A 234,794-nucleotide genomic window follows, 5' to 3' on the forward strand; every position below is an offset into this window, starting at 1 on the left:
AGGACCCAGATTCACTTCCCAGCACCCACATGGCAGCTCACAACTGTAACTCCAGTGCCAGAGGATCTGACACCCTATCACAGACTCACATGCAGGCAAAACACCAATATGGAATGCTGATAGTGGGAGAACTACTCTTCCCCAGGGAAGAGCACAGCAATGAGTTATCCAATACCAAATCTTCAGTCCTGAAAACATATATATGTATATATGATATATATATCATATATCATATATATGATATTTATAGTGTGTATACACACATACACAAATGTGTATATATAACAAAGATTAACAAAAAAGAAGCACTTTTCAAAGAGAACAAGGAAGGTATATTGGGAGGGTTTTGGGGGGAGGAAAGGACAAGGTGAAATTGATGTAATTATAATCTCAAAAAAATAGAAGAAATAAAAACAGAAAAAGCAAATTTTCATCTTCTTTTATAAATATGATGCCCATATTTTTTTTAAAGTATAATTCCAGCTAGTGTGAGTTGGAAACAGGAAGATAAGGAGATGAAGGTCAGCCTCAGCTATACACCAAGCTCATACATAGCCACCCTGGACTATACAGGGCATTGTCTCAAATAAGAAAGAGTGAAAGAGGTGCCAGTAAGGTGGCTTGGGTAAAGGCACATGCTCCCAAGCCCGAAGACCTAGGTTCAATATCTGGAGCCCATGATAGGAATAGAATCCACCCTAGCAAGCTGTTTACTAACCTCCATACAGACTCTACAGTATGTGTGCCCATGTACACACAGACAGACACACACATACACACCCCAATAATAATAATAATGATAATAAACAATATATATTCTTTACAATTTATTTTAATTTTATTTTATGTGCATTGGTGTTCTGCCTGTACACTTATCTGTGTGAGGGCATCAGATCCCCTGGAACTGAAGTTTCAAATAGTTATGAGCTGCCAGTGTAGGTGCTGGGAATCGAACCCAGATCTTCTGAAGAGCAGCCAGTGCTCTTAACTGCTGAGCCATCTCTCCAGCCCCAATAAAGATATTTTTTTAAATAGGTTTGTTTGTTTACATATATGTGAGTATGCTATTGCTAACATACCAGAAGAGAGCATCAGATCCAGTTATAGATGGTTGTGAGCCACCATGTGGTTGCTGGGAATTGAACTCATGACCTCTGGAAGAATAGTCAGTGCTCTTAACCACTGAGCCATCTCTCCAGCACCCACTATTTACTTATTTTTATATTATCATTTTCATTATTTTAAATTCTGTGTATATGATGTGTGTGCATGCGGGAATGTGCTCATGGGTACTGGTGTCCTCAAAGGCTGAGTCAGATCCCCCTGGAGCTGGAGTTAAAGGTGGTTATGAGCAGTCCAACAGAGGTGCTGGGAACAAAACTTGGGTCCTTTGCAAGAGCAGGTCAGTTCTCTTAACCACTGAGCCAACTTTCTAAGCTATGACTCCTCATTTTGAGACTGGGTGCTACTACACCACCCAGGCCCTTTCTGAAATTAATTATGTAGGCCATTCAGGTCTTGAACTTTCAGTCCTTCTGCCTCAGCCTCCAGAATAGCTAGGATTACAAATCTCTGCTATCAGGCCTACTTGAGCTTCTGAACGTAACATTAGAGTTAGGCCAGTGAGATGGCTCCACTGGCAAAAGCACTTGCTACACAAACCTGATGCCTAACTCAATCTCTAGAGCCCACATAAAGATAGAGAACATCAACTCCACAAGTTCTCTTGTAACCTACACAAGCACTACATGGCGCGCGCACGCGCACACACAAACATTTAAAGCCACTAAATCTGTGCTGATGGCACACACTTCAATCCCAGCATAGAGGAAGGTAGATTGCTATGAGTTTAAGGATGGCCTGGTTTATATAGCAAGTTCCAGGCTAACCGCGTGCTAGATAATGAGACTCTGTAGATAGATAGATAGATAGATAGATAGATAGATAGATAGATAGATAGATAGATAGATAGATAGATAGATAGACAGATAGGTAGATAGACAGAGCCACTAGAAAAAAGTTAGAGCCACCAAAGCTTTTCTCCATCTCTCATGCACTTTTCCACAGTCCTCAGATTAGAGAAAGTCTGTGTCTCACTTTCAATTTGACATACACATCCACATATTTCAAAGTTTTCCCCCCCTGCTTTTTGACCCCTACTCACAAACTGCTTGAAGTTTCGATCATATCCTGTTTCTCCCAGCTGTAGGACATGTAATAAGAAAAGTATCCACTCAGCGTCTAGGGCAGGTCTGGATGGAATGATGAGGTCATCACTTCAGATTCACACCTGGTCCTTAAGAAACAGCTCCTCCTCCAGTAAGCCAGTCTCTGTATGCTTAAAGCAACATCCACAACCTGCACAGCAATGTGGCTAGAGCCACAGTCCTTCCTCACACAGGCCCAGGGCTATGGGTCGCTTCCAGCTCTGGCCACTTCACACCATTGAATTCAGGAGCCAATGGCAGCAGTGACTGCATCTGCTGCAGCTAGCATAGGCTCACAAGAAAACTTCACATTCAGCTGCAATGAAGTCAGGTCTACCACCACTATACTGGAAACAGTACTATCTATTTCAACAGCTTGTCCCATACTTGGACTTTACAAAAAAAAAATTCCTCAAGAGGGATAACTCTTCTATATTTTTTCCTTTTTCTTCCAATAAGGTAGAGTCTCCTGTATCCCAACTAACCTTGAACTCAAGATGTACAACCTTTAGTTTCTGATCTTCCTGCTTCCACCTACTAAGTACTAGGGATATAGGTAGTGCTAGGTATCAAGCCCTGGACTTGTATGCTAGACAAACATTCTAGAAACTGAGCCACATTCCCAACCCCACTACATATTCGTCCATTTGCTCTGTTCACAAATCTCAAGTAGCCAAGGCAGCTAAATGTGCTACATGTAGTGAAAACTAAATACTTCCAGGTTTTCTCTCAGATGGTTTCACCATCTTTAAGAAAATATTTACTGTCATGCCCATTTCTTTAATGATGAAACAGAACAATCCTAGTCCAAAGATAAGTAGAGTTGATTTCATTCCAAAATGTTCTAACAGTGGTATTAAATAACTTCAGTCAGAAGTACTAAAGAGCAGATAGTTAGTACATCTACGCTGTGTTGTGTACAAAGGCCTCAGGCTGGTGCTTGCAGACCACCCTCTGGACTGGAAACAAAACAAGAACATTTCTCACCTTAGCCCTCATTCACAAGACCTCTGTAACATTTCACTTCAGTCAGGAAAACCTTCTAACAGGCTAGCAGCCTATCTAAAGATTAAAAGTAGCTAGAGTAACATCACATTCACTACTACTGGTTATCTTTTGTTTTCAGACAAGATCTGACAGTGGTTGGCTCTGAACTCCCCATCTTTTAGCCTTATTCTCCAGAGTGCTGGGATTTTAAATGTGTGCCAAAAGCCTTGGCTATCTTTGAGAGATAAAAAAGGATTTGTAATCAGTAGAGCAACAAAGTATTTACACACTAGATAGCACACATCTCTAACTGCTGCACTCAGGAGGTTGAGGAGGAAGTATTACAGTGAGTTCAAGGACATCCTGGCCCACACTGAGTTCCAGGCCAGGGCAAACTACAGAATGAGACCCAGTCTCCATAAAACAAAACAATAGCAGCAACAAAAGAGGTTAATATGTATAACGCTGAGAACTCTTACAACTCTACAACAAAACATAACAAAGAAAATGGCTCAGAGGGGCTGGAGAGATGCTCAGTGCCTATGAGCTCCTCCTGCTCTTGGAGAGAACCAGGGGTCAGTTCCCATGACTCACAGCTGAGCTGTGCTGGTTCACAACTCTAACACTAGTCCCAAAATATTAGATGTTCCTGTGTGCATATGACTCACATACACTCAGACACATACATGCACATAAAATTAAATTAATACATATTTTTAAAACCTCAAAAATAGAGTTAGGCAGTGATGCATTCCTTTAATCCCAGCACTCAGGAGGAAGAGGCAAGTGGATCTCTGTGAGTTCCAGACCAGCCTGATCTACAGAGTGAGTTCAGGACAGCCAGGGCTACATGGAGAAATCCTGTCTCGAAGGAAGGAAGGAAGGAAGGAAGGAAGGAAGGAAGGAAGGAAGGAAGGAAGGAAGGAAGGAAGGAAGGAAGGAAGGAAGGAAGGAAGGAGACCCCCAAAAGTATATGATTATAGGAAAGAAGGGAATAAAGAAGGCTGGACAAGGGCCTAAATGGAAATTTTATCAAGTAATATATACATATGACCAAAGAGCATCTCAGGATTTCTAATCATTAGGGAAATGAAACTCATAATGATACATCATCTCCCACCCATAAGAATACTTTTTGTGCTGGGCATAGTGGTGCATATCTTTAACCCAGCACTTGAGAAGCAGAGTCAGGTGAAATCTGTGAATTCAAGACTGGCCTGGTCTACATAATGGGTTCCAGAACAGCCAGGGCTTTGTAGAGAGACCATATCTCAAGTTGGGGATGGGGGGGGGGGGTGTCAGGGGCAGAAACAGAGACAGGAAAAAAGAAAGCTTCCTGAAATCATCATTTTCATCTACCATGCAGGGTTAACTATTTTCAGTTGTTCCTGTTATAATAAATGGATGTCAATTAGTGCTTTTATACTCCCTGGAGTAGCAGAAGCAAATTCAGATTTCCAAAACAACAAAGAAGACTGCTTGAATGAAAAGAAGTACATCCAGGCTGTCCTGAGCGGGGTGAGAGGGGACCACACCATGTATCACTGAACCCGGCCAAACATCTCCATCTCCTGGACAAGGTTCTCTTTCATTTCTCAAGAATTTGTGTATCTGCTTGTTCTTTTGCGCAAAACTTTTCCTGGAAATATGTCTCAGTGTCTCAAAAATAACTCACAAAAAACGTGAGAGTGTTTCCAGACAGTTTCTCTGTGTAACAGCCCTGACTGTCCTGGGACTTGCTTTGGAGTCCAGGCTGGCCTTGACTAAATGGGTGCCCACTTAGATAAAGAAGTGTTAGGGAAAAAGAATCTCATTTTATCCATATGCTATTAGCAAAAATCAATACAGATGAGAACTGCTTTAATAGTCAACTCAAGAGAACACACCACTGACTCACCTTCAATCTGTATCTCCTCTCTCTTCCCCTCCAACCCCCCACAAGACAGGGTTTCTCTGTGTAACCCTGGCTGTCCTGAAACCTGCTTTACAGAACAGGTCTACCTCAAACTCAGAGATCTACCTGCCTCTGTCTCCCAAGTCTTGGGATTAAAAGTATGCACCATCTTGCCCAGCTAAATCTGTAACCCCCACTTAAAAAGAAAAAAGATAAAATAATCTAGTAGTACACACACAGACACAGATACACACACAGACACACACACACACACAGACACACACACACACACACACACACACAGACACACACGATCTGGGAGTTGGGGATTTAGCACAGTGGGAGAGTGCTTGCCTAGCAAGCGCAAGGTGCTGAGTTTGGTCATTGACTCAAAAAAAAAAAAAAAAAAAGACAAATGATCTGAAGGCATTTATCCTATGTAGGATATATAGATACAATAAAAGTGAAGTCAGTAGTAAGTCTATACTTTGTCTTTTTTTAAAAAGATGATTTTAAGATTTATTTATTTATTTATTATACATAAGTACACTGTAGCTGTCTTCAGACACACCAGAAGAGGGTATCAGATCTAATTACAGATTGTGAGCCAGCATTTGGTTGCTGGGATTTGAACTCAGGACCTGTGGAAGAGCAGTCAGTGTTCTTAACCGCTGAGCAGTCTCTCCAGCCCCTTGTACTTTGTCATTTATCCAGTCTCCTGACAACACTGGTTTCCTAAACTTACCTGAGATCATTTGTCCCTCTTTCCATAAAAATTATGGGAAAGTAGAGAATAAGTATCTGCACAGCACTCTTCCACAAATGGGCATCTACCTTACTCCCACCTCACAAGGCTCAGGCCACTGAGACTCTGAGAGACTGGGGAGATCACAGAGAAAACTGTCTTCTGGACAGGACAGCACCACTGCATTCATGAAGTAGAGGCAGCTGTGGTTGCCTACACAAGACCAGCAGAAGACCAAGCCAGTAGACATTCCAGCTTGGAAGAAGTAGGGACTCTCCATTCCTCACTACTAACTCAGAAACTATTGACTGTTGATAGCTTCTGCGGGAAGGAGGTCAGTTTTCTTTGAGGGTGTGGCCCTGCTAGGTAAACTTGCACTCCACTGGATAGGCCCACACCAATGAGTATGTGGGCAGGCCCCAGTCAGACTCAGTAGATTAAAATAATTTAAAAAAAAAATGGGTAGGAGGTACGGTGGCACATATCTTTAATACCAGTACTCAAGAGGAAGAGGCAGGTGGATCTCTGTGAGTTCAAGGCCAGCCTGAACTACAAAGCAAGTTCCAGGTCAGCCAAGGCTGTTACACAAAGAAACTCTGTCTCAAAAAACCAAAGCTATTTACAGATACATAAAACTTTAATTTCTGGCCAACTAGATAGCTCAGAGTATAATGTGCACATGCTGCCAAACCTCAGGACCTGAGTTCAATGCCAGAACTCACATGGTGGGTAGAACTAAGTCCTGCATGTTGTCCTTTGACTTCTCCAAACACACCATGGCGTGCACACACCCACGCACAAGCATTCACCAATAAATGTCCTTAAAATTACAATTAGGGCCGGGTGGTGGTGGTGCATGCCTGTGATCCCAGCACTCTGGGAGGCAAAGGCAGGTGGATTTCTGAGTTCGAGGCCAGCCTGGTCTACAGAGTGAGTTCCAGACAGCCAGGGCTACATAAAGAAACCCTATCTTGAAAAACCAAAAAGAAAAAAATACAATTAGGGCTAGAGAGACACCTCAAGGGTTAAGAGCACTGACTGTCTTCCAGAGGTCCTGAGTTCAAAAAACCAAAAAGAAAAAAATACAATTAGGGCTAGAGAGACACCTCAAGGGTTAAGAGCACTGACTGTCTTCCAGAGGTCCTGAGTTCAAATCCCAGAAACCATATGGTGGCTCATGACCAACTGTGAAGGGATCCAATACCCTCTTCTGGTGTGTCTGAAGACAGCGACAGTGTAATCACATACATAAAACAAATAAATCATATGTATGTATGTGTGTATGTATATATATATATATATACATATACATATATGTATATATATAAATATATATACACATATACTACATATATACATATATATATATATATTAGGGGGTGGAGAGATGGCTTAGCAGTTTAGAGCACTTGTTCTTACAAAGGAACAAGTTCTATTCCCAGTACTCACTTGGTGCCTCACATAAGTAACTCTAGTTCCAGGAGATTCAACGCCCTCTTCTAACCTCACCAGGATACATGTGGTATATATATTTACCTTCAGATAAAGCATCCATACACATAAATCTTTAAAAATTATGTGTGTGTGTGCATATATACACATTTTTAATTTTAACCAAAAATTTCAAGTAAGATGGCTCAACAGGTAAAGGCACTTGTCACTAGAGCCTATCACCTGAGTTTGAACCCCAGACCCACATGATGGAAGGAAGAGAAGCAATTCTACAAGTTGTCCTCTACTTGAAACCCGTATACAATAACAAAATATAATGTAAAAACCATGAAAGCGGAAAAAAAAAAAACATGAAAGCAAATGTGTGTATATGTATATATCTATCTCTCTGTATACATGTATGCATAAATTTGTGAACGTATACCAGGAAGGAAACACAGCCATATAAAAACATTTAGTTAACTACCTTAGAATCTAATCTAATAACATTCCCTCGAGGCAGGAGATTAGGTACAAAGTCAACCTCAACTACTTTTTAAGTTCAGGGTAGCCTGGGTATCTGAGATCCTTCCTCAAAAAACAACCCCCCCCCCCAAAAAAAAACAAAAACAAAAGGCCGGGCGGTGGTGGCCTGTAATCCCAGCACTTGGGAGGCAGAGGCAGGTGGATTTCTGAGTTTGAGGACAGCCTGGTCTACAGGACAGCCAGGACTATCCAGAGAAACCCTGTCTCCAAAAAAAAAAAAATTAATTTTTACCAGCATGGATACTTGTAATTTCAACACTTGAAACATGGAGGGAGAAAGATCAAGAGTTCATGGTATCCTCAGGTACAAAGAAAGGGCAGCCTAAGCTAAAAAAGAGTCTATTTCAAACACTAAAGAGTATCAAATTAAAAAGTAACATTAGGGACTAAAGAGATGGCTGAGCAGTTAAAAATACTTGCTGCTCTTACAGAGGACCCAAGTTTAGTTCCCAGGACCTAAATGTGTTCACAAGCATCTATAATTCTAGTTTCATGGGCTCTGATGCCCACCTCTAGTTCCCACAGGTACCAGGCACACATGTAGTATATAAACACAGTTGCAGACAAAACACTAATACACACAAAATTAAATTTTTAAAAAGTATCATTTGCCTCATATATGAAAATAAATAAATAACCATTTCCACTACTAAAACAATCATTTTCTGAGAGCTTGCAATGTTAATTATTTCTTGTTACAGCTATTTTCCCAAGCATAGTTCCCTATACAATTATACACAGCATGAATATTATAATTTATTCAAGTCCCTGTATAACAATATAAACCCTCAAATTTAACATCATCCTAATATTCAAATTAGTTTCTCATGTGTAGTATAAATGTATGAGGAAGGAAACCCTATGAAGAGACACCCCTTCTACAAATGTACTCTCCCCACTGGCCCCCTAAATTTTGATCTAGACAATTTCAACTTCAATCTCTCTTTACCTCAATATCAAGTCTGCTTCAAGACTGCTCCTTTTTCTTCCTTCCTTCCTTTCTTGCTTCCTTTCTTTCGAGACAGGGTCGCCAGGGTCGCCCTGTTGGCGGACTGTCCTGGAACTCACTATATAGAGACTCATGGAGCTCCACCTGCCTCTGTCTCACAGATTAAAGGTATGCAGCACCACACCCAGTTTAAGAATCTTTCTTTAGCCTGGTGTAGTAGTACATGTCTTAAATGCCAACACTGGAGAGGCAGAGGCAGACTGTAAATTCTTTGTAGAGCCAACCTGGTCCAAGAGGTGAGTCCAGGACAAAGACTCTTTTTTTATGTATTTTACAGGGCTGTGACTGTAACCCTGGACTTTTCTTAAGCTAAGCATGATAGCTCTGAGATCACCAAAGTCTAAGTTTATGTGTATGAGTCTTACTCTCCTTTTTAACATTTCGTACGTTTTTATATTCACAAGAGTTGGGGGAGGATAAAACCATGCCTGTGCTACATATATTTTCCCAAGCATGGGGAGAACTTTGTGAATCTCCCAACAGTAGAGATGCTGAGACTCAAACTCAGGTCTTCATGCTTAGCTGCAAGTGCCCTTATGCACTGAGCCATCTTGCTCACCTGACTCTAGGTTGTCTTCTTTCCTTTGAGACGGGTCTCCCAGGTTATACACAAGCTTGCATGGGGCTTCTAGGCTTATGTGATCCTCCTGTCCCAACCTCCCAGAGTCACCAGGACTGTAGGCATATACCGCTATACCATTTTTATTTTAAAAAATAAGAATCACATCACTTCCAACTAATTCCTAATCTGACACTTACCAGCTCTATGATCTTTAGCAACTTAATTTTGACACTTCCTTATCCTTTGCCGCCATTTAATTTTTTGAGTTGGGGGTCTCCCAATCCCAGCTTCCTTTTGTTTTTGTGAGTTATTTAACTTCCTTATCCTTACTTTTAAGATTTAATTTTATTCTCCCTATTTACATCTGTGAGTGTACGCCATGTGTGGAGTGACTGCAGAACCTGAAGGGAGCATCAGATTGCCAAGGTCTGGAGTTACAAGTGCTTGTAAGCCACAAGATGGCGGTGCTAAGAACCAAACTTAGGTCCCCTGAAAACACAGTACCTTGAGCTCTCGATCCAGCCTGATCCTTATTTTTAAAACTCAGGTATTCAAGGTCATACTGGTAGATGTTCGTGCAAGGCCCTAGGTAATTGCTTGCATGTAGCAAAAAAGAAAACCCTAAGGTATCAGCTGCAGTGTTCCAGATGAGATGACATGCACAGAACATGAACTTAATGCATGTTGGATATCATTATTAGTTACTTAAGAATGTTGTGAGTTGCTGCAGAGGTAGGGCATGCCTATAATCCCAGAGCTTGGGTGAAGACAGGAAGATCAGGAGCTCAAAACTATCTTTAACGACATAGAGTTCCAGACCAGCCTGGGCTACTGACTCAAAGAAAAATAAAAATATGTGATATTTGTATCTTGAGAGATCCTGTTTCAGAATGAAGAGACTATAAAAAGGTTGTGGTGTTTACTTTAAAAGGCTAAACTATAGGTTCTACACTACAACTACTGCCTGGCCTTCTGCCTCCCTGCACAACAGTCATTAATTATTTTAAAAAGAAAAAATTTAAAGTATGACTAGATTATAAACTGATACCTGTACACATCTGTAATCTCAGTGACTCAGAAGGTTGGTCCAGGAAGATCCAGGCTACCAATTCCATCTCATGGGGTAGGGGTGGAGAGCAAGCTAGAAAACCTTCAATTTCCATTATGACTTTTTCTTCTCCTGAAAAATACTTTATTCATGTACCAAATTTAGAATTTTTATATATAAACCATGGGGTGGGGGAGGGGACACAGGGCTTCTCTGTGTAGCCCTAACTGTTCTGAAACTCACACTGGGTCTGGAACTCAAGAGATTCACCTGCCTCTGCCTCCTGAGTGCTGGGATTAAAGGCATGTGCCAGCACAATTTAGGTGTTTTTAAAAGATTTTTTAAGTCTTGTCAACTATGCAAATACAAAGACAGAACCTGTTTCACACTCACAGTTAGTATAGTAGTATAGTACACTCATTACATCATCCTTATGTCTCCTTGTCTCCCACATGGGTTCTAAGCAGTTACAGGCACAGAGCCTTATACCCTTTACCTTTATACTCTGAGGTCTTCCACAGAAAATAGGTCTCAATAAACATTTGTTGAATGGCTCAGTGACATAACCTTTTCCCTTACACAATACTCTACACAGCAAGGATTCCATATAGCTTGTCGATGAACTCTTACTGAAAATGTCTCAACTACCACATAAAGCTTGACCTTGTCCCAGAAAAGCACTAAGTCAGTTACAAACACCACAAACTAAGTTTTCCTCTAATAGGCATCAAATAAGCGGGTTCCATGACTATATTTAAGCTAGCTCAAGGATTTAAAAAGCCATTATTCTAATTAATGAATTTATGAATCTCAATATGGCAAAATCCAGTTATATAATCAAAAGAAGTTACCCTTTGTAAATTTATACCCACAAAATAGAAACATTTATGGAAAGCTTGTTTCTGCAGATTAAAATGGCTAAATTATCTTTACCGTGATTTCCACTAGAAAAAAATTAAACAAAAAGTCCAAACTCAACAGCTCTTGAGATTCAAAGGGTAATTTTTTTCCCCTCAGTAATTTTAATTCCTTAAGATTGCTTTTATTTCCAGGTTTTCAAAATGTATTCTGTCTCCTAAAATAAAACCTCATCTACTTTTTCAAAGATAATCAGACTGTGGAAACAGTATGGTTTCTATGCAAGGCACTAAAACTATCCCTAGATTGAGTGTTCAACCTGCTACAACCGAAACAATTTCTTAGTTTTAAGTTCTATTTGTGAAAGGTTTTTGTGTCTTACTGCACATTCTTTTGCCATATCGTCTCTTCTGATTTTACACTGCATATATAATTTCACGAGCACATCGAAAAGGAATTCTACACTTGAATGAATCTGGGAAGAAACGTGTTGTGAACACACACACCCCTTCTTTCAGCTCACAAAACCCTTCAGAGGAAGCACACCTCATGGTTTGTGGGTTGTTGTTTTTTTTTCCCCCTCAAGAATGTCTCTCTCCCGCCCCCACCCCACGCTTTATTTTAGAGCAGCAATCAATCACTATCCTACTCACAGTCTCTACGCTAAAAAGATCCTCTCCAACTAATACTAGTTTACCAAGACTTCTCCTTTCACACGACCAGAGTGTTGGTTCGTTGGATTATTTCTTTGGCTAGGGGAACGGAAAGCTGGAAGGTTCGGGACGCCACCACTCCCGCCACACTGTTTAGGAGTCAGGGCTGGCCCGGCGGCCCGGCCCAGCCTTAGGTGGAGCAAGGAGGGAATGGATGTTTGCAAAAATCTGATCCTCCCTCTTTTCCGCACTCCAACCCCACCCTCAGCAGTGAAAAAAACAACGTGGGCCCAACTCTTTGCTCCCATTCAACACACCCTCTTCTGCATATTACCCCCATTTTCTTCCCACTTCTTTCGGATGCAGCTTGGCTCCTTTTATCCGGTTCTGAGTCTCCTTAACCTCCCAGCTTCCATCGCTCGCATCCCTCTCCGCTCCCACACCTGCCCCCTTGAGCCCAATTCCACCCGGGTCTCCCTGCCCCCTGTCCCCGGATCTCCGAGCAGCGCCAGCCCTCCCCGGCCGCCCCAGCTCCGAAAGACGCCCGGTCCCGCTGCGCACAGAACGCGAGTCCCTCCTAACACATCACCCCGGGGTGCAGGTCCCCCGAGACCCGACCTTCCGCACCCCCTCCCCCTGCGCTACCCCTGCACCCCGTTTCCGCCGGCCCCGCCCCCCTGAGAGTGTCGCACTCACCGCTCCCGCCGTCGCATCCTTAACCGCCGCGGCTGCTATAGCTACGGGGAGCCAAGGCAACCAACTCTCGCGATACTTCCCTCGGCGCTGACGAGAACGGTGGTAAAAGAGACTCGCTGCAAAATGAGTCCGGCGACTGACGGCTAAGGATGTCTCGCGATAGTCATGTGTAAGATGGCGGCGGCGGGGCGGCTCAGGGTGAGCCGGGAAAGATTTGGAGGTGGAACGCGGGCGAAGACCAACTGCTCTGACCTGATCGAGTCGAAGAAGGCCGGCTAGCCGGTGGACTGTTCCCGCCGAAGACAGTTATTGTGACAGACTCTCTGCTGAAATAAACTTGGGCATGTGCACTCCTTCCCCAGCGCACTGAGAACTGTTTACCTGAGGTTCCGTGTCCCTGACATTTTCCCTAATTGTCGAATTGCTGGTGACGGAGTGGGTTGGCCAGAATTGACCTCCTCACCTCCGGGATACCTTCAAGAATTTTTCCTCCGTTCTTTTTCTACCCCCTGCCAAACTTTTCTTTGCTTCCTCGGAAAAGTATCCCAGGTGCCCCGCCCCATCAATTTTCGAGACCAAAATAGGAAGTAAATCACAGGCCCACATACAAACAAGAATGAAAGAGACAGACAGACAGACAGACAAACTTTTAGGTGTTTAGTGGTGGGATGCAAACGGAAATCTCACAGGAGTACGATTTGCACGATTTGCACTTGTTGATTGCGGGGCTTACAGCCTGTGAATCTGGACTTAGAGGAGTGTCTCTGCTCTCATGCCCATAAAGCGAGCCTGTGAAGCAGAAGGATTTACGAACACTAGTCAACAAGGAGGAATGAAACACAGGGAGTGAACAGGACAATAGAAATTGGGGAGAATTTTTACCTCTAGAAGCCCTTGAGTAGTTTTTGTGAGGTACATTTAGTTCTGTCAAGTAGGAACATATATGGTTAGCCACAGTGTACAACTTAAATTTTCCACTTGCTACATTTATTAACAAAATTAATTTCACTAGTATTTTTAACTGCTTCAAGTTCGTATCAGGCCAGGTGTGATGGCTCAGGCCTTTAGTCCCAGAAATTGGTAGGCAGAGAAAAGTAGATGTCTTGCAAGGCCACCCTGGTTGATCTACATAGTGAATTCCAGGACAACCAGAGCTACATGTCTCTGAAAATTAGTTTTAAGAAATAATTCGTAGGATTACAAATTATTAATCTATTTCATTTTTCAAACAAGGTCTCACCTTGTCGCCCTGACTAGCCTGGAACTCAACAGAGATCGCCTGCCTCTGCCTCCCAAGTACTAGAAATTAAAGTCCTGCAATGCCACACTCATCCAAGATTGGCTTTTTTCCCTTACTTTTTTTCAGAAACCAGTGTTTAGGGGCTGAAGAGAGGTCTCGGCCATTAAGAGTATTTGTGGACCAGGCAGTGGTGGCGCACGCCTGTAATCCCAGCACTCTGGGAGGCAGAGGCAGGTGGATTTCTGAGTTTGAGGCCAGCCTGGTCTACAGAGTGAGTTCCAGGACAGCCAGGGCTACACAGAGAAACCCTGTCTCGAAAAAACCAAATCCAAAAAAAAAAAAAAAAACAAAACAAAAACTAACAACTCCAGTTCCAAAGGATGTAATGCATTCTAGCTTTTACAGACACTGAATGTATGAGGTGCACAGACACGCAGGCAAAATATCCATATGACATTAATAGATAAAAGTTTTAAAATATTTATTCCACATTTCAGTCTTAATCAGAAATGTTTAATGAACTCAAAAATCACATGCAGTTCTCTAGTAAGTACAATATTGTACAGCATAGACCTTGTCTCTATTGTATTGAATGAGCACTCTACCAGAGAAGTAATATTCTGGCTATGTGGTTTATAAAAGAGGGACCTTTGAAAGTGCTAGCTCAATGGCAGCAGAGGGTAGGTAAATAACAAAAGCTAGTCTTGTATAATATAAAAACTAGTTGAGAACTAGAGCCCACTAGAATCATAAATTCTTTTTTGATGTTTTTTGTTTGTTTGTTTGTTTGTTTGTTTTTGTTTTCCGAGACAGGGTTTCTCTGTGTAGCCTGGCTGTCCTGGAACTCACTCTGTAGACCAGGCTGCCTCCCAAGTGCTGGGATTACAGGTGTGCGCCACCACTGCCCGGCTGAATCACAAATTCTTACCTTGAGTTCTTTTGTTTTTGAGACAAGGTTTCACTATTGTAGCTCTGGCTGTCCTGGAACTTGCTCTGTAGATCAAGCTGGCCTTGCACTCGGAGATCTACCTGTCTCTTCCTCTAAAGTGCTAAAACTAAAGGCATGCACCACCATGCCTTGTTTCTCCTGAGTTTTAAAACAGAGAAATCTGTGAGGGCTTAAATTCAATCCCCAGCACTGCAGTAAAAATAAAGGTCGTGGGCTGGGTATGGTGGCAGAGTCTGGAGAATCACCACAAGGTCTGGGCTAGCCTCTTCCACACAAGAGTTGCAGTCCACCCAGAGCTACACAGACCCTCAAAAGAAAAAAAATGATGGCAGACAGAAGAAATTGAAGAATCGAGCACTTTTCTCATGCTACTAGAGAATGGAACACAGGGGTCTTTCTAGTAAAGCCCTACACCGCACGGTTACAGAGGTTCTCAACCCACCCGTAGGTCCTGACCCCTTAGGGCATCAAATGACCCTTTCCCTGAGTTTGCATATCAAATATCCTGTATGTCAGATGTCTACATTACAATGAATAACAGTAGCAACATGACAGTTATGAAGTAGCAACAAAATAATTTATGGTTGGGAGTCACACAACATGAGGAACTGTGTTAAAGGGTTGCACAGTGTTAGGAAGGCTGAGAACCACTGATCTATTACATACTTACCCATTAATTGTTGTTCATTTTATGATTTGTTTTTTCTTTTTTTGTTAAATTTTTATCAATGAAGAATCTATTGCATTTATTTGGGAATGCCATGTATATATAGACAGACAACCTGCAGGGGAGGGGAGAGGGAAGAGGGGCATTTTAGAAGGGAAATGAGGAAAGGGGATAGCATTTGAAATGAAAATGAAGAAAATATCTAATAAAAAATGTAAAAAAAAAATTAAAAAAATAAAAAGGTCAAAGGGAAGAGGCGTGACCCCAGCCCCTGCCGCTGTAGTCAAGAAACAGGAGGCCAAAAAGGTGGTCAATCTTGTGTTTGACAAAAGGCCCAAGAACATTGGCATTGGGCAGGACACCTATCCCAAAAGAGATCTCACATGCTTTGTCAAATGGCCCGGCTACAACAGGCTGCAGTGGCAAAGAGTCATCCTCTATAAGCTGCTCAAAGTACCTCCTGCCATTAACCAGCTCACCCAGGCCCTGGACAGGCAAACAGCTACTTGGCTGCTTAAGCTTGCCCAAAAGTACAGGCCAGAGACAAAGCAGGAGTAGAAGCAAAGGCTACTGGCTGGTGCTGAGAAGAAGGCCGCTGGCAAAGGGGGTGTCCCAACTAAGAGACCACTGTCCTCCCAACAGGACTCAATATAGTCACCAGCTTGGTGGAGAACAGGAAGGCTCAGCTGGTGGTGGCTGTCCATGATATAGACCCCATTGAGCTGGTGGTTTTCCTGCCAGCCCTGTGTCAAAAAATGGGCGTGCCCTACTGCATCACCAAGGGAAAGGTCAGGCTGGGGCGCCTGGTCCACAGGAAGACATGCGCCACTGTTACCTTCACACAGGTTAACTTGGAAGGCAAGGGTGCTCTGGCTAAGCTGGTGGCAGCTATTAGGACTAATTATAATGACAGATAGGACGAGATCCGCTGCCACTGGGGAGGCAACGTCCTGGGTCCTATGTCTGTGGCTCACATTGCCAAGCTGAAAAAGGCAAAGGATAAAGAACTAGCCACTAAATAGGGTTAAATGTACACTAAGTTTTCTGTACATAAATATAATTACAAAATTATATAATTTCTGTACATAAATATAATTACAAAATATAATTACAAAATTATCTTCAAAAAAGAGATTTATTCTGTGTTGTTCTCAGATTGGGCTGAAGGTCATTATCTTCCTGCCTCTTCCTTGAAGATGCCTGACTAACAGGTATGCTCTACTGTGCTGCAGAAGCCACATTTAACCTGATGGCTAGGGGGTGGCGAAGCCTGAGACAGTGATGAGCTTTCTGACTGGAGCCTATCCAAGAATGCATTCTTACGTGCTAGGCCACCACCGCTGCTTCTGAGCACAGTTTGTCTTTTTTAAAAAAAAGATTTACTTATTTAGTATATGTCAGTACACTGTAGCTGTCTTCAGACACACCAGAAGAGGGCATCCGATCTCCTTACAGATGGTTGTGAGCCACCATGTGGTTGCTGGGATTTGAACTCAGGAACTTCAGAAGAACAGTCAGTGCTTTTAACTGCTGAGCCATCTCACCAGCCCCACAGTTTGCCTTCTAAGCGGACTTATCTACAAAACAAATAGCAATCACTCTGGCTCTGTAAATTTTTTTTTTTAGAATTTGTCTCATAATTATTTTGTCTCATAGTTTTTTAAATTTCAGAAAATCTGATCTTGAAAAATACTCAGTTTCTAGGTTTTCAGCGGAATTAGCAACAGATGCTGAGCCCCTCTGCCCACTTTAAGGGGCAAATGTAATAATTATTTCATGATTGACTATGAAGGTTCTTTATCACAGGGGGCTATTGGTATGTCCTTGGCCTAATATCGAACCTAAAATAAACAGTAGGCATAAAGTAACCATTTGTTAAAGAATACTGATGAGGGTTGGAGAGGAGACTCAGTAACTAAGGATGTGTATTACTCTCCCAGAGGACCTGATTTGAATCCCAGCAGCTCACAACCCCTGTAACACAGTTCCAAGGGAACCAACACTTTTTCTGACCTCTAAGGGCACCTGCACTCATGAATTCAAAAGAACATATAGACACATACACATAATTTAATTTTTTTTTTAAGGAACACACTCCCTGTTCCAAAGGCCGAGGGATCATTTCAGAAGTGGAGGCATAAAAAGCGTAAGCCAGAGGCAGGGGATATCTACAAGGCAACGCTGTGTTCTGGACGCAGCAAGGCTGCTGCACAAATGAACTCATAGTAATTGAGACAGCATGCAGAAAGCCTGTGTTAGCCCAAGATAGACCACATCCCAGCATGGAGAGGGGAGTCTGACAGAAAGTCCCACCCCTAACCAAGGAGCTATTGGCGTTGTCAGCTCTGGGAGACAGGAAATTGGTTTTCTCAGTGGAAAGACACTCATCCAATATTATTTGTACAGCATAACTTGGCCTTGGGGGAAAAATAAAAAAAGACACAAAGTTAGGTGGATAGAGAAAGAGGTGGATCTTGGAAGTGTTGGGGAAGGAGGGTTAATATAATTGTACAACTTTTTTTCAAAGAACTAAGAAGAAATGAAGAACATAGACGGGCCTGAGGATTGCAGCTATGTGGCAGAGCATGTCACCTAGAATGTGTGAGCCCTGCATCCAAAACAATTTGCAAGTGTAGGAACGCAGGACAGCGGGTAGAGCGCTTGCCAGATGGGCACAAGCCCTGGTTTCATCCCTAGCGCTGCCTGAACAGAGTGTAGTGATGCAGGCGTCCCTACAACCAACACTTGAGAGACAAAAGCAGGAGGGTCAGACGTTCGAAGCCAGCTGGGATACACAGACCCTCTCCAAGAAAACAGCAAAAAGACTACAGTTCTCAACCTCTAGCAAGGAGATCCTACAACCTGCAGGCCTAAGAACCTGGTGGAAGCTACGAACTCTTTCCAAACCTATCTGTGCCTTAGCTATATTGCCTCGGCATCTTACATGGAACAAGCGCGGAGCACTTCCCATCTGAACCTGGGATTCTTTTTCCTTCATCTGCAGGGAATATGATCTGAACCTGCTCATTTGCCTAAAACTGCAGATAGCACCAAACCCTGAACATACTGTTTTTTTTTTTATATTTGCATGTGGATAATAGAGTTTTAATTTATAGAGCTGGTGGTATAGCTTATGGTAGAGGACTTAACATGAGATCCTAAGTTTGATCCTCAGAACCTGAACTGGACTTACAAATGGTTGTTAGGTGGGAACTGAACTCAGATCCTCTGCAAGGGCAACAAGTGCTTTTTGCTGCTCAGCCATCTCTATCCCCAACACAGTTCTAAAGGTTTGAACGGCACGCTGTCGGAGTAGCATGCTGGCAAGTTTCTATCCTGTCTCCTTTATGTAGCATATCCAGGCTATAAAAGCCATCCTCTCATTAGAAATCACCTTAGTTATAAGAAATAGAGCAGTGCGGACTGGAGAGATGGTTCAGTGGTTAAGAGTGCTGACTGCTCTTCCAAAGGTCCTGAGTTCAAATCCCAGCAACCACATGGGGTGGCTCACAACCATCTGTAATGAGATCTGATGCCCTCTTCTGGTGTGTCTGAAGACAGCTACAACAGTGTACTTACATATAATAAATAAATAAGCCAGGCGGTGGTGGCACACACCAGCACTTGGGAGGCAGAGGCAGGCAGATTTCTGAGTTTGAGGCCAGCCTGGTCTACAGAGTGAGTCCAGGACAGCCAGGGCTACACAGAGAAACCCTGTCTCAAAAAACCAAACCAAAATAAATAAATAAATAAATAAATCTTTAAAAAAAAAAGGAATAGAGTAGTGCTGTGTGTTTAGTCTAATTATTTGGTGTATTGCTATAATTGTATTTGTCAATTCTTGCTAAACCTTCTTAGGAAAATGCACATATAGAGTTTTGCTTAGATGTTTCTCTCCCCCCACTCTCTTGGGAAAGGATCTCAAGCCACCCGGGCTGGTCTCTAAACAGAAAAAGAATTTAGTAGTCAAAACAACTTTAAAAATTAAACTTTAATTCCAGCACGTAAGAGAGTTCTATGAGTTCAAGGCCAGCCTGGTCTACGTAATGAACTCCAGGCCCCCAAGTTGGAAATCAATACAAGGTCACTGTCACTCATTCCTATTGTACTTTCAAGGTTTCCTCAAGCACTGTACCTTTTGAACATCACTAATCCCTTGGAACCTTCGGATCATTTCTTGCTGTGCTCACAGAGCCAAGCACACTGTCACTATAGTGGGTAGCTCCGGCTTCTTTCTCCATTCTGTCTGGTCTCCTGTTTAATCTTTTTCTGTCTGTGATTGCTCTGCCCACATGTGTGTCTCTGCACCTCGCTGGTGCAGGGTGCCTATGGAAGCACAGGTGGTCGTGAACCACAATGTGGGTGCTTAGAACTAACTAAACTCCAGTCTTCTGTAAGCGCAACAAGTGCTTTAACTTCTGAGCCATCTCTTCAGCCCCATATAAGCCTTTATATTCCCAAGCTTACTCTGGTTTCTGGTAACTTTAGATTTACTTATTTTTATCTTATGTGTATGAGTGTTTTGTCTGCATGCACGTGTGTGTATTACACTCGTGTTTGATGCCCTAGGAAGCCAGAAAATGGTAATATATTCCCTGGAACTGGGACTATAACTGGTGAGAAGCAGCCCATTACGGCTGCTGGCATCCAAACTCTGGTTCTATTGAACATCAATCAGTAAGTACTTAAACGGCCTGAGCTGTCTCTTCAGCTCTTCAGTAACTTTCAACATAATGTTGCTTCGTGAAAATCAAAAGAATCTTCACTTCCTTAACACCCATTTTTCCTTTCTTGGGTGTTTCCCAGCTTCTAACTAGCTACACAAAAATAACATTAGTATTAAGTGTTACCAACCTTTATTTCCTAATCAGTGCACAGTAGCTTCTTAGCTTTATACACTCATGGGCCAGCATATGTATGGGTTTACACACAAGACTTTATCTCATGTAATACTAGATGATAGTCTTTGTTTACATCTGATGAATTTGTTTTGTGGGTATTGATGCAGGTGTGGGTGTGTAAGCAACCAAAGCTCATGTATGGTCCTAAAGTCTGAACAAAGAGCTGCGTTTAGTCTTTCGCTTTAATTAGCCTTGTTGCATCATCAGCCTCAGATTTCATCTGCCTTCAATTACCAGAGGAAGAAAGGGTTCATTTCCTTGAAGTTTATTGACCATTACCGGTGGCAGAGAAAATTCCTTAAAAGAGCAGATTCCACACGGAACAGCAGGATGGGAGCTCTGAGCTGGTGAGGAGGGAAGCTTCAGAGTGGGAACTTGAAGGGTGGAAAGGCAGTGGCTCCCACCCTTTACCCTCCATTGCCACAAGGATACTGGAGTAACAGTTGGGGCATCCTGTCCAGCATCCCCTCTCAAATTGGAACCAGAGAAGGGAAATGATGCACATGACAGGGGGAGACACTTCACAGCTCCTCTGTCTCTCCATCCAAGGGGATACCAATATCCACATTGTAGTCTACATGCTCCCCGGAGCTTAACCAGGGAATAGGGGTTCGATTGAATGAAGGCCTGTTGGAGAGGTTTTGGTTGTAGAGGACCAGGGGTTCACTCAGCAGAGGCCCCAGGTCAAACTTGGGCATCTGGAAGGTCATGCGTTTGGAGGCCTTCTCATATCCACCGTAGGGCATTGCTGTCCTGGGGAGGGGGAGGGACATGTTACATAATTAAGAATCAGAATAAAAGAGAAAGTACTCTTTTCAATGAGCTGTCACCCTGTTTTAAGGGAGGAGTGTATAAATCATAGACATTGCTTCTGTGCTTCCAGTTCTCCTTCTCCCTTCACACCCACTTACCTGGCTTGCTCGTCTCTCCAAAGTTAGTGATGAGAGATGTCTACTAGACTGCATGGTCTCATGGACAGGTGTGACACACACCAGCATTTTGGCCCCAAATACTATAGAGCCAAGAGTATGAAACCATGCTAAATTACAGTGGATATTGTACTTTACAACTCCAACTCTACCCTCTTCTCAAATGCATTGTGACTGGAGGACTTCACCACCAAATGCAAAAGCACTTCTGTAGACCTTCCTCAACCTGCTCGTACACAGATCTCCTATCCATGGTCTACAATGCCCAATTCTAAAACAACAGGAACTTGGAGCAGGGTATAAAGAAATAGCTGGATGGTGGTGGCGCACACCTTTGATCCCAGCACTTGGGAGGCAGAGGCAGGTGGATTTCTGAGTTCAAGGCCAGCCTGGTCTACAGAGTGAGTTCCAGGACAGCCAGGGATACACAGAGAAACCCTGTCTCAGAAAGAAAGAAAGAAAAAAAGAAAGAAAGAAAGAAAGAAAGAAAGAAAGAAAGAAAGAAAGAAAGAAAGAAAGAAAGAAAGAAAAGAAAGAAGGAGAAAAGAAAAGAAACGAAAGAATTATTCTATGGGGAGAGTAATGGCATCCTCACCATGAATGTGAGGGAGCCAGGAAATGCCTCCAACCATAAAGTGTAGAATCCCCATTTTACCTTCAAAAGAACCCACGCTGGAAAAAAAAAAAATCAGTGCCTAACCGCTGATCAGTGAAGTAATAGAGATCTTGCATCCCAGCAAATCTCTCCTTCACCACGCTACTGTGAGAGGCAAGAGATCCTCCGCGAGGGCCCCATATTCCTGCTGTTTACACCTTCACCCCCTCCTGAAACATTTGAACTAAAACCACATACTAAGTAAAGCACAGTATCACACAGGGGAGTACTTCTGGCTCTGTCCCCATTATCCTACCTGTTGAAGGACTTATATTTGGGGAGTTCAGCTTTGGCCCCATATGCCAGTAGATCAATGCCAAGTTCCACTTTTTGCTGCGGGTCAACCCCCATGGCCCGGTCCCATGGGGAAATATAAGTCTTGAACACAGTGATATGTTTTCCGTCTCCACCTGCCTGGTCACCTGGTAGCCATGAAAGAGAAATGGAAAACAAACAATGGCAGCTGTTATTAATAGTCAATGAAAGCTAATTCCATATCCTTCCACTAGGGAAGTTGCTGTGTCTAGGTCCAGAGATGTAATATACTGGGAATTGTGTATGGTTTGCAACATAATGGTAGTCTGGGGTGAGATTTGTAACTGAATCTGAGAAACCACCGTGTGGGGGTGGTGCAGGGGGTGGGGTGAACTAAATGTCAAGGCTGTGGGTGGTGTAAACACATTGCTGTATTCTGAATACCTCCTGAGCCTAAGACACCTCCTTCTCCCTCTCTCCACATAGAAACTAGGCCTCATTCCTAGGGACATGTCTGCTGTGGGGATTGGACACATTACTTATGGTGACAATACTTGCCTGATCCGGGCTCTCCAACTCCTACAGTGCCAGGAGCTCCGCTGCCGCCAGCCTGGCCCTCAGGACCAGCTGAACCCCCAGCTCCAAACCCAGATCCCTGCTGATGGTGGTCAGAGCCGTACTGTCCAGCAGAGCCACTGCCCCCAGCCTGGCCTCCGCTGCTGCCCTTGCCATAGGAGAAGCCCTGACCAGCTGTCCCCAGCTGTCCTCCCACTGTGGGAAGAAACTTCTGGAAGTGATCCTGAAAAGAGAGCACAGAGCAGAAGAAGATTAGCAATGGGTGTGGGAAAGGTGCAGAGACAGGGGCATGGACACGAGGGTGACAGCCAGGGGACGCTGAGGAATCCCCGCCAGTGAATGCATAGGAAGGGCGTCAGCCTGAAGGAACCACTTTCTGAGAGAGGTATAATTCCCTGATTATACCTCAGGGTAAGGCAGCTCATTTTCCACTCCCTATCCTATCTTGGCAAGGCAATGCAAGCCAAGACGTCTCCTCAACAAGAAACTGCAAGGGTCAGTTTCCAGGAAAAATGCAACTTTCATTTGAAAGAAAAACAAAAACAAAAACAAAAAAATCAAAAATCAAAACAAAAACCCACCTCTGTCCCTCCCCCTCTCAGTTTGCCCTGCAGGGAGGGAGACCTCTCTTCCCCTGCTCAGGCCTCTCTTCCTCGGCATGGACCATCAGGCCTAAGCTTTCTTACAGTGAAACTGTAGCAGGTGAAGCGGGGGAGGAGGCCAAAAGGGCAACACCGGGTTGGGCTCCAAAGCCTAAAAATAGCCCCACCAACTCCTTGAGGAGGCCCTCCTGGCCACCTTACCCTGTGTCCCCCACGCTCCACCCAGTGTAACCAGACCCGGCCCAGAGGAGGGCTTTTGGCCTCCTAAAGTTAGCTATGACCCACTCAGCACTTTTACTCTGATCCCGCAGAAGGGCTCGGGACAGACACTCCTACTTGGCCACACCCTGGGGGCATCTATTTCCCCTGCCCCCAAACCCCCTGAGAAGCTGGAGGAGGAAGAAAGGAGATGGAGCCAGCCCCCTCTCCGCTGTGGTAACATCCTGTACCTGGCCTCTCTCCAATCCCTACTTTTCCTTTCTTGGAGAAGCCTGACTAGAAGATGTGTGACCTTAAAAAAAGAAGATTTTAGTTCCCCTGTCAGGCATCTTTCAAAATGAAGAGGGCTATAAAACCTCAGTAAACTCCTAACATCCGAAATTTACCAAATAAAATTATAATCACTCAAATTTAATGTTCAGGAATATAACATTTTTAGTATAAAATATGCCTTAAATATTTAATGAGACGTGTTTACATTAAGAAAGTACTTGTAGCTGGGCAGTGGTAGCACACACCTTTAGTCCCAGCACTTGGGAGGCAGTGGCAGGTGGATTTCTGAGTTGGAGGCCAGCCTGGTCTACAAAGTGAGTTCCAGGACAGCCAGGGCTACACAGAGAAACCCTGTCTTGAAAAGCAAAGCAAAACAAAACAAAACAAAACAAACAAAAAAAGAAAGTATTTTTAGGTGCACATACCTTTAATCCCAGCTCTCAAAAGGAAGAGGCAGGTGAATCTATGTGAGTTTGAAGCCAGCCTGATCTACAAAGAGAGTTCCAGGACAAGCCACAGAGAAATCCTGTCTCCAAACACCAAAACTCAAAATCAAAAAAAAAAAAAATGTTGTGTATTTAAATTAAAAATATAACAAGCACATTTTTTTTTCTTTTTTTCTTTCTTTCTTTCTTTCTTTTTTTTTTTTGGGGGGGGGGGTGGTTTCCGAGACAGGGTTTCTCTGTGTAGCCCTGGCTGTCCTAAAACTTACTCTGTAGACCAGGCTGGCCTCAAACTCAGAAATCCACCTGCCTCTGCCTCCCAAGTGCTGGGATTACAGGCATGTGCCACCATGCCCGGCTAACAAGCACATTTTTAACCCTGGAAATCAGGAGGCAGAGGCAGGCAGAGCTCCGTGAGTTTAAAATCAGCCTGGTCTATAGTTCCAGGATAACCAGATTTACACGGTAAGATTCTGAGAACAACAACAAGAACAACAACAAAACCCTAATTTTTATTATTCAAATCTTATATATATTTTTTAAATCCAGAAAGTTACATTATAGGCAACATATTTAACAACTATTTGTTGTAAAAACTTTTCTCCAACTCACAAGCAATCCTCCTTCCTCAGCCTTCTCAGAGACCCGGCTCATTGTATAAATCTGGAGGTCAAATCTAAGCGGGTACTGTCTTTGGACTTTTGCTTGCTTACCATTTGATTTTGGGGGATGGGGGGCCATGCATTCTAAGGACCTGCTCTGCCACTCAGCTATTCAGCCAGCCCCAAGATTCCATAGGTCTTAATTCTTGTTTTATGTCTCCAATAATACAAAGAGCACATTTTAGTAGAAAGTTACTAATTGTGTATCTTAGTGTCAAAACACAGGGCTGGGTGTCCTGTGTTTTATCTGGTGACCCTATTATAACTCTTGGCCACACCAGGAAGGAATTTTCTCCCTGTGGGTGTGGTCCTCATGCCCACACTGGCTCTAGGGTGAGAACTAAGCTTCAGAAAATGGATGTAACCTACCCTAGAGTCGTTGGGAATGCAGTAGATGTAGGGGCTCGCTCAATGAGCTTCTCATCTCTCACAAAGAGGAGGTCGAAGAGGAGGTCGGTGGTATTTGGGGAATTTGGGGGCTCCTGAGACCCTGTCAGGAACGACACTGGGCTTTGAGAGAGTGGTTGACATCCATACTCACCATTGAGCTGTCAGAGAAAACATCGGGGTGGTTCTCATAGATAAATTTCTCCACCCGCATCTGCCGTAGCTTGAACATCTTAGAGCCTCGGTTGGTAAGGAGCGACAGTTCCTCCAGCATCACGTCCCTTGGGACGCTGATCTTCTTACCCAGGTTCAGGCCCGAGCTCTCCCGCCCTAATCCAGGAGGCAGAGCAGACGCAACAGAAAGAGGAAAATGAGGGCTTTCTGGACGGGGAAGGGAAACACTCCCCACAGCTGAGTGTACTCCAAAAGAGACCATTTAGGGGGCACATGCTGACCAGGGCTGTCTTGTTTACAAGAAGCTATTGTTTGTCTTGTGTGTCATTTTAAAGATTTTTTCAAAGATCTATTTATGTTTTATACGTATGAGTGTTTTGCTTGCATGTATGTGTGTGCACCAAGTATGTGCCTGGTGCCCACAGAAGTGAGAAGAGCGCCCAGATCCCCTGGAACTAGAGTTATTGATAGTTGTGAGCTACCGTGTGGGTGCTGGGAACTGAACCTGGGTCATCTGCAAGAGCTGCAAGTGCTCTTAACCACTGAGTCCTCTCACCATCTCTTCTGTGTGTGTGAGTGTGTGTATGTGTGTGTGTGTGAGTGTGTGTGTATGTGTGTATATGTGTGTGTATGTGTGTGTATGTGTGTGTATGTGTGTATATGTGTGTGTGTCTGTGTGTATGTATGTGTGTATGTGTGTCTGTATGTGTATGTGTGTATGTGTGTGTCTGTGTGTGTGTCTGTGTGTGTATGCGTGTGTATGTGTATGTCTGCGTGTGTGTATGTGTGTGTGAATGTGTGTGTGAATGTGTGTGTATGTGTGTGTATGTGTGTGTATATGTGTGTGAGTGTATGTGTGTGTATGTGTGTGTATGTGTGTGTGTATGTGTCTGTGTGTGTGTGTGTGTGTGTGTATGTGTGTGTGTGTTTGAGACAAGGTCTCACTATGTAGCACTGACTGACCTAGAATTCACTATTAGACTAATCTGGCCCCTACCCACTGCCCCCTTCCCCCTTCTCTTTGCCCCTCCTCCCTACCCTCTCCTCCCACCCCCTGCCCCTGCCCCAACCTCCTGAGTGCTAGGATTAAAGGTATGCACCACCATACACAGCCCATGAGAAGTGTTTTTGTTTTGATTTCCCTAGCTTGGAGTTACAGAGAACGAACGCAAGGGAACAAAGGGAACAATATATAGGGTTGGAATACTTGAGTAGAGAGGTAACTGGGCCAAGGGGCATGGGCGTGGAGTGAAGGAGCACAATATAAGAGAATACCACAGACAGTGGCCAAAGGAGAAATTCCACCCCGGGCGGGCAGGCGGGCAAGCTGATAGGCTGAGCCCATGTGCAGCTGCCCATTCTAAACACAGATCCTTGTCTTCTTTCCTTTCTTTTCCCTTCAGTGAACTCTGACTCCTAAGGTATCAGGAGAACTTCACACTTGGTAACTTGTGCACATCCCCAGGGAGTATGGCTGTGCAGTTTCCTATTTTAAATACTTACACAAGTTCCCTAGCACTTAGAAAGAAATAAGGAAGTTAACCATCTGGTGAGACCTGGCTGACTATGGGTCCTGCTAAGATGTCCAGTATCTTAGCAGGGTGTTGTCTCAGGGTAATCAGTGGGAAGGATAGGAGGATGCTGAGTGAATGCTGAGTTCTTCCTGCCTCTTCCTCCTGGCCCTTCCTGCCTCTCCCATCACCCCATCTCCCACACCCTCCCCTCCACAGCTGCAATTCCTCCTGTCTTTTTTCACTCTGACTTATATCCTGTCTTACGTCATTTCTGAGACTCTTGCGTCAGGGATGCTCTTAACAGTCCTACATTAGGGATCTACAAGCACGCACACCCTACCTCCGGTGAGCTCCATAATCAGTTTGCTTGACTTCCTCCTCTTGTTAGGAGCGGGGGTTCCTGAGAGCGGCATGGTGGAGGTTGATCTGACCTGAAAGGAGAGAGAATGGGAAGAAGAGTGTGTGCACTGCAGCCATACTACTTAACTTGGGGCTAAGGACAAAATTTCTTCAGATATTTTTCCGTGTGCATGTTTGCATGCATGTGTGCACGTGTGCATATGTTTTCACAGAAATTAGTATCCCCCAAGTGTAAACTGTCACAGTCCTCTGTTTTCTCTGGAAGCAGGACAGGAGGCAGAACTGTACTCCTGTCCTTACCGCTTTCCAACCTGCTGAGTCCACTTTCCATAGCTCCTGTGTGGGCATCAGAAACACAGCTAGGGCCGAGGCAGGTTTCAAAGGCAACAGTGGCAGAGCACTGCACTCAGGCTTTTGGGGCCTGACATGATTAAAGTCCTTATTTGTATTGGGATATCAGACAGTCTGCAATCAGATATCAGGCTCCAGACTCTGGTCTCCCCCTTAGACTTCCTTCCCTCAAGGTCTAAGTGGGTAAAGAAATGTTCTGCTAGTGTTGAGGAGATTGAGCCAAAACCTTCTCCATAGGAAGGAGAGGTTGTTGTTCTTCCAGGAGGCCAACTGGACCGTGGCCCGAGAGGTCATGGGTGTGTTCCTTGCTCCTTCAGGCGCTCCTACCCCAAGCTGCAGAGCTGGGGCGGAGAGTGAGCTAAGGGCATTTGAGCCGTGACAGATGTCAGTTCAGCAATATCATGCATGGGAGTGGAGAACTGTGTGTGTGGTGGGGGGCGGGAGGGACAGAAACACAGGAATAAGATCTGGCTATGGATGGGGACAAAAAAGGAAAAGATACACTCTCCTCCGTGCTCTTCCTATCAGCCCCACTGTTTTCTGTGGCGTCCTGTCTCACAACTACAACTACACTCTACCAACTTAGTGGCATCTCAAAGCACCCCTTCCCATCCATCAGGTACCTCCCCACACATCTTAATTCCTCCCAACTCCTTAAGTGCTTTCTTTCCATCTCTGTATCTTCCAACTGGACCATTGGCAGCTGAGCAGAGATGAGAGGAGAGGCCACTCCCCGAGGATGAAGAGTCACAATTGCAAACAAGGAGGTCAGCAGAGTGGGCTCCAGCCCCTTCCTAAGGTCGAACCATAGACTTACCAGCCGCTCAGTGGTGGTCAACTCTTCCTGGGGTCCAGCAGCTTTGGAGGACTGAGCTACTGTGACTGGAGAACCTGAGCCGGGAAAGTGCAGGGGCAGCACCGGCAGTGGGGGAGGGAGCGAGCGAGGGAGGGAGGGAGGGAGGTTATTAATAGAGCTGATGAGCACAAGCAGCTCGAATGGCACAGGGGGTACTGAGACCCTGGAACCGAGATCCTGCCCTCCTTGCCTGAGGTTCAGGAGGAGGGAAGGCTGACAACACTTCCCCACCAGAGTGTCTGAGCCCGGGATCAGCGGGCTGGAGGGGTATGCCTCCTCTTTGCCTTGAGATCCAAAGAAGCATTTCAGGAGGCAATTGAAGGCAGAGGCAGAGAGGGAGCAGACAACTAGTGGTGGGTAAGACTTAGGAGTAGGTATAGGGAAAAAAAAAAAAAAAAAAAAAAAAAAAACGAAACCGAAAACATGATCTGGGGGGCACTCAGGGCCATTCCAGGCCAGGGATGGAGGGGACCCATGAGTATATTTGGGGGTGGGAGGGATTAAGGCCCTAAATTGAAGATAGGATGGAGATTTTCTCAGAGGCATTGCTTCTAACTTCACGAATAGGTTGGCTTTCTGTCTGTGAGGGTTTGATCTTGGCGTGAGGAACCAACTAAGTCAACCCACTGCAGATGTTGTGATAGAGGTCTTCCAGGCTCTCAGAACAGATGTTCTCAACCTGTGGGTCCCGACCCTTATGGGGGGCACACAACCCTCTCACGGGGGTCAGATATCAGATACCTTGAATATAGACAATTACATTACAATTCATAACAGTAGCAAAAGTAGTTATGAAGTAGCAACAAAAATAATTTTATGATGCCAAGCACGGTGGTGCATGCCTTTAATCCCAGCACTTGAGAAGTAGAGGCAGGTGGATCCCTGAGTTCCAAGCTACCCTGATCTACAGAGTGAGTTCCAAGACAGCCAGGACTACACAGACAAACTTTGTCTTCCAAAACAAAACAAGGCCTGGCCGGGGTGGTACACACCTTTAATCTCAGCACTTGGGTAGAAGAGGCAGGTGAATCTCTGAGAGTTGGAGGCCAGCCTGGTCTACAAAGTGAGTTCCAGGACAGCCAGGGATAAGAAACCCTGTCTCAAAATAATGATAATAATAATGATGATAATACTAGAAGTAGTAGTAGTAGTAATTTTATGATTGTGGGTCAACACAACATGAGGTACTGTGTTACAGGGCCACAGCTTTAGGAAGGGTAAGAGCCACTGTCTTAGTAGCTGAAGGAATAACCTGGGTCCTCCCTGACCTTCCGCTCTCCTTCTGAAGCTAGCTTGCTTCTGTACCTTTTGCCCTCGTACAGCTGCCTAAGGAATTGGCTTTTGGAGGTGGGGTGGGCGTGGGTGTTGATTTAGTAAACATATGAGCCCAGCATAGTGATACATGCCACTGGTGATCTCAGCACTCCAAAAACTCAGGCAGGGTTTGGATCTCTCCAGTCCCAGGGCTATGTACGAAAACCTTGTCTTTATGACATTTTTACACGGCATTGGATCGTCCACATTCACTCCACACGACCCTCCCTTGTTTTCATTCTTCACCAGAAGCAGCTTCTGAAGCTTCCAGAATTTACCCCGTCCCTCTGTGAACTCTCCCTGATCCATCCCCATCCTTCCTGACCACACCCTTCTTCCATCCTATTCTTGCCTTGTTTAAACTGGGGGCTGAAAGTCCTCCCCGCACACACAGCCGGTGGCTGCTGCCCAAACCTTTCATCTTTGGTCCATTTCCTCCTAAGCCAAGGAAACAGGAAAAAAACATAAATAGTGAAAGGTAACTTTGTTATTACTTCTACAATCCTGTCAAAAAAAACCTCTTAAAGTCTGATCTCCTATGACCAGATACCTGAAATAAAACATATAAAGACATTCTATTGAGCCTATGATGTCTCAGACCTTTCTTTGGAATTCTTAGACTCAGTACTTGGGAGCATCTGGTCATTGGCACAAATGTGCCCCCTGCTGGTAACCTAAGTAATGACACTTCCCTTTTCTGTCTCTCCGGTCAGTCACCGAATTCTTATTTTAGTCTCACTCCATACATTCTCTCTCTTCTGTCTTCCCTGCCAGCCATACCTGCCACTATATTCCTATCTTGTGATTCCCAGAGAATACTGAACACAGCTGCTTCCTCTGTGGAGCCAGGAACTGCTCACGGCAAAGGCCTTAGGGAGCCTTTCTGATTGCTCTGGGTTGTGCAAACTGAGCCTTGCCTAGAAAGTTCTGAAGAGGAAGAAGCTCTACATGGACAAACTTCAGGTTGAGGTAACCAGAGGAGTGGTGAAGGAGATTAGATCAAAGCAAGGCAATTGGCAGGGCAGGAGGGGAAGGCAGGAAGAGAGACACAGAGTTGGGATCAGATAAACATAATGGGCTAGAAAAGACTACAGAGAAATCAGGACTGGGATAAAACCAGAAGAGATGACAGAAACAGACGGTTGTGGGCATACATTTATTCTTGTGCACAAACCAAAGAATTGTGACACCCAATATTGCAAAGGAAAAGATTGGTTTCCAGGTCGAACAGCAAGCACTGCTAGCGGTGGTCTTCATGGAAGGCCAGCCCCTTCCCCTTCTGGGATCAGACATGAGGGCCTGAAGCTGCAAAGAATTGGGCTTCTCTGGGTAGGCTGGGACAGAAGAGAGGTTTGGCCTCAGTGTTTCCCAGGTCATCAGGAAAAGCTCCAGCAGCATGGAAGTTCAGCTTCACAGGAGGCAACACAGCTACTGAACATCCTCATGCCTTTGCTCTCACAGTTGCATTCTTCTCCCCCAGAGCCCTCACACATAGCTGGTTTCTTGTTGGCCAGCTTTCCTCTCCCCTTGGTCATTCTCACGCCTTCCAGCCTTGCTCCTGGTTTCCGCCTCGCTCTCCCCATCCACTCTGGCTTTTTCCACCATCCTTTCTGTCTTACACTCATTAAGCAGTTCAGAAATTTTCTTTTTTACTTTCTGGATTCTGATGTGCTCAGCACAGGGCCCTGGTTGCTAACTTCCTGTCATCCAAGGAAATAGAATTCCTAGTTTTATTCCGGTTCTAACTTGTATAGCTCAGGACCATGAAAATTGTCCCTGCCTCCCTGTCATGTCAGATTCATTAATTTCACAAGACGCTGTGCACATATCTCTACATGCTACAGATACTCCTCTCTCAGGAGTTTTTCTGCAGTAGCTCTTGTCCCCCACAGGTCTTTATGAAGCTATCTGACCCTTCCAGTGGGAGGAAAAACCTCTTCTCTTACCTTTGCCTCAAGAGAAGCACACATGTATATGTATTTGATGTCTTTCTAGAACAGATCCTAACTACACACATTTGTGAAAGCACACTTGCACACACACGCATGTACACACACACACACACACACACACACACACACACACACGGCAACTAACCTAGGGAAAGCGGAGTGAGGAGTATGGAGGACAGAGGGGCTCGGGACACAGTTCAGTCCCTTAGTTGCTTGCCTTATTTGAGTGAGCATTTTGCCTGAGATCTCAGTGGTCACTTTACAGTGTGCTTTTTACCTAACACTAAAGTGCTGCCCACAAAGAGAAACACAAATGCAAAACAAAAATAGAGACCTGCTGAGCCCTCTGGGTAGAGAAGCCAGACAGGCAAGGAAATACTACACAAGATTCCAAAGCAGAGATAAGGGGCTTAAAAGCTCCGGCGGGGAGCTGAGGAAGCCGAGGGGAAATACTATCTCTGGCAAGAGGCAATCAGCGTCAGATGTGGGGAGAAAGCCAGTGGGATAGAGCAGAAGAAACTTCTGGGATCCTAAGTTCCATTACTTGGTCCTGGGACCTATTCCCTGTTCACTGGTGCCCTGCCCCAGGCCTCCAGACATGGGCCTGCAACCCTGTTCTGGTGGCTGAGAACCGGGGCCTGGCTACTTGGAAACCACAGGAACTGGGAGTGGCAGCAAAGCTCCTGAGAGACTCTTGATGGTCTGGGTTAGGGACAGGGGATGAGGCTAGCTCTGCCCTCCAAATAGGTTCGTCCAATGTGGTAGCCGCTCTGGGGGCAAGCACAGTGGGGGCCAAGGGCTCTGCAGTGGGCTGGGGCGCTGGTGTGGAAAATCTGCGGATCTCCTGGACTCGGGCAGTTTTGGGAGGCCCTGAAGTGGGGTCAGGAGTTGAAGGACCCTCGTCGAAACAAAACATGGCAGTTTTAAGCTGGTATGGCTGATGTCGCATGAAATCCAGGGCCTTGATACCCTGCTTAGGGGTGGCCCGAGGTCCCTGGGATTGAGCCTTATTGGGGAGAGTTCGGGCAGCTTGGGGAAAAAAGGGTGAGAGAAGTGGGTTATAAGCAATAGGAGGTGGGGCACGGATGTTGGGTGAGTATTTCCAGGATGGGGGTAGTGAGGGTGTGGGAGAAGGACTTCTAGGGCGAAGGCCTGGATTAAGGCTAGAGCCAGGTGTAGCTTCTACCACGTACCTGTCGGCACGGCTCTGCCGTTTGGCAAACAGCTCCCCACCCCTCCCCTGCAGCCTTGGAGGCTCAGGGATTCCAACCATAGCGGTGGATCCATTCACCAGCCCATCAAGAAGCCCTCGAGACCCGGGTTTGGGAGCCACAGGGGGTGGAGTCTTAGGCGTTGTAGGGGGTGGGGTTTTGGGAGCCATTGGAGGCGGGGTTTTCGGTGACACTTGAGACAAAGTCTTGTAACTCCTGCCCCCTGGTGGCTGCATGAAGTTACAGGCTTCAGCTCCGAGGCTTAAAGCGTCCTCCTCGGGACCAGATTCCGCACCGCCGGTCCGAGGTTTTTCATCCAGGTTCTGCACCAGCGATAGCAGCTCGGGGTTGGGCGAGTTCTTCGTCTCTTCCTTTCCAGGCCGGAACATCTGCTTGCGGGTGCCCCGGCGCCTAGCCTCCTGCAGGATACCGGTGCGGGCAGCCGGCACAGAGATGCGCTGCTCCCGAGCGCTAGCGGGCTCGGGGGCCGCGGGGCCCGGCGCCTCCGGGCGCGCAGAGTTTTTCAGAGGAGTGGACAAGAAGATGGAAGCGGTGGAGGTCATGGCAGCAGCGCTAGGAGGAGTGGGAGGCTCTGGGGCGCCCCCCGGTGTAACGGGCCGGCTCGGGGCAGGGATGTACAAGGAGCTGGTAGCGGTCACAGGACCGGAGGAGCGTTGGGTGCTGCTGTTAGCCCCGGAGACCAGCGTGTGGCTGGGCACCACTGTGGTGAAGCTGGGCAGAGGGGTGGGCCCCTGTAGAGAGCCTGCGAAGGGGGACGGGGCAGGGGTGGTGACCCCCAAGCCTTCGTTCACTTTCTTAGGGGCTAAGGGCCGGAAAATCACTGAGGTGGTACCTGACTTTTGCCCTTGGAAACCTGGGGTAAAAGGCCTCGCTGATCTGTTAAAGATACTTGGCGCAGGGCTGGGGGCTCCACCATCCGGGAAGAAGGGGGTAGGGCTGGCTGCAGGGTTCGACAGAGGGCTGAGTGGGAGCACAGCTGCCTCTGGGGGAGCACTCTGTGCTCGAGGTGGGGACTGCAGACCCTGCCCATTAAGCATGGCTGCTGGGCCCACCTGAGCCAGCTCCTGGGAGCTGGAGGCTACCCGCTGGCGCTGTTGTTCAAAGAGCTGGACCCCTCGCCCAGAGACCTCACTTAGCTGCCCTCCCAGTCCAGAGTTCTGCCTCTCTGCTGTGCCTGAGCCAGCCCTGGCCAGCTCCATGTCTAGATAAGGGCTGTCCCAGTCGGATTGATTAGTAAGGCTGCGGGCGTCCGAGAAGGCCTCCTCGTCCAGCTCCGACTCACTCGTTGGGGGGATGCCGTCCTCCTCCTCTGTTCCCGTCCCAGCTGCAGCCCCGAAACTCACTAGGGTGTACTTCTTGGCTCTCTGCCGCCGCTTCTTAAACATAAGCACCCCCTTGGAGTGAGGGTTGGGGGCTGCTGTTAGCAGGGATGCGATGGTCCTGCATTTGGTCTTGGCCTCCTTCACGCTCTTCTCCTGGAGGCTTTCTGCGCGTTGCAGTTCTGCGGAGATGAAGGGGTAGATTAATGAGGGGCCTTCACAGCCTATTCTAATCCTGCTCCGCAAAGCTCTGACCTACTGTTTTGTTTTGTTTTTCTTTTCACTGAAAGGACCTACAATGTCTCTCGCCTGTGGCAAAGTCCTCCTACTTAGAGACAGAATGGAAGGGGAGAGGTGACAGCAAGGGCGGAGACACTGCTACACCACATCCCTGCTGCCCAGTCTTCCCTGGATTGCCTTCCTGTTTTCCAGGAGATGAGCCTTATCCACTTCACACATTCTTCACCTGCCTCTCATTCTTGGCTGGCAGGAAAATCAGACACAGCCGAGAGAGAAGAGATAAGGGGTGCTTTTCTCCCATCATGCTTGTAAACGGGCGCCTCACAAAGCTTGGCCCTTACTCCCACCTCCCACCTGTTACACATATAACTAGGACAAACGGCTCCTTTTTGTAACAGGGTCTATATAGCCCTGGCTATCCTGGAGTTCACTATGTAGACCAGGCTGGCCTTGAACTTACAGAGATCCAACTGCTGCTGTCTCTCAAGTGCTGGAATTAAAGGCATGCATTACCACACCCACCATACCCTGTACTGGGGAGAGTACAGAGAACTCACTCTGTACACCAGGCTGGCCTCTGCCTCACAAGTGCTGGGATTAAAGGTGTGCACCCCTACCTCCCGGCCGCCCGGCCGCCATACAGATTCTTAACTCAAAGCTCTTCATACAGTCCCACCCCTCAAGCAGTTCATTTCAACACATCTAAAACGCTCCAAGAAATAACTCCCCACATACCTTGCTAACACCAGTCTCCTGAAAGCCGGCTGTGGACACACTCTCTCCATTGTACTTTTCTTATTCACAAATATTCTAGCTTATACACACGCCAGTTCACATGTACAAACACAGTGCTGTCAAAGTCAAATACATCTGCATACCAACATGCTCCAGGTAGTTCTTCCCAGAGTTTTCCCTGTAGCAGCTCTGGTAGACTGTAGACAGGGTTTTAGGGCAGACCGTGGCCCTCCCGACTGCTAGAACATCTCTTTGTGCTTCACACCCCCGCCCCTCACATCCAGGGATAATCTTGGATCCAAGATGCAAGAAAAGGCAGAGTGCTGCTCTCCAAGGTGACCCGCCCCCCCAGCCTTTAGGAGTTTTCAAGGGCACCAGAGAAATACATTCTCTTTCTCACAAGCTGCTGCTGGCACTGGGGAGATGGCTTTGGAGGCTAGCAGGGTTTCCTCTCCCATTTGCCCTGTCTTGAGTAGAGAACTCACCAGAGCAACCCCATCAGGTGGGCATGAGAGGGTCTACGTGCTGAAGAACCGAGGCTGTATTCTGTGAGGCCTGAGTAGGTAGGGCCAGGAAGTGGGAAGGGCTGGCCTGTTATAAGACCCCGCCCTGCACATGGACACCCCAGTTCCTCCTGGAAAATTCTTGGCATTCCATCTACTTTTCCTTTCAAGCTGCTTTCTAATTAGGGACCTCATTCCTTTTGTCCCTGCGTGTATAACACGAAATAGTACTGTCCGTGAGAGAACAGACACCTGAGTCAGAATTCAGTTCTGGGAGAATTACTTCATGAGGATGATAATGGCTACCTCTTCATAAGATCACATGAACACAGTGAGATAAGCCAACTAAGCGTTTAGCACACTGCCAAGGCCCACCGTGGGCAGCCATTATGCTTTCTTGATGTAAGCTGCTCGTGGACCACAATACATTCTTGTTCTTACATATCTCCTCCCAGACTGGCACACACATGTCTTCACGTGTTCCTAGTGCACTCTCGCTTCTCTTGTCCCATGAGCTTTCCATAGCTCATGTGACCAATAACCCATGTGCTCTTAGCATCAACCCATTCTGAGAAAAGGGAGGTGACACTTTCCTGAAAGAACGAGGTAAAGGATGGCAGAGAGAGAAAGAGAGAGAGTACAGGAGTGTGGCCTTCCCCATAGAGCGCCCCTTTCCCCCCACTGCTGCGACATTACCCTCCACTCTGGCCCCCCAGCACCTGCATAGGATAGGGTAGTACCTGCATAGAATGGGTCTTGGAGCTCAGGAGCTGGGCCTTTCTCACAGCTGGCTTGGCTGAGGGGCTCTTGGACGGTGGTCTCCATGCTGAGAAAGGTGGCACTGGCTGGAGCAGGACCAGCGTGAGCCACCCCCAAGGCCTTTTAAAGCCCCTTTGTCTTGTCCCCAGAGCTGGCAGCTGAGTGAGCTCACCGATCTGTTTTTAGAACATGCCCCCTCCCTTCTTTCCCTGTCCCACAACTCTGAGTGTGATAGACATGGGCACCTGCCTCCCCTTCCCCTCGCCCCACCCCCTCTCAACTGTGAGGTCTGCCTGGTTAAAAATAAACCTGAGCCATTGCATAGAATCTTGCCCAGCAAAATGGGAAGGGAGGCGGGGTGCTAAAATGAGAACTGGGGTTAAGTGTGGGATCTTGAGCATGCATCTGGAATTTTTTTGTAGGATATGGGACACTCTCAGGATGGCAGACTAAAAACTCTTATGCTTTTAGCCTCTGCAAATTCAAAGACATAAAGCTTTCCAAATTGAGAATCAGAATGGTAGAAGAGAAGAAAGATTACTAGAGTGAATCCTGAGATTTCAAAAGTGGCCAAAGGTGTGGGGGTTGGGGGAAAGGAACCAGGCAGTGGTGGCCTTTAATCCCAGCACTTGGGAGGCAGAGGCAGGTAGATTTCTGAGTTCGAGGCCAGCCTGGTCTACAGAGTGAGTTCCAGAACAGCCAGGGCTACACAGAGAAACCCTGTCTCAAAAAAAAAAAAAAAAAAAAAAAAAAAACCCAAAAAAAAACCCAAAAAAACAAACAAAAAAGAGTCTATGGAAGGTGTTAGGATTCTGTCTAAGCTCCACCCCACGATTACCTGGCAACAGATATGCCCCTCCTCACAGTTACCTGGCAACAGCCAGGTAGGCCTGGCCCAGAATAAAATGGGCTGCTCAGCCCCTCCTCTCTCTCTTACCTCTTACTCTTCTTATCATTCTCACCTCTCTCTTGGCCCCCTTGGGCTCTCCTCCCCTCCCCCCTCTCTCCATGTGGTCATGGCCGGCCTCCACTTCTCTCTCTCTCTCTCTCTGCTTTTCTCTGCCTCCACTACTCCACTTAACTCCCATCCTCTGTCCTAAATAAACTTTATTCTGTACAGTGTGGTGTGTGTGTCTGGTCCCTCGGGAGAAGGGATGCCTCGGCATAGACCCGCTGGGGCACCCCCTTCCCCCACACCGCCGGATACCACATTCTCTAAAACCTCTTTCTCTTTTTATGACCACAACATTGGTGCCGAGACCACAACAGAAGGGGCACGGGAGGCACAGGACAGAGAGAAGCTTCACTAGATCCCATTCCGGAGCTCACATCAAAATATAGCAGTGAGCCTGTTATAAGTGGAACTGGCCTGTTCTGCTCAGGTCCACATTCTTGCCAAAAATAAGAAAGCAACGATCCCTCCCTTTCCCACTTCCTATTTCGCTAGTCCCCAGGAACCCCAAATGAACGTACAGGTAGCATTCACACTGTGCCTACACACATGTGGAGTGCCCTACAGCCTCGCCTTGCTTTGGGGTGCTCTCTGCCCAGAATCATTCTTACTTCACCCTCCATTCTGACATCCAGCAAAACAATCATCACCACCACCCAAAACTCCGGTCAGATCCCTTACCCATTCCCCCTCTGTTTTCCATTCTTAGTTTGGATTGAGCCATTGTATAAGATAATTATAATGGTTATCTTATAGCATAGATAACTAGGGACCACATAACTCTTCTCATCCTGTCCCAAACACTGTTTCCCAGGGAACATGAGGTAGGGACAATGTGTGGACATGAAGGCACAGATTTAGGGCTCATATCCTGATCGAAAACAAATGGATTCAGGCACTCACTGGCTTGCTTGGCCTTCTGGGTATAGGTGGTAGTGAGATCTTCTGCCACTGGGTGGGGGACAGGGCCCACCATAGGGATGAGATGAGGACCAGGCCGGAGTGGACCATGGGGTAACAGAAGCGCCTCCGCTGGTGGCGGTTGAAGAGCTGCCCCTTCCTCCCAAGATGGGGAGCTTATGCGGCTGTCGCCCTGGCTGGGAGAGCCAGTTTTAACAGGTGCTGGTTCCGCAGGGCTGTCAGATAGGTACACCTCATCAGGTGGGGCTCCTGGAGGGAAAGGCCTTGCAGGGCCTCGGCGGCGGGTTCGGCGTGGCTTCTCTTGTGTGGTAGGGCCATCGACATCACTATCCGTCTCCCCATAGTAAGCTTCACTGTCAGGGGGTGAACGAAGGCTCGCGGGCTGAAGGGCCTGGGAAACAGGAGCACCTGGGGGCTCAGGACTCAATGGAGATAAGGGTGACAGCACCGGAAGCTCTCCCGGAGATGGAGATCTCACAGACTCGTCATCTGCTACCCTGGGGGATGGAAAAGAGGACAGAGTTTGAAAGAGGGAGCTACAGAACTAACAGCTTTGGAGGGGACAAAGGGGCACGCCAAGGGAGACAGACAGAGGGGACTGGCATACAGATGGAGTAGGTGGGCTAGGAAGGAGGAAGTCTGAAGGCTTTGAGGAAGACATAATACGGAGACAGGCAAAGGCTGAATGCCTGCTCCCATCCCTGGGTGACAGATACATTCCATCAGGAGGTATATGCACAGAAAAACATAATCAGAAGAGGTACTTGTTAGTTCCTGAAGCCAGGCCAGTGAGACAGAGCTGAGACAGGCAAGGAGAGACCTAGGCCAGGGGAAAAAGGATGGGAGGACTCCATACCTCCTCACAGTTAGGATGAGTTGACGCCCCGAGGCGTCGATGAGAGTCATGGCACGGGCATGAGAGAAGTTGGTGCAAGAAACCCCGTTGATGGCTAAGAGCTGGTCCCTCTCCCGGAGTCCTGCTCTGCCAGCCTGGCTCCGTCTTCGGATCTGAGGTGTTTGGAGGAGAGAGCATGGATCACGGAGAGCTCCAGGAGGGTTGGAGTGGGAAAAAAGGACCCATGTGAGAAGTTTTTGATTTTTGAAGATTGGGGAGGGGGAGGTGGTTAAAAAGGTTAGGGAGATGTCTGGGGTGTTACCGGGGAGTCCTGTGTAGAAGGAAGGGACAGGTCTAGAGGGGGGCAGCAGGATAATCCCTGACTGCAACAGGGACGGAGAAAACTCCATGGCTGAGATCTAAGAAATGCTGATTCCCAGTATTTTCTTCCAAGCACAGTACCTCTATTGGCCAGTTCTTTTCTAGGTTTTGAAATCCCAGGTGCCTTGGGGCTGGAGAGATGGCTCAGTGGTTAAGAACACTGACTGTTCTTCCAGAGGTACTGAGTTCAATTCCCAGCAACCACATGGAGGCTCACAACTTTCTGTAATTGGATCCAATGCCCTCTTCTGGTGTGTCTGAAGACATTGACAGTGTAATCACATATATAAAATAAATAAATCTTAAAAAGAAAGAAAGAAAGAAATCCCAGGTGCTGTTGTGTGTTGACATTTTAGAATGGTATTCCAGACTGAGGTAACTCAGCTGTATTCTGGGAGGCGGTGATACTGGGCTATCAGAGTTCTCACTGCACTATATAAAATACTGTAGCACTTAATTCTTAGACTGGTTTATAAAATTGATACTTTCGTTACCCACATTTCACAGCCCAGAAAATTAAGTCTGTAGGGTGAAGCCATAGGCTAACGACTTCCTAAGAAAGTCTAGCATCTAGTCTTGCCTAGTAAGAGAGTGCTTATGGCTTAGAGAAAGAGGAGCTCTGAAGACATTGGCAGCATAGGGTAGAGCAGGGCAGGGCAGGGCAGGGCAGGGCAGGGCAGGGCAAGGCAAGGCAGGGCAGGGCAGGGCAGGGTTGGGCTGGGGCAGGCTGTTTCAGTTTGTCACATATCAGTTTAGTCAGAGAGAAGTTAGAACCTTCCCTACATTCCAGGGATTTGGAGTAGTGAGCTCACACACTTAGGGGAGCAAATACTGGCTGACCAGACTCAGCCTCTTTTCCTACAGCACTGAACAGGGCCTTCTTTTTGCTCTACTCCCTGAAACCAGAATTGGCTTTGCTAATAGCCCTCTAGGAGCTTATGGTTGCAGTCTGCTGCCCTATAGCCTTGAGCATGCTTGCCTACCCACCTGCCCACCACTTCTTCTTCACAAACCCACACTCTGCCTACCCCCCACCCCAACCCAGAAGGCTGCCACATGATTCTTCCCAACTTCCTTTGGGTTCCCTTCTCAGTGAGACATCATTTCAGGACGCTCTCCCTTACCTTAGATACCTGTAAAGGTTTCCTCTGTTCGGTCCCCCCCTGAAGTCGGAAGCCCCATGGTGCTCCCCCAGCTAATGTGACCTGCACCTCCTCCTCAGCACCCATCGCACAGCTTGGCCTGCGGCCCCCCGGAGTTTGGACAGTATCCCTGAGAGAGAAGTTGAGGTGCTGGTACACCGTCCGGCCTGCCTGTCCGGCTGTCTTGCTCCTGCCGACCCAGGCCTCCCCCCCAACCCCCACCACCACAGGCAGGCAACTTGGCCCTGGGATCAGTACAGTCCAGTGCACATGTCTTGTCAATCACAACTTGCTCAAAATAGTTGCTGGCTGTATTTTCCCTCCCCCAACTTGTGTTACTCCTAGAACTAATTATAGTGCAAACTTCAGCCCTCCATGCCCTCTCTTTTATTGCATGGACCTTTTAGTCAGGGCTCGGTATCAGATCTCTGGGCTTTTTAACTAAGTGATCTATCAGGCACCATGCCTTCTCCCAGGGACATGAGCCTAACTGCTTTTGGCCAAAGTCCATTGGAAAGTGACATCAACAGAGACTTCAGTCCCATAGTTGCTAAAAAGTTATGGGGTTTGCTCCCATAAACTCCTCAGGGAAGAGTGCTGCTTTGCTGTTTGAACTTACTCTCAAACCAGGAGTTAGTTGTGCACTTTGCCACAGTCATTGAAAGGATGAGTTCTGTGAAAGAATAGTTTAATCCTAGCACTTGGAAGACAGAGGCAGTTGGATCTCTGAGTTCAAGACTAGCCTGGTCTATAGAGCAAGTTCCAGAACATCCAGGGCTACACAGAGAAATTTAAATAAATAATTATAAAGAAATACATACATACATGCATACACACATACATACATACACACATACATACATGGATGGATAAGAGCTTATGCATCAAGTGGCCAGAAATGACAGATCCAAGCCTCAAACTTTCCTCCAGAGGGTACAGTTAAAGAATACATATAAGACGACTCAGCATTTCATGCCTGATGCCTGTCCTAAGTTCTATCCCTGGTACCCACACAGTGGAAGGAGGAAACTGACTCCGAAAGCTGTCCTCTGACCTCCACGTGTACCTTGGAGTGTTAAAAACACAGCAGCAGGGGAACAGGGTGGTCTACAGTTGGGGAAAGGTATTGGGTGGTGAAGCAATTGATGGGTGCTCTGCACAAAGATCATTTTTACATGTTTCCTCCTGTGATACTAGGGATAGAATCAGGCTTTGTACATGGTACAAAAAAGATGGAGTTCTGAACTACATCACCAGCCTGCACAGCTCTCTGTCAAATACGTGTGTGTGTGTGTGTGTGTGTGTGTGTGTGTGTGTGTGTGTGTGTCTGTGTGATAGCAAGCTGTCACTCATCGGATACTTGCAGGGGCCCAAGTGAAAAATCAGCTCTTTTCAACAAAAGCAGTCTCCAAGCCACTGAAAGGGAAGCACCCCACACAGCTGTTATGATGACCCACACAGCAGAATGCTTTGCATGCTTCTGCATACACATCACACACAATAATATACTTTTAAATTAGTGACATTTAAAGTAAATTAGAGTCAAGTTAACTGAACGCAAGTGATTCAAAGGGGCTGATGCAGGCGTGCTCCTGTTGCTATTGGAAATCTGTATTATCTACTGCGAAACTGGGGACTGTGTAAAATCCACACTGTGTTTGATTTCCTCTCATTCTGCTGTTTTGATGCCTCTTCCTTAAAGTATTTTCTGACCATCTCCCAGCTCCTCCTTCCTTGGGCACTATGGGTTTCTTGTGCACACTTTTCTTTTTCAGCTGATCTTGTAGATAATTTATATGTCTCCTAGACCGTTAAAAAGTTGAAGGCAAGGATGTGTGTACAGAGCCATATTGGGGGGGTCATGCCACTTAGTAGGAACTCCACATTGATCAAGGTGAATGATCTCTCCCAGCCTTTGTTGAGCAGGGATTCCTGTGCTATTCAGGATCCTGCTCCACCTAGGGTAGAGCGCTCAGAGTGAAGGTGAAGTTCATTGTTCCTCCAGGTCTACGAATTCCTGAATTAAGCAGGTGACCCACTCAGCTGCCTGAGCAGTGGAGTCAAGAACTGCCATTCTCAGAACTCAGCCTGGAGTCTGGGGGGAGGGGCTTGCCCAAACTGTTAAATGGTCTGACCTCCATTAAAGTTTCAGCCTTGATCAGTAAACTATCATCCTGGCCCTCGTTCTTCTCCTGTCCATTCCTCAGCTTCTGTTCCAGGAACCCAGTTCACAGTAGCTACAGAATGCAACAGATGTGTGCTGTGGTCCATAGTCTGATTTTTTGTTTTGTCTTTCTTTTGAGGCAGTCTCATGGAACTCAGGTTGAACTCCAAACTCCTGATCTTCCTTTCTCTACCTCCCAAGCTGCATTCTACTACATTCTGTATCTCAGTTTGTCACCAGTAAACATTTGCTGAGCTAAATTACTATCACAATCATGTAAAGCCGGTGTGTGTGTGTGTCATGAAAACGGATACAGAGATGTGTGTGTAAACAGGCGACTGCTGATATTAATAAAATCTCTACGTGTTTCTAGGTTTCCATTGCACAGATGTGTCCAACGTTATAAAACATCTTTCTGTAACAAAACATAACAGGTGGCAACTGATCATTAATGGTCATAATGGACCATAATGGGTTTGTGTATGTGTATCTGAGTTCAAGTAACTAGGGACAAGAAGAGGGTGTTATATGTCCTGGAGCTGGAGTCAGATGATTGTAAGCCTCCCAATAGTAAATATTAATTGGGGATTAATACCCCACCTTAGATAATTTAGTTGCCAAATAAAGGACACAAAACCTTTATATTTATAAGAAGCCTTAAAGCATCAGAGCTGAGTAATTATCAACTCTCTAAGCTATTTTGTCTGCTTCCCAGTCAGTAACCCTGAGATAGCATTTGCATTTGGCAAAATCTTTTTTTTTTCCAGACACGGTTTCTCTGTGTAGCTCCGGCTGTCCTGGAACTTACTCTGTAGACCAGGCTGGCCTTGAACTCAGAAATCTGCCTGCCTTGGCCTCCCAAGTGCTGGGATTAAAGGCGTGCACCACCACCACCACCACCACCACCACCACCACCACCACCACCATCACCGGCCTATTTGGCAAATTCTTAGACAACTGCTAGTCAGCAAGAGAATCATCCAGGAGAGGGGCATTTGTCAAGCTTAGTGTAAGGGACTACTGTTTGCTGAGCCCCGTCTCCAAAACTGAACTACATCTAGGTGAATTAGAAATGTACATTTCTAGCCAGGTTTGGTAGCATATGCTTTTAATCCCAGCTCTCTGGAGGCAGAAGCAGAAGGATCTCTGTGAGCTGGAGGCCAGCTTGATCCACACAATGAATTCAGAAGGGTTATACAGTGAGACTTCCTTTTAGAAAGAAAGATAGAAAAAAAGAAAGGAAGGCAGGCAGGCAGGCAGACAGCAGAGTGGCGGTAATGCACCCCTTTAATCCTAGCTTTTGGGAGGCAGAGGCAGAGGCAGGCAGATTTCTGAGTTCAAGCCCAGGCTGGTCTACAGAGTGAGTTCCAGGACAGGTAGGACTACACAGAGAAACCCTGTCTCAAAACCAAAAAAACAAAAAACAAAAAAACAAAAAACAAAAAAACACAAATAAATATAAAAGAAACTAATTTACATTTTTAACAAGTCCAGCTGATACTGATCTTGGGATCCACTAGCAGTATTGTAAAACTGGATAGAAACAGGGCTGGTGACAAAGAACATTGGCTGTTCTTCCAGATGACTTGGGTTTGATTTCCAGCATCCACAAACAAGATTTTGTTAACTTCAGTTCCAGGGGATCCAGTGCCCTCTTCTGGCCTATGCCAGGACTGTATTCACAAAGTGCACAGATACACACTAGGCAAAACACCCATATATAAGAAATTTAAAACAAGCTAGACAGAAACAACTTGACTGTTTAGTAACATACATGCAAAGTTAAATTCCTATTTTTCTCTAAGCATGCATTACTGTGTAACTACCATTACGCAGGAAAAAAAAACCCTACAAAATATTTTGCCTACTCTATTCATGAAACCTAGAACCTGAGTTGGCCCAAAGAAGTGCTTAAAGCCTAACAATTCAGAAAGGATTACAGTGCATGCAATGGAGAGGTAGAAACACAACAATTCTGAGTTCAAGGTGATCATGGATTATATATATCCAGTTTCAGGATAATCTGCCTATAAATTGAGATCCAGCCTCAAAAAACTGATTAGAGGAAAAAAGAGCAATAATTATTGATTAGTTAAAATTCTTTTCTTTCGGGGCTGGAGAGATGGCTTAGAGGCTAAGAGCACCGACTGCTCTTCCAGAGGTCATGAGTTCAAATCCCAGCACCCACATGGTGGCTCACAACCATCCGTAAAGAGATCTATGCCCTCTTCTGGTGTCTGAAGACAGCTACAGTGTACTTACATATAATAAATAAATAAATCTTTAAAAAAAATTCTTTTCTTTTTTTTCTTTTTTTCTTTCCGAGACAGGGTTTCTCTGTGTAGCCCTGGCTGTCCTGGAACTCACTCTGTAGACCAGGCTGGCCTTGAACTCAGAAATCCGCCTGCCTCTGCCTCCCAAGTGCTGGGATTACAGGCGTGCGCCACCACAGCCGGGCTTATTGATTAGTTAAAATTATTTTCTTAAAGAGTCTTACAGTTACTGATAGAATTGTAGCTCTTTTAACAGACAGCATGGAGATCTTTATATTCTGGTAGAGTTTTACTTATATAAAAAAGGGCAAGGCATAAAATGGTAACTAATCTTTATGGAATTAGCACTATACTAGACGATCTTAGGAAATGTCTCTAAATTCATCTCATTCACTCTTCCATGGGCATTCTTTTCATTAAAAAAATAAATCGGAGCAGAAGTTGTCCAAACATTGAACTAATCGGCCCAAACTCGAACTAATAAGCACACAATGTCAGAAAGGGTTAGTACCCACCCTACCACCACTACGTGTGGCTCAAAGGTCAGGGTGTGCGCTACCTGAGGGACGCAAATCAACGGGGTGAAAGGTTAACAGGAAGTGGATAGGAGACTAGCGATCCTTAATGTCACGACACGACGAAGGGAGCGTTACTAAAAATAATCTGACCTAGTTTTCTCAATGCCCTATCAGCTGGTAAAGCCATAAAGAAAATCTGGAAAATGTGGAAAGATCTGGAAAGAGAGAAAAAAAAAAAAGCACAGAACTCAGCAATACTTCCCAGACTGCGTCCATGATGAGCTAGAACACATACGCATGCGCAACATCCGGGTTCCCGGAAGCATGCCTAAGGCCGACGTGGCAGAAGGAGTGGCTTAGCCCTAGAGCATGGGGCGGAACTTCCGGGGACGACGCGCCAGCACTCCTCGGAACCGGAAGTTGAGCCTGGGAGCCTTGACGTTAGGAACGAAGTCGAACCTGGATCTGGAGCCGGGTGAGGAGTGGCATCGCGAGGTTGCGTGGTGGGGAGGAATGCTGAGGAGAGGCCAGGGTATTTTTGGCCAGATCGCTGTCCGGTTTTAGAGGAAAGGGAGGAGCCTGGAGGCGGGGCCTAGAAAGAGACCCTCACCTCCAGCATCTGTGACCGGCGATCGGTCTCTGGTCCCCAGACCCCTCCCTTCACCTCCTGGCCCAGGTTCCGGCTCCTGCTTCGCCCTCCCAGCATGGTGAAGGGCATTAGAGGATTGGTCTTTACTGCTTAGTGAACCGGCCCTCTTCGTGGCCCTAGAGGCTGTCTTGGCTTCCAGATCTCGATCTCTAGAGCTCTCAAGCCTCCGCATCTCGGGTACTTTCAGAGTTCTAGGAAGCTTGCCCCGCCCCTTTGGGTTGTCACCCTCGACTGTCTACCTAGAATGGAGTCAGGATTGGAGTTTGACTCCAAGCTTATTCCCCCTCTCTCCCTTCTTCAGGAACTTAAAGGGAGAGGGACGTTCACCAGGCTTGATGTTGGTGGCATGTGCAGCGTTTAGCGTTTGGAAGGACTGTTCCTAAAATGGCTTTGACTTTACAGAGTTTGCAGTCCGGCAGTGGTTCAGCTTTTGGGCTCTCTTAGCAAAGAGAGACCTATTGTTCTACTGCAGCACCTGAGAGGAGGTCTCACTCTTCCTGGGCCTCTTCTGCCTGTAGAATAATTAGAATGATGTTTAGATCTCCAGTTCCCTTCTTGGAATGACCCTTGAAAGGACCTCCAACTCATCATTCTGTTGCTGGGCAAGATTGTAATAGTTTGATAGCGACTTATCAAGCAAACATTAGAACAGAAACAGAATTACAGGTATGCTTTTGGATTTAGAATACCCATAGTCCTCTGCTTGAGGGATGAGATGAATGACCTTTGTCATGGAATATTGCTACATTTTTTTTTATCTTAATGTTTCATTTGTGAGGCCAATACATTGTTTTAATGGAAAGAATAATGCCAGAGTAACATTTGGATTATTGTAGGTCAGACAAAGAATACTGTTTCTCCCAAACAGCTACTTTACAGTTTTTCTTTGTGTGTGTGTGTGTGTGTGTGTGTGTGTGTGTTTGAACCAGTTTGCCTTAGTGGTTCAAAAACAAAAACCCAGTACAATTAAAGTTTGGGGGATGAATGGATGACTTGGTGGTAGATACAATGAATTGAAAGTGGAAACATTGTTTTATTTACCTGTAACATCATGGTGGTTATCAGGCAGAGTTATCAGGCAGCCACCCTGTGGCTGACTAGACCCTGAAAATCATACCACCGGAGAATGGTGGCTGCTGGTCTGTTCCATTGAGTCTGAAGTTGAAATTTATACCTTCCTGGCAGTGACACAACATGGGGTTTACAGTAACAAAATCCTTGCTCTGAGGAAAGTGACTAGGTACTGGCGGACAGGAAGTTTCTAAGATCCTGTGGTAGTGTGGGAACAGTTCAGCTGATCACTGCCTGATAGGTCAATCCCTTTTCATCTCTTACTTCCTTCCCTGAATAGTTGCTCTCTCCTTAGAAAGTTTGTTTTGACTGATTTCTTTCTTTTCCTTCATTTCTTAGGTGAGATCAAATCGGGGATGCTCTCATAATGAATGTCAACCAGTCAGCTCCACCTGTTCCACCATTTGGGCAGAACCAGCCCATCTACCCAGGGTATCATCAGTCTAGTTATGGTGGGCAACCAGGACCTGCAGCCCCTGCTACTCCCTATGGAGCCTACAATGGGCCAGTGCCAGGCTATCAGCAGGCGCCTCCTCAAGGTATGTTTCCAGGTTCCTTTTGAGCTAAGGAAGGGAATGAACAGTCTCCAGGTTAGATTGTATTGCTTTAGGAAGCTGCTTCAGTACTATGATTCTCTGAAAACGAAGGCCCTGGGAATAGTCTTGCCTTGCCTTGCCTTATTTTTACAGGTGACTGATTCTACCTAAGCCATCTAGTAAGTATGCATCTTCCAGATTCAAGAACAGCTCACTTTGCTGGGTGTCACCCCGGACGCCTCATTACTGTTACTGCATTACTAAGAGCTGGATGGAAGGGTTTTGCTTATAGCTCTTCTGTTGCCTGTTGACTTTGTCTCCCTGAAGTCACTTGTTCTTCATATGTGTTGAGAATGCCTCTTATTTGACTTATGGTTCTTAGTATAATACTACTCTGGGACATATTTGTGTGTAAATGAATCTGAGTGGAAAAGTGTACTTGTTTGTCTGACTTGTAGTACTCCCTGGATCTTTTACTGTCTTCATTTTCCTTTGCTTGGGTTTCCTCTTCTTGGATGTTCTGTAATATGAGTGAAATAAGAGAATTTGGTATTACATTAGATTCTCTGTGTCTCTTGGGGAGTTGAGTGTAGGCCCTGTGTTTACATGCTTTAGCACTGAGCTACACTGCTGCCAGCCTCAGTTTTGTTTTATATGACTTTTCCAAGAAGGGTAGGTGGCCCTCTGCATGTTAACGTGGCAGATTTTATAAAGTTATTAATAGTAAACTTTTGGTTATGCTGGCAAGAGGTAGAGTATTGTCAAACTCTATGAGTCTTTTTGTTGTTGTTTTCCAGACAGGGTTTCTCTGTGAAGCCCTGGCGGTCCTGAAACTCTCTCTGTAGACCATGATGGTCTGGAACTCAGAGATCAACCTGCCTCTGCCTCCCTACTGCTGGGATTAAAGGCATGCGCCACCACTGCCCAGCAACCAAACCCTATGTTGTTTAAGAGTAGATTCCACCAGGCCTACTGTCACAGGCCTGTAATTCCAGTTATAAAGGAGGGTGTAGTAGGAGGAATCCACCCTCAAGGTTTGCCTGGGCTGTAGAGTGAGTCCAAGTCTAACTTAGGTAACAGAATAAGAGTCTGTTTAAAAATAAAAGCGGAAAAAAGTTATAAATTATTAGCAAGGTGCCTGCCTAACAAGTGTGAGATCCTAGGCTCAATTCCCAGATCCATCAATGAATGAATGAAAGAATGAATGGGTGAATGAGTGAGGTGGTTTTAGAGGCTTGAGATAGTTCAGCAGGTAAAGTTGTTTACCAGTAAGCACAATGACTTAATTAAGTTCAATCACTAAGATACACACCGTGGAAGGAGAAAAGGAGTTGTCTTCTGATCTTCGCATGCAATAAAAACATAAATATAATTTTATGGGGGTTAGAGAGATGGCTTAGTGGTTAAGAGCACTTCTTATTCTTGAAGATGATCCAGGTTCAATTCCCAGGCCTCACATGGCAGCTCAAACCATGCATAGCTCCAGTTTCAAGGGATCCAGTTCCCCCCTTTGACCTCTGTAGGCACCAGTCATGCATGTAATGCACAAACATCCATGTGAGCAGAACACTCTTACACAGGAAATAAAATACATAAATCTAGTAAATAAATACATAGAGAAACTTTCAGAACATTAGTAAAGAGTGGAGATAGGGATCAGTCAGGCAGGGCATAGGTGGGTTTGAAAATGAATGAACTATTACCACTTCAATCACACTGTAGAAAATAACATTGTGAAGTAGTAATATTAGGTGTTAGTTCTTTTAGAAGTGCCCTATTCTGGAGTGGGACTTTGACTGGACAGAGTCCACTTTTGCTCTGTTTGACTTATCAGAATGGAGTTTGTCATTCTCTTTTGAAAGAGGTTTGTTATTGAAGGGAAATCTATCTGGTTTTGTTATGGTTAGTGAACAAGTTCAGCTTGGGAATCTGATTTCTCCTAAAGGTCAGGGACATTTCAAAAGTATGGCTAAGCTTAGTGGAAGTAGTTTTGAGGGGAGATCTGATCAGAGAACGAACAGAGACTAGCTATTGTTAGAATGTAGGTAACGGTGTTAGCAATGGGATAAGCCGTCTGTCATGACAGAACTCTTTGAGGAAAAAACAACTTGTGAGGAGAACTCTCCTGAACACGGAAGTAGGCAAGAAGAGTGTGAATAAGATACAGGAAGTGTACAAAGGAGGGATCTGAGCAGCCTGCCTGGTGGCTGGCATAGTCAGTGAAGGAACAATAGCCTAGCATGCATGAAACCCTGAACTCAGTTCCCAGCAAAACAAAACAAAACAAGCAAACATGCCCCACCTCCTCCCTCAGTTTTGTGAATTTCAGGTCCTCCTGTCTCCCAAATGCCAGGATTATAGGTGTGCAATACTACTTTTTGTTTGTTTGTTTGTTTTTCAAGACAGGGTTTCTCTGTGTAGCCCTGGATGTCCTGGAACTCACTCTGCAGACCAGACTGGAACTCAGAATTCCCCCCGCCTCTGCCTCCCAAATGCTGGGATTAAAGGCGTGCGCCCCCACTGCCCGGCGAGCCCTGCCTTCTTATAGAATAGTTCATTATATTCTTCCTCATCATCTTCTACATCATCCTCTACATATATCCAAGTCTCAAAGTTGTAGGGTAAGATGTTTTCCTGAAAAAGGTTGAAGGCTGTCATGGATTGAATGAGAAAGTGTGTGTTGGTCAGAGGAAGGTCCATTGTGTTGCTCTGGCTAGCTTCAGAGTCAGAACAAGCAGCCTGTTTGTTGGACATCCCCATGCCAAATACTGCTGTGGTGAGAGTGGCATGGTGTCCCTTTTGCTGTACAGCTGGAGGGTGAGGTCAATGAAGGTTTCTCTTACTGATTCTTGTTTTTCATTCCTGCCTCAAGATGGAGGAGAAAGTTATTTCCATCCATTTAGTTTCTGTTTTTTACCCTCAGGTGTGCCGAGAGCTCCACCTTCCTCAGGGGCACCTCCAGCCTCTGCAGCACAGGTCCCTTGTGGTCAGACTACATATGGCCAATTTGGCCAAGGTGATATACAGAATGGGCCAAGCTCCACAGCTCAGATGCAAAGGTATGTACTGGGTGATCCTAAAATCAATGTGATGAAAGTAGGTTAGGAATGTTATGAGTGTCTATTTTTTTTCCTTTTATCTATCCTATTTGTCTTCTTTTAATTATTTTTTATTACATTTATTTATTTTGTGTGTATGAATGATATATGTATGGGCATGTGTGGAGAGTCAGAGGACAACTTGTAGTAATCTTTCCTTCCAGTATGTGGGTTCTGGGAATCAAACTCAAAGCCTTTAGGCTTGACAGCAAGCATCTTTACCCACTGAACCATGTTGCCAGCCTTTCCAGGTTACAGGTATTACTAATGTCCAGCCTTATTATGCACCCATCTTAGTACCTGGGTTCTTTTCCATATTATCTTTTTGTGAACCTGGACTTTTCCCCACTTTTCCAGACATCTAGTCCCATAATGGTGCCAGTCTTCATGATTTATACTACGGTGGAAATGCGAAGGTGCTCAGGGCTGTCTGTATCTGTCTCCTTTTCACTAGGCCAGACACTTAGTAGAACTGACTTGGTTAAGTTTGTGCACAGCCAGTTCTGAAATAAACCGATTCGGAAGGAAAGCTGCATCACAGTCCATGAAAGGAGGAATGTCAAGTCTGTCAGGATGTTGTTTGGGCGCTGGTAACAGTTGAAAAATATAACCAGGTAGTGGATATGAAATGGAAAAATGATTCCTGACACTTACCAAGTGTCTTGTATTCATACATTAGCAGTGAGTGTAAGTCTTAGATAAGGCAAATGTAGGACACAGTTTATGGTAATGGACAGAAATAGAAGAGTCAAGAAGTTGGAGAAGCAGAAAGATTTTCAGTATAGTCTCACTGTGCAGCCTTGGTAGTCTTAGAACTCATTCAGTAGACCAGGTTAGACCTCAAACTCACAGAGAGATCTATCTACCTCCGTCTCCTGAATTCTTGGATTAAAGGTGTGTAATGCCACTACAATACACAGCAGATCAAAGTCTTTGGTGTGTCTAATGGAATAGCATTTGTTTGTTTGTTTGTTTGCTTGACTGATTGATTGAGACAGGGTTTCTCTGTGTAAAGTCCTTGCTATCCTGCAACTCAATCAAATCAGATTGGCCTTGAACTCACAGAGATCCACCTCTCTATCTCTCTAGCCCATGATTCTATTTTTAAAAGGATAAAAACTGACAAAACTGAACTCCAGTGTTTTAAAGACAAGGGGATGGTAATTGAGAATTAGGAGTAGTTACCCCTGGGAGAAAGGGGAGGAAATCATGAAGGAGACACTTCTAGAGCCTTTTGGATGTAGTAGTCTGTACTCTCTGATTGCTTTCTTATGCCATTGGCTGTATTAGGATCGTTCAAGTATACATAGCTATGTTACATCTTTTTTTTTTTTTTTTTTGGATTTTTTTTTTCGAGACAGGGTTTCTCTGTATAGCCCTGGCTGTCCTGGAACTCACTCTGTAGACCAGGCTGGCCTCAAACTCAGAAATCCGCCTGCCTCTGCCTCCCAGAGTGCTGGGATTACAGGCGTGTGCCACCACTGCCCGGCTCCTATGTTACATCTTAAAAGTAAGTTGGAAATCAATTTTAGACTTTGGTTCTAGCTCATTATGCTTTTAGTGTTTTAGTTTCCTATCTGCTCTGTCTCATTCTTTTGCTGTAGGTTTAGATTCAATAGAAAAACTATAGATGCTGTATATAGTTGTGGCAGAACATTTGACAGAATAACACTGGGCAGATGATAGCATTGATTCACAGTACTTGAGGAGTACCATGCAATATAATTAGTCTGACAAGATTTGTTGAGCATCTGCTGTGTGGCTGGCATGTTCAGTGTTGTGGACCATAAGACAGTGCAAAGCCCAACAAAGAGCTCGAGGGTCAGTAGCAGAAATACTAGTTGAAAACAAGTGATGGTACCTGGTAATGGGATAGTTCTCCATTAGAGTACTTGCTTGCCTAGCATGCAAGTGTCCGGGTTCAAGTCTCAGTTCAATACACATAAAAGAGGTGCCAGTTGAAGAAAAAGTGACTGGCTGTCTGGCTGGACGAATTAATAAATAGTTGAGTGTTAAACTAAAGAATAGATCGAACTGATCAAATATAAAGTACTAGTTACTTAGTAGAGTTAAAATAAGGTAGGGAGAGACTAGGGAGATGGCTCAATGGGTAAAATGCCTGATAACCTCAATTTAAGTACCACAACCAATTCCAGATGCATGGTGCGCATCTGTAATCCCAGTACTCTTGCAGTGAGAACACAGTGTAGCTTCCTGTTATGGTGTAGACAGGAGCATTGGGCAGAAACTTGCGGTCCAGCTATCCTGGAGTATGCTGTGCAGCAGAAACTAGAAAGACTGTTTCATCGTGGTGGAAATGGAGAACTGGTGTCTGAAGCTTGGCCTCTGACCACACATTCACTAACCTTGGCATTTACATGGGCGTGCATGCACACGCAGCACTCTGGAGGCAAAGGAAGGTGGATCTCTGAGTTCGAGGCCAGCCTGGTCTACAGAACAAGTTCCAGGGCAGCCAGGGTTACATAGAGAAAGTCTGTCTCAAAAACAAAAACAAAGAGAGTAGAAGAATCCCGCTGTATTTATTCAGTCTCACATTAGTGAACACTTGCTGTAAGTCTGCTTATGTGTGCCTTTCCTTTCAGCTTCCTCACAAAACTCATCTGGATTGAAGCTCAGGAGATGGTAACTTGTCTATCACAATAAATAGTATTTGACTTGAGAGTGTGTGGTACGTGAGCCTAGTGGAGAGTATACTTTGCCACAACTGTACATGTGTAAAACTAGGAAAGAGCTCCGGAGGAACATAAAATGCCAGAACACAGTGTAGCTTCCTGTTATGGTGTAGAACTCTGCCAGCTGTGACAGACATCCCACCTTCAAATCACCTCTGCTTTCACTCTCTTTACAGAATCCCTGGTTCTCAGCAGTTTGGACCTCTATTGGCCCCTGTGGTCAGCCAGCCAGCTGTGCTTCAGCCCTATGGCCCTCCTCCCACAAGTACACAGGTGACTGCACAGCTGGCCGGAATGCAGATCAGTGGTGCTGTGGCCCAAGCCCCTCCCCCTTCTGGGTTGGGCTATGGTAAGTAGTTGTGGTACTGGGACACTATCATCCACTTTTCAGAAATTTTGGTCCTAGAAAATTTTATTTCCTTCACCTTTGAGCCCCAGATACAGGGACAATCTTTTGAACTGTTTTTGTTTGTTTTTTGATTTGGTTTTGTTTGTTTGTGTGTTGTTGTTTTGTTGATGGGAGCAGTAATTACCTAATAGGGCAGAATGACTTGGCCTCCACCTCTACCTCTTCTCTCTCAGGTCCACCAACATCATTGGCCTCAGCCTCAGGAAATTTCCCTAATTCTGGACCATATGGCTCTTATCCTCAGAGCCAGGCTCCTCCCCTTAGCCAGGCTCAAGGTCATCCTGGAGCCCAGCCTCCTCTTCGATCTGCCCCACCACTGGCCTCCAGCTTCGCATCCCCAGCTTCAGGAGGTCCTCGGATGCCTTCCATGACTGGTCCACTCCCGCCTGGACAGGGGTATGGGAGTCTCCCAGTGAACCAGGCTAACCATGTGTCCTCGCCTCCTGCTCATGCTCTGTCCCCAGGCACCCAGATGGCTGGGCCCCCCGTACCACCACCACCACCTATGCACTCCCCTCAGCAGCCGGGTTATCAGCTGCAGCAAAATGGTGAGTTTTCCCATCATCTGGCTAGAAGTCAAAGGCTTCAGCTGTTGAGTCTTTGTTTGTTTTGGTACTGCTTGCTAAGTAAACCAGATGAGACAGCTCTTGCTAGGATATGAGATTTATAAGACATTTCTCATGCCTCTTAGCTCATTCAGATAGTGTGTCCTTTCTTTGAGTGGCTTCTTCAGGTACTACTAGACCTCATAATCTGTTTCAAAGGGCCCAATTATTTTCCTGAGGCTTTAAGAAGAGATAGGGAAGGGATTTTTTGTTTGTTTTTTTGTTTTGGTTTTTCGAGACAGGGTTTCTCTGTGTAGCCCTGGCTGTCCTGGAACTCACTCTGTAGACCAGGCTGGCCTCAAACTCAGAAATCCACCTGCCTCTGCCTCCCAAGTGCTGGGATTACAGGAGTGTGCCACCATGCCCAGCTTAGGGAAGGGATTTTGAGTTTGTCAACTTTGTGCCCTTGTCTCTCAGGTTCCTTTGGACCAGCCCGAGGCCCTCAACCTAATTATGAGAGCCCATACTCTGGAGCACCTGCCTTTGGCAGTCAGCCTGGGCCTCCTCAGCCATTGCCTCCTAAGCGCCTGGACCCTGATGCCATCCCTAGCCCTGTAAGTAGGGGCTCATGTGGTCTTGGGGAGCATATGTTGTAGACCAGAGGAGCAGACTGACCTAGATGAAACGCTTGGCATTTTTGACAACATTCCTTTTTCAACCATCTTCTTGAAGACTTAGAAAGCCTAAGTGTTTGAAATGGACTTGAAGTTCCCAAAATCTTTAAGGCAGTTTTACTCAACAGCTATATAGGGAAGAAGGGACCCAAGAGTGATCAGGATGATAATAGAGCTCTGGGTTGAGGGCATTGCTCTGTGGCTCTTGAACATCATCATAATACTAACAATAACAACATCATGGTCAACTTTGTCCTTCTGTGGAGTAGTGGCCATGTCCCACTCCCTTAGAACTAGTAGGACAACATTCTGTTGCTCATCAGAGCAGGTAGGAGCTCTCTGGTTAGTTAGGTGGTCAGAGTAGGAAAGTCTCACTGGTTTCTCTCTGATCCTATGTAGGCAGTGTTGTAGGATGATGCCTCCCCAGTACTATTGACTGGCAGGTTCCTACTGAGTAAATGTGGAGCAGTCACAGCATATAAAGGCAGGGTGTATATAAAGTCCATTGAGGAAGCTCCCCTAGAGCTGCTGGAATACTCACTCCTTCCTTAATCAGACACAGGTTAAGTAGTTCTTTCATATAGGGCCTGCTTTATATCCTGTCTGTAACACTGATGTCAGTTACCTCTTCATACTTAGTCATTGTCATATTCCATTTGTTCTCTTCCCTCTTCCTTTGGGGAACTGCCATGGTGAGGAAGCCTATTGTCTAAGGGAAACCTAGGAGGACCGACCTACTTGCCCTCCCCTGCCCTGCTTCTCTCCTCCATGGAGGGAAGGAGAGTCTAGCTGGATAGTTGCAGCATCTCCCAGGATGAAAGTTCTGAGGTTTGACCTTCTAGGGAACTTCCTGTTTCTCAAGTTTTTGTTTTTGTTTTTTCCTATTAGGGCCTCCTTAGAGAGTGCTGCTTGCCTCCTGCTTATTTTGCTCCATTGTAGTCTGAGTCACTGAAGCCTCCTTATGGGGCCTCTATTGGGCTAGAGAGACTTGGAATTCCAGATCCACTGGGTCCCTGACTTCTTCAGTCTGAGCTAGGCTCCAGATCTTCATGTCTGATTCACCAGGGTTAGAGAAGTAACATCTGCCTCTTGTTCTTTTGTCTCCCTCCTGTGTATCTCTGCTGCCTTTATTATTAAAACACTAAAAGCAACTTAATGAGCTGCCTCCTCAGCAGAAAACCAGGCACAGAATAGACCCTGATGCCATTCCTAGTCCAGTAAGTGCAGGGGTGGGAGTCCGTGCTTGTCATCCTGTGTTAGTGTCACTCATGCATGCCTGTGACTTCACCTCATCCACCATGTCCATCCCTTTCAATCTCCCCCTGAGCACTTCTAGATCCTTGCTTTTATAAGCCGAAGGATATGCATGCCCCAAGTCACAATGTACGGAAGAAATAGTGAACTGTTAGCAGTGCCTTGAGTATGGGATGGTGGATGGCCAGCCTCCAAGGGTGGGCCCTGTGGCATGTGAAGCTTTGGATTTAGTCCTGCTGGCTCCTCCAGGAGCTTGTGTGTGGCATGTGATGGAACCAGACAGAGCTGAGCAGCAGATCCTTCCAGTTTGGTATGAGGAGAAATGTTGCAATGGGTGGCTATGAACGTATAGGTTCATAGCATTTCTTACAGGGGAGGAGATTTCTTGCTTTGGGAGTGTGGGCTACCTTCTCATTTGAGGAGTTTTAGACTTTGGTGTATCTCTAAGCTTCAACTCTTTCTGCTGCGGGATATAGTCTTATTTTCCCTTTACTTTTTCTGGTTTTATCAAACTCATCTTGAAGTAAATGACCAAAGGTCACTGCCGGAACAAGGGTCTGATTGCCAGCTTTGCATATCCTTTTTGTGTTTGTTCTCCTTAATGTCTTGTCATAAGTAGAGGTTTGAGGACTGGGCCATAAGGATCGGGCACTCCTCCTCTCCTATATGGACCCATTGATGCTCACCCGAAAGGAAGGCGGCATTTGCTTCCTTACCTTACCTGATCATTTCTGCCTGTTTAATTCTCTCCTCCCTGTGTTCTTTGTTAATTTCATTGAGTTTAGAACCATTCCGGGTAAATTCATTTCTATATGGGTTTCTGTCCTCTCTTCTCCTTGCTCTGACGTAATGTATCTTACGGAGAGGAAGGCAGGGAAAGGTTTGACGGAGAATGGAATCCAGTTCTGTTGTATCATGATAAGCTTTCCTGGAGTGGAAGAAATAAAAGGGTACTCACTAATGATCGGAGGCCAGGGGGTGGTTTATCGGAAAGTCCATTCTCACCAAGGCCTGCCCAGCATCTGCTAGCTGCTCCAAGTGGAAGGTCAGTGTTGTGGCACTGGATAAGGTCTCCACAAGGAGAGCATGCCTGGTGCATGAAGTGGTTTTGGCAAGTTATCTGTTCTTGTGCTGCCAACTCTGGCCTGCTTTTTGTCCGGTACCTGTTTTATCATCCCACTCACTTAACTTCTTTCCTACAGATTCAGGTTATTGAAGATGATAGAAACAACCGGGGTTCTGAGCCATTTGTTACTGGTGTACGGGGACAGGTGCCACCTTTAGTCACCACCAGTTTCCTGGTAAAAGACCAAGGTGAGAGGAACTTTAATGTCGTTTTCCTTATGGCAGCTAATTCTCTAAGGCTATCAGATACGGATCATGCTTCTGTCTGTCTTTAACCAGAGACCAGTCCCTCCCACCCTACCTCAGTCCTTCAAGGTCTAAAAGCTACTGCCAACTCTTACAATTTGTGTAGCTGGAGTGACTCACCAATGAAGAGCTGGTATCCAGAAGGCTTCTGTGATGTGACTCAAATCTTGTACCTTTTTCAGGGAATGCAAGTCCCCGCTACATTCGATGCACATCCTATAATATCCCTTGTACATCTGACATGGCTAAACAGGCTCAGGTGCCTCTGGCAGCTGTCATTAAGCCACTGGCAAGGCTGCCCCCAGAGGAGGTAGGTCTGGGAAGGGGCTAGAATACAATGAGAGGGGGAATTCTGGAAGACATCTTGATTGGGCAGGAGGGGACAGACATTATCTTTGGTATCTTTCTTTCCCAGGGCCCAAACCTGGTAGCAGTGGTAAGGATGAAAGCAAAGGCAAGCAAACTACTTTGTGAGACCAGGGCTCATAGGAAGAACAAACGAAAAGAACCAGAGCCTGCCGTGTGTGGAGGTTCACACCTATAATTGTCACATTTAGGAAGCTGAAACAGGAGCCATAGAGTTCCAGCCCAGCCTAGCCACATAGTGAACTCCATCTCAAAGAGTTAGAACCCTGGTACTCATGAAGCAGAGGTAGGCAGATGTCTGTTATGAAGCCAGTCAGAGCTAGTTAAAACAAAACAGGCAGGGCCAACCTAATGTCTAGAGGCAAGACAGCCAGATGTAGGAACTTCTCATTGTGTGGTCACATCTCTGGATGGTGACAAGTCTGTTATTCTGCTGTGTATGTGTGGGTTTTTTTTTGTTGTTGTTGTTGTTTTTGTTTTTGTTTGTTTAAACTGGAGTTGTGTTGGCTTGGGTGTAGGCGAATAAATGAGAAGGTACTACTGTATCCACTATTCCATCCTCACCTGGCTTGGGCCCCTGTTTGTCAATCTAGTACCTAAAATTAGCATTTTTTGTTTTTGTTTTTTTCAAGACAGGGCTTCCTGTACACCTATTCCTGGGACTCACTCTGTAGAACAGGCTGGCCTGGAACTCAGAAATCTGCCTGCCTCCACTTTCCAAGAGCTGGGATTAAAGGCATGTGCCACTACTCCTGGCAAAAACATTTTTTAAAAATTAGGTAGTTGTTTATTTGGGTCTTGAGAAGACCTAATGTACTTAAAGAGTTCTCTCTAGAACTGGACAGTCAAGGCACAGTGTATGTTCTGCCTTCTTATTTCCTGTGTGGGTGCTGGTGAGGACCGTTGGATGTTGTTCTTGTATTTGTAAGATGGTATCTACAGGACAGTAGGTGTCACAGAATTCTCTTGTGAGTGATGGGGGAAAGTATAGGTATCTAGGGAAGGAACCAGAAGCTATCTGCAGGACAGGAGGAGCCATCCCGTAGGAGGAGCCATCCTGTAGACTCCTTTGGCTTTCTTTTCATACACTCGTGGCAGTCCCTGGCTTGCTATGGCTAGTTTCATAAGCCGTCCTTTTTTAAGAAGTGCATTTTGGGATAGAAAATGACGAGAGCAAGCTGGAGTTTTTTCCAGTTCTTACCATTGTTCTCATTCCACTGAATTCCTTCCCCAGGCAGAATACCTGAGCCATGCTGCCCCTCCCTCCAGTCTGTGTCATATGTTGCGCAGTGTCTGATCCCTCTGTAACCTCCCTCCTTCTGAGCCTCTTCTCTTTGTTCCTTAGGCTTCACCATATGTTGTGGACCATGGCGAATCTGGCCCCCTGCGCTGTAATCGCTGCAAAGCATACATGTGCCCTCTCATGACATTCATTGAGGGAGGGAGGCGCTTCCAGTGCTCCTTCTGCAGTTGTATCAATGATGGTATGTTGTGACAGCTGAGCTTTGGGACAAGGTTTGCATCACATCATTCTCTTTCACATTAGATGAGGGAGCATTTCTCAGGAGCTGGGGAAGTAGGCACAGGTGAGGATGGGTATTGGAAGACGTGAAGGAGCTTAGCTAGGAGTTGGCATACTTGGGTTGAGGATGAATATTTTGAGTAACATACTGCATCCTCCCCACAGTTCCCCCCCAGTATTTTCAACATCTGGATCACACCGGCAAACGTGTGGATGCTTATGACCGTCCTGAGCTGTCTCTGGGATCTTATGAATTCTTGGCTACTGTAGATTACTGTAAGGTAAAGGAAGGTGGTGGGAGAGGAACAGTGGGTAGAGCATTGTGAAAGCCCAAATCAGCTGTTAGCGTTTTCCTTATTCTGTCATGTCCCCTTTGATGCTCATTGCCCTCTCGTCTGCTGCCTGCTTACTGTTTCCTGTACCCTCAATGTTTCCTTCCTCTCCAGAACAATAAATTCCCTAGTCCTCCTGCCTTCATCTTTATGATCGACGTCTCCTACAACGCCATCAGAACTGGCCTGGTTCGGCTCCTCTGTGAGGAGCTCAAGTCACTCTTAGACTACCTGCCTAGGTGAGAGCTGAGGAAGTACTGCTTCCTTTTGGTGAATGGTGGGTGTTTGGGTTAACTGAGCAAGTGGAACATGATGTCATAAAATTGTGGGAGGTAAGAAGGTGGCCAGTCTGGGTACAGTCTGGGTAACAGTGTCACCTTCCACAGGGAGGGTGGAGCAGAAGAGTCAGCAATCCGAGTTGGCTTTGTCACCTATAATAAAGTGCTTCACTTCTACAATGTGAAAAGCTCCTTGGCTCAGCCACAGATGATGGTTGTGTCTGATGTGGCTGACATGTTTGTGCCACTGCTGGATGGCTTCCTAGTCAATGTCAGTGAGTCTCGGGCCGTTATCACCAGGTAAGAGCCAGATGGTGGAGACGAGAGAGTGGGAAAGTACAACTGCAGAAGCCGGGGAGTTGCAGAGCAGTTAGTAGATGGCTAGGGGTGTATTCCAGGAGTTTATTAGTCTGGGAGCCAGATAACTATTCAGGAAATTGAGAATGGAGGCAGCTAAAATCTGAATGGCAATTTTGGTTGTCTGCCATCATCTGTCTTTTCAGCTTATTGGATCAGATTCCAGAAATGTTTGCAGATACAAGAGAGACAGAGACAGTATTCGCTCCAGTTATCCAGGCCGGGATGGAAGCCCTGAAGGTAAGGCAGGAGTCCCCGGCAACCCCCTCTCACTTTCCTCTGACTGTGTTATCTGCCAGATTGATAATTGTCAGCCCGAATCACACAGTCAGTGCCTAATGAATAACAAAGAAAAAGATGAGTGAATAATGGCTGAGTAAAGGAGGAATAAACGAGTAGCTTGTCTTTGTCCTCAGGCTGCTGAGTGCGCAGGAAAGCTGTTTCTGTTCCACACGTCCTTGCCTATTGCAGAGGCTCCAGGGAAGCTGAAGAATAGAGATGACAGGAAGTTGATCAACACAGACAAGGAGAAGGTGTGTGACTGAGACTGGACCCCTCCATTGTAGAGGAAGATTTTCCCATGCCAACTCTCCAGTGCCACCCAGTGGACTGGGATTACATTCTGCTCATTTGAAACTGCCAACCCAATCACAAAATTTTTGGTTGACTTGACTAGAATCTTCCCTTTTTTCTCTTTGATTTTTTTGCTTGAGATAGGGGTCTAACTCTGTAGCCTAGGCTGGCCTGGAATTCACGAAGTAGTCCAGGCTGGCCTCATACTTGTGGTGATCTTGTCTGTTTTCTATGTGCTGGGATTATAGGTGTGCCCAATTACACCCTGCATCTTTTCTTTTTCTCTTTTTCCTTCCCTTCCCCTCTCTATTCTTCATTTTCTTTCCAATTTTCTCCTACTGTTGGAAATGCAAGGTAGTAGTAGGTTTGAAGTTTTGAAACTGAGTTTCTCATTTTACATATACAATTCTCAAGTTGGGCAAAGATTTTTGACATTTCTTTTCTTCCCTTTCAGAGTCTGTTTCAGCCTCAGACAGGTACCTATCAGACTCTGGCCAAAGAGTGTGTGGCCCAAGGCTGCTGTGTGGACCTCTTCCTCTTCCCTAACCAGTATGTCGATGTGGCCACCCTCTCTGTTGTTCCCCAGCTCACTGGAGGCTCTGTCTACAAATATGCCTGCTTCCAGGTATAGGATTCTGTGTGTGGAAAAACCTGCTTATATGTGGAGTGTCTCTTTAGTTACTAACTTATTAGTGGTGTGTGAAGTTGAGCCCCAGGTATAGTGATTAGGTGCATAGATTTTAAAGTCAGTCCTGGCTTGATAGTGAGGCCCTCATTTACTGGCCCAGAGTACTCAGTTACTCACCTTTTGTTCTTTCATCTGCAAAGTAGAGTTTACTAACTAGGATTTGTCTACAGAATGAAATAATTATATATAAAGCACTGTGTGCTACCTGCTGTCATAGTCATTCTTGTTTTGCTGTTACTCTGATTAAGTGGGCTTGTAGAGAGAAAGGAGGGGTGCATGGAGACTGACTGCATGGTGGTCAGTGATATGTCTTTGGGCATGGACTGCAGGTGGAAAATGACCAGGAACGGTTCTTGAGTGACCTGCGCCGGGATGTACAGAAGGTGGTTGGCTTTGATGCCGTTATGCGGGTTCGGACAAGTACTGGTGAGTTCTGGTTGAGGTTAAATCTGGTTGAGGCCTATGTCCTACAATTAGCCCTGACCTGTCCCCATGGCCTCAGGTATCCGTGCTGTAGATTTCTTTGGAGCTTTCTACATGAGCAATACAACAGATGTGGAGTTGGCTGGACTAGATGGAGACAAGACAGTGACTGTGGAGTTCAAGCATGATGACCGGCTCAATGAAGAGCAGGGAGCCCTACTGCAGGTGGCAGGCGGGAGACGGGCAGGGGCAGAAGTTGGGGTGCATTCAATGGGAAGATAAGGGGAGGGTAAAATTGTAAGGGAGGGGTGTGAGTTCCCCCTTTCTCCCTTCCCCTAGTGTGCCCTGCTTTATACCAGCTGTGCAGGGCAGCGTCGGCTCCGCATCCACAACCTGGCCCTAAACTGCTGCACCCAGCTGGCTGATCTGTATCGCAACTGTGAGACTGACACGCTCATCAACTACATGGCCAAGTTTGGTGAGAGTAGAAGCAGGGCAAGGTGGAAGTGGGGGTGAGAGAAGGTCCAGGATGGTGGAGAGTTCAGCACTCGTGGGTAGGTGTGGCGGTGGGAAGGTGCACGTGATAGGAAGCAGACCAGTGACTGCTGTCTCCTTCCCGTGTAGCATACCGGGCTGTTCTGAGTAGCCCTGTGAAGACTGTCCGTGACACTCTCATCACCCAGTGTGCCCAGATCCTGGCCTGTTATAGAAAGAACTGCGCCAGCCCTTCTTCTGCAGGACAGGTGGGGCAAGGATGTTAGTGGAGGGATTGGTTCGACAAAACTTTGCATTTTAGAGGGACTTCTCATGACCATTGACTTTATTTCCATAAATCCCTCAGTTGATTCTTCCTGAGTGCATGAAGCTACTCCCAGTTTACCTGAACTGTGTGTTGAAGAGTGATGTCCTGCAGCCCGGAGCTGAAGTCACTACTGATGATCGTGCCTATGTTCGGCAGCTGGTTTCTTCCATGGATGTGGCTGAGACCAATGTCTTCTTCTACCCTCGGCTCCTACCACTGGTGCGAATGAGGATTGGAGTATGAGACACTGTACTGAGCACAGGGCCTCTAAGAAGGAGGGGGTGGATTACTTTAAGAAATTTGTTTTTGTGTACATTTCATACTACTATCTAGAGACTTAGCTTTCTTAGTTTGTGTGTGTAAAGGAGTGTGTTGTAGTTCTTGGTTACGTCTTTTTCCTTTTTGTCTAGACAAAGTCTCCACTTGATAGTACCGCTGAACCACCAGCAGTTCGAGCCTCTGAAGAGCGCCTAAGCAGTGGCGATATATATTTGCTGGAAAATGGGCTCAACCTCTTTGTCTGGGTGGGAGCAAGCGTCCAACAAGGTGTTGTCCAGAGCCTTTTCAACGTCTCCTCCTTCAGTCAGATCACCAGTGGCTTGGTGAGAGCAGGGTGTGAGATGAGATGGGTATGGAGAAACACCTTGGTGATTTGACTGTGGGCCAGTGTCATGCTGGTCCCTTTATTATGTATCAGAGAACACTTGGAGTGAGGGAAGGAAAGGGCTATCATGGTTTTTCTGGGTTCCTCATTTCAGATGATACCTAAATCTGTGTTGTTCCCTCTTGATGGACTTAAAAGTTCTTTATCATAGTGATAAATGAATTTTTGTTCCAGAGTGTTCTGCCAGTTCTGGATAATCCACTGTCTAAGAAGGTTCGAGGCCTCATTGATAACTTACGGGCACAGAGAATGCGGTATATGAAGGTAACACAGACGTTCTGTGGTTTGCAGTGGTGGGCTGGATATTGAACCTAGGCGTTCTGTATCCAGGCAAGCACTCTTATCACTATCACTGAGCTACCTGCCCAACACAGTAACCTAGTTCTGAATCCTGGATTTTTTAATCTTGTCAAGTCAGCAGGAAGGAGCATGGGGAGGGAGTATATGCGTTCTTCATTACCATCTTGCCCTTCCTTACAATCTGCCTTCTGGCTGTAGCTTATCGTGGTCAAACAGGAAGACAAGCTGGAGATGCTGTTCAAGCACTTCCTGGTGGAAGACAAGAGCCTAAGTGGAGGTGCATCCTATGTGGACTTTCTCTGTCACATGCACAAGGAGATTCGGCAGCTACTGAGCTAAGGAAAGTGGGTAAATGGCATAGGGTCCCAGGCCAGCTTCCAGGAAGAACCCCAGGATGGCAGAGAAATTGCGACAGTTCCATATCTTATAAGTCATGTAAGCTGACCTCAGTTGACTTCTTTGGGGGGGAGGGCGAGATATAAGGAGACACCTTCTTTCTGGGCTCAAATACCCTACCACTCTGTCATGTCCTGCTGATCGAAGGTGCCCCAGGCCCCTTACTCTACCCTTTCTCCTGCTAATCCTGTTGTAATGAATGTAGTTTCTCAGTTCACTGTATATGATTCGGTGTTGGGGGTTTGGAGGCAACCGGGCCCTGGCAACAATGTGTCCCTTTGGACTAGCCTCCAAGAGGAAAGGAGCAGGCAGGAAGAAGTGGGAATCCCAGGGTTATTACACGAGGTGGCAAATTCAGCTCCGTGTCATCAACAACTTCCTATATTAGGGATAAAATCTACAGGTGCACAAGAGCTGGGGTACAGGCCGTAGGTGGCAGGGAGTAAAATAGTTGGTCCTTTGGGGCCTGATGGTCAGTAGCAAAGTCATAGTTCCTGAGGATGGATGACTAGTCTCTCTACTTCCACTGTGTGTGCTCTCTCTCCCCTGCAATGATTGGTGAGCACTTCATGGACAGAAGCACATAGCTAGAGATGAATGAGCCTGGGGTAAGAACTGCAAAGCATCTTACCACCTAGGGGAAGTAGCAGCCTCCTTTCCAGATGGAGAAGCCCCAATCCTGGATGGTTCTGTAGAGAGCCTGATGGTCAACTTGCAATACCTCACAGAGCCAGCCCACATCCCACTCAGCTTCCACCAGAAACGTTGTTGGGGAGAGGCAGAGATGGCAGGAGCCCTGTCTTCCGGTGCCAGGACGTTACTGGGCTTTGGTATTGACTGAGTGGCTGACAAGTTATCTTCCAACTCCAATTGGCTGGGCAGGACAAGGGCTAGGAATGACGGTGGTCAGGCTTGCCTGCTCCCAGCCCAGAATGCCCCTGCTATGGACCTTTCATTTCTTTTCATTGGTTTATTTTTCAATGCATCTTTAATTTGTAAAGAAATAAAATAAGATATAACCAGTATCCCTTTCATTTCTCGCGACTTCTCCCCACTCTGCCTGCCGCTGAGAGGAGTTACGCATGCGCCGCTTGCCCCTATGGCGTAGGACCTAGTCCACTCCCCACTCGCCGCAGGGCGGGGTTTCGTGCTGTCCGAGAGGGTCCGGAGTGGACATGGCTGCTCGCTGCACCGAGGCGGTGCTGGCCGCCCTGGGGGTGCTCAGTGTATGTTTGGCCAGCAGCTCCGGGGCCGAGGCTTCTGGGGAGGCAGAGATGGAGGAGCCGTGGGATGGTGCGGTTTTCCGGCCGCCGGCTGCCCTAGGCGCCGTGGGGATAGCGCGTGGGCCGGACTCCCCGCCACTGGGGAACACGGAGACCGTGGACCTACCAGTGTTGCTGTGGTGGAGCCCAGGTCTGTTTCCGCACTTCCCAGGTGACTCGGAGCGGATAGAGTGTGCGCACGGCGCGTGCGTGGCGTCCCGGGATCGACGGGCGCGCGCCGACCCGCGGACGCGCGCATTGCTCTTTTACGGCACGGACTTCCGCGCGGCTGACGCGCCCCTGCCGCGCCTGGCGCACCAGAGCTGGGCGCTCCTGCACGAGGAGTCGCCGCTTAACAACTTCCTACTGAGCCACGGCCCGGGCATCCGCCTCTTTAACCTCACAGCCACTTTCAGCCGCCACTCGGACTATCCGCTGCCGCTGCAATGGCTGCCCGGGGCCGCCTATTTGCGCCGGCCTGCACCTCCGCTCCGGGAACGCGCCGAGTGGCGTCGCCGCGGGTACGCGCCGTTGCTCTATTTGCAGTCCCACTGCGACGTGCCTTCCGACCGGGACCGCTACGTACGCGAGCTCATGCGCTATATCCCGGTGGGTGAGAGACCCGCGGGGAGGGGCGGGGGTGGGCCGGGCGAACGCCACACCCTGCTGACCGCCGTGCTCTGACTCGCTTAGGTGGATTCCTATGGCAAGTGCCTACAGAACCGTGAGCCGCCCACCGTGCGGTTACAGGACACAGCCACGGCCACCACCGAGGATCCAGAACTCATGGCCTTTTTGTCCCGGTATAAGTTCCACTTGGCCCTGGAAAATGCCATCTGCAATGATTACATGACAGAAAAACTGTGGCGCCCCATGCACTTGGGTGCTGTACCTGTGTATCGTGGATCACCCTCTGTGAGGGACTGGATGCCCAATAATCATTCCGTTATCCTAATTGATGACTTTGAGTCCCCTCAAAAGTTGGCAGAGTTTATTGACTTTCTGGATAAAAATGATGAAGAGTATATGAAATACCTGGCATACAAGCAGCCTGGAGGCATCACCAACCAGTTTCTTCTGGATAACCTGGAGCACAGGGAGTGGGGAGTGAATGATCCTATGTTGCCTAACTACCTCAATGGCTTTGAGTGTTTCGTCTGTGACCATGAACTGGCTCGGCTAGATGCCGAGAATGCACATGCATCCTCTAATGGGGACATTCCTGTCCCCAAGCCTCACATTGCCCAGTCGTCGCACATGAACTGTCCAGTGCCTACTCCTGGCTTTGGGAAAGTCGAAGAGATTCCTGAGAATGACAGGTAAAGGGGTTGCTGGGATGCCCTGCAGCTGCCAAATCAAACTAGTTGCTTGCTTAGCATGTTGGGGAATGTGAAAAAGATAACATAGGCTCCCTTTGCTTTAGGGTGTCAGTAGTAGTTGGGGGGCTGGGTGTGGTGGATACACCTGTTACCCCCAGCCGATTGGGTAAGTTGAGAAAACTTGAGCACATAAGGTGGGGCCAGGCTGTAAGTAGCCTGAAGCCAAGCTGAGGTTCTGCACCTGAGCTGAGTGCCTTTGATGGGAGGTAGGCAACAGAAGGATGAGTTTTGGCAGTGCTGAGATGAAGCCCAGGGCCGGTTGCATGCCAGGAGAATACTTTCCCACCTAGTCACACACTCCGCCCAATAAGAGCATTTTGAAAGGATTTTCCTCGTCTGCAGTAACCAACTAATCAGATAAACTAAAGTCTCACTCTGTAGCTTAGGCTGACCTCAAACTGGCGGTGATCCTCTTGACTCACCCTCCCAAGTGCTGAGATTACAAGTGCAAGCCACCATACCCATGAAAAGCACTTCTGTCTTGTTTTGTGTGTAGTGAGGTCAGAGCTTTGAGTATGCTACGCAAGCCCTCTACCAGTGAGCTATACTCCCAGCCCTCCTTTTACTTTTATATGTCCTGATTTATTCACTCTAAATAGAATTGAAGGAGGGCTTTTAATAGGTGTATAATCAATACTCGGGGTCAGTGTAGGTAAAGGGGAGTAAGTCGAAAGCAGGATATGCCTACATTGGGAACAGCGTGCGTGCTTGGAGGTAGAATGGGAAATGTCGAAATCACCCACAGCAAGCCACCACAATTAATTTGGAGAGGGATTACTAGAATAATAGCTCACAGAAAGTGACTTCAACAGTGGGTGGCAGCAGAGGCCTGCTTACATATGCTGCTGGCAAAATAGGGTCTTGATGGTGGAGTCTTTAAGAATCTGTTAGTTTATGCTGAATATGATTTACTAAAAGGAAAATCAAAACATTAGGGAAATAGCCAGGTAGTGTAGTGCATACCTGTAATTCTAGTGCTAAAAAGACTGAGGCAGGAGTATCAGGAATTCAAGGTCATAATTTGCCACGTACAGTGAGTTTGAGGCCAGCCTGGGCTATTAGAGACCCTGTATCACTAACAAAAGAAAATTCAGATTATGTCTTTTCTGCACAGTAGATGTCACTGCACCTTCATTTAGATTTTCAAGTAACTGAAGGTTAAAACCATCTGAAGGCTCCCTTGCTTCTTCATGTCCATCCTGGACCCTTTGCATTCCACCCATGAGCGCTGGAGGCTGGTCTGCATTGGGAGGACTATGATGTCATCATGATTATGACCTACTTCCTTCTCGTGGACTGGAATTAGTTTTACTCCATATCTTCTTTCCTTCACAACAGACAGAGCCTTGTCCTATCCAGAGGCCCAGTATCTGCTTAATTTTTGGTTTTTTAAGACAGGGTTTTTCTGTGAAGGCTTGGCTGTCCTGGAACTCCGATCCCCCTGCCTCTGCCTTCTGGGTGCTGAGATGAAAAGTGTGTGCCACCACCATGGCCCTGCTTATGATTTCTTTGGGACCACTCAAAGAAGGGCAGAGCCTATTACTGCTGGGGCTCCAGCTCACCTCCCGCTCCTGTTTTGTCTTTCAGCTGGAAGGAAATGTGGTTACAAGATTACTGGCAAGGTCTCTATCAGGGGGAAGCTCTTACTGCCATGATCCACAACAATGAGACACAGCAGAGGAAATTTTGGGATTATGTACATGAGATGTTCGTGAAAAGAAATAAAAATCTCTAACTGCCTTCACTGCAAGAGCTGTTAGCTTGGAAGCTTAAGGAGACTGCTTTACCGTGGCACCTAAGGCACATCGACCTTTAGTGAATACTGTCTGCTATGAATTGATGTTTTCACTGAGTCTCCTGCCCTGTGCTGGGGATTAGAACCCTGGGTTTTGAGAATACTAGGCAAGTGCCCCTCCCATCTCCGCCTGAATGGTATGGAGGCAGTATCTCAACGTGGTAAGAGAGCTTCTCCTTAAAGATAAGCAGAAGCCAGAAGCACCCATTTGATGACTCAAGTACACTTCTCATGCCTGTAGCAATTTCTTAATTTTAAATATGGGCAGGATGGTTCAGGCTATGATCTATAAAACTTCTGCTATTTAGTACCTTTAAATAGTGTCCATTTCTCATCTTAATCGGCTACCACACTGGTGGGGAGGCAGAGCCTTATGTGTGGGTGTATTCTGTTTTTCTGTTTTTTTCTCCCTTTTGAGATAGGTCTCACTACATGGCTCAAGCCAGCATCCAGCTCCTAGGCCTAATTGACAATTCCTGCCTCAGCCCCTAAGTAGCTGGGCTACAGGTATGCAACACTATTCTCATTCTTCAAGTTACTTAAAAAATACTTGCACTGTCTTTAATATCAAATGTCTTTTAAGTAGCTTGCTTTTTCTGGTTTTAGGCGATTTCCCACAAACTGGAAAGACTGACAAACATTTCCATCTTTCTTACAGCTTGGTTTTCTTGTTTAGGGTATATTTGGAATTCTTTGTCTCACGAACAGATTAAGTAGCTAATGTTGACGCTGAAGTCAGTTCAGGGTACTGCCTTGTTCTATTGCTGGAAAGCTCCACTCAATCCATTACTCATTCTTCCAGATAACCTTTCTGGTGCTGAGTCGCTCTTTTTGTTTGTTTGTTTGTTGTTGTTTTTGTTTTGTGGATCTGGGAAAGCAAGCATTCTATAAATTGAGTTATAGCTATGACCCTAATACTGAAGTTTTTTTTTTCTGTGTATGTATGTGGTTTGTTTGTTTTTTAATAAAGCCAGCCCAAGGCCCCCAGTTCAAACAGACTGGAGAAAGCAAGGGATTTAAGTCACCTTTAAATGGCTAGCTAAATAAAAACTTTAGATTTGGTGTGGAGAGATGGCTCCACTGTCACGAGCACTGGCTACTCTTCTAGACGGCCCAAGTTTGATTCCCAGCACCCACATAACAGCTGACAACTGTCTGTAACTTCAGATCCAGGGGTATTAGATACCTCATCTTGCCGCTGTGGATACCGGGCACAAATGTGCAGCACAAACATATATATATATTAATTAGGCAGAACTCCCATATATCCACAACAACCACAACTGTAGATTTGAAGATACAGATGAACTGCCCACTGCTGTAGGATACCAGAAGCTTTTTCTGGGGCAATTAGAATGCCTTGGATCTTAGAGCTACACTTACTGTATTGATGAATTATCACTTGGGAAGTCTCTTGGCTTATCAGTATATCTGATTGTAAACTGCAGATATCTGTGAATCCATGTCAATACAGATAGATACAAATATGCTTTAAGCAACCAGGCTTCGTGGTTAATATTGTGATATTTAAGGATATGACTAAGAAAAGCTTTAACATAGGTTGGAATTACATTGCTAAAGTTCTTGTTTTTATTGTGTGTGTTGTTGGAGATGGATCCTAAGGCTCTGTGCATGCTAAGCATGTGCTCTGGCTCTGCCTCTGAGTTATGTCCCCAGACCTTTAGTTTGTTCTTTAGTAAAAAATGACTTCAGCAGTAGCATGGAAATTGTTTAACCTATTTTATTCTTTTGGTTTTTTGTTTTTGCAGAGAACAAGATGTTTTTTTTTGTTTTTTTGTTTTTTTTGTTTTTTTTTTAAAAAAAGGAGTGGGTCCTCGAGTACTAGGCCAACTTGGGTTACAACAGCAAGACTGTCTTAAAAAAAATTAAAATGTTATAGCATAGATGGGCATGGTTGTACATGCTTTTAGTCTCAGCATTCCAGCACTTTAGGATGCAGAGGCAAGTGAATCAAGTGTTCCAGCTTAGCCAGAACTCTATGTTGAGACCCCACCCCAAAAAGTAAACAAACAAACAAACAAACAAATAAATAAATATCATAGTATAAAACAAGTCAGAGGATTCTGATTCCCAGTCAAGTTATCAATTTCAGTGCAGGTGCTGATTCCTACAGCAAAGTATTATACAAGTACAAGCCTAAATCAGAACTCACATGTGACGAGCAACAGGAAGGGTAAGTGAGGGTTATGCAGGTGTAGGGTTCAGCCCATTCCACCAGCTCACAACAACTCACTTCTCTAGGGCTCTTAATGCAAAGTGAGCCAGCTGTTCATGAATGGTTGTTGCAGGATGTGGGAGAATCAAGCCAGATTTTTCCTCAGTGCTTCCCAGACTCCTTTATCCCTATCATTATGTAAATAATCATAAAAGACCAGGGCAAATCAGGTGCTACATTTCCACAAGGGAAAGGACTGTGGATAACCACATAGTACTCTACCAATGAAAAAGCTTTACTTTCCATCTGAAAACAGCAACAAGATCGCCCCCCCCCCAATTGAGGCTTAGCTACAATGTATACAGCACCATTACTTGCTGCAGGTTATGGGTACTACTAGTCGTAGTTGCTTTTTTTTTTTTATTTTTTGGTATTTTCCCTGAGACAGAGTTTCTCTGTATCTAATAGGAGTCTTTTATTTACTACCAGACTATGGGATAGACCACAAGGCTGATGGCAAGTGTTACTTTTTTTTTTTTTATCTCAGGTTTCATTTTATATAATAAACTGCCTTTTACAGTGTTTTCTACCTGGTTACTTTATTATACTTGTTTATTATGTGTATGTGTGTGGTAGCTTGTACTATACATGTATGTCAGAAGAGTCGATTTTCTTTCTACCGATGGACCCCAGTGTGGGGAGAACCCCACTCAAGTCTCAGAGAACGGCGATTGTTCCACAGACCACAGAAGTCGGCACTTGATGCAACACAGCAAGAGGCTTTATTCAGGATCCAGCTAGCTGGGGCTGGGCTCACACCTCACGCAGGAGGGAGGGAGAAGAGCCCCAAACCCCAAATCACACAAGCTTATTTTATTATTATTATTATTGTTTTTTTAAATTAATTTATTTTTTATTGATATATTTTTTATTTACATTTCAAATGATTTCCCCTTTTCTGGACCCCCATTCCCCGAAAGTCCCATCAGCCCCCTTATTATTATTATTATTATTGATTTTTTGGATTTGTTTTTTTTTCCGAGAGGGTTTCTCTGTGTAGCCCTGGCTGTCCTAGAACTCACTCTGTAGACCAGGCTGGCCTAGAACTCAGAAATCCGCCTGCCTCTGCCTCCCAGAGTGCTGGGATTACAGGTGTGCGCCACCACCGCCCGGCATCACACAAGCTTATAAAGGCAAAAACCACAGACGGGGGGGGGGGGGGGGTGCAGGGCTTACGGACTTTCCTGGCTGTAACTCTCCTGACTGATGGGCCCCAGGTGGCCCGGCTTGGCCCATTAGTCATTTTCTTTATCTGGCACACACACAGCTGCAGTTCTGGGAAATGTTCTTCTAAGTTCCTACCTTGGCTTCCTGGGGGGTCCCATACTATTCCGAGGGGGTTGAGCCAACTTTTCCACCTCAACATTCCTTCCTTTTCTTTTTGGAGTTCTAATCATGGAACTTCTGCTTCCTCTTGTTGCCTAAGCATTAGTACCTGTACGGTGCTCACCCTCTCCTTAACAAAAGATATCAGGTGATATAGGGCCCTAGGGTAAGCAATAGGAGAATAAGGATGGGTCCTATAAGTGATGACACGAGGGTTGTGAACCATGGGGATAGGCTATACCAACTCTCAAACGAACCTCGATTGGCCTCTCGTTCCCTCTATCTGCGATCTAGCCGTTCTCTGAGCTTATTCATGGAATCTTTTACCACCCAGAATGGTCAGTGTAGAAGTAACATTCTTTGAGTGCAACACACAGCCCTGCTCCTTTTAGGAACAGCAAGTCTAACCCTCATCTATTCTGGAGTACCACCTTGGATAGGGAAATCAAAGATTCTTGTAACTTGGAAATGGACTGTTTTATGGTCCGAAGGTCTTCAGTCATGGCTGTCTTTAGATTTTCATAATAGTGTGGTGTCTGTATCAAGGCTGCAGCTTGATGTGCTGCTTCCTGCTGTGACTCCTATTCCTAGTAACACAGCCAGAGTCAGGGAAACCAGTTCTCTTTTGAACCTGGTGGGGTGATCAAATTTGTCAACGAAAGAAGTTTCATCATGAGCCTAGGAACCAGTTGGACCATCACGCAAAAGTCTTGGTAAGGTAGCTGGAGGATACTGACGGAGAAGGCTTGGGGGAGGGGTTGGCAGTCTTTGAACACCAGAGGGTCCTATTAATGGATTCGGCCCCACTGCCACTAGGGTCAAGCTCTCTATCTTTAATCGTATAGAGAACACAACCCCAGGATCGGGACCAGATACGAAAAACCTGATTCCCCAACTACGACCCTTAATCCAGTCAGTAAACAATTTTCCTTGTTCAGAGAAACGGATCACTATGGGATTGCACGGACCAGAGTTACAGGTAGCAGTAGAAGTTGGCACATATCTCCCCCTCTGGGGACACCTGGTGGGCTCTGAGTGGTTTCTAGACACTGTTACCAGATCCCAGGAGGAAGTTGGGTGCCAATAGGCATTTCCAGATGTCTCACATCCCCATTCTTTACAATAAAAATGTTCTAAGCCTCCACATCGTCTAGCCTCTTTCCTGGGACGACCGTCATGGGGGCAAACATAGAATTCGGTGAGCCTTAGCTGACATCGTGACCAGGGTCTAGCACAACCTATGGGGGCTGTTCGCTGGGTGTGGGTGGCCTCTGAAAGCACTGGTAAACTATCTGGTCCAAACTCAGGGATGTCCCATGTCTCCAGCCTAGCCATTAGTAGGCAGAGATCTAAAGTCATATCAGGCCACCAAGTCCCTGGGGGAGCCACTTTCGAGGTGCTCCATACCACCTCTCCAGTCTGGGAGAGCACCTGCCAGGTCAGCTTTTGAGGAGCCTGGGGATTAGAGGCGTCACTTAGCTGGGGAAGGTTCAGCAGGAGCAGCCACACGGTGAAGCCGAAGCTTAAGGGGGTTGTCCATCTTCTCCGTCTTCCATTCGGGGTCCGGTGGTGGAGCAGGCTTGACGTGGGATGCATGGATCCAAACGGTGATGCCCTCGACCTTGACTGCAGTTGGAGAGGTCAGGAGCGCCAGGTAAGGTCCTTTCCAGCGAGGCTCAAGGTTGGATCCTTGATGTCTCCTCATGTACACGGAATCCCCGACCTGGAACTGCTGAAGCACTTGCAGGTCTCCAGGCTTGTGGGCCTCGGCCAGCTGCATCCACACTTCCCTCTGCACAGTCTCAAGGGCTTTCAACCTGGCATATAGGGTGGTGTTAGAGTAACAGCCATGCTCTGTCAAACCTGCCCAGGGAGCCGCATGAGGGGGTGCTCTGAAAAGGAGCTCATAAGGAGTAAGGCCAAATCGGCCAGGTGTGTTCCTGACCCTAAACAAGGCCAAGGGCAGGAGGACTGTCCAATCTGTGCCGCCGGTCTCTAAGGACAATTTAGTCATGGTCTCTTTTAAGATTCTATTCATCCTCTCTACCTGGCCTGAGCTCTGGGGTCTATAAACACAAAGTAAATTCCAATCAACTCCCAATGTCTTGGCCACATCCTGACTTACCTAGGCAACAAATGCAGGCCTGTTATCGGACCTGATTACCTTGGGCATGCCAAGGCAGGATCTCTTCCAGTAATTTCTTTACCATGACAGTTGCAGTTTCTTTCTTGGTGGGGAAAGCTTCTAAACCCACCCTGAACACTAGAGGATACTTGTTACCATATGGGGCCGGGTTGATCTCTGTGAAGTCAGTCTCCCAGTAGGCACCAGGGTGATCTCGGAGGCGCTTGCTGGGCCCCATCTTGTTGGTAACAACATTGGCCTCTGGCAAGGGATGCAGCCCATGGTGGTATCTGTGACCAGATCTTGTAGACCAATTATGTGATAATCTGTGGACTTTATCAACTGGATTAAATTTTTAGTCCTTAAATGAGTGAGTCAGTGGAGGTGCTTAATGAACTCGATGGCCTCTTTTCTGGGGAGCACAAGTTTTCCATTTGTAGTTCCCCTAGCCCCATATGGGGATTCTAATTGGGTAGGTATCTAATTGACTCATGAGTTTGTAGTCTTCTTTTGAATGTTGAAACGGGGGCAAAGGCACGGCCTTCTCCCATGTAGTTAGTCATTAGACTAATGCCTTGGGCAGCCCTTTTGGCTTCTGCATCTGATGGTTTCCCAAGGCTATAGGTGAGCCCTCTTCTGGTGACTGGACAATGAATGATAGCAAGATTTTGTGGCCGATGAATGGCCTCCAGTAGAGCTAAAATTTCTTCTTTATTTTTAATGTCTTTTTCCGCTGAGATTAACAATCCTCGCTGCCCGATAAATAGCCCCATGAACGTGGGCGGTGGCAAAGGCATATCGGCTATCAGTATACATGTTTATTTTCTTTCCTTCTGCCAGACACAAGGCTTGGGTGAAAGCGACCAATTCTGCCTTTTGGGCTGAAGTTCCCTCTGGGAGGCTGCTAGCCCAGATGGTGCAACCTGGTCCTCTACTGCCGCCCCCGCCACCCTTTTACCTTCCACAACGTAGCTGCTCCCATCTGTGAACCATGTCAGCTGGGCATCCCACCAAGGCTGATCTTTCAGGCTTCGGCAGAGCCCCGTCTCCTCAGCCAGAACCTCCTGGCATTTGTAGATGACTGTACACTGGGGGTCTGAGTCTGGCAGTAGAGTGGCGGGGTTGAGCATGCAGTCTCCATTTAACAGCAGGCTCTGATAGTGGGTCATGCGAGCATTTGAAAGCCAGCATTCGGGTGGCTGCCTGACCACGCTCTCATGGGCGTGGGGAGCTATGAGTTAAATTTTGACCCAGAGTCAGTTTATCGGCGTCTTTGATAAGTATTGCCATAGTCGCAACTGTTGGCCAGCCACAAGCCACGGGATCCAGTTTTTTTTTTTTGATAGGTATGCCACTGGTCTCTTCCAAGGTCCTAGGGGTTGGGTGAGGACTCCCTTAGCTATCCCGGTCTTTTCTTCTACAAAGAGGATGAACGGCTTGGTGACATCAGGGAGGGCCCAGGACTGGAGCAGACAGCACGGCACGCTTAATGTCACTGAAAGCCTGTTACTGTTCTCGGTTCCACTCAGAGGGCGCACGGGTCTTGGTTAAAGGGTAGAGGGGGGCCGCCAACGAGGCGAACCCAGGAATCCACAGTCTACAGTAACCAGCAGTCCCCAGGAATTCTCGCACCTGGCAAGCCGTTCATGGCACCGATATCTGAGTTAACAGCCCATTTTCTTGCTTCAGTTAGCCATCTCCTTCCCCCTTTGAGTAACTACCCTAGGTAGGTTACCTGTTGTTGCCAGATCTGAGCCTTCTTAGCAGAGGCTCAATACCTGAGCTGAGCCAGTTCTTCGAGTAGACACCCTGTTCCCTGACAAGTTTCTTCTGTGGCACCAGCAAGGAGTAAGTCATCTATATATTGAAGCAAAGTTACCTGTGGATTGGGGGCTCAAAAGTGGGCTAAGTCTTGATGTAGGGCTTCATAAAAAAGGGTCGGAGAGTTTTTGAAGCCCTGTGGCAATCTGGTCCATGTTAGTTGTCCAGCGGACCCAGAATCCGGGTCCCTCTACTTGAAGGCAAAGATGTTCTGACTAGAAGGGTGGAGCCGTAGGCAAAAGAAGGCATCTTTCAGGACTAAGACAGTATACCAGGTATGATCTGATGGCAAGGAACTCAGAAGATTGTAAGGGTTAGGCACCGTAGGATGTACGTCCTGCCCCTGCCTATTCACCTCCTGCAGGTCTTGAACAGGTCAGAAATTCCCCGTGCCCGGCTGACGAACAGGCAGAAGCGGGGTGTTCTGAGGTGACTGACACTTAACCAGAATTCCCTGCTAGAGGAGACGCCACTGAATGTGGGGCCTGATGCCCTCTCGAGCCTCTCTACTCATGGGGTACTGACAGACTGCCACAGGAACGAAGGTGGCTTTTAGTTCTATGACAATGGGTGGTCATTGTTTGGCCAAACCCATGCCAGCTGTCTCGGCCCAAGCCCCAGGAAACTGTTTCAGCCAGTCTTCCAGGTTAGCAGATGGCGTCCCCGGAGTTTCAAACAGTCTATGCTCGTCTTCTAGACTCATGGTGAGGGCTGTAATTATGTGGCCACCTCAGGTCACTTGGGGCCCTTCGGACGTGAAGGTAATTTGGGCCCCCATCTTGGTTAAAAGATCTCTCCCGAGCAGGGGAGTAGGGCTGATCAGGAATGAGTGGGTTACGCGGCCCACTCCTAAGTCTACGGTTCTTTGGGTAGTCCATGAATATTGCTGGTGACCAGTGGCCCCAATCACCCAAGATTGTCAGATAATGGTCCCGTAGGTTTGAATAGGACTGAATGTTGTGCCCCTGTGTCCACTAGGAACTCAACAGGTTTCCCCTCCACCTTAAGGGTTACCTTAAGGTAACCCTTGGGGAGAGGCTCCAAGCCCAGTCCTCCCTATTCATCATCTTCAGTAAGGGCCAGCACTCCCTTTGGTGGCCCTTTCTTCTTTTTGGGGCAATCTCGCACCCAATGACCTTTTTCCTTGCAGTATGCACATTGATCTTTACCGAAGGAGGCTCGATTGCCCAGGTCCTCTGGCTTTCTAAACCAGTTTCTAGTCTGAGCCTGCTCCCTGTCACTTACTACTGTGGCCAAGATTCTAGTCAGATTTCTTTCTTGTCTCCTGTCTTTCTTATTTTCTCTCTCTTCTCTTTCTTTTTCTTTTCTCTCTTCCTTTTCTTCCCCAGTCTCCCTTTTATGGTACACTTTCTCTGCCCCCTTCACTAAAACCTGTATAGTCTTGCAATCCCTCAATCCTCTGTAGCTTTCTCATAATATCTGTTGCTGACTGAGCAATAAAAGCCATCACCACTGAGGCCCTCTGGCCCTCAGAGGTAGGGTCAAAGGGAGTATACCTTCTGAATGCCTCCAGGAGGCACTCTAGGAAGACCTAGGGGGCTTCAGTGGCACCTTGAACTACTTCTCTTACCCTTGCCAAATTGGTGGTGGCCCCATGGAGATAGCCACAAGAGCCCGGCGGCGGTAGATTGTCAGTCGCTCCCTACCTGCAATCGTGTTGTAGTCCCAGTCAGGTTGATTGAGAGGAAATCCAGCATTTATAGCATTGGGGAGCAGAGAGGGGGCTCCATCCGCCCCAGTCACATTTTTGCGAGCTTTGAGGAGAATCCTCTCCCTCTCTTCAGTGGTAAAGAGAGTCTGGAGTTGTTGGCAATCATCCCACGTGGGCTGGTGAGAGAACATCAGGGACTCCATGAGGCCTTTCAGCCTCTGTGGGTCCTCAGAAAAAGGAGGGTGATTAGTCTTCCAGTTACACAAGTTTGCAGAGAAGAAAGGCCATGTTGGAATGGTTGTAAAGGTGCCTGGCCATTGGGCCCCGCTTACTAACGTTCCCTGAGCGGGACCAGGGGTCAGCGGCTCTGAGTCCCCTGGGCCTGTCGGGATAGAAGGCCCGGCACCCTCCTGACCCGCTGCCATGGCCGGTTGAGGGGCCAGAGTCGGTGGGTAAGAAGTAGGAGGATCCAGGAGGAGGAGGTCCTCGTGGAGGGCGAGATAAATTTTCTTTGGAGGGGCGGGTCGGGAGGACCCCTCCAACTGGTTAGAACTCTGGACCGCCCAGACTTGGGAGCTTGGCTGGCCCTTGGGAGCGTGGCGAATCCACGGCTTAACCCAGGGGGGTGGGTTCTGAGCCAGGTCTTGCCAGACCGTAATGTAGGGCTGCTGGTCCGGGTGCTCTCCTGGTCCACCCTGAAAAACAATGTCTTTAACAGCAAGAATAATGGATAGATCGAATATTCCTTCAGGTGGCCATCCTACAACAAGGGTAGGCCATTCAGAAGTGCAGAAAGTCTGTCACAGCCCTTTTCGGACCTCAGCCAACAGGTTGTGCGCCCTACGCTTCACTTCAGCCCAGTGGTCAACAGTCAGACTAAGGGGGATAGTTATCATCTGTCCCATCGTCAGTCGAAGTCAGACGCACAAATAACAGAAAAGACAGAACAGCCACAAGAGCAAGACACAAATGGCTGCGCCCAGTCCACCACAAAAACGAAAGTGAAGCCGACGGAGATGTGCTGACCAGGATCATTCACAAAGGAGACCACCAAGCATCCTTGGTTCTCTAATCCTCCCAGGGCATCCCCCAGGGCGTCAGCCTGTGGTCTTCCAAGCAAGTCTAGACCATAGCCCAATCGCTCTCAGGAGAGATCTGGCAGCTGCAAACTGAAAGCGCTTCAAGACTGGACGGAACAGACAGCATAGACACTTTAGGTGCCTCTCTTACCTCCAAGGTCGAGTTCGTGGGCAGGGGGCGACCACGAAATCATGGACGAGCCTCCAGTGTGGGGAGACCCCCACTCAAGTCTCGGGGAAGGGCGAGCATCCTACAGACCACAGAAGTCGGCACTTGATGCAACACAGCAAGAGGCTTTATTCAGGATCCAGCTAGCTGGGGCTGGGCTCACACCTCACGCAGGAGGGAAGGAGAAGAGCCCCGAACCCCAAATCACACAAGCTTATTATTATTATTACTATTATTGATTTTTTGGATTTGTTTTTTTCGAGACAGGGTTTCTCTGTGTAGCCCTGGCTGTCCTAGAACTCACTCTGTAGACTAGGCTGTCCTAGAACTCAGAAATCCGCCTGCCTCTGCCTTCCAGAGTGCTGGGATTACAGGCGTGCGCCACCACCGCCTGGCATCACACAAGCTTATAAAGGCAAAAACCACAGACAGGGAGGGGGTGCAGGGCTTACGGACTTTCCAGGCTGCAGCTCTCCTGACTGATGGGCCCCAGGTGGCCTGGCATGGCCCATTAGTCATTTTTTTTTTATCTGGCACACACACAGCTGCAGTTCTGGGAAATGTTCTTCTAAGTTCCTACCTCGGCTTCCTGGGGGGTCATAAGTTCATGTTCCCATGCTATTCCGAGGGGGTAGAGCCAACTTAGAATTTTCCATCTGAACACCACCATGTGTCCTCAGAAACTGAAGTCCTATCAACAGACTCAGTGGCAGCACCTCTATTCACCAATTGAGCCATTTTGCTGGTCTGTACTTGAGTATTTTGGGGGATTAAGGGTGATAAAATTGGAAACTTGTAAAAAATAATGGTGAACACTTTTCCTTTTTTGTTTCATTATTTTATTTCCTTGTTTCTCTAAGGCAGGGTCATGTTATGTGGCCCTGGCTTGCCTAGTACTCATTACATGTAACTTAGGCTGGTTTCAAACACTTAATCTGTTTCCTGCCTCAACTTCCCAAGTGTTTGGACTGTAGGCATATGCCACGCCTGGCATAACTTTTTAGCATGAACTAGATACACAAAGGCTCGTCTCTTGTAAAGGGATATTTAAAAATATTTTTCCATGCTCACTTTGGCAGCATGTATACTAACATCAGGTGGATAGAGAGACTATTAGCATGGCCCCTGTGCATGGATGACAGGTAAATTTGTGAAGTGTTCCATATTTTTCTAAAGTGAGTAAAAAAGGATTTGTTAGCAAATGCAAATTAAAGTTTGGGAAAGAAAAAAATGCCGTGTGGTGTGTGTGTGTTGTGTGCATGCGCGCACGCGCCTTGCAGCAAGCTATAAATATGAGCCCTGCGAAGTGGATGCTGGAAACCAAACCGAGTCCTCTGGAAGAACTAGAAACACGAGTGGGAGCTAAGATTTCAAAGTAGATGCTGGGGTAGATAAGGTCACAAACAATAAAACTGTGTGTGATAGGTGCTGTGACTGGCTGCCCGGTAGTGTGTGGTAAGAGAGGGAAAACCTCTCTGATGTGAACCCAATGTTAATATTGGGATTCACCAGAAAAATCAAGGCCACCATTTTGGGCTAAATTTAAAGCAAGCTTTATTAGATACTAAATACTGACCAAAAGATGGTCTTTGATCAGGACCGGTTCCTTGTAATTTCCCTCCTGAGATTGGCCTCGAGCTACATGACTCAGGAAGAAAGCCATTCAGTAGGTTATCATGGGAGAATCCCAAACATTTTGTGGTAAGTAAGAAAGTATCTATGCAGGCTGGAGAGATGGCTCAGTGGTTAAGAGCACTGACTGCTGGTCTTCCAGAGGTCTTGAGTTCAATTCCCAGCAACCACATGGTGGCTTACAACCATCTGTAATGGGATCTGATGCCCTCTTCTGGGGTGTCTGAAGACAGCTACAGTGTACTCATATACATTAAATAAATAAATAAAATAATATTTTTAAAAAAGTAAACCTCAAAAGATAAATCTAAATATAAAGTATGCAAATACATGTTGCTCTAGAGTAGACGTCATATAAACTACAGGACTGCTGGATTCTTCCATTAGCAGAAATGTCTTGGGAATTTATTTGCGAATACCAAAGAATCCATTGCACATCTTTTGACTCGGTTTTGTAAACAGTTAAGTCAAACACTAAGTCCAACAAATCACAACTGGAGGTCTATAAAAAATGATATAAATGCCATATTATTGTGTATGTCATACATAAATATTACAACGTTCACCCCACTGTGCGGTCATTCCAACTGAGTAAGCAGCATCTAACCAGCAGTCCATATAAGAGTTGTAAAAAGCAAGGATTATTTTATTTTGTTTTTTTTCGCCACAGGGTTTCTCTGTGTAGCCCTGGCAGTCCTGGAGATCAGGCTAGCCTCGAACTCAGATCCGCCTGCCTCTGCCCCCCTACTCCCTCCAGTGCTGAGATTTAAAGGCGAGGGCCACTACTCCCTGGCAAAAGGAATCATCATTCTCACAGATTTGTTAAAACAAAAGTCCTTTGCAACTCAAAAATCCTTAACCCCAGCCCCAGGGGATCCGACGCCTTCCCCTGGCCGCCACGGACGCAGCACCCACGTGGTACCCGCACACAGACATAGACTCACAAATAAGGGGCAGCCTCGAACACAGAGCCCTTGAGTCCAGTCCCGTCCCGAGCACGCAAAGGGCGCGCACAACCTAGGGCATCCTAACCTGGTGTCGGTCGCCAGCCCGACGGGGCTCGAATCGAGAGTCACAGTGAGACCAAGACCCGGAAAGTGCGCGCACAGCTGGCTGTGGGCCACAAGCCAAGCGCGTAGAGGTCAAGAGGGGTCACGCACGGCGCCGCAGAGCCTACTGGGAACGCTGTGCAAAATGGCGACTCCCAGTATACGCGGCCGCCTGGCGCGGTTTGCGAACCCGGGAAAACCTATCCTGAAACCCAACAAACCTCTTATCTTAGCTAACCGCGTCGGGAACCGACGCCGAGAGAAGGGCGGTGAGCACTTGGAGCGTGGGTGGCTGGGTAATCTCGGGGGTCGGGGGAGAGGTGTTAGGTCGGCCTGAGACTGAAGGTCCCCCAGTTCTTCCTCTCCAGAGGCAACCTGTATCACCGAGATGTCGATTATGATGGCTTGCTGGAAGCAGAATGAATTCCGCGACGAGGCGTGCAGGAAAGAGATCCAGGACTTCTTCGATTGTTCTTCCAGGGCGCAGGTGATGTCTGGCTCCTAGAGTGCCTTCTTGGGAAGAGAAAGAGAAATACAAATAAATGGTTCACAAAGTGAGAAAAGTTTTGTCGAAGGTTGATGATCTTCACTAATTTGCTAGCCGCAATAGTAGTTTCAGATGATAACAATCATTTGTACATCTCAAATTCCTTTAAATCTCCTTTTTTGTTTGTTACTTTGTGTGTGTGTGTGTGTGTAAACGCTTGCATATTTGAATATGCAGGGACACATCTGTGGGCACCAATGCTGCATGGTGACCTGAGGCAAATGTCTGGACTTTTCCTCCATCCTCTTCCACTTTATTCCTTGAGGCAGGGTCCCTTGGGGTTTGGGGTTTGTTTTTTTTGTTTGTTTATTTGGTTGGTTGGTTTTTTTTTTTTTTTTTTTTGGTGTTTTGGATTTGGTTTTTTTGAGACGGGGTTTCTCTGTGTAGTCCTGGCTATCCTGGAACTCACTCTGTAGACCAGGCTGGCCTCGAACTCAGAAATCCACCTGTCTCTGCCTCCCAGAGTGCTGGGATTACAGGAGTGAGCCACCACCGCCCGGCTGGGGTTTGGTTTTATAAAAACTATGGGTCTAGTTCAGAATAAGCTGAAGAGGGCTGGAGAGATGGCTCAGCAGTTAAGAGCACTGACTGTTTTTTCCAGAGGTCCTGAGTTCAATTCCCAGCAACCACATGGTGGTTCACAACCCTCTGTAATAAGATCTGATGTCCTCTTCTGGTGTGTCAGAAGATAGAGACTGTGTACTCACATGCATAAAGTAAATAAATAAATTAAACAAAATAAGCTGAAGAACTGTTACTATTTTTTTTTTCTGTTGTGTTTTCAGGAAGCTGGGAAGATGAGATCAATCCAGGAGTCTCTGGGACAGTTCGAGAGTTTACCTCCCCACAGAATGACCAAGTTGTTACAGAGGTTTCCCAACAAATCTCATCTCAGCTGAAACGGAGAAACATTTTCAGTGAACTCTCATTTCCAAAGGCTATACTGAGCTGTGTCTTAGGGGTGTTTGCATTTGTATTCCCATGAGTTTTTGAAGGGTAAAATGAGGCAAAGCACTTAATTTTGCTCCTTTGAATGAGTCATGTTCTGAATGCTGTCTTGAAATAAAACCTTCTAAGAAGAAGTTGGCCATTTCTTCTAATTAGCTCCTCCTCACACCCCTAACCCCACCCTGAAGATGAACATCTTGGCCTTTCCCTTCATTGGGCAAGCACCCAGCCACTGAGCTGACCATTCACACGTCCTTTCTTGAGCTCTGTAATCTCCCCTAGACTGTGTAGCTCTGGCTGTCCTGGAACTCACCCTGTAGACCAGGCTGGCCTCGAACTGCAAGATAACTTGTCCCTGTCTCCTGAGTGCTGGGATTAAAAGCGTATGTCACCACTTCCCAGTCCAAGTATGCTTTTGATGAACAAGTCTGGATGTCTTTTGTTGCCTTTCAAGTCCTTTACATCTTCCAGTCCTTTGGCTTTTAGATACATAAGTAGCATCAGGGTCTGTGTATGCAGAGCCTCCTTACCATCAGCTGTATTCAGTGAGTGTGTACTTCACAAATAGTCTGTCCAAAGTGATTACTGGAGCACGTGCGTATACTGATAACCCGGAGAATCTGCACATACATTTTATTTGATTTGTACAATTAATATTTTTAGGGGCTAGAGAGCTGGTTTAGCATTTAGGGGTGCTTGCTGTTTTGGCAGAGGACTAGCATTGGGTTCCACAGCAACCATGCTAAGTACTTCACAACTACCTGTAACTAGCACCAGGGACCTGATAGACTTTTCTGGGGCCTTCAAGTGCATTTAGAGACAGATACCATAAAAATTTGTTGGATATGTTGGTTCTGACAATTTAGAACCTAATAAAGCCAAGGAGTGGCTCTATTGGGGGTGTGGCCTTGTTGGATAAGTGTCTCACTGTGGGAGTGGGCTTAATAGCCTCATCCTAGCTGCCTGGAAGGCAGTCTTCCAGTAGCAGCCTTCAGATGAAGATGTAGAGTTCTCAGCTCCTGCACCATGTCTGTCTGGATGCTGCCATGTTCCTGCCTTGATAATGGACTAAACCTGTGAACCTATAAGCCAGCCCCAATTAAATGTTGTCCTTATAAGAGTTGCCTTGGTGATTCATGGTGTCTCTTCACAGCAGTAAAACTGTAACTAACCGTGGTACATGCCTTTTCCCCAGCACTTAGAAGGCAGGCAGGCAGATCTTTGAGCAATGCTGTAAAGAGACCCTCAAAACAACAACAACAAAACAATCATAGTTTTAAAAAGTTGATTAAAAAAAAAAAGCAAGTTGGGAGTTGTGGGTTTACATCTTTAGTGCAGCAGAGAGGCAGTCAGATCTTTGAGTTATAGCCAGCCTGGTCTATAAAGAGTTCAAGAACAGTCAGGACTATATAGTGCAAATGTCACAAAACCCTCCAAAAAGAAAATTAAAAGGTAAAAATTACCAATAAATTAAATTCTTATATATTTGGTACTTTTACCTAAGAAATTTGAAGGTAATGTTTTTTCACTTCCCCTCTGCCAACTATTTTCTTTTTAAGTAATCAGGTAGAGTGGATTATCGTGCTTCAATATTCCAATTCTCCCAAGTGGTAGAACTAAGATTTGGTAGGCAATTCATTGTAATGTCTGGTTTTTCTTAGGTTCTCCTGTTTGCTGACAGTATTTACTGTCCTCTGATAGCAGGGATAATTATGTGGGATTTTATGTATGTTCTGTCCTTTTAGGCACAGCCAAGTTAGCCTTTTCTTTCTTTTTTTCTTTCTTTTTGTTTATTTTTTTTTGTTTGTTTGTTTTGGTTTGGTTTTTTGGATTTGGTTTTTTCGAGACAGGGTTTCTCTGTATAGCCCTGGCTGTCCTGGAACTCACTCTGTAGACCAGGCTGGCCTCTAACTCAGAAATCCGCCTGCCTCTGCCTCCCAGAGTGCTGGGATTACAGGCATGCGCCACCATCGCCCGGCAAGTTAGCATTTTCTTGGTAGCTGATAGTACTAATGTGGCATAGAAAGGAGAGTTCTCCATGGTCTAGTGTGATAATTACTACGGTGAAGAGGGGTCTTTCCTCCTTATCTCTCGATAGCTAGATTTCCCCATAGTCGTGTAGTCCGCTATAACTGCCTGGTTCTGTAAGCTGGGTATTTTAGTTATATGAAGAAATTCAGTTTTTGGATACTTTAAGGAGGGTCAGTAGATTCCCATTAGCCTAATAAGTCTGTGAACTGGGATGAGGAGAAATATATCTATCCACAGCTGAAATTTATCATTTCAGTCAGGGTTATACGAAACAATCGACAGTAGCATTAGTGTCCATATAAAATAATCAAGAGGGCTGGGTGGTGGCATAGAACACAGGGCCTTGTAAATGCTAGGCAAACACTTATCCAGCCGAGGCTGGAGAGGTGGCTCAGCCAATAAAGGCTGGGCTCACAACCAAAAATCTAAGAGTTATACCCTGCCAATTTTAATGTATAAACAGTACTATGTTACACGTTTGTTTTGTAAGTCTCAATAATTGTATTTAAGCCTAATTAATGTGTAATAAACAATCAGGCGAGGTGGACATCCACGGACTTCACTATACTGATAAAAGGCCTTCATCACGCGCGCACACGCACACTCGCAGATTAAAAATCCCCAGATTCAAAAGCAGTACGGAGGAAAAGGACATCCATTTCCTGAAATCAAATGCTTTCTTTCCTGGCGCTCCCCGTCAGACTCTAAAGTGGCTGGATTATAGGCTTTGGACTGCAACTCCCAGAAGGCAGTGCGGCCTCGGCCTATCCCGAAGCGTGACAATAACCTATCCAATGGTCACTGCACGGTCCGTTGACAGCCCGCGATTCTCCATGTGAACAGTGGCTGCTGCTTCTTTGGGGACACTATGGGAACCAAGTAATTGCTGGAATCTGTGTCCTTTTCCTACACCTTTGGGAGCTTTGTGTGAGGGTGGGCTCGAGAAAACTGCAGGCAATGCACACACGTGTCCCCTACACCCGCCCGTACGCGGTCCAGTCCTCCAGCACGCGAGGGCGGAAGTAGTGATGGCCGGCGCGGCCGGAAGTTCGGATCAGCTGATGGGGGAGGCGGCGCCGCAGCCGCCTAGAGGCCCTGGCCGCCCAGCGCTTCGTCCCGGCCTCGAGTCTCGCAGACTGGCCACAATCCCCGCTCGCACCTCGCTGTTGGGTGAGGCCCGGCCCGGTGTCCCTCCCAGGCCCGAGATCCTCGCCCGGCACGGCCGCCCTGAGCGCCCCGGCCACCCCCAGCCCCGGCTCGCCCCTCAGGCCCCGGGCCTCCCCTCAGTCCCCGGCCGGCGGCCCAGGCCCCGGATCCGCGGGGGGAGACCCGGCCCCGGGGGGTGCGGGCCCCATGGAGCTGATGTTCGCGGAGTGGGAGGACGGCGAGCGCTTCTCGTTTGAGGATTCCGACCGCTTTGAGGAGGATTCACTCTGTTCGTTCATTTCCGAGGCCGAGAGCCTTTGCCAGAACTGGCGAGGATGGCGCAAACAGTCAGCGGGGCCCAATTCCCCCACTGGAGGCGGTGGCGGAGGTGGCAGTGGCGGTACCAGAATGCGAGGTGAGGATGAGCGGGGACGGCTGCGAGGGGGAGGGGAGCAAGCTGGTCCCGCTTGGGCCTTGCCTGGGAGCTGTCCGGCCCGGGAGCTGTCCCAAGCTTAGAGCAGACCTCAGGGCTCCCTTCTCTGTCTGGCCTTCCAGGGATGGAGTGGCATCTTAACAGCAGAGCGGGGGCGGGGTGGGAGAAAGATAGAGAGGGGGAAAATGGGGGGGGGGGAAGAGAGAGAGAGAGAGAAGAGAGAGAGAGAGAGAGAGAGAGAGAGAGAGAGAGAGAGAGAGAGAGAGAGAGAGAGAGAGAGAGAGAGAGAATGAGAATGAATACACTCACTCGCGCGCGTTCACACAAGCTTGTGTTGTGGCAAAGAACATCCTGGCTTGGCCAGAAAGATCTTTTGTTATTCCTTTATGCCTTAGAGACGGAATATGGGAGAATTCCCCTTCTTGGTTTTAAGAATGCTTAATTTGGCCTTTAGTAAGCCAAAAGTAGGCAGAAGAGAGTGTGGTTGGTTAGTCGTGGATTGTGGAAAGTAACCACTTGAGGACTTGAGGTGTGTGGCTCTGGGATGGTGCGTTGGTTGCTTTGCCTCCAGGATGCTATTCTCTCCTCATGAACTGCACCAAGAAAGTATTCCACCAAGAGGAAGGTGGACGTGAGCTTGCCTGTGAGAGGAGATGCTGGAATCGGTAGGGTGAAGCCAGACTCCTGGCATCTGTTAGAAGTAAAGGCTGGGACCAGTGGATGGGAGCCTTGGACTTCCATATCTGAGGTCTGAGGAGGGCCAGCAGTTATCTTGGGGCTCTCCTGGTGAAGCGCCTTTCCCTTGTGTTTCCTTCGTTCTTGGTCTTCCAATGAAGTCATGTATTAGTGCTATGAAGAATTTTGCTTTTGGAGGGGGTAGAAAGGATACTAAAGAAGAAAGAAATCTCTTAGGCTTAGGAATCATCACATCTCCCCCTCCCCTGCTCAGCCCAAGGCAGTGTTTGTCCTGGGCCTCAGTGGAAGCTGGCTTTCTTCAGTAGTTGAAAGGATTAATGTATGTGTCCTAGCTAGGTCATTCCAAAAGACCTGTTCTGCAAGCTGCAGAGATTTCTGGTGCCCCTGTCGGATACAGAGGAATTTGCCTATGCACTTTCTAGTATGGGTAGTATTCAGTTTCTGTTGGAGGAGAGGGCACCTGTCTGTATGTGTATGCACACATACGTGTGCAGATGACAAGTAGCTTCAACATGAACCTTTTGTGATTTCCCTACTTCTTCTATGTATGAGAATGTGGATTGTCTCACTTTGGCGGAAGTAACTAAAAGCATGGTAGTAAAGATTTTCAGCATATTGATGCGGTCCTGCATAGGTGAAGATCTTTTCCCTCTTTCTTCCCTCCCTGCCTACTATCCTCTTGAGTGAGAGGCTCTGGCGCTACAGATTGGAAAGGTCTTGACCCTCCCTCGACAGCCTTCACATCTGGCCTGAGTGCACCGTTTCTCCCCCATGCCCTCTGCAGCCACCTTAAGTTGCTTACTTGTAAAGAGGTTTCTGTTTTTAAAAGGTTCTTTTCTGTTCTGTGATTCCTTTTTTAACTCAATCTTCTAATGTAGCCGTTTTCTGTGAGATCTGCAGTCTGTTGTATCATTACTGCTTTTTGTTAAAATAGTGTAGAAAAATCTTGGGTGCTAACTCCTTCCCATTCCAGGGGATTTCAGGAGCAACAGCCAGGTGCCCTGGGATAATTAGCTCCCCCTAGCTTCAAGGATGAGAAGTCAGACTGTGTGGGCCTTGTAGGCTCTTATGCCTGATGAGATCCCTAATTATTCTGAGTTCTGGCTCCTCTTCCCTCCTTAGTGGGGGCCCTGCAGTCATTTAGAGAAAGGTGATAAGTAAGAAGGCAGCCAGAGGTCAGCGCCAAAGAGACAATGCAGCATGATAGGAATCTAAATGGAGAGTGTGGGAAATTTGGTTCTGAGGCCTGTGAGGTGGAGCATCTACTCCAGTCCAGAACATGCCTATCTGGCCAGAAGTGTCCTAGAATCACCCCGGTATCTCCTGTTCTGGGCCAAGGCTGGCCACCTGACTGAGTGTGGCTGGAGAATGGCGTCTCTCCTCTCCTCCCCTCCCCTCCCCTCCCCTCCCCTCCCCTCCCCTCCTCTCCCAAAAGGAGGTTTACGGGGCATTATGCCCTGACAGGAAGGGGCTGCGTGCCTGCTGCTCCTTCATCGGCCCTTCGTTCAGTTCCCAGCTCCCCTCCGGATGCTTGAACCACCTGTAACTCCCGCTCCAGGGGACCTGACGCTTTCTTCTGGTCTCCATGTGCTCACACACAGACACAGAGTAAAAATATAAAATTTAAACGGGAAATATAGCTGGGTGTCGTAGCATATGCCTTTAGTCCCAGCACTCAGGAGGCAGAGGCAGGCTGATCTCTTTTGAGTTCAAGGCTAGCCTGGTCTACAGAGTGAGTTCCGGGACAGCCAGGGCTACACAGAGAAACCCTGTCTTGGGGAAAAAAAAAGGAAACAAATAAAAAAAATATATATATTTCCAAGAAGAGGGTGTATGTGTGTTTGCGTGAGCCCAGGTACCCAGGGTGTGGCACTGGTTCCAAGTAATTATTGCAAAATAATTCTGGTCTTTCTCTTCCCCCATCCCAATCTATATTTTGGAAGATGGATTGGTGATCCCATTAGTGGAGCTGTCAGCAAAGCAGGTGGCGTTTCACATCCCATTTGAAGTGGTGGAGAAAGTTTACCCTCCAGTGCCAGAGCAACTCCAACTCCGAATTGCGTTTTGGAGCTTCCCTGAGAATGAAGAGGACATTCGGTGAGTCCAGAGTACTGATAATGGGATGGAGTTCTGAGGTCTCACACTGGCTGCCTGGCTTTCTGCAGAACAAAAGAGATACTGTAGTTGGAACTGCTAAGAGGAAGATAGGGGAGGTGGGAAGAGCCTGGGCTTCTTCTGCCTAAGGCGTGCTAACAGAGAGCTGCCGAGAGCATGGCGGTCTCTCAGTGTCTGTGGAAGGTTATATGCTGGGTTGTGGCCAAGTCCTCTTCTTCCCCCAGTCTATATTCATGCCTAGCCAATGGCAGCGCGGATGAGTTCCAGCGAGGGGATCAGCTGTTCCGAATGAGGGCTGTGAAAGACCCACTGCAGATAGGTAAGGGTCCCAGCACACCCGTGGTGACCTCTCCTCCCACCCCTGGGCGAAGATTAAGAGCCTTTGTGGACGGGCAAGGTTGCACGTGTCTTTAATCCTAGCACTCAGGAGGCAGAGGCAGGTGGATCTCTGACTAGTTTGAGGCCAGCCTGGTCTCCATAGTGAGTTCTAAGACAGCCAGGGTTACACCGAGAGACCCTGTCTTTAAAAAACAAAACAAAACAAAATGAAAGAGAAAATCCATGTGGAGTGAATTATATAATTCAGTATGGGTCCAGGGAGGAGAGCAGAGACGTGGCCTTTACTTCTGATCTTGCCCTTATTTCTCCCTAGGGTTCCATCTGAGTGCTACAGTGGTGCCACCACAGATGGTCCCTCCCAAAGGGGCCTACAATGTAGCTGTGATGTTTGACCGCTGCCGGGTCACTTCCTGTAGCTGTACCTGTGGGGCTGGGGCCAAATGGTGCACCCATGTCGTGGCCCTCTGTCTCTTCCGCATTCACAATGTGAGGCCCTCCCAATTTATCCTGACCCTGTCGTACACTCCGTTCCCTCCTTCTCTGCTGCATGCCTGGCCACAGTGTGAGCCCCTTCCCTCCCCTCTGCCCACCTCTCCCCAGCTTCAGCTCCAGAACCTTTTCTCAGATGGTTCTTTGCTCCTTCAGGCGTCTGCAGTCTGCCTGCGGGCTCCAGTCTCGGAGTCCCTGTCTCGGCTACAAAGGGACCAGCTTCAAAAATTTGCTCAGTACCTTATCAGTGAGCTCCCTCAGCAGGTGGGTAAGGTGGGACATAGCTCACTGCTGGCTTTCTGGCTTCACCTCAGCCTTCTTGTTCCGCCCTGGCCGCTTTGGATTCACCAGCGCCTTGTTCTCTCTGCCCTTGTTCTCTCTCCCCTCAGATTCTCCCCACAGCCCAGCGTCTTCTAGATGAGCTCCTTTCCTCCCAGTCAACAGCTATCAATACAGTCTGTGGAGCTCCGGGTGAGTGCTGAGAAGGAAAGCAAGCAAGCAAGCAGCTAGTGCAGGGCCTCACTTCCTAAGGCGCCTTGCTGTTAGGGGAAGCTGGGCCTGTCAGTAGGTGACGGATTGCCTGTCATCCCCAGACCCTACAGCAGGGCCCTCAGCTTCAGACCAGAGCACCTGGTATTTGGATGAGTCAACACTCACTGACAACATAAAGAAGACACTGCACAAGTTCTGTGGCCCCTCCCCTGTGGTCTTCAGGTAAACTGCATACTAAATCTGTGGTGAGTAGGTACCTTCCTTAGGCCACTGGTAATCTTTCCTTCCTTCTCATCACTGCACTGGCATGGTTTCTGCGCATGGGCATCAGTGATGGGCATGGTATCTGTGTATGGGTCAGTGATGGGCATGGTTCCTGTGCATGGGCATCAGTGATGGCTCTGTGGTTGATGACGACCTTGTGCAGTCAGTGATTTCCTGTCTGGGTAGAGCCAGTGTTGTTTTCTTCCTTTGGCTGACCATATTGGAACAGATGGAGAGAAAGATGAGGAATCTTGTCACCGCTGTCCTTCCCTCTACTGTGTACTCTGGGTCGGGGTCTCCCTGGGTCAAAGCCCAGCTGTTTTTACCTCCTTCACTCAGCAGCCCCACCTTAGCCCCTTCTTCTCTGTTCCTTTTCCAGCGATGTGAACTCTATGTATCTCTCGTCCACGGAACCCCCTGCTGCTGCCGAATGGGCATGTCTGCTGAGGCCTCTACGGGGCCGAGAGCCTGAGGGTGTCTGGAACCTGCTTAGCATTGTTCGGGAGATGTTCAAGCGAAGGGACAGCAATGCAGCCCCCTTGCTAGAAATCCTCACTGACCAGTGCCTCACCTATGAACAGGTAAAGCCTCAGGACTGGGCAGCTGTGTGGTAGTTCCTTCTTTCCCCTCTCATCTTACTGTCTTTTTTTCTGACAGGAACATGGAGGAGGGTGAGGGCTTTTTAGATTTTTCTGAGCTTTTGTGTACCTTACATCTCTCTTTGCCTCCAGATAACAGGCTGGTGGTATAGTGTGCGCACCTCAGCTTCACACAGCAGTGCCAGTGGTCACACAGGCCGTAGCAATGGGCAATCAGAGGTAGCAGCCCATGCATGTGCAAGTATGTGTGACGAGATGGTTACCCTCTGGAGGCTGGCTGTGCTGGACCCTGCCCTCAGCCCTCAGCGGTGAGTCCTCCCTAGGACTACTGTATTCTGACAAGGACAGCCCAGGGCAGCCTGCACGTTGAACACTCTGCTTGAGCAGAGGGATTTCTCTCATCTAGGGGAATAGGAAGTGCTGAGCACTGCACTAGAAGGTTCTGAGTCCTGTTTCTAACAGGCTTTCTTCTTCCCCTTCCCTAATAAGACTCACTTTCCAAAATCCGTGACTGTTGGACTGAGGTTTTATGGTGCTGGCTCAAAAAGAGCAGCCCCTCCCCACTGTGCCCCTTGTTTATGCCTTTCTTTGAGGGAGAATTCCTGCTTTATCTCCTCCTTTCCACCCTCAGTGTAGCCGGCTTGTCGTCCTCTAACAGCCTCCTGCCCTTTGTTTCCACAGCCGCCGGGAACTGTGTGCACAGCTGCGTCAGTGGCAGCTGAAGGTGATTGAGAATGTGAAGCGGGGACAGCACAAGAAGACCCTAGAGAGGCTCTTCCCTGGCTTCCGGCCAGCTGTGGAGGCCTGCTACTTTAACTGGGAAGAGGCTTACCCACTTCCTGGTGTGACCTACAGTGGCACCGACCGGAAGCTAGCCCTGTGCTGGGCCCGGGCCTTGCCTGCTAGGCCAGGAGCCTCTAGATCTGGGGGCCTGGAAGAGTCCCGGCCCCGACCTCTTCCCACTGAGCCAGCTGTGAGGCCCAAGGAACCTGGGGCCAAGCGCAAAGGATTGGGTGAGGGGATCTCCTCACAGCGGGGTCTCCGCCGCCTCTCTGCCGAAGGAGGAGATAAGACTCTGCATAAGATGGGTCCAAATGGAGGCAAAGCCAAGGTACTGGGTGGGACTGGCAGCGGGGGCAAGAGCTCAGCAGGCAGTGGGAGCAAACGCCGGTTAAGCAGTGAAGACAGCTCCCTGGAACCAGACCTGGCAGAGATGAGCCTGGATGATAGCAGCCTGGCCCTGGGTGCAGAGGCCAGCACCTTTGGTGGATTCCCTGAGAGCCCTCCACCCTGTCCTCCCTCGGTTGGCTCCAGAGGACCTTCCACCTTCCTTCCTGAGCCCCCAGATAATTATGAGGAAGATGCTGGCGTGTACTTCTCAGAAGGGCCTGAGCCTCCTACAGCCTCTGCAGGCCTCCCTGGTCTGCTGCCTGAAGAGGTCTGTACCCAAGATGACCTCCCTTCCACAGACGACAGTGGCAGTGGGCTGCACAAAAGCAAGGCAGCAGCTCCTGCAGCTGGAGAGGACGACGATGACTACCAAGCCTATTACCTGAGTGCCCAGGACGGGGCTGGGGGCGAGGAGGAGAAGGTGGAGGGCGGGGCCACGGACGAGCATGACCTGTTTGCTGGTCTGAAGCCTCTGGAACAGGAGAGCCGAATGGAGGTGAGGGGACTGAGGAAGAGAGGGACTGTGGGATGTTTTTTTCAAATGACTAAGAGGGGACCCATGGCTCTGGCTGAAGTGTCCAGATCATTAGCATGACTTTACATTCTGTAGGGCATCCTAACCTCCTGGTCTGCAGTCTGCCCTCTCTGCTGGATATTTCTCAGATATTGTGTCAGTGTGCTACTTCAAAGTCCTCAGTGCTTACTTACTGCCCTTAGAGTGAAACTGAAGGTCCTTGGCCATGGGCTGTGGGGCTCCGCTCTGTCTGACCTCTGCCAGCTTCTCCAGAGCTGGATGACTTTGTCTTTCATCTTCTACGTACCTCACTTTTTCCTGGAGCTTGCTGTGCCCCCCTCCATCCCCCCCCCCCCCCCCCCCGCCTGCATACTTAGGTACAGATTGTCCTTTCTGCCTGTAATAATCTTCTACCAGGCTTGGTTGGCTCTTAGAGACCTTAAAGTTCTGAGAGATAGGAGCACAAGATTGTTGAACTTAGAATCCCTCCCTGCCAGGTGTGGTAGCAGATGCCTCTTATCCCAGCACTCTGGAGGTTCATGTAGGAGAACCTCAAGTTGGAGGCCAGCTTGAGTCACATAGTGAGACCTAGCTCAAATAAAACAGACCTTGTGTTCTTAGACGTCTCTCTCTTAGCTCCCCACAGCCTCTGCTGGCTTCCCTAGCCTACCGTACCTGAGATGACCCCCACTTTCACAGATAAGAGTAGCAGTGTTCTTCTGTTCCAAGTCCCTATGAGCCATTCTATCCGTTTGTCCCCTATTTTGGCCTTTTTCAGCAATACTTGTTATCACATCATGTTGAATGATAGTGGAGTCTGTAACCAGACTGAATTCCTATGGTATGCCCAGGATCAGCATGGCACCAGTACTTTAGGAATATTGTGCTATGTAATTAAGTATGATGTTCTCCAAGTGCAGGCCTTCAGTCTTTTGGTCCTATGTCCTGTAGGTGTTGTTTGCCTGTGCTGAGGCCCTGCATGCCCATGGCTACAGCAATGAGGCCTCCCGCCTCACCGTGGAGCTTGCCCAGGACCTGTTAGCCAACCCACCTGACCTCAAGGTAGAGCCGCCCCCTGCCAAGGTGAGAGAGACCTCCTTCCTCTGCTTTCCGGGTCCCACTTATCCCTGCTCCTATTCCCCACCCTAAGTGAGAGCTTCCTTCTATCTCCACTGAGGTAAAACAGTCTCACTTGTCCAAACTCTTTGCACTTCCCATTTAGGGCAAGAAAAACAAGGTATCCACAAGCCGTCAGACCTGGGTGGCTACCAACACTCTGACCAAAGCAGCCTTCCTGTTGACAGTGCTCAGTGAGCGCCCCGAGCACCACAACCTGGCCTTCCGAGTCGGCATGTTTGCATTGGAGCTACAGCGGCCTCCTGCTTCAACCAAGGCCTTGGAGGTCAGCGGTTCATTTGCCTTATCCTTAACCTTTTCAGAGTCTTACACCTTGCTCTCCATTGAGGAAGAGGAGGGCTGAGTCCCTTCCTGTACTCTCAGGTAAAGTTGGCATATCAGGAATCTGAGGTAGCTGCTCTGCTCAAGAAGATCCCTCGGGGCCCCAGTGAAATGAGTACCATCCGGTGCCGGGCAGAAGAGCTTCGGGAGGGCACCCTGTGTGACTACCGGCCTGTCCTGCCGCTCATGCTGGCTAGCTTCATCTTCGATGTCCTCTGTGCTCCAGGTATAATGCCCTATAGTAAGTGGAGAACTTGGGGGAGGGGGATACGTAGGGAATGTTTTTGTCGTTGTTTTGTTTTTTTAAAGAAACCTAAAAATTCTAAGACTCTGTCAGAGTCATCTTTAGGATCCACCAGGCAGCTTCCTGGGTAGATCTTGGATGAGGGCCTTGGATTTCATTGCAATTTTTCCAGAGGTACTTTGGTTGGCTTGACTTAACCCAATTTTCATCTAGTGGTTTCTCTGACGGGTTCCCGGCCTCCAAGTCGAAACTGGAATAACGAGATGCCTGGAGATGAGGAGCTAGGATTTGAAGCAGCAGTTGCTGCCCTGGGTAAGTGTCTCGTCCTGAGCATGTTCATGAGCAAAGCCTGGGTCAGGCCTTGAGGAGCTATGTAGGGAAAGTCAAAATGGCATGTGGGAACCAACTGGTCATCGCTTGTTACAGTCAGGACCTAGAGAGAGGCTGGAGATGCACTTACTGCTTTTCTAAAGGATCCCAGCTTAGTTCCCAGGATCCACAAGATGCCTAGCTATAAATAATTCCATTTTCCAAGGGATATATGCAGTGCTCTCTTCTGGCTTCCATGGGCACATCAAGCACATGGTACACACATGCATGTAAGCAAAACACATACATACATACATACATACATACATACATACATAAAAATAAATAAAACTTAAATGTGTGTGTGTTACATGTGGTGGGTGTTTAAAGGACAGCAAACCAAAAATCTAAAGAAAGGCCTCATGGAGGTGACCGAGCTAGAAGACCAGGGAGCTTGACCGGAGATTGTCAGGAACACACTCAGTTCTAAGACCAGATATGATGCTTATGCCTACAATCCCAGTACTTGGGAGGTGGAGGCAGGAGGATCAGGAGTTCATTTTCATACTTGGCTACATAGCAAGTTTGAGGCCAGCCTGTGCTACATGAGACCTTGCCTCAAAAACATCATCATCAACATCAACAACAGAAGCAAGCAATCCAGCAGGCAGTTAGATGAATGTGCCTAGACTAGAGCAGGCTACAAAGGCCCTGAGAAGGCTGGATGTAAGCAGAGAACCTTTCCTCATGAGCTGGTAGCGGGCTCTGGCTTGTATGTGTTTAGAGTCTTTGGAGCTGTGAACACTAATCCCCAAAGGCCCTCCTCACAGGCATGAAGACGACAGTGAGTGAGGCTGAACATCCCCTCCTATGTGAAGGCACACGTCGGGAGAAGGGTGACCTGGCCTTAGCACTCATGATCACTTACAAGGACGACCAGGCCAAGCTCAAGAAGGTAAGGGACTGAGATGCTGGGTTTTTGCCAGGCAACAAGTGAGCAAAATGTCACAGTCTTTCTCAGAAGTTTCTAGTACAATGACCAAAGTACTGGTCTGTGTGTAGGAGGTAAGTAGAGCATTTTGGAGACTTCTCATAAAGAACAAGAGACCAATGGTTCTTATAGGTATGCTTGGGCATGAGGTGGAAGAAGAGAAGCAGAGAGCATAAAGTCAATCATTCATTTATTTCAATATTTATTGAATATCAGTATGTTCAGTCCTCAGGTAAGTGTTATGGAAGATTCCAAGACATGTAAGCTGGGAGGTTATCCTGTAGTTACAGCTGGGGAAGACTTCCTGAGGAGGTAGCATTAGGCTGCTTCAAGAAGAAAGGAAGATAACAAACTCCAGGAAAAAAAGGACATCATGTTACTGCTTGTCTCTTCTCCAGATCCTAGACAAACTCTTGGACCGAGAAAGCCAGACACACAAGCCACAGACCCTGAGTTCTTTCTACTCATCTAGCCGGCCAGCCACGGCCAACCAGAGATCTCCCTCAAAGCATGGGGCCCCGTCTGCTCCCGGGGCCCTGCAGCCACTGACTTCAAGCTCTGCAGGGCCAGCTCAGCCAGGGAATGTGGCTGGGGCTGGGCCAGGTCCCACCGAGGGCTTCACGGAGAAGAATGTGCCTGGTGAGGAATTGGGTGGCCGGGTGGGTGGTGGTTAGGTCAGGCCCTTTCCCAGGCTCATCCCAGTGTTGTGTTTTCTCCCTCAGAAAGCTCCCCACATTCCCCCTGTGAGGGTCTCCCACCTGAGGCAGCTTTGACTCCACGGCCAGAGGGGAAGGTTCCGAGCCGCCTAGCACTTGGTAGTCGTGGAGGCTATAGTGGTCGAGGCTGGGGCTCCCCAGGGCGGCCCAAAAAGAAACACACAGGTACAACAGCCTGTGGGATGGCATGGTGGGAAGGCTAATCCTGAAGGCTGGAGACTGACTTCATTTTGGGGGTACTAGGCATGGCCAGCATTGACAGCAGTGCCCCTGAAACCACATCGGACAGCTCTCCTACCTTAAGCCGAAGGCCACTTCGAGGGGGCTGGGCCCCTACTTCCTGGGGTCGAGGACAAGACAGTGACAGCATTAGCAGCTCTTCCTCAGACTCCCTGGGTTCCTCATCCTCCAGTGGAAGCCGCCGGGCTAGTGCCAGTGGAGGGGCCCGAGCCAAGACGGTTGAAGTCGGCAGGTCAGCAGGGAGAAGTACCCTCCTCAAAACCATAGTCCTAGTGTGACCCAGCTGTTGTTCCTAACAGCCTTGTTTACCCCAGTCCCACCTAACCTACTTGGACTCCATTCTGAAGGGATTCCAACCCTGTCCATACCCCATTGCTCCATCAGGTGTTACAAAGGCCGCCGCCCTGAGAGTCATGCCCCCCACGTACCCAATCAGCCATCAGAGGCAGCTGCACACTTCTACTTTGAATTGGCGAAGACAGTTCTGATCAAGGCAGGGGGCAACAGCAGCACCTCCATTTTCACACATCCATCTTCCTCAGGAGGCCACCAGGGTCCTCACCGCAACCTGCACCTTTGCGCCTTTGAGATTGGGCTTTATGCCCTAGGCCTGCATAACTTTGTTTCTCCTAACTGGCTTTCTCGCACCTATTCTTCCCATGTATCCTGGATTACAGGTAAATCCAATGTCATGATTTGCATACAGGATGGAGGTGACTAGGAAGGGTCTTGGTGACATTGCTGATCTGATGAAGGATCTCATCTCCAGAGCTCCAGTGGTGCCCACTTTGCTCCTTGTTCTTGTCCCTGAAGGGCAGGCAATGGAGATCGGCAGTGCAGCCTTGACTATACTGGTAGAATGCTGGGATGGGCACCTGACACCCCCTGAGGTCGCATCGCTGGCTGACAGAGCGTCACGGGCACGAGACTCCAACATGGTGAGGGCAGCGGCAGAGCTGGCTCTCAGCTGCCTGCCTCATGCCCACGCACTGAACCCCAATGAAATTCAGCGAGCCTTGGTGCAGTGCAAGGAACAGGTATTTCCTGCTTTCAGCCATCTGGGCACGGGGCAACTTTACCCAACATTTTCCTTTAGAAAATGTATTTGTGTGTGTGTACATGATGGGGTGGGGTATGTGCCACCGTGTGTGCAGAGATCAGAAGACAGCTTGTCCAAGTTTGTTCTCTCCTTATACCATGTGGGTCCTAGGAATCAAACTCAAGTTATCAGCCTGCTCTCCCTCCTTCTGTCTCTCCCTCCCTCTCTTCCTTCCAAGAGGTCTAAGATCCCTAGTGGGCCTTGAGCTTACAATTCTGCTTCAGCTTTCTGAGTAGCTGGGACATATTATTATTTGGGCTTTAGGGACCCTCTCTTGATTCCCATATTCAGGAGTTTATGAAGAATCTAATTTTTTTCTCTCATTGTAACATTTCACATATTACAGGTTGAGTATCTGTTAGGTTCAAGATTAGAAATGTCTTTGACTTTCGGTTTTCAAAGTATTTTCTTAAACTTGAGCAATCTTGTGGATGGGACTCCAAACTAGTTATGAAATTAGTACTTCATATGTTAATTACACACACATCCCAGAGGTAATCTTGTGTCTGTTGGCCTCTTTCTCTCCTATGTGTGCATGCATCCAGAGGGATTGGATCCAGGGCCTCATGCAGGCTAGGGAGCCACCCAACTTACAGTCTCCAGCCTTGTTTGTGCATGAAAGCATATTTTATGGTATTTTCCTCTTGAGGTTATCAATGAACCTTGCCGTTCAAAAAGTTTCTGACTTTAGTGTTTTCCATTTTCAAATTAGAGCTACTTGGCCTAATAATATGAATTCACATTTTTACATTCATCCTTTACAGTTTCCTATTATATTCATATATATAATATGTGTTGTATTCTATTATATATATGTATTCTGTTATAATCCTAAAGCTAGGATTATTCTCATCATACACAGAAGCAAATAGAGGTTTACTACTTAGGGCACAAGATGACTCCTGAGAATGGACTCAGAAATGGTGAGCTTTGGGTGTGTGAGAGGGAAAAATTATGTTTGGAGCCTGTGTGAAGTTCTCACTGCTGTTAAAGTCAGTGAGTCAGTCAGTAACTGACCTCTGATGCCCCCTCTACCAGCCCTCATTCCTGGGGAAGGCCTCTCCCCTAATGCTCTGTGCTCCTTTCCAGGATAACCTGATGTTGGAGAAGGCCTGCATGGCAGTGGAAGAGGCAGCCAAGGGTGGGGGCGTGTACCCTGAAGTGCTGTTTGAGGTTGCTCATCAGTGGTTCTGGCTTTATGAGGAGACAGCAGGCGGCTCGTCCACAGCCCGTGAAGGGGCTACCAGCTGTAGTGGCAGTGGGATGAGGGCTGCTGGGGAGGCTGGGCGGGGACTCCCTGAGGGTAGGGGTGCCCCAGGGACCGAACCTGTTACCGTGGCTGCGGCAGCAGTGACAGCAGCAGCCACAGTGGTTCCAGTCATCTCAGTGGGGTCCAGTTTGTATCCGGGTCCAGGACTGGGGCATGGTCATTCCCCTGGCCTGCACCCCTACACTGCTCTCCAGCCCCACCTGCCCTGCAGCCCTCAGTACCTCACCCACCCAGCTCACCCTGCCCACCCTATGCCTCACATGCCCCGGCCTGCCGTCTTCCCTGTGCCCAGCTCTGCATACCCACAGGTGAGACTGGTGTTTAATGATGGTGGGGTGTATGGAGAGCACTAGTTGATAGGGGCTGGAGCACATTGGGTGTGTATTGGGCTGCCAGGAGCCCTGGGAGGTGGTGGGGAATGGGAGACCAAGGCAACTAGGTAAGAAATGTAGGCACGCTAACTTGTTACCCAACCAGACTTGACAGCTGCTCCCCTCTCCCATCTATTCCAGGGTGTGCATCCTGCATTCCTGGGGGCTCAATACCCTTATTCAGTGACTCCTCCTTCGCTTGCTGCCACTGCTGTATCTTTCCCGGTCCCTTCCATGGCTCCCATCACAGTCCATCCTTACCACACAGAGCCAGGCCTCCCACTGCCCACCAGTGTGGCTTGTGAGTTTCGGGGACAGGGAGCAGGTGGATGGAGGGCAGTGCCCTGGACATGGAGGTAGGAAGGGCATCACCGCTGCACCTCTTCTCTACATGGCTTTCCATCTGCCCTCAGTGAGCAGTGTCCACCCAGCGTCCACATTTCCAGCCATCCAGGGTGCGTCGCTGCCTGCTCTGACCACACAGCCCAGCCCTCTGGTAAGCGGAGGTTTTCCACCACCCGAAGAGGAGACGCACAGTCAGCCAGTCAATCCACACAGCCTGCACCACCTGCATGCTGCTTACCGTGTTGGTAAGAAGTCCCTTATCATGTTTCCTGTGGGTCAGGTACCAGGATGGGGGAGAAGGTCCTATTGTGTGCCCATCTGTGTTCCCTAGGGATGCTGGCATTGGAGATGCTGGGTCGCCGGGCACACAACGATCACCCCAACAACTTCTCCCGCTCCCCCCCTTACACTGATGATGTCAAATGGTTGCTGGGGCTGGCAGCAAAGCTGGGTAACACCTCCCCTCCCCAGGACCATTGTCCCCCGACCTGCTTCCCTCACCTTCCTGTCCCAGACCTCCTTCCTAGCTCTTGCTCAGAGTTGAGGCCTTGGTCGGGTATGTGTGCGAGCGCGGGGGGGCTTGGGGGGTTACCTCAGCTCCTGGGGTGGAGGGTGGCTTTCTGTCAGGCCAGAGCTGAGAGATATAAGTGGGTCCCTAGGGCAGAGGTGGCCACCCCCGTCTCATGCCCCTCCCCTGCCCCCCAGGAGTGAACTACGTGCACCAGTTCTGTGTGGGGGCAGCCAAGGGGGTGCTGAGCCCGTTTGTGCTGCAGGAGATCGTCATGGAGACGCTGCAGCGGCTGAACCCCATTCATGCCCACAACCACCTTCGAGCCCCGGCCTTCCACCAACTGGTGCAGCGCTGTCAGCAGGCATACATGCAGGTGATAACTCAGGATGCATGGAGAAGGGTGGAATGCCTCCTGGGCAGTTGGACCAGATCCCTCAGCATGTAAGGGAGGTGGGGCCCCAGTTGTGTGCTCTGTGGTGATCCCTCTCCAACCCACCCTCCAGTACATCCATCACCGCTTGATTCACCTGACCCCTGCCGACTACGACGACTTTGTGAATGCGATCCGCAGCGCCCGCAGCGCCTTCTGCCTGACACCTATGGGCATGATGCAGTTCAACGACATCTTACAGAACCTCAAGCGCAGCAAACAGACCAAGGAGTTGTGGCAGCGGGTCTCTCTAGAGATAACCACCTTCTCCCCCTGAGTCTGGCCCCTGTAGGGCCCTATATAGGGACACAGGCCTGTGGCTATGGGGGGCCCTCACACAGAGGGTCACATGACTCTTGGCTGGACAGATCATCCCCACTCAATTCCCTTGTAGCCCAGACTGGCAGCTGCTCTTGGGCTGTAGCTTGGGGCCAAGATGTCTCAGACCTTAGAAGCCTAGGGTTGGGGGAGACAGCTTTGTCTGGGAGAGGGCGTTGGGTGGCCTCTGGTATTTATTTGGCATTTATAAATATATAAACTCCTTTTTTACTCTATTTTTCTGGGTCTTTGCCTTCTTTGTCATGTAGAAGAACTGTGGAAAGACAGCTGATACCTGCTGTGGTCTAGGGTTTGTTTGGTGTTTCCCCACTGCAATGAAGCAGACAAAACAGAAAAATAAGGATGTTTATTAAGGACATTTCTAGCCCACAGCTGGGGCTCATTATGGCTCTATGAGCAACTGTCTGACCTCATCCACATTCAATGTGAATGACACTAGAGAGGCCAGGCCACAGGTAGATCCCACTGTCTTGACTAAAGAGGCCATAGCAAAGGGCCCTCTCGTGGGTAGGCATTGACAGATAAACTTCTGGGGATGAGGAGGGAAACCACTGAATACATTCTTCTACCCCTCCCCTGGACCCTCTCTTCCTCACCTCCCAGGCTTATAGGTCAAAGGTACCTAGTACCTAGTACCATGGGAGGTACCAAGGGAAGCTCCTTTATTAGGCCCCAAAACTATGGGAAAGAGATGGATGCCCCTCCTTTTCAGCCATTCCAATCTTGGGGGCCACTGAGGTAGAGGGGTAAAGGGCCCAGCCACGTTAATCTCCCTGTGGGCTCTGCTCTAAGGCTTGCCCCTCCGTGAAGTTAGCGGGTTTTTTGCTGGTATGGAAAGACTGGGGCATCAGCCCACATTGGAATGCTGCAATTCTTCCCGAAGCCACAAGGGGGCTGGCTGTCCAAGCCGAATCAGCAGCTTTGATAGCTCCAAATTATGGTTCCGGAAAAAATCCGTAAGGAAAAGGCGAGACTGATGGGAGAAAAAAGTGAGAGGAGAAACAAACAGTAAAAGGTGCAGCAAGGTATGAGCCTGGAGGAGGAGGGACAGCTGTAGCCCAGGTCCCGCTCACCTCCATGTCCATCTCTGGGTACCTCCGGCCTTTGCTTCTCCCTAGGCAGCGAGTCTTACCACCTTCAAGCCCCTGGCACCAAAATCCCTTATCTTCATCAAACCTACTCAAAGGAACAGGCCACTAGGTGTCAGGGAGAAGGGATGTTCAGGCCCCACAGATGCAGTCTCCCTTCCCAGCCCACAGGGAGAGAGGTCTCTTCCCAACAGAACCTCCTTCCCTTTCCCCAGGCTTATGCTCTCCCACCTGAGGGTCCTCGTGTAGTTCAGAAAGGGGGTGATACCCAGGAACTTCTGGATGATCTCCATCGAGGCTGCCGGGTTGACACGAAGCTCCTGGCCATCCATAATCAGCAACTGAAGGGACAGGGATGTGGTTCCCGCTCAGTTCTTAAGAAGACTGGGTATGCAGGGAAGGGCTACCCTAATAAGGGCTTTTGCAAGACTGTACCTGTCCAGAGGGGTAGTAAGCCAGCCAGCGTTGAAGATGGGTAGAATAGTAGCCAGGAACGAGACAACGGCTCTGCAAGGAGCGAAGCAGCACAGGGGCCTGAGAGGAAGCTGAAATCACTTGGTAGAAGGTGTAGTTCAGAGCAACAGGGTCTCCATGTGCTCGCTGGTGCTGCAGGACAGAGAGTAAAAAGGGACAGGGTGCTGATTTGACAATGATTCTGGCCATATTCTTGTCTGGTGACAACGGCATCACTACCCCTCCTTAAGGGACTGGTTTAGTTTCCCAACTCTCATTCCTTTCTGTGTCTCTCGCAGAACTACCTTCTCCACCTCTCCCTGAAGGCCTAATGTGTCCCTCCTTCAGACAAACCTGGTACCAGGAGTAGGCCCTGTCAGCAGGGTTGATGAGCACAGTAATGATCTTGGCTCTTGGCAGAAGGGCAGCCCCCCGCCGTGGCACAACCTCTGAGTCAAAGTAGGTGGAACTTTTTTCAAACAGGAAGTCAGTGCTGGCATTGGAAGGAACAGGGAAGAAGTCCATGTACCTAAAGAGTAGCACAGAACAGAGCAGCTCTCAGTGGCGAGCCCAGGCTTCTTGGAGCTGGCAGAGGCTGGCACAGATTATCTTTTGGAGAAGGCAGCACTGCTCTGAGGATCATGCAAGGGGACCCAGTCTCACCAGTCGATACCCTTGTGGTAGTTAGGGCCATTGAAGAACTGAATTTCCTCAAAGGTGCTGGGGCTAGGGAAGCTGCTTGTCACAGCTGGATGCAGGCTCAGGAAGAAGTGAACAGCCGTGGTGCCTAGGGGGGGGGAGGGGGAGGCGGGACAAGAGGAAAGCAGCCAGCTGAGCAGCATGCATCTGAAAACTCCCTTCAGCCCCAGCAAAGGGAGACAAAGCTAGCCTAGCTGAGAGGCCCAGCGTGGGGTCAGGCGGTTGGCACCCTCCGCCCTATCAGAACCGCTTGTAGACTCCCCTTCCCCGTCCAAGCAATTCAGGCCTTTAAAAATGGTGGATGCTTTGCCATAGAGCTGTGGCCTCCCACCTCTTTGCTTTTCTTATTTTGAGATCAGGTCTTACTCAGTTGCCCAGGCATCCTTGAATACACTCTGTAGCCAGGCAGGGACTGAAGCTGATACTCTCCTGTCTCTGCCTCCCAAGCTGGGATTACCAGCCTTTATAACCAAGTCTTGTTATCTAATTGACTTTTGAGACAGGATCTTACGTAGCCTAGGCTGGCCTCACTTGCTCGACAACTGAGGCCCTGTATAGCAAGTGGGGCCTTCTGATCCTACCTGCTCTACTATACAGGCTCTAGGATGGGGCTGGAATCCAGGGCTCTGTACATGACGAGCAAACACCCTGGCCCCTATTTATCTATCTTTAAAACTCTGCAGATGAAACCAGGTACAGTGGCTTACAAATGTAATTCTAGCACTTGGAAAATTGAAGCAAAGAGATCAGAGGATTAGGGTTGGCTTGGGTAACAAGACCCTGTTTCAAAAACTAAACAAATAAAAAACACAAAATAAAAAAAATATTGTAGTGCACACCTTTAATCCCAGCACTTGGGAGGCAGAAGCAGGCATAGTTCTCTGGGAGTTTGAGGACAACCTGATCTACACAGGAGTTCCAGGATAGCCAAAACTACAGAGTAAAACCCAAGAAAACCAAAACCCAAATGAAACAAAACAAACACAGTGAAAATAACTGATTCCCTCAAGCTGTCTTGCACATGTGTATACACATGCACGCAAGCACACTAAATTTATATAATTTAAAAAAAATAATCCTTTTCTCAAGAGACTTGATTAATGAGAGGCAGGTATATGAGGCAGCATAAGCTAAATTGGCCATGAATAATTTACCTGTCTTCTGTGGTCCCACAATGAGGAACTTGGGGAGTCGATCACAGGTTTTCTCCTTGGACCAGATATCTTTGTGCCTCTTGTCATCACAGGGATTCTGAAGGTTAGGCCACAAATCTGATAAGGAATGATCTTATAAACCCTGACCCCCATTCAGATCAGGTCAGCCTGAGCTCTGTCCTTACCTGCCACAGGGGGCTTCGTTCCTGAGGAAAAAGTTCAAAGTACTTCTGTGCAAGAGGGACAGGAGGAAGGGTCTGTAGGCGCAATCGTGTCCAGCACTGGAGGAAGCGCACCAGGCTCTCAAAGGTGTACAGGCCCAGCCGGTCATTTCCATAGTTGGACAGATGAGTCATAAAGACACTGATCTGCAGGAGGAGGCCTACTTGTGAGACTCGGAGAGCCCTGTGCCAGAACCAGCTTTGGTGCACAAAGGCGCTGGCTCGACAACACTTGGCTTCCTAGTCTCCTGGTTCCCTTTTGGCACCTTACCGGATTAAGCAGCACTGTCAGAAAGAGCTCCCCGCCTCGGATGCTTCGGTCTAGTTCACGAGAGCCTCCAGGATACTCATTATAGAAGATCGTGTGAGTGAAGAGGCCACATGTTTGCCGGGGAAGCACCTGAGAGGAACAGAAGATACAGGGATAGACGAGATGTGAGTGGTAAGATGGGGAGCAGATAAGGCCCAACGTCAGGATGCCCGGAATTCCCTGGGTTCAGAGAGGCCTGGGTTGAAGTTATAGTAAGAAAATTTACTATATGTGGGGCTGGAGAGATGGCTCAGTGGTTAAGAACACTGCATTATTGCCTGCTCTTCCAGAGGTCCTGAGTTCAATCCCCAGCAACCACATGGTGGCTCATAACTATCTGTAAAAGGATCTGATGCCCTCTTCTGATATGCAGGTATACATGCAGATAGAGCACACACATAAAAATCTTTAAAATTTTTTTTACTATATGCATTATCATATTTTGTGGATACTTGGGCTGGCAGATGACAAGCCACAAGTCATTCCTGTTTGAAGGCTGTCTAAATGTCAAATTTTGATTTGTAGTGGGAAATGTGTAGTGGGAATCCCTCACCATGATGCCATTGTGAATGAAACCACGGCGGTAGCGAGCAGGGCGCAGATGGGGATACTCCTCAGTGCTGGTCACCTGGATGCCCCAGACAGATTTCCAGGCCTCATAGAGCTGCGTGTGAATGGGGTACACGCCAGAGTGGTGCGGGGCCACAGCATACCCCAGATCCGTAGGGATCCCATGCTCCTGGGAATGGCATAGACTCTCACCAGGACCTGGTGAGGCTTGGGGAGTAGAGGGTAAAGAGGGTGGGGAATGCCTCCAAAGAAAGAAAACTGGAAAGGGTAGGGACAGGGGCTCCATGGTATGTGTTGGGGGGGGCTGTTAAAGAGGAAACATTATCTCTAGGAGAAAGCATGGGAAAGAGATTCAAGAGTCTCACCAAAGCAAACTGTTTGTTGAGCCTCATCTGGTCAGCCAGCACAGAGCGATTGTGGAACAGGTGTGGCTGCATGTGGCTCCACATGTGAGGGAACCACCAGAACTCTCTGCGGTACTGCAGCAGCATGTCGTCCCCTGCGTCCTCCTCTTCCGTCCCTGTGGTCACACACTGACTGCTGGTCACAGCCAGTCAGCCCCTAGGCCCTTCGTTCTGTAACAACTCTGACCATTTTCCATCCTTTGGACATCACTGACTCCTGCCCAGGGCCCGAGGCCTTCTGTTTGCTCCACTGCCTGAGTGTTCTTCAGCCACCTAGGCTAATCCCGGTCCATCACTAGCTCATCACTGAACTATGTCCCTAAACTTTGTCCCTTTCTCTAACTTGTGTGTCCAGGGCCAATACTAAAGAGACAGCTCAAACTACAATGGACAAGACCGGGGGGTGGGGGGGGATGAACTCACCGGTATGATAGAACTTGCCGGAGAAGCCCAGGTTGAAGGTGAAGTTGGGCACTAAGGTCCTGAGTTTGTTCTGAGTGGTCAACAAAGCCTAGAAGAAATAGCAGAGAAAAGCCAAATCAGGAGAAAACAGACTGACTGAGAAATATATAGTAAGTAGCTTTCTTTCCAACTATAAAAAGTAGAGAATGTATCTATGCCCATCTCAGAATCAAAGCAGGGAATCTGATAGCCAGAGCAGGTAAATCTGATGGCCCCAAACTTCATCAGGTCCTGGTGAGAGTCTATGCCTTTCCCAGGAGCATGGGACTCCTACGGATCTGGGGTATTTTCTAGCAAAATAGACAGAAGGGAGAAAAAACCCAACTGACCTCAACATCAGCCACCTTCATGCGAGTACCTTCTTTGCCCACAAAGATGTCATCAATGTCTACTAAGATGTAGCGGTCGAGGTCCAGGCAGAGGCGCTTCCCAGTGAGGTATGCAACAGCATCAACAAAAACAAGTTTGTGAAGCCAAAAAGAGAGGCCATGTCCAAACAGCACCCGCTGTATGCCATCATGGAGCCCCAGGTCCTGCACCACAGTGGGGAGCCGGGCCCGCCGAGGAGCCGGGCCCGGCACAGCGAGCTCAGCTGCCCTGAGGCTGGCAATAAGCACGGGCTCATAAGTGCTGTGATTGGACTGGAAGATGGTCCAGTCATCACCAGGCAGGGGTCCTGGCTCCAAGCGGCTAGGGCGGGTGAGGTGTAGTAGAGGAGCGGAAGGGTTCACTTGGTAGTCCCGGAGCCCCAAGTTTGAGTGTAGGAAAAGGGGGAAGCCCTTGAGTTGGGCGCTCAGTAGGCTATGTTCATGGGCTCGGAAAAAGCCAATGATGCCTACACCGTACTCCACACAGTACCGATCTAGCAGTTCTCGACTCCAGGCATCCAAGTTGACATACTTTAGAAGGTTCTCATAGATGACTAAGACATAGCGGCCATGGGCATGATCAGTCAGTGTGGGCATATCCCCTCGGCCAGGCGCTAGCTCAGTGCTGTAACGGAAGCGACTAGACTCCAAGATGGCCACAATCTCCTGCCCCAGCTGCGAGTACGCACTTTCCACAAACACAAGGACCACAGGCTCTGTTCGAGTTGTTTCTGGAGGCCTTGGGGGCTGAGGTGGGACTGGTGGTCTTGCAGGGCCAGGGCCAGCTGCCCCACTGCTACTACAGTCTCCCAAGGGCAGAGGCAAGGGTTCCTTGGCCTTGGGGCTGGTAGACACGTAGTAAGCCAGGAATCCCATGGAGACAAGACTGAAACCGATCAGCAGCAGTATGAGGCGGTGTAGTTCCAGTTGCCGAGCAGGGCGTACCACCTTCCACAGCTGGAGCATGGCGAGGAGAAAGGAGGGAGGACAGGGACCACCTCAGGAGATGGGCAGGGTGCGTTCTGTGGGCTGGAGCTGTCTTGACGGGGGAAGGAATTCTCTTAGGGTCAGTTCCCTGATGAGATGAACACCAACGCTTTCAGGATAGGGGAGGAAGAAGGAGCAGCAGGGTGTACTGGACAGAATCCACGGGTCTCAGGTCACCATGGCCCCCTGGCCCATGCCTCAGGCTGAAACTTGAGCTCCCTCTGCCCCAGTGGAGGTTCTTTCTTCAGAAGTCAGTGAGGTCCAAAAGCTTGACCCTTACAATCTGTAAAACAGAGAAATTGGCGGGTTACTTCTTCCTTCAAAAGTTTGTCATTAGCCATTCTCCTTGTCCCATCTCTTACCCCGTGTATGTGTGATAATTTCTTCTGTGACCGTGCATGTATGTATGTGTGTGTGCGTGTGCGCGCACACGTGTGTGTATAGAGTCAGAGGCCAATATCAGTGTTCTCTTACACTTTTGAGACCATCTCTCACTGAACCTGAAGTTCTCTGTTCCAGTTAGAATGGCTGGCTAGCAAACCCCTGGTCTCGCATCTCTCTGATGGGGATGTGTGCCACCACACATCTGGGTTTCCGTGGGAACTGGGATCTAACCTCAGACGCTCAAACTTGCACAACAGGCATCTTCCCTACTAAGTTCTCTCCCCAGCCCATACACTTTGTTCTTTAGAAAAGAGATCTTGTGAAGAAGAATGTAAGCTGGATCCCATACCTTGGCTTCATAGCTCATTCACTTTCTTGGGGAACATCCAAACTCCCCTGTGTTCAGGCTGGGGCGGTAACTCAAGTTAGGAAAGAGCCTATCCACAGAGACCAACAGCCAGGAGGGTGAACAGAACTCTGCTCTAAAAGAAATCCCCATCCTGTGTCTGACAAGTCTGCCAATGAGCTGGAGCTCCGGTGGGCTCTCGAGAACAAGTGGACGGCACTTAGAAGTCTCATGATCCAACAAAACATCAGATAGGCGAAACCTCCTGAGTCTTAATCTTCTACATCAATCACATCCATTACCACAGCCAACAGTACTAACGAACTTGGGGTCATGTGCACGCTACGGTGGGGGAACTTAAGGAATGGTGAGAGTGTCGGAGTCCAGAAATTGGGAGGCTTTCCTTCCCACTACTTGTAAAAATTTACCCCATGCTCTCTCTCCACCCACAGCAGAACCAGCAGAGGAGAAAATGTACACCCAGGATGGGGCATGTTATCACTAGCACCTAAGAAAGCCAGCAGCTGAATCCACAGTCTTTCCCTTCTGCTTCTCCTTCCTAAATTAACTGAGGTGCTACTATATCCTCATTCCAGAACAGCACAGGAACTGCTGGGCAACAGACTGGAGGAACATGAGGAATGGGATGTAAGGACAGAAGGTGACTTGAGGGTCAGCTGACTAGAAAACAGCTTTAAGGAAACCTACTGTGACAGTTTCTTTTTCTCACATAAAACTGCTGCAAGTTTACAGTCCCTCTTTATTTTAGCCAGTCTCAGAGAGGTCAGTAGCTGGCAATTTTGCTCCACCACCCACTCCAGTTCACGCACCCCACTGGCCCTTAGGCGGAGACAAGGTCCTTCAGAATCCAGAGAGATGGTTTATGATGATTTATATAGAGTTCAGCTCTGCTCTTGGTAAAACTAATTAAAATAAGAGAGCTGGGCGATAGACTAAAAACTGATGGGGGCTGGAGAGATGGCTCAGTGGTTAAGAGCACTGGCTGTTCTTCCAGAGGACCTGGGTTCAATTCCTAGCACCAACATAGTAGATCATAGTTGTCCGTAACTCCAGTTCCAGGGGATCTGACACAGACACAGATGCAGGCAAAACATAATACACATAAAATAAAAATGAATTAAAAGAAAGACTGTGACGGAGCTAGAGTCCAAGCTTGGAAGCAAAGCCCATGCTTATAATGTGTGAGGCTCTAAATGCAATGGCAGAGAGGAGGATGGGGAGATGGGAGAGAGGAGGAGGAAGACGAAGTGGTGTAGATAGTGGGAAGAACTGAATTCTTTTGTTTGTTTTTATAGAAAGGGTTTCTTTGTGTAGCCCTGGCTACTATATAGACCAGGCTAGCCTCGAATTCTGCCTGCCTCTGTCTCCTGAGTGCAGGGTTAAAAGCATGCACCACCACTGCCTGGCAGGAACAGCTAAATTCCAACAGGGAAAACAGTAGTGGGGAGTCACTGGAAGCAAGCTCTACTTCACCCGTGTCACCGGTTTGATAACAGTATATATACTGAGTGCCTCCTACTTGTTGGATATCCTTCTGAGAGTTTTGCATATACAGACTTGACTTTGACTTATTACAAATAAGTCAAATGAAGCTGGAAATGAAGCTGGGCAGTGGTAGCTCACGCCTTTAATATCAGCTCTTGGAAGGCAGATGCAGGATGATCTCTGAGTCTGAGGCCAGTTTGGTCTATAGGGTGAGTTCTAGGATAGCCAGGGCTACACAGAGAAGCACTTTCTTTGTTTTTTGTTTTTTTGTTTTTTTTTGGATTTGTTTTTTTCCGAGACAGGGTTTCTCTGTGTAGTCCTGGCTGTCCTGGAACTCACTCTGTAGACCAGGCTGGCCTGGAACTCAGAAATCCGCCTGCCTCTGCCTCCCAAGTGCTGGGATTACAGGCATGCGCCACCACGCCCGGCTAAGCACTTTCTTTAAAAAACCCAAAACCAAAACCAGCCGGGTGGTGTTGGTGTACACCTTTAATCCCAGCCCTAGGGAGGCAGAGGCAGGCAAATTTCTGAGTTCTAGGCTAGCCTGGTCTACAGAGTGAGTTTTCCAGGTCAGCCATTGAAATTACCGACCCCCCCAAAACAACCAAACCAAACCAAAACCAACCAACCAACCAAACAAACAAACCACTACTACTACCACCAAAATCAATATGCAAATGATAAGCATTTAGTAGAAAGCATACTTCAAGTGGTTTGGGGTTTTGGTTCTCAGTGCCAGTGGTGAAATCCATTGTCTCGCACATGCTAGGCAAATGCTCTATCAGGAGTTACAACCTCAGGCCCTAAAATTTTAATCCTTTCCTAAGGTAGTGAATTTATAGACACTATACTTGTTGGTTTTTTTTGTTTTTTTAGATTTATTTTTCCTTATGTGTTTTATGTATATTGGTACTTTGTCTACATGTCTATCTGCACACCAGAAGACAGCATCAGATTGTAAGCCGCCATGTGCATGCTGAGAATTGAACTCAGGACCTTTGGAAGAGCAGCGAGTAAACCACTGAGCCACCTCTCCAGCCCCAACAATACTTTTCATTGGAGAGACCCTGAGTCTGTGAGACTCAGTCACACAATCAGAAGGTTAAGCAACTGGCCTCAAGAGCAGAGGGCACTGAGAAGCTCTTGTGGTCAGTAGGTTAGATGTACTATCTGCAGTTTAATTTAGGATATCTTAAAGGCTTATCAGTAAATCAAGAAGCACCTGTATTTAATGCCAGCTCTAAGAGTTGTGAAAACACACACAACTGGTATTAGTCCCATTTTACACACGCGCATCATTTCAGGCCCAGAGAAGTTTAGAAACTTACCCAAGATTACAAAGCTCCGTTCGTGGATGAACTGGGATTCAAAGGTCAGGCCTGTCAAACTCCTGTGTCGTAACCACTGCATTTTAGCTTCATACCTAGAGGAAGCCGGGTGAGATTTAGAGAGGGGATCACGTGAGAACTTTTGGTGGGGGGAGCAGTGGGATGACTCATGCTGGAGGAAGAACATGTGTGTGGCAGTGGAAAGTTTCTGAGGAAGGAGAAACCCAAGGGTCGTCAGCCAAAGTGGGCAACACACACAGGTCTGGGTGGGCTGGAGGTGTGGGCCCACCACTGGATAAACAAGAGTTCATGCCGTGGGAGGAGGGACCTGACCTTGAGGATAGTGGGACCCTCCTGCGGAACTACAGGCTCGCCAAAGAAATGGGGAGCCCACAGGTGGGGGAGCTGGAGGGAAGGGGGCAGGGGTGCGGCCGAGAGTTGACATCCAGACAGGCACCGGCTGAAAGAACCCCGTGCGACCCGGGCGGAGTGACCGGAATGAGGCAACTGAGGGGAGGCCAGCGGCTGGGACACGGGGCAGGGGCGCACAGGGCCAGATGGGTGGCCGCCCAGGACGACCCTGTGGGTTGTTTCGGCGGCGGCGACACTCGCGGGAAGTCTGATGGGGAAAACTGAGGGCGACTGTGGACGGGAGGCTGTTCTCAAGGATGGCTCACCCGGTGGAGTGGGCGGCGTCCCCGCTGTCCCCGGGCCCCGCTGCGTCCCGGGGCCGCCCGGCTTCCCTGCTCGCGGGGCCTCGGGCCGCGTCGCGGCGGCTCCGCCATCTCCCGAGCGAACGCTCCGCTGCAGTCGGGCCCAAGTACCGCTCCCACCAGGGGGAGGCGGCGCGCTGCAGCTTGTGGTGCCCGCTCGGGTCCGCGCGCTCCCCGAGCGTGGCCGCTGCGCGACCGGGATCTGGGATAAACCCACGGCCCTCCGCAGTGCTCAGCCCAGCCGCAACCTCCCAGGCCTCCGGCCTCACGCTCAGCCCACCACAGCGGACCCCGTCCTCCACGCCGGGTGGCACAGTCTGCAGAGCGTCGGGGCGGGCCCAGGGCCTAGGCCTGTCCACTCAGCCCCACGGAGGAGGAGGGAGCCCGCGTACTAAGGGCGGAGCCACCTCCGACTGGGGCGGGGCGAAGGCCGGCCCACCGCGTAAGAGGTTACTTCCTCCCAGCCACCCCCAATTCAGCAGCCCAGGCTGAGTTTATGAGAAGTTTTCTTCCTTGTTTCCCAAGGGAATGGGGAAAAGATGTTCATTTCCTAGTGAAGCTTTGTCACGCAGGCTGCTAAAACCCAAGCCCGTGGCTATGAGCCTCCAACAGCAATAACACAATGGACTGTTTAAAGGTTATTTTATTAAATATCTTCAAGGTTTCATTGTAACAAAGCTATGAAGGGACTACCAACATTCAGAACAAACACTATTTTAAATTATTTCTATGTCATCATGCAAAAGTTCTGCATCAAATGCCTTCCATTTCCTGTTTAAAAGGTGGCTTGTTTTTTAAATAGTCTATTAATAGTCTATAGATGCTGACATTAGCCCCAGAAGTGGAGTAAGAACGCTAAGAAGTGGGGCTGGAGCAGCCACAGGAAGCTATGAGCTCTAAGACCATTTGTTGTCTTCAAGCCAGCCAAACCAAACCCTGTGGTGAAGGTATCTGCTGGCTGGCACTGCAGGCTGCAGGCACTGCAGGAAGGGACTGGGGTCCAGGGTCTGAGGCATGCAAGGTGCTTGAGGAGCCGGGCTAAAGTCAAGCACCAGCACCCATGAGTTTGTTCTCTTCTCAGATGGCTCCACACTGTAGTTCTTTTTTCAGCTCCGGTGCCTCGTGAAGGTCATCCAAGGAGCTGAAATCTACCCCCACCCCCAAATGCAGATAATGTGCAGTTGTTTGGTGGCAGGGAACCAACACTCTGACCAATTGCTCCCCTATTATCTTCTCTGTTATCTGCCTGAGGTACAGATCTTTTCTTCCTGGAATGGAACTCCTTGAGCATAGAGAGGGACACTGAATGTAGGAGCCTGGGCTCTGGACCCCGTTTTGGGTACATGCAGGTGAGGGGGTGATGCCCATGCAGATTGTCCATCAGGAAAGTCTACTTCAGTTGGTCAGTGAAGAGCCTCTTTAAAGAGGACACTTCTCACCCAAGCAGTCAGTTCAATTTCAAACCCAGGGAAGGAGATGGACGTGCAGCATGGGAAGAAGGCGGGCAGCCCAGAGGGCAGCCAGAATGCATAGAAACAACCACCAACTCTTATCCCACTGCCTCACTCCTCCCATCCCACAGGGGCACTTGGCTGAGGGCCCAGGCCCAGATGAGGGTCAGCATGGGGACCATCACCATGAAAATACAAGACAAAGATGGTCCAGATCAGCACACAGACAGAACTGCCAAAGTGGCAAAAGGAGCCCCGGCCAATGAGACGTTAGGAAAGCCAACAGGAAACAAAGTAGCAATCCCTCCTCCTTCCCACCTGCAAAAATCAGGCCTCCGCCTCAGGCCCACGTGCATTGTGCATCCTCTAGAAATGGATGAGTAAGTGCATGTCAGATTAACTCGAGGTTTCTCATCGGCTTCGTGTCAGACACACTTCTGCAGCACCAATTCTCTCCCTGTCTACACTAACTGGAACAGCACAGCAAAGTCCAGGCCTTCAGTCCCGAGGCCACGCCTCACGGCTGCCTCCACAACAGGCTGGCAGCGCTGCTTTTTCTCCCATGTAGGTCCGATAGCCACGGGGTTTGCTTCTTTCTCATACTAGCTGTCAATGCATGTTCTGAAGACGTCCACTCCTAGAACTGGGGTGATCAGGCCACCTCTGGGGCAATCACACCATGGCTCTATCCATGACCAAAGCTCCGTCAAGAGTCCTTGCCTGGTCCCCCTGAGTCCGTGGGGGCCTGCGGCCAAGCTCACCTCTTCAAAGCTGGTGGGCGAGCCTGCGTGAGCGACACACAGACTCCTGCCTTCTTGCAAGCCCAAGGGCCATCAGTTGTTTTAAAATGCATCATGGTATGAATTCCATTTTTTTAAACAATCTTATTTTCTTTTTTTTTTTTCTTAAATGTAAAAAACACCTCGGTACAGCAGAGACAGACACGAAGGGCGGGCGGGAGGGCTGCATGCAGGGGCGTGCATTGGCTGCTGCCGCTTTGTAATTGAATTGTTTTAAACCTCAAACGAACAGGACCGCCGCTGTCACTCAGGCCCTCCAGAGTCACTGGCTGCGAAGGTTCATCCTCCAGCTGGAATCTCCTAATGCCCCTGTCAAACAGAACAGGAGGTATCGACAGAACAGAGGAGGCCATTGAAAACACAGGTAAATTCACGGGATTTTGGTACACCACACACTTGGCTAAGTCCTTGAATGGGCTGGAAGAGGAGAGGCTAACCTTACAATCCACTCTGGAATGGAGGCAGGAACAATCCTCCCGTCCTTTGATAACTAAGGAAACTAAGGCTTAGCAGGGGAAGAATGCTTGCACCAAATGTGGAGTCTGTCTGATACAGAGCACAGCTTATCAAAACTAGGCTGCCCAGTCTGTGCCACCCCTCTGGGAGGGCCCATACCTCTTCCAGAGAGCCACCTGCTACTCCTCTTTTACTTCTCTGACCTCAGCTGTCCAAGCCATCTCTCCCCTCCCCACTCCCTTCTCCCCCACCAGGAGCACCTGTGGCTGAGCTCACTGTAGCGGTGCGGCAGGGGCCCCTGAGCAGTGATAGTGGACATTGAGCCACTTGCCGTCCCGGCGGTGCCACACCCGGGTCTCTTCTGACTGACTGGTACGAGGCCGACCCTGCCCGTCGATGTACTGCGTGAGCCGGATATAGGCGATGCAAGCTGCGTCCTCCCCAATCACGTGGACGTGTGGGTTTAGGATGGTGGTGTGGATCGGCTTGCTGTTCTTGGACAGGACTGCAGGGGGCAGGGCAGGGAACGGGAGGTAGCGGGCATTAGGCTTGGACACTCACATATTCCGGCCAGGCTGCACCTTTTTGACTCTAGTTCCAGCAGCCATTTCTAGAACCCCCAAGTACTCCATCATCGCCCTCCAGAGGCCACGATCCTCCATTACATTAGTTTCATCCAAAAGGAAGAGAAATGCGGGTAAGGTATTATGAGGTTTTACATGCAAGAGAGATGTATTTCTTTACTGATATTTTCCTCACTATATGAAGGGGGGAAAAGTCTCAAATCAAATAAGATATTTAAACTCAGGACCACGTGGCTCTAATAAAAACCTGTGGTTTTTCTACTTGGTTAGGCCGGTGTTTAAAATTCCTAAGTTAATTTTGCTCCTAGCTAAGGCTAGAAGAGAAAAATCATAAAAGCAATACATTCAAAATCAATTTGTGACTTAAAAAGAAAAGGCACATCAAAGTTTGAAACCCCCAAAGCACCCAGCTCAGGATCTCCTCCAAGTTTCCAGGGCTCTCTGGAGCTGGACTACCAGTCTCAGCATATGATGCTAGCATTCAGATTCCCTTTAGTGCATTCCAATACTACAGAGGCTACAAGAGACCTCCCTGAGAACTAAGATAAACACTGCTCTGGCTACTAGAATTACTTAGATAGCTAAGGGATTACGAAGGCATCTATGGTGCAGGAAAATCACATGCGCAGAGTCAGTGGGGGTAGTGGTGGGGGGGAAGAGCTACAATATAAAACCCAGGGCAGAACAGGAGACACCAAGGATAATGTGGATAAGAGGAAAGAAAACTGAAGAAAGAGGGTTTCTTTCCTCTTATCTGGAGGTAGAGGTAGAGATGGAGGGTGTGATGATCCCACTCTGGGACGTCCAGAAGCTGATAGACCTCCCCTATCCAGATGCTTGGCTCCCTCCATGTCCAGGGCGTCCTTGCCACAACCTCTGACCTCACAGTTCACCATTACTGCTCTCTCTGTCACTTGCTCACACATTCTTACCCTGTTTGCAATTTCCTTTATTGTGAACCCTGCAGACACAGACCTTCGTTATTATTTGCTGAGATCATCTTGAATTAATCTTGAAGAGTTCAAAGTCTGTCTTGGAGACAGATGCTGCTTAAAGAAATACAGTGCCCCTAACAGTGATGATCATCGCCCTGATACAGCTGCCAAGTGAACGGGCACTCAGCTTTTGAGCAGTGCCAGTTCAAAGCCAGCAGGGCACAAGGAAGCGAGCGAACGGAGTAGGATGCAGCAGGAAGGTCAGATAGGGCAAAGAGAGGTAACTAGGGGATAAAGGGTAGGCAGGGACAGAGGCAGGGGGAGAGGGGCAGGCAGGAGTTTATCAGCAGCACGAACCCACTCACGATTCTCAAAGTAAAACTTATGGAAATCCATTCCCTCCACGAGGTTACCAAGGGCTTCTGGCTCAAAGGAAGTGAGGCCCGGGTCACAAATCTTCCTGCAGAAAAGAGGGCCAGGGGTGGGGTAGAGGGTAAAACACAGCCTGTCAGGCCTCTACAGGGTTACAGGCCTTGTTCATCAGTTGTGTCTGCCCCACAGCAGGTTAGCAGCTGTGGGCTATAGCTGACAAGACAATACTCTCCAGGGTTTGCCTGCAGAGCCACTTAGCAGTCCTGCTCTTCCATCCACAGTCAGGATGACAGGGCAGCCTCAGTTTTGGGGAGTCTACCTAGAAGGAATCTGAGCCTATGGGCGTAGTGTTTGATTCAGACAGGGCTTAAGGTCCACAGGATAAGAGACACTTTTCAGGAACTAGAGGTGGACTTGGGAGACGATCCGAGGGCAACGGGCCTTTACTCACGTGTAGGCCTCAAAGTCCCCATTGTTGATGGCTTCGATCAGTTGTTCTGTGATCTTAATGATCTCCTGTTTCCGCACTGTTGGGAGGAAAAATCCACCAATTTACCTACTGGGCAATGTCCCTAGGGGCAAAAGAGCCCTCCTCAGTCCTTCAGGGATCCCTCGTGATCTTTGTCAAAGACATCCTCCTCCTCGTCTGTCTTTTAGGGCTCTGTGCAGGAGGAGTAAGCCCACCCTTCTTCCCACCCCCTTTTTGGTATCTGCAGAATTAAGGACTACCTCCATCAACAACCAGGTTGCAGAAAACATCTTGTTTTTATCAGCTGAGGAGCCTGTAATGCCATAACTGTCCCTTTAGTCAGAGTCTGTGTATTAGCAAGGGCTAGCAACTCTAGATACAGTCGTTCTGTCTCTAACCACTTCTCACAGCAGAAAGGGCTCATCAGGCTGCAGTAACGACTGCACCGCAGCCCTTAGCTAGCGCCCCAGAGCTTAGTCTGCCTGGAAACAAAACCAAGCTAGAGATGAAGTTTCAAAAGGACGAACAGAGAGCGAGGTCTGATGCTTGGATCTTTTTACAACACTCATCTCTTCCATGATGCTTTTCTGGGATAAAGGATCTTGGGGCTTGAAAACCTCTGACAGCTTCTCTCATGAGAGATGGCTACGCTGCCCTTGAATAAGCTTCAGGAAAACTAGAAACCTGTACCAGTTCTCACATCAGGATGTGTTCCCATAGAAAATCAAGGTAAGACTGAGTGGCAGATAGGTTGATACCCTCCTGCCCTACCCAAGGGTCACACAGTGACATCCTGCTCTCAGGGTTAGCTCACTTACAGACAGCTCTAGAACCACTATCAGCAGGGGGTGTCTCTAACGTAGGGTGAGCTTGGGCTGAGTTCAGGCTAACCCTAACTGTAACTGGAGCCCCAGGCTGGTCCAGGCCACAAGCCTTTCCTCACAGGCGCAAGAGGCTGCAAGACAGACAATGTGAGCATTAGAACAGTCCCAGCACGGCACATCTGGGCCAGCACAACTGAGGGGAGCATCTGGGGCGCGGGTGCAGCATAACTAAGGTGAAGCCAGGAGGGACCCCCACAGAGACCACTGACAGGCGGGCAGCCTGAATGGACAAGCAGGGACTTGGAGAATAAGCTCGGTCCTTTGTCCAGAGAAGCAAGCAGGTATGTCTACACAACACTTCCCTGGAGAGCCTGACTGGGGTCCTATGGGTGATGAAGATCGGATTTAGGATAGACAGTGTGGGGCAAAGAAACCAAGAGAGGGGTGTCTTTAACACAGACATAAACTACAGACGACAGAGATAAGCATGAGTCTTGGGAGCCCTGCCAGCCACTGCTGTGCTAGAGGTAGGGACCTCTCACCAACCCCCACTTAACAGATAAGGAAACTGAGGCTCTCGGAAGCTAAGGCACATCACAGACTTCTGAAGGTAGCATAGCTGGAATTTATGTTTCCTTTTGGGACAGGTCTTACTGTGTAGCTAGACTAGTCCTGAACAAAATGGAGAACCTTAGGCTTCAGCCTCAGGCTCCTGAGTGCTAGGACTGTGACTGTGTATCACCACACTCAGCTAAGATTCAAAATCAGGTCTGTCTCATTCAGAGCCCATGCTCTTACGATGGCCGACCCACAGAAAACACTAAACCCCAACACATTTCCCAGGCTCTTACAATGGACCCTTGCACTACTTCCATCTCACCGACCTGACTTCCCATTGTTCTTCCTGGCTGTTGTCATACAGAAGCCTGCTACACACCCCAGTGGTTTTCTATGCCCACTTCCACACAGTGGTTTCCCACCCACTCTTCTCTTCTCTGGTCTCCAAATGCAGGCCTGCCTGGGATTAGAGCCTCAGCAGGCCCCACCCCTGGCAGACACCAGGCCCCTAAAGCTGAACAGGCAGCTGAGCTAGGCTGACTGCTCTTGGGGGAATCCCTGAAGGGCTTCAGGAAGAGCCAGGGAGTTGGAAGCCAGAATGTGCCTCCCTCACACTTACTGGCTGAGGAGCAGAGAGAAGGCTGGGGCTGCATGCCTGCAGAGGGGGCTGTTCTGTCCCGGGGGCTCCGTCCTTCAGGCACCAAGCTGCCATTCCCAGTGCGGAGCGGGGCAGCTAGCCAGCCAGGGCAGGGCAGGGCAAGGCAGCACAGCCAAAACAAACAGAATAAGGCAGGTGAGCGAGCAAGCCGGACAGGACCCAAGCCGCTGGCACTGCAGAGCCGGGGCAGGGGGAGGCCTGGGGCTGCTGTGGACACTGGACCACATCCCACTCAGCTGCCTCTGCCAGAGGCCTCCGGGCTGGGGACACTGCAAAGGTGAACAGATCTAGGCCTGCAGCTTCCAAAGGAGCCTTAAAACAACTCTACGAGGACCCCTGCTCCCAGATAAGACATTCGAGAGCGCTAGGCCATCGGTGAAGACACCTCTGTCAGCATCGGACTGCTCTGACCTCACTCCCAGCAGCCCTGAAAGCACTGTTCACACTGACTTGGATGTATATGCTTCCCACGATTTTGGCTCCCAAGGATATGGTGCTGCCCTGCATCCTATCTTTTCTGATGGCCTGGCAGAAGGTCTCTTATTGAAAGCATAGGCAGAAATTTCAAGGGGCCAACCCAAAGAATGGGAGAACAGACCCCTGGTCTGGTCTCCATGCTCCTTATAGCTCCTGGCATCCTGGCCAGCCCCACTTAGGCTGGTGGTCATCATAGGCCTGCAAAGCCAGCTGAATGTAGCTTCAGACAACAGATAAGTTCTAATTCTGGCATTCCTGGCCAGAACTCTGGACCGGAGTGGCCAACTCATTCAACCTGGGGCTGTCCTTGGAGTTTTTGTTTTCCTCCTCCTCCTCCTCTTTTTTTTTTTTTTTTTTGAGGGAAGAAGTGCATGACCAGTTGAGTGTTCTGCCTTGGTCTTGGGAAAACCAGGACCTATTTCATTTTTTTGGTTTTTGTTTTTTTGGTTTTTGGATTTGTTTTGAGACAGGGTTTCTCTGTGTAGCCTTGGCTGTCCTGGAACTCACTCTGTAGACCAGACTGGCCTTAAACTCAGAAACCCACCTGCCTCTGCCTCCCAAGTGCTGGGATTACAGGCGTGTGCTACCACCGCCCAGGAGGACCTATTTCTACGGATGCCTCTGCTTGGAGATTACATCATTATCAACAACAGGAACAGCTCTCTAAGCTCTGTCACTGGAAACAGCTGATTTGGTTATTCTAGACTTTGGTGAAGGAGAAGCTCTATTTTGCTTGGTCTACTAGCACCAGACAAGGATCTCGTATCTCAGTGCATGCAGAGTAGCTTTTAGGTTAACCCCTCCTAGAGTTTAAGGAGGTACCAATCCCAGTTCCAGGGACAGAAAAGACAGATGCCCCATCAATGCTGAGGTACCTAGGTCACTTGAGGGTCCCTTCCCCTCCAAGGGCCAGCACCTACCTTTGAGATCTTCGTCTTCTGTAGTGGTGTTACAGCTCTCTGTGGAGCCCTGTGGGCCGAAGAGAATATGTATATGGTCAGCCCTTGGAAGCTTGGAGGAACAGGAACAAGTGGGTTCCTACAAGAGTGTCTAGAGCAATCAGAGAAGTTCTACTCCACCCTTGTTCCTTAATTAGAAAACTCTTCATGTTCCAATGTCCCTTCCTACATTTTCTATCAGGAAAAGGCATCATTTAGTCATTTACGCTAAAGCTTTGGTTATCCTTCATTCTTTTCTTTCTCTTATAGCCCCATGAGCACAAATTAAATTAAAATTAAATTCCAAATAATTAAAATTTTAAATCCAGTTTTTAAAAATTAAAATACCTCCCCAAAACTCAGCATTGTGCATTTAAAATAAATCCCAGCTCTTCCTTCTCTTCAGCTACATAGCTAGCTACAATGTGTCCAAGCTGATAACTAGCTACAGTGTGTCCAAGCTGATAGCTAGCTACAATGTGTCCAAGCTGATGGCTAGATACAATGTGTCCAAGCTGATGGCTAGCTACAATATATCCAAGCTGATAGCTAGCTACAGTGTGTCCAAGCTGATAGCTAGCTACAATGTGTCCAAGCTGATAGCTTGCTACAGTGTGTCCAAGCTGATAGCTAGCTACAATGTGTCTAAGCTCTGGATTTTTCGCACCAAATCACAACCATAGCATCCAGCTCTCCTCACTACCACTCTCTATAATGTGTTCATAGTGAACTTATAAAATACAACTGGATTTTATTTCTCACTTGATAAAAACTAGGTTCTTTTTGTTGCAGGATTAGATGTAAACCATATTGCCAGGCACAGATGGTACAAACCTTTAATCCCAACAGTCAGGAAGGAGATAGAGGCAGGCATATCTCTGTCAATTCAAGGTTAGCTTGGTCTACATAGTGAGTTCTAGGATAGCTAGAGAGCTATATGGGGTCTTGAAGCAAACAAACACCCCCACCCCCCATCCATGCATAAAGCAAGCCACACTGAAAACCCTGCCTGCTTCTCCAACTTGACTTTACCCCTTTGGTCCTTGCTCCCTGAGCTCAGATCCACCTGTTCTTTCAGGCATTACCCACGCCAAGTCTCTGCACTTGCAGTGGGTGTCCTCTGCCGGCAGTCTGCCTGTCTGCCTCCTTTCCACTGATGTTTATTTCTAGCTCAGATATCCCCCCCTGAGAGGCCATTCCCTGACCATTTAATTAAAGGCCCTGTCTGCTTTCTTTATATTGTACCACTTCCTTCAGAGCACTTACCACTACTAGATTTTGCTATTTGATTATTGGTATGCTATCCACTGGGTCTTGCCCTCCAGCCCCCCACCCCCACCCCCAATGAGAATTTGTTTTGTCCTCTCTATAAAGCAGTGCTATGGCATTTAGTAATGTTAGTGAAAGTTCAGGAGTGGGAAGTTATACTAAAGAGAATATTGCAAGGTCTGGCTATATTCTTGCTTTTATGGAGTGTATGTGTGTATGGTGTGCATGTCTGTATGGTGTGAGAGCATGTATGGTATGTATGTATGTATGTATGTATGCATGTATGTATGTATGTGTGTGTGTTCGTGCATGTATGGAGGCCAGAGACTGATGCCGTTTATTTCCTTCAATTCTTCTCTACTCGGATTACTAAGGCAAGATCTCTGGCTGAATCCAGAACTGTTTAATTTAGTTAGACTAACCAGTCAGATTGTCTGGGAGATCCTGTTTCTATCTCCTGTGTGCTGGGGCTCCAAACTTCAGTCTTCACGCTTACTCAGTAAGTACTTTATTCACCAAGTCTCCCAAGTCTCTCCAAGGCCTTTGCCTTCTTTTCCCCTCCTCACTAAACTTTTTTTTTTTTTTTTTTTTTTTTTTTTGGTTTTTGGATTTGGCTTTTTCGAGACAGGGTTTCTCTGTGTAGCCCTGGCTGTCCTGGAACTCACTCTGTAGACCAGGCTGGGCTAGAACTCAGAAATCCGCCTGCCTCTGCCTCCGAAGTGCTGGGATTACAGGCGTGCACCACCACTGCCCGGCCTCACTAAACTTCTTAACTCATGGAGGTAAATATTACTATCTGTAACTTGGAAATAAAAAAGCTTAGGTAGAAAGTGGTTAAGTGACCTGCTCAGAGGTCTGTAGCCAAGATTCACACCACATCAGTCCAAATGTAAAGGCTCAGAGCTGGTACGCTCTGCCATCCCTCAGAATGGAATAACTGACAGGCCCTGCACTCCGCAAACACCTTCACCGTGGGGCACAGCCCGCTCGTCATGACCACAGATTTCTCAGACCCCGGAAGCTCGCTCCAGTTGTTTCCTGCTGAGTGAGAAAGTACAGTAGTCTTGGTGGGCGCTCACTCACCTTGATCCCATCTGTAGCATTATGTACCACGGTGGTTTGTGGTTCCTGTGAGAGAAGAAAACAATTACCCTCCTGATTTGGGGACTTAAGCTCTCCCCTGAGGGATCCCCATACCCTTACACAGTACCCTTAGAGACCCTATGATGACCACTGAGGCCTGCCCACCAGCCATCCCTACAAGAACAATATATACTGGCTCAACTAGGGCTCAGAGAGGTAGGGAACCCTGGCCTTGGCTGACAGCACTGGCTGGGAAGGAGAAGCTTGCAAGAGGCAGGTTCTCAGGAAGCTGAGAGGGCAGGGCCTCTGTGCTTGAAGCTTGCTGGGTCTGAGGGTTCTTCCTAGATTGGAGCCCCACAGGGCAAAACTAGACATGAAGAGCTGTGGGATTCTGAGCACAGGTCGGGCCCTGCCCACAGTGTTCATCAAGGGGTGCACAGAAGACGGGGACACAGGGAAAGCAGAAAAGATAGCCTACCAGTAAGACCTAGGATGCCCCTTTGGCAAGCTGAGCTCAGGGAGGTGCCCATTTCACCTTTCTTCTGCCTTCCCTAGATGGCCCTATGGAACCACACCATAACAAGAGGGTCCACAGGAAGTAGAAGGCATGGCGGGCACGATCATTTGGCCCCCTCTCCCCTTCTTGCTAGCTCATCAGCTGGCTGGCACTAACAGTGAGAGCTCTGTGATATGCAGTACCTGCTGAAGAACCCAGAGAGGACTGAACAGATGGGCTCTCCGGGACCAGAGAGAGACTGGGGAACCCCAGTCCTCCCTCCTGTTCTTAACTATGCAAAGGAGAGGCTGAGGCAGCTTCTACAAGTAGGCTTCTAAGAACTAACGATCAGGTACCAAGAGAGCTCCTACACTGTGCTTTTTAAAGCAACTCACTTCCCTGACCCCCACAGCAGACCCACCAGGGGTCAGGCTTGGGGGCGGGAGGCGTAACGGGCAGCCCTGACCACTCTTTCCCCCAACAGCGAGAGCAGCAGGAGCAGTGGTTCTGCCATGCAGGATGGAATGATGCCAAGCAGGAACGTGAAGGGCAAGGGGCCCGGGGGCAGCACGCAGAGCAGGCTGCCCTAAGGGAGGAAAGTGAGAAAAGCTGCGGAGGCCTAGGAAGGGAAGACAAGAGGAGGAGGTAGGAAAGGGGCAGGAGGCAGCCAGGGTCAGAGGCGGAGAAGCCGTAGTCAGAGGTACCATGGCCGTCTGCAAGGGCGCGGGCTCTTGGGCTGGGCTTACGAGACTGTTTTTGTTGTTGCTCTGTGGCTGAGACAAGAAAACATGGTTTAGTTCTCCAGAGTCACCAAAGTTGCTCAGGTTTGACTCCCAGACCTCCCTTGTCCCCGGTCTGGCGCAGGGGTGCCAGGCCTGAGGTGGCAACTGTGACACTGTGCAGATGGGAGCAATGGTTAGAGAGATGGAGAATTTGGGGAGCCCCAGAGACCTAGCTCTGGAGGCATCCTCCCTGCAGGACTGGCCGAAGACTTATTTTAAAGCATCTCTCCAGAAATTTCTGCTTACTCCAAATGCCATATCACTAGTCACACCAGATGCAAAGAAATTCAGAATTTTCTTCCCACAATACAGGTGAGAAAGGTGGTGACTTAAAGCAGAGTAAAAACTGGGGACTCTGGTTCCTCCGTTGCCCTTCCCCGACATCTGCATTTCCTTCCCCTCTCAAAACACCAGCCTGAAGCCTGACAGGAAAAAGAGGAAGGAAACGAGCAGGGACACCTGGCCGCCGGGGTGGAATTCAACGTGGGTATAAGACGTAGCCACAGATCTCCCTGCTGCTCATCTTCCACCTGGTAAGTCTTGGACTTGATCAGCTGGAAGTGAGGGCACAAGTCCAGGGAAGGGCGGGCGGATCTCAGTGGCGGTTGTGGCTGCGGTGCCGGCACACAGCTTCCAGGAAAGAGCAAGCCACCCAGCAAGTCGATATTCCCAATGGCGGCCGGACCACCAGGGATAGCCCTTGCCTTTCCAAACATGTACAGAGTGACACAGCCAAGAAAGAATGTGAGGGGCTGGAGAGGAAAGAAGGAGGCCACTCCCCAGTGCAGGGCCCACATCAGTGCTCTCTGCCTCTTCCGATCCCCTGAGCAGTTTGACTCAGTTTCACTGGGTCCCAGTACAGTCACAGCCGCAAAGGAGCAGCCCCACAACCCGGGTTCTTCCACGGGCACAGAGACAAACAGAGTGTGCCTCTATGCGGAGCGTAAGTGAAGATATGTTGATGGTCAGAATGCATTTCTTCTCTCCACAGAATGCATTCAGACTCTTCTACATCTTGTCTAGAGGCCTCATGGACATCAGATCTGAGTTATATAATCTCAGCTTGCTGTCAGTGGCTGAGATCTCTCAAAACCGGAGCTAAGCATGGAATGTTGGGTCAATATCAAGTACTATAAAGATGCTACTGAATTCTACAGGCTGGAAAGAAGTTCTCATGTTAAAAACAACAACAAAAAGCCATCATAAACAAAACACACCAGCAACTGCTATCTTCTGTTCCTAGCCTGAGACAGCAGGGGGCAGAATTCTCCTGATTTCCTGGTTGGGGCTGACTGGAGAAGAATGCCCAGCCTACAAATCCTGGCTGACCTTAAGACCTTAGCAGGGGATGACTACTCCGATAAGACAGGCCTTCCCTTCAGAGTAACCCCCACGGAGCCACACTCTGGTTGTAATGGATGGTATACTGACTAGGCTGCCGTCCCCTTGGTGTCCTGGGCTCTATGAGAAAAGATGCATTTGCTGTAGCTCAGTGTAGCTGTTCTCCCTGAGGGCTGGGTGGGCAGGCACAACCCTGGACCTAGCAGGAAAATGGGATTTTTCACAGGAGCACAAGGTTGAGAACCACACGCGGACCATTAGTTCTTTTCATTTCACAGCTGCCTACTGAACTCCAGGCCCCAAGAAGCCGCTGCTCATACCCGGAGAACAGGCCTCATCTCCTGAGATAGCCTCTCCCCGTGCTTGCTGCCTTTCCCCAAAATCCCTACCAGATTTACTCCCTGCAATGCACTGTGGAGGCTATCCAACCTCTAAGCAAGAGGTGCCACATCACACCTTCTGGTGCCCATTGCTAAGGCCACAGGGTGACCTTGGGCAATGGCCCCCACCTGGCAGGACAGGCCACACCTGCCCACACAGCACAGACATGCAGTGAGGATGAGTGACGCACACGCACATGGCAGAATGGGTCTGCATGGCTGGCAGGCGGGCACAAGCAGCATGGAGTGAGGGTGGGTGGGCAGGCAAGGCTCACCATTAGGTGCACGCTGGAACTCGACTTCCTTTTCTGGACACACCACAGCAAGAGGGAAAGAGAAGGGGAGAGGAGGTGAGAAGAGAAGCACAGAGACACTGCAGGTTAGTGCACCAGCTTGGGCTCTGCATCAAGGGAGAGAGGAGGAGGAGGAGGAGGCAGAGGAAGAGGAGGAGGAAGAGGAAGAGGAGCAACCTGGAGTCCAGCATCAAAGGGGTTAAAACAGTACACAGACCATAGGCACATACACTCTTCCAGCCGCTGGAGAACTCTTCTGTCAGGTTCACAAACACAAGTTTAGTGTACTCTGAGAAAAATCTGTCTTGTTCAGTCACAAGTGTGTGTGTGTGTGTGTGTATGTGTGTGATATTTGAGTGCTCCAAAATTACAGGTTTGGGTTGATAGGACTGGCACACTAACAAGGGTATTCTATGGCTAGGTCTGTCTGAAATGTGAGTGGGTAGCTACCAGAGATACAACAAAAGCAACAATAGGATGCTCTCAGCTTCAATAACTCTTGACTTCTGAACTCAGACCTCAATGAAGCTGTGACTGTTGTTTGGATACAACTCTGGACTCTTCATCTTATGGCTAAAATCTGACATTCTATCCCCTGTCAGCACAGCCGTGCTGGTTTAAAAGATGTGCATGTTCTCTTGCTTTTTGTCATTACTAGAAATAGAAACATAGCCGTGCTGGTGATTAAGACTACAGTGATCAAAAGATGCAAGGGCGGGAGCCAGGGGGCTGAGTCCTGAGTAACGCTTCAACCTCAGGTCCACGTGAGACCCTAGCGCCAAAATCAAGACCGAACAGCACACTGAAAATGCACCAGAGCAGACTAAGAGGCTAGGGGTAATTACGACTTTATAATTAGCTCGCTGGGAGACAGAAGTCTCCTCGGAATATGTCTGTTGTTTGACTTTCTTACATTCACTTAATGACATCCAATACTACTTACTGAGGGTTGTTCTGGGCATAATAAACATATCTGAGAAATGGTTTTTGTCCTCATGGGACCAACATTCTACTTTAAGAGATGTTTTCTGGAAGGGGGCTACTAATATTTAGAAGAATATTTTAGAGGATAATGGGGTATGTAGGAGTATGCGTACACGTATGAAAATGCCATAATGAAACCCATTACTATGCATAATTTATATGCAAAACATTAAAAAATAAATTTGTCCATATTTTGGATTTGAATTAAAGGAGAAGAAAAACCTACTGTGGCTTCCGTCTGCATTAGTCCTTTGCTGTTTAGAGACAGGGTCTTGTAATCTAGTCTAGGATGGCCCTGAACTTGCAATCCCTCTGCTTTGGTCTTTCGGGTAGTTGTAGCACAGGTATGTACCACCGCACTGGACTTGTGTAAACCTTGTTTTAGAGCAGGCCCTCAAGCAGTTCAGGCTGCCTTTGACCAAGATACATAACCAAGAATTAATCTGAACTCCTGGCCCTCCTGTCTTCACCTTCTAGTGTGCTGCCGTGCCCAGCTTGCATTAGCCTTTTGAATCTACTCAAATATGAGATTTTATATCCAAGAAAGAAGGCATCGCCTTATTTATGAGGCAAGCATATTGCCTGTCCAGATAGCTACCTACTACTACTCATCTTCCTGCTAACCCCCTCATCCTTTTCCCCAACAGTATTCACACTTGTTCTTTTTCTTTTGTGAAACTTTTTCCTTTAGGCAGGTCATCGCTGTGGCCCTCTCTGGCCTTGAACTTGTGGCATTCCTCTAACCCCTCAAGGACTGAGATTCCAGGTGTGAGTCACTGCACTCAGCCAGAGTGTTCAGACTGACAGTTAACATCAGATCAATTAACGAGTGCTGCACTGACCAGGTGTGCTGAAGGTGGCTTTTCCCCAAGCTAAAACAGAGCACGTCTCTGGTATAAACAGACCTCTGAGAAGCGGGTCAGGCACTCAGTCGCTAGGTTCTGGTGATTTTCAGTGGCTGGTTGTCAAAGGCAATGCAGTTGCTTTGAGCCTTGAAATGAAATGGAAACCTCTCTCTCAGTTGCTGCTTTACTCATGGGAAGTGCACTCCTAGCTTTCTCCTGGCTGACTCTGTTCTTCCTAAGCTATCCTACAGGCAAACCTTTTCGTTCTAAGGATGTTTTTCCCAGTGGCTTTTAGTTTCTCTGTCTATCTTTTCAAGGCTCTGCCTTCAGCCACACACAGCCGGGCTGCTTCTCAACCAGAACACCACAGCACTGTTTAAATGCCACATCACTTTCAAAGGACTATGTCTGACTTCTATTTAAAAACTGTACATAAATTTAAAATTTTACACAGTTAAAGGGTTCAGGCCTCTTTTTCAAACTTATTTAAAACAAATGCTCCAAGAATACTTACTTAACTATAACTTGCTTTTTCTCTCTCTCTCCAAAACAAACTTGGAATGCCAAGCTTTCCAGAGGCCTCACAGAGTTTGTGCTTGTGGTCCTCTTGGAGCCTGCTTCTCCACAGACCGTGGGTCACAAGCATCTTAAAGCCTTCTTAAAGAAGGCTGAGCAGACCTCAAGTTCTCCAGTTCAAAGCCATGGGACACAGTACCTGCTCAAACCAATACTAGCTGTTGAAAGCATCTCACAGAAACATCTGAACAGAGGGAAGGGAACCTTTCTATGGACAGTTAGCTGAAGAAATCAGCAAGAAAAAATTGGGAAAGAGAGAGATTCTAGAAAAATCCAAATGATACAGTTCAGGACCTTCTGGGCAACTCTATGGCTTCCCTCATAATTCTGGCCACCACCTCAAATTTCAAGAGCACCCACAAAGGTCCAAAGTCCCACATTCTGTCTTCTCCTTTCCTTCTAATCACACAATTGACTATTTATGTTACTGAGTAAGAAAGACTACAATCACATTATAAACAATTTGAAAAACAAATGGGAATTCTGGGTGATTTTTTTTGCCCAAATTCCTATTGCTCTTCTAGTTTCTCATATGCAATTAAAAATATTATACGGTACATATCACATAGACATTTATGTTACACTTTAAAGTTAGTATTTTGAGTTAAAAATTGATTTTTGGGGGGCTGGCCTTGAACCCACTCTGTTGCTAAGGATAGCCTTGATAACTTTCTAACCTTAGTAACCAGGACAACTCTGGACCCTCCTGTCTCCACGTGCTACGAGTACAGGCATGTACCAATCTGTCCACTAGTTTCTTTTTATTTTTTAGTAGAGAATAATTTGATTTTCTGATTAGTATTGACACATGGTTCAGGTGAAAAGTATGGCTAGTAGAGAAAAACCACAATAACATCATAATACTTCTGAGTTTTCTTTTGTTGGGTTTTTTTCTGTCCCCATATGATATGTTGAATAAGAATCTACAGTTATGTTGTATTTTAAAGAATACAATTTAGGGGCCAGAGAAATGGCTCAGCAGATGATGCTCTTGCAGAGGATATGGGTTTCGGTCCCAGTACCAATATGGCAACTCCCAACTGGCTCCTCGGCCAGATCTGCCTGAAGAGGCCAGGAGAGCATCGCAGAAGGGCTGCCTGCCGTAAGCCACCAGAGGCAGACGCTGGGGACTAAACTGCAAGCGCAACAGTTTTTATTAATAATTTATTAGTTATTATTTGATAATAAATCATTATTTCTGGCTGGCTTTTGAAACAGTTCAATCTTCTCCCAGAATGCCATGTAATCCATCTGTCTGCTTCCAGCTTTTCCTATTTTGTATTACTTTAGAATTCTTAGAAGAAAATGCCCAGAAGTAAAATCAGGAACATCTGTATGGCTCTGACACTGATCTTACTACCATTACTAACTTAAATTAATAATAATAAAAACAGCACATTGCCCGACAGGGTTTTTCTACACAGTCCTGGCTGTCCTGGAACTCATCTGTAGACCAGGCTCACTGTTTCAATTGCATTTCATTGGTAGTAATAAGGCTGAAAGTTGTCTTCCTGTGACCTATCTATTTTCAGGTGGCCAATGGATCTTTTTAGATTATTTTTCTACTTTTAAAAAAAGGGGTGGGTGCTATATTTGTTAAAAACTTCAATACTTTTATAAAAGGACCGCCATGCAGCAGACCTGTGACTATCCTCCCATCCCTCCCACACGCCAGGACTAAGGGCTGGTCATGCCAGGCACGTGCTCTATGGCTGATGTATAGTCCTAAGAATTGTAGCTGGTCTGTTAACTTTGACCATTCCTTTCTACAACATTTGTTTCTTGGCCTCTTATCCCATCATGATAGTACAACTTGTTTCTCAGAAAACTTATTAGCCAAGTCCGAATCAGGGTCAGACATACTACAGCTAGGCTTGCACACGCCCACCACCACCACCCCCGCCCGGCCTCGTCGGCCAGCTGCTCTGTCCACAGAGCCCCCTCCTCCACCTCTAGTGTTTGTCTGGCTTTGCTGCACTTCCACTCTTCAGCATCTGTTCTTTTTCCATTTCCTTTGCTAAAATCTTTTTCCGATACTTTAATTACTTATGACTCCCATTTTCTTCCTTTTTATAATATCCTTAAGTTTTCATGTTTTAGACTTCTATGGGAGAAGGAATGCATTAAAATTCAATAGCCGATTCTGTCCCCCACTCAAGGCCTCTGGAATCTAAATTCCAAGTTACACCCTGAAATTGAGTTCTAAAGATTTATTTATTTTTATGTGTACAGGGGTTTGATTTCACACATGTCTGCGCACCATGTGAATGCAGAGACCACAGCGGCCAGAAAAGGTCATTTGATCATCTGAAAATACAGTTAGAGACAGTTTTGAGTTGTCACATGAGTGCTGGGAACTGAACCCAGGTCCTTTGCAAGAGCAGAAAGTAGGTCACCTCTCACCCAAATCAGTATTTTTGATTGGTATGTTTTTGCATGGCATAGGGAATCAAACCAAGAACCTTGTATATGCTAAAGAAATATTCTATCTCTGAGATATACCCCTGGCTCTGGAATCTGTATATAATTATCTTCTTAGGGTAATGTTACTAGATAGTCATCTTTGAAACTATTTTCTTAAAAAAGTTTTGAGTCTGTCAGAAACCCTGTTCACAAAGACGGACATAATAGCATATACCAATACATGTAAGGGAGAGTCAGAGTCAAGGGTTCAAGGCTAGGGATGGACTCTTCCCTGGGTCATACCATGTGGTTCCCAGGGCCATTAAAAAAAATCTGAGTTGGATTTGCCACCTGTCCCTTAATTTCAATGAGATCAAAACATAACTTTCCCCACCTGAACAGATACTCTATTCATAACCACATTGTTTAACAGTCAAGGCTGGAAACTTCGACATTGTCTGATGAATATTTTTCTTCCTTCCTTCCTTCTTTTTTTTTTTTTTAAAAAGATTAATTTTTTTATATATGCGTACACAATTGTTCTCTTCAGACACACCAGAAGAGGGCATCAGATCCCATTACAGATGGTTGTAAGCCACCATGTGGTTGCTAGGAATTGAACTCAGGACCTCTGGAAGAACAGTTGGTGTTCTTAACTGCTGAGCCATCTCTCCAGCCCCTCCTTCCTCTTTTTTGGGACAGGGTCTCTCTCTATAGTCCTGGCTGTCAGTGTAGACCAAGTCAACCTCAGCCCCACAGAGATCTACTTGCTTCTGTCTATTTTTGGGGGGTATGTGGTGTGGTTTGAAGACAGGGTTGCTCTGTGTAGCTCTGGCTGTCCTGGGACTCTTGCTTCTGCCTCTTGTGTGCTTTAGTTAAAGGTGCTCACCACTATGCCCTGTTAATTCTTTTTATTTATTTTTTTTGTGCTGTGTGGCTCAGGATAGACATGACCTTTTGATGTGCCTATCACTGCCTTCCCAGTGCAAACGTTACACGATTGAGTGCCCCAGTGCCAACCAATGGATTCTTAGGAAATCGTCCGTACCTAGTGTGAGCCTTGTGGGGCACACCTGTAATCATAGCAGGTATTCCTGTGTATGGGTGTAGCCGGACCATGACTTTAGGTAACTTTTATGCCGATTTAGTTAGAATTTGTGCCGGTCAATAATTTTAAATATTCTCCCTTGATATTTCTGACCATTTTTCTTCCTTTATCTCTAAAGTGTAACATACTTGACACCTCTGCGTCCAGTTCTTGCCTTCTTCCAGTCTCCACATACACTCAGACAGCTGTTCCCTTTGCTTGTCACGGGGATTGAACCCAGGGCCTAGTGCATATAAAGGACACCCCTAGCCTTTCAAATTTTTCTTATCATCACCCTTACCATAGCTTCCTCAATCAGGCATGCAGTGCTTTCTATAGTCTAACACTTGGACTTCCAAGTCTACTGCTCAGTCACATTACTGAAGCTGTTTTGTTTCCTGCACTGCCAAGGAACAGAACCCAGGGCCTTGTTGCTGTCCACCACTGAGTTCTAGCCCCATCCTTTATAGGTCATGGTTTTGACTACTTTTTCCTCCCTTCTCTGTTAAAAAGATTTTTGGGGGATGAGGTTTTTCTCTATCATCTTAGGCTGGCTCACTCTCACTCCCCTTCAACTACTCTGTCTCCCAAGCATTCTTGTGTGCCACCATGCCTGCCTTTCTTTCTACCTTTCTACACATATCACGTCCTCTCTAGTCTTTCTACCGTTTATCTCATATTCTAGTTGGATGGAGAACATCAATATATGACAACTCATATAAACGTATTTTGTTGTTTTTAGGTTATAGAGTGAATGCTCTCTTGGTTTAAAGAAAATGCATTCAAGAATAAAAGTGAAAAGAAAAAGCTGGGCGGTGGTGGCACATGCCTTTAATCCCAGCTTGGGAGGCAGAGGCAGGTGGATTTCTGAGTTCGAGGCCAGCCTGGTCTATAGAGTTCTAGGACAGCCAGGCTTATACAGAGAAGCCCTGTCTCATTAAATAAATAAATAAATAAATAAATAAATAAATAAATAATAAAAATAAAGTGGTTTTCCTGTCTTGCCCTCACCTCCAACTCCATATCTTAGAGACACCACCAAATGGGCTCATCTTCCTGTGTCCCCTAAGCTTCTTCTCAGAGCTTCTAGGCCTGGTCCACAACCTCTTCCTGTTTGGCTTGGTCATCCTGCTCGTGCCTAGAACTGAGGGGCTCCCCTAAATGACAGCTCTGTGTGAGGAGGTGTGAGTGGGTTCTGAGTGCCCCTCCTTGTGGCAGAAGGACACAAAAGCAAGCCTGCAGAGAGGAAAGGAACAAGAAAGGAGCAGCAGAGGCATGTGTATATAACGTAACTGTGCACATAAGCTCCCGGGAAAAGGCCCAATGTGTGCTTTTGTTAGAGATCATGGTTTAGATAATTCCTTGTTTGAAGTCCTCTGATGGGTCAGTTGCTGGGTCTCAGGACAGGATGAATTCCTATTGAGCATCCCGGTCTCAGGATACTTTCTGCCTCCAGTCTACGCGTGTACCCTTCACCCTGTGGGTCCCCCCAGCTAACCACGTTTCAGCTGAGCCAGGTCACTACTCCAGGTTCTCTTACGCCCTGACTCACCCAGGGAAAACTCTACCAGATGGACATGAGCTATGACACACCATGTCCCTTAACTTATAGGAGCTTGAGACGCCCTGTGGCATCTGTCTGTGATCTGGAAGCAGTTTACAGAAAAACACCAGAGAGAGCGCAGTGGCTTCGGAGGGCCCAGTCTGAGTTCCTATGGCACACTGGCTTACTTTGAGTAAAGAGATTGTGCAAAGAGGGACAAGATTAACCAAATGCCTCAAATAAACCAGAAAGCTGGAGAGTCCAGCCCTAGAGATGAGGCTGGGGTACAGAAGTCAGGCTCAGGACCAGCCTAGGAAACTGTAACTAGGATCATTCCCCCAACATCTTTTCCATCTACCTAAGGAGAGGAGACATATAGCCTTTCTTCCCTCTCAGGCCAGTGCAACCTGCTGTCCTGAGCACAAAGGCTTACAACAAAACAGCAAGGACAAGGTGCCTAGGGAGAATCCCTCAGCAGCCGTCAGGAGGGAAGCCAGTCTCCGGGCAGAGCTGGGGAGACACCTACCTTGACACCGCCGTCTGACTTCTTGTTCAATAGGCTTTTGGCAGCTGTGAAAATAAAGAGACAAGTCATGTCTCCTGCACCACATCCTCTCTTCAACCTGGCAGCCAGATCTGCAAGAAACTGCTGAGCTAACAAGGGGCCAGGAGCCCCCACAGCTCCTGAAAGAACGCCATTCATTCCAGTAGCTCCACTGCAGGAAGGACAGACATCTTGAGGATTTCAGAGCCACGGCACACTAGGACCTCCTCTGCCATGGCCAAGGGAGGGCTCAGTGGAAGCAGGCGCCCTGTGCTCAGGGAGAGAAACCACATTTGGTATACAAGCTTCCTGGGGCACCGGAGTGCTGTCCTCAACAGCTTCTCTCCAGGCCTGGAAACAGTGCCAACGCATAAGGGCGAGGGCTCTATTTCTAGACACCATGGAAGTCCTCTTGATGGAAGGATGCAAGACATCTCTGGAGTTTTCTCAAGAAAATAGTGTCACAGTTCACAAAGGAGACCAGACGTGAGGACAGACAGTCACAGACACAGAAACCGGGACCACCTACAGGAGGGTTTTGCCAAGGGGCTGAAGTCTTTCGATGGGCAGTACCTCACCAGCGTACTGGGCTCTAGCTATGGCCATTTTCCAATCTCCGGATCCACGAGCACAAGGATCGGCTAGAACTATGAGCTGCCGAACAGACCCAGCCAGCCATGGGATGATTCGCAAGGCTGAGGACCTACACCAGGCTTTTGGTGACACCAGAAGGCCACAGAGGTCATAGGAAGGCAGCAGACAGAGGGTGAGAGAGTTCTGGAGGGCACAGGGAAACAGGACCAGCCCAACTCTCTGACCCACCTGACTGCTGTAGATTCCCACCGGTGTCCTACTACCTGCAAGCTGTGTTTTGTGACTGGCCATCGTGAGTTATTTAACCACTTCTAGTCTCAAATTCTTTATTTATAAGATGGGATGAAACTGCACCTAGGTCTCAGGATGGTGGTGGGATCCAATGGGGTGCCTGAAAAGCACTTGGCAGAGTGCCGGGCACGCAAGGAGTGATGGCTACCACTGCTGCGACTCCCGCCCGTCTCCTCTGTTCTTCAGGAGGCCATTCCTGTCTAAGCCATGTTCTATCTTTCTCCAGTGAGAGAAAGAGTGTAACTTCATCACATCTTGGTTCTCAAAAAATGGCCTTGATCTTTTTTCTCCAGCCATGCTGTATATGGGCAAGGAAAGTGTTAATGTGTCTAAAGCAATAAGGAAAGTGTTAATGTGTCTAAAGCAATAAGGAAAGTGTTAATGTGTCTACAGTAATAAGGAAAAAGTGTTAATGTGTCTTCAGTAATAAGCCCGATTTGCCTATTGTTGTATTTATCAACTGGCTTTCAACTCGGGATGACCACTAGAAAACTTTAAAATTTTTACTTGGAAAACTTTAAAAATACTTATACTTATCCTACCCGCTAAAGATTCTGACTTTGTCTGGGGTGGGACCTTCTGAATTTGTCTGGGGTGGGACCCTGTCATCAATTTTTTTTTATGAGCTCCCAGGTGGCTGGTGGTCCTGTATAGGCAGAGTTGAGAACCTACAACATACATGTTCTTAAGTATCTCTGTGTTACTTGTTAAGACCATTACAGAGATGAGGGAATTAGGGGCAGGAGAGCCAACCTGATTTGCTCAGTGTGTGACAAAGCTAGAATTCAAGCCAAGGGACAACTGACCCTATAGATTCTGTACATCACAGCCTTTTAGACCTGGAGGTCTGGTAAACTCCAGGCTCCAAAATTTTGAGGCTTTCATTGAGGGGTCTTAAATGGTGCTGCAAAAGTCTAGTCTTAGCACCAGACAGCTTCAGGCCATGCCCAGGGTTGTTTGCAGGTCAAGCCCTTGGGCCATCTGGAGGAAAGGCTCCTACTGCCCAACTCCAAGTCCCCAGGCTACTGCCTCCTGAGAATTGGCAAGCGCCCAGCATGCACGGCTGGTTAGGGACCTTCATAACATCAGTGTGCTTGCAGATGCCAAGTTAGGTGGTCCGTATGGCATGCCCATCTCAGCCCGCAAGCATGGGACTCGCCTCCCTGGTGGGTGGGCCTGGCATGCTGGCCCTACTGTTGGGGTGGCAGGGGGCCACGGCAGGCGGTCAGGGAGGACTCATGCCACGTACCTTGCCCGGCCAGGCCGGCGGCGCTCGCGGCAGGCGAGGCGGGGGCGGAGCTCTGCCTGCCAACTGAGGGGGATACAATCTCTCAGTGCACAGAGCTGCCGCAAAGCCACGGGGGCCAGTCAGCAGTGAGCATGCCCCAGCAGGAGGCGTAGGAGCTGCTGGCTGTCCACGCACAGCAAGACCCAGGTGGCATGGCCAAGCCATCCGAGCTGGGGTAGAGGAGGCACCAGGGGGACAGACTGAGGAGGCAGGAGCAGCCAGCCCTACAGCAGTCTGGGGGCCTGTGAGGCTTGGACAGGCTGAAGAAACTACCATGCCTCAAATTCATGGCAATGGCTTCATTGCTTGTCCCCATGAACGCTTTAGGTTAAGAGCCTGCAGGTAAAAGTCTGACTTGGTGGGAGGCAGGTACTTTTCCTGAGGGAACGAAGCTCTGTTTTAAATGAGCCTGTTCTCAGAGTGCCTGGAGCGCAGAGCATTTCCCTCATGACATTCCAGGAGAGAAGGACTGGGGCATGGCAAAGCCCCCATATGACCCTTGACCTTTGTGGGAAAGCCCCAACTGTTTCCATAGACAGGTCTCTCTCCCTGTAAGGAGTGAGCCAAGAAGAGATTGCTTTCCTCAGTCTGTATTTCATTGTGCGCTGAGGATGAAGATACCCAGGACGGGAGCCCCAGAGACAAAAGAAAGGCTGTCCAAGTTAGTTAGATGTCATCATCTTTCCAACCACTTGTGGACCCCATGGATCAACTTGGGAACAGTCTAGCTTATGCCTGAGGAAACAGGTGACTGGCCTTCAGCACACCTGTAGAAGTCTCCTGCAGCCTGGCCCTCATTTGTCCCAAACTCAGGGCAGAAGAAGTCAACGTGGAAAGCTCAGAATATCCTTTTGTTTCCACTGTCCCTTCTGACTGAGGATAAAGTAAGCTCAAAGGCCAGAAGGCTCCTGAAGGATGAGTCAAAGCTCTTTCCTGACAGAACCTGATTGTCTAAAAACGGGACACTAATGTCCTGAAAGGGAGATGGACTCGCAGCCTAAGATCACAGGGCAGGGCCCGGCACTTGCTTCTGACTGGCCAGGCAGCAGCAGCAGCCTGCCTTCACATTTCTTTGACTCGGGAGAGAAGAGCTCTACAGGCAGCACAGACACGCCCTTGAGCGTCCTCTAAGAAGGCGCTGAAATCAGGAGAACAAGGCTGCAAGTCCTTACGGGATAAGGAGCACCGTGGGGGCCGCCACCCTATCTCTGTGGGAGGCAACAAGCCACACACTGCTGTTCTCTCTTGAAGGACACTATGATCTTCTTCTACTGTGTACTCAATATGAAAAATGCCTCTAAACCAGGGTTATCCTGGGCTCACTACCCAGTCCTAACCTTCTGGAGCCCTGTGGTCCAAGGCAAGAGTTTGTCGAGCCCTAGCTTTCCACCTGATGCCTCCTCCAACCCAAAGCTCTCCAGTTATCCAGAACCAGGTTCCAGCAGGACCTGAGCTCAAAGATGAAAGCCCTTCCCAGAATGGCCACCTACTGTAACTGGTGGGTGACTGGCACCCCCTCACAAGCCCCTCTCATGGCGGTGCAGGAGATAAGCAAGGGAAGAGTCTTGTTAGAAGGATGAGAAGGGGGTGGGGGTAGGGTGTGTCTTTAACTGAAACAGCAAGGCTAGGGGTTAGAGAGGAAGGGAGGACCGAGGGACAACGCAAGCTGGGCGGAGACTTCTCTGCCCTCAGTTAAGTCTTGACATTAATCTTTTCCTCACAGAAAAGCCACTGTGCTCCCAACTGAGGATGAACAGTGAAGGTGAGACTTGGGTAGAGGGGACTGGGATGTCTTGCATCTTAAAAAGAAATGTCAAGTGTGATTTGTAAATTACTGACCCAACTCTCCCAATTCGCCATGCAAATTTACCTCTCCGCCACTGGTCTCTTCACTTTTGTGGCTACTGTTACAGAGAATACCGTAAGCCTCAGTCAGTGCAAAAGGTTTCAACACCTCGAATAATTTCTATTAGGCACCTCTTCTTGGACACAGAGAAGTTAAGAGATGATCTTAGGTGGATGCAACTGAGAAGACACACTGTAACTCTCACCTCTCTTTCCTCTGGTATAGTCTCCAGTGCCCTAGACTGGCTAAAACCTTAAGAACACTGAAGAGTCTTTGGAGAATTACACACAGATGGGGATAAGCCACATGGGAAGCTGGGCAGGCTACTCTTGGGCGGTCTGAAGAAACAGAATTCATAAGCTGGAGGCTAAGCAATGCCCTTCCCTCCACATCTGAAGAAACTGGGTAACAGAAACCAGCAGCAGCTGCCCTCATAAGAGGATCCTTGTTAACCCTCAGGTGGCGCCTGAGACAGCGGCGCAGCCCGGGATGACGGGATGCCATTCCTGCCCACTCACCTCTGCAGAGTGAAAGTGCACAGCTGGGAACACATACCTGAAAAGTTCCTGGAGACCAGCATCGTCGTGAGGATGGCGCCCTGTGGGAAAGAGAGTCCTGTGAGTTCAAATGGACCTTAGGGACGGGCAGCCTGGCCAGAGCCTAACGATACTGAGTTTTCTGGTGCCCCAATATGAACAACCTTCACAGCCCCACCCAACATGAGGGGAGCTTCCACCTGAGACCAGGCAGGAGCTACATTGTTAAAAGCCCCAATTCTGAGAGGCCAATGACCCGGAGGTTTAAGGCCCACCTTCAGTTTTCTCCGGGCGTTGAATTTGCGTAAGCACTCCACTGTCTCTTGGCGATGCATCATGGATGCCACTGTAGACCGTTGCTGGAAGCCAAACAGACAAGCCTGTGAGATTCCCATCCCAGATCCCCCAGCCCTTGCCTTTGTTCCCCATCTCCTGAGCACTGATGGCTGGACCAGGATAGGGTCACACACTCTGCTACCCTCCCTAGTGCTGACCAGACAAGGCCACGGAAGAGGAAAAGCCTTCAGAGCAGAAGTGCCACCAGCAACTCAAGGTTATGTGAGGACAATTTGAGCAAGAGAACCACCAATAATTGATGCTACATGTGGGTGCCAACAGAGCTTTTCAAAGGCAGCTGAGGAGAGAGTATCTGGTGTGATGTGATCCTGGTCCAGAGACTGCTCCAGCAACTTTTTGGAGTCCTTGCTGCAGTCAAGACTGCACAGGGAGAGACAGGCTCCTACTCTACAAAACGCCTCACTACAGGGTCTTCAATGAAAAGCTGAGAATTACCTTGAAGTAGAAGTTACCTTTGTTTTTCTGTTGTAGCCCCAGGCTGGCCTTGAACTCATGACCTTAGCCTCTCAAGTGCTGGTGAGATGTGTACCACCACGCTCTCTTCTTTTTTAATTGTTTTGGAAGGATTTTTTTTTTTTAAACCCAATGTATTTACTTTTCATTTCCTTGCCCCCTTAAACTGAGTCCACTAGATGTGGTCTGCATACCCCTGATGGCTCAGGGTGCTAAGGTAAGCATTGTTTGCTATGCAATGTTATGATATAATGATGTCCTGGGACTGAAGTAGTGGGCCACACAAATGACCTCAACAGTCAGGACTTCTGCGATTCTTGCGCTCTACAGTCTGGGTAGGACTGGGTATCACTCTACGACTGCTGACTCAGTCAGCCAGGTTGAAAGTAATACTAGGTGCCCACCCCTTGCCTCACCCAGGCCCACCACTCCCTTTCCTGATTCCCAAACCAATTCCCTTCACCTTTTCCTCACTCCTGTGTGTGTGTGTGCGCGCGCGCGCGTGTGTGTGCATGTGTGTGTGTGTGTAAAATTCCCCACAGAGAAATCAAAGGCTACCATGCATGCCCTGTTTCTGCTTCAGCTCCCACTCCCGTGCTGATTTTCCGGACCTAACCAGAGTCTCAGACACACCCTCCCTCCCTTTGCTTTCTACACCTGTCCTTCTTCAACCAATCTCCCTCTGTATTAGGTTCTCTTTTGTAATCTTTACATTCTGTTCAGACTTCCATCAAACAAAATCTTAAAAGCAACAATTAAACAACAATTAAATTAAAAACAAAAAAAGCAGGTAGCAGGAAGGTGTTCTTGCGGAGGACCTAGGTTCAGTTCCCAGCACCCGCATGGTGGTTCATACCCATTTGTAACTCTGGTTCCAGGAATCCAAGGCCCTCTTCTGGCCTCCAAGGGCCCAGGGCCCCATGTGTATCTATGTATGTGCAGGCAAGACACTCATGCACATAAACATTTTAAAGTAAATCTTAAAAAACAAGTATTAGTGATTCCTGGAGGCTGGAAAGAAGGTGTGTGGGTAGAGGTGTTGGACAGTGCATGGCGTAAGCATATGCAAATCATCACAATAAACAGTGCACATTTATATGTACAAATATGTATCAACAATGGAAAACAGGAACACAAAGCTTCCTGACCCACGTTCTTCCTCTAAGGCATATCAGTCATTTGCTCCTTCACTGCCTGGCTTCCCAACCTTCTCAGTCTCAGTTATCCGGAGACAAGTTAGCTTCTCTCCCTATTATATTCCGCTATCTCTGTGAAATGTTGAGAGCATGGGTCCTTCCTATCTTAGCCAGAGACTCATTCAGCATCCAGCGGCTGCCGCTGCGCTCTCTCACTAAGGCCCATTGTTCTTAGTTCCTGTGTCTTCTCTGATCATACAGTCTTCTTCTCCAACCTCTCTGTGTGACTCATTTAACTCCGTGTCCTTAAATGCTGGTATTTATCGGGCTTCTCTTCTTTTGCTGAAGCAACACAAGCTTAAGATAAGAATCTGTTCAGTACAAGAACAACTTCATATATTTCCAAATCCTCAACGTCGCCTATGAAGAAACGACGGGCCACATTTCTAACTTCTCATCTCTACAGACCCCTCTTTTGCACATTCCATGCCATCTTTTTGGTGCTGGTATGGGAACCCAGGGTTTCATGGATGCTCATAAAGCAGCATTCTACCACCAAACCACATGCCCAGACCATACAGCCATATTTCTTATTGCCCAGGTGACTCAGCTGCTGGTTCTTTAACGCAACACTCAGGATCCACAAACACAATCTAGCTCTCCTGGGGCCATGACCTGCACAGCCATCTGCTCACTGACCAACTAAACAGAGCAGCACCCACTGACCTGCCCTCTCCTTGACTCCTTAAGTCCAGGTATTAAATCCTTCAAATTCTCTTATTTGGCAGCACCACCCACTCCTGCATCTTCCCCTCAGTTAAGATCTCAGCTGGCCTTCCTTAGACAGTTGTGACAGCTTCTTGCCTCTCTGCCTCCAGCCTCAGCAATCCATTTTCTACAGAGCTTCCAAACGCAAAGCTAAATGAAAATAGCTCTCTTTAAAACTCTACGCTCCAGAATATAAACTTCAACTCTTTAGGCAGAGGCTGGTATGGCAATACAATCTTTTGGGGGTGGGGTGGGTAAGGGGGCTGCTTTTTCGAGACAGGGTTTCTCTGAATAGCCTTGGCAGGCTTGGAACTTGCCCTGCAGACCAGAGTGGACTCAAACTCAGAGATCTGCCTGCCTCTGCCTCCAAAGTGCTGGGATTGAAGGCATGTGCCACTGCCTGGCATCATGGAATCTTTTTTTCCCTCCTCATTCTTTAAAAATCCTGGTCATCGTAAAACAAACTACTTAACATTCCTTGTGACCTTCTCCTGTGGTTCCTTACTTTCTCCATAGTAACCTCTGTCTGCAGGGTAACAGCTGGATAGATTGCCTTCTCCACAAAACCTCCTGTGACCCTAATGCCTATCAGGGGCAGTAGACACTCCTGGATCTGTTACTTTGGTGTGTGTTTGTCAGATTATAGGCATGGATGCTTGTCTGAATACCTGTTTCCCCAAATCTTTGGGGCAAAGACCATGGCCCCATTCATCTCCAAGAACTCTCTGGTGACCAGCACAAAAGGACATTCAGTAAAAATGGGAAATGACAAACATATCATCCTTCAAGATGCTATACTCTACCCTTTTGTCTAGAAGTAGCTGTTTGGGCTTGAGAGAACCATGAATGAAAACACAGTGTATCGGCTTACACTGACAGCCTAGGAGGAGTTCCTGGGAACCCAGCTTGAGAGTATCCCAGTGAGCTTCAGTCCCAGTACTTCAGAAGCCTCCCTTGTGCATTCCCTGGGGCCCTTGTCAGAGCTGAGGTCCACGTATATCCCAAGCTTGGGACTTCCGCACTGGGGTATCAGCTGTTTTCCACCATCAACTACCTCTTCTAATTCAGGAACAGAACCAAATCACAGTCTCACAATAACAAGTATGAGAGACAAGACCTATGAGCACTTTATAACTCCCAAGTCCCCCGATGACATTTATTGACCTTGAACTCCACTCACCCTCCCCCACCCTCCCCCTGAAGCCTTGTGGGAGACGAGGAGTATACCAGGGCTGCCGCCCCCAATCTCCGAGACCAGGGAAAAAGGCACTTACACAGACCCACGGGTGCTTGAGAGCCTGGTCGGCCGTGATGCGCTTGGCAGGGTTTATGGTCAGCATCTGGTTGATCAAGTTCTTAGCTTCAGGAGTGACCGTGTCCCATTCTGGTGATGGGAACTGAGGAGCGGGAACAGGGAAAGGGAAACAGGAAATCTGTGAGCCTTCTACCCTGAAACTTAGCTGACTTCATTCCAACTCTTATACCTGGGATACTTTGTGGTACCCAAGAGTTGGATACACTGTGTTAACTTAAAGACTCCAAAGGAAGATAGAATAGTAAGTGTTAGAGTGCCAATGTATCAGATCAGCGAAGGAAAGGGACTGGTGTTTTCTGCTTTACCTTTCTCTCTTTACAAAGGAGAAAACAGGCTTTGCAATGTGCCCAAGGTATCAAAGCAGTGGAGGAGGCCTCTAAAATTCTCTCTCTGTGATATAAGACACGGCATAGTGTCCTTATTCTTTGTGGAAAGAGACCAAAGAGCTTCACTGAACTCCTTAATTTTATAGATAATAGGAGCATTTTTTTTTTAAATCTGTTCCCTGTATATAAGGTGGCAAGAATTGAGTCCTGTATGCCCATCCTTGGGTCCTCAAAGTCCCTTGATGCCCTGTTATCAAATGACAATAACACTGCTCCCTTGGACAGACCCTTAGGGGCAGGGAATCTGTCCTTCCAGGAGTGACTGCTCAGCTCTCAGAAAACCCATCCTTACATCGTAGGCTCCAGCTTTGATCTGCTGATACAGCTTGTGCTGATCCTCATCCCAGAAGGGAGGGTAGCCCACCAGGAGGATATACAGGATGACCCCTGCGAGACAGAACACACAGGTCACCCGGGTCAGTCACCAATCCCTGAGGAACCAAGAAAGGCCATGCAGGGCTCAGGACCACCCAGAAAGACAAGGCTGGACCAGAGTTAAAGGTGGATGCCAGGCGATAACGCTGGATGACTGGTCCCTCCTGCTGTGCCTCACGCCTTACGGCACCAAGCTATGTCAGAGACTTTAGTCTGTCCTCTAAGGTGCGGATGAGTCCTTCTGCAAGAAGGACTCAACATAATCCAGGAAGTTTCTTGGGAAGGAGAGCATGACAGGAACAGCTCTCCCATGGGAAGGAGAGCAAACACCACCATGATTTCATATACAGCAGGCACTTGTAGAACCCAGAAGGAATGCATGTAATGCCTCTTTTGTCATCACAGGAAGCCGGGGCCCATAACACCAAAGAGCTGAGGGTGTGGAATGGGCTTACCGCAGGCCCAGATATCCACAGGTTTTCCATAGGGATCTTTCCTCAAGACCTCAGGGGACAAGTAACCTGGGGTGCCGGCAAAACCTGCAGCAGAAGAGAGGGCAGAGTGGAACAGAAGCCACTTTCTCTCCCAGCAAGTCCACATCTGTAATTTCCCCCAAAGCGCCCTCCTAATGCTGGCTGCTTTGACTGTATAAGCTCTCAGCACCCAGGCTGCAGAAGATGACAGGCTGGGCTGCGTGCAGTGCCTGGAATTTAAATCTGAGGGCAAGTGCTTGTGCCTACCAGGAACTCAGACACCTCCCCAGAGGCCATAAGAATGCAGTGCTGACAGCAGCCAGACCCACTGTACTGAGTCATGAGGCCCAGGAGGGACTTCAGTGCCCCCCCCCCCACACCCTCCTCCTCTTTCTGAAAAGGCCAGGACCATTAAAGGCTTCACTTCTAGTTCTGAAAGAGGAAGGCAGACCAGGAAAAGGAGGAAGGGCGGAGGCTGCATTCTCGGAAGACAGGGTCACCCTTACCAAACCAAGCCTGCTGCTCTCCCTGCACTTCGATGGCCAGGCCAAAATCAGCTAGCTTGACCGCAGCACCCTTGCATTTACTCGCCAGCAGCAAGTTCTCAGGCTGCAGAAGGAACAAGGAGAACTTTATGAGGCATCCCGGAGCCAAAAGGGAGCCTACTCTGGGCTCACAGTACCACTACCTAGCACCAGGTGGCGCCAACAAGTCACAAGTAGGAGGCCAAGGCAGGCAGCCTGGTTGAGTACCTTCAGGTCCCGGTGGACAATGTCATGCTGGTGGATGTGGTTAACACTCTCCAAGATCTGATGTATACAATGGCTGAAAGAACAGCACAGGCAATGTCAGTGCAGGGCTAAACCTCCTCACCAACGACTGCCCGTGCAAACCACACTCACCGGCAAAAAAGCCAGAACCCTGGGCTTTGAATGTTATCTAGTTCAACCTATTTTGCTTTTATATTTTAATTGAAGAATAACTATTGACTTCTGATGAACAGTGGGATTATCTGCTACAGGTACAGCGCCTAATACATCACCTCAAATGCTTATTCTTTCTAGTGAGAACATTTAAAATCCATTTTTTGTACGTGTTAAAACCTTGCCAGGTGTAGATTGCACATGCCTTTAATCCTAACACCCGGGAGACAAAGGCAGATGGATCTCTGAGTTTGGGGCCAGCCTGATCTACAGAGTGAATTCCAGAACAGCCAGGGCTACATAAAGAAACCCTATCTTGAAAAAGCTAAACCAAACCAACCAACCAACCAACCAACCATCCAAAACATTATTAACTATAATCATCCGCTGTGCTTAAATAAGACGTGGGAATCCATTCCCCCACCTGACCACCAAAACACCCCTTTCCTCACCTACACTCGCCCATTCTGGCTTCTGCTAACCGCCATTCCTCTTTTCCTCTTGAGATCATTCTTTTTAGATTCCATATGTAAGTAAGACCATGTGGTATTTGTCTTCCTGTGCCTGGCTTGTCTCACGGAACATAATGTCACCCAGGCTCACCTATCCTGTCATAAGTGACAGAATTTCCCGGCCTTTTTAAGGCTCAGTAGTATCCACTACTCTTTTTTTAATCCATTCATCTACTAATGCACATTAAGGTTGTCTCCATAACTTGGTTATTGTGAATAATGCTGCAATGAACGTGGGTGTACAGACATTTATTTTAACATCCTGATTTTAGTTCCATTGGGTATTTACCCAGTAGTGGGATTGCTTGCTGGATTCATATGGTACTTCTATTTTTAGTTTTTCTGAGAAGCATCCATACTGTTTTCCAAAAATGGCTATACGAATTTACAATACCAACAGTATATAAAGGTTCCTTTCTCTCCCTTCTTTCCTTTCCTTTTCCTGTTTTGGAGTCTTCCTGCTATGTTGCATACACTGGCCTGCAGGCTGCTCTGTGACCCAGGCTGGCCTTCACGATCGCTCGCTCAGCTTCAGGACCGCTGGATCATGGATGTGAGCCACACGCTCAGCTGGGAGCTCTCTTCCCTCCTCAGCACCCTCCACAGGGATGCAGTGTGGGGCCTAGGCTATGTTATGTGGGTTTTCTAGAGTGACGAAGCCTTAGGGCAAAGACTGGATTTGGTTTCTAGGGATTGGAGGATGCTAAATATTCCTAAGGAGGGTGAGGGCCTCCAACCTCTTCCTTCTCTTTCCTCATAAGCAAACCTTTCCTCAGACATGAAGCTAACACCATAACTTGGGAAGACAGCACCGGTGGGCTTCAGTGGTTCAGGCATTTCCTGAGTGACTCTTGTCCTACCTAAGATATTCACTGCTCTAAAGTGTTTCATCTATTAGGTGGGTAAGAGAAACACAGAGATTCCTTCCAGAATCCTCCTTAAGAGGGCTCTAAAGAGGCTCTATTATATGTCTACAAAGCATAGGTGATGATTTTGCACAGAAAAAAGCCAACCTCGCTCAGAACCACATTTTGGTCCTGTTTATTAAAGCAGACTGTTCACCTTGCAAATTCTCCTGCTAGTCCTACAGTCAAATTCCCGGCGGCAGGTGTGAGTACTCCAGAGCAATAGTGTCCACTCACTTGGAGGGTGAGTGTGCCCTCCAGGAGACATGTGGCAATGTCTGGAAATAATTGGGGTTGGCACAACTTGGAGTGGGGGACTCCATTAGAGCCCTGCTGAGTAGTATGCTTCTAAGTTCTCTCTGTACATAGGAGAGACCCTCACAACAAAAAACCATCTGTGCTAAAGGTCAATACCACTGAGGCTCAAGACCACTGTACGTGCCCAGTCAGCAGCCTCCACCAGGTGTGCAGGGCAGACCTGCAGAAGATCCAGGTGTGCCAGCCTACACAGCCTGCACTTACAGTTTGTTTCTCTGAAATCTGGTACTGAGTAAGGCTCCTATGAGAGTCAAAGGGTCAATGGATATCATCAGACCTGAACACTGAGGCTCAGGGCCTCCTACAGCATACTGCCCAACAGTTTGCCAAAGGAACTTTAAGACTGAGCTTCAGAGGCGAGTCTACCCAGAAATGTATAATTAGAACAGAGCCCGGCTAGCAGGGAGAGCCTTCTGGCCAAAAATGGCAAAAGTGCGAAGTGTCCCAGCAGAGCCAGGCCAAGCCCACTGGTACAGTCCTCCCACCCCCAAGCTCCCTGAGCTATCGCTGCCTCCTCCCACCCACAGCCTGGTCCTCCCCTGCTGGCACTGGAATTCATCTCTCCACTTGAGAATTTTTCCCCAGGCTGAGGCATCTGAAGTTGATCAGCAAACATCGGCTGTTCAGGGTTGAGAAATTCGTGAGGAAGCGGCACTCCCCCTCTCTCTAGAGGCAGCCTGAGCCAGAGAAGCTGTAGGCAGGATAACAAAAATCAGGCCGTGAAGGGGAAGAGAGAAGGTGGGCAAGGCAGGCCACTCTGGCACCTGAGCACCTCGCGATGCAGGTGGGTAGTGCTGCCGCGCACCACTGGCTTAGGTGGAGAACACTTCCTCACGCTGAGCTGGTCATGATGGGAAAGTGACAAAGTGACAAAGTGACAAAGGCTGGAAGATCCCAAGGAAGCTTGCCGGTTTCATACCCTACAGGACAAAAATGAGGCTTCCCTTTCTCTGGTCCCCAGGCTGCTATGTAAGGAACTAGTACACGTTAGAATTTGCAGAGAGGGAAGAGATACAGAGATATCGGGCATGCTTGTGAGTATATATTGGTGGGGGGAGGAAGGTATTTTTGCAGTAATAGGATAAAGGCGACCTAAAAGAGGCTTTGAAAGAAATTAATCTAGGCGCGTTGAATATTTAACCTCTGATTCTATGCACAGAATGCAGCCCTACCACATCTTAACAGGCTCTTGTCCAGACAAGAGTCCAAAGATTACTCAAATAACACACACACACACACACACACACACACACACACACACGCGCGTGCGCGCGCACGCCAGGACTTACTGCAATCCTCATTCAAAGGGCTTCACTCACACAACCTTCACTCACACAACCAGGCTCCCTCTTACCTGGCATCAGCCTCACTGTAGTACTCTCTGGCCACAATGTCTTCAAACAACTCCCCTCCGGTAACACTGTAACCAACAGAAGAAATGGTCAGAGGAGGTGGGGCCCTCTGGCCAACTCCAGCATCCATCAGGTAACTAAGTCAGACAGTAGCACAGTTTTTAGAGCTGTCCCAACTCCCCATGTAGTTTGGGAGCCCAGAACATGTTCATCCTTCAAGGGCACAGGGCCTCTCCTTGGGCTAACGAACATGGGCTCTCCCCCTCCTTCCTGACAGTTCTGGTTCTAGAACCTAACAGAATCACTAAACACTCAGAAAGTGATAAAGACACAGGAATCCAGGAAAAATATTCGAACTACAAAAAGTCAGAGCTTTCCCTAAGACCACTGTGGACATCATCGATGGCGACGCAAGGGCAGACCTACTGCTAGAGCTGGACAATAATGAAAGCACAGACACAGAAGCTCAACCATGACGATGCTGAACAGGGCTTTCCAGGAGGTAAAGAGCCACTCCTAGGACATCAAAGAGCAACCAAAGTGGAAGAGAGACAAATGGAACACAGTCCGTGACTCCTAAAAGCTACTTCCAACGTCCCAGAATTTTGAAGGATGTACAGAGAGTTATTATTTTATTTCTCCAATAAGGGAAACACACCAAGAAACAAGAAACAAACATCTGCACAAGTTATGCACAGAACAGAAAGGAGGGAGCGAGGCCACCCTGGGGCTCAGGCGCAGGCTCTAGGAGACAGAGCGGAACAATAAGACGTTGAGGGGGAGTGGCTTTGGCCAGGCACACTCATCCCCAGAGAAACTTCACCAGTCCTTTTCCTCAAGCAATGGGAAGGAGCCCTCAGCAGAGGCCCAAGGCCCGGTTTAGCCTTTCCCAAGCTTCCATCCTCAGCTGGAGAGAAAGGTCCCCATACCCTCAGAAAATGGCACTTACAGGTCAAACACGAGGTAGTGAAACCCTTCTTCAGAAATACTGTCATGGAGACGCACTGTAAGAGAGGAGATGGGAACAGAGATTAGCAGAAAAGAACTCAGAAATCCTATTCTCTGTAGCAACCCCACCCAGCCCCATCTTGTCAGCCTCGTGGGGCTTGCTTCTGAAGATGCTGCTGAGAGAGAAAAGTGGCCGCGCGCCTAGTGTCCCTTGGGCCACAGGTACACAGCTACAGGAAGAGGCTAGTGCTTGGTTTCCACTGCAGACCAAGGCCAAGAGAGAGAAGCTTCATGGCTCAGAAAATCAGTCAGATGGAGAAAAGCAAGAACCTCTGGAGGGGCTACTCCCATAGAAGGTGCACCTAAGACACGATGCATGGCACAGGAATAGACACAGACAAGATGGGAGAGGCCAGGAGCTCTTTCAGAGGAGGAAGTGGGGGCAACAGCAAGAAAGGGTTTGGGAAGTGGCAGAACCATCAGAAACGCATATGTAGTAGGCAGCACATATACTCAGGCAACCAATACAGCAACAACTGCTTTGAGGCAGGGTTTGTGTATACAACCTCAAACTCAGTATGTAGTTGAGGACAGCCCTGAACTTGTGATCCTCCTGCCTCTCTCTCTCAAAGGCTAGAATTACATATATATGTCACCACACCTAACGAATGTGGTGCTGGGTGATCCAGGACTTCATGTACAGAGGCAAACACTACCTAGTGAGCCACACTACCCACTGGGGCACATTTTCTGTTCTTCCAAATATTTCTACCCCCACCCCCTTTATTTTTGAGACAGAGTCCCACTGTATAGCCCTGGCTGGCCTAGAATTTGTGATGAAGACTAAACTAGCCTCAAACTGAGATCTGCCTGCCTCTGCCCTCTCCAGTTTGGGGATTAAAGGGGGCAGTATGCCACTATGCCTAGTCCTTATTTATTTTTGAGATAGAATATTGTTACGTAGCCTAGTTGGCCTAGAGCTTACGGCAATCCTTCTGTCTGAAATACTAGGACTACATGCATGTACCAACATGCCCGGTTATAATAACCGTCTATTCAATGTATACTGTGTGCCAGCCTTGGGGTAGATTTATGTCACACACTAGTGATTCCATACCCACATCTTGAGCAATAAATACAGTGTGCCAGATCCTAGGCTAGGTGATGGCATTTAGGAAGGACAGAGTATCCCAAGAGTTTATTACACTGCCCTGAGATGACTGCTATATTCATTTTACAGAACAGAACCATGGATGCTTGCTTGGACTCCAGGTTTTTCAGCAAAGGTTAAACAGTTACTAACTGGTGGGTCCCAGACTCTAAAAGCTACCACTCAACTGCAGCCTATAAGATATGTGGCTAGCCCACATAGGCAGCAAAGCAACAGAGCCAATGAGGGAGTACTCACAAATGTGCCCACAATAGTACTATAGATGTGTCTAAGAGGGCAGTGGGCAGAGAAGGCAGTTCAGTTCATCAAGTGCAAGGAAGGGCTGGCAAACCCTTCTCAATGCCTGCCTCAATAGTTCTTGGACAAAAGACCAACCTGATGTCTTCTCTCTAGCTCTGACTACAAAGATACCCCTGGGTCAAATGCCAACCCTGAGGTCACTCTAATATAATCAGGATTTGTGTTGGTTACCTATGTGGGTGTTCTTGTCTCTCCCCTTACCCAAACTCTTCCTATAGGACTTCACAGGACTTCTTTCGTGTCTTTGACCTCTGCTTCAATGCTCAACAGTTACAGGAAAACATTCCAGAGCATTTCAGGAATGGCCTGACACCAAAGCAACTGGTAAGGTGCTTGGGCAGAAAAAAATGATGGTGCTACTTCCTTGGCAGGCCCACACTGCTGCCCTTGCCAGTGCCAAAGCATCCCTAAGGGCTGGGGCACTTCCTGTGTCCCCTTCAACAGAGGAAGCAAGAACAGCCAGAAAGCAAAATACCAACTGGGCTGCCACAAGGTACTGAACGTCACGACAGCTCCCTTTCCCACACGAGGACTCAGAGGCCTGCCGGCCGGATTCAACTCTAACAGCAGCATTGCCCATCCTGTAGATCTTATCTGGTTCTCACTTCTCTAGCGCTCAGAAAGGGGAGGGCTCTGGATGAAGGAGCCACAGTTAGAGCACCTGCTGCCCTCCCCCCCATGGAGCCCAGGCTCGGTCAAGCTCCCCAAAGCCCTCCTCCTCCCCCCTCATTTCTCTTCTCTGGTCTCAGTCAGTGCCTCATCCTGAGTCCTGCTGCGGCTGCTCCCTTGCTTCCAAAAGGACTTTCCATTTAATTAAAGAAAAATTGCTATTAAAAAGCATTAAAGTGTGTAATACAAATAATCCCCTGGAAATCAGCTGTCCCAGATGCCAAAGAGCAGCTTCATTAGGGAGCTGACTAACAGCAGTCAGGCACGGAGCTGACAGGACAACAGGTAGGAGGCTAACACCCACTCCCAAGGGAGCCCAGGTGCCCTGCCCTGCCGTGCTTGGCCTTGAGCCTTGAGGTTGGCCTCACCTGGACAACCTCCTCCCAGTACTCTCCATCCCAGCCCTCCTAGCACTGTAGGTCTAGCAGCAGGGCCAGAGGCACAGACACCAGGGCCTTTCCCCTTCTGGAGGAAGGCCACACAGAGTGCAGGTGGGTGGGGATTAGCAGAGGAGCAGAAAGCTAATCCTTCCAGGCCACCCTGCCCCGAAGGTTCTGATGTAAGCCCCAAGCAGGACCACTGGCTCACCAAGACAAGGGGGCTCTGAATAACACTGCTTTCTTTTTTCTATTTTAATTTGTAAAGAAAATTAATAGGAACTATGGACAAGGAAGAGAAAATTAAATGTGCCATATTAAGCACAGCTGATTCCTGATTAAAATCAAAATGACTACGATTTAATTAAGCCATTCCTATGTGCCATCCACTGTGTTACCTTTTAAAGACAGCATCTCATGTAACCAAGGCAGGCCTTGAACTCACTACACAGCTGAGGATAACTTGAACTTCTGATCCTTTTGCCTCTTCCACAGTCTCCTGAGCGCTGGCTGGGATTGTGGGCACGCACAGCCACACCTTGTTTATGCAGTGCCAGGGACTGAACCCAGTGTCTTGCTCCTGACTGGCAGGGGCTGAGCCAACTGAGCTACACTGCCAGCCCGTGTGAAGGATTTTATGAGAGGACTTTACTGAACCCCTACTTTAACTCTCTCAGACAACTATGTGTGACACCCCACCAAAGGGAAGGAAACAGGCTTAAAAAAAAGTTCAAAGTCACGCTACCATAGCAGGACTTGAAGCCTCAAACTTGGCAAACTAACATCAAGATCCCTCCTATCACAGATTGACATGCTGTCTATCCTCTTGGGTAAAGAAGTTCCATTCTGTCCCTGCCAGCTCTGGCCATCCTAATGGATTCAACATATTCATTAGCTGGCTACCCTGAAGCAGACACTGCTGTATATACAGCTGTGAAGAGAAGAAGCCAGCCCTGTCACTACTGAGTGTACCCCTTGAAAAAGACAGGCTCTAACTAACAATTATACAAACATGGAACTAGTTACATAAATGGTACTACGGGCATGTGGAGTAATGTCATTAGACACCCAGCCCATGTCATAGCAATTACAAGGCACAAAGGCCAAGATGACCAAACCAAGTCTACGGCAGTAAGTTCTAAATTCCAACTGCAGGTCAGCAATAACCCTAATTACTATCCTCTAAATCAGTGGGAAAGGGGACAGACCTGCAGAAGGTTTACTGAGCATTTTACACTCTCACGGACCAAGACATCTACAACCCGAATTCTGTGAATGGCTATCTCCAATTCTTCAAAAAACATCAACAATCTGCTATATTGACTTTAAAAGTCTTCCTCAAAACAGTAACAACAACAAAAAACAATATTGAAAAAGCATCTGCTAAAAATGTCTATAACTGGGGCTAGAAAGACGGCTCGGCAGTTAAGAGTGCCTACCACTCTCCTCTCACAGAGGATCCAGGTTTGGTTCTCACACCCACCCTGGGCAGCTCACTGCCTGAAACTCCCGTCTCAGTCTCTGGGGTATCCAGTACTCAAGCCTCAGAGGACACCTGCATTCACACTGCCCACACATGCACACAAATACAAAATATAAAATTAAAATAAGGTATAATTTTCAAATGTCCTCACTAATAACCCAGCAGGAATGAGCTGTTACTACAGGGATCTCAGACAGAACTAAGTCTGTCCCCCAAGGCCAGATGCAGGGTCGGTCTCAGCCTTCCCAACACCGAGGGAAGATAAAGAAGAGCTCAGGCACAATGTTCCCTTTTGCTTTGCAATTGCTTTTGCTACATTAACTATCAGCTGAATGGGTCCCGGGCCCAAGGTTTACTGCGGCCAGGCTTGAATAATTTAACAGCTGAGCTGGGATTCAGAATCTCTGCTTGCCTGTTTCCTCTCTCCATCTCCCAGCAGCTCCCTTTCAGAACCCTCTGCTGATTCCACTAAGGGACACAAAGGACAAAGCAGGCAGACACGTAGGGTTAAATAATTTGCTCCAGTGACAGCTTCTAAATAGGAAGAATCCAGAATCCAAACCCAGTGAACCTGACTGCGAAGTCACAAACTGACAGACCACGGATCAAAAGCATGAACATCACCTGCAGACCTTGAAGCTGGAAGAAATCTCAGCCTCCCCTCCCCAGCCCCCACCTGCCAAGACCTACTGAACCAGGATCTGAATTTTGACACGATCCCTGGCTGACTCATAAGCACATAAAAGTTTGAAAAGTGCTGCTTTAAACCACAAACGCTAGGCTCTGTGATCGGAACTGCTGGAGCAGCTCAGCACGGAAGAAGACAGTCGATTCATTAGAGAAATTCAGAACAGAGAGCAAGCAGATCACAGGTAGCCGCACTCCATTCAGACTTCAGACTATCCGCACCAGCCAGCTCCTCCGTGCATGACTCCCTACAACTAGCCACTCTCCCAGCGCTGAGTTCAACAGTGTGCCTTACACCCAAACAGTCATCATTTGCTTGTTTTTAATTAATTCTAATTTTTAATAACAATTGGGTTCATAGCAAAATTGAACAGAAGGTTCATACACCCCTGATTCCCATGCACAGATTCTCCGCTACGGGCATCCCACACCAGAATTTGTTATCACCAATGGACCTACAGAACCCACAGTTTACATTAGGGTTCACTCTTCCAACAGGTTCTAACTCAGCACAGAATACGTATACTAGAAGGAAAACTGGGATTGCCTGGCTCCTTGGACCAAAGCTCATGAATTTCAACGCTACCAAATCTGACAACAGCCAGAGGCTGAAGATCTGATCTCTGCTCTTGGCCTTTTAAATTGTGCAACTACTGGTTAGGATGCCTATCTCCCTACTAAATGAGGACACACAGCAGTGAAGAGAGGAGCAGGGAACTGAGGGCACCGTCTCCTCTCAGCAACAAGCCAGTTCAGATCCACGGCAACCCAGGCCTCCTGGACCAAGAGCTCAGCCACATCTCCAAGAGTCCTGGTTCCCAGCAGGAGCCAGAGAGTCCGGCCAGACAATGCTCTCGGAACACAGGCCTGCCTTGCCCTTCTTTCTGCCTACTCCTAACCCTGGAGTTGTTAATTGGTTTTCAGACTAACACACGCCTCAGGATACATGAGCAGCCATGAAGTGGAGGAATACTTCCTAGCACTCCGAGAAGTCACCAAAGTGACTTGACCTTGCGTTTCCTGGGTGTTAGAGCTCATCAATAGTTTAGACACAGGGAATGTATGGCTCTTCCCTCTGCCTTTATTCTGAGCTAAGTGCAGAGGGGAAAGGGTATTGAACCACACAGAGTGAGAGGTCACGGCTATATAAACATATTTCTATATGTAATAAAAGGAAGGCTAGCTGCGTTTTGGGCTAGGCCCTTGTCACCCTTCTTATTGATTTCTCAGCTGTCATTCCTACAGCCTCACCATCTCATGGTCAACCCAACACACCCCAGACGAAGCAGAAGGCAGCCAGCCTCCTCTCTCACTGCCCCCAGCCCCTCTGTTCTCCTCCACACAATTCACCATTGTTATCTGAACTGACCACAAGAAACACAAAGGCAAGTTATCGCCTGAGCTAGTAGGTAGCTTTAGTTGATTTTGGTTCTTTTTTGGTTTTATTCTACAGCTCTGCAGGCCTGGAGCTCACTATCTGATTTTTTGTTTGTTTGTTTGTTTGTTTTTAATTATTATTTAAAGAGAAATGGATCTATGACACCCTGGCCTCAAATTCATAGAGATTTGCTTGCCTCTGCACCCTAAGTACTGGGATTAAAGGTGTATGCTACCTCTCCTAAAGGTGGGCCCTAGGTAGCCTTAGAGTCAAGCCTTTTGGTTCAACGTGTGAAATCTCATTTTTAAATATTTGCAAGTCATAGAAATACCATTTATGTCACTCAACTGGCCGAATCTTGTGACTGAACATGCTTCATTTCGTGACTGTTTTTCTAGCGTTCCTATCTGTTGCCCTCTATCCATGGCCGCATACTGACCCCTGCTGTGTTTTTCAAGTGAAAGTCTAACCTCGAAGTCTACTCTCAAGGCCACTGGTGTCACTGCACCGCTGCAGCAGGCGAAGCAGATGCTGGCTGTGCCAATCAGCTCCAGGTGTAAGCCAAGTTGCTGATTGTGATCTATCAAGCCTTGCATGGCTGGAGTTCTGGTTACCTCAGGGCTGCTCTTTTCTCAGTGGGCTGGAGCTCAGCCTCAGCTCCTCCACATAAAGGCGTACACTGAGCCCTGAGATCTGGGAAGCCAGAGGCTGGGTAGCTCTAGAGGCAGCATCCAGTTTCTTCAGCAATTAGCCTCTCAGCTGTAGCCACCAAGAGCTAAGCAGGCAGCCTCGGGGCACTGTGGGAGCCTTGATATTCAGGCCATGCCTGAGAACACGTGTTGTCTTTTATGATGATTCAGGGACTTCAGGAAAACCTAGGAGATGCTCCCTGCCTCAAGTCAACACTGGGATTTCTTCTCAGACATTGCAGTCAGCCCAGATTCTGTCCCTTCTGTAAGGAGCCACAGATCAGGGCCAACACTTTTGGCAAAGACTGTTTCAGCTGAACAATGTAAAACTAAGCCAGAGTGGGCTATGGTAGGCGAGTCTCCTCAGGCCTTAGAACAACCAACAATGTGCTCTTGTACCCCAGCCAGGGTGGGAGCGGGGAGAGATCCTCTCAAGTTTTTCTCCTTCCTCATCTGAGCAGCCCTTGCCATTTCTTCTCCAGAGAAGCCAAGCTTGTGCTGCCCTGGCCCTGCGGAACACAAACAGGAGCGCCATGGAAACCCCCAGAGTGCGCAGGACACTGCGAGAGGGACAAAACTCTTTTAGGTTCAGGAACAGAATCCTGAGCCTTTCACGAAGGCTATGGATGACTCTGGTGAGGGACTCTGGCAGACTGGCAGCCCGGAACCTCACACGCTGAGGACTTTGAATGTCAGCCCAAAGACAGAAGGAGACAGAGAGAGACTGAAACTTTCAAAAACCTCACACCCCATGCCTGAGGTAGCACCAGAGCCAAGGAAGCAGCCAGGTCTCTAAACAAAGCCCCAGAATTCTGACACACAGCCACTATCCTCCTCAGGCAAATAAGATTCCAGGTGAAGCCTCTTGACCAGAGGTAACTCCACAACCACAAAGCCAACCTCTGCCCTCCATGCCTTCTACGAAACGCTCGGACTCCGCCAGACACTCACCGATGTTTGGATGTTTCAGAAGTCGGCATATCCGGGCCTCTCGTTCTAGTTTCTGATGATCTAAGTGAGACAAAAGTAAACAAACATCATCAGCCATCTGTTGTAGCTCTGGCTACCTGGCTAGTCATATCCCTTTAATTTTTAGGCACTATCTAGGCACTTCTGGCAATTTGTTAAATTAACACAGCAAGTCATAGGAAATCTGGACACAGTTGTGACTACCCATTCCTGGTGAAGAAATGAGACTGGGGATATGGTGTGGGTGGATGGGTTAAGCACCTTAAACCAGTGAGTGGCACACTAGAATTTAAATCTAGGTCTTTAGCTAAACCTTGGTCTCCTTCCTCTACAACAGATATTTCACTGAGTTAAGTTACTAAGAGTTTAGGGGGAGGGTATAGCACAGGCCTTTAATCTCCGCGTTCAGGAGACAGAGGCAGGCAGATGTCTGAATTTGAGGCCAGTCTGGTCTACAGAATGAGTTGTTCTGAGTAACAACAGACCTCCCTCATCTAAGAGGGGTTTTTGAAGACTCTCAATTGAAGTACATGAAGTTCCAGATAGTACCAAACACTTCACAAAAGCATTGTAAAGGTAGGTATGGTGGCCACATCTGTAATTCCTGTGATCAGGAAGCAGAGACAGGAGGAGTGCCAGTTCAAGGCCAGGCTAGGCTACATACTGAGACAGTGTCTCCAAACCCAGGGCCTGGGGGGATATAGTTCACTATTACAGAATTTGTCTAAGCATATACAAGATCCTGGGTTCAATCCTCAGTATTATAAAAATAAACAAACCCCACAACCGAAACAGGTGTTCGGCACACCTGTGATCCCAGGCCTTCAGAGGTGGAGGCAGAAGATGAAGTGGAAGGAAGGGGGGGGAGGAGGGGGAGCATTGAGGCACCACAACAGCTGATCAATCCGATAACCAAGAAGGCCACTAAGTGACTAACGGGCAAGTATCGTATGCTGTGTGGATGTGTGGATGAGTCACGTCCTGAGTGGGATGGAGCAGGATGGCAAGAAATCTGATCGTGTTACTCAGACAACATGCAATTTAAAATTTATTAGTTGCGTGTGTATTTCTGGAATCTTCCAGAAACTCGGATCATAGTTGGCCATAGGTAACTGCAACTGGAAAGCCAAACCAAGGGTATGGGAAGGCTTAAGCCTAGGTGTACCGGGTCTGATACATAGCAGTCACCACGATGGCTCCGTGCGGATTCTCTTATGTGATCCTTATAACAACCCTAACCACAGTGACTGACAGTGCTGATGTGGGTGATCAGGATACTGATGAATTAAAATAACACCAACAGAGTCAGCAAGTGGTTCTAAAGCTCCTGCCACCAAGCTCGCCGACCTGAGGTTCCCTGGAACACACACAGCAGGAGAGAACCGACTCCCACAGTTCTTCTATCCATAACCACACACACATGCTATGGCATAGGCACACATGCACATGTGTGCGCACACAAATAAGTGTAATGAAAATATTTTAAAATAAAACAGTAGCAACAGTAGGTGGAATTGAAGAAAGGCTCACTGCACTGTGAGGCGGGTCTTCCTTCATCCTTAACTACAGGAAACTGGCATGATTGGGACGCCCGTTCTACAGAAAGAGAAAGGGACACATATTTTGTTCCTCTTCAGGGTACTCTTAGGTCTGAGTGCAGAGAAGCCAAGTCCCGAAGCAGTGCATAGCCAAGATTACTGTTTCAAGGACATAGCCAGAATCTGTTGCATCTTTAGATCCAAGTGAGCTGATCTCTTCCACAGGAAGCAGAGTGACACCCAGAGGGAGGAGGTCCAGCTGCCTCCTCAACAGCCTCCTACCTGTACCTGCTACAAGCTGGCCAAAGTCCTGTCTTTCACGAAGCCTTCTCCTCTCTCCTTGGCAGGATGTGATCTCTCCTCTCATAACCATCTCCCTGTTCATCTCCCACTGCATCTCTCAGATTCTCACATCCTACCTCACAACTGCTATCATAAGTTCTTCAAAGAGAGTTCATGGTTCTAAGTTGTACTTACCAGAGGTCTTTCTGTATACAGGGTTCAACAGGCGCTTGACCTTAACAGCAGCAGTAATAACTATCACTCGATAAACTTTACTGAACGCCGGGCAGAGTCAGGGAATGGCAACAATTCATCCCTAACAGAAACTCTGTGAGGAAGGGATCTGTTTTGCTGCATTACATAAACAAGGAAACTGAGGCATAAAAGGAGAAAGCAACCTGCCCAAACTAAGGAAGCCAGAAAGCTGATGAAGGTGATGAGGCTTAGACTACTCATTCTCCACTGCTACTCCATGACAGAAAGGAGAAAGGTGATGACATCACCTGAAGACTCAAAGGTGTTGGGGGACAGAATCCAACCCAATCCAACTCTCCAGGATAAGCAATTCCTCTCCTCTACCTGTTTTTAAGGCAGAGCCTTATGTATTCCAGGCTGACCCCAAACTCACTAAGATGATGATGATGAAAATGATGACCCTGAACTCTTTATCTTTGTGCCTGTACCTGTTGAGTGCTAAGATTATAGTTGTACACTGCCATGCATGGTTTATGCAGTGCTAGGGATTGAACCTATGGCTCATACACGCTAGAAAAAATTCTACCAACTGAGCTACGCCCATAGCCTTCTTGCCTTTCTCGAGAGATCTTATGATCTTTCTATGATCTTACATCTACTCTCTACAGTGTCTCTTTAAAGTGTCCTATAACCCACTCAATGGTCCTATCAGGTAGGGGGTATGATTATTCTTTATTTGTTTTTGGTTTTTCAAGACTGTTTCTTTGTGTAGCCTTGGTTGTCCTGGAACTCACTCTGTAGACCAGGCTGGCCTGGAACTCAGAGATCATGTAACTTCTGCCTCCTGAGTGCTGGAATCAAAGGTATGCACCACCACACCCAGGTGATTACTTCAATTTTGTAGATGGTAAACTAAGGCAGAGAAGTTAAGTCACTTGAGGTTCAACACAGAAGAAGGCTGTCAAATGCCAGCCTGTCACTGAGAGAAAATGCAAGGATGATAGAGTGGAAGGAACTCCCTTACAATGTTTTCCAGTCATCCTCAGCTTCATCCTAAACCTTCCTTTAGCAAACGCTCTGCTTTGTAAAAGAGGTGGGGACAGGCGGAGATTAGTTCCTGCTACGCAGCTAATCCACCCCAGCTGCCCAAGATCTGGGTCAGGCCTTTCTTCCCACCTGCAGGTTCAGCATGGCCAACGACCAGGATTTAGCCAGGAGAACCTGGATAATTCCCAATTCCCAATTCCCAGCATTTGGTATCCCTTGGTGCCAGGGAGAAAGACGGTCCTTGGTCCCTGGTAGAACAACATGGCTGCAGACTTCCACCAACTCAAACCCTCTAGGAAGCAGCAACAAACCTGCATTTGCTCCTCCCATATCTGGACATATGACAGGAAAAACCACAATTTCTCCCAGCCCCAGTCTTGAGGTCAAGGCATCAAGCAAGCCAACTGTGCCAGCTGCAGACCCACCCACCCTATCTCTGACCACTCAGCTCACCACCCTTGACCTACAACTCTTGGGCAGGTGTGGGAGAGCAGCATCTTGTAATGCGGAGGTGGCAGCTGAGAGAAGGCCCAGAAGATTAATGTTTATCTCTTCTCTTAAGTCTCTTACTGGCTAATGGTTACAGCCCTACAACAGCGGCAGCACTAAAAATAAGGACGGGTGCTATGGCTTTACCAGTGACTCAGAGCAGAAGGAAGACAAGAGGCTCTCGGCTCCTTGAGGGGGCTTGCCCAAGGTCCGGAGAACGCATTCCCACTTAGTTTGAGCCTAATTTCCAAGGAGCCAAGCCTTACTCTCTTGGCAAGACTCATGGCTTCTTGGAACCCCAGAGCTGTGCTTTGGGCTTTGCTCTGGGTCTAAGCCACAAGGTAGAGCAATTAACACATTGGGTTTGGAAGGGCTGCCACTCCACCAACTTATTAAATGCGCCTGAGCCACCTCCATGCCTTCAGAAAGTATTTATTGAGTCCTTCACAGGCACTTCTCTGAAGGCTGCAGAACAATAATGAATTAAGTGGTCAAAAATCCCTACCCTCATGGAGTCCCCATTCTACGGGGCAGGAAATGGTGATAGGGGACACAGACTCATGAAACTCATTAGACCTGAAGTTATGCAGACAGAGCGGCGGGCAGTGGGGTGGGGTGGGAGGTGGGATCTGGGGAGAAAGGGCTAAGTTTAAGTAAGGTGCAGAGGAAGTCTCAGCAAGATAACATCTGACTAAAACTCAAAGGAGGTAAATGAGCCACTTACCTTTTAGACAGGCTCCATCCATCCATCCATCCATCCATCCACCCACCCACCCACCCATCCATCCATCCATCCATCCATCCATCCAATCATTTATGGTGAGATGGTCTGCCCTTAAACTGGGGATGTAACCAAAACTGCCCTTGAACTTCTGATCCTCTGTTCCTGCCTGTTAGGCACTGGGGTTATGGGTACCACCACACCTCACTCATGTGCCTAGGATCTAATCTACGGCCTCATACTTGTTCCGTATGCATCCTACCAACTGAGCTGCCACCCCAGTCTGTGGTTTCATACTTCTAGAATAGAAACAGCAATTCCTCAAGTTTAAAAGAGGTAATGTGGTAGAGTGCTTAGCATACTCTTTTCCAAGGGTCTGGTGATGAAGAGGAAAAAGGTCTCTTGAACTGGCATATGCCCATAGCTTTTCTTTTCTTTTCCCTTTGTCCATTGTGTGCGTGCACGCGCACGTGGAGTGTGTTTGTGTGTGCGTGCATGAGTGTGTGTGTGTGTCTGTATGTGTGTGTGCATACACATGGGCATATGTATACATTTTTGCATATGAAACATGCATATGAGGGCCTTAGGTTAGCTAGTTGTTCTGAGAATTCCTTATCTCTGTCTTCCGAGGCTAGAATTACAGGTGGGCCACCATGCCACCTTTAGGTGAATTCCTGGAGATCGGAACTCTGGTCCTCACCCATGCTACCGTGGCAAACCCTTAACTATGGAGCCATTTCCCCAGCTCGTGTGCGCCTCCATACAGAACAGTCAGACCCGCTCTCCCCTCCACCCGGGCAGTCACTGAATCTGAATGCGCCTCTGACTTCTTAGGATTGCCTTGAGATCCTCCATTGTCATCCAGAGGTGATGCCTGTGCACGTCTATAGTCTGCAGATGAAGGCAAGCAAGGGGGGACACTCGGAGAGCGGGCCTGCCCAGGAGTGCTCGACCATAGATGCCTCCTCTTCCTCAGTCTTGCTGGCTGTGGCGTCTGGCCAGCCCCAGGCTCTCTGTTCAGCGAGCCATGTGGTTTCTGCCTCCCACAGTCACTTACACCATGACAGCCTAACCTCTCTGGTGGTCACGGCTCATCTCTTTCTCCCCAGACCTCCTGTTCTATAGTCTCCTCAGAACTGGTGAGAACACAACACAAAACATTCTACACTACCAGGAACAGAAAATTATTTGTAGAGTACCTTTCTTTTTTTTTTTTTTTTTTTTTGGTTTTTGGATTTGGTTTTGTCGAGACAGGGTTTCTCTGTGTAGTCCTGGCCTTCCTGGAACTCACTCTATAGACCAGGCTGGCCTCGAACTCAGAAATCCACCTGCCTCTGCCTCCCAGAGTGCTGGGATTACAGGCGTGCACCACCACTGCCTGGCCCGTAGAGTACCTTTCTTGAACACAGAGTCCTCAACATTAAAAGGGGTAAAGCCATTGAGTTTGCTTGGTCTATGGTGGAGAGCCCAGGCCTAGGCTTGGCATGTGAAGGTAAGGACAAACCAGCAGGTACTCTTGCCACAAAGCCAGCCTCCTTCCTCTCCTCAATGACTACTTCAGGGTAACTTAGACCTTCCCTAGCTGACCCTCCTCTCACCCACCTTTCTTTAAGGCTCCTCCCACCCCACAGCCCAGCCCCCCCTTCCTGTTTGACAACAGCCACTTCCCCGCTTTGCACAGGGCCACTTCCTGCCCGCCTGTGTGCTATTGCCATGGAGACCCACCCTGCAGGCCTTCAGCCTAGCTACAACCACAGACAGCCCTTTTGCGAGGTTTTCCCCCTAATTTGCAGAGGGGGCATCAGGATCAGAAATTAGAAGCAGCCTTTATAGGAGCCCGTACCTGCTTCCCCGGCCTTGCTCGGGCTTCCCCCCAGCAATCTACCCAGGTCAGAGCCAGGCCCTGGGAAACAGGGATAAACTGGTAACACTGCCTCTTCAGCCGTCTGTCCAGGTGCTTCAGGACTTGGTCTAGGACACCATAGTTTCACAGGCAGGGCAAAGGAGTGACCGGATACAGCAAGGGGAGCAGAAATGATTATCAGATGGCAGCTGCAATGCTTACAGCAGGTGGCACACAGAACCCCACTACTGCCTTTCTCTCCTGCCTACTCCAAATACATTTGCCTTCATTTCTCAAGGATTAGAGGACCAAGAGCACCGGCCACTGATTCTCCATGGCCCTGGCAAGGACCTGCACACTGATTTAGCAACATTTCTCTAAAACCACAGAAGCCAGCTCTAGCTTCAGATAAGAGGCCGTTATCATATTAACATACGACCTTCTGCAAGGAGGAAAGGACACATGGTCATATCATGGCTACAAGGACTCTTCTTGAATCCTAATCTCAATGACATCTTTCCTTTTCCCTCTGCAATCTCTGTGGTCTCAGCATCAGCTGTGAGAAGCCCCTGGCAGCCCCACCAACTTCTGACCCCAGGTGGAGGCAGTCTCATCTTGCGGCCCTCCTGAGTGCCCCCACCTTCCTTTCACAGAGCTGAAACCCTGCTCTGCCTCCTTGGGCATCACTCTGAGGAACAGAAACAAGGGCAGCACAGGCTGTCCACCTCCCCTGCTGCCTCTATACGGCATCACCCCCTGGGCACCAACGAGTTAGGATCTCCAGCCACAGTCCCACTGACCTCTCCCTGACAGCATGAGGCTATATCCCTTCCTCTTTGAAAGTGCAAAGAATCTCCGATTAAAGACAGAGTTGGCCAACCCAGGAGGCAGAGTCTTCTAATGCCTCCAATAAGCACATAAATGGAACTAGCTAATGGTTATGAATACAGGGGGACAGTACCTGAAATATACCCACGTGACCCCTCTGGCTCTGTCCCTTATACAGCACACGTACAAATACCCTGCCCACAGCTGTAACTCCAATAGTTCCAACCAGACAACAGAAAACCCTGTGCCCCACCACGGCCTCTGGCTCTCAAGACAAGGAAAGGCTAACCAATGAGGGAAGGCAAGAGGCGCCGAGACACCAAGACGCCCTGAAGTTCAGGTTCCAAGCCAGCTTTGACGGCCCAATCCCCATGGGGTCACGCACAAGCCCCAAGAAGGCAAGGCTCTGCCTGTGGACGCTCTGGCCACTTTTAAGGGTCAAAACGGGGTCAGCTCTGTGCCCCTAGAGGGTGCCCCTAGCCTCTGCCCACTGTTTTGGTGATATTTCCTTCATGGTAACCAGCCCCAAGTAAAACATCCCAGGAAGCAGCCCCTAAAAATAGCTCCTCCCAGGGCAGCAGCAAGGGAGGGGGAGGGGAAGAGAGGGAGGAGAAGAGAGAGAGGGGAGCAGATGGGAATCTGCTGTTGCTGATGGTGATAGGGCCCAGGAAGTAGAAATGATGTATGTGTGTGTGTGGGGGGGGGGAGTGGCTAGAAATGCCCCCACTAGAATCCAAAAAAAAATGTGGGTACAGAAGACTGAGGCAATAAGTAGAGGTTTATTCTGCTGGGCTTAGAGTTATCTGTGGTGCTGGACAGAGAGCACAGAACACAGGACTAGAACCTGTGTTTAAAAGATAAAAACCTAGCACTTGGGAGGCAGAGGCAGGAAGATCAGGAGTTCAAGGTCATCCTTAACTACACATCAAGTTTGAGACCAGCCTTCCTTGGCTCCATGAGACCTCCATGAGACCTGGACACAGAGACGGGTGTGTGTGTGTGTGTGTGTGTAAACAGTGAGGGTGAAATAGCTCTCAAGGGGATTCAGACTCATAGATCTGAGCATCAAGAAAACTATAAGTATCTAAAGCTCAAAACAAACCCAGAACAAATCTTTTATGCCTCGGTCTCCACAAGGCAACATCTGTCCGGGTATGTGCAGGTGACAAAGGGCCTCTCTCTATAGAGGCCCTCAAGAAGTGCAAAGTACCCATCTCTTTCTGTCAGCACCCTCTGGCGCCCGTGGGACCTGCCCCTGTCTGTCTGCCAAGGCTGTTTGGAAAGTAGCAGGCACAGGATGGGGAGTGGGAGGTGACCACACCAAGCCCTCCTCCTCCCACTCCAGCCTCAGCAAAGAATGGGGCCAGTCACTCCCCTCTAGGGTTTCAGCACAGCTTCAGACAAGGATATGATGACAAGCAAAAAAATCAGGGCTCTCTTTTACAGAACGGGACACAGTTTAACCTGTATCCCCACCTAACACATCCCCAGTTCCTTCTGGGAAGGTGGGTAGGAGGACAGGGTGACAGGTCAGTGTTCTGTAGCTAAGTTCCGCACCTCTCATCCTGACTTGAAAGCAGAAGCCCTGGCACAGAGGGACCTCCGCCCCACTCCCCCATGCGTGGCAGGGAAGAGCTCAGAGGCACCCGGTCACTTATATGCAGGAAACCATTCATGTCTAAAAATCAGCCCATTCTATCCTCAACTGAAAAGTTTGTTTTTACACAGAACCTCTGAACTCTCCCCTTGAGTCCCAGAGGTGCAGGGCACCTTCTAACTGTTCTCTTTCCATTCCTACACCATCCTCATCTTCTCCTTCCCTCCCCTCACCCAGATCCTTGATGGGGAAATCTTACTTGGAGATACCACAGGGGACACAAATGTCATGGGGGCTACTCAGGCCAACACCAAGGGGGTGGGGACTTTCAGCTGGCACCATTCAAGGGGATCCCATTTCAGTCCCCAGGGCCAGCTGGACCCAGAAAGGGACAGCCTTTACCCTTCTGGTAGCCAACATACCACACAACATCAGATACTCAGCCATGGCCTCAGACACAAAGTGACACCCCAAACAGGGATAGAGAGAGAGAGAGGCCCCCTCATCACAGATCAGCTCATGTGCACAGATGGCCATATGACAGCTGAGACCACCTGAGATGCCACGTGAAGAAGGTTGGGCAAAGGTGTTCGTGGTGAATCCCAAGAGTGACTGGTAGTGGTGCTGCTGCTGCTTTGTGATTTCATCTATTTTGTTTGTTTTGAGACGTGGTTTTAATATAGATCCTAGGCTGGCCTTGAACTTGTAGTAATCATCCTGTTTCAGTCTCTAGAGTACTGAAAACAATGGCCTGCGCTATCTTCTACTAATTTCTTAAAAAGCGGCTCATAGGTTAACTGAAGCATGTGTTTAAAATGCAGATGCAGGGGACCCCAGGCCTCTCAAAGCAGAATTTCTGTGGATAGAAGTCATGGAGCTGCTATTTTAACCAGTACTCAAAGTGAGCTTCATTGGCATTGAAATTGAAAGTCATGCCTTAGAGGAAGTCCCAGAAGGGGTCCTACAAGGCCCTTAATAACAAGAAAAGAGGAATCATGAACTAAACTGCTTTACACCCCAAGCACAAGCCTTTATCCTCCTCTGTTCTCTCCCGAGCAGTCTGGCCACTGAATCAAAATGGGGGAACCCACATCAGCCAGGGTCCAAGGTCTCTAGAAATTTGACTCTGAGTTCCCTGGGAGCCAAACCCCAAAAGCAACCACACCTGGTTATCTGGCTCTCTTAATCCATCCATTTTATATAGCCATGCTTGCTGTATAGCAGGTACTTTGCTAGAGTCTACACAAAAGCAAAGAAAAAAAAAATAAGGTCTTTCCCCTCACCTCTCAAGTCCCCACGGAGAGGAAGACTTTTCTTATACCTAGTTTCAACAGAAATCTCTTGACATGAAGCATACACACAAACAAATACATAATATAGCAACCGCTGTAACAGATTTCATAACACCGTTTCTGGTAGCATCCCTCCTAAGGCCAAGGGCATTACTCCAGTATCAATTTCAGTCAACGAATCTGGAATCCAGATAAATAATCCAAATACAGAGGTTTCTTATGGTGCCTCCATGGATAAATCCCTGAGCTACACAGAAATCAGGAAGGACCATTTGCTGCCCTTCAACTGGAGCAACGTGGAGGAAATACTTTGGATGTAACCAAAGAGAGCAGGATATAAAATGTTATGCTCTACGAGGTGAAAATCTGTATGCATATGAATAAAGATAAGAAGGGAATATGAAGATTTAAAAATAAAAAAAAGACATAAGGGCTCAGGCTCTTTGGGGGGGGTGCTCTTAAATCTTAAAATAACGTCTTATCATTGCCGTCACCTGGCCCACTAGATCCTGCATCCAAGCCTATTTTAAATGCCTCCTTCAGCCTAGTAGAGCTAAGCTTAGAACCATGGGCTCTCCTGCACAAGTCCCAAGTCCCTACCCATCACTGCACTGAAGCAAAAACAATGGTGTTAACATAGCTTTCAGTGCCCATGTGGACATGCCTGCAGATAGAAAGCCAAACTGATGCTCGATGCCCACCTGTGTGAGCAGCCTACCTGATACCTCAGCCACCAATGCTGGCTTCGGAGGCCACAATGGCGAGAAAGTACAGCCCCCAAGAAAGATTCCTTTCCAGATCTGACACCCAGGACACGAAGCTGCCTTGCTAGGGCCTCTCGGGCCCTCATTATGGACAAGGAAAAGCAGCTCTCTGCCCTTCCTTGCCTTTCAGCTAGCAGCACAGGAAATCACGAAGGAAGCGAATCATCAGGGAATCCCAGTGAGCACGGAAGCCTCTTCAGACCTTCACATAGGTGACCCTAGTGGGGCAATGACATTCCCAAACACAGAAATCCAACACCTGCGGAGCCCCAGACAGACAGACAGCAGCGAGTGAAACCCAGCCCCAGCTACAGCACCTTTATAAAATATACAGCGTAAACTGAGAGGCTGCACAGAAGCCATGGTTTTCACTCCTGAACCCCAGGGGTACCAGCCTGGTATAGCCCTTGACCCAACCCCTATGGCAGCACCCACAGACCAGCAGGCCATCTCTAATAATACACCCTCCCACTCTCCCACCTCAAACAGCAATGGCACCTCTACATTCCTGACCCCCCTTCTTGGCATCTGAGCACATCCACAAGCCACCACGAGCCTCTGTCCCAAAGTTAACCTGGTACACCAGCCAAAGACTCAGTCTTGGCATAACCATCTCTCAAGTGGGGGAGCTGCTGCCCGACACACATGATCTTATTCTAGAATTCTCAAGCTGAAGAGAAAAGCAGAGGAACGAAATGCCATCCAGTTCAGGAGAGAAGGAATACCAAGATACCAATTTGGAAAGACAGGATAACGCAGAAAGGCTATAAGGAAGGGAAAGAAAGGGACACTATCCCACAGGCTTGTCCCACAGACTTAGGATAAGTTTGGGTATATGGAAGCAGCAGATAATGAAAGGGGGTGGTTCCAGTCACTGTAACGGGCTACCTTCAGATCCCTGGTTCTCAGCTGTTTCCTACCCCTCTCTCACTCCTGGACCACTGGGCACTGGTGAGGAGCAAAGCACTGCACCCTCCGCTGGAGACACCAGATATCAGCCACATTTCTGACACACCAGGGCCAGGCTGTGTGGGCACAGGGAGATACCCATCTTCACCTCATTCCTGCCTGCTCCTTCCATTCATAGTGGGAGTATGTCTGCCAGAGAATTCAGCTACTGTTGTCCCCCCCCATCCCAGAGGAGGAGGGGGAGGAGGGCATCTGACCACCCACATACCTCTATGACAACCACTGCCTTGGACTCAAGGTACCCGGAAGAAAGAAAACAAGTCAACTTTACAGCCAATGTACATGAACAGTATGAGACAGGAGATGCAGCTGGTGGGAGACAACAAAACCTCAAGCTTTGGTGATAGGAATAGGGAGAGACACCCTGGCCAGGAGGCAACTCAGTCCCATGGAACAGGTCCTAGAACAACTGCCAACAGGACAGAAGCCCACTGTCGTCTCTCAGGAATTCTAGAGCTTCTGAGTGCTTAGGACATCTATTATCTTGCCTTAGTGATGCCCACGTCATTATTGGCCAAAGACCACATCTTCCCCAGGGCATCTGTCCTGGCTAATATATTTATGGGAGTCCTATTGGCCAGCCTTAATCCCTTGCTGTGTGAGTCGTAGAACCTTTGTCACTGTGCTATACCCTGAAGCTCTCCAGGACCTGACCTCTGTATTAACCAAACCAAGTCGCCTCATACACTGCTGGGACTATACCTATCAGATGAGGTAAGTTTGGCCAGCACCCAACACCAGCTTCAAAGATGTACATCTGAAGTGTTAAAGACAGGCCCTGGCTTCCCAGTCTTGGGAAGTGAGGCTCTAAGGCCTATACCGTAGATTCCTTGCACAGGGGAGGCACCGAGACTCCCGCTCAGACCAGACCACTGAGACTTAGTGACCATGAGGCATCCTCACACTCTGCTGAGGACAGACTGCATCTGCTGCTTCACCGTCAAGTTTGTAATTTGATCAAAAAAAGGAATCAAGTTCATCTGGCAGGATTTGTTCCCCAGAAGCCCTCATCAGTAGCAGCCTCCCCTGATGTTTACAGATTTCCTTCCCTTGGGAGTCTGTTCTGCCGCCTGGTGGGCAGGGGAGGCCAGATTCATCAAAACTGCTCATTTACTGCATTTCCACCCTAAGTTACCACCAGGGCGCAAGGGCTAGGGCAAGCCTGCAGTAGCTGGCACTGCCCTAAAGAGAGGGGCTTTAAGTACCCTAAATTAAGAGCTATTTATTCCATACCCTACACTGCCTCTCGAGTCTCCACTGAGAACTTGCACTTCCTCAACCTTTAGGGACCACTTCAGCTACCCACATCTCTAACTTGTTTTCACCCCCTCTCTGAGCATTTCCAATTCCCTCACACCTCCTTGTCTGGCTTCTAAGTCCACCCACCTTGAAACTCCAACTCATCTCCAAGCGCTAAAGCACACCACCTCCCAGGGCACCTGCCGAAATCTAATCTCTGGAGGGATCCTCCAGGAGAGGCTCAGACAGGGCACACTCACCTCGGGCGGACAACTTCTTGGTATTGATGATTTTTGCCGCATATTCCTGTGTAGACGTTTTCTTTACACACCTTCGGACCACTGAGAAGGCACCCCTGGGGAGAGAAGGGGGAAAGAACTGGGACACGGAGCCAAGCAAAGTGACACACACATACTTCAGATGAGGACAGCCATGCTCCAACCACCAGACTCATAGGGACAACCAACAGCTGACCTAAGAATGGTAAGGCCACCGCATGGTCCTAAACAGATGTGGGTGGAGCACCACCTGGCTCCTGCCCCCTCATCTGGGCAAAGCTACAGCCTCAACCTCAGACTGGTGGGCGATGCTTCAAATACACACCTGCTGCATCTCACTGATTGCCTTGTGGTCCCAGCAAAGGCAACCAGGAGAGAGAAGGAACAGGGAGACCTTGTTCCTTCTCTTAGCAGAAATAACTGAAAGTAGGGAAAGGGGGGATTAAACAGAAGGTATGATTTCCTGAGAAATCTCCCGTAAGCCTGGGAGAAAGTGAGGCTTGAGATCCGCTAAACTGGCTTAAACCCACAGCATCCCCGCTCAACTGACAGCAGGGACATAGAGGAAAGACAGCTCTGATTCTGACAGCAGTAACTCCCCTTCCCCGTGCTATTTTCCTCTACGTGACCCGCCAAATGGGCTGCGATCTCGGGCTCTGGAAATATCTAGGGGGGCGGGCAGAGCGGGGGCTGCAGTGGCCAGGATCTGCACCGCGGGTGGGGGTGGCGGGGACCCGGGCTGCGGCGGCGGCCAGCTCAGTGCGGAGGGGAGGGGGATGCTGCGGCTGCGGCGCACGGCTCCTGGGACCACTGCAGGGATGGGGGGAGGGGCCGGGGGTGCCGCAGCACTGCCCAGCAGCAACGCTGGGATCCTGGAAGCCGCACTAGCGGGGGGCGGGGCCCGGCACTAAACATCTCCCCACACCCGGGCACCGCAGCGGGGCAGGAGCTGCAGAGCTGGGGAGGGTCCTGAGTGCCAGGCGCGTGGGAACTAGGGAGCCGGTGCTGAGTGGGCTCCGGAGCTGGGTGGGGAGGGGGCGGTGGGCAGGCGGGGTCGAGGGAGGGGAGCGTCTGAAGGGTGCGGGAGGGGCGGGGCTGGAAGGCGCCCGGGAGCAGTCCTGGGGCTGCAGTTCCCGCGGCAGCGCCGGGTGCAGCAGCCTGGCAGCTGCTGCAGGGCGCGGAGGGGGCTGCGGACCGGGAACCCAGGGCCAAGGGGCCCGGGAGGCAGCACGCGGGAAAAGCTGGGGGTGGGGCAGGTCGAGGGGGCGCTGCAGCGGCCGGTGCAGGGCCGGGGGGCGGGGCGAGCAGCCGCATAGCGCCGGGACGCCCGGACTAGGGTGGGGGGCCGCCGCGCGTGGCGGGTGGGCCGTACTTGCCGAGCTCCTCGAAAAGCTGGTAGTCGTCGGTGAAGCGGGTGCAGGTGGCGGTGGTGGCCATACTGGCGGGCGGGCGGGCGGACGCGGCGGTGCAGCCCGCGCCGACGTCGGTGCACAGTCACCGCCGCCCGGCCGAGGGAGCAAGAGGAGGAGACGGGGCTGAGCCCGGCAGCACCGCGAGACTTTACCGGAGAGAGCGAGGGAGGGAGGGACACCCCCGCGCCCGCCCGCCGGCCCCGCCCCCAAGCCCCGCTGGCCCCCGACACGCCCCCGGGGAGGGGCCTCCCGCCATCGGCTCCGCCCCGCCCCGGGAGCCGCCCGAACTGGGCCCCCTGTGCCCGAGGGCTAGGGACGCGGGGTCCCGTCTCCCGGCTACCCACTGGGACCGACCGGACTGAAAGACTCCCCCAGCGGGCCCTCCCGGGCGGACCCTGCAAGGGCTCCGGAACGGATGTGTGAAAGTGGTTCTTCAGTAGTGTTGGGTCTGGACCACCGAGGTCTGCAGAGAGGCCCCACACGTGGGTCCCAAGCCTGCAGCCTGAATCGAGCCGGAAAATGCCAAGGTCAAAGAGCATGTGTGCGACTGTACACGCGGGAGATGCCCCTAGACTGCGGAGCCAGCTGCCAGCAGCTTTCCCTCAGGGTGCCGACACTCTAGTGCAAGAATCAAGGGCATCATTAAGAAAAAAACAAAACCAAAAAAACCGTCAGCCGCGGTTTTATCAGGGAAACCAGGCCATGGGGCAACATGTTTGCTCGCTTTTCTTTCTTTCTTTCTTTCTTTCTTTCTTTCTTTCTTTCTTTCTTTCTTTCTTTCCATTTGTTTATTTCGTGTGTGTATGTGTGTGGCCCTGTGGTTGCCACAGAGCACGTGTGGAGGTCAGAGGACAACTTGGGGGTGTTGGTTCTCTCTTTTCACTACTTTGGGGGATGGAACTCCGGTAGTCAGACTTAGCGCAAGCATCTTTTCACTCACTGAGCTGTCTTGCGGGCCTGTGTGATGCTTCCCTGCATTCCAACCTTGGAGATAAATGTTCTCTCCTCAGTAATAAAAGATAAAAGTGAAAATGTCTTGAAAAGGCTTTTGTGCACTGGTGGCTAAAAGCAAAAGATGAAAGCATGCCCATTTTCTTGTGGGGCACCCTGTCCTTTTATTTTATCACACTTTATCACATCTTGTAACGACACATTTGCAGGTATAAGTGCTTGGATACATTATTGAGAACTCTTGGATCATACTACCTAGCCCGATGTCTGGACAACTCATTGACCTTAGGCATTATTAGTCAATTCATGAAATCTGTTTGGGCCTTATTGGAGAACTGGAAATAATAGTACAGTATACTTCATAGGGCTGTGAACATTTACTGGGTTAAATCACATATAGTACTTAGAATAATCCTCAGTACCTTATTGTGTAGTATTTTTCTTCCGACCAAACAGTGCACTGCAATGGAACCCCTGGATACTCAGCTCCAGACTCTGTTTATGGAATGGCTGTGTCTCCAATATTACAAGTTCATGGGACACAGTGAAGTCAAACCGACTCTGGAAGAGAAATATGCTGGGCAGGTTCCCGACGTACCTGCCCCGGCAGCTGTACCCCAAGTCAGGGAGCCATTCCCAACGGGGCAGAATGGAGCTCAGCCAACTGCTGCCTCTCAGTCTTGATTACAGCAGGGTGCCTACTGGGAATCCAGCCTCCTCAGTCAGCACTGCTGTCAGGGGAGGCAGCTGAGAGGTACCTGTGGCCTCCGAGGGGTGGGAAGAGCAAGATGCTAAGGGAGGGCTTACCCCAGAGCCCAGGGAGCAAAACGGGAGTGTGTGGGGGGGATTGGAGAATAGGGGAAAGCGGGGTTCAAGAAGAAAGCCTTAACCGACTACTTGAGAGGAGAGAAGAGCCAAGGACAGAGCTGAGGTGGCAAAAGCAGTGTGCACTCCGCCCTTCCACACGGCAACAGGAAGTTAAGTGGAGGGGACAGGGCCACTTCCTACCTCAGAGCAGCAGGTCCCAAGTCTCAGCCCGGTAGGGTAAGGAGGTTGTAAAATCAGGGCTGCCGTGCCTAATGTGAGCAGTTTGTCATCCTATCATCCTACCTACGGGATCTACACTGGATGCCTCAGGATAACCATCCAAAGCACTGTGTGTCTCTGGGTGAAATGGAAAATGACGTGCGAAAAAATTGGGTGAAATCTTGGAAATGACTCATATTCTTGTGTAAATGGGGCCACCCATTTTTCAACAAATGTTCACCAACTACCTCCTATCTGCTCGTCGCTGCCTTTTAGTAGAATGTCCTAATGAAGTGGAGATTTGTAATTTATACAATTAGAAGCCTCCATTTTTCTTTCACAGCTCTACCTTTCTCCTCCCGTCTTCCCTCCTTCACCATTTCTCCCGATAGCGCCAGCCTCTGCTGTGTCCACTCTGGCAGTGTGGAACCTAGGGACACGTCTGTGTGCTCACACAAGCACGTCCTCTCACGCACCCTTTTTGATCTCCATTGCGGTAGCACCCACACAACCTCCAGCTACCTCACAGCAATTAGAGGGACGATGCACACAAATAATCACCAGCTCGCTAGCTCCCTGCACTTCAGTATCTATGGCAACCTCGTGGGGTCCACAGGCTGCGCTGTTCTGGTTGTAGCCAGTCCCCTGGGCAGCACCGGCACTCAGGCAGTGCTCAGAGCTCCCGAACAGTAAACAACACCGGAAATTGATGCCTTGATAATCACCAGAGGTACCCCACTGCGTGGTAGCCCTCCCTTGTTCTGATCTTTCGTCTTGAAGCCACTGAAAATTACATATTGCCCCCCGAATGACACATACTTCCCTCCCTAATTTCGGATTGTGATTTTTAGAGCATGTGAGAACACTTACTCTTCCAATCTAAGAAAAACAGAGCAGTTGGAAGTGAGGTATTTAATTGAAAGGGGAGGCAGGTGCGCTGTCATGCACCTGTAATCACAAGATGGTGACTAGTTTGAGAACAGCCCAGTCTAACTAGTGAGCTCTATGCCAGCCAGGGCCATACAGTGAGACATCGTCTTTAAAAAGCCAAATAAATAAACGAATGTAAATGCAAGGGAGATGATGATGCTATTAAAATCATAGCATAGTTGCTCACATATTGGGAGATGTTGTAAAATCAATGCTAGGACAAATAAATCGGCCTTGTGTCCATAGGGTGCAGGGTGTCAGTCCATAGTACTCTAAATACTAAGGATTAGATGGCAATGTTCCAGCTATATACACATATATGTGCATATGTATGTAAATACATTTATAAAGTGTATATCACCGCCACCACCACCACCACCACTACCATCATCATCATCCCCATTATTATTTGGTTTTTCGAGACAGGGTTCCTCACTGTAGTCCTGTCTGTCCTTGGAACTCATTCTATAGACCAGGCTGGCCTCAAACTCAGAGAGTTGCCTGCCTCTGTGTCCTAAGTGCTGCGATTAAAGGTACCACTACCTGACAATTATTATTAATTTATTTAATGTGTATGGGTTTTTGTCTACATGTCTATGTACTACATGTATGTCTAGTGTCCTCTGAGGCCAGAAGAGGGAGCAGAGCCTCTGGAACTGGAGTTACAGATAGTTATGAGCCACCATTTTGGTACCGGGAATTAAATCTAGTCCTCTGGAAAAGCAGTAGTCAGTGCTCTTTAACAATTGAGCCATCTCTCCAGTCCTTGTGTTTAACTCTTGGTCAAAAAGAAGTTTACAATCTGCTGGACCAGTAGCTTCTCTGAGCCCTTCCAACTCTGTAAGAGTCTAGTACTAGTGTCAGAGGAGGTGATATAAGATCATGCATGAGCCCTCTTCAAGGAACTCTGAAAGAATTAAGCGGTGGTGGAGCATTTGAAAACTATGAACACGATGTGATAATTCAGATAAGAAAGCCTAAGTAAAAAATGAAAGCCCTTAAGACAACCCCAACTCTGAAGTAGGGGGTGTCCTTGCTCCTGGAGGCCACACCAGGAGAATGGGCTCAGCCGGTGGCGCACTCAGTGCGCTTGCGCATGCTCGCGGACAAGTCGCTGGGGTGACAGTATTCCCCTGTCCCTCCGCAGACAGCTGGAAAGGGGCTAAGCAGCGCAAATGAAGCCTCTCTAAGGGGGAGCTGATATATTTGAAGTAAGGGTTGAGTTCCAGAAGATTCGGGTTAAGGGGACTGAGATTTTTGAGAGGCTGAGGCTGTTTGAAGTGGGAGCGGTAGTAAGGATGTGAGGAACTGAGGTGTAGGGTAGAGTCTGAGGCACCAGGTTGAAAAGCTGGGCTCAGAAGTTTGGTGAGTTATAAGCGCATGTAATGCGAGCAGCCACGTTTTCCGGATTGCGGAGTCACCCAACGGGAAAGTATTTGCTCAGTGTGTGCAAAGCTCTGAGTTCATCCCCAGGGAGAAGTAGGAAAGAATTCCCTTCCATTTTCTAGACAAGAGGACAAGAGGGTAGTGTAGACCTGCTCTTCCTTGTCCCCTCTGTCATTCCCTTTTAGACTAGGTGTTCATTGAAGGCAGGAAGTATCTAATCTTTGCCATTAAACGCTCAGCGCCTGGCACTGGCCAGGCACTCATTAAATATTTGTGAAATGAATAAAGGATGGGGGTGGGGTGAGGATAAGATACTTGGAGAGGAAGGTGGAGCGCAGCGGCAGCGAGGTCATAGCGCCTCATTAAAGGCTAAAGAAAGATGCGGAGCCACCAACCTCTGCCTGCACTAGCTCTGCTGGACAGGAAGAATGGCACGTGCCGCCCCCTCGTGGCTGGATGGGAGGCACACAGGGAGGCACGAGAATAGCGGCAGCCTTAGTAGTACGGTAAGGATGAAGAGGCATTTCTCTAGCTAGAACTTTCCGGGAGATGCTGTTTCTTAGGAGGCACATTCACTATGCATCTGTATATACTATATCATTTATGCCAACCTCACCACTCCCCTGTGAGTACAGAAGCTACCTACTTCATCTTACAGAAGGGGAAACCTGCAAAAGTAAAATAGCTACTAGAGAAACAACCAAAATAAAGACGGACTGAAAGCCAGTCAATAGGAAGAATGTGGGGGGGGAAAAAAGCCAGGCTTTGGCGGCACACACTTTTAATCCCAGCATTTGGGAGGCAGAGGCAGGCAAATCTCTGTGTTTTAGGACAGTTCTGTGTTGCAGTTCAGTTCTGCAGAGTTGGAGCTAGCTCCAGGACAGCCAGGGCTACACAAAGAAAACCGATAGGCATGAGTTCATGAGATGGAAAGTGAAACCTTAAACTCATTGTGAACTTAGCTTCAAAGGCACTGTGTCCAGACTTTACTCAGAGGTCAAATCTATCCACCCCTCCACATCCATTCACTCACCCATCCATCCATCCACACATCCATCCATCCACTCATCCATCCATCCACACATCCATCCACACATCGTCCATCCATCCACTCAACACCCATCCATCTATCCATCCATCTATCCATCCATCCATCCATCCATCCATTCACCCACCCATCCATCCATCCATCCACACATCCATCCATCCATCCATCCACACATCCATCCATCTGACTGAACACTTTCCTCTGCTCTTAGAACACAGCAAAGAACAAATCCAGTGGGGCTGGGGAGATGGCTCAGCAGTAAAGAGTACCCACTGTTCTTCCAGAGGTCGTGAGTTCAAATCCCAGCAACCACATGGTGGCTCATAGCCATCTGTAATGGGGATCCGATGGCTCTCTTCTGGTGTGTCTGAAGACAGCTATGGTGTACCCACATACATGAGATAAACCTTAAAAAAAAAAAAAGAACAAATCCAGCAAAATCCCTGCCTTTGTGGAGTTTACATTTTTATAGGAAGGCAATGAACCAAGAAAAGTAATTTCAGACTCACTTCTAGTGCTGAGAAAATAAGATGAACTTACGGCGTTAGGGACCTGGGTTTGGTTCAGGTACCCACATGGCAGCTCACAACTGCCTTTAACTCTAGTTCCAAGGAGTTCAAATGTGCTCTGGCCTCCGAGAGCACTGCAAGCACATATTGCACAGTTATACCTACCTACACACACACACACACACACACACACACACACACACACTCAAACACACAAATAAAAACTATTTTTAAAAATTGTTAGTGTATTTGAGGGGTAGAAAGAAGAGACTCTGGTATAGAGTGGGCAAGAGAGAGGAGGTGGGGCAAACACCCACAGGCCCTAGTTAAGCTGCACTGCCCTTTTACAGCTGACCTTGTGTTCCTTCAGAGCCTAAAACTCTGTAGCTCCCAGGGAGTCCACACAGTAGACTGCTTCCATGCTCGCCCACACATGATGAGAACCGCAACTCCAGCACAAGGTGAGAAGATTCGTCCACCAGGGACACATAAATCTAGGCCTCAAGTTGGACATTATGCTGTTACTTGGCCAGCACAAAGGAGAGTGTTAGATGTAGGTACAAGCTAATATTACGTAGTTCTTCAGAGTCTCTGAGGACAATATGCTCTCAGAACAGATGAGCAGTGTCCCCTCAAGGCAACTGATAATTGTCTCCCTGCTTTTGCAAAGCTTTAATGCTAACTACCATAGAAGACAGAAAGATGGCTCAGAAATAGACCCTCCTTCAAAGAAGATGTACTTACCAGACACAAGAAGAAGATAACAAACAGGGTATAAGAAAATAGTTACCACCAGCAACCTCTGGGGCTTTGAAAACTGCCTGTCTGAGATGGCTCTATCTACACCACATCCCCTGTCTGTCCGTCAATTCTCTCTTTAAGCAATCCTTTCTCCGAGTCACAGCCAGGGCCCTGACCCTTTGACAGGATCACATCTCTGTAATGACAGCCCCCCAGAGCACCAACCACCACTTCTTCAAAGCACTTGTCCCAAGTACAACTTTACACCTGGTTCTGTGACTCTGTGACTCACGAGGTCAGAATCTGTTTCTGTTTTAGCCTAGTACCTGGGGTATAGCAAGAGCTCACTAGATGCCTAGACCATATATAAAAGCTAAGCTCATTGGGACTTTGAATAGCAAGTAATTTGAATAAACAGAAACACTTGAAGTAGGAAGACATGGAAGGAGAAGGATATTGGTTGTTAGAGCCAGAGTAGAGGGAACATTGCCTGGAGAAAGGACAGTGTAGACCAGGTGCTAAATAAGCACCGAGGACTTGCAGACACTTGGGAAGCTGTGTAGTAGTCAGGCTGAACCCAGAACCCCGTGTGTATCCCTACTCGGGTTTTGGGGTTTGGAGGCTCTTTTGTTTTGTTTTTGAGACAGGTCTCATTAAGCTGCCCTGGCTGGCCTTAAACATACTCAGGAGCCCAGGGAAGTCTTGAACTTGAGATTCCTCTGCTTTAGCCTCCCGATTAGCTAGGCCCATAGTCGTGCACCACCAGGCCTTAGCCATCGTCTTGTGCTGATTAATTTGGATTTAGAGCTTGTTGCATCTGACTGGATACAGGACATGCAAGTGTAACTGTCTGATGGGCAATGCGGTGACCCAGGCCTGGGATCCTGGTGCCGCAGACCTTCCTTGGAGTCCAGACACTTGGACCCCGCCTTTCTCCCTCGCCCATGAGCTCACCGACAGCCAGGTACCCCTGCTTTAACTCTCATATTTCTACTCATTGCCTCAGCACACATTCTAGTCTCGTATAAATATTTTTCTTTGTGGGACTGGAGAGAAAGATGGCTCAGTGATGAAGAGCTCTTGCTGCTCATCCAGGGGACCTGGGTTTAATTCCCAGCACCATGTGTCGGCGCTCAGCTGTTTGCAACCAAAGATCCAAGGGATCCAGTGATCTCTTCAGGCCTCAGGCACACACACAGACACACACAGACACAGACACACACAGACACAGACACACACAGACACACAGACACACACAGACACACACACAAATGCACACAGACACACACATAGACACAGACACACACAGAGACACACACAAAGACACACACACAGACACACACAGAGACACACACAAAGACACACACACAGACACACACACACAGAGACACAGACACGCAGACACACACACAGACACACATAGACACACACACACAGACACAGACACACAAGACACAGACACACAGACACACAGACACAGACACACACAGACACAGACAGACAGACACACACACACACACACACACACACACACGCGCGCGCGACATGCATGCAGGTAAGACACCCATACACATAAATTAATCAATAAAGTTTCTTAATTAAAAATATTGTTGTATGTTTTTAATTCCCTTTTTTTCTTTTGTTTGTTTCTTTCTTTCAGTTTGTTTTTTTTTTGTTTGTTTGTCTGAGACAGAGTCTTACTTCAGACTGGCCTTGAACTTGAGACAATTCTCTTGTCTCAGCCTCCTAGAGTTAGAATTACAGATGTGAGCCATCAGGCCCAATCAATTTATTTTCAAGGAAGTATTTTAACTTTTATTTATTATTAGTATGTGGAGGGCATGCGTGTGCCCATGGTGTGTACATGGGGTGTCACAAGACAACATTTGTGAAGTTGGTTCTCTCCTTTTACATGGGTCCCAGGGACTAAACTCAGGTCCTTACTGAGCCATCTTGCTGACTCATAGTGGGAGCTTATTTGTTTGTTTGTTTTTGTTGGCAGTTTTCAGCATAGAGTTGTTTTCTATCTGTATGTGTTTACTTATTTCTCTAATATTACCCTAGTCTTTATAGCAACTTGAGAAATTGAATTTTATTATCCCTGTTTTGAGGGGACTGGAGCAGGAGGGTAAAGTGTTTGAGAGCTGCCGTGGCTACAAAGCAATCACAAGGCTGAGTCCAGCCTGTGCTACAGAGGCCCTGTCTCAAAAAAACAAAACTGACCAGACAAAAATGAAACTAAACAAAAATCCCACACCCTGAAGCACAGAAAGCACTGTCGGCTTTTCTAAACTCAGCCTTTGAAATAGTTGGCAGCTGATAATGAGCTCATTTTTTAGTTTTTGAGATGATTTTGATACACACCAGGGGTAGACCTTAAACTCATGACTCTCCTGCTTCAGCCGCTCAAGTGCTAAGAAAGCAAAAGTGACCCGACATGTCTGTTTTGTAAACTTCTTAAAAACTGTTAGAGTTCATTTTGTTTTGAGGCCAAATGTGTTAGCTCTACTTTTAATCCCAGCACTTGAAAGACCGAGGCAGGAGGATTGCTGGGAGTTCCAGACCAAACATGAGCTACTTAGCAAGTCACCATCCCAAACAAACAAAAACTGAAAAGAAATTTATTTTTATTTTTTTTAGCTCTCTCACTGTGATCTTAGGTTCCTTAAGGCCAAGGCTCCTTCCCTCCTGATAGCTTTCAACAGAAGCACAGTGTACTGTACGCGGTGCGAGCCTTTGAATAATTGATTTGTTGAATGGATGGCCTGTTATTCTGATAGGGTCCGCTTATCTTGCTGGTGGTATGATTTGACTGCTCTTTATTCTACCTCCCCCCACCTCGCACCCCATCCAAGGACAGAGAGCATAGAGACTCTGCCTCCCTCCACACAGATGGGAAAGCTAGGCTCCTTCATGAAAGCGCAGTGACTCTATTGTCCACTAGAGGCCGCTTTATGCCTGATTTTAGAGAGCCAGCAGGCCTGCAGCCTTAACTCAGCAGACCTCAGCCTACAGAGTCATTTACAAAGCCACTTTCTCCTAGATTTCATGGCCCCAGAGATTGTCTATGGATGTCTGCAGCTTCAATTTCTTCCACTCAGATTCTTGAATCTGGAATGGGGTACAGAACTAAAGTTGCCAATGGCACCTGGAGTCTACTGGCAACTTCTAATTGCCCCTCGATCATGAAAAAAAAATCACAAATCTCTCTCAATTTCTCTCATGAATCTACGGACTCAAGCACATCCGTGCAGTGTGCTAGACTCTGAGACTATCTTGTGAACAATCCAAGCTCTCTCTGCACCCCCAACTCCCGCTGCAGCTCACAGGCTCTAACTGGGAACGCAGGCAACCCTCTAATTACTACATCGTGAGATAAAGCTGCTGACGTGATTTCTATTCCACAGTTGCTTCTCACTGGGTCTCATTTTTACTGTGGATTATTTTATGGGACATCAGGTTTAGAGAAACAAAATAAAATCCAGAGGCAAAGGAAAGTATTTGCCCACAGTTGGAAAAACCAGTGCAGGGCATCTGCTGTTCTGGAGGTAAAAGGGTTCCCAGGGTCTCCCGGCGGTCTGAGGGGCTGTAATGGACACTGGAGATGAGAAGCACCAGGCCGTCTCAGTGTAGCTTCCCTGTTCTTTTCTTCAAATGGTTTGGGCGATTTTCTTGGGAAAAGAAGGACATTTTCGAGATGGTGGGGTGTAGTCCAGGCTGACTGATTTCTTTACTGTTTTTTTTTTCTTTCATTTTTATTCATCATTATTTTTTATTGCAGTGCTGGCGTTTGAGGTCAGGGCCACATGCAAACCATGCACTCTACCACGAAGACACATTCCTAACCCCTGCTTCCCTTTGACCTTTTTTGCTTTTTCCCTCAGATTATCTGTCAACCTATATATCTCTGAGGCACGCTCTTTCACCCAGAAGCCTGAGGTCAAGGAAGTCAGAGCAGAGCTGGGGAGATAAGGTGGACAAAAATTGCAAAAGCCGTTTGCCACAGCTACTGCTGAGGGTAAATGTCTGGGGGCTGGAAGGTCCTTCCTTCCTTCCTTCCTTCCTTCCTTCCTTCCTTCCTTCCTTCCTTCCCTCCTTCCTTGTGGAGACTTCCAAGTTGAACCTTCGATTCACCCTGTGGTGGTCTCTCTGTATTCTTAAGGGGACCGAGGAGGGTAAAAATCTCCCTTGTTTAGTGGTCATTCTTCTGAGCTTAGACAAGGGACTCTGAGGACCATGTGCTCAACATTCCTGAGAAGCACTTCTGAGTCAGAGCCCCAGAAACAGCTGAGGCAGCTTTGGGCTGGAGTCTTGGCTCTCTTTCCTCTTTTTCTGTCCAAAAGCAACTCTCTCCTTGGCTATTTGGATGTGACCAGAAACCCAAGCAAAGACCTGAGGTAGAAACCTGGCTCAGCCAAAGTCCATAAAACAGATTTGGTCTCTGCATCCCCTCTAGAGGTGCAGCTGTGTGGTAAAGGCATGTCTGTATCCAGGGACATCTATAGTAGGAAGTCCAAGGGGTAGGTAGAAACCAACCTCATGCCCACAGGTTCTAACTCCCAAAGTAGCTATTGTTGGGCTGCCTCTGGGGAGGGGGTCATAATTAAGATTTGGCTTAAGTTAAGACAGCATCATTCCCTGGGAAATCTGCCAGCGCCTCCTCATTGCCTGGGCGTGGGGCCCGGGACATGCCAGGGCAGTGCCAGAGAGCTGACTCAGGGGGGAGGCATGGAGGGGAACCGAGAAACCCTTCCTACCCATCAGCCAAAAGAAGAGACAAAGCGTGCTGTGATAGCCCTGTAGTGCCAGGCTAGACCACCAACAAGCTCTGTGCTGAGTCCATTCTTAAGAACACAGTCTTATGAAACTCCGTATAGCTTGGGGTCACCAGTAGACAGCAAGAGCCTGGCTCTATTCTCTAAGTTCCCGTCTCCCTGCAAAGATACACAGTTCTAGGTTTCTCAGTGATTGAGTCAGGCCTGTTTGTACCACTTTTAAAAGACCGTAACCTTGGGCAAGTCACTTTACTCTGGTGAGACTAAGACTCTTCATTTTTCAGATGGATGAATAATAATTGTCTCATACAGCTGCAGTAAGGGTCCAGTGAGACAATGTCTACAAAGGCACCCTATGTCATTATAAAGCACATTTCCAATAAGGTATCATTATTGACGTGATTAATCCTGACACAGGGATTGTAACCTCTGAACCCTGAACCATGAAGTCCTCTTCTTTGATTTTTTTTTTTTTTTGTGTGTGTGTGTTTCAGGGGGGTGGGCAGGGCAGGATGCTCTGAAGCAAGTGTTGAGATCCCACTCCAGTCCTGGGTCCAGAAGCCTTGACCAAGGATTGGTGCTGCCATGCACCAAGGGCTGCTCCACTCCTAGCTGTTACTCCCAACCCCAGCTTCACTAAACCGGTTCTTTCCCTTTTAGTCAGACTCCTGCAGTCCAGTTTGCCTGCAGTGATGACAAAGGAACCTAAAATAGCGCACGCTCTGCAAACACTGCTGGAGACTGGGCTTGGGCAGAGTGTGTGGCCTGTCACCCGCAGGCCTGTCTGGGCATCCCAGCCAGGTGCAGCCCTGCACCCTCAGGGTCTTGTCTGCCGTGCTTGGTGCTGTCCTAGGATGACAGTGTCTCCTGTCAGCACTATGGGTGGTGAACTGGATGACTACCTAGAAAGCTGGCTTGGCTACAAGCGCCATGGAAGGGAGATTCCTGCCCTTCTCCCAGCACGGTCCCCTTGCTCCCTTGGACACCGCCCTTCTTTGTGCCAAGAGGCCAGGCTAGCCTTGCTAAGAGCGTGGAGAGCAGCTGCTGCTATGGCGGCGGTGGAAGTGCTGGCACGAATACTAGGAAAGTGTGATTCTGAAGACCCAGCAGCCAGCTGGCCCTGGCATGTCACGGTGGCTACAGAACCAGTTTGACATGCAGCTATTTGGGTGCCTCCCTGCGGGTCATTGTGCCTGAGATTTCCCAGGGGACTTCATATGACTTACCCAGGGAGGCATGGTGTCTGCTGACTAGATTGATAGGAAGAAGTCTGCAGCCGGGCCACAGGAAGGAACTGCCATTCCGGCAGACGGCTTCACTCTGAGCTCTGCTCTCGGTCCCCTTAGTCCAGCAGCAGGGGTCTTATCCTCAGGACATTCTCATCCAGAACTTACCCCAGGTACACATGGTGGACATGGTAAATATGGTGCACATGGTACACATGGTGCACATGGTACACATGGTACACATGGTGGACATAGTACACATGGTACACATGGTGGACATGGTACACATGGTACACATGATACACATGGTACACAAGGTACACATGGTACACATGGTACACATGATACACATGGTACACAAGGTACACATGGTAAACATGGTGCACATGGTACACATGATACACATGGTACACATGGTGCACATGGTGCACATGGTACACATGATACACATGGTACACATGGTACACATGGTACACATGGTACACATGATACACATGGTACACAAGGTACACATGGTAAACATGGTGCACATGGTACACATGATACACATGGTACACATGGTGCACATGGTGCACATGGTACACATGATACACATGGTACACATGGTACACATGGTGCACATGGTGCACATGATACATATGGTACACATGGTATATATGATACACATGGTATACAAGGTACACATGGTAAACATGATGCACATGGTACCTATGATATACATGGTACACATGATACACATGGAGCACATGATACACATGGTGCACATGGTACACATAGTGCACATGGTACACATGGTACATATGATATACATGGTGCACATGGTACACACGGTGCACATGATACACATGGTAAACATGTTCCTTCCTGGGAGTAGGGGCAGTGCTGTAAGAAAGACAGTGATTTAGTTTAGATCAGAATCTTGGCTGATGGCTCATAGACTATTTTCCTTCCTTCCTCCTTCCCTCCCTCCCTCCCTCCCTCCATCCCTCCCTCCCTCCATCCCTCTCTCCCTTCTTCCCTTTCTCCCCCTCTCTGATTTTGCTTTGTTTTTCAAGATAGGGTTTCTCTGTGTAATGGCCATTGCCTGTCCTGGAACTTGCTTTGTAGATCAGGTTGTCCTCAAACTCAGAGATCTGCCTCCTAAGTGTCGGGATTAAAGGCATGCACCACCATGCCTGCTAATAACACGAACACTTTTTTAACTAGGAAGTTCTAACTTAAACAAACAAACAAACAAACCCAGATTTCAGGCTAGTGAGATGGCTCAGTGGGTTAAGGCAGTCCCACCAAACATCTAAGTTTGATTCCCAGGACCGACAGTGTAATTTTTTAAAATTGAGATTTCCGTTTGTATGTTTGTGATGGGGATTGAATCCATGATATTGAGCTCAGTAGACAAGGACTCTATTATTGAGCTACATCTAAATTCCTAAATATTTGCCAATGTTTTGCATTCTTAGGTATTTTCCAGAAGTGGACTCTGCACCAAGACTTCGGTATCAAAACCTTTATTTGGAGGTAAATCCTGGAAATCTGCAGTAAAAGGCGTGGACAATAAGGCCAGCAGGGGAAGGGGCAATTGATACAGGTCAGAAGAGTCACCAAGAAGTTGCCGTCTTGTAACTTGAATCTGGGAAATCTGGAACGTGTAGAACATGTTGATCAATGTTATCCCATCCAAGTGACAAAGGCACTTGAGTATTTATCGACCAAACTCATCAGTCACTGATTGGTGGTTGATCCTGTATCAGAGAGGAAGGAAGACCATCCGACCTGTTAATCAGAGGTAAAGAGCAGTCTCTGGAGGCCAGAGGGAGCTGGCGTTGACTGCATCTGGTACAATGCAGAAGACCCAGGCATGGTGGTGCATGCTTGTGTCAACAGTTAGGAAGCTGAAGCAGGAGGATTGCATGATTGAGTCTGGCCTGGGCAAATTAGCAAACCTGATGACTAAAGCACAACACAACCACCACCACCACAACAACAACATAGTAAAAAAGGGTCAGGGACATTAACTCAAAGTTAGAGAATTTGCCTGGTACCTGTGAGACCCTGGGCTCAATTCCACTTGGCAATAAATAGGAGTTGAGTAGAAGCTGCCTCGAGAGACAAGTCATCCTCCAATTCTCCATGCTCTCCTGAATTTCCTCCCTGCACTGCCTGCTTCAGTACTGTGGTTCTTGCAGGTGTGAGCACAGGTTCACACATATGCTTGGGTACTTTATAAGACACACAAATCTCACTTTCAAATATTTTGTTTTTCGTTTTGCATTTCACAGGGTAACTACCGCTATCATTCTAAATAGGACGGATCGATCCTTCCTGCTTTTCTAGTCCGGTACCCTGAATTCTTGGAGACTCAGATTGCTTTACCATCATGCTATTATGTACACCACCATTCATCTCAGATTTTGACATCTACAGCTACAAAGTCATACCCAAAGTATAAAGAAAAATACATTTTCTCTTTCATTTCTGTGGGGACTCATGTAACCCAGGTTTGCCTGAAACTCTCTATCCTCCTGTCTCAGCCTCCCTGGTGTAAGGATTATAGGTATGCATTACCATGTTCAGCTACCCTAATATGTTAAAAGATTTAAAACATAATTCCAGAAAGAAAAAAAGGAATAGTTTTTGTTGTTGTTGTTGTTATTAGTTTTTGGTTCACTTTGCCTTTTGAGTCGTCATCCCCTGTTTGAAATCTGTCTGTGGCCAAAGATGACCTTAAACTCCTGATTTTCCTGTTTCCATCTGGGCAGGGTTATAGGCATGTGTCTCTTTACATGGCTTAATTTCACAATTTTTATCTCAAACGGATTTAAAATTTACCATCACTCTCACAAATACATATAAATACAGCTGGAAACCCATCTTATTGTCTGTCTGTCTGCAGACGGAAGCTCCAAAAGGGTAAACAACGACACTCCTCTTTCTTAGCCGGGGTGACACCATTTTGTAAAGCACTTCCATTTTGGTTGGACTGTGACAGTTACAGAAACTAAAGCAATTCCCAAAACCTAGCAAAGTACCAGACATAACAGAGCGCATAGTAAGTACTTAGTGAATATTAAGTACGTGGATGGAAAGATGGCTAGATGATGATGGATGAAGGGTGGCTGCTAGATACAGCGGGCATGGTCAAAGCCGGAAGGAGCAGGTTTGTCGGAGATGCTGAGAGCATCCTAACTTAGTTATCTACCAGCGTGGGGGTGGGGGCAAAGGAAGGAGAGCAGGTGATGAAATTGTTCTTTGAAGGCCCAATTCTTTGAAGATCTCTTAAAGTGTGTTAAACCACACGTTCTCCTTTTCTTCTAACTAAGATCACTGGATTGGAGCCTTCCCTGGAGAAGGACAGCTGTTTCTGAGTCACTTCAGGAAACTGCTCTTTCGCCTCAGGCCTCAGCTTGAGTGTCTACCCCGGAATGAAGCCTGATCCCAAAGCCCTGCATGACTTTGCTGCTGATAACCCTCTTTTCTCACCCGCAACTTCAACCCCACTCCCAAGCTTGAATGTGACCACCACTGTTGGAACTCGCTCTGTAGACCAGGCTGCCCTGGAACTCAGAGGTTTGCCTGCCTCTGCCTCCTGTGTGATGGGAACCAAGTCTGGTTTGCTTCCCATCTTGGCTCAGCCTTGGTTTGCCTAACCCAGGTACATCTTCGTTTCTGATGTTGAATATACTCTACTAAGCATTAGCCAGGGTGACGCCATTTTGTAAAGGACCTCCATTTTGGTTGAGCAGTGAGAGTTATGGACACTAAGGCAATCTGATTTCAGAATTAAAGTAACTTGTTTCTCTAGATGCTTTGAGCCCCAGTACTGGCCACCCATGAGAGACGTTATCCATCATCTGACAGTGTCTAATTTACCACTTCCTGTTAGCCTAAAGAAATGACCAATTGAGGGCCAAACTAGAAAGATTTTAACCTCTTTCCCACCACTCCTTTCCCGTGAAAGATGTAATAAGAGACTGCCACTCCGTCATGTGGGTCTAGCTTTTCTTCAGGGAACCTGCCACGCTGCTGTCTGCCTGTCTATCTGTGGCACCAATAACTCTTCTAGTAGAACTCTTAACCCAAAAGAAAAATCTGCCTCAACAGCTGCTTTGAACTCCAAACTCAAAAACTTTGATTAATTTGTGTTTGTTTCCTTCTTTCATTTATGTAGAGACAAAGACACATTCCAGGCTAGCCTCAGACTCACAAGATAGCTAAGGATGCCCCTGAACTTCTGATCCTCCTGCTCCTACCGCATAAGTGCTGGGATTACAGGCATACATCCTCATGTTTATTTTTAGTTGTGATGGCTGTTGAACCAGAGGGTTTCATGCATGCCAGGTCAGCTCTCTGCTAAGTACACTCCCCAGTCCGGCTACAGAGCATTTCTAGTATAATCTTACCGCTTAAAACTATGTAATCACCCTCATTCTAAAAGAGAGCTAATAAAATCTACTGTAAAATATGTTATGCAATTCCAGAGTCCTAGAACTCACCCTGTAGACTAGGCTAGCCTCAAACTCACAGAGATCTGCCTGTCTGCCTCTGCCTCTGCCTCTGGAGTGCTGGGATTAAAGTCGTGTGCACCGTCACTGCCCAGCTCTCTTCAACTTTTGCAGGGAAACAGAATGAGGTGACAAGAAACAGCTAAGGGCCTGGATCTTTTTCCAGTTATGTTCTCAGCCAAGCATGGTGGCACACACCTGTAATTCCAGCACTCGAGTAACAAAGGCAGGGGGATTGCTGCAAGTTTGAGACTAATCTGGTAGCCTGGCTACATAGTGAAATCCTGCTTCAACTTTCTCCACCCTCACTCCTCTGTGTGCATGTCATACACACACACACACACACACACACACACACACACACACACACACACACACTGAAATAAGTAAATAGATATGTAAAAAACAAGATAAGAGTGAAGAGGCTGAGGACACAGCTCAGCTGGCAGAGTTCATGCCCAGCAATCAGGAAGCCCATAGTTCAGTCACCAGCTTCTCATATGTGGGGTATTGTGATGTGTGCCTACAACCCAGCACTTGGGAAATGGAGGCAGGAGGATCAGAAATTAAAGGTCCTCTTCAGCTGTGTATAGAGTTTGGGGCCGGTCTGGTCAAAGATGCTGTTTTAAAAATAAAAAGAAAATACAGTGGAGTGTAAAGTAAGGATAGGAGGCGGGACTTGCAGTCCCGATTTGCAGGTGAGATATTTTCTTCCGCAGGCACATGAATTTCCATGCTTATCCCTCAGAGGACATGTGATGGGACACTTGTAAGACCTTAAGCCACTGTGCAGTGGTCAGCCCACGGTTGCCCTCTGAGGCTTCCTGTCTGCCTTTAAAGCTGACAGACACCGCAGTGAGTCAGTCCTACCAATGCTTGACTCATTTTTGACCTAAATTTGGTGATCAAACACAATACTCCAGAATTTGGCATTGTGGCTTAAAATTATGGTGGGAACATGGTTGGACTGTGTGTGTGTGTGTGTGTGTGTGCTTGACATGCATGGGGTTGAGGGTAGGAGAAATTAAGACAGAATTTCACTATGTAACAAGGCTACCAGATTAGTCTCAAACTTGCAGCAATCCCCCTGCCGTTGTTACCTTAGTGCTGGAATAATAGGTGTGTGCCACCATGCTTGGCTGAAAACATAGCTCAAAAAGATCCAGGCCCTTGGCTGTTTCTTGTCACCTCATTCTGTTTCCTTGCAAACATTGACAAGAATGATATTTAAGTTAGCAAGAGAATTGGGATGTACTGCACTCAGTAGAGTGTTGTCCAACACCAAATATCCCAACATCTTGTAAACTGGGTGTTGGCTTGTAATCCAAGCATTTTGGATTTTTTTTTCCCCCCCGAGACAGGGTTTCTCCATGTAGCCCTGGCAGTCCTGGAATTCACTTTGTAGACCAGGCTGGCCTTGAACTCAGAAATCTGCCTGTCTCTGCCTCCCAAATGCTGGGATTAAAGGTGTGTGCCACCACTGTCCAGCAATCCCAGCACTTTAAAGGTAGAAACAAGAAGAGTTTTAGAATAGCATTAGCTTCGCAGCAAGCTCCAGGCTAGCCTAGCATTCTTGAGATCCTGCCTCTAAATTAACCAATCAATCAACTAATTGTCAGAAAGACTTGGATTTAACTTCTGAGTCACTGCTTGCTGGCTGTGAAACGTTGGCCAAGTCCCCAGACCTCTATCAGAGCTTGGTTCCATGTCTGTAAGTCAGAACTACAGAACTCCCCAGCACTGTGTGGGATTTGGTAACACATAAGCATTATGGATGCTCAAGCAAAAGCCTGAAGATTGAAGTTATTTTATTTCATTTTGTGGCGCTTCTGTCTGAACATAGGGGCTCAAACTCATGAGGCAAACACTCACCACCAAGAAGCACACCACGGCATCTGTTTGGAGGTCAGAGGACAACTTGCCATTTTCAGTTTTCTCCTTCCACTGTGTAGGGCCTGGGGACCAAATTCAGATCATTATACTTGGTATCCTTACCACTGAGCCATCTTGCCAGCCCCTTAGCCTTATCTTTTTACAGACCTTCGTCTGGGTCGACTTCTTTGTCTTTAATGGCTGACCTCACACTTTATTCCTTTGTATTTGGGACAGGTTTCTCGGTCTCCATCCCAAGTTGCGTGTCTGTGTCTTTGCTGATGGTTTCTCGTGTTCTGAATCCTTACGTCTCGTTCTCAGAGCCTGATGGACTCTCCTGTTGTGGACTTTTATTTGTAGCTCTTTTGATGGTAGAATAATATATTTCAGTCATGTTTGTTTGTTTATTCTGTAGTGTACATAAGGACAACAAAACGTTTCTTTTCAGCCAGATGGTGCCACTCAGCTCTTAGGAAGCTGGAGGACGGTGAGTTAGAGACGAGCAGCCTGGGGTGCTCTATGAGACCATCTAAAACTAATTGTTTTTTTTTTTTAACTTTTAAACCATTTTTAAAATGTTATCCCATTTTAAAGTGTATTACTTTGAGGGTCATGGGACAATATGGCACTGCATGTGTGGAGGTCAGAGGATAACTTTTGGGAGTCAGCTCTCTCTTTCTAGCCTGTGGGTCCTGGGCATTATACTCTGATATGGTAGCAAGTGCCTCTACCTGCTGAGCCATCCCGCTGGTCCCTTTAAACCATTTTAAAGGTACACGGTGAGATGGTTCAGTGGTTAATGCCTTTGTCGCCAAGCCTAGCTATCTAAGTTGGATATTGTGAGTGGATAGTGTGGCACAAAAGTGCCGCTCACACATGAAATGCAAAAAGACATGTGCACTTCATCAGCATTAAATACAAGCAACTATCCTCATTCCTAGTTATAGAATGTTTTCACCATAGAAAGCAGAAGGTCTGCACTCATAAATAATAATCCTCCTCCCACCACACCCCTGCTGCAGCACCCTCCTACTGACTATACATTTGTCTGCTCAAGGTATCTCATAGTGAGCAGAATCACGGGTCTGGTTTATCTCACTTAAGACGATGCTTTCAACAACCGTCCACATTGTAGCATATGTACAGATTTCCTCTATCGGGTGGCATGCTATCCCCTGCATGCAGATGTCACATTTTGCCTTGCCCCGCTGTCCTTAGACATCTTGATTGCTTCTGCTTTTGGCTACTGGCAATAATAATGTTGCGAGCACGTCTGTCTGTTGGAGTCCCCGCTTTCAGCTCTTTGGGGTGAATACATGCTATCATATTGTAATTCTAGTGTCAGCCTTCTGAGGCTGATTTCTACAGTGACTGCGCCGCTTTCCATCCCACCAATGATGCACAGGGTTCCAATGTCTCGCTGTCTTCACTAACACTGTTTTCCTCTCACATATGTGTACCTGTGAGGTGCAGAAGTTCGTGTGACTCCACAGACAGGTGTGTGCAAGCACGTTGCAATGTACATGTGTGGGGTGCACATGGAGACCAGAGTTCTATTTCAGGGGTCTTCCTTTTCTGCTCTGCACTGTATGCTTTGAAGCAGGTCTCTCACACCCCGAGCTCATGCACTGGGCTAGGCTGACTGGTGAATATGCTGGTCTCACACTCCCTCTCAGTGCTGGGGTTAAAAAGCTGCTTTTTATGTGGGCTAAGGGTCCAGACTCAGATTTTCATGCTTGCAGGTACTATATTGACTAAGACATCTTCTCCCTCCCCACCACTTTCTTAGAAAATAATGGCCCTTCTTGGTGGGGATGGACTTAGTAGAAGCTTAGCTACTGTGCATGGGCCCTGGGTGTCATTCTGAATACTGCATAAACAAGGTGTGATAGCTGGAATAAGAATGACCTCCCATAAGACAGAATAGATTTTATGGGTGGACTTGAGGCAGAGGGGGGGTTGAAACAGGAGAATCAGGTGGGGAGGGGAGGGGAAGCAGGGTTAAGAGAGGGAACATGGGGAGAGACAGCTAGAATTGAGACATATTTGAGAGGTGGTGTGGAAACCCTGTGCAGTAGAAATTTTCTAAAATACGTGAAGGCAATCCTCATGAAGTCTCCAAATAGTGGGGAGATGGAGCCCCATCTGGCCATCTCTTGTCACCAAATGAAGCTTCCAGTACTGGGGCTCGGTTACATCCAATTAAGTTGTTGGACAAAGTGTGTCCCTTGGAAATCACCAAACAACCCAGGCTGTTGCCAAGACAATAGATTGTCCTCCAAAAACTGACAACAAGGAGCCATTGCTGAAGACAACACCACACAACTCAGTGAACACGAAGAGGTCTGGTGCCTACTTAGAGCCTTCACCCCGACATTCTAGAGTCTTTGGTATGGGAAGGGACTCTGTAGGCTACCAAAAGAGAACTGTAAACACCAAACTGGCTACAAAACCTTTATCTATAATGCTTGGTGACCAAGAAACAGGGACTAGATAGCTCAGAGACCTAAGGTAAAATCAAATATTATTGATCAGGAAAAAAAAGTAACAATAAAATGACTACTAGCCACATCCTGCTGCACTCATAGGTCAGTGCCTTGCTCAGCCATCACCAGAGAAGCTTCCCCCTGCATCAGATGGGAACAGATACAGAGACCCATAGCCAGACGCGACACACAGAGAGACCTGGAATGCACAGCTCTAAATGAGATGTCTCCATCAAGTCCCTTCCGTCAGAGCTCAGGGAACCCCACAGAGGAGGAGGCCGAAAGAGGGTGGAGGGCACCAGGAGAACAGGCCCTCTGAATCAGCTGAGAAAGCGCCTGTGAACTCCTGAGACTGATGCAGCAGGCCGGGGGACTGCATGGGTCTGCACCAGGTTCTCTGTCGTATGCTATAGCTTTCAGTTTAGTATTTTTACGGAGCTCCTGAGTGTGCGAATGAGTGAGTCTCTGATTCTTGTGCCTTCTCTTGGGGCTCTTTTTCTTTTGTTGGTTTGCCCTGATGTGATTTTTTTTTTTTTTTGCTTTTTTTTTTTTTTTTACCTTATTATATTTTATTTTATGTTTTGTTGCTATCTCTTAGAAGTCTGTTCTTTTCTAATGAGAGACAGAAAGGGTGTAGATCTGGATGGGAGGGGGGCAGAGAGCAACTGGGAGGAGTAGACAGATAGGAAACTGTAATCAGGATATATTGTAAGAAAAGAATTTTCAATAAAAGGGGAAAAATGCTGACAGGCAAAACTGGTGATAAAGGTCTCCAGAGGCTCACATATTTGAATGCTTAGCCACCTGCATTTGAAAAGATTAGGACTAGGAGGTGCGTCTCTGGAGGTGGGCTTTGAGGTTTCAAAAGCCCAGGTCAAGCCCAGTATCTTTCTTCTATCTTCAGATCAGGGTATAGATCTCAGCTACTTCTTTAGCACCATGTCTGCCTGCTATGCCTACAGCCAAGCTCCCCTCCATGTAGGTAATGGACTAAGCCTCTGAAACCGTGAGCAAACCCTCAATTAAAAGCCTTCTTTTATGAGTTACTGTGGTCATGGTGTTTCTTCACAGTAATAGACCAGTGGCTAAGGCACAGGATATGGTGGTATAGGCATTCAAGCCTTTCTCTAGGGAGGTCAGAAGTTCAAGGTCTTCCTCAACTACTTGATGAGTTTGAACCAGGTACAACTCAAAACAACAACAACAACAACAACAACAACAACAACAACAACAATCACTGTCCTTGTAATTTGTGCACGAGCTTTTGGAAATAGTGTACCAGAAGTCGGAGTGTTTGATGGACTCCTGCGGTCTGCTTCTTCTTCTAGAGATGCCCCCTTCCCCTCCCCCCCCCCCCACCGACTCTCCCAGCTTTGAGAATCCCTGTGGCATTGAACCTACCATGACACACGAGCAGCCAACATGCTCTTCTCCTGCCTCTTGGTCTGTTTGTCAGGCTTTGAAGAGCGGCCTGTATTAGTTAGGGTTCTCTAGAGCTGCAGAACTTATAGAAAGACTATATATTATAATGAATTATATATAAAAATACATTATATATTATTATTACATTACACATTTACCTAATATATAGTATAAGTAATAGAAATATAAATATGTATATAGGAGAGTTATTAGAATGGCTTGCAGGCTGTGGTCCAGCTAATCGAACAATGGCTGGCTATGAACAGGAAGTCCAAGAATCCAGAAATTGTTTAGTCCACGAGGTTGGATATCTCAGCTTGTCTTCAGTAGATGATGGAATTTCTGAAGAAGTAGGCTCTCATGCCAGTGAAGGAATGAACTTGCTAGCAGAGTGAGAGCAAGCTGGTAAAGAGCAAAAGCTTCCTTCTTCCAAGCCTTTTTATAGGCCACAGAAAGTGTGGTCCTGATGAAAGGTATGTGTCATTTTTCTCCTCAAGATCCAGATTAGAAGTTGATCTTCCTACTTCAGATTAAGTGACAATCCCTCGCTGGCTTGCCCTCCATTTTTGGATCCTATAGTTAACTCCAGATGTAGGCAAGTTGACAACCCAGAGGAGCCCTTTAGTTATATAGAGTAGGACCATGGGAAGGATATAGTCAATCTATTTAGTCCAACAATTTTCTGAGTTTCTTTTTTCATGTATTTTTCCAGGCTAGGAGCAACTATGCTAATTCCATGGGGACCATTTCTGACTCTGCCCTACCACTGACCTCAGAACTAGAATGGCATCCAGAGCCTTGGGCAAAATTATTTCTGAGTCCCATCAGAACCCAGGGGACATGTCATATTCCTTAGCTATTTGAATATGCCCCTGAGCTATTTGAATCAGGTTTCTCTCTGTTCCCTTCCTTCGCTAAGACTCATAGTTGGTGGCTCAGGTCTTCAGGATGGATGAACGCTGGGTGTGGTGATTCACCTCCTGCATGACCCTCATGACTCCTCAAGGGGAACTTGGAGACCTGGAATTTTGGTCAGAATTCTCCATTCATATTCCCAGAACCTAGACTCTCTGGAGCAATCTTTGTTTATATTGTTTAATGCTTACATCTTCTCTGTGGGTTTCTGATGTCAAGAGTAGGGTATGTTAAACCAGTCTTTCACATGCACATGGAACCTGGGACCCTGGGGGCTTCATACATCTGGGGCATTGTGTCAGCTTGGGCCTTACTTCTTTGCTTAATAGTACACAGTGTAGCCCCCTGGTAGAGAACTTGCCTTGGCTAACCTCTACCACCTCAAAAAAGAAAAGGGCCAGGGTATGCACTACTCTTCCTTTAATCCTCTTCTGTTTTTTGGAGAAGCAGGTGGAAAAAAGTTCTTTCTGCATTGCATAAAAAGGAAAATGAAGGGAAGTGACTCAGCTAGGTTCACAGATAGATCATCCACCATAGAAAGGCATTCTCTTCCTCTGGAACCACAGCTTTCACAGAGTCACCCTCTAGAGAAAGCTTCAGTTACAGTGAGCTATCCTCATTCTAACCCACAGGATATAGATGCCATGAGATAGCCTTTTTTTGTTTTGTTTTGTTTTTTGTTTTTTGTTTTTTTTTTGGATTTGGTTTTTTCAAGACAGGGATTCTCTGTATAGCCCTGGCTATCCTGGAACTCTGCAGACCAGGCTGGCCTTGACCTCAGAAATCCGCCTGCCTCTGCCTCCCAAGTGCTGGGATTAAAGTTGTGCACCACCACCACCCGGCAAGATAGCCTTTTAATGGAAATACTTTAAATCAAAACCTGACCTCCCAGGTCTGGAAGAAGCAAGAGCTCCTAACTGTAGGATGATGGCAGCAAGCCCCTCCTCCTGCACATCCCCTCGATGCAGGACCACCTCAGTTCTCAGTGCTACACCCAGTGTAGCCCTGCTGCCTCAGTGCCTCCATTTCCTTCTGTCCCACCAACAATCAAGCCATTCTTTTTCTTCCCAACATGTCAGCTGAGACAAGTGAGGAGCTTTAGTATTACCAAGAAACGTATACATCTTTGTTCAGAAACTTATATGCCTCCCTACAAGTCCAACTTTTACTTGGGTTTTCCTTATAAGGTTTTTTTTTTTGTGGAGCAGAAGATAAACCTAGAGTCTTGCATGCACTAGGCAAATGTCCTACCAGAAGTGCATGTCAAACCATTATCTGTTTTGTTTTGTTTTTAAGATTGTTTCTAATCTGACCTACTAATATTTATTCCTCATTACTTCCCAGTGTAAACCGTCCTTAATCAAGCTAGGCTTCTCAACTGGTTACACACACACACACACACACACACACACACACACACACACACGCGCGCGCGCGCGCGCGCGCGCGCCACGGTTAAACACATCTAAGGTTTCTTCTCCATTACATGTAAATAGGTGATTATTCCTGCCATAATTCTTCCAGTAGCCACCTGGGATTTCTTTTTCCCTGCCTACCACCAATTCCAACCCAATGTAGCTTTTTAATTAAAAAATATTTATGCTTGTTTTATGTGCATTGGGGTTTTGCTGCATGTATGTGAGGATATATCGGATCTTGGAGTTACAGACAACTGTGACTTGCCATGTGGGTGTTGGGAATTGAACCTGGGTCCTCTGGAAAAGCAGCCAGTGCTCTTAACCTCTAAGCCATATCTCCATCCAACAGTGTAGCTTTTAAGATCTGTTCATGTCCATGAAATCACTATCTTTGTTGTCTCGGTTCTTTAAGTTTTACTACATTTATAGCCAATAGACAACTTAATGACTAACAGCTTATAAAAATTATGGCTAAAAAATAGACATAGTGCTAGGTGTGGTGGTTCATATTCTGTAATTCCAATTCAGTAGAGGTGGACAGGAGGACCATGAATTCAAGGTTAGCCTGAACCATACAAGAAGGCCCCTATTTCAAAACAAACAAATAAGCAAGCACACATAGCATAAGATTTGCTATCAGCCATTTTGTCCTTCATTCATTCATTCATTCATTCATTTATTCATAGGCAGGAAGGCAGGCTTGCTGTGTGGCCAAGCTGGTCTCATATTCACACCCAGGTTGGCCTCTTATAATATTTCTGCCTCAACTTCACCATCATGCTTAATTTTTCTCTTCTTTTTTCTGAGACAGGATTTCTCTATGTAGCCCTGGGTGTCCTGGAACTTGTCCTGTAGACCAGGCTGGCCTCAAACTCAGAGAGAGATCTGCCTGACTCTGCCTCCCAAGTGCTGAGATTAAAGGCATGACCACCACACCTACTCATGCCTAGAATTTTTAGAAAATAATTTATTTTTATTTTTATGTGTATCGGGTGTTATGTCTGCATGTATGTCTGTGTATGTCTGTGTGAGATCTTGGAGTTACAGACAGTTGTGAGCTGCCATGTGGGCACTGGGAATTGAACTAGGGTCCTCTGGAATTGTAGCTAGTTTCCCCAACCTCTACCCTCTCTACAGCCCCTCCTGCCTACTTTAAAATGTACCCTTTAGTAGTAGTGTTAAGCATATTCACATTTTTAGGGGGCATGGGTGTTATCCAACCCTTTTTCATTTTGCAAAGCTGAAACTCTATACATAGTAATTCCCCATTTCTACTTCCCTTAGTGTCTGGCGACCAATTGATCTACTTTTAGTCTCTGAGCTTCACCATTCTAGGTGTCATTTATAACTGGAATCTTAAGGCATTTGCCTTTTTGTGACTGACTTGTTTCACTTATACAATCTTCAAGATTTACCTACTTTGTAGCACGTGGGACAGAATGACAGGATTCTTTTTCTATTTTGAGATGTAATAAAAGTCCTATTTTATTAGCCCTGGGGTGTGTGTGTGTGTGTGTGTGAGACATTCTATTTATTCACACATAGGTATGTTGATGGACATTCCATCAACAGTTATTTCCACCTCATGGCCATCATAACTAATGTTACTATGAACATCAGCGTTCAGTTATCTCCTCAAGACTGTGTTTTCAATCCTGTTGGAAGTAGGATTTTTGGATCACGTTATCGCTCTAATTTTCTGAATCCTAATAATAGTGCACACGAGTTCCAAATTCCCCACAAACTTACCTTCTTTTTAAAATAGTCCTCATCTTCCTCAACTGTTTTAAACTATTTCCTCTGAGTTTGTGGTCTTAAATAGATTTTAGCATTTTATTTCTTAATTGAGACAGGCTTTCATGTATCCCAGGCTGGTCTCATGCTTAGAAATTACCTTGAACTTGATATTTGGTTTATGTTATATTTTGGATAGAACTTAGGACTTACTGTGAGTGTAGGCGAGTCCTCTCCCGAATGAGCTACATCCATCCTCAGCTCCAGATTTCAACATTTTTTTTTTTCCAAAGAGTGATCCTGTCTTGCTCTTCTGGGGCCCCTCAGAGCGTAATCTGTGCTAGCACCCTCTGTACACTTTAAAGTGTCTTTTGGTTCAGTAAACAAAATTGGAAAATTTGAGTTGAGTTTTGGTACCTTATTTTTAGAAGTTGGGGTGTAGAATTTTCTTTACAAATAGAACATGCTCATGTGCAGTCCGAGCAAACCTCCAGCGTGCTGCGTCATGGAACAGATGACCTGCACAGGATAATGGCACTGTTGCCTTCTGTTTGACTAAGGAGATAGCATAAGCTGCTGGGTTTGTTCCTGCAACTCGAAGGTGCAGTACAAATCAGGTGACATCAGAAGACCCCAGACACTGAGCCTGGGGGTAAGCCTAAGTTGGTAGAGGTTGATGCCCAGCACAAACAAACAAAAAACAAAACCATAAACAAAACAAAATAAAAACCATAACAACACCCCCCTCCCAAATGTAGCAGCTCCTGTATATAGCTGGCCAGAAGGCTCCAGGGGCAAAGTACTGAGTCTGGATCCCAGCACTCAGATAAAAAAGGCTAGGTGTCATCCTGCTGGTCTGTAACCGCAGAGTGGGGAGAGCTGGTGGGGAGTCAGATGCAGCTAACTGCCCAGCCAGCCAGTGTAGCCAACTAATGAGCTCCAGGTGGGGTGAAGAGATCTTGTTCTCAGAACAAGCAAGAAAGCAAGCAAACCAATAATGGGAGAGTGACAGCTGGCTCGGTCGGTAAAGTGTGCTTGCTGTCAGGCCGGATGACCTGAGTTAAGTCATTGGGGCCCACACAGTAGATGAAGAGATGTGACCCCCTAGAATTATCCTTTAACCTCCACATGTACACAGTGGCATGCACACATTATAAATTATATTTCTAACAATTTTAACAATATAGAAGTGATTTTAAAGGTTTTAAAAATCAAGAGATCGCTTAGTACTTAAGAGCATGTGCTGCTTTTCAAGAAGACCTGAGGTCAGTTCCCAGCACCCACATCCAGCAACTCAAAACCAACTGTAACACCAACTCCAGGAGGATCTAACACCTCTGATCTCATTGCCACACTGGTACTCACATATGCACACACACACACACACACACACACACTTAAAAATAATAAAAATAATTATTTTATTAAGTGTCAGGAGTGGTGGCATATGTCCTTAGACCCAGCACTTGGGAGGCAGTGTCTATGTGTATCTATGAGTTCAAGGCCAGTCTGGTATGCATAGCAAGTTCTAGGTCAGCTAGGACTACACAGAGAAACCCTGTCTCAGAAAGAAAGAAAGAAAGAAAGAAAGAAAGAAAGAAAGAAAGAAAGAAAGAAAGAAAGAAAGAAAGAAAGAAAGAAAGAAAGAAAAAAGAAGGAAAGAAGGAAGGAAGGAAGGAAGGAAGGAAGGAAGGAAGGAAGGAAGGAAGGAAGGAAGGAAGGAAGGAAGGAAACAAAACTTGGCAGTCACTATAGCACAGCACATAATCCCAGAACTTGGTGGGTAAAGGCAGAGGAATCTGAAACTGAGGGTCTTCCTACATTAACTACATAGTGAGTTTGAGGCCAGCCTGGGTTAGAGAGCCTATCTTAACCAACTAATCAACCAGCCAACAACAACATCAAATACCAACCCTAGAAGTTAAAACAAAATAAATAAAATCTGACCTTAAGGAGCAAAAAGAGATGCAGTATAGGAACGGGGAGGAAACTGGACATTCAATGGTCCTGAGAAATAGAGGGCTCTCCAGTTCTGTCTTGTTCTGATTTATGTCATTTCTCCAGTTCTCCTGGGCCACAGGGGTGTCAACTTCTCACCTACATATATGCTTTTGTCCCTTTCATTTTAATTAACTAACTTAATGGTGAGGGGCACATGAATGTGTCAATCAGAGGACATGGGTCCTAGGGACCAGTCTAAGGTTGTTAGGATTGGCAGCAATGCCTTTACTTGCCTGCCCAATTCTGATGACTGATCCCCCAGGCAATTTTCTTTCTTTCTTTTTTCAGTCTGTTCATGGAAAAGTCCATTTAGCCACCCACTTGGCACGCTTGTAAAATGAAGTGATCACTGGGAATCTTTCAAAAGGCCCAAGTTCAAAAGTGCTGAAGCAATGAACTTCCTGAGAATAGACTTTTTAGAAAAGTCGCCTGAGGGTGGCTTGGTTGACACAGGCTCTGGAGTGTACATCCCCTTCCCTGATTCATCCGTATGGAAAGCGCTGCTCATAGGTCCGCTGGGCAGCTCTGGCCTTCCGCCATTTATGTGGCCTCCAAGCCAAAGGGTGCGGCTTCAATGGAAGTAGTGCTAGATATAAACTCCCAGAGGTGGGGTGCGGCGGGGTGGACAATCCAATACAAGTAAAATTCCCTAGATATGCATTGGCATATTAGGAAAAATACCATTTTTCCCTGGGCAAGCCTGGTCTTGAGAATCCCCCAAGAAGCCTACTAAAAATGAAGAAACATAGGTGTCTATCTAATGAGTTTGAATTTTCAAGGTTAAACTGAAAATCTATAGTTTTTAGACTTTCAAACCAGTTTTTTTTTTTTCACAAATAAACCCAATGTGTGAACATAGTATTGAGAGATATTCATTATTTTGGTTACTAGGTACTTATCCAACAAGCCAAATTTTTTTTGGCTTAGGAGGAGGGGCTGAAAGGATGACACTATCATAGCAATTATTACCTCAGGCTTTGGGGGGTAGGGCTGTATATTGCTCAGTGGTACAGCTCTCTTGCCTAGCCTACCATAATCAAGGGCCTGGGTTCCATCATTAGCGCTGCAAAAACAAAGCACCAACAAACTCTCAGGCTTTCTGGCAAGAAACCTGGATCTGACCTGCCAGGAATGGACTGTAGGATTTTGATCAAGTTCTTCAGCCTCTCGAAGCCTCACTTTCCTTAACCGAGAAATGGAGACGATACTGTATCTTCCTCACTGAGGATTGAGTCAAAAAAAAAAAAAAAATAGAAAGCAGCCCAATGCCACAACAACAACAACAACAACTACTACTACTACTCTGTAAATAGGTCCTGTTGGTATTTCCCCACACAGAAATCCAACCATGTTTTTCCTCAGATTCAAACATGGGAAAATAGAGCTTGTGGAAAAGGAAGATTGGGAGAGGTGGTTCCAGAAATCTACACATGTATGTAAGTACAGCTACAAGATCCAATGACCACTTGTCTGACTAGACCCGGAAGACACATCTGTGGCTTGTTATATTAAACAAAAGGAAGAATATGTTCATCAAAGTCTGGCTTGAGCTGGATAGCAGGAACCGAAGCAGACAGGGCTTGGACAGCTGGGGCTTTCCTGAGTGCCATCATGGGTTTGAAGTAAAATACGCATGGACTAGGCATGCTGCCGGACACCTGTCATCCTAGCATCTGTGGTGGTAGATGCAGAATCAGGAGTTCAAAATCATCCTCAGCTACATAACGAAATCAAGGCCACAACGAGGCTACATGAGCCAAAAAAAACCAAGCAGCAACGGAAAGCAGGATGTCCCCCATATAAGGACAAATACCTGCCCTTACTAGTCAGGCTTACTACAGACTGACTAGGACACTGTCTTAGTGTTCCCCAAACCCTATAATTAGCCAAGTCTGAATGGGGGCACCAGCTCTATTGTTTATCTGCAGTGTGGCCTTGGGAACTTGTTCTAACTTGTGTTTCTCAGTTTTATTAACTGTAAGATGATCACACTGACAGTACTTTCTTTAAAGAACACTGTTAAGGATTTTGTTGTTTTATTGTTGTTCTTTTTCTTTTTCTTTTTTTTAAGACATGGTTTTTTCTGTGCAGTTCAGGCTGTCCTGGAACTTACTCTGTAGACCAGGCTGGCCTCAAACTCAAGAGTTCTGCCTGCCTCTCCCTCCCGAGTGCTTGGATTAAAAGTGTGCACCATCACAGTCCCACTGTTAAGGTTTTAAAAGCAAATACCATACAATTAATTTATTAGCTATCTTTTCCATTTTAATTTTTTGTAATGTTATCCAGGATGGTGTTGAGTTCCACTGTGCCTGGCTTTGTTATCCCTTTAACGGGGACAGATTATAAAATCCCCTTGAAGAACACAGGCCTCCCTTTTTCTTGTTTCTGCCACACTGCCATAATCACTGCCCCCAGAATAAGGAAGGAACAGTCTGCCCATGCAATTATCCACATCCTGTTCCTCCCAATTGTGCGGCTATTTCCCCCATCCCTGCTGTGTGTGTGTGTGTGTATTTGTGCACTCTCTCTGCTTGCACAGGTGTCCATGCATTCTTCCAAACCTTCCTCAGAGGCTCAGTCTGACTGATTTCTGTCATAGTTTAGGGGAGGAGCATTTTCTGCAGGTGGACAGGGTAGACAAAGGCACTGAGGGCAGACAGGGAGGAAGGAAGGAAGGAAGGAAGGAAGGAAGGAGGTGAGGATCCAGAATAGGCGAGAGGGTGGAAATGTGTCATGAGGTTCCTCAAAATCTGTAAGTTATGAATCTCAATTTCAGTGAATGACCTCTGGTGATTCACTTCCTTTTATTAGCTCTCTTCTGTGTCATGAAGAGGGATGCTTGCATTTTCTTTAATACACACACATAACACATACAGAATCTAGTTTGAGAGCCATGAAAATATACATCATATGGGCTATGGATGTTATCTTGCTTTTCTTCAGAACAAGACGGATTAGCAGTTCAGCTCATAGCTGAATACATTTCCGAAAGTAAGACGGACTTCTTGATAGTTTTAGCAAACCCAGCAGTTTCTCATTTCCTCTTTGAGCCTTTTCTCTGGAGTATGTCCTTAGTGTCCTCTTAAGCATCTGTGGCCACCCAGTATGGTAACCTGAGTACTAAGGAGCAGTTGTAGGACAGGAAACTGGAGAGTCTTTCCCTGGAGAAAGATGCAGCATCCAGGCATTGTGGAAAGTTATAACCAATACCCTTTAAAAATGGTATTAGGGGCCTAGAGAGATGGATCAGTGGTTAAGAGCATTGGGTGTTCTTCCAGAGAATACAGTTCAATTCCCAGCACCCACATGGCAGCTCACAACTGTCTGTAACTCCTGTTCCAGGGGATCTGACACCATCACAGAGAGATAAATACAGTCAAGATACTAATATTCATAAAATAAAAATAAATTTAAAAAATCTTATTAGATTATGAATTTTATTTTACATCTGAGTATTTCATCCAAATGTATGTGTGTGCACAGTGTGCCTGGTGTTCTTGGCCATCAGAAGAGGTCTTTGGATCCCCGGAACAGGAGCAATGGCTGGTTGTGAACCACCAGGCAAATGCTGGAAAATTGAAATCAGGTCCCCTTCAAGAGTAACAAGTGCTCTTAACTACCGTACCAGCACTCCGTCCCCCCATTATTCGTGTAGGGTAATAAACTTCTGCCTTACTGTGTTTGAATTAGGAACAAAAGATATTTGGCCAAGGTTCAAGAATTTCATGCAGAAGTCTGAGATAATTGGTCGGAACAGAACTACAAATCGGATCAGAGTGCCGAAAGAACAAGGAAGTTTAGGGAGTCATAGCCCGAACATAAACGAGCCAAGTTGACCTGTGCGTTATTGACGACATCGCGTAACCTCAGGGCTCAGCCCTTGAGTACTTTGTTTTCCATGAGTAAGGGCACAACTATGTGGCTTCCTTCCACCCCTTTCCACAGGCCGTTAGGGACCCAGCAGCTCCAGCACCTCCCCTATCCCGTTACAGGCCCAGATGCAGTCAGCTTCACCTTTATCACCAAACACACAGTGGGCGGGAGAGGGGGCCCAGACTCCAGGCTGCAATATGATCAATTTTATGGCCTGTCCCTCAAACTGCTGGAGTCTGTTTGCCAATGTGTTAGGAAGGAGGTTTAAAAAACAAGCTTCATTCTGCAAAGAGTCACGGATGAGGGGGGTGAGTGGGAGTCGGGGGTGAGTGGGAGTCGGGGGTGAGTGGGAGTTGGGGGTGAGTGGGAGTGGGGGGTGCGGGGACGAGCGACACATGCAGCCGTCTTTCCCAGCTGCCCAGTTGATACGAACTGTGGGCCAAAGACACAGCATCCCCACTTAGCCTGAGATGGACTCCAGCATGACCTGGTCTTTTGGACCAAAATGGACAAGCAAAGGAGGGAAGCACTCTAGATTGGAATTACAGTTTACAAACTCCATCTTTCCGTTTTTAGTACCTGGAACTATATTGGCACATAGTAGCCCTTTTGCTACTTAATGTATGTAGCTAATGAATGAATGAAATGAATGAACACTTTTCACACATAGGCATGACGTCATCCAATCTCCAAAATAGTGCAGGCAGGACCAATGCTGTTTTAGTTTGCAGATGGAAGAACCAAGGTCAAAAGAGTTAAGTGCCTTGTTTAAAATCATTCCACTACAGTACCATACTGAATGTTCTTAGTATAGCAACCCAAGAATATATCGCATGACTCAACACGAACTTCCTTCTGGACACAGCAAGTCAGGAAATAGCCTTTAAGGGCTAGGCATGATAGCACAGGTTTGTAATCCTAGCACTTGGGAAGTGCAGACTAGATTGAGTTTAAGGCCAGCCTGGGCTACATAAGATCCTATCTTAAAAACCCAAACCAACGGTTAGCTGTTTTGGACATGGTAGCACATGGATCTCTGAATCCAAGGCCAGCCTGGTCTACATAGAGAATTCCAGGACATCAAGGGCTACATAAAGGGACCCCATCTCACACAAGACAGACAGACAGACCAAAACCCCAGAACAAACAAAAAACCTACACCAAAACAAAAGCTTTAAGGGCTCATTTCCCTGGATAAAGGAGTCAGGCTAGGTTTAGACACTGCTCAGTGTGCACCTGTGTTCTCATGTCCCCTGCCCTTTTACAAACAGAACCCACAAAAGAGCCCCTCCACTAGTCCATGTCACTGTATCTGATTCAGGAGGTCTGCTCTCCTGAGATAGAAAAGCCAGTGTTGGTGACTTCCCACTGGGAGTCGAGAAAATAATGAAATCATATGCATTTGCTTCCTTATTTCTCACTCTCAGCAGAAACTTCAGGCAGTTTAGACCACAAAGGAAGTTCCTGGAATTCAGGCAAGCTGGTAACATGCATAGCATGGGCTTTCTTTTTTTAAAAAAAAGTGTTTCTGGAAGGAGGTCTCCAGAATAGATAGAAAGGCTTGAGGTAAACACTTGGGCTGAATATTTTATACCACCTACCTGAACATCTTAATTACCTGGCTGCTCTCTTTTGCAGCGTTCTGCTGCTTTGCGGAGACCGTGTGACCCAGAGCCCAGGAGGGAGACAAGGAGAGAGAGAGGAGTACCTGGATGCCAGTGCTGCCATCGGCACGCATCAACAGGATGCCATCCTTTTGCCATGTTTTCCTCACATGCTGTGGAATGAGAAAATAATTCCAGTCTACATCATAGGGCAACTCTGAACTGGAAGATGAATTGAAGACGTGTCTGAAAATATCTTTAAGCACAAGATAGAAATATCAGAGAAAAGGATACTACAGACAGACAGACAGACAGACAGACAGCGCATATAGCAATCAAATTTACTTGTCTTGGATTTCCCACATAATCACCCTTTACAAGCTAAGCTAAGGCAGAGCTTGGTCTTAAGTTACACACTCTTCCATGCCCTAACCCAGACAACGCATATCAATCATTTGTTGAAAGCCGCAAATAGAAGTTAAAAGTAACTTCCTAAAATCTACCATAAAGGTCAAGAGAAACTATTTATGTATATTGATTGATAAGCAATAATATTTGTTATCTGGTAGTTGGGATCAGTTGGAACTAGTGACTTAATTCCTTTTAGAACTCTGTTAAAGATTTTGTAAAGTATCCATTCCTTCCCCACGGACATACAAACACCACTCCCACATAGAGATATATACAACACACATAGACAGAACAGACAGACACCACTCATACATGTAGCTCACACAACAGACAGACACACACAGCGATAGACACAGGGGCAAACAAGTTCGCAAGACAGACTTCAGGCAGACACAAATACAGATTCACACAACAACAGACAGTCATATGACATAGCGGTCATGAAGTAGAGAATTCAAATTTAGATGCACTCGTGGTTAGAAGACTCCAAGGGGAAGTGCTTTTATATCTTTATGCTTTTATATTTATCTTTCCTTAATGCAACGCTGATTCTTTATTGGTAACTTGGAGTTAGTTACTAATGTGTATCACACACACACACACACAGAGAGAGAGAGAGAGAGAGAGAGAGAGAGAGAGCCTCAAAGCTCTCTGTTCCACATTCACTGATTCACTCACCCCTGTGGTTAAGACTTGCAGCAAATGGTGAGGGAGGGGCAGATAGCTAAGACCTGTTCTTTGCCCCCAAAGAGTTGAAAGTCTAACACAGACTGCACCAAAAATAGAGATTTCAGAGAGTCTAAAGACTAGCCGGGGAAAAGGCAGTTCTGTGAGGAGTTGGAGGCACGAGGGCTGTTCATCCAGGTGAAGGAGTGGCAGAGGAAGGAGGAAGAGGGCTATCACACTGCATAGCGGTCTCCATTCGTCCAGGAGGAAATGAGGTCATCCTGCTCTCAAAGAATCAGCATGACAGCCTCCAGCCAAGTAATTCGGAGTCATGAGAGCTGTTGGGGGTGCAATGTGAATCACGACGGCCTGCTGGGAATTTCCTGATAACTAAACTAGAGTTTCGGGGTAAATCCTCAGGCTGTAACATCTCTGTTTACATTTTGATCACGTTTGTTTACAATTAGTGGCTTCTTAAACCTAAACATAACTGGCCACAAGTCTTCTAAAGGAAGTAGCAAGTTGCCTCTGAAATCTATGGAATCTCTGACTCAGTGGTCCTATGGTCACCTGCCTACCCAAAGCTGTGTAGTTAATGTGTATTTCCCCTATAAAGAGGGTGGCATTCTGGGCCTCTGGCTGGGGTCAAGCCAAGCAGCCTCCTCCCTCCTCCCTCCTGGCATTCTTTTCCAAAGCTCAGGTTGGCAATAAAATGTTATAGGCTTAGGCTTAGAGTAAAGCAAAGCTTGGGTCTAATGAATTCTGAGGACTCGGGCACCTCTTCTCTGCAAGGAGCATCAGAATGACCACTAGTCTTTGGCTCTGGTGCACATGTAAAGGCAACCTAACCTTGGAATCCTTTCTGTGCACTTCCTACTATGACTGAGGGGGGTGTGCATGAGTGCATGTGTGTGCGCGCGCGCATGTGCTTGCACGCGTTTGTGTGTGTATGTGTGTGTGTCTTCAAAATGTTCAGAACTCATTTACATATGACCTGTCTTTATGAAAGCCTTTTTTATTAGATAAATAATTGTTTTCATCCTAACGTGATGATGTAAAATGATGAATACAAAAGCATTTACAGAGTGGAACTGGCAGCAGGAGAGAGGGCTAGGCTCACAACCAGAAATAAAATGTGTAATTATTTTTTTAGAATGGCTGTGTATGGGGACATGTTTAAAGTTTTTTAAACAGTGTGAAATAGCATTCAGTGAAAAATAAACATTCCTTGTATCCTGTTCTCCAGACCCACGGTCCCACTACTACCAGGAGGCGCAGACACAACCTGCTTGACATTGGTAGCACACATTAGCAAGGTTTGACTATTTCCTTGCTTTTTTTTTTTTCCTATCCTGTTACAAGTAACTGTTCACATTAGTAAGACTCTCCATTGAGCACTGACTGCTCTTCCAGAGGTCCTGAGTTCAAGTCCCAGCAACCACATGGTGGCGCATAATCATCTATGATGAGATCTGGTACTCTTTCTGGTGTGTCTGGAGAAAGGACAGTGTACTCACATACAGAAAATAAACAAATCTTTTAAAAAAGTCTTCTCCCTTGATTGCTTATTTGTGTTTTTGCGCAGCCATAATACCAGTGAGATATGCACTTAGTCCCATTCTGTGATCTGGGGTGCCCCTCTGTATTGGTTGTATTCTTTTCCAGACAAATAAATGGATTGTTCGTTATAGGCATTTTTCAAAAGACCCATTGACATTTACACCAGCCAATAGCAGTTGGTGTTCCAAGACTTTGCTCCCCGAATCCTATCATATTGTAACCTTTATTGGTTTTTTATCATAATTATTTTTGGGGATTTTTCCATGTAAATTAGGCTGGGCTTGAACTCACAGAGATCCATCCGCCTCTTCCCCCCTAGTTTTTAGATTATCTTCCTCCCTAGTTTTTAGATTAAAGGCGTGTGCCATTATGTCTGGCCCTTGCCATAATTTCTAAAACCGTCTTTCAAAGACTGGCCTTAAACCAAGCAGCAAATCTGAATCAAATCTGACCTTGCCTTTCACCCTCTGATGACACTATTACACTCCCTGATTACAAACTTCACTCTTGTCTTCTGATTCATTGGTTGTGTTAGTGACATTTGGGGACTTAGCATTTGACAAGTGGGTACCTTTATTAGTAGGGTTTTTTTTTTTGTTTTTTTTGTTTTTTTGTTTTTTTTTTTGTCGAAAAGGAACTGCGAATTATATCCCTCTATCAGACATCTGAATCAGTGTCGTAGGCAGGTCAAAGGTGGACAGGTTGGTGAAGAATTGATTAAACCACTAAGAAAGAGGCTTGATCAAAGAGCCAATGGCTGGAGCTCCGTCAACATGCTACACTGGGGCCGCACTAGGTGAATGAAAGAAGAGAAGAACGTAAAACCGCTGGATCCCTCAGTCCAGACTGCGTTAGTTTGCTCGGCTGGAAATCCCGTGACTTCGTCAAAGTTGGGAAGCAAGCGCGAAGCGAGTTGCGGTGGGCTGTAGGAAAAGGAAAAGAAGAGAGAGCTCCGCCCTCCAGCAAACCTGGGCGGGGCCAGGGCTCGGGCGGGCCCTAATAAAGGGCGAGCCGTGCCGCGGAGAGACTGGAGCCCCAGAGCACTGTCCCTCATTCATCCTGTCCTTGCGTGTCTCCCGGCGGCCCTTCGCTGCAGTCACCGGTGAGTGCTGTTAGTCTGAAGCAAGCCTGGCGGGATGAGGCAGCCCGGGCTCCCACATTGCCTCCCTTCCCCCTACCTTGGCTGGCTAAACTGTGGGCTAGGCCACCACCACTCCAGCCCTTCCCGCCCCTCTACAGAGAGGTTTCAGGCTGTTGTGCGGGTTCAGAGACCGCAGAGGGGAGAAACTGCCCAGCGTGGGGAGCTTGGTCACTGGTGGCTTGCCCCGCAGGGGACCTGGAGTGTCTTTCCTTGACCTGTAGTAGCAACTCTGCCACCTTCAAGCTGCTCTGCTTCGTGCCCTCACTTCTCTTTCCTTTGCAGAACTGCTGTCTAGAGCCCAGCGGCACTACCATGAAAGTCTGGCTGGCGAGCCTGTTCCTCTGCGCCTTGGTGGTGAAAAACTCTGAAGTGAGTGGTCACTTTGGCAGCATCGGGAAGCAGCATCAGGGGAAAAGAGGGACTGCTTAGGGGAGCTTAGGCATCAAAGGCAGGTCTGGGCTTTCCCAGGAAATAGGACAACGTGTCAGCGGAGGGCTTGGGCACCCCAGAGGTTTGCACTGTCTGACAAGGGAGGAAGAAGCCACGGGAGTGCCTTAGCCCCAGGGCACCTGGTTTGGGTGAAGCTTGCTTGAGTCAGTTCATGCCTGGGTATTGGAAACCCATGGAGAACTGGCCAGTAATACACAGAAAGAGGAGAGGCAGACAGAAAGAATAGATTTTGAGGTTGGAACCTGTTTATCCTGAACATGGATTCATTCCCTAGAGCATGTTACCATGTCACCTTTGGTGACCCCACCTTCATCTCTTGCAGGGTGGCAGTGAACTTGGAGCTGCTGCTGAATGTGAGTACCTGCTTCCTTGCACACTAGTTGGCTGCACAGACACCCTGGAAAGCCCTTAGGAGACACACCCTCCCTGCCCCTGCTGAGAGCCTGGCTCCCCCTGCTTACTCCTCTCCCTTTCATTGTCTAGCAAACTGTGGCTGTCAGAACGGAGGTGTGTGTGTGTCCTACAAGTACTTCTCCAGCATTCGCCGATGCAGCTGCCCGAAGAAGTTCCAAGGGGAGCACTGTGAAATAGGTATGGAGCACTGTGAGATAGGTATGGAGCTCTGTGAGATAGGTATGGAGCACTGTGAGATAGGTATGGAGCTCTGTGAGATAGGTATGGAGCACTGTGAGATAGGTATGGAGCACTGTGAGATAGGTATGGAGCACTGTGAGATAGGTATGGGGATTCGAACCTGGAATGGGGAAGCCAGGGAGGACCGGAGATCTCAGAACGGGCACAGATGGGTGGGGTGCAGAAGGAGGCAGAAGCCGGGCTTGGAGGCTGGTCTGTGAGCCCAGCACTTAGGAGGGGACTGAAGCCAGGGCTACATGGTAAGTCTTTGTCTCAAAAGGTGGGTGAGGCGCAGCTAGAGAGACGGCGTGGCGTAATGATTAAGAACATGGGCTGCTCTGCTAGACAGCCTATAGTTTGAGTTTTAGCATCCACAGAGGTGGGTTACAGACAGGTGGGTACCCCCAGGCCCAGGGGATCCGATGCCCTCCTCTGGCCACTTCCAGCCTCAGTCACGTACTTGGGTGCACACATAGACATGTAGTAAAGACACTCATACACATAAAATACGCAAATAAATAAACAAATCAGGCAGCAGAAGTTGGGACACACACCCACACAAAGTCTCACAAAGCAGTGGCTATACAAGTGTGAAGAAAGGGTGGATCTTCCTAATGTCACCTGACAGGCCTGAAACTGTGTCACCTCTGAAACACCTGTCCCAACTTCCTCCATTTTCTAATACTCTGTACTCCTCAAATCATTTCTAGATACATCAAAAACCTGCTATCATGGAAACGGCCAATCTTACCGAGGAAAGGCCGACAAGGACACCAGAGGCCGGCCCTGCCTGGCCTGGAATGCACCTGCCGTCCTTCAGAAAACCTACAATGCCCACAGACCTGATGCTCTTAGTCTAGGCCTGGGGAAACACAACTACTGCAGGTCGGTGGTGATTGAGTACTAAGAATCCTTCCCAGGGGGTTTAGGGAGATGGCTCAGCAGTTAAGAGCACAGGCTGCGTCTTTAGAGCACCTAGGTTCCATTCCAAGCACCTACAGTCTTTAACACCAGCTCCAGAGGATCCGATGCCCTCTTCTGACCTCACTGGGCAGGCACGCACTGGCATAAATTCATGAAAACTCTTACACACATTAAAAACAACATCCGCCCCCCATCGTGGCCTCTTAGAAACCTATGTTACCAGCCCTTGGTATACTGGGATGGGAATGCTGGCACAGGAATCCAGGTCTCTGGTTGAGCCTTTGCTGGAAGGGAGGATGCAGAGAAGACATTCTGGGTTAGAATGATGTTACCTATCCTTTTGTGTTACCAGGAACCCTGACAACCAGAGGCGGCCCTGGTGCTACGTTCAGATTGGCCTAAAGCAGTTTGTCCAAGAATGCATGGTGCATGACTGCTCTCTTAGTGAGTATCGCTGACCGCTTATGACAATGGGGTAGAACGAGACAAAGTCGAGTCGTCGTTAAAGGAGGGATTAGAAGTGAGGTTTGCCTCAGAAAGCCTTCATCTTTGCTGTCTCCCCCCAAACACCTATCTTTCTTTTCTAGGCAAAAAGCCTTCTTCTTCTGTAGACCAACAAGGCTTCCAGTGTGGCCAGAAGGCTCTAAGGCCCCGCTATAAGATTGTTGGGGGAGAATTCACTGCCGTGGAGAACCAGCCCTGGTTTGCAGCCATCTACAAGAAGAACAGTGGAGGAGGCCCTCCCTCCTTTAAGTGTGGTGGGAGCCTCATCAGTCCTTGCTGGGTGGCCAGCGCCACACACTGCTTCATGTACGTATATCCTGTTGTCTCTTCTCTCTGACCCTCCCACCCCACCCTATGTAAGATTACACTGTCATCCTCCTGCTAAGCCTCTAACGGTGCAGCTTGTGGTCTTGGGTACAAGTAATACTTTGAGGCCTCTGGGGTTGAGCAGAGAGTGTGACAAGACTTTGTCAGACCAGGCTGACATGTCTCATGTCTCACAGTAATCACCCAAAGAAGGAAGACTATGTCGTCTATCTGGGTCAGTCGAAGCGGAACGCCTATAATCCCGGAGAGATGAAGTTTGAGGTGGAACAGCTCATCTTGCACGAAGACTATAGTGATGACACCCTGGCCTACCACAATGATATTGGTGAGCAGAAAGCTTAGTTACCAGAAAGGTGGTGGCCAGCAAAAGGCTAAGGGAGGGGTGGGAATTGCTGGGGGACCTTGAAGTCCTGGATTTATATGACGAGACGGATGGGAAGAGTTCGTAGTGAGATGCATGAGAAGCTGAGGGGTGTGGGGACCTCGGTGGAGACCTTGAATTTCCCAAACAGATAGATTCTTCTAAGTGGAAAGAATCTTACAGGCATGCAGCTTAGGCTGGGAATGCCCCGTCTGTGCAAAGTAGGATGTATGCTGCTTCTCTGTATACCAGTATATAGAGTTTGTAAAGGAAAGCCTTGGCTGGATTCCAACTCAGCTCCCTCAGCAGGAAACAACCTGTTCAGCTGTATACAGTGGAATTTGTTGCCTGAACATCTGCCATCCGCCCAAATAAAGCATTTGGAGAATGTGGCAGGGGAGGCTTCTGGGTGACAAGATACCGACAGACCTTCTTGGATGCTCTATGACTCCTGGGTCATGAGTATAGATCAATGCTCGGCATTTGCAGGGGAGAGATGATGACCATTTGACCTGGTGATGATCTTTTCCCTCTGACCTTTCCCTCTCCCAGCCTTGCTGAAGATACGCACCAGCACGGGCCAATGTGCGCAGCCATCCAGGTCTATACAGACCATCTGCCTGCCCCCAAGGTTCGGTGATGCTCCGTTTGGTTCAGACTGTGAGATCACTGGCTTTGGACAAGAGTCTTACAGTAAGTGACAGCTGAAGCTGACCGAAGGGGTCTGGGGGAGTGTCATGGTCCAGGGCAAACAGCAGACTATTAAAGGGAGACTGTGGAGACAGGCTTGGGAGCACTGTGGAGGCCCAGGGGTAGAGGAGGGGGTGATGAGCAACCCAGCCACACAGGGTGTGAACAATTATGAGTGAAGTAAAAGGCTCAGGTTGGAGAAAAAAAAGAACAAGAGCTTTCCATAGCTGGGCTATGGTTTTTATCTTCACCTTTGCCGAGAGTCTCATTTATAGACACATCTTAATGCAAACATCTGTTTCTTCCATCTAGCTGACTATCTCTATCCAAAGTACCTGAAAATGTCGGTGGTGAAGCTCATTTCTCACGATGAGTGTAAGCAGCCCCACTACTATGGCTCTGAGATTAATTATACAATGCTGTGTGCTGCTGACCCCGAGTGGAAAACAGATTCCTGCTTGGTAAGACTCCCACGCATCCCTCTTTATAACGCCCAAGCTCCCCAGAGCTCTTGGATTTGATCTGACAGCCCTGGGGAGTCTGTTTCCAGCCAGCAATGTAAGAATCAAAAATTCAGCATGAGCCCCTGTGCTAGGCGCTTTAGACTAAAAGGGACCAAGACTGTTTAAAAAAAAAAAATCCAGACATGGTAGAGCACACCCATAACCTTAGCACTGCTAGCACTTTGGAAGCTGAGACAGGAGGATCATGAGTTCAAGGCCAGCCCAAACTACATAGTGAGAATTCAAGGCCTGTGCTACATAGCAAGATCCTTTCTCGAATAAAACAAAAGCAAATAAAGCAAGGAAAATACAAGCCGTAAAAAGCAAGGCAACGAGGAAAACAACAAAGGGATGGGTGCTTCGGTCAGTGGTGTAGTGTTTGCTTACCATGCTCAAAGTCCTGAGTTCAAGTCTCAACTCAGGGACTGGAGATGATAAGATAAACTAAGAGTCAGGGGACACAGCTTAGATGGTAGCGTACTTATCCAGCATGGATGAAGGCCTGGACTCAGTCCTCAGCACTTTGTACAATGACCTACACCTGTAATATCAGTCCTTGAAGGGATCAGAATCAGTTTACAAGTTCCTCAGCTACATACTGAGTTCAAAGCCAGCCTGAAATACATGGGATTATGAGACTCTGTCCCAATCTCAAAAACACAACCAACTGCCACCACCACCACCATCAAAATACAAATACTATTCATATCACTTCTGGGCCTTTGGCTAAGACAAGTGAAATGAACATAATTCTGTAATTCATTGTTGAGGATCATAGCAATTTACCAAAGATCGGGTATTAGGAAAGCAGGGAGAAGCCTTAAAGAGAATAGGAATTGGTAAATAAAGAGATTGGAGGAAAAAGGAAGCATGCTTCAGCTGGAAAAGCCAGAACTGAGGCTGAGCATGCCGTGTTCCAAGGCGAGGGTCTGACAGCAGCGTGTGGGAAAGGGTTGAAGAGCCGGGGAGGAAAGCTAAGTAAAATGGGGGATTGCGAATGTCTTGACTGGAGGAACCCCTCTCCCCGTTCTCTCAGACATGGCTGGGTGGTGGTCCTTTCCTCACTTCTTCCAGGGCTTCACCTCTTTATCTTTGGCTTCCCAGGGAGATTCTGGAGGACCTCTTATCTGTAACATTGATGGCCGCCCAACTCTGAGCGGGATTGTGAGCTGGGGCCGAGGATGTGCACAGGAAAACAAGCCTGGTGTCTACACGCGGGTCTCATACTTCCTGAACTGGATTCATTCCCACATTGGAGAAACGCAAGGCCTAGCTTACTGATGGCCCCCAGGTAGCTGAGGGAAGAAACAGATGGGTCACTCATTCCCAAGCTGGCCGTCCTCTCTGCAGCAGGGTCGTCTCCGTCAAATGGAGGGAAGAAGCTGGAAAATCAGGCTGTGCGTTGATCCTTTGCTTGTGCTGCCCATCAGGGTGAGTGCCAATAGCATCACCCTTGGACACAGGCCTGGGTGCTGGCCATCCAGGGCCTCCTGACCAGGATGGAAAGTTGGTCCTGACTCAGGATGATATAGACCAGGAGTTGTCTTTTTATGGACTAAAGTCATCTGCAGTTTAAAAAACATCTCCTGTGCAAGTGTAGGAGGAGTGTTGGTTCCCCTAATGGGTCATTCATGAGGTCTGCTGTTGGGAAATAAATGATTTCCCAATTAGGAAGTGTAACAGCTGAGGTATTTTGAGGGTGCTTGTCCAATATGAGAACAGTAGGTTGAGGAGTAGAGACACTAATGGCTTGAGGGAACAGCTCTAGCATCCCATGAATGGATCAGGAAGTATTCTATATGTGTGCATGTTTGTTCACTGTGCTGGCTGTGAGTATAAGCCTGAGCAAGAGCTGGCGTATTCCCGTCTCTAACTGCAAGCCTAGGTATTTCCCTGACTCCAGACTGTGATGCGGGGCCGTTTGGTCTTCCATGTGAGGCTCCACGTGAATGTATCATTCCGGGCATGACCCGTGACGAGCACTAAATGTCTGTTTCACTTTTTATACAGATGTCCACTTCTAGGCCAGTTATCTTTTTTTTTTTTTAACTAATTAGCCTAGTTTATCCAATCCTCACTGGGTGGGGTAAGGACCACTCCTATATACTTAATATTTAATAATTATGGTCTGCTATTTTTATTTATATCTATTTTTTATAATTATGAGTAAAGGTGATCAATAAAATGTGATTTTTCTGAAGATTCTGGTTTCTCTATGGTTCTTTATGAGGGGAAAGAGGGAGGACATTAAAAGGAAGAAAATAATGAGGATCGCATGCATCTTAGTATCTTTTGGGGTTAGTTTGGACTCTTTTTAGACAAGAAAGCATGGATGAGGAAGCCAGGCACAGTAGTCCTAGTCTACATAAAGGCTAAACTAGAGATGTGTAAATTCAAGGTCAGCCCGGCCCACATGGTGATTTCAAGACCAGCTGGGCTACATAGCAAGACATTGTCTTTTTTAAAAAAAATCCACAAAGAAAGAAAAGAAAAAAATGTGATTCACATAAAACAGCAGCCAGGTGGTGGTGGCGCGTGCCTTTAATCCCAGTTTTTGGGAGGCAGAGGCAGAGGCAGAGGCAGGCAGATTTCTGAGTTCGAGGCCAGCCTGGTCTACAGAGTGAGTTCCAGGACAGCCAGGGCTACACAGAGAAACCCTGGGTTGAAAAACAAACAAACAAACAAACAAAAACAAAAAACCCAAATAAACAAAAAAAGAAAACCCTAAAAACAGCAGCGTGAGTGCTGAAGACAGGGTCAGGTAATGAAGTACTTGTGTTTGCTGCTCTTGCAGAGGGCTAGAGTTTGGTCCCCTGCGTCCACTTCAGATGGCTGAAACTACTTGTAATTCTTCTGGCCTCTGAAGGCACCGGCACCCATGCACACACGCAGGTGATTAAAAATAAGTCTTACTAAAGAAACATGAAAATATCAGTGTCTCGTTCCTGTTATCCCAGCAAGTGAGAGGCTGAGGCAGGAGGACTCAAATGAGTTTGAAGCCAATTTTGGTACAGAGTTTTAGTCTTAAAACAAACAAACAAAACAAAACAAAACAAAAAAGTTGGGTGGTAGTGGCATGCTTTTAATCCCAGCAGAGGCAGAGGTTCAAGGCCAGCCTCATCTACATAGTGAGTTCAGGACAGCCAGGGCTACACAGAGAAACCTTGTATCAAAATTAATAACAACAACAACAATAATAACAATAATAAACAATAATAAAAACAAACCATTGCGAGTCTGGAATTTCAGAAAGCAAACATAATTTTTCATCATCTGTGTGTGGGTCTGGTGCTGCTTCCTGTGTGCTAATGGAGCATATATGTATTTGACGTGACCTTGGGAAAGTATGGTAGGAGCAGTCCAGGGTCTGCCTTCATAGCACTAAGTTACAAACAGGTCATAGACCTACAGTTTGGGAAGTGGTGTTTGGGTTGGACTGCATCTCACAGCTGCTTCCTCAACCTGGTGCTACTGAGCTCTGTACCTCTTTTATTACTTATTTGTCTTTGAGATGGTGGCACACCACATAGCCCTGGATAACTCAGAACTCAATATGTAGACCAGGCTTATCCTTGCCTCCTGAGACCAGAAATTAAAGATAGTATGTCTCTTTTATAGCTGTATACAATGGTTTATTATTATTGTTATTATTGGTAATGAGAACTGAATCCTATGTTTTAGGCTATATTCACCTTTTTCTTTTATTTTTTAAATTTGAGGTAAGGACTTACTAAGTTACAAGACAACCTTTCAACCCACTCTGTAGCCCAGGCTGACTTTAAATTTGTGATTCTCCTTCCTTAGCCTGCTAATTAGCAGCACTGAGATCCAGGCCTGTTCTGCTAGGCCCCCGCTCACAGTGAGTCTCTTGAGGCTTAGCTGTGCCAAGTTCTCTTCATTCTGCTCCCCACAAATCCTTGGGCTCACCTTGGCCAAGAACATTTGCAGCAGTGAAAACCGCTGATCTCCAACACCACCCTACATATGTGATATCCGGGGGACACAAAATATAATTTTCCGCATGTGGGGCCAGTGCTGCATTCATTCTCTTGGGGATTGATGTCATTCATTGCTGTCTGTAAGAGCAGGGAACTCAAAATTAAAGCTGGATGATATCCTAATGGCGTAGGTAACCACATAATAGGAATCAAACATCAGGTTCTAAAGAACTGAGGCATACGGAGAGGGCAGGCTGGAAGATATAATTAGATGCTAAAATATTGGAATTTCCAAGTCACATTTATGAGTTTTGGCAGTGTTTCTTAACAGTCACCTGAGAAACTTTGGAGAATATCTACACACCTATGCCCCACCTGTTGGATTATGATTCAGGTCAGGGCTAGTGCCAGGGCTTGTGACTCCAGGAGAAGGCTCACTGGGTGTTTTTGATACGCACCACTGACTGAGAACCTCAGGTGGCGATCAATCAGAATCTGTGAAGGGTCCAGAAAATTCAAGACCCAATCATCATTGAGTTCTTTGCACGAACAGCCAGTTTTCTGAGTGGAGTTTTGAGCGTAGGAAGTCTCCTGGGTATTCTACGGATCCCTGAGCTTTCAATCCCATGACCTAGCACTTCCCCCCCCCCCCGCCCCCCACAGTGCAGCTGTGTTTCAGGATGGGTTTTGCAATCAGGTGGCTTGAACTAGAATCCTGGCTTCTAACACTGGCTGTGTGGCTTGGAAACGAGCATTACCCTCTGTGACCCCTGCCCATGTTCCCTCCATCGAGAGAGAGAGAGAGAGAGAGAGAGAGAGAGAGAGAGAGAGAGAGAGAGAGAGAGAGAGAGAGAGAGAGAAGGGTCTATGAGAAAGCTTATTGGGCAAAGATGCTAGCTGCTAAGCCTGACAATCCAAGTTTGATCCCCGGAACCCACATGGTAAAAAGTACTGACGCCTGAAAGTTGTCCACTGACTTCAAGTCAGTATTGTGATATGCACGCACACGCGCACGCACGCACACACACGCAGAAAGAGAAAGAGAGAGAAACAGAGTGAGCGAGCTTTCACAAAATTTAGCAAATATCTCAGGGTTTAATAGAATCCCTTCCTGTCTCCCACCCCACAATTGCATGGGTCTTTGTGGGAGCAGAGATTTGCTGGCAAAGAGAGGACATAGACTTTAGGGGCCCAGCCCAGGCTGAGCTGCTATTCAGCTTTTTCATTTCTTCCCCAGGGGCCAAGGAAGATCTTGTTCAAACTTGAGCAGCTCCAGCAGCATCAGGGCTCCCAGACACTGCAAACAGGAAGTAAGAGCCCCACTGGCCGGTTGAGCAAGAGGCTGCTAACAGCCTGCAGATTCTTTCTCAGCCACCACCTCTACCCTCGGCTATCTCAGCCGGTAACTCTAGCTGCCTCTCTAACAACTGTGTCAGGGCTCTGGTCCTGATTTAATCCTTTCTCTCATTCCGGGAAGAGAGATCTGTTTGTAGCCCTACTTTACAGTAGGAAAAGTAGAGGCACAGAGACCCTGTAGAGCCTGCGCCTACGCACAGCAAATACAACTCAGCAAATGCAGAGTCAGGCTAGAACTCAGGCAGCTGGCTCCAGAGTCCGTGAGCTCAATGTGAGGAGAGCACACTCAGTCACCGGCTCACAGAGCAATTTCACCCTGATAAAGCAACCTCAGTCTTTTTTGCCGAAATCTAGTTTCACCGAGGTGGTTTTCCGTTTTCACCAGAATCCTCCCTTTTGAAATCTTCTGTGGCCAATTCAATGATCAGAACTCAACTTGATTTCCATACATGCTGTGTCTTTCCCAAGCCAGCACCCTACAACGGCCACACCCCTGCACACTCATTCCCGTTGAGTGCACCTTCCTTCCTAGCAGGAAACATCTGAGCTCTTCCCTCAACAGACACAGCATAAAGTTGCTTAGGAGTGTTTGAACGAATAGCTTGGCTGAGATGCAGTTTGCACACTATACAATTTATCCATTTAAAGCCCACAACTTGGGTGATTTTTAGCATATTTATAGAGTTGGGCAACATAACAACCAATTTTCATTACTTCACAGAGAAAACCAGAACCAATGGAGTCAATGCTTCCTTTCCCTTCCTAGGTCGGAAATCCAAGGCAGCTTCTTACCTACTTTCTGTCTCTGCGGGTTTGCCAATTCTGGTTACTTCACATATGCAGAACTGTATAAAACACAGCCTTGCCTCTTTCGGTGAGCATCATGCCTTCAGGTTTTATCCATCCAGTAGCATGTGCCAATGTTGCTAAGTTTTAAACAACAAATTGGAAGAAGAGATGGTTTAGGATCCTTTCTGATCTTGCAGCTACATTGAGATTCAGCAAACATCTCTTTTCCTTCTTCCCTCTCTCCTTCCTTCTTTTCTTTTCTTCTTCTTCCTTCTTCTCCTCCAGGTCCTGTTCTTTTTTGAGATGTAGTCTGGCTACATGGTTAAGGCTGACTGGGAACTCACGGTGTAGTTCAGGTTGGCTTTCAACTCAGGATCCTTCTGCTCCTGCCTCCTGAGTACTGGGTCTTTCTTTTACATTTTTTTGTGCTTTTATTTTACATGTGTGAATCTTTTGCCTGCATGCATGTAAGTGTACCTACCATGTGCATGATGCCCATGGGTCCTAGAAGAGAGTGTCAGCTGCCTGAAACTGAAACAGATGGCTGGGAGCTGTCATGTGCCATACTGGGGACCAAACCTGGGTCCCTTGCAAAAGCATCTCCTAAGTAAGGGACTACCTCTCCAGTGTATTCTCCTTCTCCCTTTTCTTCTCCTCCTTTTCTTTCTCCTCCTCCTTCTCCTCCACTTTTCCTCCTCCTCTTCCTACTCCTCTTGCTCCTCTTCCTCTTCTACTTCTGTCTCTCTGTGTCTCTGTCTCTGTCTCTCTGTCTCTCTCTCTGTCTCTGTCTCTCTCTCTCCATATATGCCACACATTCTTAGATGCTACGGGTATAGGAACAGTTAAGCCAATCCTTGTGGTTAAGGAGCTAACAATTTGAGAAAAGAAAGAGCAATCTAATGAGATAATAATTGCAATAAAAGTATGTATAATGCCGGGCAGTGGTGTTGCACACCTTTAATCCCAGCACTTGGGAGGCAGAGGCAGGTGGATTTTTGAGTTCGAGGACAGCCTGGTCTGCAGAGTGAATTCTGGGACGGCCAGGGCTACACAGAGAAACCCTGTCTCAAAAAACTGAAAACAAAGCAAAACAAAAACAAAAGTATGTATAACATGCAAAGTGTGACAATAAGCTAATGGAACTCTTCACTCTGTTTTGGGAATCAGAGGAGATAATATTTCACTTAGCTCTTTAAAGATGTACAAAATTTGCCAAATAAAGAAGAAAAGGGCCTAGGGAAGACCATGGAGGCATGAAAAAGCAAGGTGTACTCAGGAAATGCAAATAGAAGCAAGAATCCAAGTGGCGATAGGCAGAGGAGGCATGCGTAGGTGAAGGAGCTGGTGGGATGCAGTGGGCGCCGGTTCTTAGGAGGCCTGCTGCTCTACAGCACACAGCAGCCCCCTGAGCTTCAATGCAGTAGCTTCTGTCTTAAGACACGAGACACCCTCAGGCGGCCTCTCTTTACCTTCCTCTTTCCACCTGATGAACTCTAGTCACAGGGTCAGCATTTGTGAGAGGCCTTCTTACCCTAGGAATCTGCCAAAATGTTGGCACTGGGAAGTTGTTAGGTAAACATTTTGGGCATCACATCTTGTTTTCAGATACTATTCTTTCAAAGTCTTTCAAAACTAATTAAGGACCAGGTGCCATAACTTTCTTTCATTTTTAAAAAAGATGTATTTATTTATTTATTTAATGTATATGAGTACACTGTAGCTGTCTTCAGACACACCAGAAGAGGGCATCTGATCCCATTACAGATGGTTGTGAGCCACCATGTGGTTGCTGGGAATTGAATTCAGGACCTCTGAAAGAGCAGTCAGTGCTCTTAACCACTGAGCCATCTCTCCGGCCCATAACTTTCTTTCTTTGAGTGTTTGCACATGCATGTGTGTGCTTGTCACAGCCTTCGTGGGAAGTCATAAGACAACTTGTGACAGTCAGTTCTCTTCTCTCCCAATGTGGATACCAGGGATTGAACTCAAGTCTTGGCAAGAAGGTCTTCTACCCACTGAGCCATCCTGCTGACTCAGAATTTTTATTAACTAAGAATTCCTATTCAGTTGTAAAAAGAACTATACAAGTAAAATAATCTCATAGTATTCAGTCATGGTTAACACCTCTGGCTTGGGGGCTTCCTTTTCAATTTAACTGTCTCTACTTGACTTTGAATAGTTGGCTCCCCAAAGTCAGGTACTAAATTATCCTTTGTTGTTCCTATCCTAACCTAAACTTTCTCTAAAGAACTCTTACTCATGCTCAGACTAAAATCACCACCAACAGATGACTCACAATACTTATCAGACTTCCAAATGACAGTCCCTTATTTTCTGTCGTCTGCTCAGCACCCTGGTTGATCAGCATACCTCAAAACCAACTTTCATTGTTCCCAGTTCCAACTTAGACTTCTCCCTTTGGTCTCTGACAGGACAGCTCACATAAAGAAGAAATTAGAGCACACAATGAGGAAAATCAGAAATCTTGCCGCCATCTTGGAGCACACAATGAGGAAAACTAGAAATCTTGCCACCACCTTAGAGCACACAATGAGGAAAACCAGAAATCTTGCCGCCATCTCTCCACTCCTATCTCCTAATCTTATCTATTACGAAATCCTAGGGATTTGCCCAGTGGCTCTTGAAGTTTTCCATTCCCACTCCCTTTTTTGGACAGGGTCTTATGTAGTCCAGGCTAGTCTTGAATTCACTGTACAACTGAACACTCTCTTGCTTCTGCCTCCCAAGTGCTTGGATTATAGGCCTGTGCCACAGTGCCTGGCTTCTCTCCATCTCCACCTCACCATTAGCTGAGGCCAAGCTGCCCTCAGCTCTTATCTGCTGCATGTCACAGCCTCCCATCCACTCTCCTCCACTGCTCACTTAAACAGCAGAAGCACCTGAAGCCTGCATTTCCTTAATGACTACTTTTGCTCTTCATACTACTCTTCAGACCTCTTCTGACTCAGAACCCCTCCTTCCTAGTCCCCCTCTTTCTTCCTCTGGTACTGTCTTCTTGTCAGCTCCCTGCTATCATGGCCCTTGCACTTGATGACCCCTCTTTCTGGGACATCCTTCCTGACATTCTGAGGTTCTTCATTACTTCCAAGATTATTTTTTCTACTCCCCCTTTTTTGGTGGGGTTTGGGCAGAGTTCAAGATGGGGTTTCTCTCTGTAGCCCTGGCTGTTCTAGAACTCGATCTGTAGGCCAGGCTGGTCTCAAACTCACAGAGATCCACCTGCCTCTGTCTCTTGAATGCTGGGATTAAATGCATGCGCCACCACTGTACTACATTCAAAATTATTTTATCTAGGCTGCCTGTACCTACACAAAACCCTCTTTCTCTGTGTCCATAGTTTTACTGAGCATTTCTCCCTCTTTGATGCACTAGTCACTCAGTGTTTTTAAGTTTTTAGTTGCTGTATTATTAGTGGATTAACATGTGTGCTTTTCTCTCACCAAATTATATACTTTACGAGGTCAAGTACACTGCTTTTTATCACCACTGAATATGGCAGACAGCTAATATTTATTGAATAAATGCATTCTGATATAGATGCTACTTTAAAAAATTAATTGTATTCATTTTCTACACATAATTTTCTTTTTTCTTAATTATCACTAGTTTTTCCTTTAGCACAGGATGGCTCAGTGGGTAGAAGAAGACCTTCTTGCCAAGACTTGAGTTCAATCCCTGGTATCCACACTGGGAGAGAAGAGGACTGACTGTCACGAGTTGTCTTATGACTTCCCACGAAGGCTGTGGCAAGCACACACGTGCGTGTGCAAACACGCAAAGAAAGAAAGTTACAGCACCTGGCCCGTTAGCACTAAGCCAGACTTGGTGGCACACACTTTTAATTCCAGTACTCGGAAGGTAGAAGCAGGCGGATATCTGTGAGCTTCAGGACAACCTGCTCTACCTAGTGAGTCCCAAGACAGCCAGGGCTATGTAGAGAGACATTGTTTCAAAACACAAAACAAAACAAACAAACAAAAAAGAGAGATTTGTCCAAGCCACATACACACAGCACAATTGTTTGTGACACTCATTCAATGTCCCTTCCATTTCTGAGGCGTCATAGGAAAAGCATGTGACCGTTCTTGGTAAATAGCTATGTATGAGACAGTATCATTTGCATTTCAAAGGAAATGTTGTTCATTTCTTTCAGGTGCCACCCCACCCACCTCTCTCCTTGCTTTCCCCATCTGTGTGTGTGTGTGTGTGTGTTTATTCCCTTGTTCTGCTTGATGAACTGGTAAGGTCTAAAATAACTCAGTAACTTTAATGCCTTACTATCCAAGGATCTCTCTCTCTCTCTCTCTCTCTCTCTCTCTCTCTCTCTGTTGCTAAAAAAAAAAAAAAACAAAAAACATTCAGGCCCGATGGCACACATACCTATAATGTCAGCATTTCTGAGGCAAAGCCAAGAAGAAAATCAAGAGTTCTAGGTCATCCCAGACTCTACAAGGCTCTACCTAAAACCAAAACAACCTCTTCTCAAAACAACAATAAAATTCTGCTAGAAGGCAGGCATGTGGTTGTGTTTCTTTCTGGTGTCGCCCCTCCACCTTCCTGCTTGCTTTCCTTTTCCTTGTTTTTGTTTGTGTTTCTAGTGCCCTTGTTGTGCTTGACGATCCGGTAAGGTTTAAAAACTCATTAACTTTAAAGTCTTACTAGTTCAAGTAGCGCGCGCGCTCTCTCTCTCTCTCTCTCTGTGTGTGTGTGTGTTGTTGTTGAAAAAAAAAAAAGCCAGGTGCAATGGTTTGGGATCTTATAGGGGACTCAAACATTTTTGATTCATTGATTTCTCTTTTACCTACTCACTCAACATTTATGGGGGATTGATCAAGGTCCGGGTGCTCTGCTGTATACTGGGTATAGCAGTAACCAGCCTCTCTGAGCGAAAGGTCAAGGGGCAGAACAGACAAACCACTAAATGGAAGACGTTGAGCTCTTCAGCATGAGGAAGCTAAGCAAGACAGGCGTGGAGGGTGGAGAGAACTGACTGGAGGAAGCCATCTGGAAGGGAGCGCAGAAGGACAAACACAGGAAGGAGAAATGGCGATCTGAGCCGAGGGAACATGGCGTACAAAGGTGGAGAAGGAAGCATGGAAGCTGCGGGGACTGCAGCTCAGGGGGCTAGGACGTGGGCTGGCATCGCAGAGGCGGTTTGGGTGAAGGAATGAGCAGTTAGGAACGTGAGGGCCTAGAGGACTCTGCTACATGAAGGGATTTGAACTTTATTATGCCAGGGAGTCCATCTAAGAGCTTGAAGCAGTCTGATTGTTGAGTCTATGGGCAGGCAAAACCAGTTTGGGGACTATTTCAATTAGCCTCAAGGGAACTGCTGAGTAGGTGAATCATCTCTATGGGGCGTGAGTGGGAGGTGTACAGTACAGATAAATGAGATTTGTGGGGATGCAGCAGACTTGATACTGATTCAGAGTGGGAGGAGGAGCTCTATCTTTCGGTTTAGAATCCTGACTTTAGACAGATAAGGACGTTATATTATTTTACAAGTGACAGATTGAGGCTCCTCTGTAGGTGATCTCCCGGAAGTTGTATCTAAGTAGGTGGTTGGATAAAGTAGAGTTATGATTGGTGGAGTTGGGAGACCAGTCCCTCAGGAAAGCTGACATGGTTAACGATCTCTGACCCCCCCTAATTGGAGAACTTCTCCAACACCATGATCACTAAGCATCATGCTACCTAAGCTTGCATGGTGTACGCTTGTCCCTGAACTATCTGGGGGTCATTTCAGCCTTGTAACTGTGGTTCTGACTCCAGGAATTCTTCAAAACCTCCTGTCCTGAGATTCACTGTCAGGGAATTAGTGGATGAGACTCTGGTATGTACGCTGAGATCAGCAGATGGTGGCTCTAGTTGCCTTGTGATTTCCTGAAGTTAAGAGTGTTTCAGCAAATCACATGCACTTATTAGATAAACAGATTCCAGCAAGCGGACTACAGAAATGCACCTTTGAAGGGAACTGTAGTGTCTTCTCATCCAATCCTCCAAATCCTTCCTTTTTGTAGTCTGCCAGTTGCCCAAGATTTTCACATCTCAACAGGTTCATCTGTCTGTCTGTCTGTCTGTCTATCTACATTTATTCTTTTCTCATATGTTACATTCCAACCACAGTTTCCCACCCCCTTCCCAGATCTCCTCCTAGATCCCCACCCTTATCCCCCAATCCATTTCCCCTGTTTCCCTTCAGAAAAGGGCAGATCTCCAAGGGATATCAACCAAATATGACTTATCAAGCTGAAATGAGACTGGGTACCTCCCTCATATTAAGGCTGGACAAGGCAATCCAGCATGAGGAAAAGGGTCCTAAAAGCCAGCAAAAGAGTCAGAGACAGCCCTGGCTCTCACTTTTAGGAGTCCCAGAAGATGACCAAGCTACAAAACCATAGCTTATATGCAGAGGACATAGCTCAGACTCACAGAGGCTCCCTGGTTGTCAGTCCAGTCTCTGTGAGCCTCTGTGAACCCCTGTGAGCCCAGGTTAGTTGATTCTGTGGCTTTTCTTGTGTGCCCGTGACCCCTCTGGCCCCTGCAATCCTCCCTCCCTCCTCTGCAGGACTCCCTGAGTTCTGCCTAATGTTTGGCTGTAGAACTCTGTCTCTGCTCCCATCAGGTGCTGGATGAAGTCTCCCTGGTCTCTTTGATGACGGTTTTGCTATGATCTGGTTCCAGCACATTCTGCAAGCAGGACAAACTGTAGGCTGACAGTTTTGTGACTGAGTTGGTGTCCCAATCTCTCTGCTTGAGGGCGGCCTTGCCAGGTTACAGAAGATGGTTAGTTCAGGCTCTGTATCCCACATCACTAGGAATCTCTGTCAGGGTTATGACAGAGTCTCTGTCATGAGAGATCTCATGGAATCCATGCACCCGGTTCCCACCTCCCCCAGATTGCCTCCCAACTCCGATCATTTCTCTGAGTATTTTCTTCCTCTCTCCCCTCCACTTCATTCCTCCTGTTCCAAAGCCCACACCCCCCTCAGTCCACCTTCAAAATCTATTGTTTCCCCTTTCCTGGGAGATCTTTGTATTCCCCCTTAATCCCTCCTTGTTACTTAGTCTCTCTGTGTCTGTGGACTTTAGTACGAAAGTCTTTCACTTTACAGCTAATATTCCCTTATGAGTACACAGCATGTTTGTCTGTCTGGGTCTAGCTTACCTCACTCAGGATGAATTTTTCTAGTTTCAGCCATTTGCCTGCAATTTTCAAGATTTCATTTGTTATTGTTGTTGTTGTTGTTGGAAAACAAAGGACTTTTATTTCTCTGGATAGCCTTAGCTGTCCTAGAACTCCCTCTGTAGACCAAGCTGGCTTTGAACTCACAGAGATCCACTTGCCTCTGTCTCCCAACTGCAGGAACTGAAAGTGTGCACACGCCCCAGTGATGTCATTGTTTTTAACAGCTGAATAATACTCAATTGTATAAATTTACCACATTTTCTTTATTCATTCTTTAGTTGAGGGATATCTAGGCTGTTTCCAGTTTCTGGTTATTATGAATAAAGCTACTATGAATATATTTGAGCAAGTATCCTTGTGATGGAGTGTCCTTTGGTTATACGTCCAGGAGTGGTATAGCTGAGTCTTGAGGAAGATTGATTTCCAATTTTCTGAGAAATTGCTATATTGATTTACAGAGTGGACGTACAAGTTCATACTCCCACCAGCAGTGGAGGAGTGTCCCTTGTCCCACATCCTCACCAGCATGAGCTGTCATTTACTTGTGTTTCTGACATGTGTGAGATGGAATCTCAAAGTCCTTTTGATTTTTATTTCTCTGCTGGCTAAGGATGTTGGAACATTTCTTTAAGTGTTTCTTGGCCATTTGGGATTCCTCTGTTGAGAATTCCATGTTTAGATTATTATTTAGTTTGGATTATTTAGTTTGTTGATGTCTAGTTTCTTGAGTTCTGCCTTCTATCAGATGTAGAGTTCACGAAGATATTTTTCCATTCTGTGCTACAGAGCTGTAGCAATAAAAATCACATGGTATTAGCATAAAAACAGATAGGTTGATCAGTGGAACTGCATGGAAAACCCAGACATAAATCCACACTCTTGTGGATGCCTTCTTCTTGTTGTTGTTTTTTGTTTTTAATGAAGAAGCCATACATATACAATGGAAAAAAAAAGAAAGCATCTTCAACAAATGGTGCTGGTCTAACTGGATGTTGACATTAGAAGAAAGCAAATAGACCCACACATATAACCTTGCACAAAACTCAAGTCCAAGTGGATCAAAGACCTCAGTGTAAAACCAGAGAGATGAACCCAAAAGAAGAGAAAGTGGGGGAGTAGTTGTGAATGCATTGGCACAGAAGACAACTTCCTGAACAGAATACCAGTAGCACAGGCACTAAGATCAACAATGAATTTATGGGAACTCATGAAACTGAAAACCTTCTGTAAAGCAAAGGTCACTATCAACAGGGCATAATTATCACATCATTCTCAGTCTCCATTGGAATGTGGCCACTCTTGCCATTCCTGGTCCCAGAAAACTATCGAAAGTATCCCAGAATGCTCCATGGTAAAAGGCATCAAAAGTTCTCTCAAAATCTCCCTAGGTCAAGACCTTCTTACCTCTCTTTGGCTGATGTCTCTCATGGCTGAGGAAACCAGGAGAAACAACAGAATGGAGACATTTTGACTAGCAGTTATCTAAAGCAGTAGTTCTAGTCAGGCACGGCAGTACTACAAGGTTCAGGAATCGCCACACAAACTATACGAACACCCATCTCTGTTAAGCGATAATACTTTATTGAACGCATACTCCAAGACTGATTGACCAGGACTCGGGAACCTAAATGTGGTACCAGTCTGTCCTTAGATTCGGAAGTTCAGAAGGCAAGGGTGGAGGCAGCACTACATTTTGGCTAACTAGACAAAAATATTATCAGCTAACCTTTAAGCTGATTGGTCATTAGTGAGATAAGAGGGGTGGTGGACGAGTGGTGAATAGAGGAGTTTCAGAGCACTGAGGTAACAGGGACTGAGCATTACACCCATGCCATTATGTCCCTTTAGGAGAAATTTTCAGTGCCAGCTATGGATAATTACTTCTGGAAAGTGGAGCCTGAGCTCATCTTATAAGCAAAATGGAGACTGAATACAAAATGGCTACAGTAATGTTAAAAGGAGCAGGCCTCAGCAGTACATACCTAAACTCTCAGCACTTTCAAGGTAGAGGTGGGAAGATCAGGAGCTCAAGGTCATTGGCTGTATATGGAGTTCAAGGCCAGCTCAAGTTACGTGGGATATTCTCAAAAAAAAAAAAAAAAACCCAACAAACCCAACATATCCATGTGTAATAGTACATGCCAGGACTCAAGAAGTAGAGGCAGGTGGATTTCTATAAGTTCATGTTCCCTCTGGTCTACATAGAGAGTTATGGGTTAGCCAAGGCTACATACTGAGACACCCCCCCCACTAAATAAATAAACAAAAAAGCCATCAATTCTTCAAATAGGATTCTTGAATTGGTCACATCAGTGTCACCTGTCACTTAGTACAAATTATCGGATCCTACCATAGATCATACTATAAGTTAAAAACTCTAGAGGTGGGGTCCAGCAATCTACATAGTTTAACAATCCTGAAGGAAACATTGTCACCTGTCAAGTTTGAGAACCACTGTTCTGGACTTTAGCTCTCAGACTTTGGTAGTGTGCAGCCCAACCACTTGTGAGCTTCATTTGATCTTATTCAAAAGACTGAGCATCGATGTGTCACCAGGGAAGCTTCTTAAACATAACTTGGTTTAAACAAACAAACATACACACACACACACACACACACACACACACACACACACAACCTGAATGGAGCCAGGCAGTGGTGGCTCATGCTTTTAATCCCAGCACTTTGGAGGCAGAGGCAGGAATCAAGACCATCCTGGTCTACAGAGTGAGTTCCAGGATAGCCAAGGCTACACAGAAAATCCTCTAAACAAAACAAAGCAAGAACAACAAACTGGTGGGCTATAAAGATGGCTCAGTGGCTAAGAGCACTGACTGTCTTTCCAGAGGACCAAAGTTCAATTCCCAGCATCTACATGGCTAACAGCCATCAATAACTGCAGTCCCAGGGGGTCTAACACCCTTTCCTGGCCTTTTTTGGGCACTGTACACATATGGTAAGAAGAGATACATGCAAACACAACACTCATACATGAAAAAATTTTTTTAATTTAAAAAAAAACCTGAATTGGTATCTTGGAAACTGCATTTTAATTAACTTCTTTAAATAATTCAGATATTCTCAAAGAGCAGAGAATGGTTAATATATTAACTCTCATTAACCAAACCTCCATGTGGTGGGATTGGGGGACCAGACAGAAGGGCTGTGGTAATGTCTCTCAGTGTTCCACAAGTCAAATGATCTGCATCTCTGAGGTGCTTTTTCGGAGAGCAGGAGCCTGTGCCTGCATCAGATGTAGTGAGTAAGACTCCTGGACCTGAATCCTCAGCATCTCTCTCCAGAGGATTCCAGATGACATGTCATGATAACGTCAGACACTCATAGCAACAGCTTGGTATGTGTTTTCAATGCTGGCTGCACATCAGAATTACCAGAGGAGGGCTGTAGACATGGCTTAGTGATTAAGAGCTCTTGCTGCTCTGGCAGAGGACCCAGGTTTGATTCCCAGCACCCGCAGAGGAGCTCACCAGCGCCTATATAACTCCATTTCCAGGTAATCCAATGTCCTCTTTGACTTCCACAGGGTATGCATGTGGTATAGACAAAACTTCAAGTAAAATACTCATACACACAAAATAACAAATATGAAGAAGAAATGGAAGAGGAAAAAGGAGGAAAAGGAGGAGGAGAGAAGGAGAAAGAGCAGGAGGAAGAGGAGGAGGAAAGTAATAATTACCAGAGCAAGAGGAAGCTGGGTAGGAAGGTATACATCTCTGATTCCAGCACTCCAGTGGGCTAAGACCAGAGGATCATGAGTTTGAAGCCAACTTCAACTACATGGTAAAACGACATCTAATCAAAAAACAAAACAAACAAAAACAAAAGAAAAAGTATTCACCTCAGAAGCTTTTATCTTTTCTTTTCGTTTCTTTATTTATCAATCATTTATTTGTTTGAATTTCAAATGTTATCCTCCTTCCTGGTCTCCCTTCCATAAATCTTTATTTTATACTTTATTTTTCTCTCTTTTTTTAAAAGTTGATATTCAGTCTTATAACTAACATTTATTATAATTATATCTTCCCTTTGACCTCATGTATGCTATAAATTTATCAAGTACACAAAAGGTATACACATATAATAGTCATATTACTTTTATAATAGTGAAAACTTGCTAATAGCTCACAAATAATAAATAATTATATTTATATTATTATAATAGCCAGGCGGTGGTGGTGCTTGTCTTTAATCCCAGCATTTGGGAGGCAGAGGCAGGCAGATTTCATTTTTTTTTTCTTTTTCTTTTTTTTTCGAGACAGGGTTTCTCTGTGTGGCCCTGGCTATCCTGGAACTCACTCTGTAGACCAGGCTGGCCTCAAACTCAGAAATATGGTTATAGTGGCTTGGTTTTGGTGGCTTGGTTTTTTTTTTTTTAATTGAGATGGTTATAGTAGCTTGGTTTTAGTGGGTTGCTGATATAATTCTTGCTTAGTGATCTCCAGGACCCGAGTTTACTCCCCAGCAAGCAGGTGGATTTCTGAGTTTGAGGCCAGCCTGGTCTACAGAATGTCTCGAAAAAAACCTAAATAAATAAATAAATACATTTATATTATTATAATAGACTTCCATGCAACTACTAAAATTAGTATAGGTCATTACCTACAGGCATGGTAAATTGGCTAAAACCTTTTTATTATATCCAACACTATATATATATGTGTGTGTGTGTGTGTGTGTGTGTGTGTGTGTGTGTGTGTGTATATACCGATCATAAAGATGATGGACATGTTATTAAATGAACATAAATAGATAAAGTCTTTTTTGTTTGTTTTGTTTTTAGTAGAGCTTAAGAGCTTGGCTCTTACTGTGGTACAAACCCAAAATAAGAACAATTTTTGGACATTGGAGTTCATTGTAATAAGGCTGTACTTCAATGTCCCTCACATCACCAAAGGATTTTACCTGCATAGTTCCTAGGCTAAGAGTTGACAGTTCTGCTGTACCAAGGAATGAATTATAGGCACAATTATTTGGATACATATTTCCTGCTATGGTCAAAGCTATTTGTCTTGAGTGATTGTCATCATTCTCAGCTTCCGGGGAACAGGTTACATTTATTTAAGAAATGGTGTGTGTATTGGTGGTCTATCCATTAAGTCATTCATCAGCTGTTTCAGTGAACAATGGTTCTGTTTGGAGGGTGACATTATGTGAAGGTAAGATTCTGGTTCATTGGCTGTGATGATTTTGAACAGCATTCATCTCAGAAAAAGAGTAACTTATAAGGTCTTCTTCTTCAAAATATATACAATAATTATAAATATCAAGCAAAACATTCAGTCTCATTCTTTTTTGTTCTCTTACAAGCCACCTCCCAAATTAATTGTCTAAGTTTCTTTTGTCTGTATAAATAATTTTGAAATATGTAAGCTGCTCTGAAAACCACAGTATAGTGTAAAAACATCAAATAAGCAATCCTATTAATAGAGAGGCTGAGATAGGAGAAGCATGATTTCAAGACCATTATGTGGTGCACAGCAAGACACTGTCACATACAAACAAGCAGAAAGTGTATATGGATTGTACAATATTGGATCTATTTCTCCAATTACCAAATTAAAGAGACCACTAGATGACAGCCAACAAATTTCTAATTCTTCATATTTTTGAATTTCAATTGATTAGGATATGTTGGTAATATTAATTTTCTTATTAAGAGATTCTTATTAAGAGATATTAAGGAAAAGTGATTGTTACTTCCTGTTATTTTTTGTTGTTAGAGGTGGAATTATGTTTGTGTGGGTTTGTTGAAGGATTACTTTCTTGCCTTAGTTTCCCTCTTTGTGTTGGTGTTTTCCATCTATTATCCTTTGTAGGGCAGGATTTGTGGAAAGATATTGTGTAAATTTGGTTTTGTCATGGAATACCTTGGTTTCTTCATCTATGGTAATTGAAGGTTTTGCTGGGTATAGTAGTCTGGGCTGGCATTTGTGTTCTCTTAGAGTCTGTATGATATCTGCCCAGAATCTTCTAGCTTTCATGGTCTCTGGTGAGAAGTCTGGTGTAATTCTGATAGGCCTGCCTTTATATGTTACTTGACATTTTTCCCTTACTGCTTTTAATATTCTTTCTTTGTTTAGTGCATTTGGTGTTTTGATTATTATGTGATGGGAAGAATTTCTTTTCTGGTCCAGTCTGTTTGTTCTTGTATGATTATGTGCATCTCTTTCTTCCTTCCTTCCTTCCTTCCTTCCTTCCTTCCTTCCTTCCTTCCTT

The 234,794-nt window shown here is 47.3% G+C and overlaps 11 protein-coding genes, 1 non-coding gene and 1 pseudogene across 26 annotated transcripts in view; 8 read left to right on the top strand and 5 right to left on the bottom strand.

The window, feature by feature from the left end:
- The window catches only part of Usp54 (ubiquitin specific peptidase 54), an 88,991-nt gene extending 75,924 nt beyond the window's left edge, over positions 1-13,067 (bottom strand). The window contains exon 1 of one of the 3 annotated variants that reach the window (XM_052189824.1): positions 12,637-13,067. The gene's annotated coding sequence lies outside the window, so the exon portion shown is untranslated. The remainder of the gene's footprint in view (positions 1-12,636) is intronic. The other 2 variants (XM_052189825.1, XM_052189826.1) reach the window with 2 other exon arrangements.
- Positions 13,068-15,720: 2,653 nt separating this feature from the next.
- Positions 15,721-16,514, top strand: LOC127690995 (60S ribosomal protein L7a-like; annotated as a pseudogene).
- Positions 16,515-20,646: 4,132 nt separating this feature from the next.
- Myoz1 (myozenin 1) lies at positions 20,647-28,700 on the bottom strand. The gene is made up of 6 exons (XM_052190562.1): positions 28,611-28,700; positions 27,423-27,513; positions 25,549-25,724; positions 22,791-23,031; positions 22,234-22,399; positions 20,647-21,146 (listed from the first exon to the last, which is right to left on the bottom strand). The coding sequence occupies exons 2-6, from the start codon at positions 27,493-27,495 to the stop codon at positions 20,915-20,917; spliced, it is 888 nt and encodes a 295-aa protein (XP_052046522.1). The 5' UTR covers positions 27,496-27,513; positions 28,611-28,700; the 3' UTR covers positions 20,647-20,914.
- Positions 28,701-31,100: 2,400 nt separating this feature from the next.
- Synpo2l (synaptopodin 2 like) lies at positions 31,101-41,109 on the bottom strand. 3 transcript variants are annotated; one of them, XM_052189835.1, is made up of 4 exons: positions 40,917-41,109; positions 39,433-39,584; positions 38,559-39,073; positions 31,101-34,648 (listed from the first exon to the last, which is right to left on the bottom strand). In XM_052189835.1, the coding sequence occupies exons 1-4, from the start codon at positions 41,019-41,021 to the stop codon at positions 32,484-32,486; spliced, it is 2,937 nt and encodes a 978-aa protein (XP_052045795.1). In that variant the 5' UTR covers positions 41,022-41,109; the 3' UTR covers positions 31,101-32,483. The 3 variants fall into 3 exon arrangements, with proteins under 3 accessions (XP_052045795.1, XP_052045794.1, XP_052045796.1); XM_052189834.1 differs by lacking the exon at positions 40,917-41,109 and having other exon boundaries at positions 39,433-39,872; XM_052189836.1 differs by lacking the exons at positions 38,559-39,073; positions 39,433-39,584; positions 40,917-41,109 and adding an exon at positions 36,685-36,769.
- A 5,141-nt stretch (positions 41,110-46,250) lies between these two features.
- Positions 46,251-65,915, top strand: Sec24c (SEC24 homolog C, COPII coat complex component). The gene is made up of 23 exons (XM_052189837.1): positions 46,251-46,364; positions 47,949-48,148; positions 51,069-51,204; positions 54,113-54,285; positions 54,519-54,893; positions 55,368-55,504; positions 58,021-58,132; positions 58,372-58,499; positions 59,901-60,039; positions 60,243-60,358; positions 60,524-60,648; positions 60,796-60,987; positions 61,191-61,284; positions 61,461-61,577; positions 62,072-62,242; positions 62,635-62,731; positions 62,808-62,953; positions 63,068-63,206; positions 63,353-63,471; positions 63,570-63,749; positions 63,941-64,132; positions 64,369-64,458; positions 64,693-65,915. Exons 2-23 carry the CDS (start codon positions 47,977-47,979, stop codon positions 64,831-64,833), a joined length of 3,291 nt encoding a protein of 1,096 aa, XP_052045797.1. The 5' UTR covers positions 46,251-46,364; positions 47,949-47,976; the 3' UTR covers positions 64,834-65,915.
- Positions 65,916-65,968: 53 nt separating this feature from the next.
- Fut11 (fucosyltransferase 11) lies at positions 65,969-72,086 on the top strand. The gene is made up of 3 exons (XM_052189839.1): positions 65,969-66,761; positions 66,846-67,471; positions 69,119-72,086. The coding sequence occupies exons 1-3, from the start codon at positions 66,066-66,068 to the stop codon at positions 69,264-69,266; spliced, it is 1,470 nt and encodes a 489-aa protein (XP_052045799.1). The 5' UTR covers positions 65,969-66,065; the 3' UTR covers positions 69,267-72,086.
- An 8,731-nt stretch (positions 72,087-80,817) lies between these two features.
- Positions 80,818-80,924, top strand: LOC127691830 (U6 spliceosomal RNA). The gene has a single exon (XR_007979400.1). It is a non-coding gene; the product is annotated as a U6 spliceosomal RNA (small nuclear RNA).
- A 1,613-nt stretch (positions 80,925-82,537) lies between these two features.
- On the top strand, positions 82,538-84,064 carry Chchd1 (coiled-coil-helix-coiled-coil-helix domain containing 1). The gene is made up of 3 exons (XM_052189841.1): positions 82,538-82,704; positions 82,804-82,922; positions 83,768-84,064. Exons 1-3 carry the CDS (start codon positions 82,581-82,583, stop codon positions 83,879-83,881), a joined length of 357 nt encoding a protein of 118 aa, XP_052045801.1. The 5' UTR covers positions 82,538-82,580; the 3' UTR covers positions 83,882-84,064.
- Positions 84,065-87,012: 2,948 nt separating this feature from the next.
- On the top strand, positions 87,013-102,756 carry Zswim8 (zinc finger SWIM-type containing 8). Of its 4 annotated transcripts, none has more exons than XM_052189842.1 (26): positions 87,013-87,522; positions 90,180-90,333; positions 90,576-90,670; positions 91,004-91,176; positions 91,336-91,443; positions 91,569-91,650; positions 91,773-91,893; positions 92,315-92,516; positions 92,667-92,842; positions 93,216-94,200; positions 95,170-95,301; positions 95,441-95,620; positions 95,719-95,902; positions 96,134-96,232; positions 97,060-97,184; positions 97,619-97,859; positions 97,943-98,101; positions 98,180-98,408; positions 98,561-98,853; positions 98,990-99,213; positions 100,365-100,853; positions 101,058-101,217; positions 101,330-101,506; positions 101,593-101,712; positions 102,035-102,145; positions 102,276-102,756. In XM_052189842.1, the coding sequence occupies exons 1-26, from the start codon at positions 87,315-87,317 to the stop codon at positions 102,737-102,739; spliced, it is 5,691 nt and encodes a 1,896-aa protein (XP_052045802.1). In that variant the 5' UTR covers positions 87,013-87,314; the 3' UTR covers positions 102,740-102,756. The 4 variants fall into 4 exon arrangements, with proteins under 4 accessions (XP_052045802.1, XP_052045803.1, XP_052045804.1 ...); XM_052189843.1 differs by having other exon boundaries at positions 95,170-95,280; XM_052189844.1 differs by having other exon boundaries at positions 101,967-102,145; positions 102,276-102,575.
- Positions 102,757-102,872: 116 nt separating this feature from the next.
- On the bottom strand, positions 102,873-113,582 carry Ndst2 (N-deacetylase and N-sulfotransferase 2). 2 transcript variants are annotated; one of them, XM_052189846.1, is made up of 15 exons: positions 113,499-113,582; positions 112,822-112,916; positions 108,232-109,540; positions 107,864-107,951; positions 107,402-107,556; positions 107,020-107,205; positions 106,428-106,556; positions 106,121-106,303; positions 105,936-106,032; positions 104,746-104,869; positions 104,437-104,611; positions 104,065-104,235; positions 103,861-103,970; positions 103,615-103,717; positions 102,873-103,514 (listed from the first exon to the last, which is right to left on the bottom strand). In XM_052189846.1, the coding sequence occupies exons 3-15, from the start codon at positions 109,234-109,236 to the stop codon at positions 103,389-103,391; spliced, it is 2,652 nt and encodes an 883-aa protein (XP_052045806.1). In that variant the 5' UTR covers positions 109,237-109,540; positions 112,822-112,916; positions 113,499-113,582; the 3' UTR covers positions 102,873-103,388. The 2 variants fall into 2 exon arrangements, with proteins under 2 accessions (XP_052045806.1, XP_052045807.1); XM_052189847.1 differs by lacking the exon at positions 107,020-107,205.
- Positions 112,842-114,026, top strand: LOC127690792 (translation initiation factor IF-2-like). The gene is made up of 2 exons (XM_052190303.1): positions 112,842-112,916; positions 113,499-114,026. Exons 1-2 carry the CDS (start codon positions 112,848-112,850, stop codon positions 114,024-114,026), a joined length of 597 nt encoding a protein of 198 aa, XP_052046263.1. The 5' UTR covers positions 112,842-112,847.
- Positions 114,027-114,159: 133 nt separating this feature from the next.
- Camk2g (calcium/calmodulin dependent protein kinase II gamma) lies at positions 114,160-172,828 on the bottom strand. 7 transcript variants are annotated; one of them, XM_052189848.1, is made up of 21 exons: positions 172,636-172,826; positions 171,246-171,340; positions 158,164-158,223; positions 150,460-150,514; positions 149,513-149,578; positions 146,253-146,325; positions 146,007-146,109; positions 145,483-145,566; positions 144,945-145,039; positions 144,226-144,348; positions 140,513-140,596; positions 140,257-140,299; positions 135,665-135,708; positions 125,609-125,677; positions 124,409-124,453; positions 122,039-122,087; positions 120,603-120,716; positions 118,584-118,659; positions 118,126-118,220; positions 116,502-116,746; positions 114,160-116,094 (listed from the first exon to the last, which is right to left on the bottom strand). In XM_052189848.1, the coding sequence occupies exons 1-20, from the start codon at positions 172,698-172,700 to the stop codon at positions 116,514-116,516; spliced, it is 1,671 nt and encodes a 556-aa protein (XP_052045808.1). In that variant the 5' UTR covers positions 172,701-172,826; the 3' UTR covers positions 114,160-116,094; positions 116,502-116,513. The 7 variants fall into 7 exon arrangements, with proteins under 7 accessions (XP_052045808.1, XP_052045809.1, XP_052045810.1 ...); XM_052189849.1 differs by lacking the exon at positions 125,609-125,677; XM_052189850.1 differs by lacking the exon at positions 120,603-120,716 and having other exon boundaries at positions 172,636-172,824.
- A 37,908-nt stretch (positions 172,829-210,736) lies between these two features.
- Positions 210,737-217,311, top strand: Plau (plasminogen activator, urokinase). The gene is made up of 11 exons (XM_052189856.1): positions 210,737-210,833; positions 211,155-211,241; positions 211,645-211,675; positions 211,806-211,913; positions 212,666-212,840; positions 213,232-213,323; positions 213,467-213,689; positions 213,887-214,035; positions 214,624-214,764; positions 215,074-215,222; positions 216,369-217,311. Exons 2-11 carry the CDS (start codon positions 211,185-211,187, stop codon positions 216,543-216,545), a joined length of 1,302 nt encoding a protein of 433 aa, XP_052045816.1. The 5' UTR covers positions 210,737-210,833; positions 211,155-211,184; the 3' UTR covers positions 216,546-217,311.
- Positions 217,312-234,794: the final 17,483 nt, after the last annotated feature.

The sequence above is a fragment of the Apodemus sylvaticus genome, chromosome 8, assembly GCF_947179515.1.
Source record: "Apodemus sylvaticus chromosome 8, mApoSyl1.1, whole genome shotgun sequence".
NCBI classification, from domain to species: Eukaryota; Metazoa; Chordata; class Mammalia; order Rodentia; family Muridae; genus Apodemus; species Apodemus sylvaticus.

Coding starts and splice junctions, on each gene's coding strand:
- Myoz1 (XM_052190562.1), bottom strand. CDS start 27,495: ATGCCGCTCTCAGGAACCCCCGCTCCTAACAAGAGGAGGAAGTCAAGC. Junction 25,725..27,422: donor GATTATGGAGCTCACCGGAG/GTAGGGTGTGCG, acceptor CTCCTGGATTAG/GGCGGGAGAGCTCGGGCCTG. Junction 21,147..22,233: donor AAATATAAGTCCTTCAACAG/GTAGGATAATGG, acceptor CCCCCTCCCCAG/GACAGCAATGCCCTACGGTG.
- Zswim8 (XM_052189842.1), top strand. CDS start 87,315: ATGGAGCTGATGTTCGCGGAGTGGGAGGACGGCGAGCGCTTCTCGTTT. Junction 96,233..97,059: donor AGCAGCAGTTGCTGCCCTGG/GTAAGTGTCTCG, acceptor CCCTCCTCACAG/GCATGAAGACGACAGTGAGT. Junction 97,185..97,618: donor ACCAGGCCAAGCTCAAGAAG/GTAAGGGACTGA, acceptor TCTCTTCTCCAG/ATCCTAGACAAACTCTTGGA.
- LOC127690792 (XM_052190303.1), top strand. CDS start 112,848: ATGAACTGGGATTCAAAGGTCAGGCCTGTCAAACTCCTGTGTCGTAAC. Junction 112,917..113,498: donor ACTGCATTTTAGCTTCATAC/CTAGAGGAAGCC, acceptor AGGATGGCTCAC/CCGGTGGAGTGGGCGGCGTC.
- Chchd1 (XM_052189841.1), top strand. CDS start 82,581: ATGGCGACTCCCAGTATACGCGGCCGCCTGGCGCGGTTTGCGAACCCG. Junction 82,705..82,803: donor CCGACGCCGAGAGAAGGGCG/GTGAGCACTTGG, acceptor CTTCCTCTCCAG/AGGCAACCTGTATCACCGAG. Junction 82,923..83,767: donor ATTGTTCTTCCAGGGCGCAG/GTGATGTCTGGC, acceptor TTGTGTTTTCAG/GAAGCTGGGAAGATGAGATC.
- Synpo2l (XM_052189834.1), bottom strand. CDS start 39,821: ATGGAGTTTTCTCCGTCCCTGTTGCAGTCAGGGATTATCCTGCTGCCC. Junction 39,074..39,432: donor CTCATCCTAACTGTGAGGAG/GTATGGAGTCCT, acceptor TCCATCCCCCAG/GGTAGCAGATGACGAGTCTG. Junction 34,649..38,558: donor CCAGAAGGCCAAGCAAGCCA/GTGAGTGCCTGA, acceptor TCATCTCCGCAG/AACTGCAACGCGCAGAAAGC.
- Plau (XM_052189856.1), top strand. CDS start 211,185: ATGAAAGTCTGGCTGGCGAGCCTGTTCCTCTGCGCCTTGGTGGTGAAA. Junction 211,242..211,644: donor TGGTGGTGAAAAACTCTGAA/GTGAGTGGTCAC, acceptor CATCTCTTGCAG/GGTGGCAGTGAACTTGGAGC. Junction 212,841..213,231: donor GGGAAACACAACTACTGCAG/GTCGGTGGTGAT, acceptor TTGTGTTACCAG/GAACCCTGACAACCAGAGGC.
- Ndst2 (XM_052189846.1), bottom strand. CDS start 109,236: ATGCTCCAGCTGTGGAAGGTGGTACGCCCTGCTCGGCAACTGGAACTA. Junction 107,206..107,401: donor TCAACAAACAGTTTGCTTTG/GTGAGACTCTTG, acceptor TGCCATTCCCAG/GAGCATGGGATCCCTACGGA. Junction 106,033..106,120: donor AACGAAGCCCCCTGTGGCAG/GTAAGGACAGAG, acceptor CCTAACCTTCAG/AATCCCTGTGATGACAAGAG.
- Sec24c (XM_052189837.1), top strand. CDS start 47,977: ATGAATGTCAACCAGTCAGCTCCACCTGTTCCACCATTTGGGCAGAAC. Junction 60,040..60,242: donor CTGCAGTTGTATCAATGATG/GTATGTTGTGAC, acceptor TCCTCCCCACAG/TTCCCCCCCAGTATTTTCAA. Junction 63,750..63,940: donor ACCCTCGGCTCCTACCACTG/GTGCGAATGAGG, acceptor CTTTTTGTCTAG/ACAAAGTCTCCACTTGATAG.
- Camk2g (XM_052189848.1), bottom strand. CDS start 172,700: ATGGCCACCACCGCCACCTGCACCCGCTTCACCGACGACTACCAGCTT. Junction 158,224..171,245: donor CAAGAAGTTGTCCGCCCGAG/GTGAGTGTGCCC, acceptor TGTCTCACTTAG/ATCATCAGAAACTAGAACGA. Junction 116,747..118,125: donor TAAGTTTTACTTTGAGAATC/GTGAGTGGGTTC, acceptor TGCCCCCTGCAG/TCCTGTCCAAGAACAGCAAG.
- Fut11 (XM_052189839.1), top strand. CDS start 66,066: ATGGCTGCTCGCTGCACCGAGGCGGTGCTGGCCGCCCTGGGGGTGCTC. Junction 66,762..66,845: donor AGCTCATGCGCTATATCCCG/GTGGGTGAGAGA, acceptor TGACTCGCTTAG/GTGGATTCCTATGGCAAGTG. Junction 67,472..69,118: donor GAGATTCCTGAGAATGACAG/GTAAAGGGGTTG, acceptor TTTGTCTTTCAG/CTGGAAGGAAATGTGGTTAC.